At 53.1% G+C, this 262,167-nt stretch overlaps 1 protein-coding gene across 1 annotated transcript; it reads right to left on the minus strand.

Annotated features, from left to right (window-relative positions):
• Nucleotides 1–25,562: 25,562 nt before the first annotated feature.
• On the minus strand, nucleotides 25,563–234,591 carry LOC102057076 (ankyrin repeat and fibronectin type-III domain-containing protein 1-like). The gene is made up of 23 exons (XM_027810164.2): nucleotides 234,471–234,591; nucleotides 194,406–194,599; nucleotides 190,688–190,905; nucleotides 96,930–96,970; nucleotides 66,762–66,890; nucleotides 41,790–41,991; nucleotides 41,252–41,459; nucleotides 40,746–40,940; nucleotides 40,365–40,478; nucleotides 39,651–39,748; nucleotides 38,139–38,229; nucleotides 35,895–36,002; nucleotides 35,583–35,682; nucleotides 34,849–34,981; nucleotides 33,510–33,629; nucleotides 32,911–33,126; nucleotides 32,402–32,568; nucleotides 31,931–32,081; nucleotides 30,984–31,152; nucleotides 30,557–30,723; nucleotides 29,785–29,995; nucleotides 28,799–29,472; nucleotides 25,563–26,770 (listed from the first exon to the last, which is right to left on the minus strand). The coding sequence occupies exons 1-23, from the start codon at nucleotides 234,485–234,487 to the stop codon at nucleotides 26,483–26,485; spliced, it is 4,011 nt and encodes a 1,336-aa protein (XP_027665965.2). The 5' UTR covers nucleotides 234,488–234,591; the 3' UTR covers nucleotides 25,563–26,482.
• Between the last annotated feature and the right edge of the window lie 27,576 nt (nucleotides 234,592–262,167).

Raw genomic sequence — 262,167 nt, forward strand, 5'->3', positions numbered from 1 at the left:
AACCAGGAAACAAGAGTGTAGACTGACCTTCCATGTAACTACCATTAGGAGATTTCAGTCGCCAGCCAAGAGGTGGCAGTCATAGAGGACCAGTTAGGGACACTCCTGGACCACGAGGGACAGTATCAGCTCCAGTCAGGACTTGCTTGACAGCTGCACTGGATGGAGGGGTCACTTTAAGTTTTCAAATGTGTTCAGCTACTTACCAACTATCCATAGCTTAATCAATCACGGGATGAGGAAGGACTCCTGCACTGACGCTGTTCAAGAACTGAGACCCAGCAGTGCTGCTGTCTCAAGTAGAATCTGTGGAAGGCTTCCACATATGAAGATATTGGGCCTTGGAGATGACTTTTGTCTGCATTCGGACACTACAGGTTGGGTCACCATTTCTCAGTAGCAGATGGTCAACCCTTCCAAAATGAAAGCCTCTGCAAAACTCAAGGATGTTCTCCAAGAGTGAAGCCAAAAGCTTCTCCCATTCTCTCCAGTCTTCCTGAGCTTTCCAGTTACTGGGATGTAGTTCCCACATGGCAAGCTGCAAGTCCAGTGAGGTCTGTTCTGGAGGAAGGAGTAGTGAGGGTCCCTCAGGACACCCTTAAACTTCAGGGGAGTTCCCACTTACCAGGCACAGTCCATTCAGGTGCACAGTGCCACCAGGGAAAGAAAAAGTCGCAGAAGCAGTATGTTGCTTGTGGTGCCCAGGAAACTTTTGTAGCCCAAGAAGCTCCCAAGGGATGGACTCCAGACCCACCCTGGCTAAAGCAGAAGGTGCACCTGAGCCATGGACACCACCAGGTCCCTTTGCTCTGTGACAAGGGCTGACCCTGGCTGCCTGGTTCAAAGCGAGCCCTGCTCTCATAATGCAGTGATATGAAACCTGGAAACTTCTCAACTATTCAGAAATGGCTCCTTTTCTTCAAAAATCGGAGGCATTCCTTGCTTGGAGAGCTGCATACCATCCCTACCACCGTGTCAGTGACAGCGTGCGGCAACTTCATAGTCAGGCTGCAAGCCTGGGGAAAGCTCACCTGATTTTCAGGCTCTGAGGAGGAGGCTGCAGTGGGTAGGTTATAGCCCTGGTGTAACTGCTCTGTCAGAAGTGTCCTGAGTCTTTTTATGCACAGGAATACTATCCCAGCACCCTCCCAAACCTCTGCAGCTGCAAAACCTTCTACTGAGACAGCAGATGGAGAATAAACTAGGCAATTAATGTGGCAGTGTCATACACTGGGGTACCTGGATTGCTCTTCGCATCGATCCCAGCAGCAGACTGCTTGGCTTGCGACAGCAGCCCTGGGCAGGATAACAGCTTACGAGATGTGTGGCAAACAGTTCAATTCAGCTGTCAGAGCTGGAGCACTAGCTGGCAGCGATTGCCCTGGCCCTTCTCACCTCCTGCAGCTGGGCCATGCACGAGCTGCATGACCACGTGCAGCAGCGACGGGGCAGGCTGGGGCTCTCGCAGGCAGCCAGAGCCCTGGCACCAAGCACGAGGTGAGGCTGTTTGCGGGCAGAGGTGCCAGATGTGAAGCCCAGCCCCACTGGGTCCCCCCAGCCTGCCCTGCCTGTGGTCTTCCCAGCCTTTTGAGATCTCCTGGGCCCTGAACTGGAGCCGAGCATCAGCCTGGCTGCTCCCAGCAGCAGGTGCTCAGTGGGAGCAAAAGTCAGCCCTTTGGTTGGGTGCTTGGCTCGAGGCAGGGCAGACAGACACATAGACAGGCTACGACAAAAGCCTAAAGACACGAGGAGATCTCACATCACTGCCCAAAACTTTGCATGGTGCTGTTCCCAACCTCTCCATGATAAACTGCTCCTCCATGAGTTTTCCCATCCCTGCTCAAGTGTGCTGAACCCGGGGTGAGCTCCGGATGAACTCGGGGTGAGCTCCAGAGGTGCACGGCTGCTTCCACCTGGGGCACAGGGTGGGCTTGTGCCCATCTGCCCCAGGCACTGGCACCTCCTTCCGCCCCCCCCCCCCCCCCCCCCCCCCCGCCCCTTTGCACTCTCCTCCCTCGGCTTTGCCTTCAAACAGTAAGGAACAAATTCCAGGGATTTTGCCTGGGGGCCCACGGATCGGGGATGCGAGCTGGTCTCCATCTGACTGCGACCGAGTCTCTCCCCCTCACTGGAAATTGAAAGCAGAAGCCGTGGAGCGGTGACAAAAATCTGCATTACGTTATGGCAACTGGATTTTTTTTTTTTTGAAGATTTTATAATACATCGTTTTGAAACTCTGCCAGTGATCATCATCAAAGTGAGAGGAGCGCCTCAGAAAGAACAATGGTGGCGGAGGGTGGGGGTGAGCAGGGTGGCTGGGTATTGATGTGTAATCCTTTTTAAAGCTAGTCCTAGAGACAGCATGGGAAGTTTTTTGGTTTTTTGGGGTTTTTTTTTTGTTTTTTTTCTTTTTTTTCCTGAAGCGCAGATACCATTTAGCACGGTAAGGCAGGCAGCAGTGCCCTAGCTGGAGGTGCTTGGTTGCACTAGGGCTGCGGTGCAGTTACCCGCCCCCCGCCTGCCCCCGCATCCCCGGCCCGGGAGGGCACCGAGGGGCAGGGGAGGGATGGGAAGCGCGGAAGGGTCCAAAACAGAAGCTCAGGAGAGAGCAGATGGAGAGGAGCGGAGGGAGGAGAGGAGCGCTGCCGCAGGCAGGGCCAGGGCTCCGCGTCCTGCTGGGAATCACAACCCGGAGACATCATCACCTCCGAGGGCAGCAGCCCGGGCGCTGCCAGCGCGGTCCCCTGGGCTCTGCCAGTGCCATGGCCACCCGCCACCTCTCCCGGCAAAGGCCAGCCAAGCCAGGGGGAGACTCCCACGGCCCCCGGTGCCTTGACATCAGCTCCTTGGCCCATGCGCCTCCCTCTCGACCCAAGCAGTCATTTTTACTGCCCCCATTTCCCTCGCTACAAGGGTTCCTCCTTCAAGCCAAGCAAAACACGGGACCTTTCCCAATCCCTGCACAGAACGTCCTCCCACTGCACAGAAAGAGGGGAATGACAGATCCCAGACATGTCCCAGTGACAGTGAATGCTGCGAAACCCTGCTGGCTCAGCGGGGCGGGGTGTCAGGGTCCCAGGGTGCTGAGGTGCTCCCCGGAGCCCGAGTGTCTCTGTTTCTCTTGGCTTGAAAAAAAGGAAAGAAAATCCCTACAAATCAGCCATTCACTGTCATTTTGTCACAGCAGCTATATCAGAAGCACCAAGCGCTCTGGACAGACTTGTAAGGATAAAGGTCATTATTTTGCAACATCAAATAGCCATGCCAGGTGCCCAGGTGTGGTGGTACCTCACAGAAGATATGGTTTTACCCTGGCTTGGCTGGCCAGGTGGGAAAAGCCCATGGTCCCGCAGTATCATTTTGCATCACCTGCTGCTGCTCCGGAGTCCAGTGACCTACAAAACACCGGCCCTGCTCATGCTGGCTCAGGCAAGCTCACAAGCTCACCCAGGCCTGCTAGGCTCCTGTCTGCTCTGCTCCAGACAGACTGCATCGTTAGTCTGTTGCTTGCTGCTGCTGTGGGAAATCAGCCATCTCTCTCAGGCTTCCTCTCATGTTCATATCACTGAAACACGGCTTCCCACACCTTAACCATGTTTCCTTCTGGGACAGACACATAACATTTCATACCACAACTCTGCCTTCCTCCAAAGCACATGAAAAGTCCCAATTCTCAGTGATCCCAATGCCGAGCTGGGTTGCCCAGCATGCACGGGGGCTGCTTGGCTGAGTCCCACACACTTGTACCTGTGAGCAGCCCTCATTCCCTGCATGTCAGGACATAGAAGAGTCAGGGGGAGGCAGGCAAAGGGGCCCCAGCAGACCCCAAGGCAATGGTTCAAAGCTTCTGACACTCTTTTGTCATGTCTTCAGAAGATGACACCTAGGCTTGTTGCTGGTCTGTGCCACTCCAGCTACCTAACACAGCATGCAAGCTGAGGCCACCAAGATAAAACAATGTTCATGCACCCTGCTCTTTTGAGTGCTAGGCTGGATGGGCGATGTTCATCTGAGTGTGCTTTGGCTATATATCACGGACATTATGCCTTCTTCTCCACTCTGCATGTACAGCAGCCTCTCCAGTGCCGTGTTCAGGTGCTGGCTCTTTTTCTTGCCAGGTGCAGATGACATTACATAGCAGCAATTGATCAATTTCTTCATGCCATGGAGAATTGCACTGCCCATCAGAAAATGCAAATCTTCTGGGTAAACTACAGCCCACCTTGTTAGAAGTGACTGATGGCATCAGCTCATAGCTTCGTGGCTTAGGATAAACCTTGCTAGCTAACGATGTGCTGATAATTAAGTCCAGTCCTTTCCAAGAAGAGCTTCCCTTACCAGTTAATCCCAACAGCAAATAATGTAGATTGACTTTGTCTTGGCCTGTAAATGCAGGACTAGCCATGACAGCTCTATCCCAAGAACTCTCTGCTTGCCAGCATGGATGGGACCCCACTGCACCCTGGGGCTGGCTGGGTGGGGAGGAGGTGTAAAATGCCTCGGTGAGATGCAAGCCCAGCTGGAGGTCTGGCCACCCCGTCACAAACTGGCGGGAGTGGGGACAGCCCCACTCGCCATGGGGATGTGAAGTATGAGTGCATTGTGGTGGTCCAGGAAGGCAGACCTGGGATGCAATAAGGAAGATCAGAGAGCCCCTAAACTGTGTTCCGCTCTCCATGGGGCAGCCAGGACTTGCTAGGGCAGCATGCACGGAGGGGGAGAGACTGGCTGGAGGGGCAATTCAGCTCCTGCCGCCCTGCCCTGCTCCTTCTGCACATGTAGCACTGAGCACCACTGTGGTGTGGAGGCAGAAGACACAAGAGATGGGCATTTTCGTGCTCATCTGCTGGGCAGATAAGTCCCAGGCAGTGTGACGTGCTAGCTGTGAATTGCCAAGTGCCAATCTAGGTAAAAAACCTCCCTGCATGTCGGCCCCATCTGGGAGCTGAGCTACACACGCTGTCACAGTTTGAGGCCTTTAGCTCTCCAGATCTGCCTCCCTTGGATCATACAAGAGACTTTTTCCCTTCTAGAACCTCTCCCAGTGACACCAGTTCTGGCCGGCATCTGCAGGCCTGATGCCGGAGCCTGGAGCCCACAAGCCCAGTCCATAGCAATTTGTCTTCCTCATGTTCCTCTTCCTGCCGGGCAGGGATGCCCTGTGCCTCCAAGAGGCAGTGAATGGCAGACTCTGGGGCCTTCCCCAGCCCTGTGCAAGACGCCAATGTCCAGCCTCTGCCTGGAAAAGCCCTGTCATGGGCTCAGCGTGGGCATCTCATTGCTGTTTCCACCATCACACATCAGGCAGAGCATGGCATTGAGCTACTCTGACTATAGGGCTGCATGACCCAGGGGGTACAGGGACCCTGGGCACGTGGCCAGAGCTTACCTCTCCTGCCCCCAGCCCTTCTCCCTGCACGGCTCTGAAGGTAAACAGCTTCAGCAAGTGGGGGCAAACACACACTGCTCCGAGTCACTGCAAAATGGGGCCGCTTTATGAAGCCCTCCTAGGGAGGCTGCCCACCTGGCAAGGCTTGGGATGATGTGGAAAAGTTTCTGGTTGACGGTGAAGAGATTTCTGCTTCTGGTGCGAGCCTGAATAGTCCTGCCATGCCTTGCACTCATCTCCTTTCAGCAGCTGCCAGTCCTTGGCATGAGTTTCTGAGAGAGACCATGGGGTGGAAGAGTGAAGTGGTCTCAGCTCAGGGCTTTATGCTCACAGGAGACGGCCTCAGTCACTCTCGTTGAGCCTGTCATTATGCTGAGAGCATCACGTGTTTATGGCTAGTATCAAGGGAAGCTGTGACTTACAGACTGTCAAAGGAGGAGGACGGTCCCTGCCCTAGCACACCCCTGGGGGAAGCCAGGCACTGCCCGGGGTATTGGTCTCCCTCCTTTCAACCGGGAAATGATAGGACAAACGAGCCACCCTGGCCAGCTCGCCGCTGTATGCTCCTTCCAGAGAGCTGTTTGAGGTGGGCACCAAGGCAAGGACTAGGCATTGAAATGCCACTTTGCCTCCATCATGGTGGCTTGCAGCCTGACCTTGGTTGTGGCCGAGGCAGATGCACCATGTCTGTATCCTTTCCTCCTGCCCGTGGGGCTGGCAGCTGCCTGCTCCTCCCTTCTGAAGAAGACCTTCTGAAAGTCCTCTTCTCTCCCCAGTCCCAGCCCCCACCTGCCCCTCTGAAGGCAGAAGGTGAGGGGAACCCCGCTTCATCAGCCTGTTTGGGGGATTTCCTCCAAGGCAGGCAGGAAAGGGATCTGGGCTGTGTGAGAAACTGCCCCTTGATGCCCCTTCTGCTCCTGCTACAGCACAAGAAAGTCTGGGGGTCCCTGGCCACTGCCTATGGTGGGCCACAGGTCCCTTGCCTCCACAAAGCTAAAAGAAGACCAGCTACAAATTTTTGACCCTTGCAGAAATAAACCGGTTCCTCAGCCTTCCTCCATCCCTTGCCCAGGTAGAGTCTTCCTCCTCTGCTATCCAGCCTCAGGACTCCTTCTGTGTCCCAGTCTTGGAAGATGCCAGTCTGCTTTCTGTGGGACTCAAGCAGGACAGCTGCCTCCTCTCTGCCACCCGTGGGCAATTTGGATGCTCCCACATTGCTGTCCCCATGTGCCTGGGATGGCTCCCAGCCCCAGCCCAGCAGCTCCCAGCAAGCAGGAGGCTGTAGGCTGCCTTCTCGCCCCCTCCTTCTCCTTGGGTGCAGAGATGGAGGGTGCTGAGGAGGGGCCGAGTACACACAGTCTTGCACGCACTTGCACACGCGCGCGCACACACACACAGAGCCCCCTCCGAAAGGAGCAGGCTCTCTTTAATGAAAAGCAACAGATGGGTATAGCTGGCAAGTGCAGGCTTCCAGGGTGGGGGTGTTTAATGATGTCTTTAAACATTGTGAGCATGTCTGTCTCTCACTCGTGTCCCTTCTGCTGTGCAGTGGGGACGCCTCTCCCCACGCTGGTGCCTTGGGAAGAGCCCTCTTGCCAGCAGGGCAGGTCAGGGAGATGAAAGCATGCCTGCGAGCCCCAGCTCCCACCTCCTAGGAGACGGACATCGCCTCCCAGCCTGGGGACAATGGCGGGGTCTGGTCCCCCTGCGTTGTCTCTAGGTGATGTCACATCGATCAGAGCAGCCGTACTGAGGGGAGGGGAACAAACACGCACGCACACAAAGGAGTCCGCTTTGAAGTCCCGCGAAGGAGCGTGCCTGCTGCCTCCGGGCTGCCTGTACCTCCCAGCGCTCGGGCCATGGGTGTGTGTGAACAAGGCTGGGGTGGCATGGCACGAAGGGGCGGGTGGATGCCCATGGTGGCTGGGCAGGAGGGCTGGAGCCTGTGAGCATCCGCTGCACTCCCAGGATGCAAAGGGGATGGAGGCTTTGGTTCCTTGCCCTTGCCACAGCCCGGTTCGCACATGAGCTCTTCCCTAGCTCAGGCAACCTAACAGCCTTCCCGTGGGCTGTGAAAACCTTTTGGTGGCCAGAGCGATGCTTGTGGACCCTCACGTTAACCACACCAGCCATACCAGCTTTTCAGGAGTTGCTCTGGGTTTGCAGACAGCGGTGCTACCAGCACTGACTTGGATTCACTCAGCCACCCAGAACCAGAGCTCCAATTACCAGCAGTAATTAAACAGCTTTGAGTTCTTTGCATTTCTTTCCTGATGGACCAGTTTTCTCTGCAACTGGGAGGCCTGGGGGATTATCCATTGAAAACAGAAACCCTTACTGCATCGCATGACTCCAGGAACTGGGTCTTCACAGGAAAGGACCCGCATGAACACCACACATGTTGGCAGCACCACTGCCATCACTGACCCCAGTGTGTGACCAGCCTTCAGCAACTTGTAAAGCAGAAAAAATACAGGCTTATTTAAATGCTGTGGGCTATATATATCAGCAACTGGATTTGCCATCAAATTTTCTCCTTTGTTGCGCACAGCAATGGTTCCCATCCACAGAAGAAGAAGCATGAAGCACCCATCACCCTATACCATGTCCATCTTGCTCCCGCTTCAGCCAACATTGTTGCACTGGTGGGATTACTGGAGTTACCAGGCTCCTTCCAGCCAACTACTGCAAGAAGTAGAACACATGCAACCCCCATGGGACAGCCTGAGCCAAACCTCTCAGTGCCACAAGCAAGTGAGATGAGCTGTGTTGCCCCGGATAGCTGGGCAGAAGATGAGCACATGGAGCAGGAACAGTAACTGCTGGACGGACTGGACGAGCTCCCATTCTCACACTCCCAGTCTGCACATCCTTTAACACAGGCTGCAACATCATAAACTGCATCCCCAGCCCAGGCCGGCCCTCGTGGGGTGGGGAGTGTTTCTTACTGACTTGAGTTCATCTCGGAGGCTGCACTTACTTCTCAGAGAATAACTCCCAGATTGGTATAATTTTCACTCATTTTACACACCCACTAAATGCCAAATCAGTGCCAGCCACCCTCCTTCCCACCTCCGCCCAGAGCATAACTTCTGGCCCTAGTCACATCACAGCTGAACGAAGCAAAAGAAACTGTTTTTAAAAAGTGACTAATTGTTTTCAGCATTTTCTTTTTAATTAAAAAATTAGGGATCAAACCAAAAACACCCAAGAAGAAATCAGTTTTTAGAAAGAGCGGCGCACTTGTCATCTGGAAAAATCAGATGGTAGGCAGCTAAAAATAGAGATCTCCTGAACTTTGGAAAACTGTGCCCACTCGCGCTGATTTTCTTCCGCTCCAGCCACACACAAAACCATCAAAACCTTTTCCTCTGCTCCTCTGTTTGGGCACCAGTTTAATGAAACAGCTCGGGCAGCAGCACGCATCTGCAGCTGCCGGGGGGGCCGACAGACAAACCCTGCTGACAAGTAGGCTCTCTGTAAACCGTGGCTGCAAAGTTTGTTTACAGTGTTAAATGTCCATGAAAGTGGTGGCAATATTTAAAAATAAGGATGTTTTTTTCATCTGAATGGAAGTCCCAGCCTGGCCTGTGTTGTTGCAGGGAGACACTTCAAGCACCTCAGGAGCCACACAATGCTGCAGTGGGCTCTTGCAGCAGGGACGAGTGCTCATGCCAGGACCCTCTCCTGGCCTCCTCCGCAACCCCGGTGCTGAGCCAGCACTGGACCTGCCACAACCTGGCAGCGTCCCTGCTCTTCCAAGCCACCCTGGACAAAGAGATGCCCCTTGGTACCAGCTGGGATGAGCACACCTTGGGAACACTGCACAGCTACAGCCTGCAGCCTGCCTGCACAGCTGGCTGAGCATGCCCACGCTGCGATGCTTTCTGATGGAGATACAAACATGCAACGCCTGCATTGTGCGGTTCTTGCTCTTCGAACTCCCAGCACTGGCAGATATGCCCATGTGTCACCAGGCACAGCATATTTTTAAATGGTAGCGCATCTTTCAGAGCTCTATCTCCACCTTTAAAAGAACCACCTTAGAAGCTCGACCTGGAAATCTCTGTAGCCAACCAAACGGACAGTCCTGCCTTGTGCCTATGCTTCGGGTCTGCTGCCTTGCACTTGGAGGAGACAAGGCATCCAGATGCAAGAAACCAACCGAAGGAAAACACCATCACCACTGCGCATACCTCTGGCTTGGGGGGATGGGAGAGAAGAGAAAATTAAAAAATTAACCAAACTTTTCAGCAAAAGTTCTAGGGCATCTTAAAAGGAAGGAGGCAAAAGCTTCAAGTATCATGTCCTTCTCCTGCCAGAGCCTCTTTGCTCCCAGCAGATCTGCTCTCCCTTAACAACGCAGTGCATTATTGCCCCTATATGCTAGCAAACGTGCCCACTGACCAACCCATGGAAAATGGTCGGGCTTTCATTTTCCACCGAGCAGGTACATTTCTTAGCATCTTGGATGTCAAGGATTCCTGAGGCAACACGGTGAAAACACACTCAGCTCACAAACGGGGGATGTTTCAGGGCTGCAGTAAACACCAGTGCTACTCCCTTTTGGGGACTTCTCCTCCCCGCTCCGTAACCCAGACTGCACCACAAAGGAGCACATGCTGGCGCTGCTGCAATTTATTTTAATTCCACCCCCCCCCCCCATCTTTTTCGTCCCCCTCCCCCCTTATTTTTTTTTTTTTTTTTTTTTTTTTTGGATTTTGCGTGTGTCTGGGTAAATTTAGTTCCCATAAAAGTGAAGGACTGTCAACACCAGCTTTGGAGCCAACCATACTGCCGGCAGCTGTTGTGAGGGCTGTGCACACAAAGCGCCTGAGTGCACCTCGGTCTGCCCCCCTCCCCCAGCACCCACGAGCCCTCCGGCAGGTCCAGCTCCCAACCCCCTTGGCTCTGCCCCATGGTCCGGACCCCCAGCTCCACTCAAGTCAAACACCCCCCGCCTCTGCTCCTGCCAGACCTCTTGATCCCCTTCCATCCTAATCCCCATCCATCCCCACACCTGTGCTGCTCCTCCCAAGCTCCCTGTCCTCTCCCATCTCCCACACCCTCCCAAGATGAGGACAGCCAGGCAGAGGTACCATCCCTTCAGCCAAGGCAGTGCCCCAAGGGCAGCTGGACTCTGAGAGGGGATAGGACAGGGTCCTGCCGAGGGATCTCTCCTTCAGTGGACAATCCCAGTAAGGTAGCCTCCCTTGCATGGAGGATCCCAGTAAGGTAGCTATCCTTGCATGGGGAACTCACCAAGGGAACTGCACACGGCCCAGATGGGATCGCCAAGCTGGAGAGTCCTACACCCACTCTTCCCTGTTCGCCCCCTGTGCTGTTCAGCATCCTTTGGCTCCCTCCAGGCATTGGTGGACCCCCAGGGGGGTTTCATCCCATCTGGGCTGTGCCATCATGTGGTCTCTGTGCACACAACGTCCTGCAGTTAGAGGCCTGAGGAGCTCTGCAGGCAGCAGCCCTCTGCCAACTGCTCTTCCACCAGCAAAATACAAGTATTCTGTGCTTTTCCTGGAGTTTCTTGTGAAATGGTGCCTGGAGGATATGTGGGAGGTGTCTGTCCCCTGCAAAGCAGGGCCAGCCCAGCTCTCCCACACAGGTTCTCACCACCAGATACCTTGGGGCACAGGGGAGGAGGCAACACTCAGACTAGGGGTTGCAAACTGCTCCTTTGCTGGAGAGCAAACAGAGCTTATGCTCATCAAGCAGCATCGCCTCCAGAGTCCCACAAAAGCAAACCGCTTGTCATTCGGGTGCCGAGGGACCCCATCCCCACTGTAGACAGTCCAAGGGGGACCCAAGGTCTGAGACCCTCTCTCCACTTCCCCATAGCTCTAAGCTCACAAGGGGATCCCCTCTTCCTCCCCTAATTCATGAGATGGGTCTCAAAGCCTGGGGGAGCACTTAGTTTACACGGCTGCTCTTTAAACGTAGTTTGAACGTGGTGCTTTGGTTTTGATGCATCTTTACCAGTGCCTCCCTGCCCCTTCCTGCATGGGTGCAGGAGACCTCTCAGCACAGCACTGCCGGCCATTGCCCACACATCCCCCTGCATCCCTCTTCCCCTGGTTGCCAGAAGAGTCAAGTTCCCCCGGTCGCCTCTTGGCCTTGCTTACCCATGGCATCACGTCTGCTCCCACCTCCCGCACAGTGTCTGTGCAGCTCCAGATCCTTTCCCTGCCTGGGGCCAGGTCCTGCAGAAGAGCCAGTGCAGGTCTGGACTGCTGGGCTTCCTCCGTCCCGCCTGCGTGGAAACATTGCTCTCCGAGGCAAGGGGAGGGCATCTCCCTGTTGGTGGCTCTTCTCCAGGCGGTGGACTCAACCTTTAGCAGAGGGTTGAAATTGTTTGGGGCTTGGCCAGAGGCACTCCATGTACCGCCAGGAGCTTGCTCACGGGGAGAAACACAACCCTTGCTAGCACACTTGCACCAGCAAGCATTGAGAAGCTCTCCAAAGCATCCGAACTGGCTCTGCACCCCACTCTCTTTCTCAAGCTCCTAAACACCTCCGACAGGAGACCCCGAAGTCTCTGTCAGGGTCTGCTGAGCTGGGTGAAGAGGACATGCGAGGAGCCCCCATGCAGGAGCAGGTAATGCTCAGCCTGTCTCTGGCACTGCTAGGAGGTATGTCCTGCCAGCGCATTGCAGTCCCACGAGGATGTGGTCTGCTGGCAAGCCCGTCCAGTCCCTCTGAGCTGCTAGCGGGCTGTCCCTGCCAAGGACTCATCCTGCTCTTGATCCGCTGGGAAGCCAACTGCACAGGCAGCTGAGCTGAGCTCCTTCACCCTCTCCTGCTCTGCTGTGCAACTGGAGCCTTCTCCGTCCAGCATCTCCAGCAACCCGCACAGCCCTCCTGAAGGCTCACCATGACTTTGTCCATGCCGCCAGCCTCCTCTGTCCCTCTCCACAGGGAACAAGGGGTGACTCACGAGCCACAGGGCCAGGAGGGGCAGCCGGGGGCTGCAGTGAGGTGAGATGTTTGCCAGGAGCCAGCACAACTTCACCTTGTACAGAGGAGACAGCTGGGAAGCGGTTAACACTTTGGTACTGGATTGATTTCTCCTGGAAGGAAGGAAGTGTCCTCATGCAGAAAAAATGCAGAAATAACAGGGTTGGGGTTTTTTTTGGTTTGTTTTTTAAAAATAGCTATTCTTTTTTCCAGCCATCTGTGCCATTTGCAGCTGATGGGAGGGGGGACAGTGCTGGATGGGGGGAATGATTTGGGTTTGGGACCGATACTGCATTTACAGTGTACAAAACAAGAGAGGACATCTGTCCCCAGTGGAGTATTACGCACAGATCTAGGATTTTAGTATTGCGCTCACGTCCAGTGCTATCATCACAGATGCACAGAGCAGAGATGGTCATGCACAACCCTGCACTCCCTCCTCCTTGCTGTCTTCCTTGTCTGCAGTCCGCCATGGCTCCCTTTGCCCATGGGCTACTGCTACTCTCAGATCTTTGAGTGCTTTGCAACCACAACGGTCTCCTCCTGTCCTTCCTCCATCCCTTTTTCTGCACATTGATGCTGCTGGGGGGCAGCACTTAAGCAACAGTCAGGAACATGCCACTGCCTGGGCCAGAGGTTGGTCCTTCACATCTCTACACAGCCAGCCATGGAGATGGAGAGCACCTCACTTTGCAGACAGAGGGTCTCCAAGTCTCTTTCAGGAGCAGCCCTCAGAGACTGCAGACTCCATCCAGATATGAAGTCATTGCAGACAGCATCATTCCAAGAACTAGTTGTATAGCACCGCAGCCAACTTGTGCTTGCTACAGGTTCCCTCCAAAACCCCTCTAACCCCTCTTCAGCAAGTCACTGGCGATGCTCCCTGTTGGCAGCAACAGGGTATTTCTGTCATCAGCCAGGTGTAAAACCTGCCAGGCTTGTCTGCAGAAGACAGTCTGGGTGCTCCACTAGTGCTTCCACAGGGAGCACACTGGCTGGTGCAGAGCTGCTGGCTGGGGAACAGCTTTTGGGAGCATCCCGCAGGAGCTCCTGTGCTGGGGTGAGCGTGCAGGAGGGGAGGAGGCTGCTCCTGCCAAAACGGTCCTGCTGGGAAGACGGCAATGCTGAACTGAACCGCTGGCCGGGATGTCCTTGGGCACAGTCCTGGCACTCGCGGGGAGGCCAGCAGTCCCGGATGGCCCTCACTAACCCTGCCTCATGCCTGGAGCTCGCTGGGAGGGCTCTGACTGCGGGCAACGTGCCTTTGCCAAATGCTTTTCAACAAAACCTTCAGCCTGATGTCAGCTTTCACTTTTGGTGTGTCCGTCCCCCGCTTTTCCTGGTTATTTCCAATGGTGTGATCACCCATGCAGTATTTTCAATCCCACCAAAAGAACTCATTTAAGCTGTTAGCAAATATTCAAATGAAGCAAGATGCTGCTCTGTTGGCTTGAGTGAGACAAGACCCAGTTGTGTGCAACATGCAAAGTGTGAGGGTTTGAATGAAGAAGCAACCTGGGGAATGTGGTGCTGCCGGAGAAATCCCAGGTCCCCTGCTCCTGCCTTTGACTTTGGAGGGCAGAGGGTGGAAAGGATAGGGGCAGGTGAAAGGTGAACCAGAGGAGGGAAGAGAGGGAGTCAAGGGAGCAGAGCAGCCCATGTTAATTGTATTATCTTTAAATAAGTATGAAGGTTTGCGTGTGCCAGCTGGAGGTTTGCATGACCTCCAGCACAGGCAAAGAGAAGCAGATCTGGTCAGGAGGAGAGGCAGTGATGGTAGGGCAGAGAGGATTACCAGTGGCTGGGAGAACCTGCTCTTACAGCAGGGAAGTGAGCATGTGTCCCATGGTTTGTTACAAGTCGTACAGGCAATTAGGCTCACTTGCCTTGGGACTTTGGAGGACAGAAGCACCAGACTGATGACTACGTCCCGTGATTTACAATACATCTCATAGCTTTAGCCTATTAATAAAACATGCAGTTGGCCATGAAAGACACATCTGCCTATTTTAAAGACTATAATAATGGATAAAGCTCTGACACATGGATTTCTGTAAGAAAACTAGCACTGTAAAGAGCATTCCAAAATGATGTATTCCATCAAATTCAATGGGACAGTTATTGTATGCTAATTAAATACTACTGAACTATTCAACGGTTGGATGGTGAATAAAGACGCGATTTTAGAAAGCCACACAGTCCCTCAGAACACCCACAGACTCCCAAGGCTTTTACTGCTGCCCTGAGCCTGCAGTCAGTTACGATAACAGGCTGTGGACAGGCAGGACAGAGTAGTCACAGGTCGAGTGACCTGTCTGTCAGGAGCTCTGGGAACATAAGCACAGCTGTAATCCACTGTCCAGGTGGCTAAATGGTCTAAAATGAAGATTATGCACCCTGTCTCCTGGAAATCAGACTATCCAAAGCAGAATTTGCTCCACAGTTATGCTTTTTCTCTTGGAAGAAGAGTTCCACGTACTCCTCACCAATGTCTCTTCCCCCTTCCTGGGATGATTTCCTGACTGCACTGCTTTCCAAGACTTTCTTAACTTTAATTCACCTGGGCCAACCTTACTTTGCCTGATGGATGTATGCGTTGGGCCCTCCAACTAGTGCAGACCCATTTCCATGCAGGCTACAAAGAAAGATGCACAGGAAAAAGGGCTAGCAATCCAGTATCTGCAACAGGACAAGCATGCTAAAAAAGGCAGGGCTTGCCCCAGCTTTAAACTGACCGGCTGGGGGCTCAAGACAAATGGAGAGATCCAGGGGAGTTCCGAGGAGCAGCACTGTGCTCCACAGTCCCACGGGAACCCCTTCTCTGAGCTCCTGTGCTGTGGCAGAAAAGCTCTCGGCCAGCTCCAGCCTGCGGAGCTTCCTCCTCCTCGACCCTTCCAACAAACAGCCAGACCAAAAGCTAGTGAAGTGGCGACAGACAGACGGACAGACAGACATTTTCACATCTTCCCTGGTGCCTGACGTTATAACCTAATACGTGGGAGCTCATTCCACCCAGCACCTTGGTCTGGGAGCTCTTGCACGATTTAACCCGGGACTGCCAGGCTCTCTGTGTAAGAGCAGTGTATTGATAAAGCCTGTGGACACTTTCAAGTCTGCTAAAAAGATGTTTCGAGGTGACAGATCTTAAGCAACACACAGAGCTGAGCGCTGCTCTGCTCTCCACACCCTTCCCCGCTGCCAGGGGAAAGCAGCCACTATCAGTGATAGCTGGATCCAATTTATTAGGCGCTTCGAGGAGACATTCATCAGGCAAGGAGATAAATAATCTTCAGATGGAACAATTAAATTTAATTGCCTGAAGATTATTTGTCTCCTTCCCTGATGATTGTCTCTGCTGAGCGCCTTATAAATTGGATCCAGCTATCAGCAATATTAACTGCGCTTCCCCTCAAGCCTGGCCCAGCTGCCCAGACCAAAACACTGGGCTCAGAATAAACTTTCACTGTTACGCATCAAAACCGACATTGCTTCAAGGTTTGTAGGTGTCTTTTTTTTCTTGCAGATAGACATGGCCACAGTCTAGGTGGCTGGGTTTTCTGGTCCCTTCTGGGTGCATCCCAAGCTCAGCAGAGCTGCTCCTACTCCGATGGCCCCATGGCAGTGATGTCCTGCTTGGCAAGGTCTTAGGAAGGGAAGTGGTGAGCCCCGAGCTGGACCATGCATGGTACCAGTGAGCTGGATTTTGTGCAGCTGGAGAAATGAAGCAAGGCAGTGAGGTCCATAGCATGCTAAGGAGCAGTGACAGCATATGTGGGAACACGCCTGTGCTGGCCGGGAGAGAAATGGTGACAGAGCCACATCTCAGACTGGATAGACCTTTGGCATGTGTGTGGGCTCACTAATGCCTGTCCCAGTCAGTCTGCCAGCTCGACAGCCAGCAAACTGCAGGAGTGCAGCTTTTCAACGTAGAGGCAGAGCCAGGGTAGCCACCATATTCATGTTACTCCAGGCCAGGACCAAAGCTGGAACCTCTTCAGCAAAACCAGGAGCCATCAACTCCCTCCTCTGTATACGTCTGAAGTCTGGAAAATATCTTAAATATGGGAGAGGAAAGGGAGGGGTTTGATCCTCAGCTGGTGTAAATCAACAGAGCTTCATTGACGTTGTTGGACGATTACGGAGACTTATGTCCTCTGACCCCAAAAATTTCTAGGGAGGGAGGTAATGACTGCAGAGCATTCCAGTGTTGCAAGAGATCTTCCTCCAGCCTGGCTGCAGGGAGGCTGTAACTCCAGGGGCTGGGAAGTGCAGGGATAAGTGTCTGGGTGAAGGAAAGGGGGAAATGTCCCAGGATTCCCATCTCTGAGTCCCAGTTGGGAGGCAAGCTGGAAACCAGAGAGTCTGTGCTACAGGGACCATATACCATGGGGAGATCTCATCCTCCTGCACCTTCTGAGTATGGAGGATGGACAGCTCTGGATACGAGTGCCATGATGTCCTGCCCTCAGCCCACCTCTGGGCAGCAGTGGGCTCTGACATGCCTGCCAGGTGCGACTGAGCCCAAGCCCGCCGGTGTGCACCGTGCAGACTGCGCACCGTGGCAGCCATCAGCGGCTCACCCCACATCATCCACCATGCCTGCCTTGGGAGGACTTGGGGCTGTTGGCAATTGCCAAGAGCTGTGGGCAACGCAACCCTCCACTCAAATGCTGCTGATCCTCTGACAGATGAGCTGCGTCCAGACGTCCCTGAGTGAAAGGCAGCGTTTGGTGGTGCGGGCCGGGTGCCAGCGCTGTGTGCTCCTTCCTGCGAGCAGCGCAGAAAAGACCCTGGAATCAACATGTTTACTGACAGACTCCTGCTCTGTTGGCCTGGTTTTCTAAGGAAATGAAGCTTGTGCAATCACATTGTCTGGGGGTGTCTGTTCCTAATAACTTCTCAGTCCACCAGCCAATTCCAATCTGATCTGACAGAGGGGGAGAGGTCTCAAAATATTGCGTCCTCCCAAACGTCCTGGCGGTACGCAGGGTGCCTAGCTGGCGGGCAGGTAACTTGGACCAGGCGAGGAACAGAACCATCTTCTTCACAAAGTCACGGATAAGAGCAACGAGGTCGCAGTGTGTTGCCAGTAGGTAACCCACAGACCCGCTGGGAAGAGGACCTCGCCGGCAGCGGCCAGAGCTGGATGAGCACCATCAGCTAGGAGAAACATGCGTCTCCGGAAGGACGTGAGCTCCAGCGACGCAGGGCCTGGCGCTGCCTGCAGTTACCGCACGTCTGGGCAGAGGAGGACAGAGTCTGCAGCAAGCCATGGCTGCCAGAATGCGTGGAGCTGAACGCTGAAAAGCCTCCAGCTCTCCGAAGTGCCGGGGCTGAGGGATCCTCGGCTGGAAGGCGTGGGGCTCCCAGTGGGCAGAAGTCTCCCTTCTGCTGGGGACGGGTGTTTCCAGGACTGGAGCTGTGCTGCGGGCATGTCTCCAAGCAGAGCGGGACCCACGGCTGCCCCATGTCACGTCTCGTCTTGCTTCAGTCTGGACAGGATCTGGACAGCAGTGCCTTGTTTCTCCTCTCGTTGACGCTGGTTTAATTTGCTGAAGGCGTTCGATGGTGCACATGGTCTCTCTAGCTCAGCCCTGCCAGGAATATGAGCTTAACAGAGCTGGAGGGGACTTTTTTTCTTTTTTTTCTAAGCGCCTATACAAACATGATTTGTTTTGTAATAACTCTTCTTCTGTTCTGTTTTGAAGGGGATGATGGCTCTGGGATCTGAGGGGCTTGGAGACAGCTCAGAGCAGCTCAGATTCCTCCCCACGTGCTATCAATTAACGTCTTCATTAAACACCCAGATCAAAGCCTCTTCCAGCCAGAGCATGACGGCGCAACAGAGCTCAGCTTCGTGAAGTCACCCACAACTGGTGACAAATCAAAAAGGGCTTGGTTTGTCCTGTACCAACCACACACGGAAACAGGCGATAACTGCCTGGATACAAGGATATGAGGATACAAGACCCAAGCCATGGCAAGGGATGAGGGACCTGCTGCATGTGCACTCACTGGGAGAGGCACTCCCTGCAGTGGTGGTTCACCACCACTTGCCCAGCAGCCAGCTCCCAGGCCAAATATCTGGTCCCACCAGTGCCAAGGGCAAGTCTCCAGTTGACTTCATTGAGACTTGACCTTGAGTCAACCTAGCAAAGCAGGAGGGCTGGGAAAGTCGTCTGGAAGGAAACACCACCACAAAATAGTCCAGATGGGTGTTTCCTATAGACTTTCTAATGTATCTTCCACCTCTATTTTAGTTAACCTGTGGCCATCCAGGAATCCCAACCTCTGACAGCATACAAGCTCCCTGTCTGCACCACTGTGCACATCCCTGCACAATCAGGCCTGCCCAGCAAGGGGCCACAGCCTTCTGCTAGCCTGGCTCCATCTCTGCTTGCCATGGCAGCACATGGCACCAGATGGCCCTGAGCCGGTCAATCCCGCACCCTAGACTTTGTACCAATATTTATGCTTCAGTCTGGTGCTAAAAGGTACATTTCCACTTACAGTCAGAACAACAAAACCTGGGATTTAAGTCCCCGTGGCAGTTGGGGTGCACCGTTAATCCATGCTCAGTGCTCAGCCGAGTGGAGTGATGCAGCCTGTGTCACAGGGTCTGCCCCTTGCAGAGCCCTTCGTTAGACGCCAAGAAAGCCAAACCCTGGGGTGAGACCTCGCGGCACCGGGTCCCACCATGCAGGCAGGCCGGCTGCCTCTGTCTCACACCCTCCGCCCTGGTGTGAGGGTGCTGGGTACTACTGCCTTGCAGTGGCTTCTTACGTGGTGCTGGCAATGGGCAGCGTGGCAGGACCAGGCAGCCCCTGCGAGAGGATGCAACCAGGCACGGCCAGGGCTTGCCCACCAGCCTGGTGGTGTGAGCCACGCTCATGTTTTACCAACACTGGCTGCAGGGCGTGACAGTGGGGCCCTGGCATATTCTCCCTCCCTTTCTCCTGTGCCCAAACACACGCGGTATTTGTGGCTGCTCTACCAAATGCCACCCGAAGGATGTTTTCTTTATGGATATATGGATCTATAATTAGTTGGTCATTTTCCATATCCTTTAAGATAAATTTAGTAGAGTTTAGCACCTGGTTTCACCTTACTGGTGTTGTTACAGGGTAAACTGTGGGCAGAGTGAAAATCTAAGATGCACAGAGGTGGTGCCTTCATACAAGCTGTGCTGTTGTTTGAAAGTCTTCACCTTGTGACCTGCTGAGCTTTGCATCGATGAGCAAAGCAGGACCATGCAGGTCCCCTGCAGGGCACCAGGCTGGGTTTGTTCTCAAGGCAGATCAATTAACTGAGTGTGCTGCTCCTGAAGGAGCAGGAACAGCAGTGCTGGGTCCAGGAATAGCACAACACTTGGGAAGGCAACATCTCCCGGTACGCTCCCCCACTGCAACACTCACCCGTGAACCGCAGCACACGCTGTTAATCCTCTCTGGGACACTTCACCCTTCTCCTGCTCCTTCTCCAGGCAGCACAGGCCAGGGTGGGATGCATTTCCAGACCTTGGCAGAAGCACCTAGTGCATTTAATTTCCAGTTTTGAGGCATTGTTGGAAACTAGATGTCTTAAGGGAAAATACTGGGAATCAGGTCAACTGATACCATCACAGCGATGGGCCCTCTATGACTGCAAACAGGAGCAGTGACATTTGTTTGCGCAGAGGGCTCTGTTGTGGTTTGGCTGTGGCCAGCACCACACGGGGCTTTGGGGGAAGAGAGGAATGCAGCTGGCTCAGGAGCAGCTCTTGCAGCTATTTCTGCCACAGCAAACCGCACCTCGACAGCAGAGCTGCTGTGCTCCCCTGTGGGCTGGGCAGCCGGCTCCAGCCTGGGATTTCCTGGGGGCAGGGGCAGGGGAAAAGTGGGTTCCAGCGACTCCCCAGCAAGGAGCTGCAGGATGTGCCCATCACCCGTCTGCTCTTAGCCAGCGGCTGTGGCTCCTGCTGCCTGCCAAGCCATTTCAAACAGTGGCACAGCAAGTCTAGGAATGTGGTCCAGCAGCTCAGAAACTGTCAAAGAAACAAGAGCAAAATCATACTTTTGTTGCTATCTTCATTTACAGATCACATTAAACTACTTCAGGACAAACACATCTCCAAAGGTTCTTTGAAGCCTGAGTCAGCAAAGTGCATGCTCAGCTTTAAGCACGTGGTTTACAATCTATGGGATTAGGGCTGGAGGGAAAAACCATATAAACATGTTGTTTTAACACGTCATCTGTTGGGTTTTTTCTTTTTTCTTCCCACCAAAAAGCAACTTTAGCCATAATATAAACGTCCATAAGGGACTGTTTGATTTCACCAGATGCTGTCCTCCAAAACCAGAATTGTAGATAGTCACTGGCCTGTTGCCGTGTTTTGGTTTCTCAAGTGAAAATGAGTTTGATTAAAGAATAAAGTTTTCAGTTTTTTTTTTTTTTTTTAGAGTGGAAAATATCAAATAAAGCACTATCGTTTCCTCATGAATTTTTGCCTTTGTATGTTCAGTTACTGTTTTCATGTTGTTTTATTTTTCAGGTTGCTTTGGAACAGGAAACTTTCCTGTGACCTGAGATTTTTCATGGGGTGGAAAGAGCTGTTTGCTGCCTGGTCTATAGGTGGGTTTGGAGAACCTCAAGCCAAGAAATCCTAGACACACCAAAGCCGGAACTTTGCGATGGTGCTAACGTTACCAGGACTCTCATCTCCTCCAGTCCAAGTGTCTTTGTGGTTGGGAAATTGCAACCTTGGTCTGAAATCTGTGTTGCCCAGCCCAGTTCCACATGGGAAGTGGCTTTGCCCACAGCGTACAGAGTAGACCAGTGTGTGGCTTCTCGAAGAAACCTCAGCCACCTGGGTAAAGGCTGCTTGAAAGCGAGCCTCAGGCCAACAGTGCTCTGCTCAGCGGCTGCTCGGCGAAGCTGCGTCCTCCGTGGGCATCTGTGCTGGGGATGGAAAGTGTGGGCACTCTGCAACCCCCTCATTCACCCGGCATAAATCTGACGGCACCACATTTCAATTAAGTGGCAACTCTATTTATAAGCTACGTGGGTAAACAGTCAATGTAACTGCACAGTAATTGTACCGAGTTCCTACAGATGATAGAGCAATAATTAACTTGGTAATTGCATGTGCTGGAATAGCCCTAGAACTTCCACTGCGTTTTGGATGGCTGGCATGACTCTTGCTCGCTTTCTCACCTCCTGTTTGAGGGAAGGAAGGCTTCCACTGACTTCAACAGATCAGGCTCAAAGCACCTCTCCTCTGTGGACACTGCAGCTGCTTTATAGAAAGGGTAACACTTCGGCTTTCCCCTGTAACCAGAACAAAGAAGAAGAGTCTGGGGAGGAGGGTGGAAGATGCGGTATGGGACAGAGGAAAAGGCAAAAAAAAAAGCAAAAAAATCCCACATCCCAGACTTAGAGGACCAAACCTTGGGAAACACAAAGCTGGATTTGTTTCTAGTAAACCGAGAAACTTCCTTTGGATGGGAGAAAAGAAATGCAGAACTGATGCCAACAAGCTCTTGATTTTGGGGAGGAAATTCAATGTCACAATTCAAGCTTGTTTCTATGAAGCTGTACAATGTGAGCAAAGTACCATGCAGGCATGGCTCTTCTGGTGATGTAAATTAATACCTTCCCCCTAACCCTCACAGAAGCGCGGCAGTTTCCTCCTGCTGCACTTCTGGACCTGGGTCTACCTCCAAGGGGAGGGAGGAGAAGACCTGGTTGCCAGATTGGCCAAGTTGATATTTTGCTTTCACTGTCCCCAACAGCAAAAAGTAATACACTGATCTGCATTTAACTGCTGTTACTGACAGAAGTGATGTTGACAAACAGATGAAAAAACCCTCACAGATTGTTCTGCAGCGTCATCTTTTGGTTCTCCAGAGCTCCTGGAAGAGGAGGCCACATGCCTCAGCTGAGGAGACCGGCCCCTGCCTCCCAGGGAAGGTAGGAAGCGCATCCCCATGCGATGCCCACCGCTGCCTTCGGACCCTGCATGCTGCCAGCCAGAAAGGAAACCCCAGAGCCACTTGGTTTGCTGTTGCCTGAAGGTCGGCAGGGGACAAACAGCGCTGGCATAGCCAGCTTTCCTGTTGAGCTCAGGTGTGTGGACAATGGGCTGCTCTCAATTCCTCCCAGCCCTTTGCTTCTGTCCCATCTCCCAGACGAGTGTTGCTCATTCTGCTCTAAGCCAGCTGAGGTTTTTAAGGGTGCCTCCCGCCGGGATGTGGGGTTGTCCAGGGCAGCTCAGTGCACAGCACCAGGTAGGGACAATGTGCGTGCAGGGCATCTGGGTGGCACACTGGCGGGGAGGGGGTTAATGCACACTGCAGGTGGGGTGCATGCCCAGTGGGTGGGTGCATGCATGTGTGGGCACAGCGGTGTTTGGGCCTGGACATCAGCAGCACCCGTGGCTGGCAGTTCTGGAGATGTGGGCAGTGCAGGGGCAGAGGTGTCTCTGCCTGGTGATACAGGTCTGTGCAGGCACAGTCTCCCAGGATTCTAGCCTGCTTTGCTCATTAAAATATTGGAGAAAAGGGATTTCTACAAGTAAAATTATGCCTCTTCCAGTTCCATCTCCACTGCTTCCCCATGGCAGGAGACAGCAGGGCTGAGACCAGGTGCCTGGGGGACCTTCCTTCATCGCCTGTGCTGTGGTGCACATGCCAGAGCGAGTATCAGGCTGGTCCCCACTGAGACAGTCCCTTCACCAAACCTCTGCCACTAGTGCAAGGAGACCTACCAGGACAAACGCTGTTAATCCTTGTGCTGCTGAGAATGAGTGCCCTGGCTGCTCCTCACCTGAGAGCACAGCTCATCACACCATGCTGGCTGCCAAAGCTGGTGGGAGGTTGTCAGCCCCATACCAGCCTTGCTTGGGCCACTTTCAGCCAGGTGCATGGCTTTGGGCTGAAGAAAGAAGGAAACAGAGAGCAACTGAGTCATGGGAATGTGTGTGAAGAAGTTACAGAGCAAAGCTTGAGTGGCCTAACCCAGAGCCTCAATGCCCTTTAAGGCCTTGAGCCATTAAGACCCCAAAACCCACGTGTGATACAGCCTTCAAATATTAAAAACCAGCCACCACGTAAACAGCTCATGGCTCCAGGCTGGTTCAAGCAGCCACATGGGCTCCCCACAGCCCTCAACACTGAGATTACAGCCTTACAGACTGCTGCATACAGAGCCTGCATGGTTTCTGCTCCTACTCCTTGGCCATGGGGAAGGGCAGGAGAGCATCTGAAGGCTTCAAGACCTGTTTGGAAAGAAAACATTGGGATGTGCCCATGAAGCCACCTAGGGATAGAAGGTGAATGTGAAAAGATGTAACCCCCTTGCAAAAGCCATTCTTCAAGAAACATTGTGCAGCAGAGCTTGCCCCAGAAAGCCCTCTTCTTCACCCAGGCCACCTTGCTCTGCTCTTATGGTAGTCCCACCTTATTATGCATCATTTACCAGCACAGGGCAGAGGTGTCTGTAAAGTCCATCTCACGGGGCTGAAGACATGCTTGTAGGAGGACTGAAGCTTTCACCAAGACATCCCATGCCCAAGTGCCCCTGGTAGGGGATCTCCTACACAACTGCTACTCAACTCCCAACCTTCCCACTCCGGCTGCCTCCAACTCTGCTTCTGCACAGGCCCCTGCTCTTTCCACCATCCTTTTCCACGCAAAGGGAGGAACTCCCATAAACCCACATACTGCTGTTGTTCCCTGCAGCCAAGTAATACACCCTGCTCTGTGGCCAGCGAGACCCTCCCATGGGCAGGGGATCTTCACTGGGAAATGTGGGTAACCAGACCCCAGCAGGGTCTAGTGGCAGAGCTGGCCCCATGCCCACCCTGGCCAGAGTCAGTGCCTGGCTTTGCATCACAGCCCCATCTCTCTTGATGGAGCAGGGCTCTAGAAATGGAGAACAATTGCTTAAGAAAAGGGGAAGCTTTTTTCCCCTCTGGGGTCAAATAAAAGGTCAGTAAGAGTTGCATGGATCTGTGCTCAGGAGCATCAGGAACACAGATGTAGCTTTCTGTACATAGCCCTGCTCTCATACTGAATTCACTGTGTGACTTCCAGAAAGCCACTTAATAGTTTTCTACCAGTTGTGCCTTCCCTCTCCTCTGCCCCAGGCTCCGAGCATCAGTAGGTGATGTGTGTGAACAAGCTCTTGCTAGGGAAGGGCTACCCTGCAGCTCCTGCCTCCTCGGGATGTCAATGCCCGTGGATGCCCAACACAGACAAACTCCATGGGAACCTCTGCCCACCCTGACCTGCTTCTTCCTTGACCTGGGGAAGTGGGATTGGTTTTAACTTGAGGCAGGAGCTGAGCAAAGGGGAAAGGAGATGGGAGAAATGCCTTTTTAAATGTTCCTTTGCCGCTTGCCTCCACGTCCCATGGCGGTGTCTGCGCTGACGTCAATGCGGTGCTGTTGATTTGCACCAGCTGAGGGGCTGGCACACGATCCTCCCCTTCAGAGTGGCTCTGACGCGGGGTGGCGAAGGGCTCGTGCTGGGACATATTCCTGCCCGCACCGCACAGCGTGCCGCCGGCTCTTCGCAGCAAGGCGAGGAACAACGAACTTGCAAGGAGCAACGGCAGTCATCGGCAGGCAGACCCTGCACAGCTGCCTGCAGAGCCCCCACTCTCACCCCAGCACCCAGGGACAGGGGTCTGCTGCCCAGCCCTAACCCCTCAGTGCAAAGGGAAGGGGAGGGAGCTGGCTGCTGAAGAGGCACCAGCAACATGAGCCTCACCTTGTGAAGGACCGCTAGCCTCACACCTTGCTTGCTGCCACTCGCTTGAAAGTGTCTGCGCCAGCTGCAATACAGCTGTGAGCTCTCACAGCCTTCCACGCTCTTCTCCTGGTGCTCTTCCCTCAGTGGAGGCTGCAGGACCGGATTAACGCATTTAACTGCAGATGCTCGGGCCCTATGACCATCGGGTTTCCAACACCACGTGGAGGTGACTGCCTTTGCATGCCAAAGCTTTTTTTACTGCCTTAGAGAACAACGAAGCCCAGAAAAACATTTTTAACTTGCACTTTGCTGCCACACATGTGATTTACACATTAACGTAAACCTCCACCGAGTGGAAAGCATCCCATTAAACACTCCAGGAAAGATGAGCTCAGTCCTTGAAATCAGGGCTAATCTGGGGGATGAAGGAACACCACACATCAAGCCGCAAGAAGGAAAAGAGTGATACGCAGTCAGCAGCAGTCATCTTTACTATAGACCACAGATCAGAAAAATAACCTTGTTAACAAGAGACCTAGTGGCTAACAAAATGTCATGCTATAGGACAAACAAGAGAGGCCAAGCACAATCACCAGAACAAAACGGCAACCGAGGAGGAAAGGAAATCCCAGGGTGGTGCGCAGGGTGCTGCGGAGGATGCCCTATAGCAAACCTCTACCGGTGGTATCAACACAGCTGCGTGCACATCTGTGTGCGCATGGGGCTGGCTGCATGGACTCCTTTTGCCTTTAAAACAAGTCAAAGGGTTTTCACCTCTTACACAACTCCAGTGTCTCTAGCACAATTATTAATTTTTTTCGGGAAAAAAATAATATCATTTTGTTCCAAGAACTATGTGCAAGAATTGTTTCTCCAGGTACAGTGAAAGGAGGGCAGACAGAAAAGCACCCTTCTTAGTGCTGCCCTTGTGACTCGTGCACTCTCCTCACTGACACCACAACCCTCCCCAGCAATCCTCTGTGGCTTTGCCTTCAGTGATTCCCAAACAAGGCTTTTCAGAAAAAGAAGAAAGAAAGAAAAAAAAAAAAGTATTGCTGCTTCTTCTTGTAATATTTTTCCTCCCTCTCTCCCCCCCTTTCCCCTTAAAAATGTTTACTTTCAAAAATTCCATTCCTGCAGAGATTCCTCCCAAGCTCTGAGGTCTCCGCACTCCACCCTCCTCTTCTGCAGTCAGAAAAACTGAGTCTCGATGTCTCTTTGGTTAAAAAAAGAAAAAAAAAAAAAAAACAAAACACAAATAACACACAGCCCAGTATGATCCCATTCCACCCCGTGGACGCCTGATGAGAGGGTGTCTGTGGAAGAAGGAAGCATCAGAGACGAGCTGTCTGCTGTCTGGAAGCTGAGGTCCCCTCGGCCAGCTCTCCTCCTCTCATACAGTAGTCGCTGGTCCGTACTGGAGCACGAGAGGGGACGTCTCCTTGATCCGGACGTAGAACCGCCCCTCGGGCTGGGTGGTTTGGAGGGACAGAGGCAAGAAGTCATTGGGAAGCCACCGCTCGCTCTCGTCGGAGGCGAACACCAGTCCAAAGTGGTCCAGCTGCTCCTCACTGTAGCAGAAGGTAGCTGAGCCCCCCAACATGCTGCGGGAGACGTCGTTCATCTCAAGCACCACCAGCTTCACTACCTCCCCGGCGGACGTCTGGCTGGTGATGTGCAGCTGTGGAGAGAGAAAGGTGGGAGAAATGGATGATAAGGGGGAGGGATGAGGAGGAACTGGGGGACAGAGGTAGCACGCAGAGTGTCCTACAGCAGTCATTAGGGTGGAGGAAGAGCTGCCGCGATGGCGCCTGGTGAGCCAGTGGCAGCATCCTGGCACAGAGCTGTGGGCACACTGCACCTGGAGACCTGGGACCCAAACTCATGCACTGCTTTCTTGCCTCCACTGTACTGTCCGAGTCCTTGCAGCTCAACTCTTGCATGTGTCACCTACAGCTCGTCTGCTCCACTCAGGCTGCCCCATCACCCCATTACCTGCAGCCAGAGAGGGGTAGTCTCAGCCTCGCTCCTGGCACCATGGAGGGATCTGCATCAAGTCCCTCTCATGAGCAGAATCCAGACTTTCAGGCCAGCTGAACCACAAGGGCTCTGCCAAACTAGCGGTGCTGAGCTGAAGCCTCTTTGGGAATCAGCACTAAACCTCGACCCATTGACAAGCTCAGGGCTCTCCCACCAGCAGCTACCCTCACCCTGCCTATCTGCTTCCTTGGGGACTGCCCTCTGAATCCCAAATCCAGCCGAGAAAACAAGCCCATCTGGGCTCTGGTTGCTAATGACCGTTGGGAGCCCACTACTTGACTTCAAAGGCCCTAAAGCGGGACATCCATCCTCACTCAGGCAGGGCGACAGTTTCCTTTGGCACATCCGTAAGGGCTTGCAGAGCGCCGCGAGCAGTGCCCCGTCAGGGTGGTCCGAGCCCTCAGCCCACGTGAACTCTGCCAGCTCCGAACAATCATCGCAGGGCTCAGCTGATTTACACCAGCCGAGGAGCCTTTCCTTTGAACTTGGCTTTCTTCGAGAAGAACATCGTAAAACGCTTTCAAGCAGGCGTGTCCAGAGCTTTGCAACTTCAAAAGCCACGTGGGCAGCCCGCCAGGAACCCGAGGGCTGCACTTCAGTTGTATAGAAATCTATGGTAATTTTTCGAATGGAAAATAAATACTGCAAGTCAGATTCCCCTCTGCTTCCAATGTCCTCACCGTGTGTGGAGAAACCGGCTATCAAAACACCCCAGCAATAAAACCCATCAGTCCATCAGCTCTGTCCTTCCTCTGCCATTTCATGGGCAGGCTGCGCTCGGGCTGCTCTGTCAGCCTCGGCTCCGGGCACTGGGAACATGGGAAGGGAAATTTCAACAGGGGAAGGAGCTTCATTGCTGGGAGCAAAGGACGTGGCAGAGCTGGAGGGGGACCTGTCCGAGATGCGTGCCCTGGGATACCTCCTCCATAGGGATCCCACCCAGAGCAGGTGAGGATGATCAGACTGAGGGTGAGCTCTCGGTAGCAAAGCCCTCACAGAGAGGAACCAGGCTGCACAGCAGCTCCAGCAGACCCCAATGCCTGCAGCAAGGAGGCAGCTTTGCCTGCCTGCTCCCCTTTGTGGGCTGGAGATGAGTGGCTCCTGCTCTCCCTTCCGCAAAGGCACAAGGGGCTGGTGGGGGGGAGCGCAGACCCTAGGAAGGGGAGGCTGTGGGGGGGTGGGGACAGGACGGGCGGGTGATGGCTGGGTTTCAGCTAGGGGGCTGATTTGTTTGAACACCAGGACATGGCAAGGGAAACCCATCAGTGTGACCTTTGCTCACTGCCTGCCCATGCTGGGTGGCACTAGCCTGCTGTCAGCTGCTGAACCACAGACCACGAACTGAACCGCAGCTCTACTGCCTTGTCCCCCCAAAATACTCTACCCCTGGCCCTGGCTCACTCCCTCTGCAGCACCGGCTATCGCTCCTGCAAAGCTGCACACTCCGTGCCGCACTGCCAGGAGCCCCATGACTACTGCAGGGACAGAGGGATGCAGGGCAGGAGGGCTGTGGCTTTCCAGAGGACCTCACCCCTGGGACAGTGGAGGATGGAGAGGGCAGTGACAGGCAAGGGACACACGACACCCTGCTGCCTGCCCCCCCACCCTGCCAGCCCTTTTTGTCCGGGCATGGCAGAAGCGCAATGCTGCCCTTCGCAGGCTCTGGTACCTTGACACTGGCCTCTTTGGAGAGTCCAGTTTCGTACTGAGGGCAGACCTGCAAGGCGACAGAGCCCGGCTTCTTCCCTCGGTTGGCCGAGCACCCAGGCTGCTCCGGCTGCTCTTGGAAGTTCTGAGTCCACTCAGCTGAGCGCGTCCGGAAGACAGGCTCAGAGCCCTGCCCACCCCGGCCACGCTCGGGGCTGCGTGTCGAGCCAGTCCCCAGCCTGAGCTGGCTGCAGTGGCCCACGGTCCTGCTCTCCGTCGGGGAGCTGTCGACGGAGCCAGGGCAGGACTTTCTGGCCACCTGGCAGAGCGGTTTGGGGAAGTCCAGGCTGCTGGTCCGAACGCAGTAAGCCTGCCGCTTCTCCGTGATGCGCAGCAGCTCAATCTGTCGGCTGGGCAGGACGAAGTCGCTGTCGTAGAGCTCAGGGGGCAGCCGGGGCTCCTCCAGTGGTGGTGGTGGTGGCGGCGGTGGTGGGGTCTTGAGCTCGTGGGTCTGCAGGACATCAGGGGCACTGTCCCGCAGGGTGCGGGCAACTCTCCTGCTGCAGCATTCGGGCCCAGAGGAGGAGTACACCAGGTCAAGCTCCTTCGGGCTCTGTGCCCTGCTGGAGTCATAGTCACTGTCGGTGGCCAGGAACACCTCTGAGGAGCCCTCCTCGTCTGACAGCCCATGTGAGTCTGTGAGGAGTGTAAGAGAAACAAAGAGGGGCTCAGGCTTGCTGTTGGCAGCCCTGGCAGAGGGTTTACACCAGGCAGAGTCCAAGGCAGCTCCCAAGCGTTTACCCCCTTGCCATACACCTGTGCTGTGCTTGCCAAGGCGCAGGCAGAGCAGGTTCTGCCCCAGTCAAGACTGATTGCCCTGCCCAAACTCCCAACACTGGCTCAGCCTGCGATGCTACAGTGCAGCCAGCCAGAGCAGATCCTGGCCCCCCTGAACCCGGGCAGCCCCTGAGCCCACCTAGCATGAGCTTTGCAAAGTTGGGTCCTTACCCGAGTTGAGCTTACGGCTTGTCTCTGGCGAGGGTGCTGGGGAGGGAAGGTAGTCGAGGTGGGACGAGGTGGATTGGGTTTTCTCCTTTGTTGCACCGCCAGCCTCGCTGAGGAAGCCACTGAGAGACACCCCACAGGAGGGCTGCTTGTACCGGGCGTGCTGCAGGGCATCCATAATCCAGCGCATCTCACGCCAGATCTCCTCCATTTGCTGCCAGAATAGGAAATGAAGGATCCCTTTCAAAAAGCAAGCAACAAAAAAGCCCCACAGCAAAACACAGGGTCTCCTCAGACACCTTTCACCAGAGGTGAAAGCTCTGGGGGAATCCTCAAGCCAGAAAATCCCAAGAAAGTGCTCTCAGGCAGGAAGATGCTGCTTTGACCACCAGCGGCTGCTGGTTCAGCAGGACCTGCCTGCTGCAGGCAGGGGTACTGGGAAAAGGGGCAGCTTGAGGTGCTCTTTTGCACGTCCATCCCAAGAGCACTTCTAGGCCCTTTTCTACCAAGGTGGGGACCTGCAGAGCAGGAGCCTTTGGCTCTCTAATCAGCATTTTTAATTTGACTGTTGCAGTATGAAGTTGCTAGACAAAGCCCTGTCTGCTGCTACCCATCTGCCACATCAGAGAAGTGCCGTGGGGTCACAGCCACCAAAAGCAGTGAACAGCCCCAGTGCGGATGCTCCTGCAGATCATCCAGGGCATGACTGCTCTGGCCACATCCCACAGGCACTGCTGAGCCTGGCTCGCTCCCAGCGCACTCCCACTCCGTGTACCTGGATGTAGTCCTGAACCTGCTGGTGCCTCTGCTTCGCGGTGGAGAGCTCAGCATCAGAGAATGCCTCCCTGAGGCTCTGCTGAGAGAGGAGCGACTCCAGCTCCAGGAGGGCTGACACCTGGCAGTACTGGGTGATAAACTCCCGGTCGTATGTGAAGAAGTGGACTGAGGAAAGGTAAAAAGAGATGGGGGAATGAAAAATATCATGTCCCTTGCTGTGGATGCCCTGCAGGCTCCTCCCCACTCACCCAACACAGGGAGGAGGCAACGCTGTCCTCTAGCTTGCGTGGACAGCCCTCAGCATCCCCCTTTACCCATCCCTTCTCTCCTGGGGAAGCTCCAGCCCACCCCGCTGCCTGTCTCTCAGGTGGTCTCAGAGAACAAAGAGACCAGCAAGGCTGGGTTCTGGCATTCCCTTTCCTCACCTAGCTCGAAGATCTGTAACGGCAGCGTGAGGAAGCCAGAACGAGGGGTGTAGGGGTTGTTCTGCCCTGGAGCAGTGCAGACATCATCCGACGGAGGCAGCAGCAGCAGGAAGGAGACCTGGCCCCCAAAGTCCAGCACCTCTTGGCTGTACAGACGGAAATCTTTGGCCTGCAAGAAGACACATTTTTTTGCAGGTCACAGCTGAAAACCTCACCTAGTGGGCCCCCCACCGAGTCCTCATCCACAGAGGAGTCCTCAGGGACCAGCTGCAGACAGGGGACACTGCTGCTTCAGCACACAACCAGACACTCCTTGCTTCTGGCATAATCTGCACATCTGCCTTTCTGTCTTATTTCTCCAAAAAGTCTCCAAATTACTAGTCAAAGTGAATATGACAGGGTCGCAGAAGAAGTGCCACCAGTGATGGCCTCAGCCCTGCTCAGAGGGGTGCCCTTACAGCTGCCCGGCCAGAAGCACGTGTCTGGCACTAGGGCCGGTGGGCACCCTCCCAGCAAATAGTCAGCATGGTGGAGGAGGGATTTCTCCCCATGCAGTCTGGCCCAGGGGGCTGCAGCTCCATCCCACCACTGGCCAGGACCATCCCACTTTGGAGGGGCAGAGCTGGGCTGGTCTCATGCTGCAAGGGCTGAAACCAGGACCAAACCACATGACTATAATGCAAACCCAGATTCACCGTCCTTGCTTCGGAGGTACAGATGAGGGTAAGACAAACAGCTCCCGTGGACACTGTCCCTGGGCAGGCAGATGCCTCAGATGCTGGCTGTCCACCACGTGCCTTCTATTTGCATGGGACTAAATTCTCATCAATGCTTCAGGCCCCTAAAGAGGGACTAGGGCTGTGGTACCCTGCCTGCCACAGTGACCAACGTGGTGCTGCACAGCCTCTTCCCCTCCCTCCTCCCCAGACCTTGGCACCTGCCCATACCTCTTGCAACGGGATGTTGACCAGGGTCATCAGCTCCTTGATGGCCACTTGGAGCTCCTGGAACAAGTGGTTCTGGGAGGTCTCAGCCTCTGGCTCTGCAGGAACAGGCTCCTCCACGCTGGCCATCTTTTGCAGCCATTCCCATTCCTCCCTGGAGGACAGAGACACACGTGAAGGAAGGAGCAGCTCAGGGTAGATCTGAACATGCAATTGGGGCAAGAGCTGTGTTTGCTCAGCTGTTCCTCCCCCAGATGGTGCGGCACCCCAAGGGGTGTGTGAACTGCGGAGGTAGAAGGGACCTTGCATTTGCTCCAGCTCCAGGCTCTCCTGCACAGCAGGCAGTGGAGCTGAGAGGGAATATTACATGGCTGCCAGGAGCCTGAGAGCAGAAGCAGGAGGTGATAGGTGCTCTTAGGCTAGGTGGCACAGAGGAGCCTGGCTGCTCCAGGCGAGCTGCCCTGCAAGCCCCACCTGGAGATGTTGGGGTTGGAGCGAATCTTGACATGGCACAGGATGTTGGGGACCCTCTCCGGCACCAGCACTCGGATCTGATCCACAGCACTGCACAGCTTCAAGTAGCCCAGGTAGAGCCCCGGGGAGAGGGCATGGCTGCTCCGCTGGTGGTAAGCCAACTTGTCCTGAGGAGAAAGGCACCGCTGGGTAGAGCAAGCCCTCGCAGCAGGGCTTTCTCATACCCTCCCATGGCACAGCCAGCCCAGCCAGTGGATGGGAAGTAGTAGAGCAAGTACAATCCAGTGCTGCTGGGATGAATCCGGCACCAGCCTGACGCCTCCCCTCAAAGCAACAGGATTTTTGCAGGATAATTGGGCTCTGCTCCCCCTCTACCCACAGCCAGGGCTGAACCCTTGGTGGCCCAGGCTCTGCTGTGGCCTTTCCAGCTTGAGGGGGAGCAGGGAGCGCTGGTGGTCCCACAACAGAGCCCACTGCAATACCCTACCACAACGGCACCAGAGCAGCACCTGGATGGAGATCAGCAGTGTGTCCAGAGCAGTGGGCTCCTCCGGGGAGGACACAGACTTGCGGCTGGTCTGCAGCTTGCAGATGGGAACCCAGCGGACGCTCTCAAAGGTCTGGTTGGTCTTCACCTCCTTCAGGGTGACGATGAGGATATTGCCCTGCTTGTCTTTGACGGGCTCAAAGAAGACCTGTCCCAGGTCCTGGATGCCCAGCAGCCCCTGTGCGATGGGATGGGAAGGCAGGAGAATGCAGAATGTCAGGGGACATCCTCGAAGCACAGTGCTCTGTGGGTCTGGGCAGCTGGGATATGACTGGCAGCTGCCTGCTGGAAACCAGCCTGCCTGGCAAAGCACTCTCTGGCAGCCCCCAGCTCTTCTGCACAAGATTACCATGAAGCCTGACACCTCATTGCCCCATGACCAGGGTCCTGCCAGGTAGGACAAGGCAGGGGCACCCAGGCCTGCCACTGACCAAGCTTTGGGCAGGATAAGCAGAGCCTGGGGTTTTCCTGCCTGTGGTGCATCCATGTGCTGCTCCTAAGGGAGCCCAGCCCACAGTGCCCCCAAAAAAGCACTCACTCCCTGCCCAGGCCTGCCCTCACCTGCATTTGCGAGATGGCCAGCAGCATCTTGAAGCGCGTCTGCAGGATGCAGGAGCAGGACGACTGGGAGACAGTGACACACTGCCGCAGCCACAGGATCTCATCCCACATGCACGATACCTGCAGCACAGCAAAGAGCCATCACCACCAGCTGCTGCTGCCCACAGCTGGTTCACACAAAGGTGTCTGGGGGAAATCCATTTGCCTTTCTGTTTGAGCTGGGTTAGGAATGTGCATGGGCACATACTGCCTCACAGCAGGGGTGCAATTTCCTGTGCCAAAGGCACCCCAAAATGCCTCCAGAGCCTGTACCTGAGGGAAGCATCACGCTGTGTCCACTCAGTTATCCATCTGCATCTAGGACTGAGACTTCCTTAATTTTGAGTAGAAAATAGCCAAGAGAAGAAGGGAGAAGACAGCCTTCTCCCTCAGTAGATAAGGACCATCCAGCAAAAAATTTTGGCCCTGAGCTGCCCACCTGCCCTCTCACTAAGCTTCCTGACAGCAGAGGACCTGGCAGCAGCACCCTGCACATCCTGCTCTCTAAAACGGAGGCAGAGCTGCCATGGCAGGATGCTGTGGTGAAGCAGTTAAACAGCTGAGAAGCCACTGGCATCCCTACGGAGAGGCAGCGCCCACCCGTCGCGGCACGCAGCCTGCCCAGCGTGGCACTGGTCCATCGCCCACCCATCATGGCACACAGCCTGCCCAGCGCGGCGCCGGTCCATCGCCCACCTTTGGGCTTCCAGGAGCTGGGGTGGAAATGCCATTCCCTGGTGGTTTGTTGGTCCGTGCTGAGCCCTGGTGAGCAGCAAGCCTGCAGCTGCCTGTGCTGCCAAGCCCCAGCGCCCGGGATGCAGGAGAAGCCACTGCCAGTCAAAGGCAGCAGTGGTGTGTGATGCCTGCCTGGCTCACCCTGGCATCCTGGGCTGCTGCTGGCTCTCAGTGCTCTGCCCTGTGGAGTGTGCGAGGGCAATGGCACAGCCCAGGCGCTGCCAGATGTGTTGTCTGGTGCGAACAGCTGGAGTAGCTCATGCTCACTTTGTGCCCGTGGAGGGTCCCCGACTCTGCTCCCAGCCCCATATCGGACCCAGTCAGCCCCAGCGAGAGCCCCGCAGTGCCCCACGCATGACAGGCACTTCTGCCTGCATGGGCAGCGCCAGGGAAGGTGCTGCAATGAGTGTGTTCTGCAGATGGTGACACCCCTGAGGACATAGTGGCTGGGTTGGTGGTCATCATCTCAGCAGCACCCAGGGTGGTGGCCAGGCAGAGAGAGATGTGTCAGGAGACACACTGCTGCATGCCCCAGCACACAGCACAAGGTCCCTGGGCCACCCACCTTGGTGAACCAGAGAAAATCCTGCATAAGCAGGCACGAGTAGGTGTCGTCAATCTCCACCAAGGGGATCTGGTCTTCATGGGTCACCAGGATGTTATCATCCTTGTAGAAGATGGCTGTCAGGTAGAGGCCCCTGCATGGGAGGGATGACAGACTTCAGTGTTGCCCACAGCTACCAGCTTCATTTCCCAAAGGGTCCGTCTCCCAAGGGCAGACAACATGTGCTGCCCCAGGTCTCAGCTCCCCTCCAACAGCCCATGGCAGAGCAGGCACACGGCCCGTACAGGAGCAGGAACAGGAACATGATGCTGCCAGCAAGGCAAGCCTGGCTGATGCCACAGCTGATGCCATGGCCAATGCCACAGCCCGCACAAGGGAGGACAATGGGGCCAGGCTTGTGCAGGAGACACACTGGGGTACCTGGATGCCAAGTGTGAAGGTGAGCGGTGGAAAGGTGGTGGGGTTCGAGGAGGGGAAGGTGCTGTGTGGCACTCAGAGATGGTGCAGGGATCTGGGTACAGGTGCAATTTGGCCAGCCCAAATAGAAACACCAAGGAGAAACCGATTTCTGGGCACTGGGACCCATCTCCACTGACACCACCAGCTTGCTACAGGCAAGGACCTACCTCTGAGCATGCCCAGCCCCCACCTTGCATGCACAGCTCCCAGCTGTACCCAGGATGCACAGCCCTATGTCCCTGCTGGGGAAGGTCTTATCATCACCAGCCTCTCACCGCTTCAGTGTCTTTAGAAACTTGCTGCCAGGGTGGAAGAGGTGCTTGAGGCTCTTGGAGACAGAGTGCTTCCTGCTCTGGGGTTGGTTCTTGCAGGGCTCTGGGGAGCAGAGGGCAGAGGATGCTGCAGCAGGAGATGAAGAGGTGCACCAGCAGCCTGTGGCACAGCATGCCAGCCCAGTGGGAAGGCTCTGCCAAGGTCTCCACTGCCTGAGCTGTCTCTCTGCTACGCTTATCCATGGGATAGATCTATTCCCAGCACCACCCCAGCCCCCTGGACCATGCCACAACCCTGGCGTGACATGCACTCACCGTGGCAAACACAGTGCTGGTGGACAGTCTTCACCTGCCCCAGCAGGTGGTCCAGAGCTTCAGCTTGTCCCCTTCTCCGTGGGGCGCGGCCATCATACTCCCGCCAGTCTGTGGGGCATAGACCAGCATCACCCCCAGCACCCCTTGGCCTGGGGGGAAAAATGGTTTCTGCACCCTCCTCCCCATGTCACGTCACCTCCTGGTACCCGACCTGGGTGTCCCACAGGCACAGCAGCAGTTGTGGGTGCTGGGCACCTCTGGGTGGGCTAGGCTTTGGGAGATGCCCAGTTTTGTGCCACTCTTCCCAGGACCACCCCAGCTCTGCACAGCACCCCATGGCCACTGGCCACCCCACAGCATAGCAAGGATGCGGCAGAGGGAAAGAACAAGGTCCCGTCTGTTGCTGCCACACTTCACTGGCCTTAAAAAATAAAATTCTTTCCAGTGTCTTCCTCCAGGTCTTCCCCAGAGCTGCAGCTTTCCCCAGGCGAGTGCAGAGAGTTGGGCTCACCTCGGCAAACACATAAATAAGCTCTCCTGCCAGTTCCACCCATTGCGAGACAGCAGCAGGACTGGGAGAAGGGCTGGGGACCCACCGGCGCTTCTACGTTAGCTTTACATTAATTGCTTTAAACACCCCCTGTGTCCTGCCTGCTGCTGTTTTCCATGGAAAGTTCAGCTCTGTTAACTTTGGCTGGGGCTTGCCACTATTTTTAGGAGCTTTAAAAACACCCAGGGAGGTGACTGACTATATTCTGCTGGGCCAGGGAAGGATCTTTACCGAAGGAAGAAATATTAATGGAGATAAAAATAAATAAATCTCACTCATGTCTGATTTACTTCAGACTCACAGTATCAGTGATGCATGGATCTTGGTCACAGGGAGTGTGACACACTCAGGACTGCAAAGGGGCTTTAAAGTGGGTGCAGACATGACCAACACCCGCTGCCAGGACAGGGTAAAGCCAGGGCGATGGAGTGCACACATAGGCTCACTATATGCACTCATATACATGCAAATATATTTTTGCACCTTTCCATACCAGTATAGCACTCGCCGTATCCACAGCTAGAGCTATGCACGGTGGCTGCACATCTCTGGCCCCACTGCTGTTCATGTGCTGCCAGACCTGCACCTTGACCCATATGCGGTGCATTTGCTGCTCATGTGCAGCAGCACGCTCGGTCCCTCACTGCCTGCAAGCGCGATGGCAGGGGCCACGTGCCCACCACCCTGCTGCCTGCCCGTCAGGCTGGGCTCAGCCTCCACCTCCCCGGATGTGCGGGGGGCTGCTTCTTACACATCCGCCAGTGCTGATCCTGTGGGACTGCCACACAGTGACAACCACTTTGGGACAGGTGGCGAGGGGCAGAGGCCACCTCAGAGATCGCTCAGCCCTGAGCTTCACCTTCTGGGGCTGCTCCTTCCAGTTCAGTCCTCCTGGCCTGTCTCCCCTAGCACCCTGGGGTGACTTGTGTGACATAGGGTGGCTTTTCCTCCCCTACTTGCCCTGGTGCCAGCGTGGGGAGGAGAGTGCTGACAGCTCACAGCTGGTCTCTGGTGGGGCTTGTGACCCCCATCCCAGCTCGATGCCAGGGAATGCAGGTCCCTGGGGCTGGGCTGGATGGGTAAGAGCATGTGGTGGCACAGGGAGGACTCCAGGCCCACTGCCACCCAGGACTGGGAGGGCACCTCCAGGGGCTGAGTTGGGGCATCCCACCACATCTCCCCTCAGCATATGCCAATTGTGGTTTTGCACAAGCTTGGCCACTTTGGGGCAGATGTCACTGAGCAGTAGGGACTGACCCCTCCCAAAAGCTGCCCCGCACTGTTACGAACCTCTGCTAAAAAAACACAGGGATGTTTTTCCTTCCTACAGAGGAGATGGCTGCATTGCTCTCCTTTGAACTGAGAAAGCACAACATCCGCTCTCCTAGCTTCCTCCTTATGATGAGCTGATCCACGTGGTCTAAAAGTGCTCAGCCTTTGTCAGGCAGCCAGGAGGATTTCAGCTTGAAAAATCAGTATTTGGCAAAGCTCCTGTTACCTGGAGGCAGAAACCTGGACCCCCGGGCACAGCCTCCCTGCCTGGCCTAAGACCCAGATGCTGCCTCTGCTCCCAGGCCCACTAGACCCCATCCCAGCAGTGAGAGGGACCCCCAGATGGCACAAGGAGCTGTCACCTCCCCACCTCTGCCCTGCAGCCAGTGCCAGATACCACAGGCATTCCCACTGGTACTTACTGGAAGGGATGGCGAAAGGGGGCACGGAGGCTTGCGGGGGACCCCAGCCCTTCATGTTATAAGCAGACACCTGAACGTAGTAAGCTGTGCCCTGCAAGGAGGGAAGCCACATCAGTGCACCGGCACTTCTCCCGGCTCGGCATGCAGGGGTACGATTCCCCCCAGCCCAGTACACCAGTACACCACAAGCAGTACTAAACTGGGAGACCACAGCCCACTGGCTCTGACCTTCCCTAGCTGTACAAAGCTCTTGTTATCAGACACTAGAGAGTCCCATGGCCCGGGTGGGTGGTTCTGGGGGGAAGCAAAGGATGGGACATTGCAAGTGCCCCTTGCCAGGAGATGTGCTGACCCCAAAGACATGGGGCTTCCACAGCCTGGAAGGTCAGATGCTGCCTTCCTGCTGCGACGTGCAAGGAGACATGGAGCTGGCCCAGTGCTGTTGAGGGCTTGTGGCATGGCGACAGTGATTAAAGGTCTCTGATTAAAGCCCAGTCAAGCTGCCAGATGTTGCAAAGCCTCCAGGCACTCATGAAGGTGGACAGAAGGCTGTGAAGCAGCTCTGAAAGCATGATTGATGGGCTTGGGCCAGCTCCTTGCAGCGGCGCTGCTCTGGGCTCAACTCAAGCCCCGTTCTGGCAGGCACCAGGACAGCTCCTGCCCTAACAGCAGCTCCTGGGCTCTGGCATCACTGCCTGGGCTAAGCTCCTCTACCTACATTGAGGGCTTTCCCTGCTTCTCGAGCCAGTGGTCCCTGCCTGCCCCAGAGCTTTGGCACTGCACCCCCTGGTAAGGGCAACCCTCTCCATCCCAGTATCTCCCCGTGTTCCCATCCCAAGCTCCATCCCACCACAGTCCCCATCCTGCCCCGTCTGCCCTCCACTGGTCCAGTGTGTGCTGGGGACAGGCAGGCAGCCCCCGGGGAGGAGACAGCTGACAGGCAGCATGGCCCCTGCGGCTCTCAGGGAGATAAAACAGCAGGGAGCCCCAGACCCAACCAGCCTGTGACCTTGCTGGGCTCCCAGGGATGGAGACAGGGCTGGTCCCTTCTCTCCAATGAGCAGCGGGACCGGCGTGAGAGGTCGATTTGTGCAGGTGGCAGAGGAACGAGCCACTGATTTATTGCCCAGGAAGAGCAGGGGTGGTGACGGGAGCGAGGTGGTGGACAGAGGATAAATCAGGCGCTCGGTGAATGGGCTCATTCTGCCTTTCACTCGAGAGTCCCCAGGCACCCTGTGCAGGGGTTTCCCCACTGCCAGGGCAGCTGTGGCCATGCAGGGACAGACAGACGCCTCTCCTGGCCCCACGCTCCCAGCTCTGCCCGCAGGCTGTGCTGAACATGGCACGCACCACGGCACAACCCTACCCCTCCTGCTCACAGTGAAGCCCCGTTCCCTCCCCGCACTGGCTGAAGGGAACGACCCCACAGACTGCACCGTGGCCAGCGGCTTCTTCCAGCTGTGGGGTCTCCCCCTGCAGTGCAGACCCCCGTGGTGCACCCTGAGAGCTCACCGACACCAGCCCCCGGATGGTGAAGTGCAGGTTCTTCAGCTTATCAATCACGGCCTCCCCCAGCGGTGGCGAGAAGGTGGGGGAACAGCTCCACTCCACTGAAAGCAGAAGAGAACCCCAAGGTGCCACATGGCCCCGGAGCTGGGACAGGCTTCCAGGGCTGGCTGCAGCCTCTCGGGGCCCGCAGCTGCACAGGGAGCAGGGGCAGCAGCATGAAGGCAGGGGAGACAGGGGAGAGGGGGACCGGCACAGGGAGCTGCAGTCCTCCTCACCAAGCCACATCAGGTGGGGTCAGCACCCTCAAGCGACAGGTCACTAGTTGGGGATGGAGGAAATTCTTCCAGAAGCCAAAAATATCTGGTTTAAGTGGGTGACAGGTGCAAGAGTGGCAGGATGGCAAAGCTCCCCCCTGGCGTGCAGTGTGAGTGGGCAGCAAACAAGTGGCACCTCAAGTTTTGCCTTGGTGTAGGACAGTGGTTTGGTCTAGCTCAGACCATCTGGGGGTGACCAGGCTGTGCAGCAGCAGGCAGCCCTAGCTACTCCTGCACTTGAGCACAAAGGTGGCTTGACAGTGGCTTGGCAGCACTGCCCATGTTCCCAGCACGTTGGTGTGGCATGCATGGGGTGAGCGCCCCAGTACACCCCACTGGCACACTCAAGGCACCTGCCACAGCTACATGACCCCTGCACTGCTGTGGAGACCCCGGTCTTTACCTTTGTACTTGGTGACAACGGCCGAGTTGACACTCAGGGGCTCCCAGAAGGTCACCTGCACCGAGGAGCTGCTGGCCACGGAGAGGTGGACATTGGTGGGGGCATCTGGCACTCCTGGGGGCAGAGAAGGCAGCGACCACTACAGTGAGGATGGTCACCCTGAACCCCTCAGTGTCCCTCCTGGGCCTCCCCCCACTCCCAGGGACATGTTTCCAGAGTGCTCAACCCCGTGCAACCGTACAGCGAGTCCCAGTTACAGGGCATGGGGATTATCTGATGGGTGCCGGTGCAGCCCTGTGCCCAGACCTCACCCAGCCCTGGCTCCTTCCTTCAGTGTGGGGGTTGCCCCCCGGCCCTCCAAGCCCTCCTGTGGGCACTCACGGGCATGCTCAAACCCTGCCTTCATGCGCTTGTAAAGCCGGTATCGCCACTCCCAGGCCTTGAGCTGCTTCTCCTTCTCAGAGCAGTCAGCGTTGGGCGCCTCATTCACCACCTGCGCTGTCAGCTCATTGACGCGCTGCTCTGCTTCCCGCACCAGCGTGGAAAGGTGCAGTGAGCGGCTCTCCAGGCTTACAACTGTGGGGTGGGTGAGCACGGCCACGGGTCCAGGGCAGGGAGCCAGAAGGAGGGAAGAGAAGGTGGTTAGAGCAAGCCCAGGCTCTGCTGGCACCAAGTCCCCACCCCAACACTCCGTCCTCCCCTCTGTGCCCTGCTCCTGGGCTCCACTCAAGAGCATGGCTCCACTTGAGCCTATGCTACAGAATGTACCAGTTTCCCAGAGCCCAGTGACCACCTCCCCACCCAGATCCCACTGCCTGGGGTGTTCCACCCCACCAAGATGGAGACCCAGGTGATAGGCATGGCACAGCTTCCCCACACCAACTCACAGTGCGGACTCTCCTTTGCTCCTGCCTGCAGCAGGGCCCTGGCGATGGGAGCATTGTTGGTCATGATGGCGATGTCCAGGGGCAGCAGCCCCTCGCTGTTGGGGGTGTTGAGGTCCAGCTCCTCAGGGCTGTACTGCTTCAGCAGCTCCTGGACCCTGTCTAGATCCTGCAGCTCCACAGCCTCAAAGAGGGCAGCATTGCTCTGGAACTGGGTGGAAGGAGAAACAGAGGTTGGCTGAGCATGGGGTATCCTCCTCCACCCCACCAAACACCTTAGAGTCCCTCACCAGCATCCCACAAACCCAATGAGGAGGGGGATGCCCTGGTCCCAAGGGCTTGGGAGCACCAGCTCTTTGCAGGCAGAACCGAATGATGCTGAGCAAACACCTGGACCAGCTCCAGCTGAACTCGCTCCAGGGCAGCCTCACTTAATACATTCTTGTGCTTCCACCCAGATGACAGCATTGTCCACACAGGGACACCCCCATCCCCGCCTTCCCAGCCACAGCAGTGCTGGATGGAGCCAGCAGGCACTCACCACATAGGACTTGCGGAGCTTCTCCTTCTCGCCCCGTCCCACCAGGCTGCCCTCATCGAAGGAAGTGTAATTGACTCGGAATTTCCCTGACAGGTTTCGGTAGAGCCTCTTGGCTGCGTTTGGTGAGGAAGGGCCCGGTGGCTTCCTGGCCTGTGCCAGCTGCAGGTCCCGCATCTGCTGCGTCATTTTAGGGGAGGATGACCTGGGAAAGGGCAAGAAGATGTGGGACAATGAGGCATGGAAGACATGCCAAAAAGGCAGAGGCACATCTGCAGCATCGGGACCGGGACCAAGGCATGACCGAAGAGAGCCAGAGCAGTGCCAGCACAGCACCAATGTGAGCAGCTGCAAGGCAGATGCTTGTGCCATCAATGTCCTCATCCACCTGTTATCAGCTGAGGTCGGTCCATTCCTCCTCCCCATCACTGCTGCTGGCTCTGCGGGGGTCCCAAGGGGTTCGTATGAACCCTGCGGGTGAGACATTTCCTTCCAGACCCAGCTCCCGGTCTGGCCTCACACTGTCTTTGAGTTGGGATGCCCCAAGCAACTTCAGGCTGCTCAGCTCTGATACCAGTCCCTCATCCATCACAACCAGGAAATCTCTCCTTACTCCCAGTCTCTACCATCCAGCCTCTGCAGAGATGGGTTGCCCCGTCCCCCTCAGCTGTGGGGGCCACAGGGACAGAGTCCCCCAGTCCTGTGCTGGGTGAGTGCTGCCCACCACACAGCTGGTTTGGGACAGCCTCGCACATCCTTTCCACATCCATTCTTCTAGCAGGAACCCATCTCCTGTGCTCATCTGTGTCCCTTAGCCCTCCGTGGTACGTGACTCTCCTCAGGGCCTTTATTCCAGCAAAGGGCACCCTCTGAAAGAGAAGTGAGAATGGGGATGGACAGAAGGCCATTTCTAATGGCACCAAAACAGCATCAGGTCCTGATAGGGACCAGTGAACTCCAGCCTCCTGCTTACCAGCAGACCCAGACTCCACAGCTGCTCCTCACCTGCTCCATCCACATTGACTAAGCTACAAAATCTTTTCTCCACTCCGATTTTGATTTCTACTTTAAATAGCCATGATAAATGTGTACAAGTCACTAGGAAAGCTGACATCTTTTGATGGCTTCCCAGAGGGAGGGACTGCCCCTCTCCCTGGAGCTGTGACCCTCATATCCCCACCAAGACCTCATCCCCAGCAGGCAAAGTCCCCGGCGAGCGTGGCCGTGCTGCTGCGTGGGGCTTTTGCCCATGAGTCATCCCTTACAGCACAGAGGGCTTTCACTGGCGTCAAACATCTGATCCCCCTCTTGCCATAGCCTGTGGCACAGTTCCCAGACAAGGAGCATCAGGGCTAAAGAGCATTTAGCACAACTACACTTAACACAGTTTCTCTCAGTTTTGACTTCATACCGCTGTGTCTAAGGTCAGATATTTAGGGGCAAGGTCTCCCCTGTATCGCTTCATTGGTTAAAGATCAAGCAAGGGGTAAGCGTGATAAAAAGCACAACAGTTGTCTAGAAGGTCATGCCAAAATGCTACCACAAGGCTGTGCCTGTGATGCTGATGTTTATAAAGCCATCATCAGGAGGCCGGATATTAATAACAACCTCACTACATGCTCTTCATCTTCCCGATTTCAGATTAGGCACAGTGGGCTGCAGGAGGCCTTTCGTGATTTTACCTTTTATTACTGTGATATTTAAAAGCAGAAAATGATGAGGAGGTTGGCTCCTGCCAACCGCTCCTCTCACTGGCTTCAGCTTATGGATTTAGAGGTCCTGAGCGTGGTCCAAGCCACGGTGTCAAGTTGCTGCCCTAGATTCCTCCAGAGACGGGCATTATCTTAATGTAGGGCTTTGTGGACCAGACAGGCAGTGAATACCAGCCACGTGAGCTTCAGCTGGCAAGGCACCCGGAGCAACCACAGGGAGGCTGGGGAGATCTGTGCAGTGGGGTCCTGCTGGTTCTGGTGGGGAAGAAAGGGAGCAGCTTTACAGCAGGAGGGCATCACCATGGGGGGAGAGACCTGCACAATGCAGGGAAGGGCTAGAAAACCAGCCCTGGGCTCGCTGGGACTTACCCAGCTGTGGGCAGAGTCTTCAGCTTACAGATGTGGTAGCCCAAGCACCTTGTATTTCGTTGTTGACGTGGAGCAGCTCCTGGCATGGCTGCTACTGGATGCTCCTCATACGGCACATACAAGCCTCTACAGATGGCATGCATAAGATTCCAGCTATCAAAGGTGTGGAAAAGCATCACACAGCTCTGCTGTCACTGGTGGAGCGAAAAGCCACCCATGCCTGTGCAGGCAGGTCACTCTGGCAGGAAAAGGCAATCAGGAAGGCAAGTCCTGACCCTTGGACCAAGCCCAAGAAGAAAAGTGCTATTGGACACACTTTGGAAAGAGAAGTGACTCGAGAGACTCTCCAGCAAAACCTTGCCCTTTCTCTTGTGTTTAAAAGCTCCATGCTGACCAAGTCCTCCTCTCTCCACCTCCAGCTGCTGCTTGGTGGCAAAGGCAGCTCTTTTAGCAGGCTTGTCAACAAGATGCCTAATTGTACTGCAGTTCCCCTTCACCCAAGGGGGCAACAATGTGCTCCCACATCAGGAAAGGAAGGAAGATCTCAGAAGTGCCTCTCTGGAAGCCGGAATAGACCTTGCTGTAGCAGATCCCTGCTCCCTCCATGCCTGCAGAATCAAGGCTTAAAAAAAGGAGTGGTACTTTGGAGCAAAAGCATTTTGAATTTTTACTGTAATTATCAAATAAATCACCAATTAAAATATATGGCGAATGACCCAGTACAGGCAGGCTACACAATTTAAAGAAAGTTCTCTCAAAGATGGTAGAAACAGAGGCAACATAGAGAAACATCTCACTATTTCCCCTCATCTGATCTGCTTTTAATGAGAAGCGAAGAGATGGAAATTACTCAGAGTTCAGGAGTGAACATCTATCTATATTAAACCAGCTGCCCCAAAGATAAAAGAGTTTCCTGCCCTGTGGTTATGACTCATCCAGACTCAGTGAAATAGTCTTGATTTATCTAGAACTAAACTTTGCAGTGGAGCAACTGATAGCCGAAAACAACACCCACAGACAACATGCCCTCAAGGTACAACCAGCCAACACAGGCAGCAAAGCCCCATCCTGCAGGGAGGTGGTAGGACAAGGGTCCACTCCCCTGCCTTTATAGTGTCAGTGCAGCTGAACTAAACTTATCTCAACTACAATCAGTTGTTTCTAATAATTTACCTACCTACCGCAAACACAGCAGCAGGGGACAGGTGCTTTGCCTGCCCCAGCAGTTCCATTTTCTGGTCATGGGATGTGTTTGTGACCATCAGGGAGATGGTGTGGCCATCAGGTCTGTGATGCCATAAATCCCTATATAGCAACTCTGCCATCCTCTCCGTAGAAAAGGCTGAGGTTCTGCAAAAGGATGTGTTAGGGATGGCCAGACCCACCTCATGAAACCTATGTAATGAGGATATTTTTTAAAATTCACGTGAGGATAGATGTGCAGAAGACAACTTCTTTTTATCCTTCTTTCTGCAACAAACACAAGCTGGGTAGTTTATAACGTTGTGGTTCCTGCATATGCTGGGTTTTAATGTTTCCAACACTGCAGATCTTGGTCTAGTAAACAGTGTTAATAATTGTTGTAAGTATATGATTTTAAGTGCATTTTGTTTAAGGGTAGGTGTAGCCTCTCCGAGTCTTGAGCAGAGAACGAGCCCGTGTCAGACAGGGCTGATCCATCCTGCCAGTGGAGCCCAGAGCCCCGGTGGGCTGTAAGGAGCCCTGCTCGCCCCGAGCCCAGCAGGACCTGGCTGTCCCTCCCTGAGCACCCATGAGGAGGGCCCACACCAGGCACCCACTGCACCAGATGTGCAAACTCCGGGGAGACTTTGCCCTCCCTGCTGCCACATGCTCCTGTCTCAGGGACTAGAGGCACCTGGACAGGCAGGCAATGATCGTCCTCAGAGGCTCAGAGGTCACCAGACTAGATGTAAGGAAGAAACTTTTTACGCTGAGGGTGGTGAGACACTGGCACAGGCTGCCCAGGGAGGTGGTGGATGCCCCGTCCCTGGACACATCCAGGGTCAGGCTGGACAGGGCTCTGGGCAGCCTGATCCAGTGGAAGGTGTCCCTGCTCCCGCAGGGGGGCTGGGTTCCCTTCCAACCCACCCAGCCTACAATTCTATGAAGTGGCTGGTGGGAACCATGGTGGCCGTCCCACACCATCTCCCACCAGTGGGAACCCAGGCTGTGAAAAGGCTCATGCGAAAGCGATGCTGCTGGTGGTGGCGATGACCTTCCAGCCAAAAACTGAGCCTGCCTTGTCCCTGCCGCCCCCCACGCTGGCTGTGGAAAGGATTAGCTCATGGGTGCCTGCCCGTGCTGGCAGCAAGAGGGCAGACTCCAGCTCGCAGCGGCAGACATGAGCTCAGCACCACGCTCCCGTCCTCAGGGTTGGTGTGGGTGGCTGTCACTTCAGGAAGCTGCTCCCCACCGTCTGCAGCCTGATGCAGCGGAAAGAGAAGGTGCAGGGCTCCACGCATGAGAGAAAGGGAGCCCGAAGGGTGGAGGATGAATGGTGTCAATGCTTTGAAAGGACAAGGCTTGGGGTGGGGGAGGAGGAGAAGGACTGGGTCCTTGCAGAGCTTGTAGCCTCACGGCACCGTGGGTGTCAGTGGTACGTTAGCACAAACTGCCAGGGATGCTCTCCTGAACTGCGGTCCGATTCAGTCCATAGGGTTATCCAATGAAGGAACAGGACAGGAGCAGCCTAAAAAACAGTTATGAGGGTAAGCCAACCCAACCCCACCCCACCAACCTCACCCCAAAGCGAGAGCTTGCATCAAGAGACTGGCTGGCAAGGTCAACATACAGGCTGTTTCCAAAGACATGAGTGTGAAGTTTCTTTCCTTGCCTGAGCCCACTCAGCCCGCCCCCACGGGCAGGGCCACGCTCACCCTGGGTGCACACAGGAAACCAGATGCTACAGCCACTAACACCTGACACTGATCTATCCGCAGCAGAGACCAGTCAAGCTCCTAACACGGCAAGGAGCCCCTCTCGGCTCATAGGGACATGAACCAGAAGCACAGCGTCCAGCACGAAGAGGAGCTGCTGATGCACTCCCATTTTCCACTCTTAATGCCTGAGTATAAGCAAATTTTCAGGACTGGTGAAACAGAGATTGGATCCAAAACAGAGCATGACTAGGGGAGCCCTTCCAAAAGAGTGGGATTTCATAACCCACCAAAAGGCACACTCGAAACTAGGACAAAATGCTGCGCTCGGCATCCCTGCAAGGCAGCAGGGCTCACAGGAGCAGCCTGCACACCAGTTACCCATCCTGAGGTGTGCAGACCTCAAAGGTATTTAAATATTGTTCAGTGACCTGGCCATGCAAAGATGGAGCAAAATACTCCTGCTCCACGGAATCATCTGCGTGCCTGGAAAATGCACTTGCATATTGAAACCTGGGTCCGGGAAAAAGCACCAAACCAGATCCAGGGCTTTGTTTGTTTGTTTCCTACAGATTTTCTCTTTTTTCCCTACTTGGCAAACCCGCTGCATTTTGTTTTGAATGGAGTCTAAATGAGCGTGCCTCTTTTGTTTAGCAATAACAACTAACTTATATAGCTCCTGCTCCTGCCAGTACATTTTTGTTTGGCTCCACAAGCCCAACGCTCTCAGTGCAACGCTTGGAGCAGCTCAGCACGATGCAAGACCAGAAGCTGCTGCACAGCATCCAGGTCAGTGCAGAGCCTCCCGAGCCCCAGGCACTGGTCTGGTGATGCTGGTATGGCTTCACGTTGTCTCTGCTGTCTCCATACCAGGCACACCACGGTGCATGTAGGTGCTTCTTGGGGAGCTCATGACCCAAAGCAGCTGAGAATGGACCCCATGGCCCCACAGCCCACTGCGTCATGGCACAGCATTGGATTTGAAAGCCGACTCCCAACAGATCAGTACCAAACATACTGGAGGAGAAAAGCGCATCCTGGGCATGATCTGCAACATCCCGCCAGCATTCAGCACCCTGTATCTCTGCAGGGGAAGAAGTGGAGGATTCTCCCAGCGAAGCAAGAGGGGTCAGTGTCACACCTGCCATCCAGGCTGTTCCCTGAATCAGGAGGCTTTTGCAGCCCTTGGGGAATGTTTGCGCTGGGAGCGCAGCAGCTGCAGCATGTAGTAAGGACCCCCTGGGAGCAGCCCTCACTCGGCTGCTGGAGAGGCTGTGGCAGCAGGGAGGCATGAGGCTGGACATGCGATGTCCCACATCACAGGGCCAGCTGGTGAGGCAGTGGTGTCCTTCCAAGGTACGGCCACATTGCCCAGTGCAGCACAGCAGGGAAGAGCCTGCCTGCATGGCTTGCCCCCACTGCACCTCCCTCCTAAATCACAGGCTCTGAATTTGGGAGAGACGGAGACTTCAGGACTCCAAGGGAGGTTCGGAGCCAACCAAGTAGATCACTTGCTGACAGTCTGTGGAGGCCTCCCATAAAACACCCTGTGTCTGCAGGCCCAGTGGTACATTTGTGGGAGGAAGGGAGCAGAAACACTGGAGCAAATTCTACTGCAACACGATAATGCTGCTAATGCTGCTGCTTCTTTCTCTCTTTTTTTTTTTTTTTTTTAAATTAAGCATCCTGATCATTGTTTTTAAGTGAGTCCAGAAGGAGCCTGTGGCTCAACCCCCAATTAAAAGATGACCAAAATCAGGCTTTCAGTTCCTCAGTCCCCCGTGACAGTCTGCCACCATGGTTAGGACTTCTGCCACGTGCACACTGCAGTCACAAAGCAGCACCATCCTGGCTGTGCCCACACACGTGCATCCCTCCTGGGTAGCTCCTACCCTGCTCGCACACACACCTCACACAGCACCGCCAGGACACCGGGGCGCTTCTGGTCAGGAACCCTGATAAGAGACAGTGCATGATGGTTGTCTCTCTAGCCAAGGCAGATGATGCTGACAGCACCATCAGCCCATGGGCACCAGCCTTGAGCTGCTCTGAAGGTGGCACTGGCTGGCACAGCCTGGCTCCGGGCACCCTGAGTCACCCCTTGCGGGAGGGGAAACAAAATCTCAGAGGCTCATACAGGCTCCAGTCGCAGACCTGGGTCAGAAAGGAGATGCTGGAGGGGAGAAGTGATGTCCACAACAGGCCCTCAGCTCTGCACCCCAGCCCGGCTCTGCTGGCTTCACTGTTTCATGAGGATTTACCCCAGCAGAACTCCTGGCCCACCATGTCTGGAGGCTCACACCTAGAAAATCAGCTTTTCTGCTTTTGCACTACCAAATTACTGTGGGGATTGAACTAAATGGGTATGTACATTACAGACCGAGGGTGTCCCTTGCCTGGAGGGTTTCAGGGGACACTGCTCAGGGTGCAGCATCTCCCTGTCACCAGCACCACATGTCCCTAAGGCACCTCCCAGTGCCAAAAGCCCCCAGTCCCTCCCCATCAGCATGGCAGGGGGGATGGCATCTCTGCCTTCGGAAGCTGGGCTCAGCCCTGGGCTCCCACCTCCCAGCCAGGGTAAACCCTCCTCCTCGCTGCTCCCCACAATGCCAGCCTTTAATTGCTGCTTGACATTAAGTATCTGAGCAAGGAAGTCTTGGGTAAATGTTCTTGCTATGGGAACACACAGTGCTGAGTCTCTTTAATTACATTGTTTTTGTTTGGCTTTTTTTATTAGTTGTGCTGTGGCTTCCCCTCCCTGACAGGCCAGCAAAGCGCACGCTAAATATGGCCGGGTTTAAAGTCCGCCGTGAAACTCGAACCGCGGCACCAGACTGGCTGGACTCGGTGCAAGCCAGGGTTACGGGACATGCATTCCAGCCGCCTGGGTCCTGCTCCGGCCCCACACCCCCCTGTCCTGCTCAAGCACCCGCCATCGAAGCAGCTAAGAGCACAACCACCACGCTCCGAAACACCTATGCAACCTCTTCTTCCTCACCTCACTCAATCCTGCTGGGAACACAGCCTAACCCTTTGCTCCACGGACCCCAAGCTGCCCCATCTCCATCGTACACACATCACTTCCACATTGGTCCCCATCCCACCCTGTCTCCATCATACCCATCATTCTGCACCGGTCCCCATCCCAAAGCGCCTGGCCCTCACCTGCTGAGCCCACCTCCAAGCTGCCCCTCGGGGCCAAAGAGCCCTCTTCCCACCGGCCATGCTGCTTTCATCTTCCTCTGCCTCCCTTGTTATTTTAAAGGCATTCCAGAGGATGCTGTCAGGCTTGGATGTGGTTTGGTTGGGTTGTTTGTTTTCATACTGGAGGTTTTATGATCGTATTGGGAACAAGCCCTAATTGAGCTGCAATTCGGATTGCAGTCCGTGGGTATTTGTTTCATTTTTGGAAGGGCTTAAACAGCAGCGCAGCTTAGGCTGAAGAACGCATTTGGTTTTAACTGGAACCTGATGGAGACAGGACTAAGCAGAATGGGCTGCCCCAAGCTGTGACTGAAGCTCATGGAGAAGCCCTGCGTGGCCGCCCCGGTGCCAGGTACCCATGGCAGCAGCAGGCAGCGCCAGGAGCGACCACACACCTATGACCACCCAAAACCCTGCTGCTGCTGGGCAGGAGGCAGATGGAGCCAGTCCTCCAGCGCCAGGAGCCAAGCACGCAGCCCTGGGGCCTGGCTTGGTTGGGGTTTGCAGCTGCCCTGCAGCCCCCTGAGCCCTGCAGCCCCCTGAGCCCTGCAACCCCCTGCGTCCTGCAATCCTCTGTGTCCTGCAACCCCCTGCGTCCTGCAACCCCCTGCGTCCTGCAACCCCCTGTGTCCTGCAACCTCCCTGCACTCTGCAACCCCTGCACTCTGCAAACCCCTGTGCCCTGCAACGCCCTGCACCCTGCAACCCCTCTGCAAACCTCTGGCCCTGCAAACCCATGCCCTGCAACCCCCTGCACTCTGCAAACCCCTGTGCCCTGCAAACCTCTGCACTGCAGGGTCTGTGACCTTGTGCTTGCCCAGCACCCCAGAGAGGGAGCTCAGCACCGCTGCCCAGGCTGCTTGGTCCCTGTGGCTGGCTGGGTGCTCCTTGCCCAAGCCGGGACTTGCCTCCAGACCTGAGCTGCTTGCAAAGACCAGGCAGCAGAAACGGACAGGACCTAAAGGTCAGCACCCAGACTGCCCTTCACAGGATCTACGTCGGTGTCAACTTCTGCTGACCGTGCCCCACAGTGACTGCCAGAACTAGCAGTTCAGCCCAAGCACCCAAAATGTGCCTGATGCTTCTGGCACCAGCAACCAGCTGGACCTTTGCAGGTAGGGACAGGAGGACAGATGGATTTTCAAAGCACAGAGGGACCAGCTGAGCACCTGCTCTGCATTACAATGGTGTTTCCTCCCTTCTTCCAAAATCTCACAAGCCCGGATGCTGAAGCAGGTCTACAGCGCTCTGGAAGCCACCCCCGACCTGCTGGCACCATCCCGGCTAAATCAGACTTCCGCATATTAAAAGCGGATAAGCAGTAGGGACTCACTGCCCCTCTTTCAGGAAGAAATCCTATCGCTGCTTGGCCTGCCAGCAACAAGCACTGCTCTGTGCCACAGATGCATGTGTGCAAACGCTTCTCAGGGGGTATCAAATGCAGAAGCTGAGTCATACGACGCCTGGTCTCAAAGATCACTGAAGGTAAAAGGAGGGAGAAAGAAATATCTCTGTGGGGTCACAGGCACCCAGCTGGAGCAAGTGGATGCTCAGTGTGGGGATGCTCATGTGGGCAACCAGGGCCAGGCTGTCATGCTGTGAGGAGGGATGTAAGGCCACATTCATCCAAGACTGTTCCTGTCCCCTCGCTCAGGTGCTGACACCCACTGCTTGGACAGGAGTGTGGCAGGCTGCTGGTGAAGCTGCTGTGGCAACACCAGCCTGCGCAGGGCCAGCAGCTGCATCTGAGACTGTCCTGATGGGAGAAGGGGCCACGGGGGCCGGTATGGCATTGCCCCAGCCCCTCTGAGGGCTGCCGCTATGTATCTGCACCACAGTGAAATGCCCAGGACCCTCCAGCAGCCAGGAAGAAGCACTAATTTGTCTTCCCCCATGATGGCTCAAGCACGCGTGGGAGGGATCTTTAAGCCCTTCCAAAAATGAAACATGCGTTTCAGCATGGCCTCACACCAGGGTAACATTCCACCCTGCCTCCTCCTCACCCCCACTGAGACCCACTGGGGCTCTCTCCCCTGACACTGGCTCCTCTGCACCACCATGCCTGGCTCATGGGATGCTGGGGCTCCGCAGCACCCATCCACCCAAGCCGCCCACTATGGTTCAAAGGTTGGCTCAGCTCCTCGCTTTGCTGGAAACAGGGCTCCTGGGAGCCGCATCCCTGCTGCCTGGCCCTGGGGCTGCAGCTTGCCCTGCACGGGGGCATAACCACATGCCGTGGGGGTTGAGACCTACAGACTCATCACAGCAGTGAGAGGCAATCAATTTGAACCCAGGCCTGCGAGGATGACAAGCAAATCCTTTAACCTCCTGCGCCACCTGGTGCCACCAGGAAGAATACGCTAGTGAGATCCGGCTTTCACTGGAAACCACCTCTTCTCCAAAACCATGAAATTGTAGAAAATTGGCCCAAGAAAGACTTCTGGAGGTCATCCAAGCTCAGTCCCCCATACCTGTGGCTGGTCTCCATCCTCAGCCAACTATAGCCGACCTGCACTTCACAGCCCTCCAGGGGACGTCCCCAGCCCATCACTGGGATGTCCCTTCTGGTAGGAACCCACCTCCAGTCCATCACCCTACCCAAGCCATCCAGCTAGACAGGGACCAAGATGCTCAAGCCACTGAAGCTGCACGATGGAAACCAGCTCCGCTGGCTGAAGACTTCCAGAGCTGCACCCAAAGGGGTTATAAAAGGCAGGCCACAGACATTGATCTCGGCAGGGAGGAGGAGACGACGGCCAAGATACAATGGAGGAACAGACAAACGCACACACCCGGCTCCAGAGCTGCTGCCCAGCTGGTAAATGTTACTGGAGTCAGAAAACCCCTCTCCCGCTGGAAGGCAACCAGCAGGAGCCAGCCAGCCGTGCTGGGCACACTGGCCGCTACCCACAGGGTGTCCCTGGCACTGCTACCAAGAACAGCCACCTCCCTGTTGGGGATCTCCTTGGACTGTTGGTGGCGTGTCCCAGGCTGGCTCCCCATTTGGCACAGCTTTGTGCCAGGATTTACTCCCAGCTTGCTCCACAACCAGCTCCCTGCCCAGCACTCACTGGGGTCTTCTCTGACCAACCCCACCACGTAGCCCTGGTGCCCATCTCATGCCAGCACCACCCAATGCAATGCCAAAGGAGTTGGTTGACTGCCATCCAACGACAAAAGCACTCATTTGTGCCAGAGCCAACCTTCCCTTCATGCATCTCCAGTGGAGTCAGGGTCGAAAGGCTGCAGTCCAAGAGAGGAAGCCAACTTTCTTTTGCCATTTTGCTAGAAAACACCCCACAAATGCTCGAGCACTCTTGTAACAGCACTAGCTGGGGAGACCTCACCACCAGCCCGGCCTCCTTCCAGCAGAGGTTTGCCTGCTGCCTCCATCAGACCAGAGCTTTCCCACCTCAAGCATCATTTTATCCTCCCTCTAGCTGAAGAAAGCTTTGAGATATTATCAGGTAGATAAGCTCAAGCTGAGGATAACAGAGCCTGTGGAGGAACTGTCAGAGCCCCCAAGATAGCAAGTAGAAAAGATTTCCACCCTACTATAAAAAAGCAACGTTAAAAATCATAGTAATCATCAGGTCAGATCTCCAGTCATCATGACACTCTAATCCATTCATGTATCGATGCAACCAGTGCAAAGGCCCTTTCCTGAGGTCTCACAAAACATGGGAGCACTGGGAAATGCTCTCTCCTCTCATTGAGTGTTGCCTCAGCTTCTCCTGGTCCATAGACAAGATACTACCCAAGCTGACCTGAGCTCTGTTCCTCGCTCTGCCACTGAGGGTGAGAGGCAGGTGATGCCCACAGCCAGTGCCTCAGCTTCCATGCATGGGAAATGGAGATAAAGACAACGTCATTTGTTGTAAAGTGCTTTGAAACTTGCCAGTGAGGAGCACCAAGCAACTGCTTGGGCTCCTTGCAGTCACCAGCCTGACCTGGACTCGTGTGAGCAAGGGGATGCCTCCAGAGATGGGAACAGGAGGTGCTGGGTGCAGCTGGAGAGCAGCGGGTGCAGTGGCCAGAGTCTCTTTGCAGCTGGGGACTTTAGCAGCTAGCCTGTGAAGAGCTCTTCCAGACATGCACAACCATGCTTTCCACAGGCTAACAATTTGACCAAATCCGTGTTGATTTCCACCAGGAATGCACCAACCCTGCCAAATTTCAAACCTTTTTTCCAAAGCGCAGAGGCACCAGAAGTCCTCAAACAAAGAGACAGGAGGGAAAAAAAATAAAAAATGGCAAAGCTACCATTTCCCCCCAATCTTCTGCTGAAACTTGGCAGGGTGGGGTGGGGGGTGGGCGGTGAGGAGGGGAGAGTGAAAGTTCAGCCTGAGGCAGAGTGAGCATGGAAAAATCCAGCCCAAACAGTTAAAGTCTGGCAAAGGTATAAGCAAACAAACTTCCGCTGGAAAGTGTTAGACAGCCTTAACAACAGACGTCTGCTGGCTCCATCTGCAACCAGCACGTCGGGTGAGAGGTGTCCTCCTCGCCCCTCCATGGCAGCACGCGAGGATGACTTCGCTGCAGCACAGAAGAGCAAGGGCGGCAGGGGCCAATGGCTGCAGGGGGCCCTGGAGGTGGGAGGTGGCAGCATGAGGTGAGAGGAGACCACTCCGACCCCAGCACCTCAGAGATGTCTCAAAGCACTTAGGAGATTCCTGTTCACATTGTTACACAGAGCAGGACCTTCAAGCCAGACCTAAATAGCTTGGGCTCCTCCATCACCAAGAGGCTGTGAAACATCTCACAGAGTTGGTGGCCCCAACCCAAGGTGGGTGCTGGTGTCTCCTTCCTCCCCCTCACTGTGCCCTGAACAGTGAGAGATGGGGCCAGACGTCCTCACTCTCCTGAGACACTCTCATCATCCAGTGAAGCTCCTCACCTTGCCTCTCCTGGCTGTGCACTGCAAGACAGCTTCCTCAGGACCAAGATGCCCATGGACCTGGAAAGCCACTCCAGGTACCCACTGCATCCTGGCACACGCTGGCCTGGGACGCCACACCTTGTCCCTCATGTTAACACGGGCTGGCTCAGGCTGCAGTCACACCTTCCACTCTACTGTGCCAACAAGCCCTCAGCCCAGAGGGTTTCTCTCCTCCATTACCCCCGATTTTTCTGGTGACAGACCAAATAGTGTGGCGTGACACAGACACAGAAGCTAGCAAGCGTGATCCCCAGGTGAAGTGTGGGAGCGGGACAAGGCAGGCAGATTTAACTCTTACCTCTGTCACAGACCACATGGGTGACCTTGAGCAGGTCACTAAAGCCAAGGTGCTGCAATGGGGTGCCCACCATCCCCACCAAGACCCGGGAGAGCAGCAGTTACGGCAGCATGGTCCCAGCATAGTCCAGGGACAGCCTTGTCTGTCTGCTGGCGTTTCTACCCAGGGTGAAGAGCAACTGCTCAGGCAGCAGATACCTCCTCCACGGCACAGCAGGAGGATGAGATGAGTGTGCTGGTGCATGAGAAAGGCAGCCTTGGGTCCCTGTGTGATACAGCATCCCGCTCCTGACCTGCCTGCATCGTCAGGACAGAAAACGGCCGCAGAAACTTCATGAGTTCACGTGAAGTTCACCCGAGTGGAGCTCTGCTCCATAAGCAGAACTGCTTTTCTGCCTGCCACGAGCCTTCCAGAGCTTGTGACCAGGGCAGAGCAGGGCCACGAAACCGCTGGGAGGATGAGACCTCTTGGCAGCATCAGCATTCCACCTGCACAGAAAGCAGGCAAGCACTCCACTGGGTTGTCCACCCCACGGAGCTCCAAGAACATGCTCATGGCTGAGGTTCACTCAGACACCCCCTTGGCCAGGCAGCAAGACACCACGTGTAGACAAGGAAAGCAGGAGCATTAGCCAAATGTCACACCAGCCTATCTGTGTCCAGAAGCAGCCTCCTTGCTTCCCAGCACTTGGCCCACTGCTCTGCAGGATTTCGGTGCACAGAGGAACCCTGCACAGCTCTCCTAACGCAAGCACCTGCCCGGCGCGGGGCACAGCAGGACTTGGCTCCGAGCTGCCCCCGAAGCCCGGCAGCGCTGGCAGCCCGGCTTGCGGCAGGGAGGCTGAGCGGGAGGTGGGCTGGCTGCCCACGAGGGGCACGGGGCAGTGGCAAGGCACCTTGGCAGTGTCTTGGCACGTGTTAGACCTCAGACGACCTGCTTATTCACCAGCAGACGCATGCTTCACCCGGCCTCACTTTCTGACGAGGTCCAGAAGCAGAGCAGTCCCTCCCAGCAGCAGAAACACAGCCAAGCCCCACCGGGCTGCCCCTGCCCTCGGGGCTGCTCCTGGCCACAAGCAGCAGGGGCTGCCCCCCTGGTGGCTGTCCCCTTCAAGGCTTGGTCTCCTGACATAGCCAGGCCTGTAGAAAGGCTGAAGGCTCTACCACACAGCAGGAACGAGCACCCTCTGTGACCCCCAGCGCACAGTGACATTTAAACCCAAAAGAATTTGTTTTTAAGACATTACCTGCCTGGACCTCCCCAGACCTAGAAAAAGTTGTCTGCCCACCTCTGCTCCTGCCACTGCCTCTGACCAGAATAACTACCACCTCTTCCCCAGCAAAGATGCTGATGAAGGAGAACACCATTTGAGGAGGGGAGGAAAAAGGACTGACTTTTAGCATCTGCTTCCTGGGCAGAGTAAGTTCCAGCCACCTGGGGTGCCACACGTGGCACAGACACCTTCATCTTGGTGCTCTTCGCTGAAGTGGTAACATAAACTAACAGCTCCAGGTGGGGATCCCAAGCTTACAAACCCTAACAATAAAGCTCGACCTGTTAGCTCCGAGCTCAGAGCCAGCCCCCATCATGTCCCTGGGGGTGGGGGAATGGGTTTGCCAGCAGAAGACCCCCGTTACCAAGAGTACTGATGCAACAGCCAGCTCCTTCAGCAGGAGATCTCAAAGCTCTTGAGAGAACAGGTCAGTGTTTCTATGCTGCTTTTAAAGAGTGAGAAACCGAGGCACAAACAGAGGCAGAGGAGGAGCCTGAGGGTGGAGAGGAGAAACAAGGCTGCAGGAAGAGCTGAGTAACCACACTGCCAGATCTACCTGCAGTCCCTGCCACCTCAGAGGCTGCAACAGCTACGCACTCAGAAACCTGTAGGATTTGCACAGGGAACATCAACTCAACCAGCCACAGCATCCCACCAAAGGGGATGATGGCTCCTCTTGGGGCAGTGGGCCACAGCTGATCCTGATAGCGCCAAGAAGAGATGTTTCTTGGAGCTCTGCTCAGCTCAGCAGCTGCTCTGGTGGCCATGCTTAACAAATGCTACCACATAATGCTGTACGTTCATGTCTCAAAGCTCCGAAACAACATCTTTTCACAGCAGACCATCAGTAAGGAGCCTGCCCTGACTTTAGGCAGGAGAGATTTGCCTCCCAGCTGCTAACTGGTGAGCCCTCACAGGCTCATTGGGACAACTGTTGGATGGAAACCAGACTCTGAGCAGACCGGGAGGGGGCTCAGGTGAACCTCCGCACCATGGGCAGAATGAAGACCATGTGCAGTCTCACAACGATGCTGGTGGCTGCTGCCAAGTGTCCAGTTCCACTTTGGACAAAGCAAGGCATGAACCTTGTCTTTTCCTGGCCCCCAAAACTGGAACTTTAATCTCATCTGCACCATTTTGCACTGCCCACATAGAAAAACCTCCTCCACACTGCCCAACAGCTCTTTGTGGTGGAAGATCTTCATCTGATTGCAACCCTCCCTGTTCACAGTGCAAATAAAGGCAAGGAAGGCCAAGTGGGATGAGGGGAGGAATGCCCCTGGGGAGTGAGCTACTGCAGGACACACTGGAGTATATGGACAAATATGGGAGGAAATCTGGAAGTGAGGACCAGAGGGGAACATATCTCCTCCCTGAGCTCCATTAGGCATGAGGCTCAGCAGATGCGAAGCTCACTTTGGCTCATAGGTCTCTGAGAAGCAAGCAAGCCAGCAGAAGAAAGGTGGGTAAGAGGGATGGGTGTGAAGCAAAGAGATGGGGAAGAGTGAGTGTGCAGGCAGTAGGAAAAACTCAAGCAAAGAGGGAAAGAGATCCCATCACCCCCGAGGACCTGTTCCTTGGTGTCCTGAGTGTCCTGGGCTGACTCCTACCTCCAGTTTGTCCTCCCTGCTGAGCGCTGCCCATCCTGGCAGCATCCAAGTCAGTAGGTCCAACATTGACCTGGCACTGAGAAGCGCTCTCCAGGAAGATAAACAGGAGTTTTCTCAAGGTCTGGCAGGCAGAAGCATCTCAGCCAGTAGGAAACTATCTAAGAGCAGAGAAAACCCACGCAACAGGGACTACCACTGTTTAAGGGACAAGGGAGGATCAAAAGTACTCAAATACCTTGCAAGTGCCAGCTGTCAGGACTATCTGGAAATGTTGATGCTTCTGTGTCTCCCGACCCCAGTGTCCCCAGCAGCATCAGTAGCAAGGCCGGCGATCCCTTCTGCTCCCAGGAAGAAGCTGTCCCCAGGGCTGGGGGAGGTGCAGGCTGGCAGCGTGGGGGCTGGGGCAGACTGCCTGCCTTGCTGGGGCTGCTCCAGACACACAACTTGTCAGTACTGCCCTCCCCTGGGTGCAGATCGGCTCACCGAGAAGCCAGGTTCAAAGCTGGCAGGTCCTGCTAGCGGTAGAAACCAGAACTATTATTGCTATCCCTACTGAAAGAAATATATGGAGATACTTCTTGTGTGCTGGCTAAGAGGGCTGGGAGAGCAAGGACCCTCCAAATCCAGTGTATGGGAATACCAGCTGGTGTGGAGGACCCATGGCCCCTTCAGGAAGGGCTTGACTCACACTGAGATTCAGACATTCATGAGGCTTCCCTTTCATACCAAGGACTGTGGCATCTCTGCACTTTACCCCAGCACAACCGTAGGGCTTGGGCTGCCTGCTGTACAAATCCAGGCAACGGGCACCTGGGCATGGACACAGCCATGAAGAAGAACCTGTGGAGATCCTGCAGGATGAAGAGTATCTTCCACATTCCTCAGCAGGGACCAAGGCATCCACCCTGCTTTGCAGATCCAGGCCATGGGAAGTGGAATAGAGATGGCGAGAATAAACCAAAACAAATCAGGCAAATGGACTATTTGAGAGAAATCAAACTGTGCTCAGGATAATGGAAATGCTGCACTGGAAAATAAACTTACTGGGGTTTGGAGATATCAGCTACCAGCAGAGGGAAGTGGCCAGAATAACACATCAGCACGATATTTTAAATTTGTCTTTTAAATAAATGACATTTGCCTCCTGTGCTATCAGTGAGGAAGGGATCTAGCTGAGGGCTCTCATCCCAGACAGGGAGAACCTGGAAATCAGTCTTCTCTGAACATTTTCCTTCCATCACTTTCTCAGAAGGCTCAATTTTTCCTGCTGGAGTGACATGAGAAACAAATGCAGATGGGACTGCTGGAGCCTGTGGCAGCAGGTCCCAACACTGCACACAGAGAGGATCAGGCCCTTGGTCTTCTCCCAGCCTCTCCAGCCTCATCGTAATTGCAAGCCAAGTTGCCTCTCTGCAGACAAGGAGAGAACCTGGGCTGATGGAGGCTTGTGGCATCAGGAGGGGAGGCACAAGTCTCACACAGACCGTACAGACTTGGATAGTCCCTGACTTCCCCCACGCTGCCCTCTTCCCCCCACTGCGCCCATGGGACGGGTGCTCCCAGCTCACTGCCAGTGCTGCGGGGCAGCAGAAGTGGAGCTGCACAGACCCCAGCTCCTCTGCCGTTGCAAGCCCTATCTGGGCTAAGGACCAGCTGCAGCAAGCATGCTGGTATCACCACGAGCAGCAGTTGCCCTTGAGCCCCTCTCTGTTTGCAGGCAGTGAGGATAAAAGGCAATTTTCCACAAATAAATTATTCCTTTCAAATGCTTTCCTAAAGGCAACCCCAACTTTCAGGGAGATATTTTGCAGGCTCACTCCTCCCCATCCCCATCAGTGAGTCCCTCACAGTCACTGGTGAGTCACCGTCCCACCAGCTCGGGGCGGGTGAGCTCCTGCTCTCCCCACACACCAGACGCACTGACTGTGGCCATCCCCAGCATGCCAGGGGTAAAGCCAAGCTCTTGGACCACATTGCCCCATGTGTAGTTTATCATCAAAAGCTCTGGAGCTCCCTAAGCGTTGTCCAACTTGTCCACGGAGAGGTGTCGTGGGAGGGTGGGGGGATGGCAGCACCAGGAGCATGCAGCTAAGCCCCCACCCTGCCCTGGTACAGGAGGGTCTCCTTGTTCACTGGGGCTGCAGCTCCACTTGCCCGCATTTATCGCCTGTAAACCAACTTCTGAATGGCCTGCTGGTGGCAACGTCCATCTGCCATGCCAGGGGGAAGCTCAGGTTGCCTGGAGCCCTTGGGCAAGGGGCCCTGCTGTGGGCTGGCTCCCTGGGCAGCTGGGACACCCCAGCAGACCACAGCGCGGTGTGGAAGTCCAGCTCCCATACAGCTAATTCAATAAGTCACAGATACCATGACTTCATAAGGCAGAGAGGCTCCACAGCTATTAGGGGAATTGGGAGCAGGGGGAGGAGGAGCTGAAATGGAGAAGGGATGGAGACGGGGAGGGTGGAGAGGGGGAAGCTAAGACAAGCAGCAGAACAAAACATCCCATAAATCATGAGGAGCTGCTGAAATACCAGAACAAATGACCCCATAGCTTGGCCATTGTTCCCGAGTGAGGGCTTAAAGCGCTCCCAGTCGAGACAAAGCGCCTCGCGTTTCGTTTCAACACCATGCTGGCCCATCCAGGACCTGTGCTCAGCACAACCGAACTGGGGGCGGCTGTGTTTCAGCCCGGACCGATGGCTGGGACTAGTGGAATGGGGGAGGTGAAGCTCTCGGCGAGGCAGGCTGCCCCACACCACAGCCGGTGCAGACACGGTGCCCACATCTCAGTCTGCCCAGAGCATCCCTTTGCTTCCAGATGCCCACACACATCCCAGGTGCTGGCACTCCTCCTCTTCCGCTGAAAGGCCCAGGGACTGGTTGTCCTTCTTATTTTCCCTTGCTGAGGCTAAAAGCTTCCTTGGCTGGGAAAAAGAAGGGGCTCCAAGCCTCCTTTTGGACATGCAGGTTAAGTTAGGAGTAAGACAGCTTGGGGAGGGCTGTGAAACCCAGAGGAGCTCTGAGCCCTCTATCTTTACAGTGCTGCTCCTCCTGACCTCCCAAAAAGTTGCCGACAATTCACTTTGTGCTGGTTCCCCCTGGCACACAAGTGACTGTCAGGCAAAGAGTCCTGGGGAAAGCACTATACAACCGTAGACTGCTATGATGGAAACAGCCCAAGCCTCTTGTCGAGCTCTGCAAGCAGCAGCCCGACAGTGCACTGGCTCAGGAACAGTCAGACAGATCAGCCGGCAGCTCAGCGCATCCCTCGGGCTCTGCAGCCCCCTGGGACCATGGCACTTGTGTACCAGAGGGCGAGGAGCCTGCCTGTGGACAAGTCATCCTCACTGCCTGCCCACATCAGCTGGCAGCAGCCGTGGAAGAAGGCTGAGCAGTGCCAGGCACCTCCACGGCATGGATTTCATCCCCCAGCACAGCAATTTAGGGATAATTTCCACACCACACGAGACCACTTAAACCCAAAGAGGAAATTCTCTTACATCACAAAATTTTAAATAACTTTCATGAAAACACTTCTGTTAAAAAATTTTTGCTTTACAACCAACTCAAAACATGGGGCAGAGAACAGCCCCAGAGCTGCACGTGCCACCTCTGCCAGCCCCATGGTGCCAGTGAGGTTCCCACACTCGGCAGCTGCGACTTCTGCCTTCCTGGCACCACCACTGCAGAAGGACACCCGCCAGCTGTCACATCCAGCCCTGGTGCTGGGACGTCATGGGAAAACCAGTCTGCACCTTCCCATCTGGGCAAGGATGGTCGGCACTGGGGGCTGCGGAGCAGGCAGGTCTCCGCACATCCCTCTCTTCGGCATAGGAGAAGCAAAGAGCTGAGATTCTGCAGCGTGCCAGGGGTCAGGCAGCAAAACAAGATGCAGGCAGGACTGAACCCAAGCCGGCTGCCTGCCTCTAACCACTAGACAACATGCTCCTGCCAGCGCTGCTTCAACAGCTCGTGGTGGGCAGCCAACGAGCAAAACTGAGATAATGGGATGGGGGAAGTGAGGAATGTACTACATTTTTCCTGAGCCACCATGGGAATATGCTATTCTGACCATGGATCGCAGGGAGGCTGTCCGACATGAAAAACTCAAGGAGTCCAAGTAGAAAAGGCAGCAAGTAGAAGTAAACAATCAAGAAGAAAACAGAGAGAAAATCAGGGTGAACAAGAGGTGAGTATGGGGAAAGGAGCGCGGCAGGGAAAGTAAGCAGAGGAACAGATGGGAGAAGGAAAACCAGACTGAGAGGTAGGAAAGGAAAAAGTAGAGACAAATGGATGCCAGGAAGACAAACCTACCAGGGCTGGAACTGCCGATGAGCACCAGAGCTGGAAGGATGCAAGAGGGGGACAGAGGTTCCCAGGCTCCACAGGCACAAGAGTAAAGCAGCGGAGAGCAGTCTTTTAGTGGATTAGGACTCACTCAAGAGGGAAGATAAGCGTGGATTATTTCTCAGGTGACACGCACATGAGGAGAGGGGGCTCTCTTTGCCTCAGTTCACCCTAACTGGGGAGAAAAGGGATTGCTGGTGTTTCAGGGTTGCTGTAAGGACAGCAGGTCTCCACAGGAGCTGCCAGCTTTCATCTTCATTCCCAACAGCAGAAGGTGGCGAGCTTCAAATAAAGAGTGCTTTTGTCTCGCACACCTTCATGCTATTTAGGCTTTGGAGCTAGATTAGTATCACAGACTAGCAGAGAGCAGAGCTTTAATAAATCAGACCCCAAATCCTTCCTTGCCTCAGTTACCAGTTTTTGCCTCATTTGGAGCTGAAGCGGCCTCGATGCCCTGTGAGACACAGCATGCACCGTCCGGCAAAGAGGAGGAGGAAGGAATCAGCAAACCTAAATAAAACCAGACATGAGCAGCCCCAGGGTTTCTGCCCCAAGCTTGGGAAAGCCTGGCACTACCCCGCTCCCTGCGGTGCTTCTCTCTGGGCACCTCCAGGCAGCAAGACACCGGCTCACAGGGGCAATGGGCTGAGGTGGTACGGCACATTCATGGGCCCTAACACTGGGGACTTTGTGGTGCTGGCTTTAAAAAAAAATAGCCTAAAAAAAGCCTAATAATGAAGTATTTATTTCAGTAAACAACATATGAATGAAAGAAGTGTTTTCTCAATACTTCACTTTTTCCCTGCCTTCCCTCCCTTCCCCCCTGCAATTTTTTTTAATAAGTGGAACTAACGAGGCTTCGCTCACTGACGGCCGAGTTGGGGAGCAGGACCGTGCTCTGCTTGCCTGGTGCAGCACATAAACACGTGCCGTGCAAATAAAGCCTGCCTTGTGCCCGGAGAGAAACGCAACCCACGAGCATGTCCCACCCGGCAAGCAGGGCAGATGTGCTCAGACGGATGCATGGACTGCGAGACCTGTGACAGGAGCAGCCCTGCGCCTTCAGGTAAGCAGCGCGGGACACTCAGCACCTTCTTTATTGTGGCAGTGAATAACTGCACCTCCTGGCCCACAGAGGTGCCACTGCCTGGTGACCCTGCCCCAAAGGGCTTCAAGGTCCCCAGCAATGGGGAGAAGGGCCAAGGGGAGGTGAAAGGGTCTGTTGTCCCCATCCTACCTGGCAGCGCTCAGTGCGGGGGACACAGTGTCAGGCAGATCCTGCGGTGCTGTACAGCTCTTCCTCTTCTACCTCAGCTTCATCCAGCCCTACCTGAGCACCTGAACAACTGGGAATTCTGGAAAACTAGCTCAGCTTGCCCTGCATGGGAATGAGAGGTAAGGATGCTTTCCACTATGGCAGAGACACGAGGGGCTGGATTAACAGTGCCTTGGTAGGAATTTTGGGCAGAAAATGCTAAATGCTGCTCTGGACTGACACCCAGCTTTTCAAAGCAACAGGCACTGATGATGTTTTGCTTATAATCTCTATCTCCTCCTTGGCAACAGGTAACAGCAGGTCCAGGAGCCCTGGCTTGGCTTCAAGCCTTGGGATTTAGATGGGCAGGATTCTCAGAAGCCACTGATTTGGGAAAACACAGTCCATCACTTTTCTATCCCCCTCCTACCTGCATGGGATGAACTGAACCCGCCATCATACGCAGTGTGAATGTTCATCTTCTGCACAGAGGCAGGTAAAATAATGCAGTGGTGACCTTGGTTTAAGCTTATAAATACATACAGATTTGATGCACGTAGATATTTGCTCTGAAAGCCAAATTAGGCATCTGTACATAAGCCATGCTTTCTGTTGGCCACAGTGCCCAGCAGCCTTGCCTGCAGCCCAGGACCTCCCATGCAAGGTGCAGGGCGAGCAGGGGCAGCAAGACCCATGGCTCCAGAGGCCCTTCTCCTTTGTGCAGCAGCCCGGGGACACTTATCCTGCTATAGTGATCACAGATCCCTGACGACGTACAGGGGATGCAGAGAAATGATGTTTGACACCAGGGAGAAGGCCACATGCCCCCTTTGCAGGAGACAGCTGCAGAAGAGGCTGGTGCTTGCATGGGAAAAGCCTCCAAGTGCCTCCCCAGGCAAGCGTGCATGTGTGAACCAGGCGCATGCACCGCTGGCACGCGTGAAAGCCTGCCTGCAGCATGCCCGTGCTGCCGGGGAGGCAGTGCTCCATGCCCCGTGCACAAGTGCCCCCACCACTCTCTGAAAATCAGGCTGTGTGCATGTAAAAGCCCATTAAATACCTGCACTGCAACACTGCAGCTAGCACAGCCCTTAGCTGTCTGCTGAACCACGGCAGCAGCACCGGGGAGAGGATCAACAAGCGCACTGAGATGGGCAGGGAGCAGGTGGTGGGCAGGGTCCTCCCCCTGCTGCTGCCCGCCTGGCTACTTGTCACTGCAACCCACCGGGTCACCCCTCCTCTGTGCCTGGCCAGTGAGTGCCGGCGAGCCCCAGCACCCTGGCCCACCCAAGCTGGCTGCCAGGTCGGGCATCTGCCCCAGCACAGGACACCTCCAGCCATAGATAAATCCCACGACTGCAGGGCAGTCATCTTCCTGCCAGCCAGACCAGCCATGCCATGCCCCTGAGGAACAATGACATCAGGTCCTTCTCTTTCAGGCCTCATGCTTTCCAGCTTGATCTCCGGTGCAATGGCACGTGGCAAACTGAAGGCAAAGGCCATTCCTGCCCACCCAGAGCTCAGCTCCAAGCTGGCTTACAAACCCCCTATAAACCAGCATCATCTACCGCTGCTGTGGAGTCACTGCTCTACAAGGTGCTTTGCAAAATAATACAAGATAGATGGTTTCCCCCAGGAAAATGTTACAGATTGAGTGAAAATGTACCACAAATACACCTTTACACTGCAGGGCTAAAACGGGGTCTGGGGGCTTCAGAGAGACATTGAAAGGGAGAAAAGAGATTCACTGACTTCTCTGACTTCTTTATTATGAATAAAGAGAAACACTGTTTTTAGTGGGTTCTTTGCTTGTGTTCCTATTCGGTATATCACAAATTCACATGTTTGTCTGTTTACAAGATTTACAGCAATTGCAGAACAGCTTTCCTGATGACATCGTTTCGGCAAAGGGAAGAAAGTTGTGCAACTGGAGAAGAAAGCTATCTGTCACCAAATAGCTTAAATTCTTTGTCTGGCCTCATTAATACCTAGTTAGCTTTGATGCCTAACTAACCTCACAGATAGAGGAAGCCTTTGAGGAGGACTCTGCAACCTCACACTGAAGTGTTAGAACATACAATAAAAGCCAGAAAGATCTCCAAAAAAAGCAGGGAAAATGAGAACCAAGCTTGACATTCTTGCAGTTTCTAAGCATTTCTTTTCTTCTCTCTTTTTTTTTTTTTTAAAAAAATAAAAGTTTTACCCTCCTTTACCCATCTAAGGAAACAGAAAGCAATGCAATTTCCAGTTCTTTTAAATATCCTTAGCAGGTCACCTCTAACGCTGGGAGGGTTGACTGTGATCTGCTTCCAAGGCTGTTGCATCAGAGCTTAGAAACCCAGGATAAATTACTCCGTGCTCCAGCAAGGACTGCAGTTTGAGCCTGTGCTCCACACGAGGGGCCCCACAGGCACCACCGCAGCAGCAGCAGCAGCATCGGGGAAGGAAGGAACACTGCATCACTCCAGCATGGGCAAACGGGGCTGCCTGGTGGGTGGCTTGTGCTGGGACCACCCCAAACCCTCACACCACTCACCCCGGGTACAGCACTAGCAGGGAGCCCCTGAAGCTCCCAGTGCCACCATGCTGGCTGCGGCCATCTCGCTGCAGCTCTGGGCTCTGGTTTATCCAACAGAGGTGCACTGGGCAGTGAGGGGCCGCGGGATGCCTCCTCCACCAGCTCCTATAAGGAGCACAAGGTGGGGAGGGAAGGGAAGGGGAGAGGAGAAGCTGGCAGTGGGGGCTGCCAGAGGCTGTGCACTCATGTGCCCCAGCCCAGCAGACACGCACATCCACATCCCACATGAACCCTGAAAGACCCCCATGGCTCAGTTTGTGGGGTCTCCTTCAGCTGCCCCAAGGAAGGAGCCACCTGGGGCTCCCTGCTGCTCCCTGTACTGGGGCAAGGGGGGATGTTTTGGTTTGATGTCCTGCGAGAGCTCCTGCAGAGAGAGGGGTTTGGAGGGGTGTTGCTTGGGCAGGGACAGAGTGGCAGCAGTGGGGACAGGGGACAGCAGTGGGGCTGGAGAGGCACAAGCTCCTTTCCCCCAGCTTTGTCCTGCGGCTCTTACCATTCAATGCTCAGAGACCTGGGCCGGAAGGCAGACAGCTCAGCCGAGGCATACTCAGCTTTCCTTCTCTTCTCCTGCTTCTGCTTAACTGACAAGCGGTGGGCAAACCTAGAGAGGCTGCTTTCCGACCTGGGGAAGGGGAGAGGAAAGGCATTAATGTCATTGAAGCACCCCAGCTCCCAGGAGCAGGTCCACGGCACAAAGCCAGGTGAAGCTCGGAGCTGAACGGAGGGGGCTGCTGGGTGGCCAGCAGCGCCAGGACAGGATAGCACCAGCCTCAGGGGGAAGAAGCAGGGCTGCAGCAGATTTAGCATCACTTCAGCAGGCCAGGATCAGCACGGGTCTGTGGTGTGCTATTAGCAAAACCAAAGCTGCAAGCCTGGCAGGCTGGGAGCACTGGGTCTTGCTCCCCACTGCGACAAAATCACCTCCCTAGGTTGTATGCTCCTGCCCAAATGCCAGCTGGTGACGGCCAATGCTACAGAAACGCCGGCTGCTTCTGCTTCTTGCAGTACCTGAGAGGGGTCCGGCAGCTGGGGAAGCATCAGTGGACAAAATCAAAGCAGGCCTCTTCTACCGCTGCACACTCCTTCCAAGAAACCCCAGAGCCCCTGTGGCCTCCCAGCTGGGGCCTTCAAACACTGGGCACAGCTTTCCTGAGGTGGGCTGGTATGGAAATCAGCCCACGACAGAGATGTTTCAGAGGAGGAAACAGAAATATTTGTGAGCAAATTGGTTCAGCTGCAAGATGTGTCTGCACAAAGAAAGCCCCTTCCTGCTGGGCAGGATGCTCCAGCATCACTGTCAGTCCCTGGGACCCAGAAGAAAAGCATCCCCAGGCTCCGGGGTCATGCTGCACACCCACCTCCACCCCAGCTCTCTCCGTAAAAGAACTGCTGTCCCAAGGCACAACCACACCATCTCCAAACTCAGGGGCAATGCAGAAAGCTGGCCCTGAGATTTGCTTGGGAGGTGCCTGCCCTGCAGAGACCTGCAGCCCTCTGCCTTCCCCTGCAGCACACAGAGACCCTGGTGTTGGCTGTGCCAAGGGCCAGCACCTCTGGCTTGCAGCTGAACACAGCGCATCAACCTGTCCCTGCTGCCAATTCACCAGGAGTGATGAGGGAGGAGCAGATGGGGAGCTGGGACACCCAGCTTGGGCATACGACCAGGCTGGTGGCACTGGTGCTGTCTGCCAGCCCTGCCACACACGCTGGCACAGCCACTGCCTCTCCTCCTCCTTTGGTCCTGCACTAGCAGGACCAGCTCCTCCTGCTCAGCTGGCTCCAGGCTAAGAAGGGAAGGGGAAGAGTGATTTGACAGAGGTCCTGGGGGATGAGGGACAGACCTGGGGGGAGACTTTGAACCTACACACATTGTTAAAGCCAGTCCTCCCCTCCTCTTGATTCCTGAACAGCTCCAACAAAACAAAATACCTCCAAGAAAAGAAAGAAAAAAAGAAGGTATTTCTCAGAAATGAGAGCTCCCTGCCTTTCCTCACAATAATTATGCAACCGCGACCAGCTAACCGTTTTTTTCCTGATACATTTTAAACACAGACATCTTCAATTCATTAACTCTGGTTATTGATTTATTTTTCAGCTTATGAATTGCTGTTGCTGGGGACGGGGTGGAGACAGCTTTCTGGAGAAGGCTCTCGTTTCTCCAATCACCGCTGGGAAAGAGCCGCTCAGACCTTCCAGGGTCATTCTTTACATTCTTGAGAAGAAATACTACTTTGATGTAAAGGATGAGGTTTGCCTTAAAAGAAACCCAACAATAACCCCAAACCCCAGCTTTCCCCTGATCACAGCCAGAGGAAGAGGTGTTTAAAGAGGAGCGACCCAGGTGCCTTATGAAAGCCCATCGAGCAGAGCCCTGTGCTACCACCATCCCTGCCACCTCGCCTCTCCCTTGATCTGGTGTCAAAGCTCAGCTGCAATGAATAGGATCCCAATTTAGAGAGGCATGGGCATTGACCACAGCAGCCCCCGGTGTGATGTGGACCTTGGGGCGAGCAGGGCTTGGGGCTGACGCAGGGATGGGGATGGGTGGTGGGACTGGATGCTGCTGGCTTCCTATAGCATCTCCTCGGTGGCATTTGACTGTTCCCGCTGTGGCAGTCCTAGGCTGCCCAGCATTCCACCTCTCCAGGAGAGGCTCCGGCCTCCCTGCAGGGGTGAGGGCTCCATCCCCAGCTGCCAGGATGCTGGAGGTGTTGATCTTATAAGATATTTGGGGACTGCCTGGAGAACACTGTCCTGTTTGCTGTGCTCCCTGATCCCCACCATGCTCCCTGTGCCATTACAGCCACCCCTCCCAAATTGGTCCCCAGCCAGGATGGGGGGCTGGGAAATCCCAAACCACCTGCATAGATGCAAGAAGGCAGCTGCCCCCTGCAACAAACAAGTGCCTGTCATGCCGGTACATGCCTCCTGCGATCAGCACCACCAGGACAATTGCACGCCCAGGAGGTTTACCTGGACGCATTCACTGCTCCAGGCAGGGAAGAAGCAGCCACTGGATAGAGCCAACAGCATCCACCAAGAGCTGGCAGGGGGAAAACAGGGTGACACACCAGCAGGGCTGGGAACGAAGAAGCGAAGAAGCGTTAGTCTCTGGCAGCAGGGTGTGCTGGTGGGGGTGGAGCCACCTGGGTGCTCTGGGACATGTGGCCTTGCCTTGACTCCCCCGGTGGCACGGATCGGCATCGAAGAGGAAGGCGCAGGGAGAAAGGCGATGCTCTCTGGCTCAGGGCAGGTGCTGCCTAGATCTGCCCAACCCGGGGCGGACAAGCAAGGCCACATATAAGCCAAAAGGTGACCAAGAGTCTTGACATGTATGCTGCTTTCACCCCCCAGACCAACTTTCCAACCCACCAGTCACCCAGCTGGTTCACCCACCACCTCCAGCTGCTCACAGCCAGGTTAAAGGAGATGGCTGTGACTGCTCTGATGGGCTGGTACATCCTCCTTGAGAGCTGTCAGCAATTCATCCATCACTGAGCAATGAACAAACATCCTCTCACCTCTGCCAGACCCAAAAGCTCCAGCAGAAGCATCACTAATTAGAAAGCCAGGAGCACGTTACATATCATCTGGCTATTTATACAGTGCTGCTTTACATAAACTGTACTGCAGAAGAGGGAATGAATCATACCTGCTCTGCCATGGCTGCACTCAGGCAAATGCAACCCAACGCCAACAGCCACCTCTGCCCCTCTCCCCTTGCCCCACCGAGGTCCTGCTTGTGGGTCAGCTTCCCTGAGCTCCTGGTGCTGGGGCTGCTCTGGTCCCCTGGGGCTGGGGTGCTCCCAGAGTCAGGATGCTTCCACAGCCATGCTGGGCACTGTGCCTGGGGTCTGTGCTCTGTGGGACAGCAGCAGCGAGTTGGGAAGGGGATGCAGCTGGAACCATACTTTTCCTTCCCAGGGCTTTCCAAACAGTAATAGATGCCTCTGTCCCTTGAGAAAGACCAATGTTAGGGATCTTAAGGTAGAGGCAGGGAAACTGAGGCACAGAGAGGCTGTGTGAGCAAGGCAGGTTCCCTGTGGCTGTCAGCATCCATCCTTCTGTGCAGTTCACTGATGGACAAGATTTTCGTGCCTTCTCCCATCGGTACCAGCATACTTAGCACCACAAGTGTCAATCTAGGGAATAGGCAGCCCCAGAGAGCCACTGCTGCCTTGAGCCTACTTCATTCCAGCCATGGGACAGGGACAAGGCCAGCACCACTCCCCCAGCCCTGCCTGGAGTGCGCATGGTCCAGCCTGGGCAGGATTTGGGGTGACCTGCCTACCCCACAATAAGAAGCAGCATCTCTGCAGCAACTTGGTGGACCCAGCCTGCTGCACCAGCACCTGCCAGGGCTCCCCGGTGGTCCCCGCACGCTGCCAAGGAGCCAAGGGACACACGGGAAAAACCATCAATTGAAACATCAACCGCAGCACTGGGAAGAATTGTCTCCTGACAACCAGAGAAGGTTGTTCAGCTACTGTGCTGTATCATAAATCACACCTCTATGATTTGCCATCTGTCAGCCAGATTACACATGTTCAGAGTCCCATGTCAGCGTTTAAGTCAGAACACAGCATCTTTTTCCCAGAAATAATTGGCCCTGGAGATACTTGCAGCAATACCCATTCTCAGCTCTTCCCTCCAAACCTCCCAGCAGAGCAGAGCTGGCATTGCTGGGGAGGCAGGAACACCGCTGTTGGTGGGGCATGGGGATGCAAAGCCTGCACGTGACATCTCCCCCATAAATCCACTGCTTCGTGCGCATGCGGGGGTGGCAGGACCCGGTGCGGCAAATACACCCCTGGCATCAGCCACAGCACCCACCCCTCGCCACAGGCATGGAACAAGCAGGGGCAGCCAGAGGCAGATGCTGCTGCTGAAGGGAGATGGGGACATTGCTGTCCCTAGCCTGGTCTGTGCTGATGGCCTCCCAGGGTGTTGAACCAGGATGAGCAGAGGGTGCCCAGAGCAGCACTCAGACCCTCGCTGCTGGCACAGCCCAGCCCGGGCAAGGCTCAGCCCAGGGCACAGCTTCCACGCCAGCTGTGCTGCCCAAACATGCCATGTAACACCAGCCTGATGCCCATCTCTTCACCAGGCATGTTTTCTGGCGGTCTGACCCCAGCATGAGTGACTGCTGAAGCCCCCGCTTGCTGAGGAATGCAGGCAGAGCAGAGACACCGTGGCTGGCAGTCTGGCCCCATGCTGCCTGTGGCTCAGCCAGCTCACTGGGCCATCACAGGACGCAGCATCCCAACACAAAAATCTGCTCAGCTGCCCTTTCAGATGAGGACAAGGGTCTGAAGCACCGCCCTCCACCCCCTCGCTGGCCAGGCAGGCGGATGAGCAATGACATTTCCCAAAGCTGACTTAGTACAGAAATACACAGGGGCTCAATTCATCCCTCCAGCCTCACCAGCCGTGCACAGGCACGAATCCAGCCGGGGGTTTGCAATGCCTCACCACTGCGTCCCCCACGCCATGCCACAATTGGAAAGCAACGACAAGCAAAATCCTCATCTCCTTGGCTCTGCAGCCCTCCCTCTCCCCTGTGGTGGCTTTTGGAGAGACATCGCGGGCTGCCTCTACAAAAAGCAGCGCATTTCAGTGGTTTGCAGCCGTCAGAGCGAGCGTGTGGCTGCAGAAACCCGGGTGCTTGTGCAGCACCTCACCCAGCTGCCGGCACTGCAAGACCTGGCCGTGCATGGCCGGAGCTGCAGGCAGACCGTGGTCCATGCAGTACAGCTGCACTGTGCCACAGGTGTGGGATGAGCGAGGTCATGAGGCAGGGCTGGTGCGGGCACCGGCATGGGACTGGCAGCACTGGCAATGCTCCTGCTCCATTAACATGCCCAGCCAAAGCTGTCACCACCGCACAGGCACAAGCTATCCATCCCACAGAGATGGAGATATCTTAGCACAGGCAGGAATAACTCCCACTTGTTGCACTCCCTAGCCCGAGACTCAGGAGCCAGCACGTGCTTGTACGTGGTTCTGATCTAACCCAGCTCCTGGCTGGCAGCTGCCAGACTCTTGAATCAAGCACAGGCAAGCAAAAGTCCTGGGACAAGCCATGCGGTGGCTGTGGGCAGCCCAGGCACTTGGCAGCAGCCAAGCAAGCAGCATTTTCAGCAGGTCCTCCCTTTGAGAACAGTCACTGCAAAACCAGCTTTCAAGTTGGGCTTATCCCCACAGGCATCCCAGCTGCAGCCTGATCTTGCGAAGCTGGACCTGCCACGGGGCGAGCGGGGCTGGGAGCGGGCAAAGCTCTCTGAGCTCCCTGCAGCTGTGGGGCTTGGCTCCCCTGAGATTTTTATTTGCACAGGTGCAGTTAGAATAAAACAGAGGAAAAACAATTGAAGCTGGGAAGGTGCCTCCCACCCAAGCAGGCAGCAGTCTTTTAGGAGACAGAGGCTTCGGAAAGGGAACGTGCACACTGCACACATGCAGCCAGCCTCCGGGCAAGTGTCAACCGTGAATGCCGCTCCGGCAAACCTGCTCACCGGCCCGCTGCAGTGGTGCGCTACGGGCACAGAGCCCACCGACAGTGGCTGCAGCCGTGAGCGTGTCCTCAAAGCAGCAGCCGGGGACAGGACCCCCAGTGAACCAGGCACAGTTGCAGTGTGCCGTGCTGTGCCATGCCGTGCTGAGGAAAGATGCCCAGGAGCCACGCGAGCGATGCTCACTCACCTGCACAGCCTCTGCTCCCTTCCCTCTGGGCTCCGCTGATTGCCCGCCGATGGAGGAGCAGCTCATCTGAGAGTGGCTTTTTGGGAGAGTCCCTGTCCCCTCGATTCACACAACCACAGGCACGCTCCCATCCCGAGTGGGATCCCCTTCTCCCACTGAGCTGCCCGACCTCCTCATCCACCACCTCCGCTTTGCTCACCCATCACCTCAGGTTTCTCGCTCGCTCTGTGCTTGGCTCTTTTTTTTCTTTTCTTTTTTTTTTTTTTTTTTCCTCTCAATCTTGTTTCTATAGAAACGAGATTAGCAGAGGGGGAAATAAAACAGCCCCATGTGACTCAGATTCCGACACTGAAGAATCTCCCGGCCGTGCTCGCTGGGGCTTTACATAACCACGAGTCTGTGCGGGCTTGGCTGGGGGGACCAGGCTGGGCCGGGGGGACTGGGCTCGGGTGGAGGGACTAGGCTTGACCAAAGGGACCAGGCTTGGATGGCGGAACCAGGCTCACATGAGAGGGACTGGGCTTGAATGAAAGGGGCCACACTGAGCTGTGAAGGGACTACCAGGCAGAAGGCAGCAATGCCTCAAGCTCACCTCTGCCGGCTTTGGGCTTTCTGCGGCACTCCTGATGCAACAACATGCCACCAAACCCCACGGGCATCCCCAGAGGATGCTGCAAGCCCCTGCCATCCTGCATGGCCCTGCTTCGTCATCTGTTCCTATTGAGAAGGGGAGGAAGCAGAGGCAGTGATGTTGAAAACTGCCCTGACTCCCACCAAAACTTTTGGGGTCCCCAGGTGAGCTTTGGAGGAGGAAGCTCCAAGAGCCCCTCCTGCTGCTAGTCTGCCCTGCCCCTGCCCTCATCACTCAGGAAAGTGGTTTTGGCCACTGTTCTCTGATCTCCCTGGGCTCATGGGTGACAAGGCAGGGAACCTGGTGAGCTGCACACAGCCACATACTCCACTCTCCTCACATTCCTCCTCCTCAGTCTCCTAAATCCTTGAGCAACGTCCAGGCTTGGGGCGCACAAGCCATGGACAGAGCTCTTCTACCACTATTTTGGTTTGCCAGGTGACCGGCACAGGACACTGCCCACAGGGACTTCCCAAGCCCAAACGGGTGCTGCACACCTTAGCTCCATGTGAGTGCTGGGGGGGAAGCACTGGGGACCCCCTGACCATAGCCTGTCCTCAATGTGCTGTTCCCTTAGCGCAAGGACAGATGCTGACGGCACGTGGCCACCACTGCCTGCAAAGGCTGCCCAGCCAAGGCTTCTGCTGATGAACATCCCATGTATGGGATGCTGCTCTTCTGCTGCACTTCTGGGGGCTTACCTCCTACTCCCCAGATGCTGCCCAGGGCTGGAAATGGGAAGCTTGGGTGATCTCCTGACAAAATGCAACGGTTCAACACAAACAGAAGTGAGGTGCCTTCCCCAGGGCACCGGCACAGGAGCTCAGCTGGGCTCTCACTCCCTGTGGCAGGGCAGCAGATAGCATCTCGGCAGGTTTAGTTCCTCACCCGAAGGGCAGGGCATTGGCTCTGTGCAGGGAGAGGAACTCACCCACAGTTTCTCCAAGTCCCTGGGTTTCCTTTGGGACTTCAGCATCCCACTTCTTGGGCTGACTCAGCCGTGATTAGTTTGTGAGATCTGATGCTGTTACAGCCTCAGGTCTGCCTGCGGGTTATTACATTAGGAAATCTCTGCCCCTGCCCAGAGCACAGCAGCTCTGAACAGCACATCAGTGGAACACATGCTCGTTTACCTCCCTGAGGAGCTCAGGACAGATTAGACAGTGCAACAGAGTAGCTGTGGGCAGCCACAGTTGGAGCAAGTGATGAGTTCAGGCATATCTACCCAACCAAACTTCTCCATCTGTTATGACACAGGCTTGTGAGCTTTGTGATGTGCCAAGGGTGGGTGACACTGCAGAGAAGTCAAGGGCTTTTGCACTACTACGGGGATGAGCTCTGTGAGTGTGCTGGCTCACCCACCTGACAAGGATGAGTCTCAAGAGCTAAACCAGCCAGTCTGGTGGGACTGAGCAAAGCTGGGGATGCCTGTTTTAACCCAGCGAGTGAGCTGCTGCAAGGAAGGACAGCTGGCCAGCACGCTGAGGCTTCCCAAGGCCAGAGAAAGGGACAGTGGGGATGCTGCAGATGGGGAAAGCATGGCAGGAGCTGCATAAGATGGTAAAGAAAAAAGCTAGAGGTCTCGACAAAAGGGAACAAGGAGCAATGTCTGACAGCCCTGGGACACAATGCTGCAACTCTAGACAAGTTGACCCTGAGTGGTTCAGAGAACCTGAACCATTGCTCCTTGTGCCATAGCACACATCAACATGAGCTGCCTCTTGGTTGATGAGTACCCTAAAGCCAGAAAGGAGAGATGGGTCAGACCTGCAAAACCCCAATAACCACAACCCAGGGCAGCCCCGTGTCACTGGGACAGCATGTCCAGACAGCTGTGGTGACCAGGGGCTCAGGCAAGAGACTTTGCAGCAGCAGATCTCTCGGTGGTTGCCAAAATTTGCCACATTGAGGGGCATAAACAACACTTAAAGATTGTCAACGAGCACTGCTTTACCAGGCCTGGTTCTTCATAAGCCTGGCAGATGCAGGCACCTAGATGGGTGCTGGGCTGGATTCCCTGGGAAGAACCAAGCTGGACTCTGCAGGACCTGGCTTTGTAGCAAGGAGTCGGGCAGAGCAGATGGGATCCTCTATTTAAAGTATGATAACAGGGTCACAAAAAACCTTCTGCCAGCCAAACCACTTTGATACGTACAGCTAATTATAGATGGCATTATCAGGCTGCATTACAATTAGCAAGTTGGTGGCTAGTCTCTATTTCTGATCTGCAACACAAGGCGGGTAGGTATACCCAAGGATGAAAGGAGAAGGGAAGCAGGGGGAGAAGGACGGAGATACCTCATGGATGTGTTTAAATAAGTGGCGCAGCTGTTTCCGAGCACTGTGGAAAAGTAGGTTTTATTTGGAGGGTATTTACAAAGAAGGCCAAGGAAAGAAACAGAACACATCCCTTCAGCTCAGCCTCCAACTTGCTCCCACCACGACAGTGAGGTCTGTCAGCACCCTTCAGGTGTACCCCAAGGTCCTACCAGACCTCTCAGGCCCTGTGCCTCCGAGCAGAACCCCAGGCTTCTTTTCTTTTTCATGAGCTACTTTGAGGCCAGATTAAAGCAGCATCCAGGAAGAAACCAAACTACACATCCTACTCGCATTTCCCAAAGCCTGTTCCTGTTGGCCTGTCCAGTATTCAGTACCAGGACAGTTGCTTCACGACAGCGGAGGCAAGTGAAAGCAGCAACAATCCCTAGAAATGGATGGCATTTTTAGAACTTTCTTGTTTTCTTTGAAAACTAGTTTTGTCAAACTTACAGCATTTGCTGCAAAGAATTTGATGCTAATCCAAGCAGAAGGAACCATCTGATAGTCCCAAATTAAAATGTTCCTTTGTTTTGGCTTTCAAACATTGTATTTTAATACCAATGTACACTCTGAACGGAAGGTAAATTTGCATGTCCTTCCCCTAAAAATTCTCTGCCAAAACAATGATTTTATTCATTTGCATTTTGACAATAACAACTGTCCCGCCTCTGACCAACAGCTGTCCATGCAGGAACAGAGATGCTGAGCATGCGTGCCCACAGCCTGGTGAGTCACGCTGCGCCCTGCAGCCCCCCAGCACGCTCAGACCACTGGGAGGGACGGGACCCACACCTGTATCATCTCCCTCCCTGGGCATCATCACCCACAGGCATGCACAATCCTGTTGGGAACCCATCCCCATGTGGGCACAAGCCAGGAAGCATCTCACGGGCGAGCACAGCAGGGAGGTAGTGGGACATGATGCCGACAGACCTCATGCCCAACGATATGAACGTGGCCCATGAACTGCAGGGCTTTGGAAGAGGTGGGATCCTGAAGGTGACATAAGCTCTGCATACAGCCCTGACAGCTAGTTTTCAGAACTTCCTCTATAGAAATTAAAGCTTTTATTCTAATTAGAAAGATACCAGGGAAAATAAAAGAAAAAGAGAAAAGGACAAAACACAACAAATCTCTTCCCTTGCGTGCAATCAGCATGGATGGATGAGGTCCCTGGAGGAGCTCAGCCCTCCTGGGACCTTCATCTTCCTTCACCTGCTCTGGCCGCTGCTCAGGCTGAGCCCACACACAGTGAGGCATCACCACACCATCCCGGCACCCCTGCTCAGGCTGACCCACTCTGCCCCAGCAGATGTGACTGCAGCAGCCTGATCCCCCTTTGCAGGGGACAAGGCGCTCCGGGGGGACGTGCTGTTGTTTAGTCTGAGCACTGCATTCACGCTGGAGCCGACTCTTGTTTAAAATGGCCCTGCATCCCATGCTGCGCGCAGGAATGGAAAAGCTTGTTATTCTGGGCTGCCAGTCGGCCAGGCTTTTCCAAGTGCAGGAGAGGAGTGATGTGGTTAACGCGAGCCGGCCGCAGAGCCTCGATGGTTTTCCTTTCTGGGTTGGCACCCGCCTCCTCCAGTGGACCACACTGCCTGCCACCGTTGCTTGCTGTCGGGACAGGCAAGCAGGTGCCAGGAGCCATGTGTGCACACGGGCGTGCTGCTGCACACGGGGGTGCTTATGCGTGTAGGTGTGCTTGCACAGGGCGCCTCAGGGAAGGATGGCAGAGGGGCAGCAGGGAATGAGCCTAGATCCTGGAGGCACCAAGGCACCCACCCAGAAACAGATCCCCAGCAGCATCCCGCTGGCCTCGCTGCTCAGGGATGGCACAGAGCAGAGCCAGGACATGTCCCATGGCCACACACAGCTAACCCATGCTCTGCTGTCTCCTGCAAGAGCTGGGTGATTGGTGATGCTGGTGGCCCCCAAAGGGCACCCAGCACCTCTGTATTTCATTCACAAAGCTCCTCAAACTGGTAAAGTAGCACCTACAGAGGATTCTGGAGGTTTCTTTAACCAGCCAAAGGGTAGAAGGAGGAAGGCAAAACACCACGAGTCTGACTAGAAAACATAACACTGGTGTCCACCAAGCACCAAATGGGAAAAACTCATTATTTTTATGGTCAGAAGAATAATGCTATAAAATGCCACTGAGTTATACACAGCCCTATTCTGCCCTCTGCATTTCCTCTTCTACAGAAAGTAAGCGGTAATTAGGGGCAGCCGGGTCCATGCCATGGACCCCACTCCACTCCCAGCACCCTCCTCTCAGTCCCAGGGTGGGCAGCAGGAAGATGCAGAGCTGCAGGGGCACCTGTGGGGCTCATGCGCAGCATGCACCATCCCCCGATGTTTCACCTGGCCCAGAAGCAGATCTGCACTGGGGGCTGGGAGTGGGGACTCATCAGGTCGCAGTTACAGTCACATCTTTCTGTGCCAAAGGAAAATTTCCCTCTCTGGTTTTCCCTTAGGTCTTTGAGCACATCAGGATTTAAAACCCAGCATGCTGGGCTCTCTGGCAGTGGTGTATGAATTTGCATCTTTTTCTCTTCCCTGCACCTCCAGTTCTTCCCAGTACAGTGAAAACCCCTCACCACCCTGCCCAAGGCACTGCCCATTAGCATCTCCCCTGCTTTGCCCAGCAATGCGCATGGGGATGCGGGACTGCTTAACAGCCTTTGAAATAACGGGGACAAGGAGAATGGGAAACGCATCCCTGTGGGCAAACTGTAGCTTGTCCAAACTTCCTCCCAGTCCAAAAGTCCCCTTGAAAAGGCACGATGAGGATTTACAAAGGTCCCTCTTGCAAGAAGGGGAAAAATGCAGGAGAGAAAAGCCCTTGGCGTGCCTCTCTCACGGCCGCCTCCAGCCACCACGTCTGCCCCACGGCGGGGAAGCGCCACGGAGGTTTGAGGGACTTGAAGGGATTTGCGACGCAATAAAAACATTCCTGCCTGCAAAGCATGAAACCCCAAAAGTTTATGGGAAACCACTGTCTTCAGGATGTCTGCATATCTTCAGGCATCCTGGGAGCTGTAGTTCAAAGAAACCAAGAAAAAGCAAGCGGCCGATAATGATGGTTTCTGGATGGAGGTTGTGTGACTATTGGCTCCCACATGAAAGCCTGAATTTCTGGGATGCTGAGCCTGTTTCTGCAGCCAAGTGAGAGGAGAGCTCCTTGGCGCCTGGGGCACAAGGGACTCCAGCAAAGAGGCAAGGGAGAGCGAGAGGCACTCGCTGCCCTCGGGGAAGAGTAAACGGCCACAGTTCTGGCGCGAACAACCCAAAAGCCAAGCGTCAATGACTGGGAGGAGGGATGTGCCCCAGCGGGAGCCAAGCAGGATGGGCCAAAGCCATTTCCAGGGCTGGGAACCTTGCTGTGATCTGTCAGAGATGTGGTTCCTGTGGGGGGCACATCTCCAGCCAGCATCTGGCCAAGGACCGGCCGGGTAGGGGACCACAGCAAGGGACTGAGCACAGGGATGGGTCCTCCTCCAGGCCGGGCTGTGAGAGGGCCCAGCACAATGGCTTTCATCTGGCACTATGAAAACCAAAGGACACCAGTCTGGGCTGCATGGCCTCATCTGTGAGCCAAAGTCTCCATGCCTCAGTTTCCCCATGGACTCTTATTATCCACCTATACCCAAGGGCTGCAGGGACCGGCCCTTTCTATTTGAACACCCATGGAAGCCAGCTGTCTGCACTGCACCATGCCCAGCATCACTAAATCACCATCAGGCCCATTTCCTCAGACTCCACAAAGGATGGCCGTGCCAGCAAGGCCAGTGACAGGAATTTTATTCCAACACAGGATTCTCTTCATCCAAGAAAGTCACCTCCCAGCAGGAGAACCAGCAGCACTTGACATCTTCCAGAGGAGGCACTGCCCATCAGTAGAGCTCCTGCAGCTGAAAAGCCCTTCATGCATGACCAGACTGAGGGCAGTGGTGAGGGGACAGAGTGTGAGAGGGTGGCAGCTCATCCTGGACTGAGCCTGGAGTGATGCAGATGAGACACATTTCCAACCAAGGAATCCTGTATCAAAGACCACAACCACTGGGCGAAGCCAATGCGAGAGATGTGACCCATGGCAGGTGACCTTCTCACTACCTGCCTTTCATCATGGGCTTGGCCTTCACATGTCACACTGTGAGACTGCTCCACAGCTGTGCAAGGCCCTCTCTGCCATTGGACAACATCTGCCCACCAACGCGAGCGCAATGCAGAAACGCGATGACAAACCCATGATGCAAGACTTTGCACCAGCTGACTTAAAACCCCAGCGTGGTGTGCTCTGCAGCACGGGCTGCAGGGAGCCCAAAGTCTCCAAAAGTGGTTTCAGACATTTAGAAAGCAAAGAGTTAGCAATGAAAGATAAACCATGGGAGAGTCTGTGCTTGGAGAAAACCTGCAGTCCTGAAGGATCAAGAAGAGGTGCATTATTCATGCTGGCAATAGAAGCATGGGTGGTTTTCGGGTGTCTTGTCTTCCCCTTTCATCCTCCAGCACAGAGCCCATGGCAGGTCGTTGCCAAAAAAGCACCCCCGTGCATGGCAAATGCTGCCTGGGGGGTGGGGTCACCACAGGAGGCAGGTCCCTCAGGACACAACACCCTTCACATCTTGCTGCAACTCCATCCAGGCTGTCAGAGCTTCAAACCTCAGCCTGGTGTCCTCCGTCTGTTCCTCAGCACCAATAAAACCCAGCTGAGGAAGATGGTGGGGGTTTCAGAAGCAGACCAGATGCCCAGGAGCCATAACGACCTCCCATCCCATCCCAGCCCCAACACAGCTCCCCAGCACATGCCTCCAACCCCACAGTACATGCAACAGCTCAGCCTTTGCTATACAGTGTCTCGCACCTTAGTTCTTCTCCGGCACTGTTAACCCTGTTAGAAGGGTTCTCATTGCACCACGGACCTCAGCAATGGGTATCTCCAAAGCAGAGCCTCAGGGAGGGATGGAGGGAGCTCTGGCTGCTGTTACAGCCCATTTCTGAAAGGATAAGCAACCATCTGGGTTCAGAGCATCTCTCAGCAGCTTGGAGGAACGCACGCACACTGCCACGTTTTGATACAGGTTGGCTCAATGCTCCCCAGACGCATAACGTGGGCCTTCTGCAGTCATTTCACTGAGCCCTCGCTTTGAATTAACACCGCTTTTCAGATCAGACTGAAAACGCTGATGTCTGTCTATTAGGACGACCAGGAGTTGTTCCCAAACCTACTGTCTCTTTTTCCGAATGAACCAAAGCAGCGAAGGGTTATTAACCAGGGAGAAAATGAGGACAGGGAGGGAACGTGCTGTTCTTTGATAGGAACTGTGCTAATGAACATTATAAAAATAAGGATCAGAAAAGCCACAACAACAACATCAACCCTAGAAATGCTGCAGTCAGACCCCAAAGCAAAACAGTTAAGAGGGGAAAGTCCACCATGGCCCCAGCACCTCACAGCACCTGGGACCATGTTCAAAACCTCTCACCTCCAGCACCTGGTTGCTTGATGAAAGCAGAGTCTGACATTAGGTTCATTGCAGAGGTACCCCAAGCCCCTCTGCTAACCCTGGGCATGACTTCAGCCAGCCATAACCCCATCATGACTGAAAGTACCGTTAGGCGATAGCTGATGAATGGCTTTGCAAAACACAAGCCACCAAGAGCAACCCTGAAGCACCAGTCCCTGCCCTCTCCTTCAGCACATCCCACCACCCACTCCTTAGGGATGTGTGGCTGCGATGCCTGCTCTCCTTACTCTCCCTCGCAGCTGGTTAATCCACAGAGAGGAAAAGAAGCTGCCACACCACAATGCTCAGGCCTTGCTGCTGCAAGGGGATCTAACTCTTGTGGCCTTGCAAGTGGCTTTCAGGTTTGCCTGGATTGTTGGCTTTGGTTCCCCGTGCTGCTGAAGGGATCCTGCTTTTACAGGACCGGGTCCAACAAAACACTTAAGCATGTGCGCATCTCCCAGGTAAGAGCGGTCTGCGAAGATGAATGCTTCAGAAAAATGCACTTTCCTGGATTGGCGCCACAGTGATGGAGCTACCACCACCAAAGACATACCTGAACGGGACCTCCCAGTGCTGTCTCTCCCCAGGAAAAACAGCAAAACTGTACTGAATATCAACCTATATTTTAGGCGTTTAAAAACAAGCAGACTTACCCTCCTCTACAAAATAACAGAAATTCTGGAAAAAAACAGAGCACAAACTGTACCTTCACACATCCCCCACCAAGCGCCAGCCCAGGGTGAGAAGAAGGAGGCTAAGTCCAAAGAGAGTCACATTTTCTAACGAACACATTAGCACAGCCCTGGAGCTGGTGGTGACAGGTAAACTCGCTGCAGAGAGCCCCAGGCTCCCCGCGCTGAGCCGGGCTCAGCAGGAGACGGGGGGCTGGACCCCGGCGAGACGGATGCTCTAAATTAGGAATGAAAACATTCCCCCCCTGCTCGGCAGAAGGGTATGCTCAAAGTGAGCCCTTGTCTGGGGCAGCCAGCGAGCGAAGTGAGGCGACGACGATAGCTCCACTGGAGTCCAAAATATACTTGCAACTTGTTTTGAATTACTTTATGCAGAGCTTTAAAAAAATGCTTAAAAATTTCCATCCAACCTGGCTGTGGAGCTGCAGGAGGACCCTGGGTTTTGTTTCCACATAGCCAGTGTGGTGATGCTGATCTGAGTTTTTCCCCTGGGTAGTGAAAAGAGAGAAAACTCAGGGAGGGCAGTGCTGAGAGGAGCAAGGGGGACAACAGCCACCCAGCAAGCTTTGACAGTGATTTTGAGTGATGACTGCAAGGCACCCACACCAGTGGCTGTAGGTGGGAGCAAAGCTCCCTCCCAGCATCCCAGTCTCTGCTGGAGTGGCTGCCCCAGGGTGCCTGGACCCCACGGACCCATCAACCTTAGATAAACCCACAAAGGTAATTTGCTCTGCAAGCACCGCAGTGCAGCCTCCGCCGATGCTGAAACCTCCTGCTCATGGCTCAAATCAGCGCAACTACATTACAAACAAACCTGTAGGAGGGAGAGGGAAAGAAAGAATCCCTCGAGGAATCTGCGAGGCACTGGAGGAGCTAAAAATAAATGCTGACAACAAGTCAATCTAGAAAGAGAAAACTAAAATCCCTAATAATAGAGGGTTGCCAGCCGGAGGAAGGAGATGCCCGGTACCCCATGCTCTGGCTCTGCCTGCTGAGGCTCCCACAAAGAGTGGGAGCATGGGGACCCCTGCACATGTCACTGTGGGACCGAGGGGGCATCGTTGCTTCTGAAGCAATGGTGGGCTACCTCCAACAGAGCCCAGCTCTCAGGCAGGGAAACTGGCCACTGAGGTTCCTTGCTGATTTTTATCTTTGCGTTTTCAAATTCCCTCTAAAGATGGGCCAGCTGACTGCAAGGAACCAAGAAGCTTGCGCCAAACTCCCCAATCCCTCCTCTGCTCCCTTCCAAGCTCCAGAAACAAAGCCAGATCTGTCCTTTCCAGTGCTGGTCACCATCTTTCCTACATCCCTCAGATGAGATCAGTCTGGTCTCAGGACTCATCTCTGTAGCCATCAGTGCTCGGCTCTGCTATTCACCTCCTTCCAGGCCCCTCCAATGATGCCTGCCCCAATCCAGGCTTTCCTCCCTCCTGAACACGTGCCATCACAGGCAGAAACCTCGGAGTGGGGGCCACGGTGATCTCACAGCTATAAGGCAACAGAAACATTCTTGGAGAGTGTATAAAAGACTCCGGATGGCAATTTGCTTGCAATGTGAAATTCAAATGTGAATTTCAGGACTTCACAGGACCAGAAAAATCTGGTCTGGATGTGATCATGGTAGATGAGAAGGGTGGAACAGCCTTGGGTTTATCCACCAGGTACACAAGAGAAATCCAAGCCCACTGGAAGGTCCCAGCGCAAGGGCAGAAACCTGTTCTTGTCCTCCATGTCCCCAAGGCCAGCAGGGGAGAATGCAGCCCCAAAGGCTTCATGGGGAGAGCCCCCATGCTTGTGGCTACATTGAGGGGAACATCTCTGTGGCCAAGCGGAGACATGCTGCTTGCACCCATCTGTCCCCAGGGCCTGTCCCCATCCTGGCCACAGCAGCCCTGGCACAGCCCACCTTCTGGTTACAAAGGGCAGAGCTGGAGGGACAAGCAAGGACAGGCCACCTGGGAGCAGGGGGACCGGAGCAGGAGGTAATTTGATGACTTGCACTTGCCTCCCCCAGCCCGGCGTCAGGCTCGGGTGACTAATGCTCCAGGAAGGGGATGCTGCTCTCCTGCAACGCCACACGCTGCTAATCCTGCGGGTTTATCTGTCACTTCCGAGCACCAGCTGCGGGAGCCAGCACCATCCTGCCTGGCTCCCCAAGCACTCCCGCGGGAATCACATGGCCTCCGGCTCCTACCAAGCTCTGCTCCCAGTGTGCCTCCCAGCTTCCCTGTTCCCCATCCCAGCTCCTCCTTTCTCCCTCTTTTTCAATAAAAGCTCTAGAAAGAAAAAAGGGTGTCGATGGGGTGTTTGTTTAAATGAAATGAAAATGAGCTGGAAATGAGTGGGAGCCTTATCAGCCAGCACTTACGCCTCTCCTGCCTAAAAGCTAATTGCCTGTGCTGGAAGGGGAGAGTAAAGCTACAGCCGGGATGGGGGCTCGTACCCAGGGTCACTGCAGAGGCAGGGCACCCCGCCGTGAGGGCAGGGAACCACAGAAGCATGCGAGTCCCTGGCTTGGGCAAATCTCCCTGTGACCACCAGTCCCCAGCCCTCCTGAGTGCATCCCCACGCCACTGCCACATCCAGGGACCCCCGTATCCCCTACCTCCATCACTGAGCAGGGACAAGCAGCTCGCCCTAACCTGCCCATCGCCTGCACATCCAGCATCTCACCTCCATCTCTGAAACAAGAGACCCAGACAAGGTCAAAAGGGATGTGCCCAGGGACAGGGACACCAGCCCCTGGGTCCCCATGGGAATGCCCACCCAGGCCAGTGCTGGTTCTTTGCCCGGGAAGCCCCACAGGCAGATAACCTGCCGCCAGCAACAGCCTACACTGGGCAAGTGCTGGGGGGGCATGTGGCTCGGCAATAACCCAGCTCTCCAGCTCAGGAATGTCCAAATAAATACAGAAATACATAAAAAGGCCATAAATAAGGTTGCCTGAGATGGCTGTTTGTCTCCCGCCTGGCCAGGACCCCCTCTCTCCCGTTGCTGTTTGCCTTGGCAGATGACAGCTGGGTAATTTGTTTCCATTGCAATGAAGTCCTAATTAACTGGAATAAACTTTTTACACTAAGTGTATTTTTTTAACAAACTGGCTCTTTCAGAGCCTCACCGAGACCTGATTGATGCATTTGAGGGGAGTGGAAACACGCTGGGTGCTTGGACATTAAAGCTGCAGTGTCTGAGCAGGCCAGGGCTGAAAGGGCTCTCTCTGTGTTTGGGAAATCAAAAATGACACCTCTGATGTCGGGAGCAGGATGGGGATTTCAGCGTGGCCTTTGTGTACAAATATTTAGGATTTCACATTCGCTGTGGCTGACACCCTGTTCAGTATCTCTGCTGCTTGGGTGAGCAGAGTCTGGTGGCTAAGAGATCCCCCAGGACCACGCTGTGCACCGGTGGGAGGAGGTGGGATCCATCATGCTGCACTCGCTGCCAATTGCAGTGAAGCACACCGCGATGCACGTGGTCCCTCCAAGTGACAGCACTGGGGGCTCCGGCCAGCCAACAAAACCCCAAAGGCAGGACTCCACAGGATGCTCTCAATGAAACAGGACCAACACCTTTAGTAGCAGCCATGCTGCCTCCTCCCACCTTCAGAAATCAACTTCCTCACTTGCAAAGCCAGTAATTTGCAGCAGCAAACCCAAGACGGTTAGAAACAAGTTAGAAGTCTGAGATTGGTTTCTGGTTCAAACCAGAGCTTCCAGCAATGCTCACCAGCTGGGGGGAGGTGGGGAGACACAGAAGTTTGATCAAAGCTCGGAAGCAGAGTCCTCCTCATCCTGAGAGCCATCCAGTTGGTCTGGAAATGGCAAAGCTGAGTGGCTGCATTGCAGAATAGGGATCCAGCACAACTGGGCTTGGCAACCCAGCTCTGACACAGGTGGTCAAGATGCTGTGTGCGAGCAGAGGGGCTTACTGAAAACATCTGGGAATAATGGAAACATCTGGAGATAGCAGCTCTTGTGCTGTACCTTCTTTGGAAAGATTGCTGCCTAGAGCTGAAGGACCCGCAGGACAAGGAATGCTAAGCCCACATATCTGCTAGATGGTGGCCTAGCATCCAGGACAAAATCTTTGATTAAAAGAGGGACAAAAGAGGAACGCAGTGGGGAAAAGATGACTGAACTACCGCTGGCACTGGTGGCCCAGGGCAGGCACCACGCTGCTGTCTCCACCGGACTTCCTGCAGGGTGGAGAACTGCGGCACTGCACAGCTCCATGGTAGGGCCTGCACCATGACGAGCCCCAAGCTGGAGCTGTGTTTCAGCTGTCTAATGAGATAACTGTATGAATAATAAGCACTTCTGGAAAACAAAGCATCTCTGACATGTGAGGGGAAGAATGAATGCAGCTGAGCTTTCCCTCCCTGGGTGCTTTTTCCTTCCTACCTCATACCGCAAAGAAAAATCCATAACAGCCCCGCTTGAGCACCGTCAGCTCCAGAAGTTTTGTTGAGGCATTCAAGCTTTTTGGAAGGCTTGGCTTTTCTATTTTTAAATGTAAAAATGGGATTTTGCAGGCCCTGGGGGTCCTTTTGCCTCCTTCTCCAGCCCAGTTCCTCAAAGCACTGCATGCATTTCCATTTGCTGCAGGACAAGGTGTTTTCTTGTGGCTGGGGGCTTATAGCAGCACTCCCACACCCCTCGAGTAAAATGCCCCAAAGTCTCCCTGAAATCAGCCTGTATATACTGTCCGCAGATCGATTCAGTCAAGTCTTTAATTAGTTATAAATACCATTACTCAGTGTTTCTTCAGGAATTATTATAGGCTCAGCCTACCTTCAGCTGCATCTTCTGGGTGTGTCGAAAGCCATGAGTGGCAAGGCTGATGGCAGAGATCTGAGCCAGCTGCCCAGGCTGCCTATACAGTCTGTGGAGAGGTGAGGCACTTCTGGAGGAGGAACTAATTTCCCCATAAATTAGATGGTGACGCTGGAGGTGGTGCCCTCTTGCATGATGTCCCAAGCCTGAAGAGACAACCAAGTACCTGCACCCTCGTCCCAGCCCACTGCACATCTCCAGAAGTGACCACACCACTCTGAATCCTCTCTTTGTTAACGCCAGAAACCTACGGGAAAGCTCAAAGCCTTAGATCTCACCTCTGCGCACATCGCTTTGTCAGGATGAGCAAAGACAAGGTATTTTCATCCTTTTATGTCCTTAGATATATTGTTCCCTGAGCAATTTAGCGTTATCTACATGTCTCCCCACAGTCTGCTCTGTAGAGCCCAAGTAAATCAGCATATTCAGCCTGATTATCCTCCCAGAGGAAGGAGCCAGGGGATAAACACCAACGCCGCAGCTCACGGAGACCCGGCTGATTGCTCTCGAGGCTAACGCTGTCATTTCCACCACCACCGGCAATTTTTGCTTCTCAGGAGCTCAGGCTGCTCAGAGAAGGGCTGCAGAGTCACTACCTACAGCATGGGCTGTGACGAGGTCCCAGGAGGAGCAAGGGAGACGACTGTGAAGTTGGGAAGAGTGTGGATGTGTTTGGAAGGACATTGCAAACAGCTGGTCCTTCCCTGCCTGCCAGGGGTCTTAGGAGCACAAAACGCTCTTCTATAGAACAGCATCGCCGGCAGCTGAGCCCCAGGCACCTCCGGTGCTGCTGCACAGTGAGGGGCTCAGATACCAGCCAGGTGGCCATGGGGAGCGTGGTCCTCAGCAAGAGTAAGCTTCTGAACAGAGTGCAGGCTGGTGCACTACTGATGGCTCTGTGGCCCAGCTGTCTGTCTGGCACTGCAGGTGAAAGCATGGAGGGAAAATACCAGAACTGCGTATTTGAATAAAAAGCTAGATTAATCTGTGGTTGTTCCAGGAAAGGGAATCAAGAGACCTTGCTCGTGCTGTGCTGGTGGCCAAAGCAGCAAGCTCTTCAGAGGATGCAAAGCAGCGAGGTTGAGAAAGGAGGGCAAGGAATGGGAAATTTTTACTCCTGAGCAGAAATTTAATGCACTTGACACCACTGAAACCTGCTACGATGATTTACTGATCAGAAAGCTCTGCGTAGGAGGGGTGGCAGGGAAGGAAGAGGAGGGCACTGTATACTTGCAATACATGCCATTGTATTTTTTTCTTTAGAATCACAGATCTTTTAGCAGTCAGTGCTTGAAGAAATACAGCTTTATCTTCTCACCGAGGACTGGGGAGAGGCACGGCACATCATACCTGAGCCAGCACAGGACTGCAGCAGCTCAACCTGAAATATATGTTCTCCACGGATAGAAAGAAGTAACAGGTTATAAAGGATTTGGGTCTGCGAGGCACATGCTAGGAGACTCACAGAGCCAGCAGTAAAACACCACATGCATTTCTAAACACTATAGTTGATAACTTTGCAATGCAGAAGTCAACACACAGCAGGTGACAGAAGGTCAAGCAGTCGCTGGCCGCCTGGAGAGGCTGGCAGCAGTCCCCACGGGCCAGCAAGAAGGTGGGGCAGGCAGCACTGCGCACGCTCAGTACAGCAAAATGCCTGTTTTCCACATCCCAGGGAGATGGGATAAAACTGTCAAGAAAGACTTTTTCAAAAGTAGAGCAAAAAAATAGAGTTCTTTAAGGGGAGTTCACTGAATGTCTGTAAAGTCCTAATTTCATGGTTAGGAAAATGAGCAAGTCGGTTAAAAATACCCTTTGCCAAATGAAGGCTCAGAGGGGAAACAGAATACACACTAAAGAGTGGTCAATACAAGTTACAATGTGTAGGAAACTGATAAGGGAAACTAAAGAAGGGGAGAATGCATGGCTGGACATGCAAAATCTACTATTGGGAGCCAAACAAATTCTAGCAATAGGTCCATTTATAAGGAACAATAGGACCATTTTCAAGCAGAGGCTGCAGGACTGCTCATAATGATGCAGAAAAAGCAAACGGTCGATAGATATTTCTTCTGTGTTTGGGGAAAAAGGAGAGTAAAGTACTTCCTAGACAAGATGAAGTTTTCCTAAACCATTAGTATCCTCACCTACACCCAAGGCAGCCAAACAGCACTAAGCAGCCAGCACAGATAACGCGTACCCAGAGCTGGGGAGAGTTTTCTGGGTTCTGCTGCTTGTTTTGAGCAAACTTTGGTCTGCCACGTCCAGATGGCAAATGGCCCCTTCACAGCTATATTCACAACCAGCAGTGGAGATGACCTAGTTAACTACTAAATGGTCAGCCTGATAGAAGACCCAGAAGGCAGGGCTCATCTGGAATTAAATTAAGATATAATTAAAGGATGTAAGTTATAATTAAAGTCAGTCGGCCTGTCTTTGTGGAAAAGAGATCTTGTCAAATGAGCCAAATGTCACTCTTTAGTGATATAGGCTCAGCTGAGAAAGGTACCATGTACGTTATGGCTGTGCAGGCAGAGCGCTAAGTGCTTCTTGACATTCTGATTTTAGGAGATAGTGCTATACAGTATCAATAAAGCACATTAAATAGATTAAGAGCTGTCTGACAGGTCTCAAACAGAAGTCATCAATGGGGAATCCTTAGCAAGGCTCCATGGGGAGCATGCTAGTTGATATTTTCATCAATGATCGAGAAGAAAATACAAAATCCTTGCTCAAAAAAATTAGCAGATGACAGGAAGATTGATGTAATGGTAAATATTGATGAGGAGAGAGTGAAATGTGGGTTGCTTGGTAATGCTGAACCCATTCAAACACTGTAGATGTTAATCCAGCCCAGTGCAGAATGACACACCTACAGAGAAGGATTTCAGGCCGTATTTATGAACAGGGACTGTATCCCAGACAAGAGAGAGCCTCCAGAAAGGCTCAAGGGTCACCACGGGTGACCAACCCAACACAAGGGTCTAATGTGATGCTGTGATGAAAAGAGCTGATGCAGTTCTTTGGGGAGAGGAGAGTTACGTGTATTGCTCTGCTGAGACTGACACAGAAACACTCCTGCAATTAAGGTGCCCACATTTAAAAGGGGCACTAAAAAAGCAGAGAGGCTGGAGGGATGAGTCACAAAATTGATCCGAGGGATGGAGAAAATATCTTACTGCAAATGAGCTATATTGAGTTTATTGACAAAAACTGTGCCACCCCACCCCCAAACCAAAGCAGTGCCAACCACTTTCATCCAGCGAGACGCTCAGAGATCCAGGGACTGGGAGCTGAAACCCAACAAGTTCAAATGAGTTTTGGGTCAGGATTAGATACTCTCAGAGATCCTCAGAGGATTAGACACCTCTTTGAGGGCAATCACAACCTCTTCAGCTTGCCGAGAAGTGTGTGGGCAGCATTTACACCCCTACAGCACATGGGAGGCCAAACGGCGTGATCTAATAGACCCTTTCATACCTAAATCCCACACAAGTGAATCCCAGTGGATAGCACGAGCTCTGAGGCTAACCCCTGCGACTGTGGTGAAGATGGGTGACTCAGGAGATAGCACCAGCCTCAGAGCAATGAGGAGCTGGGGTGGCACAGGGCAGCAAAAATGGGTGCTAGCTCCTCGAAGGCAAGGTTCAGAGCTAGACATCTGGCTAACTGTGAGGAGTCCCTGTCAAGTCTCATGCCAGAAATAAAGCATGCAGGAAAGGATCTCTTGTAGCTCCTGGAGAAACACCAGCAGCTGAGCAGCTCGGTACACACCTCGACCCACTTCTCCCTCTTGGGACCTGGCTGTGGGACCGATGGCTGCTGTGGGAGGGAGCCTTACATCCCATGCCAAAAGCATCTGTGTTGACTCACTGCAGCAAACACTTTGCTCTCTTGCTTAGGGGAGAATGCAGTCTCGGTTATTTTGTTAAAAAATGCCCATCTTCCTACGCTCAATTCCCTTTCCATGATTAATGCAGAGCGTAGCAAATGTGGAAGGGCTGCAGCTGGTGCATAGGTGGCTTCTGTGCTGGTCTCGGAGCTGAGCTGGCAGCGTCGTCCTCCCATCGCCCAAGAGGGGAAGGCAGACACGGGCTCAGACCACAGAGGCAGGCAGATGCCATTTCAATGTTTCCACCGAAGGACCATGGACCTCCAGCAACTGGGCACCAAGCAGCCAACCATTCCCCGGTTTCAGAAGCAGCAGCAAGGAGAGGTACCCCATGGTGAGTGAGGGGATCTGCTCCTACCCAACAGCACTGCAGAGGGACAAGGGCTGAGGACCAGCCCCAACCCTGGTCAGGGATCCATGGGGCCAAAAACCCAGCCAGCACTACCAGAAAAGTGCCCAGCTGATGGGAACACGCACCCTTTGGTTGGGACAAAAGGAAGCACAACATAAAGACACCGAGCCCTTGTGTGGCAGTACTGGAGACAGGGAATCAGGGCCAGGCAGGTTTTTAATTGGACTGAAACTGAAATTACGGGGGGGGGCGGAAACCCCAACCCTGCTTTGGTATAAAGAAAGGGGCTGGGGGGATAGGAGAAAAAAGCCCTTCAAGTTTCTATGACAACCGGCACAGTAGGAGCCTACATCGCAACCTTGCTTAACACGTTAAAAGCTGCACAGAAACAACAGAACCCAAAACTTTGCTCTACGACCAGGTCTGGGAGGGCCATTCCCAGACAGAGGGCAAGCATGCTGCAAGGGAGTGGTCCGGAGTCCCCTGGCCTGGGCACCCAGAGCAGGGCAGTAGGGGTCCAAGCAGCCCCAACATCTCCTCTTTCTGTCCCTTGGGCTCGAGGGACTGCTGAGATGGAGTGATTCCTTGTCCTGACCTCCCTCGGGCCAAGATATTTAACTCTGGGTATCGAGGGCCCTGGTGCCATCCAGGGCATCTCTGTCCTCATAAATCTGCAGATTTATGAGGGAATGCAGAGCACCCCTCCACAGTCCTCCAGCACCAGCAGGCATAGGGGTCCAGGGTGAGCGCTCCCACACAACAAGCAATAAAAAAGAAAATTAATAAGAGTTGTATTCATTCATACTTTACAAAAACAGTGGTCTTCAGCAGGAGCTATCAGGCACATAAGCTGGTGCTGCTCTCCCAGGCTGCCTGGAGAGGTGGGCAGCAGCAGGGCAGCTGGACCCTTTGCACGGGGCCCCGCTCGCTTCACTGAGCATAGCTCAGCACCAACTTTCCCAGCTTCAGAAGCAAACAGCAATATTAGCCTGGGCAAACAGCCCAGACACCGCAGGGCAAATCAACGGGGCTATTGCCTCCTTGATCCCCGAGCTTCCAGCTGGTCTCTGCCAGCACCGCTCCCACCATGGCTGTGTCCCGTTCCCCCCGCAGGCACGGAGCAAGGGGGAGCCACAGCCAGTGCTCCTGGCAGCACTGCAAGCGTTCCTGGGGGACAAAACCATTCCCAAGAGGCTGGAGATGTAGACGATCCTCCTGTCCTATCCAAGGCTCTGCAATGGCACACTCCTGCCCCTCAGGGAGCTGTCACGACTGGAGGCACTGCACAGCCCCAGCCTGGCACACCAGAGCACCCACCGCCCTCCAAACCACCAGGTTTGGACCTCCTCCACCAGGGCAAGAAGCAGCACCAGCCCTCCCAGGGAAGAACCCCCGCCCCAGAGCAGCAAAGTCTCCAGCAGCCTTTCTGGGCTCAAGGCGTTACTGAAAGAGACTGGGCCACCTTAGTTTAAAATATCAGGATGCCACAGGGCAGGAAACGCCTTCAGAAAGCCAGAAGGAAAGCAGCAGGACTGTTCAGAGGCTCCTGCGCCTACCGCAAACATCCACCTCTCCGCCACATCGTGAGCTACCTCCCACCACTCACACCTGTTTCTGCTAACCCTCTGCTCCCTGTCTTCTCTGGGCCAACTCTGCTTTTCACCCCCAGTCCGGCATTTGCTGAACCATGACATTTCTCCAAAGCACCTTTCCAGGAGCCCCTTCCTTTCCCAGCACTCTGAGCGGCTTGAAGCCCCTCCACCTGCCTGGAACTCAGGCTCTGAATCCGCCGGCCAAACCCCAGAGGCAATATTTTTTAAGCTTGCTGTGAAGTTTCAGTTGGTCAGACCCTGCTGCTAGGATACCCTGACCAGCATTGTAATCTTCTTTACTTAATTACATTGTGTGTGGAGGAGCTAACTCCTCGACTCTTCAGAAAACTGGCTCAGCCAGGCTTTGGGGTTGGAAGCTAGGAGCCCATGCTCATGGTCCCATCTGGAGGGCTCTGCACCCCTTCAGCTGCAAACCTGCACCTGCTCGGGGGTCACCCACCCCACACACAGAACCCAGCATCTCTCTTCCACCCTCCACCATGCTGCCATCCCACTGCCACCAGTGATGCTGGTGACAGCACTTTGTCCTTTCCTATGGCCAAAGCTGGGAGAAGCATTCTCCAACCTTTTGAAGGTGGTTTTGGAGCAGTTTCTTGCAGCATTGCGTATCCCGTGGCTTCAGTACAGAAAGGTGGCCTTGGTACTGCTTCTCCTACCCCACCGCTCCCCTTGCATCATCTGCCCCATTTCTTACTCCCCCCTTTCCCTGTGCATCCTCCTCCCACTGCTTGGTGCTTTGTGGGTGAACCTGAGCTACTTTAAGAACATCCCAGCTGAATGACTCTCAGCCACTGCAAAAGAGTATCTGCGTGTTATTATCATCATTACTATAAAATAACAGCTGAGTTAAGGAGGCAAGAAAATGAACACCCAGCTTAGGAACACATCTAGCTTATTATGATGGCCCTTAACGCTTCCAAGATGTAAATACTGGTTTCTAGATCCTTAAGAACACCACGGTTTTACAAGATAATGATTCAGCAACACAACACTCACTTTCATCTAAGTGCTGGCATGGAAAGGTTTTAGTCTAAGAGATGAAACATTCTGCTTTAAAAGCAGGGTGACAACGAATTAGCTGCAGAGACATTTTGGCGTAATGAAGACTGCAAGGCAAAACAAACACAAGCTACTGCTTTATATAAGGTGGTTTCAAAGGTTCCTGCTGTGTTTACACCTCTGAGGCTTAAGCACAGAAGGCGGGTGGCAGTCTTTAATCTGAAATGGAGACAGAGCCACGAGATGCCTGTATAAGAGGGTTGTGGGATTCTGCTGGAGCAAGAATGGGCTCTGAGACATCAGGTCTCTTCAGCGTGGCCACATCGTCCCAAGGGACCAAGCAAGCGGATCAATGGAGAGCATTTTGTGTCACTACAGCAGTGTCTCTCTTGACACCTCAAAGTGCCTGGCAAATATTAACTGTTCCCAAGTGATGACTCTCTTGACAGATGAGCATTGCTCTCAGCAGAGGGGACAGCATGGGGAGGGAGCACAAGCAGCTCCTGCAGCACATCAGTGACACTTTAATTAAAGCCAGGTATTTCGGTCTACATTTGCTAGGGGTTTTATGATTGTTATTAGTACCAGAGTTTTTTTCTGGGTTTGAAGAAACCGAGTTCCAGTTGGTGCCTGACACTGAAGAGCAAATGTATGCCAGGGGGAATTAGCAAACAACCAGCCTTTCTCGGCTCCTGTCAAGACACTTCCAACCAGCCCTGCCAGGAGAGTTATTAGGCAAAAGCACCTGTTCCTGGAGAGCCTACTCCTGTCTCTGAGCATGGTGCCCCTGGGTCTTCAGCCAGCAGGTCCCTGCTCAGGGAACAGCCTTGACAAAGCAGTCAAGAGCCCTCTGTCAGAAATTTGGAAGGACCTCTGGAAGCCCGGATATTCTAACAATGTTACAGCTGTATTAGCAGCTTCCAAAATTGGGGTGACAAAGGAGCAAGCAGCTCAGGGGCTGGACTTAGCCCACGAGGTGTTTCTTCCCTGGTCTCTATGAACGCTGGCCAGATCCCAGGCAGAGCAGAGCTGCAGGCAGCACTGTGATGGGGAAGGTAAGTGCCCAAACTGCATCAGATGAGAGTTAGTAGCTCACGAGACCTTCTGCACCAGCACCCACCGCTCTGACCCAACAGCTCTGCAACGTCAGTGAGGTGGGAAGCCCATGTTCTCCCACTAAAGGCAGAGAAACATCCCTCATTTCTTTGATGAGATGGGCCATAAAAGTAGCACTATAATTGTTGCTACCTACTGTTAAAACCACCCTTCAGGAAAGAAAACCAAAGGGTAAGAGCTTTTTATATATTTCCTCCAAATCTCTTACTCAAAGCCTCACAGATGATTCAGCTGCAACACGGATGCTAGAGGTGCTTCCATCTTTTCTAAGCCTGCTTGTCAAAACACACACTCTACACAAGCACACAGCAGCGCTACAATAAGAAGCATCGAAATATTAGACAACTGTTGGTAGAGGTCACAAAAGCAGAATTCTAACTCCTTTGCCAAATGTGTGTTCATTTTTTTATTGTGCCCATGATGACTCCACAACCTCCTGGGATATCCCTCTGATCTCCCAGAAAGCCACGCAGGATTAAACAGCCTGGGAAATGGCTCTGGCTGTGTTTTCAGAAGTCTTTAGCTGCCAACGGTCTTGAAAAGGCGATCAGCACTGCCTTGGGGTGAGGGGACAGGGGAGCGCCCTGAAATCAGGCTTTTCAGTACGGACCCAGGAGAGCAGCACTGGGTTTTAAAAACTTTTGGTGGCATAAAGGAAGAGGAACCAGCAAACAACTGAAGAACACACCGGCACTCAACACTTGTCCTCCCCATCACAGACAGCGAGCAGGTAGTTCCATGAGGTACCCTGTGACACAGCCTGCCATGCCCAGCGTGCCTCAGACATGCCTTCTCTGATGCCAAGAGTAACTCAGACTGAGGACGCTGCCTTGGTGCTCACTGCATGCTCGGACACCGCTGGGAAGCAGGAATGTTTTGGAATGCAGCAAAGAAAAGAGCAAGTACAGAAAGACAGCGAGTTTTGGAGGAGAAATTTCCCCAACCCAGTTCCTTCTGCATCTTCCAAAAATGCTCTCCCCTGACAATCCTGTACATCAGAGCACTGCTGCACAACTTCAAAACCACCTATGGCATTTTTTTCAGAAGAAAAAAGGTGATAACATGAAGATGTCCACTTCCCCAAACAGAGCAGGAGCAACACAAGGTCCCACATGCCAGCAGCACAATACACACCTGCTCAGTGGTCAGGGCCAGAACCAAACCTCTCAGCATGGCTTTTAATAGAGTTTGCCATTATCCAAACAACAATGGTATCAAACACATCCTTCCAGCACAGAGACAACCTTCCTGCCTCAAGGTGTAGTGCTGCAGCGAGGGTCTGCAAACACTGGGTGCAACAACATAACTGGCCTGCGAGTGCAAGCTCTGCTTGTGTTTTAATATGGGTCTCAGAGGCTGACAGCTCTACACACTCCGCTCTCTACTTGCTCACTTACGGACTGTTGCAATCAGCTCAGAGCCGTGGCCGAGGGCACCCACTAAGTAACCAGCCACTTATGTTAGGGGGTTGATTTGCAGATCTTTGTTTGTGTTCATGAACATGGTAGCTCCAGCGAGCCTCTTCCTTTCCTCTCACCCCTGCAGCTCACCGTGCTTTACAAAACACAACGGATGGAAAACAACAGGCATCAACGTCAAAGCATGGGCTGTGGAAGACGTGCTTCAATATCAGCCCGTTGTGACACAGAACTAAACCCTTCAATTCTCCACAGCAGCTCAGCTATACAAACCCTGGAGCAGAGGGAGCCAGAGGTGGGAAAGGTCACCCCTGCATCCCCTGCTCCCAGCCACCAGGTCCCGGCTCTGTCCCTCAGGCTCAGTCAAGCTGTTGTGATTCTTTCTGACCTGATTTAATGATTTGCATATGCCCTGAAGCCAAAATGATTGACAGCCCTTGTACTGTTATCCTCATTCGTGTAATTGCAGCAGCTATTCTTGTACATTGAAATGTCTAATCTTAGCAAGCCACAGAGCTGCTCAGTAACATGGACCAACCGGGAATTTCCATGCAATTACTCACCACGACTACTGGCACTTACTTTGGCTGGTAAAAGTCCTTCTTGTCTGCTGACCCCAGGCTCTGCAAGACACAAAAGACAGATGTATTTCTTTAACCCTTTAAGCCAAGCAAGTATCATTGACAAAAAGATGTGTGGTGAGCAGGAAAAAGCATGATGCTTTTTGCTACCCAGAGGGTATGTGTGGGCTGGCTGGACAGGGCAGGCAGCTCGGACCTCCAGCTACCAAGCACACAGTAGACAGAGCCCACAGCAGCTAAGGATGTAAAAATAAAGAGTCAAAGCAGAAGTGTGGGGATGCATTAAGTCTGAACCCAACATATTCAGGCACATCTGTCTCTCCCATCACCTGCAGAAGCATGGTACCTTGTGTCAGGAGGGGACACATGTCCTCTTGAGCCCACCCAGCTGGAAAGAGGACAAAGTGCAGGGTTGGCAGAGGGTCTGAGCAATCACCTCCTGCAGAGACCCTCTGGCAGGACAGGGGACTGAGCCCAAGGCCAGGACCACAAAATTCTTCTGCCAAGAAAAACGACATCAGACCCCAAACACATGCAAGCCTGGGTAGCAGAGACAGCCTGATGCATGCTCAAGTTCCCAAGCACTGCCAATCCACCAATAGCATGGTCTAGTGAAAGTTTGAGAGCGTCACAATCCAGGCTGCCGGAGCACCAGGGTCCCCTAGGAAAACCCAGCCAGGCTAAGCCTCCCCCCAGGGAGCCTGGGGGACTGTGGGCATGCCGCAGACCCCACTTTGGGTGCAAAGCGGGGCACATGTATGACACACACAGAGTGCATGCATGCCCTGCCATGCCTTGCCCCGCTATCCAACGGGGCCATATACACCCACATATGCCCAAATCTCTCCCCCAATGTGCCTTGTCCTGGAGGCAGCGCGGTGGAGGCTGGCCCCCTGCCCTGCTGCGAGCTCCCAGTTCGTGACATGCGCTTGCCCAGCACAGAAAAAGCCCCCGCCACTAAGGGATGTGGAGGGGCATGCTGTGCCTGACATAGCAGGATGCTCGCAGTGGGCAGTGCCGGGACAGACAGACAGACAGACCCACCAAACCTGGGTGTCAGCAAAGCTGTTGCACCACCAGAGCCCTCTCCTCCTCCTCCTCCTGCTTTCGGGGATGGTCTTCACCTTCGCGCCTTGCCAACATGGGGGGCGGTGGGCATGCCCAGCCACCCACCTTGTCCCCGTCCCCCAGCAAGCGTGTGCCAGTGTGCGCTCGCGGGAAGCATGCTCAGGCTCAGGCTCTGGGGCTGCTGTTGTAGTTTTGCTCCGTGGTTGCCAGGCAATGGCAAGCAGCAACACCAAAGCAGCAGGAGCAGCAGGGCCGAATGCTAATCAGGGGCACAGGAACTCTCCGGGTACTCCTACCCTGGGACTGAAAAGCAAGCAGGGAGTGCCCTGGCTTTAAGCAGGCAGGGATCCACTGTCACCAAAAGATCCCTCCAAAAGGGACCTGTGGCCAAGCCAGCAAGATGAGGCTGTGGTTCACTGGTGCCTGACCCTCTCCCTGGAACAGGTGTGTTGCTCGGGCACCAGCATGGGGAGGCTGCAAGCAAACCCGTAGTGCGGGATTACCTGGGTCTGGATGCATGCCACCCTCTTGCAGATCTTATGGGCACACATCTGAGCTCCATTGTGGGGTAGAGCTGGGAGCACACGAGGAGCAGCCCTCTGAGGTCAGAAGATCTCCTTTGCCCATGTGCCAACCGCCATGTCAGTGTGCAAAATCTCTGAGCTATCCCCACTGGCCAGAGACAGCAGCACCCTTTGGCTCTCCCACCTGCTCCCCCTCCTCTGACACGACAGCAGCAAGAAGCTACAGCAAGGCCCCACAGGGCTGGTGGCCAGTCACCAGAATGGGGTGCTCCACCACTGGCACAGGCTGCCCAGACAGGTGGTGGAGTCTCCAGCCTTGGAGACATTCAAAATCCAACTAGATGGTCCTGGGTGTCCAGGACAACCTGGCATAGGTGGCCCTGCCCTGAGCAGGGCATTGGACTGGGTGATCACCAGGAGATCCCCAGATCTCCTTAACCATTCTGTGCATTCCTGAAGCAGCAGAGAAACAAGTACAGCAATAACTGCACAGAGCAAATGCCCTGAGTGACGGGACCTGTCCTTTAAGCCCACAGCCCATCTGGGAACACCTTCTCTCCCTCAGGCACAGCATTCCTGTAAGGTATTTCCTTAGTTCTTTAAACTCGACACCTAAAACAGAGTGCTATGGATTGGCTGCAATAAGGCTCATGAGCCAGGACAAATTCAGTTCCTTCTGCTACCTGTGCTAGCAGCGATCACAGAGAACTGTTGACATTTAAGAAGAAATCACTTGCAAACAGCTTTCTTAACGTTATTGAAACAACTCATGGAAAACCTGCATCCCACACAGTCAGACTCTCCACCCAGCCACAGCCAAAGTCTGTGGGGAAAAGCTCCCATCAACCGCACAGCCAGCTCCAAAGTAACTGGCCTTTCTGATAACTGATAACAGCAGGAAACAACACTGGCACTCTTCTACCCTTCTGAAATGCTGCGAGGACTATCACTGTCACCAATATTCCCAGCACACAAGATGACAAAATCTGCAGCAGCCCCTTCACACAGCCACAGGTGTCACAAACATTAACCTCCCCTTGACTCTTGCTAGGATAGAGGTGCAGATTTCTGAAATGAATCCCTAACAAGGAAAAGCCACGTGGAAAACCTGGGGAAAAAGAAAAGACCACCTTGCAAGTTCAGGTCTTGCAGAAGGGAGGTGGAAGAAGCTCTAGCAAAGCCGTGCACCCTGTGCCGGTGCCATGCCATGGCTGCAGGCAAGCAGCACCACGGGCACGGCAGCCTGCCGCTCCTCCGCACGCTCCACAGCTCACAAACCACTGGCAGGATGAGCTACATGAGCACGCTAAGAGAAGGGCTTACCTTGAGCTTATCAAGCAATTATTTTTTAAGAGTCATGGAAAAGTGAGAAGTTTTTATCTGGAATAAAACAATGAGACACTAACTTTGCAAAGAGGAAAAAAAAATACACCAAACAAAACAAGGAGTGATCGCAGCAATGATTAGCCAAAATAGCTGATTTTGAAGCTTATTAAGAAAATAGCAAATTAGGAGGAAAAGCAGAATTCCAGCAATGTGTCCAAGGAATCTGGCCTGCAGCAAGACCAGGAGTTGTGAATCAGCTCCTGGCTCTACCACCACCCCAAGGTTTGGCCTTGAGCCATTTCTTCCCTCTTCATGCCTCAGTTTCCCCATATTGCCTGCACAGCCCTTTGCCTCCTTACTCTCTTCCCAGAAGAGAAAGGGACCATGGCCAGCAGTCAGATGAATTTACGCAGGTCCATCCCACCGCGTTCCATTTCTTTCTCCCGAACATGCACAACACCAAGGTGGCCGTGGATCCAGAGGGCTCTGGGAGCGCAGCAGGGAAGCACTTGGCTACAGAAATCACCAGCTGGGCAGGATAGCTTGCTGGGGACTGGTGGAGGTAGTGCCTGGGCAGAAGAAGGTGGTCAGGGCCAGCAGCAAGACTCAAGGCAAGGACATGTTTTCAACTGCCTCTAAGCGAAATCCTCATGAAGAAGTGGAAGGAAGAATAAGCACAGGCACACATGGTGTCACAATAGGAGCCGCGGACAGGGACCATCCATCAAGGAGATTAATAAACCAAGGTAGAGGATAAACCAAGGACACTGAAAACTGCAAGTAAAGCAGCACAGAGCCATCAGCAGGAGGAAGGAGACAAGAAAGCAGTGATGCCCTAAGTGACCACAGGGTACCTTGGGGCTGGCCTGACTGCACAGTGGTTCACTATGAAATGTAGCTGTAGTAAAAATAAAATGCCCAAGGCATTTTGCCAAGGGCAGAGACACCACAACATCCCCGCCAGGAGCACTGAGAGAGCTCAGAGCAGCACCTGGAAAGGTCCTCCCAAGCAAGGGAGCCTTCACCGACAGCGTGAAGATATTAATAAGAAAGCACTTACGGAATCGGCGATGGGAGGCTGTGGGCAAGACCAAGTGTGTGCGCGCTACATGAAGGGGCAGCAGCCAAAGCATCTTCCCCGGGGCAGCAGTGTAGGCTGTGACAGTGCCACCAGCCACCACCCTGGTCCCACTGCACTGGGTACCACAGTCTCAGCCAGCATCCGCAGGAGGGGAATATTATGGAAAAGCAGTCAAGGGAAGGATGGGACGTAAGGAAGCAGAGTGGGGTAAAGGGAACACACAGCCTGGATCTTAGGAAAACGTCCTGGCACTGAGCTTGAACAGAGTTTGAATCAACTCCAGTGGGAGGGATACAGCAGCATTTCTAAGGGCTTTTACGAAGCCAGCTAGATAAACCAACACAGAGAGGACAGTTCCTGGCCTTACAGTGAGCTGGGACTGGTTTTGTTTCTTCTGCCTGTGCCTGGAGACTGAAAGAAGCAGAGAGCTCCCAAAAACGATCAAAAGCTGACCTGGCTTCTGGGAGGAAAGATCAATTCCTCCTGAACCGATATGGGATATGGAGGCTTTTATCTATGCAAGCATACAATAAAAAATCAAATGCCTGCCTGCATGCATGCACTGTTGTTGGCTGATCTACAGGCTTCCAGGAGAGTTGTCTGCTGGTGGCTCCTGTGCATCAAGGCATAGCTGGGGACTCCGGAGAGGCACAGCTTCAGTGTGACAGCTCAGCTCCCAGAAGTCCAGGAGCCCCACAGGCTCCTAGAGACCTCCTGCTGCTGCTCAGGATGCTGGGGAGTCCCTGGCCTTCCCGAAAGGGAGGGAGGGAGGGAAGCATCCCCCCAGTTCAGAGCGCCCTGCAAGCCCCAAGCCCCACTGCAGCATGAGTCACCCTCCAGCGGGACCCGCTGCGCTGCTTCTCACTTGCTCATTTCATTGATGACTCAGGGTTTAGGAAGCACATTTTAAAACCCTTAATGAAATAATGGAGAGAGTAATTTTTATCAGCGTGTATTTTTAAAACAAGTACTCCAAACGATGCTTACGCCCATCTCCCCCCTTCCCTCCTGAGACAGGCAAGTGACTGTGGCAGCATGGGGGCAATATGGAAGGGCAGGAGCAGCCCCCACTGCCCCGGTACCTGGCGCTGGGCAAGGCAGCTGCCAAAAAGCTTCCAGCATACACCCTCCATCGCTCTGGCATTCACACTCTTGCTGCCAGCAGGGCCAGGAGAGGAAGGTGGGACACCAGGATGTTGTCCCAGGTGATGTCCTCAGAGCCTGGTGCTTCCCCCAGAGCCTCGCTCCCCCCACCCCCCCAGTGCATGCCTCCCAAGACTCTGCCCTTTGGGATGCAGCCAGGCACTGTCATTAAACTCTTTCCTCTGCAGAGAGAAAAACCACCCAAGCAGAGGCAGCAGCAGCAGAAGGGGACACTGACACCAAGCCCACAGCTCATGGGTGCCAGCACCCAGCCTGCCAAGGAGCGGGGTTTGACTGCCAATATGACTAAGAAAGTGTTGTCTCAAGGTCATTACCACTGCTACCCTCTGCGCCTCCCCATACAGGAATACCTGAGCCAGGCTTGCACTGCCCTCGTTTTGATGACAGGACCGCTCCGTGCGATGCTCAGAGCCCCTCTGCTCTTGCAGAAAAGTGCAAGATCAACATTGAAAGTGCAGTGTCACAGGAACACCTTGGAAATGCTATGAGGGAAAAGGAAGGCAATGGGACACCACCTTTCCTGGTGCTTTTACACAAAACCAAGATGAACTGAGAGGCCGGAGTGAATTTGTTATCCATAAAGACCCATGCCCAGGTTCTCAAAAAGCACCTCTGCAGAGGTGTAAAAATGCAGCCTCCCTGACTAGTAGAACAACACCCAGCTGCAGCTAGGCCATTGCTAAGGCTTGGCCAGTGGCATCAGAATCAGTGGGAAGACCTCTCGTCTTCCCAGTGGTGTTTCCAGCACTGTCCTTCCCGACCCTTCTCACCAGGGCACGGTGATCACACGGACATGCATGCAACGACCCAGCTCAGTCCAGCACTGCGAAACATGCTTCTTTACCTACTACATTTTGTACAAAATGTAAGGAACGTTTGGGCTTGTCTCTTTATTTAAAACATGACCTATGATTTTCACAGACTTTGCAAACCTGTGAGAATCTGGGCCAGCATGAGTGCCTGAAATTATTCCCTTAATTTCACGTTTCAGGCACTAAGTAAATGATTTTGCAAGAATCATATATTTAACAAGCCCAAGTTACACAACATACATAAGCTACCAGGCAGACTTCCCTAGGACAGCTCATCTCCAGAGCCGGCCTCGCTGGTCCCTGCTAAGAATTAGCACAACATGCTGCAGGCAGAAGAGATGACGCTGATTTAAGGACTGCTCTGAATTCCGAAATTCAGCCAGGCTGAGGAGATAACAGACATGGGGTTGGAAACAAGGATGCTCCTGGAGGGGCTAAGGCAGAAGTATTGTATTATTTATTTATTCATGCCAGCAGACATCAATCCTGTTGTACTTTTTCCTCTACTAAATGTTGCCAAGCATAATCACAGCTCATCTTTTTCTGGGCTGCGTCCCTGGGAGAATGAAGTTCTTAGCAAGGCTGAAGAAGCCTCATGCAATTATTTAGAAACTACAAATACTACACCAAAATAATCCCCAAAGACAAGCGGCTGCTAGCAGGTGGCAGCTTTCTAAGTCATTCCAATAAAATCTGGCTCAGTAACTCCCAGTGTAATCAATGCCCACACAAACAAAAGAGAGAAAAACCGAGGGATGAGTTATTTTTCCATGCTAGAAGAGGATTCTGCAAAACAAACTTGTGAGCCATCGCCGACAGCAGTCTATGCCATAAACCTGCCATCCACGCCTGGACACCTGCTGGCACCTCAGCGCCTGCCCCAGCGGCCACAGCATCCCCCCAGCTGCGTTCCCAAGCTGGGCTGGGCAGATTCCAGGGGGATTTGGGCAGCGGCTGCAGGCACTTGGCCCCCAGGGCAGGACAGGGTTGGGGGACCAAGGCTGCACAGCCTGTCCCCTGCCATCCCGGCTTCTCACCCTGGTTCTCGGCGGTTTGTGCTCTCAGGCGCAGCCATTCGTCAGGCTCCGCGTATCTGCAACATGCTGCATTTATGAGTAATCGGGACTTGATGCCTGACTGTTGGAAGGGGAATAAAATTCAGAGCCTGGGATGCGGGAGGGTTGTTTGGGAGGAGGAGGAAGGAGATGTCATGCTCCCTGCTCCAGCCAGCAGCATCCCTCCAAGCAAGGGCTGGCCCACCCAGAGCATCCCAGCGCTCAGCACACCATACACCATACACTCCCACCTCCCTCCAGCCCCCTGCCTCTGGCACGGGCTTGGCCCAGACACTGAAGGGCTGTGGGAGTGCAGCCTCCTCCCCTGCAGACACTAGTGCCCCTCCATGGGTGCCAGCACCCATCCTGCTTGCCATCACCACCTGCCCCCAGTACCCTCAAAACAGCCCTGCCCCAGCACTGCCAGGGCCCTGGGCTAACACAGCCCTGAGTGTCCCTGAAACATGAATTTCAAGCCAGATGAACCCTCAAACCCTAAACCTGAATTTCAGGCTGGATTAACCAGATTGCTCAGTCCCAGATCACGATTATAACTCCTGCCTTCAGTGTGGTGGTGCTGCAAACCAGCTCACACCCGGGAGGGAGCTCTGCACCCCAGAGGTCAGCCTTGCTGGAGAGTAGGTCCCCGGTGAACTATGGGGGTGATTAAGGAATGGAGAACAGGGGTGGTCAAGGAAGGGTAGGTTACACGGCAGAACGAAATCTGGTGGCTGGGGAAGAATCAGGCCAGGGCAGCAGCACTGCCTGCGCAGATGGAGACATGGAAGGGGCTGCCTTGAGGGAAGAAAGGAGGAGGACACGTGCCCCAGGGAATCAGAAAAGGGCCTCGGTCTGTCGGAGGATGGCATTTCGGCAAAGGCAAAGCACCACTGGACCATGGAGGGATGCATGAGCCGCCAGCGTTTCTGCAAGTGCCAGCCCCAGCCTCTCCTGTCGTGATCCTGCCTCCTCCTGCTTCCATTACAAAGGCTCCGAGGAGGGGGCGGACGATTCCCCGCAGACCCGACCCAGCCAGGGGAGGATGCCAATGGCTCTAACACGTTCATTCTTCAGTGGCTAGCTCATCCCAGCCCAGCTCTGGAGCGAGAGCCTATCACACTCGCCTGCAAACAGCGCTGACCCTGTGCACGCACATGGGGCATTGATGCGCATCCAGGATGGGCTTTGAGTCCAATGGAAGGTGGAAAACATGCTGAAAACTAGAGAAAAGTGCTTTTGGACCATTTAGGGAGGTAGGAGGAGGGAAACATGGCTATGCACAGGAGGTACACTGAGGCGATGCAGGGAACAGAAATTAAGCCCTGCAGCCACCCCCCAGTAGAGCAGCTCAGCCCGCACCTGGGAGCTGGAGGAGCTCGCGGTGACCCCCAGGCAGCTCTCCCCACCACAGACACACCCAGGAGGAGGCCCCGTGTTCACTGGCTCCCCTGGCCAGTGCATCCTGACACCACACTCCCCCCCAGGTCCTCTTACCAGAGACTCAATGCTCTTCTCTAGTTGCTCATCCACCCTCATGTCTAGGACCCAGGAGGGGAGACGTTAGTGTTTTCCTAGGGGCTGAAATGCAAACATAAACCTGGTTCTTTGGAAAATGGACTTTATCTTCACCCAAACTGTGACCCCCAGGAAAGTGATGAGATGGCTTCTCCTGGATGGCAGCCTCATTACCAGCCCCTTGCTCCAGAGCACGTCTCAGCAGCTCACCCTGGCCCTGTTGAACTCCCCAACATCATCAAATTCTGCTTCCTCCTCCTCCTCAGAGCACACCCTCGCAGGTGCATTGCACAGAGGAGCAGAGATCTACACAAATATGCATACTGGACCACAGAGGATGGGCACCAAGCCCCAGTGCCACAAGCCACACTGGCACAGCCACAGAGCCCAACGACCCCCCTCCTCCCTCAGTCTCCTTCCACTCAGCAATTAATCACACACAAGTGAGCTGGATGCAGCACGAACCCTCACAACCAACTTTGGGCTTCTCATCAGCCGGGGCAACAAGGACAGGCTTCGTCCCTGAGCCTGCCATCCTACCCGGAGGAAAAGTAAGCCTGCTAATGAGCATCTGCCAACACCCCCAATAAACAAGTCCATTTGCACTCCATCTTTCATTCGCCTGCCACCATACCTTCCCTCGCATTCCCACCCCGCTCAGCATCTCCCCCAGCCTCCTCCCGCCCCTGCTTTCCCCAGCCAAGCTTCTTCCCAGGCCACACTCCCCATGTCAACGGGGGCTGCTCACCCGCAGACCCCTTGCAGCTCACACCACGCTAAGGCAGACCCAAACTTCAAAGCATTTCTTTTCCGAGAGCTCATCCAGGAAACTTTGTTTTCTCAACTTCTATTGTACTGCTACATGCCTGTAAAAATTAATTTATGCACATATACACATGCATGCACGCACAGCCTCCCTATTAAAAAGTTCCCCTTTCTGGAAGGGGAGGGCTGAGGGCTGGCACAGCCCGAGCCGTGCACTTGCTGCTCATCTGAGCTTCGCTGGATGAAAGAAATTGTCAAATTGCTGGCAAAAACACCGGAGCTTGTAAACTCTGCCAGCTCAACAACAACATCCAGGGTGACACGCACGCACAGGCGTGGGCACCTTCTCTCTGTGTTTTCATTAATCAAATCCTTAATTAGGTAGGTAAGGGCGCAGGAGCTGCAAGGGAGGAGCAGCAGACACCCAGGCTGTATATCCATCGATGGCTGGTACCAACAGTGTGCTGCACACGTTCTGTTTTCTACCTATTTTTTCTTCTCTTTTCTTGATTACAGCCTGCAAACTATTACTGCAACTTTAAGCACGTCGGGAAAGAGCTGTGCTCGGGCTTAAGTGTTTGCAGAATCAGGGCCGAGATGCGTAGCTGAATATGCTGCTATTTATAGCATTAAGCCCTGAGCACGGCACGCGCAGGGGGTGCAGCGCGGCCGAGTTCGTGTTGCTGTTAAAGCCTGGGATTTTTTATTTTGCCTCATTTGCAGGGGGGTGTCTTAACATTGCATTCATGCACTTCCTGGTATTTTCAAACATTTTGCATCTTTTTTTTTTAATCTTTGGGCATACCAGCTCATGCATGTTTATACTGGTTTATAGGTGAAGCTATGTATTTCATCACTGGGAAAAAAAAAAAAAAAAAAAAAAAAAGGCAAGAGAAAAGGCTGGAAGCCGAGTAGTCAGCTCTCAGCTCCAAGGGCCTGCAGTTAATTACACCCTGTCCTCCAGCATGTACTTTACATGCTGCATCACAAGTCCCGCAGCCTGGCTGGGTGTCAGGCAGCCTGACAGCAGGTCTGCCCGCCAACTCGGCTAATTATAGTGCGGGGAGCAAATGAGCGGGCGCCCGCCCCGTCGCATGCTCCACTCAATCAGCTGCAGCCTCCCGGGACGTGGAAGACCCAGGGTGGCAGCTTGGGCTGGGAAAGACCGTTCCCCTGCGGCATCCAGGGGGCCCAGTGGGCTCTGCAAGGATGGGGTCTACAGGAGAGTACTTCAGGTGGTGTCCAAGGGCCCTGACCCCCCAGGGGCACCTTGGCAGGGAGAAGGCTCACCACCCACCACCCCACCCTTCGCCCTGCCCCACCGGAGCGGGCTGAGCATGGCTGGTCCCATCCAAAGCCTGGCTGCTGTCCGATCAGCCAACCCACCTCTCCTCGCACAGACCTCTGCATCTCCCGTGTTTCCTCCCTCTGCCTTCATCTGCCCCAGGGACTGGGTCTGGGGGCACCCCTCCACTCTGTCTGAAAAATTCAGATGCTTGGGCGCATCCCCCTCTCCTCCGGCAGCCTCATCCCCTCAGCAGGGACAAGCCACCAGATGCAAGTGGACCACAGCATGGTTGTCCCCACAGTGGGGTCCCTCACCCCAACTGCCTGAGGTTTGCTGTCCCACAGGGAAGCCTGGGCACCACAGACCCCTACCCAGGCAGCAATACTTCTGGTCCAACCAGCAGGACCAGGCCACCCCAGCACAGCAACCTTGGGAAGAGCCCTCTGCCATCAAATCAGCCCTTTGGTAACACACCTAGAAGAGGGAGAGGATCCCGTTGGAGCAGGGATCTGGCCAACCCACCGATGAGCTATTAGTAACCACTGCGCACGCAAGACCTGCAGGAACATGAACCGGGTTGTCAGCAGGGGACCGAATAAAACCCAGCCCTTACATGGGACATCATCCAGCCAGAGCTCAAAATGCCGTCGGAGAGCAGGTCTCTCATTCTTTTGGCCCAGAAAGTGGCTCCCCGAGGTTATACAACGTCTGAGTCAAACTATGTAAATACAAATCCCCACTCCTGGGAACCTGGCTGCCGGCAGCCAGCTCTGTCCCCATCAACAACCGCGTGACACAAACGCAACCGTGATATGCTCTTAACTGCATTTAACCCTGGAAGAAAAGCGAAGCTGCTTGGAGAACAACACAGTCACCCCAAAATAATGCTGGCCTCTTCATTATCCTCCCCTTGCTCCTTGATGGCCAGCAGTGAGCCCATTGCACTGGGAAACCCGCTCCTGCACTGCTCATCCCCACGGAGCTGATGGGTCTGGGCGAGCTGGGGGCCACAGGAGGCTACAACATGCCCTTTGGGCACTGCCTCGGTTTTGTCCTGTGCCAACTGGAGCAAAAACATGGTTTGGTCAGGAAAGGGAGCAGATGTGACTCTGAGGGAGCACCTGAGTGCGGGGGTGATATTTATACAGACACTTCACAGAGCAAAACCGTAAGCACGACTTTGGCGCCTGGGGCAACACTTGAGAGTCTGTGCTGGGCACCCCTTCCCTACTGTCACTGACTCCAGGTAACTCCTCTAGGCCTAAAAATTCACATTTAGTCTCAAACCAAAAGTGGTTCTTTCAAAAACAGGGCTTGAAGTGTATCAGCCATGCCATTTTGGAGTTGCAAGGCTCTCCAAAATTAATGTGCCGCAGGCTTTTGGGAGAAGATGCTAATGTCTGCGCTCCTCCAGTCCCCGCCACAGTGCAGCCCTTATCCCTCTGCAGACCCCAGGGACACCAGCCCCATTCTTCAGCCTCATCCTCCTCACCTGCACCCCTGCTGCAGCTGGCAGCTCTGCCAGACAGTCCCTGTTACCCAGTACTGCCCTGGGGCACAAAAATGGGTTCAGGAGAGGTGGGAGAGAGAAAGTGGAGTGCAAAGTGCCCTGGGAGAGCCCAGGTGCCCTGAGAGACCAGCAGAAGAACAGCCCTGGGGCACTGAAGCCCACACTGAAACTGCTCAGCACAGGCAGGGGTTTTAGGCTGGATTTGCATCCCGCGGCACTGCCAGGGAAAGCTGCAAAACGAGCATCTTTGGAAGGCGATGCCAACCCCTGTGGCAGAGCAGGGCAGAAAGACTGGGGCTGCTTACTTGGATTGGTTTGTAAGAAATGTGTATATCCCCCCAAAAAAAATGTTTAAACAGAGGAAAACGTACAAAAACATTATCTATGTACATTACAGGTGAGGTTTTAAGTAGAAAAAGGCCCTTGAGCTTTGCATGCTTCTCCAGGCATGTCCTTTCCTTGCCAACCCGAGGCTGAGAGAAGAAGGCACCAGCTCACTCCCAGACACCCACTTCTCATCCAGGCAGGACAGTAAAACGGAGAAGGGAGACAAGGACACCCCTCCACCCCACAAAAGCAAGCAGCATCCCCCATAAAGCCAAACCCAGGCAGCAACAAGGTTCAGGTCAGCACACAGGGAGGGAGGGAGACTTTGCCATGTCCCCGAGCCCACCTGCCTGGGTGGAAAGGGACCGGGACAACTGGGACGGCCAGACTTTCTCTCGCTGTCCACGCCTGCCGAGGGACTGCATCAGTGTGCTAAGTATTTACACAGGCTCCAGCCGGCCAGCCACCACTAAATATTTAGGCATCAAACTCCATAAAGGAAGCACAAGACACAGTACAGAATAAATCGAGTACATTAGAAAAAGCCCGGAGGGGAAAAATAGATTTTTTGGAATGTGTTCTCAATCTCATTAATTGGGAAGACAGCCCTGGAGGGGAAAAAACCCCCCGATTATATTCCTCCCCAAACCATTATCCACTCTTCAGAGTGTATCATATGAAAACAGTTATATAAAAGAATAAATTATATTTGGAATGGCAAGAACCCCAGAATAAAGCTAGAAACTCTGATGTTCCCATATAAAGATAGGAGACAGTTATCTGTTCCAAATTTTCAAGTTTTCTGCTGCGCCAATTCAAATTCACTACATACCAGCATGGCCATATAAAGGGGACTCCACCCATGTAATCTTGGAACGAGCAGTAATCCCCCAAACTATCAATTTAATGTATGGGGATACAAAATGAGACAAGAATGTACTCACAGAATGCGCAATCCATTAACAACATGGCAAAAGGCACCAGAACGTGCACACAGGAATATCTATTTAAAGTGACATTTGCATTGAAAGACCAGATCTGAAATTAAGATTTCTGCACGCAGACATCGTAGATTCTGCAAATTAAAAGGCTGTTTCTAGATCCAATGTGAATGTTATTTTTTTGTTTTATTTTCTACTATTTGTTCAGTGTCACGTTTCTTGGCCAGCACTAGAAAAACAGCTCTTCGTCAGGGTTTTTTAAATTAACTTTGCTTCTGACCAGCTTTCCAGCCCATCTTGCAGGGGTGCAAGGGCTGGAGCCAGGCAGGGTTCTCAGCCTGAAGCACGTGGAGATGCCCTGATCCCAGCCCAGGAGGGGATGTGGGCACTGGCGTGCAGCACCCAGCCATGCTGGTACTAGCCCCTCCCTGCACAGGCAACCCCAAGCTCTCCCTGTACCCTGCGTTACATCCGAGGTAGATAAAATCCTCCCTTTTCACAGAGTTCTGCAGATGCAAACCATCATCAGAAACCTGGCTGCTGTTAGCCTGTTACAGCCTGTCACTGCCCCCAGAGCGCCGGGGCTGGCGCAGGATCAGGCACTGCGGTGAGGCGCAGGCGATGCGGCACGCGGGGAAGGAGGATGCAATCCCACAGTCTGATCGCCCGCTCCCAAGCCCCCAGCGACCACGCTGTTATGTTTGAAACCACACAACAAGCTGGTTCCTCACCTAAACTAAACAAATGATATATCAAGTTCAGCAGGGATCTTTCCAAGTCCCCTTTCCAGGTCAGAAATAACGGGCAGGCAGAGACCCGGGGAGCACCCCAGCACCTTCACGTGCCTCCTGCCAGTCCTGTAGACCCCCTGCCAACAGCATGAGGCAAGGAGATGGAAACGAGGGCTAGAGCTCAGCTTTTATTAGATCAACCTGCAATTTTTAAACCAGCTGAGTTTTGGCGTGCAGAGTCCCCTTGTCACCAGTCTGAAGCAGAAGCCTGAAGAAGAAATTGCTTATTTTCTCCAGCTCTACCAGTCTAATAAAAATAATTTAATTAAATAAATAAATAAATAAATAAAAACCTCCCAGAAACCAGCTCTGCCCACATGCTGAGATGGCAATGTGTACCAGCAGCACGTCCCCCAGGCCCGTCAGCACCGCATGCATCGCCAGCGCTGCAGCAGGCGAGCAGCACCGCAAGCGAGCACCCTGAATCGCAGCCAGCAGCCAGCAAAGAGACCTGTCCAAGCCATCGGGATGGATACAGATAAACCAGGTCAGCTAAGTGTTTCCATCCAAGCCAGACAGTGACTAAGAGACGGCATTAATTTGTTACTCAGCCAAAGTTAAACTTTTCAGACCCAGAAGAGCCAAATTTTTGTTCCAAGTGAAAAAATACTGCAGGGTGCATTCCTTCACCCTGTCCCAGGAATACCCAGGGATTCACGATTTCAGGATGGAGCTGACAGCTCTTTCATATATCACAAAGAATAACAAACTAACCTTTCTGCTTTTCTTTTCACTCCTCAAATGCTATTTACTGGTTACAACAAGACGCACGTCATGTTCACGCAGTGCTCCGGGGAGGTGGAGGGCTGTACAAGCTCCACATGCTGCTGTTGCAGCAGATCAAATGAACACAGAAAACAAAACTGTGTTTTATTGGTATTACTGCTGTCAGCACAGAGAATAAAAAAGCGCACGCGAGGGAGCATCATCCACCTTCCACCCCTTTCTGGATTTAACATAAAGGCACATGTGAGCTTTACCCAGGGCTGTGAGACTGAGAAGCACAAATGGATGAACTCTTCGGCACTTGGAAGCCCTTCCAACTTTCTTTGAAATGTGACGAACTGCTCAAATGCCCGTGACTCTTGCACTGCCTGGTTTGGACAGTCCCCCTGTACAGCGGGGCAAGGCAGCACCCCCATACCCCAATGCAGGGACCAGCACACCCAACCGATGGGACAGCAGCCTGACGCCTTGCCACAGAGTCCACACAGAGGGTGGGGGTTATCACCAGCAGCTATCACAGAAACAGACTTTTTATTTATTTTTGCCTTTCTGGGCCTTCAGAAAACAGTGTTTTCAAGGGCCATACTCAGAGCCAGGCAGGACTCTGTACAACACCACCTAAGGTGTCGCAAAATCCCAAGATGGTGGCAGCCGTGCACAGCAAGTGCAGGGGGAGACAGCCCCAGCCCCTTCTGCAGAGCCCAGGCCCCCGCAGGCTCCCCTGGGTGCCCCACACCACTGTCACACACCTGCTGCCTGAAGGCAGAGGAGATTTTCCCCCGACAACCTAAATGCTGCACAGCAGAGCTCTAAATAAATGTACTGCTACAGAGACTGCATCCAGCTTCATCTGAAACATCAGGGGAAACCAAGAGCAAAACATATATCTATGACATGATGTGGCCTCGCTAAATCCTTGCAAAGAACACAGACGACATAATAGCCACATCTGATTTTATATAATGCTTTCTCGCAGTCAGTCAGACCCAGGGCTCTGCAGAGCCTCTCAGCTCCAGCATCCTTCTTATTTGCAAATCTTCAAAACAAGCTACACTGAGGTGCTGTGCCGCAGAGCAAGAAATCAAACTCCCCTTCACTGCCCAGCACAAGACCCAGTACAACTCGCTGTTGCCTGGCCCCTTTTGAAACCCACCTGGTCCCCTCTCCTACATCACTCGGGACCTGTGGTCCAGTTTTAATGCATAATCAAACAAGCTTAAGAAATCCCTTTGGGGTGAAGGGGTGATGTAAGCGCCCTGCAAGACCCCAGCCCCATTAAGGACCTCCGTAGCAGCGTGCTGCCCCTTGAGTGACAGTGTGGTGATGGTCCTCATGCCCCCATGGATGTAAAGACCAGGGAGAAAGGTGATGTGCTGCCTGCATCCAGTCTCCGGTAAAACTCCTGCCAACGTCAGCTGAGCTGAGCTAGTGCTTGAGAGGGCAGCCAAGCCTGGCATCTACGCACAAGGTGACAAGCACACAAAAAAGCAACTCTTGCGTTCACGCAGGGCATCCTCCCGTGGCAAGTGATGCGTATTGGAAGGACTGTGCTGAAACACAGCGGCCGCTCGGGCGGTGGGTGACACATGCTGCGTGCAAAATGCACATCTCTAAAAGCTGCTGGGGCTTTTAGGGCTGGGCAGGGCTCCACTGCTCCTCCTTCCCCCACCCACGGCCCTTCCTTGTGGCACCTACTCCCTGGTCCACACCCTGCAGCTCCTGCCTATGCCCTCACACTCACCCCATCCCACCAGCTCCTGCCCATCTCTGGGTCAGTGGGCATGGGGAAGCTTCAAAACTAGGGTAACGTGTTGGGCCAAACTAACAGCCTGCCTAGCAGCCGTTGCTCGGAGCAGGGAGCCACAATGGCTTGGGGCCAGCTGCTGCGATGCCTGCTGGAGTGATCCCTCCTCTGGCGCGGTCCCTCCTCCAGCACATCCTCCTGCACATGGGGGTCTGGGTACTGGTCACCTCTGTACCACACAGGGCAGCAGCCCTCCAGGCTGCTCGCTGAGCCCATCTACCCTTCTGGGCTTCATCACAGCCAGAGCCACAATGTCTTCATGAACAACGTGAATAGCTGCCTTGAATTAATTTAAGCTTTTTCCCAGCAAATCTCTTTGGTACCCCTCTAGTTCTGGTATTAAATCACTCACCATCTCCGCAACACTCAGAGCTGCACAAGGACCCTGCTTCTTCCTTCTCCTCCTCTGCTTCCTTCTCCTTCTCTTCCTTGTCCTCCTCCCCTCCCTCCCGGGGTGGCCAGACTCTCCCTGACAGGAGGGCAGCAGCCTGTCCCAAGATTCCTCTCCAGCAGCCTCTCCCTGCAATTATAGGCCTCCGTGGCTGTCCCAGGGTAAGCAGCAATGACAAACCTTGAGGCAACTTCCATGGAAATGTCTCTATTCAGAGGCAGGTTTATCTGCTCCTGCTTTCTCTTTCCTGGAGAAGAGCATCCTGCACGATGATCCGAACAGCCAGGTGGAGAGCAGCAAAATTACCTCAACCCGTCCCTTAAAAACAAGGGTATGGGTATTCCCCTGGGACCCTGCATCACCCCAGTGGCCCTGGCCCCTAGCCCCGCTGGCTCCCTGCCAGCAAGGGCAGGTCTGCACGGCTGGGCCAGCTGCCCCAAAAGCTGGGTAATGTCTGGAAACAGCCCAGGGTTTGTGCAAGCCCTGCGTTTGCGAAGATAAAGTGAACCTTTAATTCGACACCCAAACACTTATGGGCAGGTTTTTCTAACCCACAGGACCATACAGGGCAGGCACACTTGTGCTGTCTGGCTGTGCCAAAACGTGGATGCCAGCGCACCGGGATGGGCAGCACAGGGAACAGCCCCGGCCGGCGGCTGCAGGAGAAGCCTCATACACCTGAGCTAGGGCTACAGCTGTACCCCAAAGAGGCACAGCCTGGGGGGGGGCGATGGCAGCATGGGACATGTTTGATGTCAGCAGGGACACCAGTGTTGTGGCTCTCATGGAGCACTTGCTCCACCTCTGATCTCTTGGGCTCGATCCTCATGAAAGCCCAGAAACCCCATCCAAAGGGCAAAGCTGGGAATTCATAGCTCCAATGGACAACAAAAACAACACTCATTATAGAAGCTGCTTTTATAGGGTATGACAAGTTTAAAGCTCCCCTTCCCAGAAACCTCTCCATACTCGCAAGCGATAAATGACCATTTTACCTTGTTCCTCCTGTCCCACAAGAGAGAATGAACTCACCACCCCTTCCCTTGCCTTAACCTCACTGCCACTTGCACCAGCCCTGCCAGATTAACGCTTGATGCAAACTCACCACAATTACCCTCTGCTTTGAAGACGGCAGCCTCTGACCCGAGGAAGGGTTTGTGCCCTGAACAGTGTCCTGTGTTTCCCACCTCCCACAGCTGGTCCCATAAAACCCCTCACAAAACATCCACCAGGTGGCCAGTGACCCCAGTCCCACCCAGCCACTGCTGCCCGCTGGGAGGAAGCAGCAACCCCACTGCAAGGATGTACCCAGGTCACTTGCTGCTGTTCTGCCCCTTTATTTTAGGGACACGAGGCAGACGGACTCCAAGCACCTTGGGGAGGGTGCAGGAGCCTCTGGTCCAGCACAAGCTTATGGCAAGCAAAAAGCACCCAAATATCGCTGACCACAGCTATCCACCAAGCACCATCCACTGATGGAGAGACTCACTTCAAAAAAAATATGCACATATATCTTTGTGCAGGGTGACAAGATGAAAGCCAGAGGAAGAAGTGACTGAACTGAGATAAAAAGGCCCCTGCATCCAGACCCCATTTCACCCCAGCAACAGCCAAAACCTTAACAGGAGTTTGCATTAAAGCCTCTGATCTTTGCTGGGGCTTCATCACTGGGCATCATGTATTCACATGTTAAGAGACAGTCACTGCTCGAAACGAATTTTAATCCAAATAACATCAAAAAGATACCTCAGGTATTGAACCTGGCAAGCCACAGGCACAGACACGGATGGAAAACAAATAGTCTGCCTCACAACGGTGTGATCACACAAACATTCTGGCCCTCATACGGCGTGCCTCAGTTTACCTACTCGTTACAGACAGGTACAGCAATACCCAGCTCCTGCAGGGCAGCAGCAGGGCAAATATATATGTACACACACCATATATGTAGATAGATATGTTCGTTTTGTTTAAAAGCGCAGTTTCTAGCACTGCTCCCACGGGAAGCACCTTGCTGCTTTGGCTGGGAGCTGGGATGCGCGGGCAGCAGGAGGAAGGCAAGCCGTGCCTTCAGCAGGCCCCAGGGGGTCTGCCTGCAATCAGGCAGCATTTAAGCTGTTGAGAGGGATGAAATTAAAGAAATAAATCTTATTTTGTTCATGCTTAGTAAACACTCGCTAGAGAGTCATGACTAAACCTTGCATATGCTCTTCCCCAAGCCTGGGCAGGAGGCAGCAGTGCTGGTTATCGCAGGCTGGTCCCAGGGTGGCACGGGAGCCCTGGGCTGGCACAGGGAGCTGGGTGCTGAGGCGGGGAGCGGGACAGGCGCTGTGGGGCAGGAGGGATGAAGACAGGGATGTCAGAGCACAAGGAGGCTTGGGTGTGGATGTGGGGACAGAGGGCTTGACAGGGTGAAGCAAAAGATGTGCTGTGAAAGAAAAGCTGGGCTGAGCTGAGCTGAGCTGGTGGAAAAGGAGCCGAGGGAGGAGAGGGAAGGTGCAGCCTGAGCTCTGCTGCTGGCACAGAGAGGGGCAACAGAAAACACTCTCTGCAGACCAGACCTTGCCCAAATGCCACTGCCTTGTGTCTGTGCGCACAGCAACGGGGGCACTGCTGCAGCTGGGGGTCACCCACACCCATGCCTGTCCCCTGCCCTCGGGAACCAGCCGGCTAGGAGCATCCTGGCATGTTGGGAGCCCTGGCAGTAGCAGAGTGGGTATGGCCAGCTGCTACAAAAATGAATTGGGAAAGCCAGGTTTGGGCAAAAGGGGCCTTTTTGAAGAGGAGGGCAGAAAAGGAAATCCAAGAAAAAAAGAAATAGGGAAGAAAAAGCTGCTGTGTAAGAGATGGGGGCGGGGGGGGGGGGGGGGGGGGCAGGGGGAGCGGAGAAGTTGAAAAGAAATCCCTGGGGAATTGTGGAGGAGAAGAAAGAGTGTAGACACGCCAGACGAGCCAGAGTGAGAGCCAGAGAGCAGGAAGCGCCTAACTAGGATGGAGACAGAGATACTACAAAATCGCAGTGACGTCATGCCGGAGTTGCAGCGGTTTCCAAAACAACTCCAAACTTCAGTGCCCAGAGAGGGACCGAGAAGCACGAGAGAAGTGGAAACGCGATGGGGCTCCACACTCGGAGGGAGCTGGAACAGAAGCTCAACGAGTCTGCAGAGCTGAGCCTGCTGCCGGCTCCCTTTCGGTTTGCATTGGCGGGACAGGCTCTGGGGAGCCGGCAGACACAGAGACAGAGGTTATTGTAGAGCCAGGCAGCATCAGAAAGGAAATTCCTGAGGGTGTTTTCCTAATTGACACATACAATGAAGTTACAGTCCCCCAAAGCCCCTTTCTGCAAGAAGGTAAATGCTGGATGCTCCCAAGGAGCAGAGCCAAGGAGTGAGCAACAACAGAGACGGCGACCCAGAGGAAATAAATCTGCAATAAATGGAAACCACACACAGAGAGTTGTCCTGATGGCAGTGGTGTTGCTCTGCCCCAGCCTGTTCAGATTAGAGGGTTTTATGGCTGTGTTGGCTGGGACGGAGGACGCATGGGGGGGCCTGCCAAGGCGGCTGGGTAGGCTCCTGGGCTGTTCACGAAGGGTAGAGAACAAAATGAGAGGAAGAGGGAGCAAACCCCCTGAAGGTCAGGCTGTGATGCCCCTTGCCCGGGGTTTGCGATGAGAAGCTGCCTGGCATGTCCCCAGCCCACCGCAGGGGGCAGGGGCAGGCAGGGGCATGGCAGCCCCCGTGCCCACCCTGTGCATGAGGGACCGCAACTCAACAGCCAGGGCGACTCCACACAAGGCAACTTCTTGGCTGTGTGGACAACCTGGTGACCAAGCAGCTCCTTGCCTGTGGAAGGAAATCGATTCGCCCCTCGTTTCAGGTAGGGAGAGTCTGGCACAGACCTCCGCCTCCTCCCAGGGTCTGCACAGGACCCTGACATCAGGGACAAGTAGCACAACTTCTAGAAAGTCCTCAGGGAAGAGATTTCTCTGCCAGAATGGTGCCAGCCAGATGACAGAAACCCAGCTCGATGCCTTTGCTTGCATCTCACCTTGCAGTGCTGCCAAGGGTCAGGAAGATGCCAAAACCCCAGGACTGGCATCATCAATGCTCCTCAGGAGCCACAGTGGCCCTGTGGCCCAAGGACCCCTTTCATGAGGCTGGCCCAGGCATGTGTGTTGAGGTCCCCACTTGTACCACCATGGTCCAGCTGAGACTGGGAGCTGGTCAATCTCAACCCTCCTCCTCAACAGCCGCCCCCACAGCACCCACAACATCCCCAGCCTTCTGATGGCCCCAAAGACAGCTCGGATGCCCGGCGCAGTGGCTCCTGGTACAACACTGGTGGCATGGGGTTATTTTCAACATGCATCCTCCAAGATCAGAGCTAGCCAGGACTTCACAAACTGCTCTCCCACTGTTCCTCTTACCACTCTTATGCCTGCAAGTTTAGGGAAGCTTTGACTTTTCCTGCCTCCCCAAGCCCAGATGTGTTTTCAGCAACTCACTGGGCAACCTGCCATGGGCTGCGGGCAGCTGTGTAGCTTCTTTGCTGCATGCTTGGTCAAAGCCAAGCCAAAGTCAGCAGCCTGAGTGCTCCCCCACCTTTGCTTTCACTGCTTTACCTACTGCAAACATGGAGCCAGGCAGCTTTCGTGGGCCCGTGGCTGTTGTTAATTGGCAGAGCTGTAATTGGGGCTGTCCTGGGGCTGATCCTGCCAGGACACAAGGCTGCCTACTCTGTAACCACTGCTGCACAAGTGATGAACCTGCTTGGCCTTAGTCCTGTCCTGCTGCTCCCATAGCTTCTGCCAAGAGATGAAGTACGCAGGTAACGCTGCTGACAGTGCTGGCCAAGAGCAGGATGGGTGTCAGGACATGCTTGCAGGCTGGTGGACAGGTCTGAGGTGGGGAAAGGGGCTCCCAGCCTTGTGCCACACACCAAGAGCCATGTGCAGGGCAAGCCAGCTGAATTGGCTCTCTTTGCCTCCAAACCTGTGACTGAGCAGCAGGAGAGCACGTGCTGCATACAGCTGGCTTGGCCGTGAGCCCAGCTTGCAGACTTCACCCCTGTGCTCAGGGGAATCCTTGGGAAGGCAGTGAGACTCCTGAGCTAGTGACAGAAGGGATCGGTAGGATGGAGCTATGCAGGAGCCAGCAGGAGATGCAGTAGGTGCAGGCTGCTGCAAACTCTGGATGACTTGGAGCTGGCAGCACCCAGGGAGCAAGGTGGCCACAGCAGAAGCCCTGACCTGTCAGCCTCCCCACGGTCCCCTTCCCAGCTCCCTGTTTAAAACTCACCATGGCTGCTTTCCTGCCTGGGGGCGAGGACAGCCTGACTCACGCACTAGAAGGAATTAATAAGCGAGCAGAGAAGACGGGCTCATCCCATCCACCAGGCAGCATGAATCACTGCTTCTCCTGACTGTCTCATGCATTGTTCCAGCACTGAGTCAGTACTGCTGTGCAGGTTAACAAGGGGAGAAATTAAAAGTTATGGCCTATGAAATGCAGCTGCACTGAGAAACTAAAAAAGAAGTGCTACTGTAAGAAAGCTAATAGGACTACCCACAGAGTGCCAGAAAAGGAATGCTCTGTGCTCCAGCTTTTCCCTCCACAGATGTGCCCCCCACCAGAAATCAAACTGCCTGCAGCACCAGCAACATGCTTTGCAGCATCAGTTTTCTCTCTGTTTAAAAACTGCCACCTCTGTATTTATCATTTTAAATGTGCAACTTTAATTAAATGACGTGGTCTGGTCGTACTTCCCACCCCGACCAGGCCACACAAGTCCATGCCTTCCCCACAGACCTGATTCACCGCCCTGGTGTATCCCTTCCTCCAGAAGTATAAAATGGGATTTTGAAGGCTGAGGAGGAGGAAAACAGTAACTTCCAGAGCAAGCTCTGTTTCAGGGCATGGGACTATGCCCCTTCTCAAGGACAAAACCCTGCAGCTCTTCCCCAGCTGCCAAGCTGCCAGGTTGCTCCATCTCTCCCTGGTACGGAGGAAGCCCTGCCTGCCCTTCCCAAGCATGCCAGCCCCCATTTCCCACCCCAAACCAGCTCCTTCCATGCAGTAATGCCTCACCAGCTACTACAGCTGGGATTTGCAAAATAAACCATACTTCACCACAAAATAAAACAAGACTCCTGCACTCCAATTGCTGCAACAACCTGCTTCTTAAGGCTGGGATGGAATGTCTCGAGTCCTCTTAGGGTCCCGGTTCACTGGTAATCTACATGCTTTCCAACCTGGAAAGTACTTAGCTCATACACAAGACAAGGTTATAAAAACTTGGAGGAACAGGGACCAGAACCAGACTTCACTGAGCAGAAAGATGCGAAACAGCTTGGGAAACGGGGTCAGCTGCTGGTCTGTCCTTGAATATGAACATGAATTAGAAATATCTGCTGTGCCCTAAGTGACTCCTTCTGATCATATCATCCACAAATGAGTCTCATCCTCCTTTGACACCAGCTAATGAATTGGCTTTGAAGATACTGCGTGGCAGCAAGTTCTGCAGGTTAATGCCTCCTGTATAAGAAAGCATTTCCCCATGGCAGCACTTCATCTCCTTCCTTGCAGCCCTGTGTAATGTATTTCTGCCTGAGAGAAAGACCCAGCAGCCCTCAAAGGACACTCCGTGACTCACGGCGTCACCCCATAACCACTAGCCCCACCATGCCGAGACTCCAGTGCTGCTCTGCCAGCCCCTGCATCCCGGACAGATGGTTGCAGCTGCCCAGGCTCAGCCCCGAGCGCTGCCAGCAGCCCCTCTGTCACCCTCTGCCCAACTGGCTGCTGTAGCGGCGGCAGCTCTGGGCAGGTCCCAACAGGAGCACGAAGTGAAGCCTACTTGTCCATCATTCGGCCCAGTGTCATCCAATCCTCAACAACCCTAGAAAAAGCTAATCTGAACGAACCATCAACCAGAAACAAAACAAGCACTCAAAAAACCAGTGAGCCCCAGGTTAGCCTTGTTTTCTCCTACAAGGATCTAATTCAGCTGTAATAGGACAGTTATTATTATATATTAAATGAATGGCAATTGATTATTAAGAGTGTATTCATTGAAACTGGGTAGATGGGTAACAAGATACCTGCCTATTACATAGCTGTGAAACCACAGTGAATATGCTTCTAATGACCAACTGGTATTTACTTAACATTCAATATCCATTGCTAAGAAAGGTCTCTCTAGATTTAATAAGTCTCTGTTATTTTATGTTTAATTAAATACCATCCACTATTAAAAACATATTTAACTGAGGTCGAAACTAGTAAAAACTGTATCTTATAACACAGCTGCTAAACCTCAAGTATCTTCTTAATGATTAATTGGGATTTAGCACATGATCACTGTCCTACTGCGAGCGGATGGAAGCCGGAAGCTCGATGGTTTGGGGACCAAAGTGCTTTGCTTCTGCAAACAATTCCACTGGTTGAAGAGTTTGGCTAATAAAAATAAAACAGAGCAGTGGTAGCCTCAGTCCCTATATAACCTGACTTCGGAAAATTCAGAATACAGCACAGCCACTTCCACTACGCCTGCCAGACAGTGCCAAGCAACTGGCACAGCTGCACAGGGGAGCTGGGACCTCCGTCCTCCTGCGCTCAGAGATCTGGGCACCAGCGGTGCCCTCCTGCAGGCCAAGGCGTCGGCAGGACCTCTCCAGGTTGGCTCTGCCCCAGCTTTGGTACAGCAGCTCTGGAGCGGTGGACTCCTAGCGGGACAATTCCAGTTGGGATTGCGAACGGCTTTCCATCTGCCTGGGCTGGCCAGCTGGTGCAGTTCAGTAGTTCCTCTCACCCACCAGCTTCTCCAGCAGAAACCAGCCATGTCTGGAAGAAGCTGGAGACGCATTTGCCATGATGGCCCAACACCTCGATGTTAAAAATCAAAAGATGTTTTGAGGTTAAGGGACCAACAAGCTCCCACAGTCCAAGAGCCTGCAAGCACAAGTCCTGCAAGAGCAGCAGACTAAGGACAGATGCTTCTGGCAATGCCCTGCCCAAGCACCCTCTGTGCACCCCACAATGGGCAAAATGGAAGTCACCCAGTCACCTGGCCCCACACAGCCATGGCCAAGCGCCCAGAGCCGCACGCACCGTGCGGCGGCTTCATTGCTGGGCACAGGGACAGCTGGGGAAAGGGCCTCTTAGCGAGGGGGAAATAAACTTGAACAGGGAGCAGGGAGAAGTCCAAAGCATGTCAGCACTTGGGAAAAAGCCATTCCACCTCTGTGACCTCCTGCAAGAGGATTTATTTTATTGTTTTTGTTTTGAAAGCCCTTGAAAGCAAAATCTGATACTAGCAAAGTATTAAATATAGCAGCACATACCCACACAGATTGCACAAGAAAACAATTTAAAAATAGAAGCAGCAAAAATGAATATGCATGCAGAGAAAAATATCAAGAAAGGAAATCCAAGAGGGTCCTTTCCTTCTATTGTTCCCTTCCTAACCTCAGGCACACTGGGGAATTCGGGGTTAGACAGTGGGCTGCACGCTTCGGTCCTGGGAAATGAGTCAAGAGTCTGGAACGTTCACTCAGCATTCGGCAAACCCAGTGGCAACCTTGTGTTATGAGCTCATCTGCCTCACTCGGAGGAACCTTGGCGTGTCAAACCTCGGTTTTGCGGTGCTTTAGTGAAATGCACTAAGGAAGCGTCACAACGGAGCTACTCACCCCAGCTGGGTAGCTGGATGGGGTTGGAGATAACCAGAGCTCTACCCCAAAGTCATGTCCTAAGAGTGAATCATCATCCTGCCATGAATGACATACCAAAGGGATAAGAAAACATTCCCAGTGCCTGACAAGGCACTGTGCTAGGCAAGCGGAGGGGGGTGAGTGTCTAAATAGCCACACTGAGCAGGCATCTTCGAAGGAAAACCTCTACATTATCCAGTGTTTCTGAAAACAAGAGACCTTGGGAATCCAAGCACCTTGACCAGAGGGAAGTGTTTCAAAGAAGACCTGGAGAGTTGCCTCTCTGCCCTGGGGGCAGGCCAGTTAGAAGCTGCCTTCACAGATGCTCCAAGAACAGGATGTGAATGAGAAGGATCTCTTGGGAGGACACAAGTGGAATAACCAAGTCACCAAAGGTCCCCTCTCACCTGCCAAATCTGAGTACCAGGAGGAAAGTCCAGCTGGTTTTTATTTTCTTCTCCGTGCATTGCTGTTTATGTATATATACAAATATACAAACTACCTACTTACTCTTCCCAACATCCCTCCCATGAACTAGCCACACCACCATGGTAAACAGTCCACAGGGAGATATCATCTGACTTGCTTCAAAGCCATGCAATCAACTAAGTCAACAGCAGAGGTGTCTGTCTGAGGAATATGGTGATTAAGGATGTCTCGATCTCCAGATCAACCTTGGAGACCTTGCTGGAATACTGACTGCTGCCCCACAATGCCACGGAAGGAGCTCTACACCTGACGTGTCCTGTCTCGTTCAGAAGAAGTCAGTGGATGTGAAGAATCAGGAGGAGGCCTCTAGAGATGCCTCCCTAGTCCACTGGAGGAGAGACAGACATTTATCCCTACACACTCATCTCTACTGGACAGTGCTGGGCTTCCCTCTTTCCCCTTGTTCAGACAGAAACCTTTGCTCACCTTAAAGCAAGTCAATCCTACTTTTGATTGACTCTTCACAAAGAGACAATGAAGAGCCCTACAACCTAACACTGCATTTTGGTTTTTACAAATGTCTCCCGCGGGATACGGGAGGCCTCAGGAGCTGCTCCAGCACAAACACAAGGGTTTGCCTGCTTCAGATCCCTCCTTTACACCCTAACAACCCCACAGTTCCCATGAAAGATAACCTAGCAGCACCTTTTCCACCAACAGCAATAGAGTCCTATGCACATCTTCAACTAAGGCTCCACGTCATGTTCTGCTGAGTTCAAGCGTTGCCAGGAGAACACTGCACAGCTCAACACAAAAATGGGAGAAGGGTCCAGGTGGCCATCACGGACACATGGGGTAAGGTAATGGAGACGGGCTGAAGCAGCCTCTACAGAGATCCCTTTGCAAGTTTACTTCAATAACAGCAAGTACGGTCCTCGGCCCAAAGCGGAAGTGAAGTCAGGCAAGCTGTGAAGGAAGACAACTAAAACATACCCAGGGCTCACAACAGAGCCGAATTTTGTTTCCATTTCTGTTGGAGATTTCTTATGTCACTTGAAAAATGTCACCACGCACAGGCTTGACATCTTCCTTTCCACGTCTGCAACGGAAGCATCTGCTCCAGTCAATGTCAAGACAGGGGTACCTCCAAAACCACCATTCCTCTCCTCTGTTTTATGCACCCATTCCCATGAGCCAACAACACTCTAGTGATGTCCATAGTTCTCCATCACCTAACAAAGGGAGTCCAAACACCCAGCCCAGACACGTACATCTGCACCACCGTGTCTCTATTTGTACAGAAAAATCCCACCCCTCATGTTTCTATGCCTCAGTTTCCTCTGCTGCAAAAGAAAAACAGACTGTGAATGCCATTCCAACCCAACCACAGTAACATAGCGAGGTTTAATTCATTACAGCCTGCAAACCGCTTTGAGATCCTCCACTGCTATATAAATCCAGTGCTGATATTTGTTTAACCCTGCCGCGCAGATGGAGGCAGGCACCCAAAGCCACAGCACCACTGGCTTCTCATAGCCGGCCCCGGCCCCACAAGGGGTAGCAGATGGATCGGCTGCTGTGAAACAACAACTTCCTTCTTTCTTTTCACTGGAGTTAGCTGGGGTTTAGACTGGGATTTCGGTTACGTTTTGTGGCCAGCCGTTCTGGAGACAACCACCCGCCTGATGCTGGGGGAGTACAAGATGTCTAAAACCACGGGCAGTTGGGTTTATTTGGATTCCAATCTTCCCATCGTTCGAAGTCCTGGGAAAATGAATATGTGTTGCTGGGGTGACATTTTTGTTTTGGAAATGTGTTAGACTGGGGGCAACCAGTTATCCAGCCATCAGCCTCCCCCCTGCCCTCAGTCTGGCTCTCCTACGCTTCTCCGTAGGTTCAGTCAACCAGGAGTTTGCAAGGACAACAGTGATGTGCATGGCCTCTGAGATATTCGGGGGTTTGTAGGCCAAGCGAAGCACACAGGCACACACGGAGCCTGCCCTCCATCAAAACCTGACACCACTCCGGAATGTAGAAAATTGCAAACGATACTTTAATTCCACAGTCACTCAACAGTAGCTCCAGCCATGGGAAATACTGGGAAAGGCGCATGCTTGGGAGCACTTACACACAGCATGTCCAGCTCCAGCCTAATCCACTGGGCTGGAAACCATGCTATCTTTATCAAAACTTCCAGCCCCATCAAGTCATCCCCACCTGCCTGCCTGCCCTTGAATCAGCAAGAAATGCTGCGAGGCACCGGCCAGCTCCAGAGCCGCCAGGCAGCCTGCGCCACCTCCCTGCCGGTGCCGGGCAATGCTGGCACGCGGGCAGCTGCCCACAGCATCGCCCTGCCGCACCTCATCTCCCTGACCACAGAGCCCTTTCTCCAGCCTGGGCACTGCAACTCTCATCACAGCCCTTGCTGCCCAGAAACCTGTTGTGCTGACTGGTTTTGTCCCAGCCCTCCCTTCTCGCAGCAGGGAAGATCCCGATGGGCACCCCGCAGCCCCCAGGCATGGCTCCCCCAGGCCACAGCAAGCCCCTGCTCCCGGCACTAAGCCCTGCCGCCTCGCTGTCTCTCTGGCCGCCTCCAGCTGCCGCCCCACGTCTGGCACACAGACGGTCAGCACCATGGGAGGTTGTGTCCCCTGTCCCACTGCAGGGACATGCTCAGCTGCAACACCTAAGGAGCCTATGAAACCTGCAGATCCCGCACCCCGGGTCCTCTGCTCCCCCCAGGAGTTCATAGCTACCCCGCTTTCAACCTGCTCTACACTTCCAGCCAACCCCACAGGGGGACGTGCCCATCACCAAGACCCTGGGGTCCCTGCAGTGATGAAGGGTCGGAATAAGCTCAACAAAACCAAACAAGAGAGGATATGGTAAAGTCAGAAGATCACGTCAGGAGCTCAGAAACTGCCACGGCTGGATTTATTACCACGAGGGAGGGTCTGAACTTCAAAGGAGTTTGCAGCTAAGATTTAACACCGCTTAGTGTGCAGCCAAAAGCATCAGGAGAGGAAAGGAGAGGCTCAGCACATCGGGATGAAGGCTGCTCTCGTGTTTCAGGAACTTCCTCCTCCAGTTTCAGGTCTTCCTTCCTTCCTCTCAGGCTGTCCTCCCTGAAGTTCGTGGGTTTGGGGGCTAAAGAATAATGCCATTTGCTTCTCCATTACTGAAAAGGGGATTTCAGGTCCCTGCTGTCATTCTCCGAAAGCTCTTGATGGCACCCAAGGGGTAGGGGGGACAGACATTCCCAGGGTGGGTGCCACATCCCACAGCTCAGGAGACCTTCCTTGAACCCTGCCTATGCTCCTGCCTCCCTCCTGCCTGCTCGCCCACAATGGGGCAGCAGCAGATGAGGTCCCGTTCCCCTCTAGCAATGTGCAGCACAGTGGAAGAGCTGTTCCACTGCGTGTCCCTGCTGTCACCCAACATGTCACACCACAGAAAGCCAAGTATGGTGTATGAGACAGCCTACACCTGCAACACAAGCTCTCTCTCCATGTTGCAGCCTACCTGGACAGACACACGCTGTGCCTGTATGTCAGGAGAAGGATTTAGTGCTTCTCCGGCACAGGGTGGCACAGCTGCTGTGGACTTACAACCCTGCCTGCCCAGGGATGTGCCGGAGATGACTTGCATTGAATTACGGTTATCACGATGGAAAAAGCCTACAGCACTTAGTATAAAATCCTGCTCTACCTTCCTGGTACTGAAACAGTTCCTCAGCTGAAGTCCCTGCACCGTGGTCATGCAGGGCTCCTAACTCAGGAAAATTGCTTATCCCCTTGCCCTGGTCCCCATCGTCTTTGCATTTAGACATGCTCTAGAAAAAAAAGGTTTCTTGTTGTATCCTATACCAAAATACTGGTTCTTCAACAGAAAAGACTCAGTGGGATACGCGAGGCTCTGCATGAGCTTTCACTGATCCTACAGTCTCCAAGCCTTTGGTCTGGTGAGACCCCCTGTGTCACAGGGGATAACACAGAAAGCTGAAGTACCCAGCCCCTGTAATACCAGTGCCTACCTGCACTATCTCCAAGGGTCCCAACTAGCCCGAGCTCTGACAATGGTCAGGGTGCCTGGCGTAGGGTACCCAAAAGTGCACCCATCAGCTCACTATGGGAGTCACTGACTCCAGAGGGATTCTTCAGCAGTTCAGATCCCACTTGCATCCATTGGAGAAGAACACCTCCCTCCTGCCTGAGCACTACCCACCAGCTCTGGTTTCCTTGAGAGGTTTCACCTACAAGTAAATCCCTCAAAACTGAGAGTCAAAAAAGAGTCCTGGCCATTTTAGGGAGTGGGTCACAGCAAACAGTGAGGACACCACTGGCTTCCCAGTGCCACCTGTACTGGTTTCTGCTCCCAGAGGACCCCATTTGGCACCTGGAGCGAGCAGCCTCCTGCCTGTGGACTGCTGCTTCTCAGCATAAACCCCTCTTCCCACAGAGCTCCCGTGGTCCAGGGCTGGGCTTTACTTTGTGCTCTGTATTAGAGGGGTGAGGAGAGAGAAGCCCCTTCTGCCGCCTCGCCCGAGCGTCATGTCGTGCGCTGGAAAAGGGTAACCCGAGCTGTGGGTTACCCAACATTCCTCGTGGCTCCAGCTCCTCAGCCAAAACAAAACCAACATTTTCCTTTTTTCTTTCTTTTCCTTTAATTCCCTCCTCTCCTTGGGGCCAAACAAGAGGAGGAGGTCTCCCCTCCACCGTACTTAGCCAAAGTCCTGTTGGCTGGAAAGCTGCTCATCTCAGCCGGCTCCTGCCACTGCCCCCAGCTTCGTCCCCTGCAGCCCCCTCCTGCAGCAGCACCCAGGCGAGCACAGCACAGTGCGTGGGGTGATGCTGCGGGGCCAGGGCACACAGCAAGCACACAGGAACAGGCTGTCTGCTCCTGGCTCATGTAAATCAGTGCCACTCAGAGCAGAGCCAGAGAAGCGTCGCTGATTTACATCGTGGGGAAGCCGGGACCTCCGCCTTTATAGGGCTTTAGAAACTTCCCTGGGAACAGCAATCGACAGGAGAGGTGATGCCACTCCAGTGATAGCATCAGTTGCATTTGTCTTACCCACCCAGCAGACACGCCAGTAGCTGTGGGGCTTTCTGAGGAATGGGGAAAATGAACTGGAAGCTGTCCTCAGCATGGCGTTTGGGATCACAGTGAATGAGGCCCAGGAAGAGAGGAGGAAATCGCACCTCGAGGCGGCGGAGCGAGTCCTGCCGGTGTCACCCAGATGAGCACTGCTGCTGGCATCCCCCATCTAACATATTCCAACATCCTCACAGCGTTTATACAAAGGCTCCTGCTACTGGTACCATCCCAGAGCAGTGCAGGTAGCCATGGGATGTGGTGCCAAGAGTAGGGCACAGGTTCTCTGCTCTCACCAAACACCCAAATGCACCATCCCATGCCATCCGGCTACTCTATGGGGCACTGGGCAGGAGAAACTGGAAAGCAGGCTCACTCTCCAAAACACTGGGTCAAGGGGATGTGCTGTTCCTGTCCCTGTCCCTGAGCAGCGGAAGGTGGCAGGGAGCAGTGAGGAGCCCCAGCCACCAGGGTTGGACAGAGTTGACCTTGGCTGGCTGCCCAACACCCACCAAGCCACCCTCTCACTCTCCCTCCTCAACAGCAGCCTCAGTGCAAGGGCTGCATTTTGCAAATCTCAAACAAATAAAAGCTGGCTTGGGAAGATACACGGTTTGCTAAAGCAGAGCTCAAACCCCATAAGTCCATTTCATAAACCAGCATTTCAAAGCCCCAGCTTGGGCAGGGCAAAGGGGACAGTGCTGAGCTGAGTTCTCCCATGTGGAGCAAGTGCCAAGCAATGCAGCAAGTGGGCATGTTGGTCCCATCATGCCGACAGGCTCTGGGGACAGCAGGAGGAGGAGGGCAAGCCCAGGGCTTTGGCATGGCACTCCCACCACAGCCGGTCTGTCAGACACAGGTATGGTGGGCAGTGCCATGAAGCTCGATTTTGATCACCCCAAGGGAAACCCTGGCACTGCTGCTCTTCAGCCAAGCACAAGCAGGGTGCTGGGCACCGTTCAGGGCAGAGCCACCCTCCAGCCTGCACATCTGCTGCTAGTGTTAAAGCTGAAATTCCCTGCCTGAATTAGAGGAGCACAAATTTAATAATTATAATGGACCTCTCCTCTCCATTAGTGCTTACTAATTTACAAAACAACTGCTGCTTGCTGGTATTGGCCGTTTCTCAGCACTGCTGGAGAGCTGGCTCCATAGCAGGGAAGTCTCCATGACGGGGAAAAGATTACATTCAACACCAAGGAACTGTGAAGAGGGAACCGCTGTCCTGATGAGCAGGAGATGTCGACAAGGACAGGGCAGGAGCACGCACCAGTCTGACAGGGAAAGTGGTCCCAGTGGGGTAGGTACAGATGAGAGGCAGAGGCACTTCCCTCCAAGTTAGAGAACATCCATTCTGGAAGTGCTAAAAGCTGCTCCTTAGCCACTAGGACAGGAAAATAAATCAGATACTTGCCAAATTTGAACAGGAAGCAATGCCTTGTCATCTAAGTGACTGCATCGATAAACTCCTAGCTAACTCAACTGTTCTGCGACAAAACCATGCACTACCCTGCACTCATCAGCCAGCCTAACAGCAGATGGGGAGGGACAAGGTGCCCATCATTCTCGCCCCTGCGGCTGGGGTGCAGGGAGCAATCTTAGGATGAGGGACACCCCAGAGATGGGTTTTTACCATCCCCAGCCCTGGCCACAAGACCACAACTCTCCCTCAAAGGCTCACCACCACAAGCTGCAGACTAGGGAAAGAGTTAACGCTTCCCCCAGTTTCTTACACTGTTATTCAATACATTATTGACGTTGAAAAGTCGTCACGTTACAAGCCAGCAATCCACGAGTATTAAGAGGAAAATAGAGGCACGCAGAGAGAGACACACACCGCAGAGACGTGGGCCCCTCCGAGCTATGGTTACGTTACCGCACAGAAACTCCTTTCCCAGACTCACTTTCCTCCCCCATTTGGTGTAAAACCAACTCGTTTGTTATTTGCATTTAATGCCACAGTGAATCCCTAAATCCAGTTCACAGAAAGGATTACTGAAGGGGGAGGAATGGATGTAATGGGGACTTTTTCTCAGGCTTCAACAATTCCGATGCTCTGTGGTCAAAATGAGGACCAGGATGGCAGCGCCGGGGGCTGGAGCCCCTCCAGGGTTGCCCCAAGGATGTTTTGCCAGACCTGGGCTCCCAGCCAGGGCTCCCGCAGCCGGACCCCCTGCAGCACCCACCCCGCCAGCTCTCCTGGCTGCAGGGCTTCCCCCCAGCCACACTGGCAGGCTCAGTGCTGGCGGCACAGCACAGGACAGCCACCGAGCACACCTCTCCTGGCTCTGGCTGCCACGGTTCTCACGGAGCCAAGGATGGCAGCTGCCTGCACCAAGGTGGAACCATTCGTTGCAGAGCACCAACACCAAAATTGTGTGCAGGAACAGATTTATTCCCTGCCCTTTCCTCCAACCCACATCTCACCCTCACCCTCCGCTCAGGGCCTTAATGTGGTGCTTCTCTGGCGAGTTCAAACACAGCAGCAGGAAATTCCAAAAAAGGAAAAAAAAAAAAAAGGTGGAAAAGCAGGTGCCCATGAAGAGGCCTCATCCCTACAGCCCTACTGAGGAGGGGAAACCCACCATGCTACAGACCTCGGTCTGCCGCAAAGTGTTTGCCTCCTCAAGCTCAATCGAGGGCTTGAGGCTCCCACCAGCTGCTCCAGCTGCGGACATCTCCACCCAGGCCAACCCCATGGCAGCCCCAAAGCGCAGCATGCCTGCAGCTGCTCGGCACAGGAGCAGCCAGGGCGAGCTGGGAATGTTGCCGGCCCTTGTGACAGCAGGCAGGGGACAGCGTCCTGCCTGCGGGCAGGGGAGGTAGGAGCCCGGCAGCACCTGCCCACTGCAGGGTCTGCCATGGGCAGGGTGGAGGAGGCACAAGGGATGAGGCTGGACTTGGAGATGGAGCTCGCCAGGCATGCTCAACACCCTGCTCATATTTTATTTCATCTCCTGATGGGTGAAATGTGTCCTTAATTTGTTCTAAAAGAAAAAGAGAGTGAGCTGCATTCTCACACCCATAACGAAGACAACACGCAAAGCCCTTTAAAAGCAGGCGCCACACATACTACGCGCTGCCTTTTTCTAATTAAAGATGTCTTTTCTAGTTAGCCGGGGCCACGCGCAAGCTCCAGGCGACGCTGCCTGTTGGGCGAGGGCCCTGGGGGCTGCCTGCTCCTGCCCGGCAGCAGGCAGTGCTGGCAGGGCACCACCTCACCCGGGGCTTAGCTGTGCCTTCGAGCTCGGAGGCTGAGCACGGGCGAAGGAGCGTGTCCAAGCCCTTCCCAGACGATCCATCCCCAGAGGACTGTTTCTGGCTCAGCTAGCATTTGAGAAAGAGGGGTGCATCTGGTTTTAATCTTACCCCTTGCGGTAGCTGTCACCATGGGTTTGCTGTCAGGGTAAAAGATGCCTTCACGCAGTCCTGTGCCAAAGCGGCAGACATGAAAACCTCAGGCTACAGCAAAACCCTGATGTCCTGGGCTACCCCGGCCCCAGGGCTCTGCACCTTGGCCCAGCAAGCAGGGGAAGGGGCCATTGCTCCTGGCCCATCACTCACGGGGTAGCCAGCTGAAAGCGAACACAGGAGCCGAGTGACCACACTAGATGCCTTCATTTCAGCCAGCAGCCACAGCAGTGCCAGTGAGAGGGGGTACAGCCACCCTGGCTCCCCTTGGGGACTCTGGCAGCAGCACCCATGGTGGGCAGGCTATCGGCACTGTGCCAGGAGAGGCAGCGCAAACCCTCCCAGAGCTGGTTGCCTGCCCCAGAGCACGCTTGAGCCGCGGATCTGTTCTCCAGTCGCCTCTTCCCTTCTCCCAGAAAACACAAGGAACCTCAAGAACCACAAAAATGCATCTTCTCCGCACTGCAGAGCCTCTCTCTCTCTGAAGGGCACGCCGCACTGCCGGAGGACCAGCCGCTCTGCTAACCCACAGCTCTCGATGCCTGGAGAGCCGCCAGCTTTTAAAAGCAGCTGTCACATAAAAGCAAACATTGAAAACCATTAAATTTACAGCAGTTTATCTTTAATGCTGTCTCAGTTTTTGACGTTGCTCCATTCTGATTCAGTTAAATGGTTTTCTCCCTTGCAGCCAGTGTGCCTGCCCTTCTCACGTGTTCACGCCTGCCAGGAGGCTCCTCCTCCTCCTCCTTGGAATTTGCAGCACTGTGATGTCATACTGCTTTGCCACGGTGACAGCAGTGAGGTCACAAGCTTACATGGAGGCCACCAAATCTACCTCCTTCTCAAGCAAGGGAAGCAGAGGAGAAAGCAGGGCAAAAGGCAAGAGGATGGTGTGGAGATGTCACCAGAGGCTGGAGCAGACCAGCACAACGGGTTGTCCAAACAGGGACTTACCCCAACCCCAGGCCATGCAGTCACTCCCCTGAAGGGACCAGCAAGGAAGGCTGGAAGCATCCTTGGAAGCCAAATCAGCATTTCCCAGCTGTATCTGGGAATGCCAGCCATCACCAGTATCAGAAAATCCTACCTCCTTGCCATGACCTGGGTGTCCTGGCAGGTACAGCTTTTCCTGTGCCATGCCCAGCTGGAGGTGGGATGTTCTGGCATCCCCTGCAGCCCCATTGACTATGATCTGTGTTCCCGTGGAAGGACCACAAGCATCTTCCCATAGGGAGCTTAGGGCCATGCTACCGTAGCTCCCCTGCATCTGCTCTGTGGCATGGTGGACACAGGGGGAAGCCAGAGGCCAAGCAACAGGTTCACAGCACTGCACAGCGACCCACCAGGTGCAGGTCCAAGTGGCAGAGTCCCCACAGAGGGCAGGATCCCCACCGCAGGGAGGTGAATCCCACTCCCCTTCCTTGCCCACCCAAGCCCTTTGGCTTTGCAGAGCCCATCCCGCTGCCTCCACTGCCTGCAGCATGGTGAGAGCCCCAAGGGCCGGGAAGGCAGCAGCAGCTCAGTGCCCTGCAACATCCCCATCCTTTTGCAGGGCGCAGCGTCCCTCCCTGCCCCTTCAACAGCTGTGCAGCTGGGCTGGGGAAGGATGTCCAGCTCCGAAATATCCCCAGCCTGATAGGCCACATCCTGCTCCACACCAAGGGTTTGCACTGGGGAAGTCCTCAGGCCCATCCCTTTGACTGGCCGAGGTTTTGCCCTCCAAACGGGGCAACAACCCAAGCAAGCCCAACAGCATCCCTGGAATTCTTCATAGCAAAGCTCAAACCCAAACAGGCTGAATTAGGAACCAGGACAAACAAAGCTACTAAAAGCCAACAGGTAAATACGGGGGCTGGGTCTCACAAGAGGCTCTTGGGAATGTGTGTCCCAGTAACCACAATAAAAAGTACAACGTGGCAGGACTAACAGCACTTCACAGGCTGGCATCCATCCCCCTGTACCCCATACAGTGATAGGGGATGAACCCTCCCCCCAGGCTGTCACCTCTACAGCAAGCCCAGGGCTGGCTGATCAGCCATGAAGCTGCTTCTGGCTGGTTGCAGCCTCCTGGCAAGTTTTGCAGAAAAAGGCTCCGAAGCTGCAATCTGACAGGCGAAAAAAGCCTCAGACCGAGCTGATTCCTTTGCTTGGGCTGAGCAGCACTTGCAGTGGGGTGTGGGGATGGACATCTCAAAGCAGTTCCACTTGTCGTTGGTTTGGCTCATGACACCTCAAACACTACACAAACTAATAATGCACAAAATAAAGAACAAAGCAACCCTGGGCAGTCTGACCAGCACACACAGTTGTGCCATGGGCACATCTCGCTTCTTTTTTTTTTTAAATGAAGTATATATTCTAGCCCTTCGATTGCAAATTGAAAATAGCACCAGAAGAGAAAAAGAGCCCCACACCATACAGATTTTTCTGATGCCTGATGCTTCCACATCAACATCATCATATCTGAGGATGGAGAAGCAAAGGCACGTGCCTGGCACACACACGCCCCGTTACCAGATGGAGTCACTCAGGGCGAGGAAAGGTCACACCACCCAGGTCCCCGCATCCCAGCCCCCTGGAGCTTTGCATCCCAGATTGCAGCAGGCACAGGATCAAGCCCCCACTTCTGAAGCTGAGAATGTCGGTGGCAACCCCGACAGAAAACTTGAGCTGAGGCAGCACCGGAGCTGCCCTCGCGCTGTGGTAGAGGCTGGCTGGAGGGAGGGGAGTGCTGGGGAGGATGCCAGGGGCCACCAAAGCCAGTGCTGGGCTGTCAGGGGCCACTAAAGCCGGTGCTAGGCTGCAGCCCTCGCCTCCTCTGCCTGCCGAAGGACTCCTGTTTCACCACTGGCAGGGTTTGCTGCCTTACCCGGCAGCCTCAAGAGTTTTATTCATGTCAAAAACCATCGGCGGCGCAGCCCCAGCGCCTGGGAACGAGCCTCCCGGTGCTGTGCTGTCGTCCTGGCCGAGCCACAGCAGACACAGAGGCGTGGAGGTGCCAACTGCCCCCAGTCCCACTTAATAAGGTGTTAACTCCCAGGCCTAATTGCGACCACTTAACATGTCAACACCCTTCACCTCTCTCCTGCTAAACAAGGCGAAGTTTTGAACCGGCACCACTCGGCACACACTCCTGTGTTTGATCCTCGGCTGTGTTTTTTTTCCATCTTCCCCTCCTCCACCGGCCTGGGCAGGTGTCGGAGCCCAGCTCACCATGTCTCCTCCAGTCTCCCTCCCTGACTAGGGTGCTTTCCTGAGCATCTCCTTCCCAACCCGCCACGTTCCTCCCTCTCTCTTTCTCCACACACTACCCCACACAAAGGAAACTTCACTCGCAGCATCCTAAGGCTGTACAGAAAAAAAATGAATGGCAGGAAATTAAAAAGGTTCATGTAACAACATTAACACAGCTGTAATGCAAGGCCAGTATTTATAAAATCAGTGTCAGACGATCCCCTCGCCAGAAGAGCAGGACAGCATGCCAGTGCCTGCATCTAAATAGTAAGGGTTTAGCTGCCGGCAGCACAGGCAGAAGGCAGCATGCACACGTTTGCCACAATCACAGGTGTGTTCTTCCAGTTTTCACCATGACATTTTTCTGAAGTGCCATTACCACATTTTGTATCTACTCACATCTCTCCACCTTTTGCATTTTTGCACCTTTTTTCCATCTTTTGCACAGAAGGTGAAAAAACAATAAAATCAGTCTCTGTGGGTTTAGTCCTCTGCTCCATTTGACACAGTTTCAGCAATTTTTTTCCAAGGCTGCTGTTATAAACTCCTCTTGTTCATGTTCTAACAAATGTGAGGGCAAATCATGTTATTTTTCTTAGAAAAGGCTACTTCTTAGAGCAGCCAAAGCAGACTTAGACCAGCAACTCTCTCCTGTTGTACTGGGATCCGGTTCCCATCCTTGCAGAGGTGAGCAGGAGAAAGAGGGTGTGCTCACGGCTCTCAAGGCTGGATGTGTGAGAGCCAGCACCAGCAATCCCACTTGCAGGGTACCTGCCCATGAGCCCCCTGAGGCTCACCCAACACCTTCAATATTCTGGAGAGCAAAAAATTCATGTAACCTCCATGCTAGTCAAACCTTCCAACGGTTCTTTTCTCTAGTGCTCCCCTGCATCCCAAGGGATGAGTCAATTCTCCCCTGCAGGTCTTAGAGACCGTTGGATTCAGGGTGGAAACTCATTTTGGGTGTTCAAGCTTTTTCCTTGCTCACCTCACTTCCTGACTTAGAATCAGGGAAATCTGAGCAGTGGTATCTTCCCACCATCACCTCCATGGCCTCCCTGCTTGGCACTGACTTTGAAGGTCACTTCAAAGCTGGCAGAGCATGTCACTGCTCTGGAGGGTTTGTGCTAGGAGGCTGCAGCCAATTCACCCCATGAAGTTACAGGGCAGTGCCAGCATAGCCAAGAGCTTCCATGCAGATGCTCCCTCTCAAAGCTGGGATGACCTTGGAAAGCGATTAAACAAATTCCAACCACTTTACTACTAAATTAGACGCACACTGATCTACATGAGTTGGCTTCACCCCTTTGGGCATGCACCCAAGCTCTCCCTGAGTGCTCCCCTGCAGCCGGCCAGGTGTAGGCAGGGGGGCCACCATCCCGGCTGGCAAGGCCAGCTGCAGGCCCGGACACAGCCCACCCTGGTGCCAACCAAGAGCCTCTCCAGCACATGGGTAGCCACCAGCCCCAGAAGAGCTCATTTACTGCAAGTTATGGCCCTGCTGGTTTCCCTACCCCTTTCTTACTGGGAAAGGAGCCAAGAGCTGAGCAAGCCAAGCTCAGAAGGGTATCCTTTGCTGTGGGTGGCACAGCAGCCACATGCAGATGCCCCAGAGCCTGGCAGACGCACTCATGGCCTAGGAAACCCCAGTGGTTGAGGCGACCTGATCCTTCAACTTAGTCATAGACACCGTAACAGGGCTGGTCTCATCATTGACCTACTGGAGACTAAACTGTCTACGCAGAGATCACAGCCAAGTCTCCTTCCTCAGCTGTCTGCCTTCCCTGAGGTCCTCCAGCAAGTGGAGAAAACAGAGATGAAGTGGCAGCAGGGAGTTACCCTGCTCCAGCCCCTGCTTTTCTGCCTCCCCCTGAGCAGGACACTACATCAGAGCACAGCAAGGGCACCGACTGGTGCAGTGGCCCATCACCAGCCTGCTCCACACACCAGCACGGGCATGAGAGCTCTCCTCCAAGCGTCACAACACAGTGATGACCTCAACCAAGCTTCTACCAGCACCACAAATTAAGGCTCAGCTAGAAATGAGGAAAGGGAAAGAGAACCTGCAATATGTTCAACACCATGGGAGAGAGGAGGGAGGGTCTGGAGAACATCAAGGAGGAGGAAGGAGGAAGACAAGGTTCAGGAAAGCAGAAGCCAGACAGCCAAGGGATTTCGCTCTACTTTGACAGTATCAGGAGCCATCGCCCTGAGCGCTCAATGGGGTTGTGAACAGCGAAACCTGATCGGCTGTTAACGCAGGAATGCATGGAAATGGCAACTGCACATAACTCCGGGGAACCGCCACCGGTGCCCCCAGCACCCGGAATCGCACGAATAACCCGCGAGCTTCACGCATGAGCTCATCCTGGGGATAATACTCTCGCATGAGCCCAGCCGGCAGGAATTTGCCGCACGCTCAGTGGGCTGGGGGGGCGAGGGGGGACACCCTTCTCCTACTGCTCCTTTCCCCTTCCCCTCCTGCCACCACCCCACGTTTCCCACGGATCGTACATTGCACCCTGGGAGCATGCACAGCTCCCAAAAGCCCAGCGAGCCATGCTTGGCTGCCCTTTCCCAAGAGGCAGGAGAGCTGGCAGCCTCCCCTTGCAGGGCTGCAGAGAGGTGCTGCGGGACCTGCTTGGCCCCACAGAACACTATAAATTCAGGAGAAAAGGAAAGGAAAGGAGAAGAGACGCATCTGCACTCCCGCATCCCTGGCACTGAACCTGCTGGTTTCTGTTCCTCCAGCCTGCTGGGAAAGGGAACGGGAATGTCTTCTCTGTTCCACTCATGTCCCAGCTGCCTGTGGTGCTTTGTGCACCCAGCGTGGTGCACAGAGGGGCTGGGAGGGACCACACTCCAGCCCTGGGAGCACGTTAGACAGCATCAGGTGGCGTACAGCTCCCAGCAGCACCACATCCATGTGGCTCCACTCCTCCCCTCTGCTTTCCCCTCTCACCATAGTCTGCCTTTCTCTGGGAACCATCCTGCTCTCCAGCACAACAGCTTCCTTCTCCCAAGCAGCCAATGACCCATGGAGGAGCCACAAATATTATTTGCTTATTCTGTTCCTCCCATGCCTAACTCCATCAGCCCCAGACCCTGCTGTGTGCTGAAATGGATGGCAAGAATTCTGCAGAGCAGGAGCAAGACTTGACCTATGGTAGGGGATTAGCCACAAAGCAGATGTCCAGGTGTCCCATAAAGCCAGCCTGGCTTGCAGATGACATGTTTGTCACCTCTCAAGCACTGCCACCTGCTGCCAACAGTGGCTCTTCTAGAGACGGGCTAAGACTAACAAGGGAACATCAAAAAGAACCTGTCTGTCTCTTCCACACATAGATGTGCATCCTCCAGCAGGCAGCTGTTCTGCATCCATCTTCTGCTGTGAACCAAGGGGAAACAAAGCCATGACAACGAGAGGCAAATCTCAGACCTGCAAGGCCAGAATTCAAGCTGCACATATTGGGAACAAAGGGCTGCTGGTGCTGAGGAGGCTCAGCAAAGCCTGTGTCCATGGGGAAGAGGGGAGATGGCAGAAGGCAGGCAGGTTGCAAGCAACAGATATGCCTACTTGTTTTGCTGGAGCGAAGCAGGACAGCTGTGCCCAAGGCTCTTGGTTTGGGGTGATGGGGCCAGACCTGCTGTGTCTTCCTCCTCCAGCCATCACACATCCTGCCCATGTGGCTGTGGTGGGACTTTGTAGAGGGATGTCTTGAATTCACTGCCCCAGGAGATGAGGCAGCTTCTGCTTCCCCTCACTCTCAGCCACCTGCACGTGTTGCTCGCACTCCTCAGCTGGGTGATGGAATGCATGGGCTGCATATGGGGCCATGCAGCATGGGGACCGGGACCAGCCACTGGAGGAGGAGGCATGGCACCTGGCACAGGGACTGCTGCAAACCAGGTGGCTCCAAGGGTCACCATCACATCAGGGGGACCAGAGTCAGCTCCCCAAACAGCACCCTGGCAGGCCCCAAGTGCTTCATTGGGTCCTGCTGGGGCAAGCTCCCTCCCAAAACACAGAGCCTGGTAGGGGCTGCCTTGCAGAGAGGCAGCACATTTATGCCCAAGGTCAGAAAATGTGAGTTGTGGAAGCAATTCTGGGCTTTCTGAAGTGCCTCCAGAGAAGAGGGATCTTCTAGCTTTGAACTGAATGATCCAATCTTTCTTTCTGCCAGCACTCCACAACTGAATCCCTCCCCTCCAGCAGCTCAGCTCCGGAGCCTCTGATGTCGCTCACCCTGGAAATACCAGGGCAGGAACAAAATGAGCCAGCCCGAAAATAGCTTAGCTGTGACAAAGGTGCAGGCTGAGCACGTGCCACTGGGTTCATAACACATCCCGCTCCAGCTGGACAGGCCCCGAGAGAGGACCAGAGATGCAATTTAGTGCTTCAGCAGAAAAAAGGTTCACATTACACCTGGACAACTCTGCTCGAAGCAGTGCTGCACTGGGCTGTGGGTCTCCCCTGAGACCCCCCATGCTCCCCTCCTTCTACCCCGAGAAGCACCCCATGGAAAGCCCCTAGCTTCTCCTCCAGCAGAAGGCTCTCCCCTCCCATGGGGCAGCATGACCCATGGGCTGGCTTAGCACCCAAGGGCAGACAGAGAGCTGGCAGTGGGAGGAGAAAAGACCAGGTATCAAACTGCAAAAGGAACAAGAAAATGAAAAATTAGGCCAAGAAAATGGAAAGCTGAGAGGTAACACAACAGCAGGGCAAAAAAACAAGGGTGAGATAGAGCCAGCAGAAGACACAGACAGTCCATCCTGGAAGACAGTGTTAGGAGCAGATGCAGAGTTGGGGTAGCTCCTAGTTTTGACCCCCTCCAAGCCTCCGTCCTGTCCCAGAGCTGAATTTCTTCTTGATCATCAGTGCATAGGACATCAAGCAACAGGAAATGCTTTTTTCTGCCCCGGGAGTTCTCAGCCCTCTGCCCCAAAAACGCTACCCACAACACATCACTGCCAGTAAACTTAGATTTTCCCCAAAGCCAGCCAAGAGCCCTGAGCAAACCGTGGGCATGTGAGACAGCACGCGGCCCCGCAAGGAGGATGCTTTGGAGCCCAGGGTAACCGGACACCCGGCTGGCTAATGAAGGGAAAGTGATTTATACCTTTCCCAGGAGAGGGGGGATCAGTGTGACCCCCCACGGGGTCGGGGGGAGCAGCACAGGGACAGCACCCCGGGAGACCCTGTGAGTTCAACAGATCCCCAAAGCTGTTTCCACCCTGCAGAACGGAGCCGTGCCAGCCCCTTCCCAACGTGCCGGTGGCGGCAGCGTGGCGTGCCAGGCGATGCGGCAGTCGTGGCTCCTCGTGACTCGCCTCAAGCCAGACGCCAGAAGACAGCTACCGGAGTCTCCAGAGGGCCAGTCTGGAGGCGATGAGGAGGAGGAGGAGGAGGAGGCTGAGGGCTCACAGGGGGACTCACCACTCCAGTGCGACACCTAAAGGACTCTGCACATGGATGCACAAGGAGGATTTTGCTGCTGCATCCCAGCTCCTGCTTGATCCCTGTGGCTGCAGGCACGAGTGCTAGACACATGCACAGAAGGCTTACACACTGTGGCTCCTGGCCGGGCTCAGAGGAGACTGAGGTGATGCTGGGTTCCAAATACCAGAGTGCCTGCATGTACCTCACCTATATCAGCACATCTTTTTTGGCCCAGTGAGTTGTCTGCAGGTAGGGCAGAGGCATGTGGGGTGCACAGGGGTGGTGCCACCAGCACTCCAAACAGCAGCTCCAGCAACTATGATGTCACCAAAGGGGAAAGTGGGTTTGGGGCTGGCACCTACATCTCCTCATTGGCTCTTTGCCCTCCCCAGGGGCTGCAGAAACAGCAGCTCTGCCCCTTGCAGACACAATCAAACCTGGCCAAAGTATCCCAAAACAGACGCTCAGGAATGAAGCTGCAGGACGCTTTGCAAGACAAACGCATGCCAAGCATGAGGAGCAGCGCCTGGGCTGCAGGAGCCCCAGCAGGGTTTATGTTTTATTTTATATAGACTCGTGGGCTGGTGCTGTGCTCTTGATTTCAGGGAGCACCTGCTGTAAAGGAACAAAACTATATGCTTAAGAGGAAAATAGGTGAGATGAAAGGTGCGGTGCACACCGGGTGCCAGCACAGAGCCAAGAGCCAGCCACCCACACACCCAAGCACTTCTGTTTCTTCCTACTCTATTTAATGTATTGCTTCCCAGTGCTTCTCCTCCCACTGTTAAATGCCTTGTGGGAAAGTCCTGCAAAGAACTTTGTAGGTATCAAACTATTAGGCTGCTCAACAAATTCTTTAGAAACCTATAGAGCTTATTATTCTCAAGAGTCTTTTCTGTGTTTCTTCTACACCAGCCTGAAATATTCTTTGGCAGGTGCAAGTTTCTTTGCTAAATTCCAAACAAAGATCTATTCTGAACAAATTACAGTAATTTCTTTCAGCCAACTGAGAGAAGTTCCAGTGCCTCACCCCATCTGCACCACACATGATGAGCTAGCCACAAACAGGACTCACACTAGACCTCAGCCAGAAAACACCCATGGGTGCACAGTGCCTCAAAACTGCCCCCCTGTCCTCCCCATCCAGCCCCTCTCTGGCCCACCTTGGCACAGATCTGCTCTTGGACAGGGGGCAACGAAGGTGGTCCAAGTGCCTCAGAAACTGCTGCCCAACACATGCAGCACGCTACCAGGGAAACAGTCATGTCAGCTGCTGTTAGTGCCTGCCCTCCCCTGTGGCTGGGTACACAAAGCAAAGGTGCAGTGAGGTGATGGGCGCAGGAGAGACCGAGCGCAGGACATGGTAACCTGGATGCTCCCTGATTTTTCCTAAGACTCAGAGGCCATGGCACTTCCCTGTGGGCAGAGCAGCCACAGCCTCGAAAACCACCCTTTGAGAGCAGGGGAAATCTTAATAAATATTCTCCAGCAACGGAAATATTTGCATATTGCCTCTTATCATCGTGGGGAGGTAGAGGAGCAGGGTTTGTGCCTTGCTGGGAGCAGTATCGTGTTTCCAGAGCTGGTCTCTGGTCCTGCAGAGGAGCTGGGCAGTGCTGATCCTGGCAATCGCATTTGGGGGTGGAACAAGCAGCATCCAACACAATCTATCAATAAGCATAGCCATGCTGAGCAGGCATCCAGCTGCTTAAGACGATGGCTCACATACGTTAGTGTATGTATATATAAATACACATGCTGACAAGGGAGTCCCACACTTATTAGAGGAAGAGAGAACTCAGAATGAATCTAGCCCACTAATTACATGGGCTAATTCACTTGCTGAAGCCCAAAGTTGTCCCTTATGCATGGTCTCAGTGGAGGGAGCGGCAGGGAGCCCCCCGCAGCCGGGGGGCCGCTCGGTTTCACGGCTGGGGGGAGTGAGGCAGCTCTGCCTTCCCCACCAGCAGTCTCCCATTTCTAAACACCTCACTCTCGTCTGCTGGGGTTGCATCAGCTCCTGCGCTCGTATTTATAACTGGGTTTTAAAACCTGATATTCCATTTCCAGTAGCTCGGTGGGGGTGAGCTGAATTCACAGGGCCCCCAGCCAAGCAGCTGCTGCCAGCGTGATCCCTCTTCCCTTCACATCCTGCTCAGAAAAGCTCCTCACCGTCAACCTGGTGCCACAGCTTACTGGCATGGTCTCTTTAATTAGCTGACCAAGGCACGAGGCAGGCCCTCATTAAAGGGATAGCTGATTGAGTCTGGACGGGGAGCTTGGTCGTGTTTGACGCTGTGCTGGTTAATTGAATTGTGTGCACACTCAGGCACATCGCTCCATCCCTCTCCCAGCAAGTCTTACCACTGGCCTGAGGCTTTCTAGATTAAAAAGACCCCAAAAAGCTATTCTTAAACTGATGGATGGGTGGGTGGAGAAGGGGCTGGGCAAGGGAGGGAGGGGAGTCCCTTTGGGACAGCAGGCTCAATCTCAAGCACTCTCTCCCCCAGCACAACCTCTCCTTGCAAGAGGAGCCATGGGCTGGGAGGAGGTGGAGGTCCTTCTCCAGAGCAGCTCCAGTGGAGACCAAACAAGGCTGAGAGGTCCCCACACTGGCACTGGGCTCCCCTCTGCTTCATGCCCATGCCAGGGCGAGGGAGCCCCTGGCTTGAGCTGCCACAGCCCTTTGGGATTCACCCCAATGTCAGCTCACAGCCAGCTGGAGACCGGCAAAAGGACCTGTCCCTGCCACCCACCCAGTGTGACGCCAGGGACCGCCGCTCCCTCCAGGAGGAAACTTCCAGCTGCTTTAGGTTATAAATAAAAAATGACCTGATGAAAACAGCCAATCTCCTGAGCACCAGGATCAATCACACACCTATTAAGTGTACAAAACAACATCTCAGATTAACAGCAATCCATAAACCCTGACACCAGGAGCAGATTTGAAGCTTGGCCAGGACCCATCACCTAGTGTGCTTCCATGTAGCATCTATTTCCACAATTATTTTGCTTTTGCTATTCTTTGTGGAGAACCACAGACCCATATCCAGAAGAAACAGCACAAAAAGGAGAAGTCAGGACTAGGACTCAAATAAATCCTCTCCCAGCCCCTGCTGCACCATGAGTGTCCACAGAGGCCAAGCAGCTTCCCTGCGTACAAGACTGCTTCTGTGGAAAAGGCAAATAGCATTTGCAAGCCTGAAAGGGGCAGTAAAAGGACAAATTGCAGATTATTTGAAACGTGCCTTGGGAACCTCAGCTCCAAAGTATCTCGGAAATGCAAAATAAGCCTGAAATTCTCCAGGCTCCTGTCTGGATGCTGCAGCACTGCTCCATCCCAAACCTGAGTACTGAGGACCAGCTCAGTTTGGGATGGCTCTGTGCCTATAGCGCAGTCGGGCGTGGAGTATTTGGGGCAGGAGCCCAGCAGGGAGCAGCACATTTTCCTGCCTTTACTTCCAAAGCAGCCGGCTGGCCCTGTCCCATCACCCCCGGACACCCAATACCACCTCCATGGTGGCAGCAGCCTGGCCACCCAGCCCTGAGCTCTGTGCTCCGGCCACCCCTCACCACACAGCATGGGGCACCGGCCAGCAAATACCCTCCACGCAGCAACCGGCACGGCAGGCTGCTACGTGGCAGGGCGAGACAGGACACTGCGTAACTCCAATTTCAGTGCTGCAGGGACATCCCAGCCACCTCGTCCTCATGGCTGCTGGGAGAGGCCCCAGCCCAGCTGGCTGCAGGTGTCCCATGTGGAGCGAGCAAAGCTATCACCTGCTTTCAGAAAGACCCAATTCTAATAAATGGAAATTACTGATTTCCTGGTCACCCAGAACAGGCTTCAAAGCACTTGTTTACAGAAGGAGAGCTCCAGCTCTATAACCAGTCCTCTGTCATCCTGTCCTCCTTCATTTTGGAGCTCCCAGCAGCTGCTGCCCGAGGTGAAATGGGCTGGAACTACCAGACTTTCTGTGACATTCGAGACAGGGATGCAATCCTGTTTTGAAGAAGAGCTGCTATTGTCTGATAACCCTGGAGAAGAATCCCAGCAGATGCTCAGTGGAGATGAAAAAGAAATGCAAAACCCAATCCTACTTCAGACTAGTGTATGAGATCATTCTGAAAACCTGCAGGCGAGTTTCTGATGGGAAGCTGTTTTGCAGAGAAAGCCTCTGCTGGCACCCATGGAGTAGCAGAAAGTACGGGGGTGTCTCCCAGTTGTCACCGCTAACTTCTCTGAGCTGAACATCCATTTGACTGCAGCAGGGAGGCCACGCAGGGCTTCCTCTGATCCACCTCCATGCAATTACCCAAACACAGCATCCCTAGTAGGGAGGCAGCCTGCTTAAGGAGGTACAAAGGACTGCTTGCAAACCTTCCCCTGGCCAGCAACAGCCACCAAGCCTCAGCCCACTCAGGGAGAAAGCAGAGCATCTTCAAGAGCCTTTTTCTGATCATCTTCACCTCTGGGCAGTGAGGATAAGCCTACACCCAGACCACAGCATTCATAATTTCTACTCAAATCTGGAATTATTTTATCTGCTCTATTTGATGGCTTCACTCTCCCTCTGTTACAACTGTTGAATACTTAGCCATTTAAGCACTTGAAAAGAGGAGAGAGATCCTGTCCCCAGCCCTGTCCCTGCCTGCAACCCTGTACTTGATCCCCCCCAGAGCCGTGTAGCGACTCCAGATGCCTCATTTCTTGCTGCCTGCTTAGAGCTCCTCAGAGGAAAGGCACTACAGTGCTACAGACTATGAATGTATTTGAAGTCAGAAGGATTTAAGAAACATTCGCTTTTATCAGTTTTAATATTAACATAACCCTTGTACCTTATAAGCCGTCCTGAATAGATACCGGTGTCTAAGGCAGGGAGGTGCTCTCTTAAATCATTACCTAGGAGAGAGAGATACTTACACGTCATACCACCAACCACCATCAAATTGTGTTAATTAGTTTGCAACTACCCAGTCATTAAGGCTTTTTTGTGCAAAAACAATAACCAAGCAATTATTTTCATTCCCATTTGCCCCTTTTATCAGAGGCATCATCAAATGAAGGAAAGGCAGGTTGCTTATCCACAGACAGCAAGAAAAGCACAGCAAAGCACACATTGCTTTCACATGCGAGACTTTTTGACTGTCTGGATAAATTTGGTCCTCCATCTTCACAGCAAGATGGTTTTGGGTACCAGCTCACATTGTGGTTAGCACTGAGCAATCCAGCAGCTGAGATCCGGATGGGAACACCAGACTGAATTAAACTCATCAATCACTCTAACCCCAAATCTTCAAGTGCTGCAGGACATGGCAGCAGGATGTGTATCATCTCCACTCAGACATCTGTGAGTGCTGCAGGTCCTTTTAACAATGAAGCACTGCTTCTTCTCACCTAGGCGAGGTGTAGGCTCTTGCCAATACAGTACATGGGAGCACCCTGGGAAACATGAGTGCCTGGTTTCCAGCTGGTCCCGATGATCCGGATCCAAGAGAGCCCAGAGGACAAGGGACTTCCCTGCACTTTTCATTGACCAGCAAAGGAAAGTGGAAACAGAAGCTAACTTGCTGTCATTGCTGCTTGTCATAGATGAGAACAAGCAACAACAAAGCTTATGGTGCTTTTTGCTTTGATTACAGGTTTCCCCTGTAATTAAGAACAAGAGCTACTGCAAGAAGAAAAATTGCAGTACAAATCTTCTGCATGACTAACAAGGGCACAGGCATTACCGCCAAGAAGGGAAGAGCGAATTGACAGCCCTCCTTTCCCGCAGGGTTCAGCATGGTGAGGATGTCCAGGTGACATTCTCTAAATAAAAGTCTGGGTCTCACTGGACTGAATACTAAGGAAACATACAGAAGTGTCAGACCCAGCTTGCCTGAGCTACCTGATCTCAGCCGTAGGACTATGCTTCCTTTCTCAGGGCATCTTCAGGCTGGCCACCCACTCCTGCCAACGCACAGCTCCTGCCCAAATGCAGTTAACTCTGGTTAATGGCCAGGGTGCCCCAAGTGCCCTGACAACCCCAAAACCAACACCAAAAACCACAAGGATGCAGAAAGCATGCTACGGAGTAGCTGTATCCAGAGTAGACCTTGTGCCCCACCAGGAAAGAGCCACCTCGAGCACAGAACCTGCCGTGCATGCTTGCACTCCCAAAATCAAGTGTTAACATTGGAAAATGTCATGTTTTCCCACCAGCAGGGCTGCCCAGCCCACAGAGGCAGCCACTGACCTGTGAGCATGTGGGGCAGGAGGACACAGGGCAAAACTGCCCCATGTTGGTCACGCACAGGGGATAGCTGGGTACAGCAAAGCCTGTCTGCAGAAACAGGCACCTGCGAATGAAATAAGGGTACGAAAACCCAGCGAGGTTGAGGGGGAGGCATCTTCTATCAGGAAAAGCTGTCTGGTGATGCCCAGCTGGCTCTTGGCTGGGAGGAAGGAGGCAGTAAGCATTTGTGCTGTGTTGAGAAAAGATAATAGAAACTTCCTCCAACAAAGCAGCTAAAGGCCACTAAGCCCAGCACAAAAATGTCAGAGTAACTGCAGGGCTGAGCAGCCGCCATAAACAAAAATACAGATGTGAACCCTGCAGACAGGACTGTGCAGAGAACAGGTAGCAGAGGCAGACAGGAGCCATGGTCCGCCCCAGCCAGCAGCCCGCTGGCACTCTGCAGAAGGGCTGCGGTGCCCTGGCACAACACGGGCACAGCCCCAGAAAGCAAGTAGCAGAAGAGGCCTGGACTGCACAGCCCCAGGATGTACAGACGGGCACATCTTCAGGTTGATCCTGGGAGATGGTCCAGCAGCCAGGTGAGAGACGCCTCTCCTCCTCTGTCCAAGGGAGGATACCTCTGCCTGCTGCCCCCACCAATATTTGAACCAGCAAAGGAGGCTTGCAATACCACCTCTCCTCAGCTAAGAGCCTCTTGGTCCTCAAAATACCCAGTGGAACCCAAACCCAGTGCGTGTCTTCCAAAGCAGGCCGAGGAAAACAGAATGACACCAGAGGTAAACACGCTGGGGTCAGCCCCAAGCAGGGTCCGACCACGCCAGGAGCACGGGAGCACCGGTGGGCACTGCCAACCATGGACTTCCTGCGTTCCAGGTCAACAGAGGCAGCTTGAGGAGGAAACCTTTCTTCTGTGGCTTTCGAAACCAAACCCACAGCTTTCCAGGTCTTTGGTGAAAGTCCCAGATCAGGAAACACATGTGAATGCGACAGTCACTGCCTGGCTATAGGACAACTCAGTTGCTGAACCTCCCTAGAGGTGAGCTGTTTCTCTTGACCATCTCCACCTGATTCTTGGCTTGATCTAGGGCAATGGAGTACATTTTAAGGCATAACACACGTGATTATTTTTTTCAGCTCCAAACACATCATCTTGCATTTCCTTGTCCTCCTACAGCAGAAATTAAAAACCTTTTTACGCTTTAGAAACCACAAAGATTCCTAAGAACCAACAGACATGGCATACCAAAAGGAATGAGCTACTAGATAGGAGGGAAAGCCTGATCCTTTGGTTTTGTTTTGCTTAAAGACCCAAAGAACCCAACCTTAGGAAGAAACAAACTTTCAAAAACTAAGAACTTAGATTATTTAAACCTAGCATTGAGAAAATAACAGAATCCTCTAGCTCTTTCTCAGTTATTGAGAAGCCTGCCAAAAAAAAGACAAAAAATCATGCTTCTAGGGTAAAAAAACCTGCATGCACATAAACCTGCACCAGTACACATGTACTTACACTCTCTGCACCCAGTTTCACGACCTGCACCTATATTAAAATGCAGCCCCCCCACTACGAAGCACGTGGATGGGCAACAGCACAAGGACATTCCCTGGGGGTCTGAGGTTTATGTCGTCATGTCAAGAGGCAGAAATCCATTCATTTCCTCCTACAGAGGCAGAATTACAAGAACTTATTTCTTCCCTGCTCCTTGAGCAGCACTCATATCATCTGAAATACTCGCTGAGGATGCCTGTGAGATTTCTCCTCCCGAGGGAACCAAACCTTCCCACTTGTCATTGCCACATTCATATTAATGAGGGAGAGGGGGAAAAAACAAAACAAAACAAAAAAACAACAACCCAGCCACACTCAACTAATTTTATAGGCACATCAGTAATGAATTCCTCTCCCAAGGAGAGTATGGGAACAGAGCTCAACAAGGGTTATTTTTAAAACAGACCAGATACCAGGCTGCCCTGGGTTTGCACACTCAGTATTCGCTCTTTCAAGAAGTGCTGTCTGTGGAGGATGGACCAACTCCCTCTGCCCTGGGCTCAGCAGCTGGGAAGTGAGACTTCACTGCAGTGGGGAACAAACTCTTCCCCTCCACACACCCCCGACACCCAAAGTGAGACCTCTGTACTGCAGTATCAGTGCTGGCACCTTCCCCAGGATGACCATGCCGCTTTAGCAGGGGCTGCCACGCTCTGGGCACCCTGCCTGCTCCTGTGCTCCCCAGCAAGGGAACGCTCCTTTCCATCAAGCCACCATGGCACTGCATATTCAGCAGTGTTTGCTTTCCTTTGGACCTCCAGCTCTTCACTTCTTGCTCCCAAGCTCTCAGCAGAAGGGGAGCGGCTGCAAGACCTCAGCTGGGTTCTGCAGATCCCAGCTCCTGCCAATGGCTTGGCTGCACTCAGGTGGGATGTTCTGTCAGCTGCAAAACCTCCAGCAGCCAGAAAACTCAAGGTCTGCATCCAGCAGCATCAGCCCTGCCTCTCCAGCAGCTGTCCTGCTCCAGCATGGGCACCCCTTCTAACAGGAGAGACAAGAGCTCAGCAGGAGCTGTGGTCAAGGGCAGCCCCTCCCCTAAGAGGCCAGCAGGATCCAGCAGATATCCTGGAGCTGTCCTGCTCCATGCAGCCTTTAGGTGCTCATGTGTTTCTGGGGGTGGCCTGCCACCTTCTTGCACCTCGAGGAGGTGGGACCACTTCTGGCATGGAGAACACCCTGTTCCAACTGTCTCCCTGTGCTGCTCTCCAGCCAGCTGTGACCAAGCTCCATCACAGAAGGACCCAGCTCAGTGTCCAGCACAGCTCCAGGCAGGGGGAAAGCACTGCAGCAAACCTGCAACATCATTCTCCAGATGGGAAGACCTCACCACGACCCAGCGTGAGAACCTCCTCTCCCACGACACTGGAGGCGTCTGGAAGCATTTTGAAGGTGATCCTTGCAAAGCTCTGTGGTTTCACAGCTTTCCCGCTGGAGCAGATGCTGGGGAGGCTGCTGCCAGCCCCAAGCAGCACTTCCAAGTTGCTCCCAAGCCTCGGCGGGAATTGTTGGGATGTGGCAAGGGCCAGGAGCTGGGGTGACCTCATCAGGGCAGAACCATCCCTCCCCTGCAAGGAGCAGAGGAGACCTGGAGACCACGGCCAAGTTCAAGCAAGAGTCCAGATCACCAGCAAGTCAGTGGTGATGAGGCAGGTCTGAGGTCACACTGGGTCATCAACCCAGAGATAGGGTCAGGATCAGGCCTGGTGCTCACTGGGCAGGTCCACAGAGATGACGGCAGGTCACTGTGGGAATCAACCCACGATTTGGGGATGGAGCCAGAGGCTCCACAGCTGAGCAGGGCAGAGCCAGAGACCGGCTCTCCTACAATGGTGCCATGCAGGTCCATTCAGCATTATCCATTCCAACCATGCAGCGGCATCCCTGCCCCCAAACAACAAGGCAGCAGCATGAGTTGGCTCCATGGACATCTCAGAGACCAGCAGACATCTCGGAATAACTCTCTGCACCACAGCAGGGGCTACTTTTCCTGCCAGAGGCAGAAACCACAGGTCTTCTGTTGGGTGCTGCCATTCCTGCACGGCCACGCTCCTCCACTGCAATGCTCCTGCATGGCTGAGGCCACGTGTGCAACCCAGACTCCTGCTGCCAGGCATTAGCCTACCTGTCTAGGGATGCCGAGGTGAAAAGACCCCCTCAGTGAAGCATTTACTGAATATAAGCAGTTGCACAGCCAGATGCCAGGGCACAGTCTACTTCCAAACCTGAACATCTTCACTGATGGCAGGCTATGAACCGTGCTGATTTAATGATATTTAATTGCAAATGCTCAGGAACAGCCCTGCAGCAAACGTGATGTGCATGCATTTTACTGCTGCACATCATTTATAGTCCAAGGCAGGAAAGTTCAGGCTCAAGAGCAAAGAGATTAGGTTTACAGTGCTGAGCAGCAATTACAGTTTCTTATCTAAAATTCACTGATGCCAAAAGAAACCTTGACATCGGCTTCCACAGGCTACTGTGAAAAAGCCTCTGCCCATTTTGTCAAGGCCTTGAAGCAAAGATAATCCCCATAACCAGCAGGGCAAGGCCAACCCTCAGCGTGCTTCCGGGCTGAGCTGTCTAGAGGAGATACTTTAAAAACCCATCATGTTGGCTTGCCCCCAAGGGAAACAAGGACCAGCCATTTTCAAGGGCAACCCCATGCACCGCTCTTGGGTGCTCTGGAGGCTGCAGCCACCTCCTGCTCACTGGGCTCCTGAAGCAACCTCTGCCCTGACCTCGGAGCAAGACGATTCCACAAGCAAATCCTCCCTGGCGTGCATTTGTTCTCCTTGTGCTGGTCGCTTCACCATGAGGATGCCTGCCGGTGTGGGAGAGCCGCTGCCTGGGCAGCTCAGGCTGCCTCAAGGCAGCTGCCCACGAGAAAGCCACCACCCTCCCACTGCCCAGGCGCACCCTGCCCTCTCCGTCCCCACCCTCTGGTGTGGTGGACCCCAAGGACATTTTAAAGTGAGGTCACATTGGAGGTTGAGGAATGCAGGCGACAATCCCCACCACAAAGAAGTAATGCAGCAGGACAAAGATTTCTGACTCAAAAGGTTCAGCAGCTCTCATCATCACTATGGTGCTGTGGGGAGGGGAAAACGTCCTCAAAAATTTTGCAATATCTAAGTCTGGTCCTAACGCTACACTGGGCTTAAAATGGTGAGAATAGCTCCCGTGTTCTCCTCTGGTGGGTGTACTGGTGGAAAACAGACTTTGCACAGGGCAAAGCAAGATCAGGGCAAAGACTTGCTGCAGGCAGAAGAGCCAAGTTCTAGTTTGGTTTGGATTATTATTCATGCTCCAGCATTGCTCCACCCAAGCAAAGCAGCTTTAGGGCTGGACGCGTACACGAGGAAAGCCGGGCAATTCACATGGGCTTGGCATGTAAGCACAGAGACGGCTCTCCAGCACACAGAGGCCGATTGGCTGCCCGAGGCCACCAGCAAAGCTGGGCTGAACTGAGACGATGCCTCGTCCAGAGCACCAGCCTGCTGCCTCCTCCCTGCCTGCACGCACCCCAGGACTGAGCTGCTTTTAGAGGCAGAAGTTTAGACTGCAACACCCCAGGACCCATTGCAGTTCCCTCCTGGGCTGTTCCCAACCCTCTGTGCTTTTCCAGGCTTGGGTGGGCAGCCACAAAACATTTGGAGGACCACAGCAGGGTGAAGTAGACACTGGCCAAACCCAGGCTCACCCTGCAAGCACCAGCAACGTGCAAAGGGCTCGGGAAGAGAAGGCAAATGGAGCTCTGTGCGGCTGTCCCCCTGCCCAGCTCCTCTGGCACCCTGCTGCAGGGAACCACAGCAAGAGAGAAGCCAGGGCTCGAGACCTCACTCTACTTTGCCCACCCTCTGTTGCAGCTGCTGGGCTGGGAGTTGGTGGAAACTCCTTCTGGATACCCAGGGGTTAATCTATACCCAGATGGAAGTCAAAAAGGGACACCCCCTGTCTTCAGGCAGCAGGGCATAGCTACCAACAATGGTGGCTGGAAAGCACTATCAGGGCTAGGGCTTCCCCCTCCTCAGCCCCAATGGGGAAGGCAAGGAGGGGGGAGAGCAAAAGGGCCTGCTGCAGCCTCCCAGGCTCAGGGCAGCTCAAAGGAGCTGGACAGCAGAGCTCCATCCCATATTAATGCTCCAGCTTCTGTCCGTGCAGGAAGGGGGTGCAGGATGGTGTGCCATGGAGACCACAGCCGTGCGTGCCAGGAGGTGCAACCACCTGGAGATTATTTAATAACAAATAAATAAACACATTAAGCACCATGAACCCAAAGGTCAGGGACTGAAGTGTTTGCCAGACCAAGAGCTGGTAATAAGGGCTTTAGACAAGAAGAGATGGGGTAGGGAATTGGTGTCAGCACTAGGACTAGTCCCATGCATGGGAGAGGCTAAAGAACAATTTTGTCTGTATCCTAACGTGAAGGAACATCGCACCAAGTCTTTATAATAAGACAAACCCTGGTACCACTTGGAAAGGTTCAATCCCTGCAGCCCCAAGCACTACCACAGACAAGCACCCTCCCCTAGGAGAGCCAAGAGCCTTCCCCTGCGGAGATGCTGCCTGCAAGAATGGCCACATCCTATCCCCCCTCCCAGACTCCCCCACCCACGTATCCCAAAACAACAGAAGATTCAGAGCACCCGGGTTTCTGTACTACAAGGGGTCCCATCACCACCCGCGCATGCCCAGCTCTACTGGAGAACAAAATATCTGAACAGACCCTTTAAACAAAAGCCAGGTTGGCCACACTGAGAACACTCATCTTGCTCAGGCAAGCATAAGAGCTGTGAGTCTCTCTCTTCCCGTGTTCATTTACACATCACCTGCCTACCCACCCTACAATGCTGCAAACCAGACAGTATCTTGCAGCAGGAGATGCACCCTGGATTCTCCTGCAGCACACACGGGCAGCTGGCCCAGTGACAAGGACCATAGGCCACATCTGAGGTTTTTTAGCTAATCAGCAGGTACTGCCACAAGCTGCCATCAAAAACAGGCTGGGAGCAGAGCGTGCAGGGAAGGGCAGCAGGGAAGAATGACCCCGCAGCTCGCACACTTTTTATTTTCTCAGAAAACTCTGAAGCTGAAAGGTGGTCGCTGAGGTTGGCATGTTTAAAATAACAGCTGGGAGGAGGCTGGGGAGGCAGCGCAGGAGAAGGGACGCTGCTCCCAGGCGTAAATGGGAGCCTGTGTTTGGCCTCACTGGTGGGAAGGGGGAGCACTGTGCAGGGGGCATCTCTGTGCCTCCCCTCTTCCCCTTGCCAAAACCTTCTGGGTGGGCTCTGCTGATTTCAGCTGAACCCCTGTGTTCAAGGGAAAGTTCAAGCCCATGCTGGGCCAGGGCACAGAGATCTCCACGATTTACTGAGATGCTGACAGGCACGCGGAGGGGTGACCCTGGGGTCTGCATCCCAGCGTGACCGAGCACCGGGGGGTGCGGAGAGCACCAGTACAGGGGCATGTGCTGGGAGGTGCAAGGCTGGCCCCCAATAAACACATCATTTTCTCTTGGTGGCTCACGTACAGTAATGTCTAAATATATACTCGACAGAAAGTGCGGAGTGATTTACTTTTGTTATTGTTGGTCTAAAGTTATGCTGGCTGGAACAGCGCTGCTGAGTTATAGGGCCTCGCTGGGCACAGACGAAACATTATCAAAAATATGTCATAAAGCAAATATTAGCAGGACCTGCAGTGGAGGTTATGCAGGGCCACCACTGCCAAACACAGCCACCACACAGCAGGAGCCACCGCAGAGGGTGACCTAATCCTGCTCTGCCACAGGCAGGTCCTCCAGCCTGCCCAGCCACCATCCATCAGGGTGGAGGAGGAGGAGGAGGACCACGGCATCATCTTGCCTTGGGAAGATGCCAAGATGCAACAGGCTCTGCGGGGCAAGGGCTGCATCAGACTCCCAGCCACCATGCATGAGGCAGGGGAAAATCCCCCCTGCAGAAGGGGTCTGAGCTGCCTGGCTTTTTCCTGCAGCCCATCTCTGGTAGCAAGATGCAATCCCCTCGAGAGAATCCATACGGGAGTTATTAGCCTTTCATCAGCAAGTGTGCAGATGAATGTTATAAAAATCACAAAGCCACCATGTACTCTAGACACCCAACCCACCCAAACTCAGCAGCGCGCTTCTCTGGGTTGTCTTTCCAAAATTTATTTTGTGCTGGAGGGAGGGGGAGGGCACTGACACTAGCAGGAACCTCCCTCCTCCCTCCTCCCCCCTTTCTCACGAGGCTGTTTCCCTGCTGCCTTTCCATGCGGTGGCCATCATTGCCTCCTCACTGCTACATCTCTGTGCTCCCCATCTCCCCCTCCGCATGCCCGATGGCAACGGCAAAGTGCAATATCCCTTACACCACTGGCTGAGAGAGCTGATGGTGACCCAAGAGCCCTCTCCACTCCTCACCCCCAGTGCCCACTTGCCCAGGAGAAATGCCCATTGCACGGCAAGATTGAGAAAGAGGAGAGGAACCTCCTGCCAGGAGGACATGTTCAAGGCAGAGCTCACACCAAGCCAGAAGGTTGCCCTGCCTGTGCAGATGAGCTGTGGTGCATGGTCACAGATGCCTGGTGGGTCCCTGGGCAGGAGAAAGTCAGAGCTCCCACCTGTGAAGCAGGACCTGCAGTGCCCCACCGCTCCCCCGGCCACAGCCACACACACAGGGCACCGAGCAGCAGGTTCCTCACCAAAACAGCAGCAGCAAGCAAGAGACCAAGTCGGTAACAAACTTTGGAAAGCTTTGCCCTTCCAAGACAGTGATTCCCTCTCTGCAGCTGCTCTTCAGGTGGCAGGGACAGAATGCAGAGCAGGAATCAAGCTCAACCTCAATGAAGTCTTGCTGTACCATGTAGCCAGCTCATTTTTAAGAAGCGCCACACCGTGCAAGCTTGAGCCCTGCAGATAATTTACAGATCCCAGCCTCTAGCATGCAAAGCATGCTGAGCTCTGTTTTATAAAACATTTAAAACCAGTTTCTTTGCCTGTGGCTCAAGGTTTCCTTCCACAGGGTGCTTGAGACTCCACCACCACCTTGTCCCCCTATGTAGTCCTGACCCCACCTTGGCTCTGGCACAAGGATTTGACTGTAGATACAGACTGACCTCACACTTGTCCACCTCCTCCCTCTATCCCAAGCATCTCCCCGGCCTGTCCTAGTGCCACACCATTTCATGCTCACCAAGAGACTGCTGTGAGAAGCTCTTGACTTTGGGTAGCATGAGTGAGCATCCCCTCTAACCACCAACCACCACTGCGCTTGCAGGAGACTGCCTGCTCCAACCCCTCTCCAAGGCAAGCCTGAGCTAAACCCAAGCCTGCCGCAGCTCCTCATTGTGGTGCAGTTGAGAAGGTGGCTCAAATACCACTTCTCGGGTTTGTTCCTACCTGGTAACACCCCAGCTAGGAACCTTCAGTTTGGTATTGCAAACAAAAGTCTCAGGCCAGTGAGCCATGTGTTGATGCATAACTCCGCTTCTCATTGAGGTGTTTCTTGACCGGTGCAACCCCAGCACCAGCTCGGGGACAACCCTGTGCGGCAGGCACCTCCCTGGGTGTCTACCTGCATGTGGGACGGGCCAGCAGCAAACTCACTAGCAGCGCTGGCTGAGTTTTGCAGAGCAGCAAAGCAACTTGACACCCAGCCAAGCCCTCAAGGAGAAACTGGCCCCCCCTAAGGCTTCGAACAGAGCAAAACCTCCAACCCCATGCAGGGCCAGTGGAGCCACCCGGCTTGCAGCCAGGACAGGGATGGCGACTGACCCACTGCTTCAAATTCTGTCACTAAGCCCACCCCATCCCAATGCTCTGCTCGTTCTATCGCAACCAAGCTCAGGAGGCAGATGCCTGCAGACCTCGAGAAAAACATGCAAACCACTTACTCGGCGATGCTAACAGTTCCAATTTCCTCTCTCCTCGGGACAGAGGGGTGCAGAGTTCAATGCTTCCCCCTCCCGCAGCCCCATCTCACCCCCCACCCACCCAAAAGCCCATATACTCCTATTAAACTTCACAAGCCACCCTGGTTTTCCCTCTCTCAGCATCTCTTTCAAACACACGCACACTCACTCTATGCAAAAGACAGGAGAGCTGAACAAGCTTCATCTACAGAAGAGAAAATTAAGACAGCAAATTCTCTCCCTACAGATCATCTTTAAAGTTTTTTTTTCAAATTGTCCTTCTTTATTAGTCCCAGACAGAAATCTGAAACCCCCTTTTAAAAAAAACAGAGATATATAATGATTTTCAAAGCTGTGTCACATAATTAATGTCACATTTATCTCTTCAGCTGTAGAGATAAAAAGAAACCATCTATCCATGTCCTTATTATTTTCTATTCTCCTTTTAAAGCCAGTGTTTAAATCCATGGGATGGGTGGACTCTAAAGGAGTGGGAAAGTCTGACTTTCCCTTTACCCCACACAACTACGGCAATAGAAGATCTCTCCCTCCCTTCTCCCCCATTCCTTTTTCTCCATCGCTGCTGATCAGAGGGTAGCATGGGCTGAGTATCCCGTTGGCAAACCTCTCCCTCTCTGCCATGTAACTGCTCCTCTACCTCTCTTCTGCCCCACCACTACAAGTTCAACAGGGGACAGTTGAGCAGCCAGGAGTTTTTCTCCCATCTTCAGCTGAGCGAAGGGCCAACTTTTCAAGGTCTCCCGTGACACAGTCCCACAGTAATATTAGTTTTTAAAAGCCACGTACATTTTCTGCCATTAGCGCAGTTTTGATTCATCTCATATTGCGTTCTGCTTCATTTAGGGGGAAGCTGTCCACATTAAAATGACATTTAATACAGCACCGCTCCCTTGGGCTGCCAGGAACACCTCCGAGCTGTAGCACTGAATGGGACCACCAGCGCTTTTCCCCACGGCTGCTCATTCCCACCCCTTGCTCCTCTCAGCTCAGAGCTACATCCTTCAGGATCAGACAGGGACATGGCGGTCACAGCTTCGTAGTAATGTCCCAAGAAGTAAGAAGGGCCCTTTAAGATATCTGATGAATGCAGATAGTCTGGTTTTGATCAGCTTATGACATCTCCAAATACCGCAGTTAGAGCTTTCCAGGGCTTCCAGCATGCTTTGTGTCCCACACATCCACCCTCAGCATTTCACCAAGACTCACTAACTGCCATCAGCCCTCAGCCTCTGGTCCCACCAAAGACCTCTGTCATTAGATGTTCCCCAAAACACGAGGATTAAATAACAGTGAGCATCAAATGGAGCAATCTGTGAATGCTGTGGTAAGAGAAAGGGCTGCCAGACCTTGGGAAGCACAAGAGACCCCAAGACCTCTCCCGAGGAGACCTCTCTCAGCCTGTCGCTGCCCTCTGTGAGCACCCAAGTAGACTGTGCTGATACTGGGGAGGTTTTATCGTCTCCTTGACCACAACTGAATTACTTCTGTACTTGCTGCTACACACAGGCTCAGCAACACTGCTGCACCAGAGACCACATGTTGTGTATTTGTTTAAAATATGGTTGCCCACGCTATGTTCACTGCTGTTCCTCAAAAGGTACCCAGAATAGCCACTGAAGCTGATTGGCACTTGGAAAACTCCAGGAATAGAGCACGACAAGTCCCCAGACCCCTGCATCTGACTCAGGACAGCAAAAACCGCTTGGCTCTTCCACATCGCTGGTGCTAGCAGATGGACTCAGAGCTTCGTCCTTCCTGCCACGAAGTGACACCGGCAGAGGAAAAAACACCCTACCCCCTTTCTCCCCGCTGGTTGAAGAGCATGCAAGTTTGCATCTCTGCATGTGCTTAAAAACACATCAAAACGAGCAAGCTGACCCTCCCTGCTTGCCCTCCCAGGGTTCCAAGGAAACATTTTTCAGTCGGTAGATAACCACAGCCTCAGATGGCAGCCATGGGATGCCAGGCGTGAGACTGCTGCTTTCATCCCAGCTCACCAGCCAGCAGGTCAGAGCCCTTTTAATCCCATGCCTCTGGTGTAACCAGGGCAGAGTCATCTGCCACATGCCCACTCAGGCACAGCAGAGGTGGCAATGCCCATAGTCACCGTCCCCCAGCCTGGACCTGTGCCCATCTCATGGAGCAGTCCTCCGCTGAGCCCAGGCAAAGTCAAACCAAGTAGCTATAAACCATGGATAGCTTTAATTTAGCATTTCTACCTTCACTGCATGGTTTTTCAAGCAGGAAAGTACACCCATGGAAAAAAACCAAGCCTCGAGCATCCTCCTGGGCTGGGAGCAGCCTGGAGAGTGGAGTCCAGTGCCTGCCTTGTGCCAGCCAGGGCAGGGGTGGTCCACGCCAGCCAAAACCCACCTCACATCCAGACTTGCCAAGGGGTGAAGCCTGCCAGCTCTGAAACAGGGCCCTGGGAGGCAGCTCAGGAAGGGGCAAGCGTTAAAACAAGCAAGAGCATTGCCGTGTTGAGGCACCTGAGTGCCACCAGGCTCGTGGGGAAGCTCTGCAGCTCCGGCAAAGAAAATGAGTCTGTGAGCTCTTCCAAAGAGATGTCTTCGCTCCGCAACCACTTGAGTACACCAGTAGTTATCCTGACCCTCCTTCCTCTCTCTCTTGAGAGAGGAGAAATAAAAAGGGGCATTTTTGCTGCTGAAATCTTCACCCACAAAAAGCAAGGGAGTCAAAGCAACTCTTCACTTTTTCACACTGAGCATGTGGAGCCTTGAAATGAAACAGTTGCTCTGAGTAAGATACCTTCCAAATGCCCTATGAGCACCCAGCTGCACAGCGCACACCCCACCTTAACATCAGCTCTTCTCTCTGCCCCGAAACAAAAACACTCAGCTAGGGAAAAGCATTTGATGGGACAACTCTGGCCCACAGGTCCACTGAAGAATCATGGTTACAAACTGACACCATAGCTTGTCTACATAATGACTTCTGAGTCAGCGTATGGCAGGAGGAAAGCCGCACCACTGACAGGAAGGTCTCCCCATGACTCCAGAGCGTGCTGCACAGCACACACGCTCTGAGCATCTGCCACAGGATGTGCACAGAGAGGCAAGAGTGCTCCCCAGCGTACAGACAGACACACAAGCCACGGACGGGGGTGTAAATGACTCTCTGTGGGGAGCTTCAAGTTGCGAGAGGTCCCAGCTGTGCCCCTGCAAACAGAAGAGAGGCTGGGCTGCTGCAGCAGCTCCTCTCGCTGAGCAGGGACTGAACCAACCTGGAAGGGGACAGAGCAGTTCAGAGCTGCAAACTCCCAACACCACAGACATGATGACAGGTGGCACTGGAGAGGCGATGGGAGCCTCTGCAGGGGGGTCCAGACACAGGGTGCTCCTCCTGCTTGCCCCCAGCCCCTCTCCACTCCTCCTGCCCTGCAGACTCTGCTCTCTCACACCGCTTTTCCCTGTTCTCTTCCCACCTTTCCTCATCCAAACCCCCTCTCTGACTCCACCAGCTTATTACAGTTTTCCCCTGCAAAGCCAAAAGCCATCCATGGCAGGCTCTGTCCTATGCAGCCTTTTGTTGTTGTTACACAGGCTGGATGGCTTCCACTCTGTGACCTTCAGCCCTTTCAGGAAGAACCACCAGGACATCACGGCTCTCCGGTCTCGGGGCTGGGAAGCAGCTGTCCTGTGCCAGCGCCCAGGCCCTGCCTTCGAGCTCCAGGCAAGAGCATCATTTCCAGTTTGCAGCGGCACAAACAGCTGCACTGAGCAGGGGGAAAGACAGAAGCAGCCTGGCCACCTCCAGAACCAGGCATCTTCATTTTAACTTTCTGAAGCAAACTCATACTGTCATCTCTTCAAGTTCAGCTCTGCTTCTCCAAGCCAAACAGCGTTTCCTTCGGGCACTGTGAGCTGGCTCTCCTGATGCCCCAGCACAGTCGAGGCAGAGCTAGCCGAGTGCTCCCATGGGAGTCCCAGCACCAGGCTCCCCAGCCAGGCCTGAGCCAGGGGCTTGCCAGCAGACCTGAGCCACAGCCACATCCCTTGAGAGCCAGAGCAGCAAGGCCAACGAACAAGCTCCTTATTTAGCAAAGCAGAACACCAGAAGTCCTTTCTCCCGGCTCCATGCTATCGCTGCAGGAGTGACATCTGCCTGAGCCATCGTGCTGCCAGGAGCAGGACCATCACTGGAGCCAACACCACTGTGGGTGGATTAAACACCCTCCATCCTCAGTGGCATGCCTGGGGCCAGGAGGGAGGCTCGCCGGACTGCTGGTGCTGGAGGGTGCCGCCCGCTCCAGCATCCCCAACCGCCCTTCAAAGCCACAGCACACTCATTCCCAGATGGGCCACTTAGCCCTGTATTTGTTGAATGAGGTTATTTATACAAGAGGGTTTGCAGACATACCAAGAGCTCGTTTGCAGGGACATCCCATAGCAGCAATCCCTTTATCTGTTTATTTATTTATAGAAAGATATTTATGTAGGCTAACACACCCACAGAGGCACAGCTACCCCGCTCACACTCGCCTTACAAACACAAGCAGCTACATACAGTTTCTACTGGAGAATGATTAATTAAAACCACTATATATTCACAGAGGGAACTACCCCCAGGCAGCACAGACTGGTGAGTCAAACTTGGATCCAGTGTACCTGGAGACACTGAGTCTGCTCTCCCTGTACACACGGTCTTGGGCAAGATACTGAGCTCACACCCCTCCCCTGCGAGGGATGACAGCATCTGGGCAGCACAGCACAGAGCAGGGGACAATGGCTCCAGACTGGTCTTTGCCATGAGTATCCCTTGAAGAAAGGCCTTCTCTGTTCTGCCCCAGCTTGTGCAACTGTAACAGGGCACCCACTACCTGCAATGCCATGTATTTTCTGGGGGGAAAACCCAAACAACGGGCCAGACCACAGGACCTCTACCTTTCCTTGTCATGGTTGCACCTACAGGTTCATTTTCTCCACCCAGAGCAAGGGGAACAGATGGCAAGAGATGCAGATGAGATGCAAAAATGTTAAAACACAAGTAGCAGTGGCATTTGGTAAGAGACACCCAGGGAGAGACTGCAGAGACACCACCTTGTGCAGGGACAGAGATTTTGTAGTTCAGCCCATGAAAAAGAAGAAACAGGTATGACATGTCCAAAGTCACAACGAGGGCTGCCACTGGCAAGCTGGGGCTACCAGAATCTCTTCCCACCACTGCAGCACAAGTCACCTGAAAACACTCCACCCACTGCATTGACACGGTGCCCACTCCTAGATCAGGGTCTGCGGCACCAGCGCCTGCAGCCCCAAGCGCTGACCGGGGACCCTTGCTGAGCCACCCAGGCCATTGGAATTGTTCTCCTTCCCCAAGTCCCACCGCTGCTCTACAAAGCCCCTTCACTCCACTACAGAGGAGGGCACAGAGCATCCTCCATACCCAGGCTCTGCCCTCCACCTAAGTGTTAATTCGGGGAAGTAACCCAGTCTCCATTTTCCTCCCACTTCCATCCAATATGTTTTGGCACAACTACTCCACAGACAGGAAAAATATAACTACGAATTCTGCTTCTGAACACCCCCACATTTGAAATACAAAAATTCTAAAAGCAGAAGAAAGAGCACAGCACCTCCTGCTGACACAGGCAAAGCCCCTGTGCAACTCTGGGACCAGCTGAGCCAGACCGAGCCGCTGCCCGATGCATGTGGGGCCACCCAAAACCAACAGTTTGGGCAGCACTGATGTTTGCACCAGCTTACACATCACTAAATTAGGAAGTCTGGAGGTTTTGGGTTGAGGTATATGCTGAGATGCATATATCACAGAATGGTTTGGGTTAGAAGGGACCTTGAAGACCACCCAGTTCCAACCCCTGCCACAGGCAGGGGCACCTTCCACTAGAGTAGGTTGCTCCAAGCCTTGAGCCCTGCCAGGGATGAGGCACCCACAGCTGCTCTGGGCAGCTTGTGCCAGTGTCTCAGCACCCTCACAGTGAAGAATTTCTTCCTAATATCTAATCTAAACCTACCCTCTTTTAGTTTAAAACCATTCCCCCTTGTCCTACTACTACACATCCTTGTAAAAATTCCTCTCCGGCTTTGTCGGCCCCTTTAGGCTCTGGAAGGCTGCAATAAGGTCTCCCTGGAGCCTTCTCTTTTCTAGGCTGAACAACCCCAGCTCTCTCAGGCTGTCGGCACAGGAGAGGTGCTCCAGCCTCTGGTCATCCTTGTGGCCTCCTCTGGACCCACTCAAACAGGTCCATGTCCTTCTTATCTTGGGGGCTCCAAAGATGAACACCGCACTGCAGGTGGGGTCTCAAGAGAGCAGAGTAGAGGGGAGAAGCACCTCCCTCGACCTGCTGGCGATGTAACCCAGGGTATGGATGTCTTTCTGGGCTGCAAGCACATGTTCATTTTGAATAAAGAAACCTGCCAACGTGTACAGATCACCACCTTATTGCAACCTTCAGGTGAACATTAAAAAGCAGTCTGTCAAGAATTTTGCATCCTGGATTAGACCTGCTCATTTTAACAGACACAGCCAGCACTGCATTGGGAACCCTTCACAGCCCACCGCAAAACAATTTATTGTGTCTTGTGTTGACACCCAGGTTTATATGTGCCCAAGAACAGCAGCCCAGTTCTCAGCCATCACAGCTAAAACCCACCTGCACCAGGCAGCTTCAGCAGACGTAAGCAGCCTTACGAATGAAAAAATAGCAAATTTAATGCATCCTGCTCAGACAACTGAAAATGCAGCGGTGCATTTTTCATGCACAGCTATCAGTGTATGGGTTGGAGCATCTGCAGCAGCCACACAGGACGTCAAAATGAGATCCAGCGAGTCTTCAGCTCAGCAAGTCTCCCTCTCCCACAGGGTCATACCACCAGGCACCCTATGCCGCTCGTGCTGTGTGCTAACTGCACACCACAAGAAACTCATAGCTTTAACTAACCAGTTTCTCTCTCCAGAGATACATCCTCTGCAGAGACAGCCAAAGGCCGGGGCTTACTCTCATACAGGGATGGGCTGTTCTGCCTTGGCACTGCTCAGCATCTCCTTCACCCCCAGAGCAAAAGGGAAAGCAAAAAAAAATCCCAGTTGCTGTCACCGTGACCTGGAGTGCAAAGGCAAGGGAGAACAGTGATGGAAGCACCAGCCGAGAGGTGAGCAGGGACACCAGTGACCTTGGGCTGCACGACAAGTTTGGGGAAACACATGAAAATGGAGCAGAGCCCCTTCTCCTGTTTCTCACACCACTGGCTGCCAGACAATGAGATGACGCAAGAAGAGAAATGCCTCCCAGGAAGGCAATAAAATGATGACCCTGTGTCTGCCCTTCAGCAATCCCACACAGCAGGGTCCCAGCAGCCAGCAGAAGGGGCACACACCAGTGCCCATCCTCATGGCAATTGGCAGTAAGGGTGCACGTGTTTCAAAGGGGGATGCAATAGTATAGATGTAATTTATCCTACTGGATCTTTGAAGCAAATGCCTCCCCAGAAAGGGAGAAATCCAAAATCCCCACCACAGGCTCACATGGGATGCCCACTTGCCTGGTTCAGCATCTCCACATAGCGGGCAAAGGCACCAGCTGTTTTACTATAAGCCTTTACTATTGCAGCTCACCTTCTCAGAGCCTTCCCGCTGTCTGCTCCCCCTCTGAAACCTGCTCTCCCCTTCACCTTACACAACCTGCAACCAAAAGTGTGGCAAAAGGTTTTGGTTTGGGTTGCATCCCCTAAACGTCTTGGAGGTCCCAAGAGTGGAAAGACACCAGGATTCCCCCCTCAGGAGGTGAAAGCAAAACACCTGCTTTCAAGCTGGCACCGCTAATCTGTCACCAACTGCAACAACAGTACGAGGATGCTGCTCTTCCATCTCTCCGTGCAAAGAAAGGGCTGAGAACTGGGCTGTTCCATCAGTGGGTCAGAGACTGGCATTCGCTGTCTTTCCAGGGCCCTGAGTTTGGACTAGCCTGCTGTCCTACCCCAGACTGAGACACGCCACCTCCTGCTGACCAGGACAGCAAAACTGCCAGCATTTCCTGGACCAGGCACTGGCAGCTGAGAAAGGGGAGCAGAATAAGCACCCCCAAACCCACAGTGCTTCAGCTGGGGAGCTGCTCAAACCCTGAGCACATCCCAAGTCTCCCCCAGCATCACACCCAGACAAGCCTGGCAATGTCTCAACAGTACTGGAAAAGAACACAGGGAAATTAAGAGAAAAAGTGGAAAGAAGGGATGCGTGACCTTCACGCCTGCAGCCCTCCACAGCCCGCATGGCCATGCCCCCCCACACGGTACCTGTGTGCAGCTGGGCTATGGTGTCACAGCATCAGTCAGGTTGCAAGAGAGGAAGAACAAGGACTAACTGCGGCTGTAAAATGTTTTTGCCTTAAACAGGAATCTACCTGACTCCCATCGGCCAGACCTCCACACTCCTCCAGTCATCGGGCACATCACCTCCTACATTTTATAACATGACAATACAGAGATGCAACGTCTGCCACCCCCATCAGATGAACCGCCTGGGCAGCCCAGCAGCCTGGCTCTGCAGGGGCTCAGGTGCAGCATGAGCCCCCCCAGCTTACACCATGCCCTAACAGGAGGAACTGCTTGGTCAGCAAAGTGGGAGGGGGGTAAGTCAGCCCTTGGAGCTCAGGGAGGGTGGCTGGGATGAGCCCAGGAAAACCATGCACAAAGTAATCCACGTAGTGACTACGAGGAGCATTAATCACCACGGACAAAGCTCAGGATACCCTTCTCCTGCAGTACAAAGCCCTGATGCATGCAGAAAGCCCTGGCGGTGGGGGACAGGAGGTTCTCTCTACAGCCAGCACCATGCAGCAGGCACTACAGAGAAGGGACAAGGAAGGATCACCATGCCAAGGCACAACCTGGGACACTGGCAGCATGGGTCAGGCTTCACCCCATGCTCTGCATTTGCATTAAATGATTAAGAATTGAGAAACTCCCAAGGGAAGCAGGAGAGAGGGCAGCACTGCTACTGGGGATGCTGGCACCAGGAGCCCTGGGACATAGGGATGGGGAGGGACTCAACTTGTTGCTTTGCACCTCTCCATCGTGCTTGCACACCCACAGCAAAGGCTTTTGCTTTGCCTCTCCTGAAGCCCTTGCGAGGTGCTGCCCCCATCACCACCCTCTTCTGCAGTTTTTCCCCAACAGTGACCAAAACCCACCTTTCTCTGTAACAGAGAACATCCCACCTGCAGGGACCTGGCTACTCAACTCAGTAGTTCCCTTTGCCACCGTCATTTCAGAGAGTTTGTCCTTTGGCAAAAAAAAATAAAATTAAATTTAAAAAAAAAATGAAAACCCAACCACTGACTTCACTTCAGGCTGTCAGTACTGCTGCAAATCCCCACAAAGCAGGGGATCTGCTGCTTCCCCAGCCTGCAGTACAAGCAGCCCATCACGGCTGCTAACAGAGCAAAACCCCACAAAACCGCTCTTCTTTCAGACTAACATCCAGCTTACGCTATTTCTGTTTAGCCTGGATGATAAAATTGTAAGAGGGCATCTTAAATGTGAAAAGTGAAGTATCTGGTGTGGATGCTGCAGTAATGACAACAGGGCACTCAGAGCACTGGAGACAGAGGGCAGAGACATGTCCATCAAGTGGTTTGTGAAGAACTGACATTAGAGCTTACAAGTGTGGCCACGACCATTCTTACTACCTGGAATGGCAGAATTTTCTTTAGTGTGATCAAGTATGGGTTCCCCATCTCTTTCTTCATCTAAAAAAGGGGGTAGAGTTGGCACGCCTCTTTTAAACTGTCTAAAAACAGACAGAGAAAATGCACACAGCTGCTGTTGACCAAGCAACCGACGGTGACTCATCTTCTCACATGCAATAACACTCCCTGCATGGAGCCACCAGCCGGGTTTTGCACTGCGAGACCAGTCTGGTGGAACTGGTGAGACAGCTCACTGTTTTTCTTGGAGGGGAAGCAGTGGGATATGTGGACGTTGCTGAATAAAAATCATTGCTCCACATTAACAACGAGCCAGTCATCCAACGGCAAAACATTTCTCAAAAAAAAAAAAGATAACTCTTTACACACTTCTTTGCCATGTAGCTCTTCAAAGCCCATGGAAATCATCTCTGCCCCAGCCTCCCCTTCCCATCAGGGCCAACATAGGATCCTTGCACTGCACAGCTCGACCTTGGATGGCAAAATCCTTCCCAACACCAGAAGATACCATCAACACTGCAAACTACCGGACGCCTTCAAAATCCCACTGCAAAAGGTGAGCACTTTTCCTGCCAAGGCCACCAAGAAGGGATGAAAGGGGAGCCCTCATGTCTGTAATTTGTACCAAGCAGCGTAAATGGAGAGCTGGGTGTTACCAGCCCTCAGATGAGATACGTTTGCATGGATGGGGCTGACAGTGAAGCTGTACCTGCTGACTGCATGGGTATGGAGGTGCCAGCGGTGGATTCCTTGGTGGCGGTCGAGCCAGACCCAGGCAGCACCAAGCTCAGTGGTCCCCAGCCATGCAGGGTCCACATGCAGGGTCCGCAGCCACATCATCCCCACCCTTCTGGGCCAACCACTCCAACCAGGAGGGGCACCCTGTCCATGTTCCCCCAGGATGCCAGCCCAGTCAGAGCTCTGCTCCCACCACAGGACCTTCACGAGGCTCTGTATCACGTAGGGAAACAACACCAAGCAGCTATCCACTCCAGGCACTCAGGTCCAAGCACCGATGCCTTTAAGAAAATAATAAGAATAAGACACATGATGTTCTTCTAATCATCTGCTGGTTCACTCCTGTCCTGCCATTTCTGTGCCTGGGCTGCGCAATGCGCCTTCCAGTTTGGCGCCCGGCTTTCCCTCAGAAATGCAATTCTTTAAGCAGGAATTCATAGCAGGAGAAATCAAGAAGAGAAAGGGGAGGGGTGGAAGAAACGCTTTTCCTATTTTATCCAGTAACAAAGCCTATTGCAGGTCTACTTCCTTTTGGCTCACTTGCTCTTCTGGGTCTACCAGCATATTTTAGGTAATGAAATGCACATTTGCTGGTCAGCTCTAATATATCCAGAGGGACTGGTTTTTGTGTGTGTTTGTTTTAAACTTAAGGGTGTTGTAAAGTTGTTCCAATGGCCCAGGGACAGGATGATAAGACATGGCAGGCAGCGCCTGTGTAGTGGGTGGTTGTGGTATTAATATTTATCCCATAATTGAAGGAAGACGTGACAACATGAGAAAAGCAAACCACCACCACGTTTCCTCACGAGGCACACACTGAACCCTCTGCAGAGACCACCAGATATGTGGCATTTCATACAATCCTTGTTTATTGCAAAGAGAGGAAAATCCTCTTACAAGCCAAGTTCATTAAAATAAAAAAATAAAAAAAATAAAAGCAGCAAGCAGGGCTCAAAGTCACAATCAGGCCTGCTGGCCCCAGTACCTTCCCAGCCAGATCCTTCAGCTCCCATATCTCCCTTGGCCGGAGCCTGAGTCCCAGCTGTATCCAGACCATACCCTGAAGCAGAGCATCCCGACCCAGCCCTGCCTGCCACAGTGGATACAGCTCCATCACAGCACCCTGCGCGGCCAAACTGCGTTCATACGAGTGTCACTTCCACCTCTAGGCAGTTCTCAGCCCACCGATTGAGATCACGCTCACAGAGTTACAGGGGAAAATTTCTCATGTAAATTGATTTTGTGCTTGCTTGGTGGAGAAGAAAGCTAAAGATATCTTATTCACCTTGAAAACCAAAAATAGCCATCCTTCCTGGAGCATGGGCTGGGAATTTTGCAGAGCTACAGATCAGGAAGAAAACAGCAGCACGGTGTCAGAGCAGAGAAGACTCCAAGCAAGAGCTGGTGGGAAGCCGGCACTAAATAAGCTGCCAATGCCAGGCAGCGAGCTGTGCCCTGGGGCGGCGGCGGTGCAAGAGGGACAGACCCATCCATGCAAAACCCTCTCGGCAGAAATGACAACCCGATGTAAAATTACTGCCCCAATTTGGGGACATCAGGGCCCAAAGCTCCAGCTTTCCCTTGCTTTTGGTCACTGGGAAAGTCCAGGAGGGGAAGAAAAAAAAAGTTTCCTGAGGCACTAAGCATGTGCTTAAAGAAGTTAGCTGAAATGGTGGAGAGACACCTGCATTAGAGGACTGAGAACACAATTGGAAATTAGGTCCATCTCCATGACTTATGCACTTGCTCTGCATTTGGGTAACTACTCAAATGCTGAGCTCAACAACAGGGGAAACAGCATGGTTCCCATGCTGGCCTCTCCCCTTTTCAGCTCTCTTCTGTTGCACACAACCCAACAGCAAGAAACAGAAAGGAACACAATTCCCTATAAAATTATCCAGCTATCAGTGGGCAAGAATCAATGCAATTAATTACATTTAGTTCTTGTCAGGATACGAAACAGGTGAGGAAGGCGAGAGCTCATGTGCCAGGCTGCTGCAGAGCCCAGAGGTCCCACCTGGACTTCGCTGCACTGGCAGACAGCAAGGAGGGAGCAGGGACAACCTCAGGGCACAGACCCATCCCAAAGCCACCTCATTGCACAACCCAGCCACCCCAAATGCTGCTTGGGCTGGCGGAGGGCTAAGGGAGGGCACATCTGCCTACAACTTGGTTTTTTAACCACTTTTGCAAAGGGCTGAAGGTATGGCCAGGAAGGGGAAGTACCACTTATCCCTGTGCCCTGGGCATCCTGCATCACCCAGCTGCTCTCCCAGCGCTGCCCTGGCCCAGGGCAGCACGATGAGCAGATAGACACAGGATCTGTCCCCGCAGCCACAGAGGCCCTCAGGCTCCCACAGTGCTTTCTCAGGAGCTGGTGGGACCCATACCCAGGGGATGCAGGGCAGCCCCACAGCAGGCTAGATGGACCACTCGGTGTCACTTTGCTCCCTGCAGAAAGCCCAGGCAGCTCCATCCTTTCCCTCACACGTTTCCTGGGCTTTCTGGTCATAACAGGGCACACCATATGGAAGTTATACAAAAAAAGATCAACTTGCAGGTTTAAGCCTTTGGAAAAGGCTGCCTACAAAGGAGAACACACTTCAGATGTAGTGGATGTGTTGTTTAGGAACATGAGGCTTCAGTATTTTCTGTGGCTGTTTAAATTAAACATACAGCAGCTTCTTCTATACCGCAGCCTGCTTTTACCTCAAGATTTCTGAGACCATTTAGCAGACAAAGTCTATACAAAGCCTTACTATCTAGATGGGACTTTCCTAATAGTAGTAGGGGACTTGGGATTTCTTCCACAGACATGCACATTAGTCATCTCATATTTGTTAAGGTCAGTGGTTTCCACCTTTCACTCTCAGATCTCTTATAAATGGTGTGATGTGGGTCCAGGTCCCTACATGAGGAATCCAGGTTTGTTCATTACACCTGTGCTCCCTGGACACAGAAGGAGATGCTCACTTCAGGGTCCTCCTCCTAATGATGCCCACCTCTACGTTTTCCCCCCTGTTCCTTTTGTTCCCAGGACTCCATGGTATTATGCAGTTGCTGGCAGGAAGATGTGTGCACATCTGGACAATGAGAAACCCTGAAGTCAATGGCTTGGGCACATAAATTCAGTTTATCACAATTTTAAGTTCACAAACACCAGAAGATGACCTGGCCTTGTACTGCACAAGGTGCTCTGCGGCAGGTTCCTGCAGCTGATCTCCCTCAGCTGCTTCTCTCTCGTCTGGATGAGAATTAGGAAGCGACTGATCTCCAGTCCCCTCCCTGCGCACAAGGTGCAGCTTCTGCCAGGCTCATTTATGGAGAGCCTCTGGGAAGAGGCATCAGCTGGCAAATAAAGGACTTAGACTGAAATATTTTAAGCCAACAGCACAACAAATCCAACTGTTCTGACACCACGCAAGACTTGCCTATGGCAGACAATATCCTTGCCCAATAAACCCTTTAAAGGTTCACTGATCACAGCTAGATGTGTCATAAATTTCCCTGAATAGTTTATTATCCCCATAAAACTTTAGAAAACTATTTTATCTCATCTGGATTTGGCAATTAAGCAAACTTTGCTCTGTTTACAGCTTACCAGCCAGCCTCTAATGACAATGCACGCGCTTCTTAAAAATGGAATGAAGAGATCCACCGCTGCCCAACCCACACCAACACGTCAGCCCTCCCAACCACGTGTCCTTCCCAACATGTACGCAACATCCCAGGCACAGCAAACAACCACATGTGCTCCATGTGTTTCCCCCACCAGAAACAGGCCTACTATCAAATAACATTTCTTCTACTTTCTTATCTTCCAAACATGCTATTGAAAGGAAGAAAAAAAAAAAAAATCAGCTTGGAGGCTTACTCAGCCCGCTTTTGCCAAAATACATGCGCTGCATTTAATTCAGAGTATTGTTGCTTCTGGGAGCTTAGCAGCTACTAGGTCAACAGTTTTTTATTGGGAAATGTTAATGTTTTATGGCTTCATTTAAATCAGGTGGATGAACGTAAAACCATCATCTGCTTGGCTTTTCAATTACAAGACACAGAAATGAACCCAGTTTCCAGGTTGTCCCACCTACTACACAACTTCCAGCTTTTCCATACAGCCCAGTCCATTTTTGCTTTATAATCGGATCATGCAAACAGAGATGTTTTTCCTATAGGAAATGAATCACGGGAGCCACTGACCTGTTTCTGGAGACGCAGCATTACCCGAGATGCCGCCACCTCACACCTGCCCCACACAAGGCAGGCACCAGAACGCCGACAGGCAAAGCTGGGGCTGGTGGCACAAGCACACAGCCCACCCAGCACCCTGCTGCCATAGTCTGCTAGACCAAAGCCTGGACAGCCCGAGAGTTTTTTGAGGCACACCAAATATCAGAAGACATTTTAAGACTTACCACTGTGAGTTGAAGCCTTCGACCAGTCTACCCAAATATTGCGTTTAATATGAAACGCCATTTGGTGCGCAGCTGACTGGTGCATGGCAGCCCCAGCTTTCACCCAGAGCTGAGCAGCCACCTTCAAACACGTGATGAGTCACATAATGAGAGTGAGGTTTTGCACAACACAATTCAGAAAGTGTCTGAGGAGTAAGCGCTTCTCTCACACTCCAGTGAAGACTCTCACACACAGCATTTTTAATTTTTACCCAATAATGTCCCCTGACTTTGGTGACTCCCCAGTGCTGCAGTGGCAGCTTTGGGGCTCCACGTGCCACTGAGCAGCTCCTCTAACAAGACCACAATACACTGGATCTCCTTCCGCCCAGCCCTGGTGCCCAAAGACATGGCTGCACCACACATCTGTCACCTGCCAGTGCCGTAACAGTGCCACTTATGTACCATTTACAAAAGAGCTGCCCTTCCCCAGAAACCCAGCCTCTGGGCTTGACCACCAACCTCCGGGAAGACGTGCCTAAAAGCTCCCTGCCACCACCATGCAGCACAGGAGGATCACATGTTGTCTTGAAGAGCTCCCAGGACACTGCGATTCCTAAAGAGCAGGACCCACAGAAATACCACCACCACCCATCAAGCCTTCCTCTCATGATGGAGTTATGTGGAAGTTCAAAACTCCTCAGTGGACCTTATGAAAAACATCCAACAAGATCACAACAACCAACCAACCTTCTGAGGATCTGATGGCAGCCTGCCTGCCCTCAGCCATGTCATGAGGATTAATGTTTGCAGCTGGTAAAGACAGCTCCTCCTCCTCCTCCTCCTCCCTGCAGAGATGACCCTCCAGCCTTCCTGAGGGCACACAGCTACTGCTCACCATTGTTCTCATCACAGCCCTGATCCCCAGTTAGACCGTGCCCGTATGCTGGACCAGAGGACAGCCATCACTCACAGAAGTCTCAGCTTGAGGGAATGCCTAGTTTAAATAACTCACAGCTTTGCTCACTGCCTCATTTATGTTAAGCATGAGCCCATCTCAGCCCCACTCTGCTGCTTCCCAAGGCTGCCCCCAACCCTCCTCAGCCTGGCAGGTCCCACAGCTTTGGGGGTACGGCTCTCACACAGCCCCAGGCCATGGCCCCAAGCCCCCCCTCTGCCATCACTCCCACCAATGCCCTTCATGCCATTCCAGGAGAGCCGAGCAGACATCCCCCTCACTGTCCCCAGGAAGGCACCAGGAGCCAGTAAAGCACCCACAAGAAAGGTCGCAGGCATCTCTGGGGGGTTCGATGGGCAAATTGAACACGGTCTCTTGGACTCCAAGAAGCTGAGGAGCAAAAGCTACAGTCACTTCAGGAAGCTTTACAACGAGTTGTGGGATCATTTACCAGAAGAACCTCACACTAAGTCAACAGCAGCATGAACAGAGAGTACAGCTCCCAGGGACATAAGCTGGCAGGACTGCTTGCTCAGGGAAGCCAAGCCCCAGCAGTCAGGGAGAGACCTTCAGGTGACTGATCACTCACGCACCCACCCACACCACAGGCCAACGCTTCTTAGGACTGATAAATTTTAGACACACAATAAAAAGTCAAAGCCACAACTATAATGCACTATAAGGGGAGACTGCCGTTGTCACCTGCATCCCAGCCCCTGCTGCTGCGGGGCACGTGCTGACCTCCAGCCACCCCGGGGACAACCAGCAACCCAGCAGTAGTGATGCCACCTCAGCCGCTGGGTCACCACCAGCCACCCAGCTCCAGCTCTCCACCAGGCAGAGGTGAAGCACCAGACCAGCTGGATGGCAATTTCCATGGCAACACAGGGATGCCATCAGCAGAGGATTAAGCTCCAGCGGGAGGGGAAGCAGGACCAGGGGGAGGGAGGCTGATCAACAAGCACTGCGACAGGGAGCTGCAGAGGAGCAGAGGCCCACGGCATTGATTTTCACGCCCATCTTCCCCTTTCAAGTCTTCTCTAGCATGAAAGTCCCAATTTAAATGGCAGACTTTGACACCATTAAAAGCTATCAGAGCATTTAACACACTGCCCCTTCCTCCCACGTCATCACACCCACGTCTGCCACAGAAATAAAGGGGACTGCAAGATCCAGACATCTCCCCGCAGTCCCGGCAAGAAAGTGCAGCAAATCTGCGTCACACAGAGAACCTTTGAAAGAGGATGAATGCTAAGTGCAGGGGAAAATGATTACTTTATTTGTAAAGACCATGTCTCTTGTCATTCTAATTCATTCCAAATCCTCCAGGCACTGGACAGCTGCAGGTTTAATCATGAATATACAAATCAGCAACACATGAACAACAAAGACAGCCTCCAAATGCAATATGGGGAGACCCAGAACTCTGTCTGCTTTGGCTGCCGCTCTCCCTCCTTTGTACAGAAAGGAAGGAGCGGATCGGTAAAGCCAGAACCTACCACCACACATCCAGGCAGCACAGCAGTGCCTCTCCCATTTACTCCTGGACATGGGAACACCAGCCTGCACCTCTCCCTCCTCCAGCAGAGCCTCCCCACCACCAAGAGGGAAGCAACAGCTGCACGGAGGACAGCAAAGGGGAGAGAAGAGGGAGGAGAAGCGAGGAAGGGTGGGCAGAGGCAAGGGCTGGTGGAAACAAGAGGCTGGAGGGGCTGAGAGCAGCTGGAGCAGCACAGACAACTCGAGTAGGTAGCTGGAAAGGAAAACCATGGGGCTTAACCTACACAAAACAAATGCGCCAAGTAACGGGAAATTGCTCACTTTGGTCTGAGCCTTGGCCAGGGCAGAGCACGAGCATAACACTGGTACGCAGAGGGTGGGTGCACACTCTCACCCCAGCCCAGCTCTGGGAAGCAGCACTCGCATCCCAGGTCCAGCCTACCACTGACACCCTGTTGCCTCACCTCCATCTCCACCCCAGGACCATCAGACAAGGCTCCCTCCAAAGAGTATGTCAAGCTCCCAGGTCAGTCCTGGGATGACCAAACACTAAAAGCAGAATGCTGACAATAATAATCAGTGTACATAAGAAAAAAGTCCAGCTCCCAGTTCTGCAAGGAAGTAGACAAGCATAACGCCTCCCCTCCACTAGCACCAGCTCTAAAGGCTCCAGGATTTTATAAGCGCATCAGCCCTGGTCCTCTTGGCAGAAGCACCTTATGGAAATGCCAGTGTCCTGCTCCTGGCCATGCATGCCTCCCGAGCCAGCCCCGCACCTGCAGCCGACAGCCAGCCAGGCAAGAAACAGCAGCCTGCTGTGAGAGAGGAATTAACAGTATTAAGACCTTGTATGACAAATTCAATGTCAAAATAAACGACACTGGAGATACTCCACCAGCCAATCTCATTTGTACTTAAAATCCTAGGGTTTAATCCAAGAAAAGCATTTGTACCACATGGTGAAGGGTCGGGAGCCCCAGCCCAGCCAGGCTTTGACACCCAGGGCAGTCATGGCATTACCAGTATGGGATGGAAGTTCCAGGACACCTGCACCCACCAGCAAAACACACCTGGTTCAACTGGTAAATCCAAAGCCCACTGACCAGGAAAACACAAATATCAATGCTTGCATGGACAAGCCCACCTTCAAGCCTTCAGGCAAACCTGAGCCCCTCGTACCCACAGCCTTTATGCCATGGGGCTGTCCAAGCTCCAACAAGGGGGGCTGCCCCCAACCCAGCCACACAACTAGGCCTCCCTGGCCAGCTGTACACATCTGTGGGAACCATAATCTTGGCCATAAAGCCATAGCTTGGGGCTGGGACAGGGTGTCGGAGCAGCACTTGATGAAGTACTTGCCACTGCGAAATGCAGATGCAAAACCCCAGTCCCCCTGTGCCAGCTGTGGTGGCATCAGCCGGTTTTCCTGGACAGCCTCAAAGCCTCACCCACCCTCACTGGCAAAACCTCTTCCCACCAGCACAGACTCGGACACGGCCTCACCGCAGCCCTCCACTCCATCAGCGCCATGCCAGCCAGGCTGGGCGGGAGGTGGGACGGGGACCCAAGGCCCCGGGGCAGGCACTGAGCTGGCAGAGAGCAGCGCCCTGAGCACCCACTGAGATAGACGGTGGATTGTACTCCCCACTGTAGCCATAGGCTGCGCTTCATGTGCCCTGTCTCCTCCACGAGCTCGACAAGGAAAGATGAGAAAGCATGCACATCCCCGCGCCAAGCGTGAGTCACTCTGGGAATGGCAACAGCAACAAACCCACTCCCCTGCCCGCCTCTCGCGCCACAACTTATCTCCTCTCCCCACAGCAAGAGAGAAAGGGTACCCCCCACCCCCTTAAAAATCGCCTTTCTTTTTTAAAAAAATTCCTTGAACAAATGGCAGCAAATCCCAATGTGGAGCTGCACAATGGACACTTCAGTCTGCCCAGGGGAGGGAAAGACAGGACCTTCAATGCCTAAATAAATTCAATTTGCTCATTAAGAGGGGGCTGGGGAAGGTTAGGCGGAGGGTAGCGGTGGTTATTCACTTCCCCCAATTAACATTCCAGCAGCGCTGCTCTGCTTTCTAGGAACAATAACTTTTTCGAAAGGGGGAGTGATGCTCGTGGGGGCGTCGGATGGTCCTGGAGAAAGGAGACACGTCCATGCCTTAACAGGGTCCGAGTTTATGTATGATGGGAACCGCTAAACAAAACCAAGAATAAATAAAGCAAAGAGAACCTGCAAAATAAAACCCCTCACATCCCTAGACCAAGATTATTTGCCTTTGCTGCTGATCTAAATATTTTCTGCACAGGCCTTGGCAACAGAGAAGGAGGTGGCTTGTCACTGATTTGTTTATAAAAGGTCTCCAAATGTAGGGTAATTAAAAATATTTAGACCAGGCTTTGAGCCACATCATGCCCACAGCCTCCTGCGGCCCCACACCGACTCGCAGCAGCTAAGGACCTTGACTGCCCATGTTTTAAAGCAAAGCAGAGCCTCACCCCCTCCACCCTCTGCCAGGCTCTGTGTTGCTGCCAGCCCAGGCTAACAGGTGGGGTGGTGGGGAGGGTGGGCAGGGGGATTAACCCATCACTGCACCTGCCGGGGAGGAAGGAACAACTTCCCAGCTTGTGGTTCCACAGGCCAGGGCTCCTGCAGGATGAGCAGGGCTGGATCCCAGCCTCTCCTCTCTCCCGGGCTTCCTTCTGCCCCAAAAAATTCCCAGACCCCTTCACTGAGTCTGCCCATCACTCCACGACAGTAATTTATTTATTTCCTTCCCAAGACGAAAAATGTGCCTTTTCTTAGCATGGCCACTAATTTCTCCGATAAAGCATTTGCAGCACGCTTGGGAGCTCCCACTTGCTCTTGCAACTTCCCTGATGCTCTTAGGAGGGAAGCTGCTGTGCCTCAGTCCCCCCCCGACATGCGAGCCCTGCGATGGCACGCACACACAGAAGACAAGGAGCACAAACCAAACGCAACCACAGTCACACCAGCGGGAAGGAAAACCACAGGAGGGGCTCTGCACACCAGACACTGCCCACCATGGCCGGCCCCACTCGCCGGCAGAGCCCTGGGCAGCTGCCACGAAGGGAGCACGCGGCAGGAGCGGAGGGCTTCCAGGCACGGGACAAAGCCCAACACCAGACCAAGCCGCGCCTATCACCATCTCAAGTGCTGCAGGCCTGAAAAGAGCAGGCTTGCCCTTGTAAAACTGAAAACAACCACTGAAAATGAGCGGGTCCATCAATACCCCACGGGCGTATGTGCTGGGGCGTATCTATTTCACCACTTTACAGTTTTGAAGGATTCCCATGAAAATCTAGCCCAAACAGACAGATGGCTAGAGCTTAGCATTCCCAGTCACCACCTATAAGCAATAACAGGGCACTCAAAAGCAGGACCCTGGCACGAGGCATGGCTGGACAGACGTCTCTGCAGGGGGAGGTCAGGCAGCACTGGCTGTTAAGCTCAGTTATATCATCTATGGATGCCTATGGCCACAAGTAGGAAAGAAAAACACTTTGATCTGCTACACATGGGAACTGAAACCAGTTTGGTTTACCCTGCAGATGTTAAATCAGCACGTAAGTCCCATGCAAACATGCCCAACTAAAAAAAGCTCCCATCAGCATGGTGTTCAGCTGCAGCCAGCTTCAGCTCGGTTACGTCCTATCAAACAGGCATGAAGCAGACTTGAAGCTGGCAATATCCAAAGGTGCTCCAGTTATTTAATTCACTCATCCACAATACTCAAGTTGAAGATTTGCAGTTCCCCCCATTTGGCTTCTCAGATGACAAAGCAGCTTGCCAATTTACCAGGGGATGTGTAACCACATCAAGCAGCTCTTTGGTGCCAACACCATCTCACAGGAAGAAGATGGAAGGATGGTAGAAAGGCATGCACCTACCTGAGAAGGCGCCTCCTCACAGGTTTGATGCAGAAAGTTTGGTAATGCTGTATTGGGTGACCAATATTGTCACCCTGAGGCACTTGGTTGCACAGCCCACAGAACCAAACATCCCTTGCAGAAGACCAGCCAGAGGTCTGGGGGAAAGACTAGCCTGGCCTGAAGCCCCACTAGCAGTCTCCAGCACACCTCCTGCTTCTTGCCCTGAATCCTCTCTGCAGGTGAAAACAAGGACAACAGCAGAAAGGCTCCCAGGGAAGCTGTGTGGCTTGCGTGCTCTTCCTGGAGCATCACGAGGCTTAATCCCAGTGCGAAGGTGTCAGTGCCTTTTCATGGTAAGCAAAGGTCTGCAATCAGAACAAATCCTCTCTCAAGCCAGCATCAGGCACTAGGACTCTATTTTCCCCACTTTTTGGGCAGCCAATGCTCTGTCCTACCACCCAAGCAGCCACTGCACAACCTATTGCTCCAGAGCCAACACCACAGACACTCACCAGAGGTACCTTAAATGGCCACAAGGAACAGTAAGTGATCATTTCAACAAAAACCCGGATGAAATAGCTGAGCTGTGGGCTGGATTTGCTGTTGAATTTCAAGCCTGAAAGAGAAATCCAGCCATAAAAATGCAGAGGCCAACTACTGAAAGGAAAAGATCCCTGCCAGAGGGGAAGCAGAAGGAACCAAAACCAGACTTGGCACGTGCTCCCTTCCAGCCCTGGTGCACCACAGACCAGGCGTGTGTCTCCTCCTCACCATGCAACGCAGTTATTGCCATAGTTGAACACAGGAGAAGCTGAACCAGGGCCCAGGTCCAGCACAGCCCTATCTATGTCGCTAGGAGCCTCCCTACACAAAGCTCCGTACCTGGTTTCCTCCAACAATGCTTCCTCCCTCTCCTCCCCAGAGATAAGAGGGGCCCACGCAAGAGTATCGAGACCCCACCACCCCATAGGGAAAGTGGTGCACATAGGGTCTTTCCAGGACAGCAGCTCTCATGCTGCTTTCCTCGAAGTGTGCAGAAGCGCTGCAACTTTTCTTGAGGCAGGACATTTCTCCTGTCAGGAGACGAGAAGATCCAGAAGTTTAATATTGTCATGCTGGTAGCTGGGCATCTCAGAAAACCTGTTCTCTCTGCCTTGAAAAGTCACTTCTGTAATAGCCGAAGAAAAGAGAGGGAAATTCTCACCCCCAGGAAAGCATAATTATGCCTTTCTATCCCACTGCCAGGTGGTCCTGGGCCCCAGCTGACCTTCTCCTGGGCTGCCTGGAGGCTTCAGCAAGGACAGATTCAGCAGGCTGGCAGCAAGCACACCCCTTGCCATTGAACAGCCTTCAAAGCCTCATCACGAGCTCCACAGCCAAAGCATCCCTCCCACCCCCCTTCAACATAGCCCCCCCTCCCCTAACCCTCCCGCTCCAGGGCGAGGACCAGCAAGGCTGAAGGTCTCACAGCTGCGGGCCATACAGCCTCCCCATCACCACCCCTCTGCAGCTATTCTTAGTCCTCTGGTGTGATCAGGCTCAGACTGGAGATGCGACTGCAGCAGCAGGAGAGAAGAAAAACAGCCTTCTGCATGTGACAGGCAAAGACTTCTAAATAGTCAGAGCAGAAAGAGGTATGTCTCCTTTATTTTCCAGGAGACCAAGACTCAACTATGCAAGTGGAGCAGCCTCCAAAGGCGCCTTACTCTCCACTGAAGCCTGGGCTATTTCTGCCTCTGCAAACGCTCCCTTGTAGAGATAAGGCTCAGCTTTCTGAGGCTCACAAACTAGTCATTAAAAAAAATTAAATCCAAGGTGGGAGAAGTGAGATAAACAAAATGCTATTAGGAACCCCCAGGTCTAACTGCCTCTCCTGTCACCGGGGCCCTCCTCTCGCCAGCACATTCCTGCCGCTAATGAGGCCCCACCGCTTCCTCCTCCCTCCTCAAGTTGCTCCTGGTGATGCAAATCCATCGTCTTTGTTTCTATTCTTGGAGTAAAAACAGAACCAAAGTAAATAGCAAAACAGCTCTTAGGTTTCAGGATCCTTTCTTTTTCCACCCTTCCCAACAGCAGCAAGGCTGTTGTTGCCGTCAAAGCGAGGTGACACCCGACCCCAGACATCATCCTGTTCCCACCGGAAATGCTCCACTTAATCTTCAGCCTCCAATATCCCCTTTGAGATCATCGCCAGCTCCTTCGCCGAACCTCTGCTCCTCTGTGCTCCTTGGGAGGCTTCAGGTGTCACTGCAAGCCTCTCAGCGAGCGAGAGTGCCTGCAGAGAGCCTGCCAAGGACTCTGGTGATGGCAGAGAGCTCTCCCCATCCCCAGTCCTTCTGCAGAAGGCTAGAGACACATCCCCATCAGACCTTCTGCCTTCCACCATCACCCCTGACTTGCCAAACTGGCTCCAGTCTGCACCCAGAGAGACCTCACGGTGCCCAGCGTGTTCCCACATGTCAGGGTAGGCACCAATGCACATGCACAGAGGGGGAGACACACAGCAGCCTAAGTTAGAGACATCACCTCTCCTCCATATGTGCCAGTGTCCCATGAAGCAGGGTGACCACTGCTGTGCCACAGCACACTGCCAGGGATGGTGCTTACACAAGGAGGGGCCAGTGCTGAAAATCATCTCTGCCACTGCCAAGCTCCCATGGAAGCTGCAGAGGCAGGAGGGACAGGTAGGGCAGTCTGTGCAAGAAAAAGCCCCATTCAGATACGGTTTCTGGTGTCTAACAACATCTTCAAAAGTCACCTCCTCCTTCCAGACCCAGTGGGGGTTCCAGCAAAGCCAAGCAGGCAGCAAGCCTTACCTCAAGTGCTGGGACCTTGAGCGCCTTCAGCAGGACGAGCACACTCTGGGTAGCAGCAGGCTCATACCCCAGCACTCTCTCCACCGTCATGGCCCATGCTGGGAAGCAGACAGCTGCAAAGAGCCAAGCCTCGGCTCCAGGGGCAGCAGCAGGGGAGAGCAGAGCCCTGACAGCACTCCTTAACCGCCAACAGTCAGATGTGGCCACTCCACTCGGACACTGCAACCTCCCAGTGCTTTGAGGAGCTCTGGCAGGTTTCCCCAGGCTCCCAGGTGCAAGGAGGAACGGGGAGACTGTGAGGATACAGAGGCTGAGGGAAACTCAGACCTCTGCAGTGAGGCAGGCATAGGTAAAACGAAGCCCTTCTTCCAGAGATGGGGGAATAAAAATCCGAGCAGCCCGCGGAGCTGCCGTGGGTACCGGTGCACCGAAGCGCAGTGCTGCAGAGACCTCTTGCAGCACACAACTGTTACTGCACCCATGCCCCGACACCACGGAGCACCCTTGGAGCTGCATGGTTTCTAACATAAAAAGCGCTTTACCACACGCTGGTGATTTAGCCTGTGCATCCCCGGACGGGCTGCAACTGGTGAGGCTTTGCAGCATCCAGCTGATGGCATCCAGCACATGTGAAGTGCCATCTACAGACAGCCACTACACTAAACTGCTCCTAGTTCTGCAGCTGAATCCACTTGCCATCTCCTTGAGTCTAGATGAAGCCACAATAGTGCCCAAAAGGGCTTATTTGGGCACAAGCACCTCTCTCTGCATGAATTTGCTTGCAGGGAAAGTACTTGAGTGTTTAAACCTCAGGCTGCTGAAGTACGTTCTTCGTTGGTACTCTCCAACAGCTTTTCATGAAAAGCGTTTTGGGGGTTGCATTTGCCAAGAGCTGCACCATTTGCTCATGTACCTGAAGCACCTGCCTTCCTCAGATCAAGAAGATGCAAAGACCTGCAGACTGTGAGCTCCAAGTTGTAAGATGACAGACTACAGCAACCAGATTTGCTGCCTGATATCTGGGAAAGTAAGAGGGCTCAAGAGGAAGAGCAAAAGAGCAGATCTACGAAGGGAAACACAAAAGAAGTCTGTAGGTGGACCAAGAGGCCCTGTGGTCAGCGGAGGATATGATTTAGTAATGCCTGCTCTGAGCAGTGACCAGAGTGGGATTCAGGGACCCACAACCACAAAGCCATCCTTGCTGGCAAACCACAGAGCCCAGAAGTAAGAAGAGAAAGAAATCGGGATGACAAAACCTACCAGATTGTGCACTTTGGGATTAACAGGAACAACCCCAGCATCCAGGACTTCTCCAGCTAGATCCAGAGGCCAGGAAGAACCTGGGAAGCAGACACATGGCCACTGTCACCATCACACCCAGCTGTCAGGAGGGGACAACAGCCAAAGGCAGGCAGAGAAGCTGTGCTGGGGAGAGGGACCTCCATACCCTGAACAGAAACTGGTCTGGGGGCTGACAGCACAAGTCCTTGTGCGTTCAAGCAAGATCGAGCCACCCAAGAGCCTTTGCTTTTCTATGCAGCTGAACCATTGCTGACTGCAGCCCAAAGCACCCCCAGCCCACCCCACATTGATGAGACCCGGGCCCGGGCTACAGCACCAACCAGACACCTCATTCAAGCTTCACATTGTGAGGCACCGGTCCTGCCATAAAGGAGGAATACTCCAGCTCATTAAATAATGTCTCACTTACTTTAAATCACTGTGGTTGTTTTCTTCTTTCACACAAACTTCAAATACCAAAGGACACAGTGCACATTTTTAGCAAGTCTAGCTTGGAGAAGCAGAGTAAAATTGGAAGTTGGCAAAGTGCTCTGCTTTCCTCCTCCTCAGCCCTGCTGCTTTCTGTGCATTTGATGCTCCTGGCCCAGAAGCAAAATTCTAATGCATCAGAGGCTGGGAAGTTGCTGCTTTTCTCTCTGTCAGCTGGTCGGATGCTCCCTCCACCATCTCCTGAGCCAGCCCCGTGCTCGGCCAGCATTCCCATCCCTGCACACGCTGAACCCAGGCTGCTCCTTCCCAAAGCAACGCCAGCAGAGGGAGCAGACACTGCAGGTCTGCATGGAAATTACAGCAGTTTTTAACTGTGGTTATTATACTTTGAATCTAGAGGTTATTTCCTAGTAGTTTGCTTAAGTTATTTGAAAAGGCCCAAGTCAGGACCACAGCCAGCCTGCATCCTCTCTTGTAAGAGCCCTGGGAAAGCATATATAGTTCGCACTACTATCCAGGCTGCAAAATGTCAGTATTCAAATCAAAACCAAAGCCCATCCCTTGGCAATAAACGCCTTCCAGATTCAAGCACAGGGGCCCACAGCTACTGTTTATTTTAAAGCACTGTACTCTCAAAACCCTGAAAGACTGCCTATCAGCAGGTCTCACATCACTTACAACAAACAGGAGAGTCTTCCTACAAGTGATTTATGAATGCAATGTGGTTTTGCCCTATATTAAGCATTAAATAAACACCAACTAATAGATTTAAGAGACAAACTACTCAGTATTTTCTCTTCAGAAAACTGGAAAAATCTCTTTGAAGGCCAGAACTGGGAGGGAACACACACTCTGGCTCTGCCTGCAGGTTCCCACAACCCAAAGAGGTTTGCTGGAGGAGGCTGGTGCACCCCACCTGGCTGTAAACACTTTATACAACCTGTTACAACATCTATGCACCCACCCTGCAGATGCACTGAGCCTTTTGGCCGTGGGTGGAGGAAGGGGCCAGGAAGTGAGGATTTGCAGAGGGGAGGAGGGAAAAACTGTGTGCTGGTGTTTGCAAGCTTTCAGGAACCCGCTGTGGCCATGCGTTGGTGCTGACCAAATTACTGCACGTGATGGAGGTAAGCAATCAAGGTGTCTTCAACCACCCCTTTGCAAAGCCATTAAACCACCACTGATGGAGTGCTGTATGGTTACCTGCTGCTCACCTGGGATAGTCTCTGCTATCACCAGCGTTGTTGCTGAAGCTCATAACCTTTCCATACTAACATGCTGGCTTTGGCCACAAACATGCCCTTACCGCAGGCAAAGCCTTCTTCAGCTGTCCTGGAAGGCCACCACAGGCACCAGCAAGGCAGCTGAGAGCACCACAGAGGTGCCCTGACAGCCAAAAGTTGCTACAGGCAGCTCCCACGCTGGGCCCTGCTCACCTAACCTCTGCAACAGGAGGAGAATGTATGGCTAAGCCAGTGTTTTCTGAAAGGAAAAAGGAATGCTCTTTCTTGCCTGTTTGCAGCTTGCTGTGAAACATCACACTGGCTTGCAGCACTTGCGCATCCCCTTGCTCTCCTGTGGGGCTGTAAATCTTCCCAGTGACAAGTCACTAGTGCTTTCCCCACCCTGTAAATCCGTACACCTCTGCCCATCCCTGCTGTAGAGGCAGGCGAGCGATTAAACACGCACAGCTACACGCAAGGGTGGGTTGGAAGACAAGGCAGAGCCGAGGTGCCACCGCACAGACACCACAGCCCCGTCCCCGCCACCCACCGTGGGCACACACGCAGCAACGTGCTGGGAAATGCGGCCACAAATTTACAGTCCCCAAAGGGAAAGAGGGGAAGCCATGCAAAGCCAGGCAGGGTCAGGAGCTGCACACATTCATAGAGCTCCAGGGAATGAACTCTACAGGCACCACAGCCCCACTGTCCCGGCAGGTTGTCAGTGTTTCTGGCCATCTGGGCTTTGTGTAATACTTGGAGTTAATTTTCTTTTTCCTATTCTCATAGGCAAGTTCCCCATGGATCGCAGAAGGATGGGAAGGCTAGGAAGGTAAGCACAAAGCAGCAGCTGAGCATGGTTTGGGGGTATCAGCAATATTAGTTTGACATTCATACAGATAGACATCGCTCCAGAAAAACAAGACTTTGAATGATCTGCATTTGGACATTTAAGACCGACAAAATGCACCTTAATACCTCTCACCAAAACCCAGCTCCAGATTCTCCTATAAGCTGACAAGCAGCAGAGCATGTTGGCTGACACGAAACAGAACACCCCCTCCCATCCCAACCACCAGAGTCACTTTTGCACAGGGGACCAAAAGCCCTTTGATGCAGCAGGGCACCGCCACATCTTCAGAGATGTTTAGCACGCGGTAAAACATCCCCATGTGCCCAGACCCGTCTTTTCACACACAACGTGGTACCAAGGAAGATCTGGGGCGAGTGTTGAGTGAGGCTGCATCCCTCCATCCCTTCTGCACACAGCCATCCTCCCAGTGCTCCATGGCAACACCTCCAAGCTGCCCAACCCTTGCCCACATCTGGCTGAAGCGCCCAACAGGCACAGAAAGCCTTCGGGAAGGCTGGGAGGGGGAAGGGAATGAACAGAATAAACATCTATCCACCAGGAAGGCATGCTAAAAATGCTCCTGCAACGAGGGGGTCAATCCTGCTCCCAAGCCCTGAGCCCCAGCGGTCTGTATGCCATGGGCAGGATGGCAAGGGTGGGCTGACAGAGCCCAGGCAGGAGGTTTCACTGCACGGAGCACCAGCATGTGCTGCAGAAGCAACAGAGACAGGTAAACAAAATATTTGCCTGTCTCAGCCAAGCTCTCCAAGGCATTTGCATTCATAAGCTTCAGAGTAACCAAGATTTTACATTAAAAGCCCAAGGTGCAGAATAATTTCCTAGACTGCACTGGGGGATTTTCCCCCACCTTAATGCCAGAGATGCAGCCAAGCACAAAACAGCCCATGGTGGCGGTGAACAGGAGGAGAACCACCCTACAGCCTAATCCAGATTTTGAGAAAAATACCTACTGCTTCTCAGGGATCCCAGGGATCCATTACAGCTCAGAGACCTACTGCCCCGCAATGGGGGATGGGTGCCAGAGACACCTGGCTCCAGCAGCTCCAGCAGGAAGAGGAGCCAGTATAGCTGGCCAAAAACAAAGCTTAGCTGACCAAGACTCATCCTCAGAAGATGCCCTTGCTCCTGACCAAACCCCTTCACACCCACCAAGCAAAGCAACAGCATCTCCCTGTGGCAAACAACACGTAAGATCATTTTGGCCAGCACTGAGCTTGCACAGCATCTCAAACCCACTTCACTGTGTATCATGAGTGTGCAGCACATCCTTGATCCCCAAAAGAGCTGCATGGGTGTACCACCCCAGCTCGCTTGGTTTGCACTGTTTAATCACAGACGCCTGTTCCCAGTTTGGCTTTGTAAAAGTGGGATGTATTGCACTGCCCACATACACCACCAGGAACCCCTTCTCTGCCAGCCTGGCTTTGAGTGGCCCCCACAAAGCTGCCCCTCTAATTCCTCCCCACGGGAGACATTTCCTTTTGCACAGGGATGCTAGGAGCAGACCTGCTCTCCTCTTCCCAAGCCATCACTGCTTCTACTACCAGCACCACCAAGTATTTGCTGGGATGCTACAAGCTGTCATTGCAAATAAAACCACACTTGCCAAAGAAACGAGCCGGGTACATTTTGGTTTCAAGCATTACTGTGTCAGTTCACTCCCGCACTAATCTGCAAAGTGGTGTGATTCACAGGCAGCCTCTCTCCCCCGCTCCCAGGACTGCTCTGCTGCCTGCTTTCCAGTGAGTAAGCTGCTGTCTGGCTCAGGTGTCACATTATTTATCAGGTTCGTATAGCATGAGGTTTTTTTAAATACTCATCAATGAACTATAGTCGGCAAGCAAGCAATTTGCCAAGGTGGGGCTGGGCACAGTTAGATGATACACACTGCACATCCTTCACCTGCCTTTGCATTTACCTCCTTAAGACAGTCACTGCAATTGTTCTTTGCAAAACTGAGGGCAGCATGTGTGTAGATCCAGTACAATTCTTGTTGCTTTACTCTGCCCCTTCATGAAACACAGTTGACTTGCCTCTTGTATGGCTCCAGCCTCTTTTTTTTTTTTTCCTCTTCCCCTTGTTTTTTTTGTTACACTGAACTACAGGGCACAAACAAGTATTGACTGGCTGCTCGCTAATGTTTTCTGAAATCAGAAAACAGGTATGAAAGTGTGTGGTTTTGTAGCAGTGTCAGAACATAACCAAATAAAAGCAAGCAAGCAGGAGAGTGTTACCACTGGTGTGATTTCACTGTCATTGGTGGGATTGCAGCAGGGCTGAGCCTGGCTGGCTTTGCTGTCACCGTAAGCAGGACACCAGAGCCTCCAACACCAGTTGCATACAGGAGACAACAGACTGCACCTAACAGACTTGGTAAATCCCTGCACACTTAGGAACAAGACCAAACTATCAGGATAACACAGAGATGGGTCCCACTAAGCAGAAACCATGCTCCATGCTCTGCCCAGCTTGCCTGGCAGCAACTACCCAGCCTGAGATTCTCACATCCCCCGGACCGGTGGTGCTCTGGAGCAAGGTGGCTTCTGCCCAGACCTGGGTACTCCAGCTGCCCAACATCACTGCAGTGTCCATCAGAACAGGGGGAGTTTCTGGACTGATCATTATCCACGGGAATAGGCGAACCTGGATGGATACACGTTGGCCAGTGCCTGCCTCCCTCTACAGCCCAGTGAGCACTGGATTTGATCAGGTTTCCGCCACAAAGCAAGTTTGTCTCCTCACTGCCTCCTGTTCCCAGGCCCTACCGTTCCGGTTTGCCTTTTCTCCTTCATTATGGGTTTTGTAAAGCAAGAATTACCTCTGCTCAACTCATCAGAAGAGCTTCCAAGATAAACAGGGCTCTAAGTCTTTCCTGGAGGGCACAGACATTTCATAACAGAGTGACTGCCTAGAAAATATACCATACAAAATAAAATAAATAAAAAAAAAAAAAAATCAGTGCATGAGAACACGCCCAGGAAAGCAACACAATCTTGAGTCTCACCTACTTGGAACATGCGTGAATTAAAGCAAGCAGAAGCATCAGGCCAGCTGTGGCAGCACCACGGATGGCAGAGCTGTGGCACGGCCATGCCACCGGCTGCTCTCTTCCATCTCACCAGCCCAAACTGTGCATTGTGGAAGAGTTCACCAAAAAGCAGCAGCATTTCATTGCAGAGGAGCAGGGGGTGTCAGGATAGAGACCCACTGCAAATCAGGCTAAGGACCAGCACGCCACGACCCCTAGCACTGCTGGCTCCTCCTCTTCAGGGAGCAGCAAGATCTGCACCATCAGCTTAACAGGTTTCCTTAGAACATCACAAAGTCACTGGGCAATACCAGAATGACTGGCCTAGATACAGAGTACTTCAAAATCCCAAGGGCAGAAAGAAGGAGTACAAATTCTCTCAGAGCCCTGCAGTAATCTGCACGGACTGTCCTAGCAGCCACTACAGACAGTGACTCAGTTCTGGGTCTCTTTTAATGCTCCCTATAGCTAATACTGAGTTTATAATAGGGTTAATTCTACCTTTTAACGGTCGGGGTCCTGAGAAGACAAGAAGTTTCAGCACAGCCTGTAACAGTCATCGTTGCTCTCCTCCTCCCCCCAGGCAAGGGACATGGCAGAAGATCCCATCCCTGCTTCTTGCTGCCCATCTCAAAGGCAGTGTGGAGCCAGCCAGGCACAAAACCCAAAACAGGCCCTTATCCATCACCCAGAACAGGCGCAAGGGTTCGGAGCACAGACCCAGCCCTGGCCATCACCCCATCACAGCATGGATGTGCTGGACCCACGGGGGCAAGGCAGGGGATCCATGTGAGAGACAGGTGCCAAAAAGCTATCAAATGCTCCTCTTGCTCAAAGGCGGAAATGTCACCAACATTACAAGCCTTAGAGGAGTTAAAAGGAAAGACTTATTAGAAAGAAAACTCATTCTGACAATCACAAAAATTGGAATTAATTTAAAATTCAAATTATGCAAATTCAAGGAATCTGTATGTGCAGATCCATCACATGCCAGCAGTGGGACCGAAGAAGACACATGCCACCAGCTATGTGGTTGGGGGAAATCCTCCTAGAGCTGGAGGAGGGTGGAAGGCAGGCATGCTCACCTCCGGCAGACAGGGGAAGGGCAGCTGCTCCTGGGGAACAGGGCCACACAGAATTTGCAGGTGCTCCCTCTGCACTGGCAGGGAAGCCAAGAGATGCCCGGGCAACACCAGCAGCACTCCAGCATGCCATACCCCAGGGGTGCAGGGAGGCAAGTCTCAAATGTTTTCACACAAGCCATAATAAATTCTCCCTTGCAGAAGCTTAGATGCCTGTGACCAACACGAAGCCTTCGTTAGGCAGAGAGCCTAATCAAATGGATGCGAGACAGCTGCACAGCACAGGCTCCATGTGGGCAATAGCTCTGCCTCATCCCCATCCACTCTGCCAGGCTAGGGTCCCAGCTGCCCCCCAAAAGCCCTGTAATCAGGAGCCTCTCCCCTTGCTCAGCACTTCCCAAAATAGAAAGCCAAGCAACTGCATTGCAAGGCAAAGGCAGCCCGGAATGTCAGCACAGAAAGAGCAAAGCCAGAAATCTAATGTTACGAGCTGGGTAAGCGCAACAGCCTGGAAAAATGAATCAAGCTTTAAACATGGACCTTCCTGAAAGGTCCCAGATGAGCCACTGCAGAAAAGGCAAATCATATTCTCTCCTGTAAATGCTCTGCCATGCACGAGGAGAGTGGCTCTCAGCAGGCACTGCCTGCCCCACCAGCCATACTCAGAGCGGGGCTAGCCAGGGCACTGCGGGGACCGGGGGACACTCCAGCACCAAGGTAGAAAGTAATTACCAAACAGTGGGAGGACATGGAGCCCAACCCTTGCTACCTGTTCTTGGAAATAACTTCCCCAGGTTGGCAGGACCTTTACCATGAACTTAAAACCCAGGCTGTCCAGCTGTGTGGGGAACACTGGTCCCATACCAGCCCAAGCCTCAGCTATGGAACAAGCTGCCAGCTCAGCTTGCTGCATGCTCGCTTCCCCGAGCCCCTGCTGAAGGACCCTGTGATGCCCCTTCCAGGTAGGATGAGTCTGCTTTTCTCAGTAGGTCTCACAAGGCCACAGCCCATGGCCAAGCCTACAGCAACATCTTTTAGCTGCTAAAACAAACCAGAAAAGACATAGCAAGAAAAAAAAAGCCAAAAAAGAAGACACATCATACGAAATTCCTGCTCTGTTCCTTGATGGATAGTCAGCTCCATGGGTACACCAAGAAAAGCTAAAAGTCCCCAAAACCTCATGAAGTCAAAGGCCAAAGCAAACCAGCCACAGACAGCACAAAGCAGGCAGTGGCTGACCCCATGGGCAGGCGGCAGGGGCCTGCCCCATCAGGAGCTGGGACCCCAAGCGCTGCTGGCTCCTCTTCGGGGAGCACCAGTATCTGCACCATCAGCTTAACAGGTTTCCTTAGAACATCACAAAGTCACTGGGCAGTACCAGAACGACTAGCCTAGATACAGAGTACTTCAAAATGCCAATGGGAAAAGAAGTACAAATTCTCTCAGAGCCCTGCAGTAATCTGCACTGACTCTCTGCAAGCACCAGGATGTTGCTTGTGCTGAGCGCCCCAAGTCCTTCCATGCCTTTTGCACCACTCTGCACTGCAGAAGGGAGGCTGTGGGTGACAGATCCCACCGAGTTACTGAAAGACCATCTCTGAAAGAGGAACTGTCCCCCAGCATCTCCCCCCCACTCTCCTGGGTGCAGCTTCAGGCTGCAGAAGGCTGACAGACAGATAAAGCAGACATAGGTGCCTCACCCAGCTGCAGGACCACCTCATCTCCAACATCTTTCGGCCACTGATCAGACGCCCCGTCCTGCTTTTGCTCATCTCCATCGCTGAGGCATCCCAAGGCAGCAGCTCCCACAGAGCTGGTTCACAGGTGCCGCTGGCAGCACCAGGGTTGTGACCAGCTCCCCCAGACTCACCCCCATGGGCATCCACTGCTGCAGTGCACAGAAAAGCATCAACACGCTGCTGAGGTCGGAACTGTCCTCCCAGGGAAGAAAGGAAAACTTTGGGTTGCATGGGCACTCACCCCCCGTTCTGCTCCCATTGTACTGATGCTCTCACCCATTGCCAACCAACATCAAGTGTTTTTCAGCACAGGGACACCTGAGCCCTCATTACAACCCCAAGGACCATAACGAGGCAGGAGGAAGGCCATACGAACTCCTGTATCGGGTGTCTCTGGGAAAGAGAAGAGACAAAGCCCATGAAACATTGATCAGAGTCCCCTGCAGCTGCAGCGCAGCCCTGACATGTCCCTGCTGTCCTGCCACCAAGATGCTCCAGAGGGCCAGAAAGGGCTGAGCTGCCCCAGGGTCTCAGCGCTGGCTCGCTGCTCACCCTAGCCCCTTGCCGCACCCGTCCACTGGCCCAGGGCAAATCCTTGCAAAGACACAGTTGCTCAAGCAGAGGACAGGAAAACTCATTTCCTACTTTCAACCTTGTTTCATACTTCGGACAGCAGCGCCCAAGAAACAAGGCACCATCCCACACATCGCCTGGCTGAGCAACAGCCACCTCTGAGCCAGCGACAGCCGGCGGCAAGCGGGGAGCCAGAAACTGGGGAGCCAGGGGCTCTGCCACGGTGTGGGCAAACTCGAGCTGCTGCCACCATCTGCTCCACTAGGCTGGAGCAGCCTCTTTTTCTGTTGATTTAGTAATGCTGCACATAAAAATAGCTCTCCGACACGTTGGTGGTTTTGGGAAGCTACATGCCTGTGAATGCAGAGGGCCAGACACCCCGGTACTCACAAATTGCCGCCGCAGCTTGGTCTTGACACGCTCAGCCTTCGTCTCTGTCGGGTGGACGGCATAGCTGAGGGACCCCAGGTGGTTGTCAACTGACAGGCTCTTCCTCATGTAGAAGGACCGGGTGCGGAAGTAGCTGAATGGGGCATCCTCCACCGCTGTGCTGAGCTGGGGGTCCCTGGGGGGGTCTGTGCAGTCATCCTCCAGCCGCCACGCCTCCCCTGGGGAGCAGAAGTACACACCATGCCATTAGAGCCACAGCCCAAGCCACGTCCTACCCCTCCAGCCCAACAGTGGGGATGCCCAGTGGACAGTCCGGACCCCCGTGCCCACCCCACACCCACCAGCACGCCATGGGGTACAGGTGATGCAGAGCTCCCTCCCTGGAGGAGGTGGTACATCCCTGCCGCATGCCCTGGTGCACACCTTGCCCCCGCCTGCCCCAGGCGATGGCCCCTGCTCTCACCCTGTTCAGCCTCATGTACCCCCAGCCCCCAACAGCCACCCCTCCAGGCAGGAACTGGGCAAATACAGTTGAGCACAATGAAGTCTTGGCCAGAGTCAGGGCCTCCAGGTGCTACTGCAGTATGAATATTACTACTCAGAAAAAATCAGCAGACCAAAATCCTAATACTTTAAAATTTCCTGCTATTTAACTCCAACAAGTTTATCCCATTTAAAAGGGTCACTTATAATGAAATAAAAAAATTCACTCATTCTTCCTCCCCTCAAGTCCAATAAGATGTTCCACATTAGAAGTAAATGTTTGGGGCTTTGTTTTGCTTTTTAAGAAATACAGATCGTACAGTCAGAACCCCACGCAGCTCTTGCTGCTGGCATTCATGTTACACACCTGTATCAAACCTCTCTCCTGCAAGTATTCACGTGCTCTGTGCTTGGCGATGATAAATTTTGCTTTGTGAATGGGAAAACTGAGGTACCACAAATGTTGCAAATCGCAGATGGATTTACTGCTATCTTCTCCTCCAGAAAACTCTTTATGACACGGCCAAGAGCAAATCAACAGCCAAACCAAGGAAAGAAACCAGACCTCCGGTCTCCAAGCTCCTTGCAGCACCATCTGATGCAGCACTGCAGGGCTAGAGAGCCCGGAGACAAAACCTCATTGACGTTGAGAAAGCAGCGGCAGCAGAGGACAGTCAGCATCACGCAGAGCTGGCACTCCCAGGATAGGACCAACCACATTTCATTGCAACAAAAGAAAAAATATAACAAAACACAACAGGAAATGTCTCCATAATATCACTGCTCTGCTCTTTTCTGAGCAGCTTGGATGCCGCATGCTTTTTGCTGCCAACCTCATCTTTACATCTGGAGTTTGCCCTGCTTCCCACCCCCCAGCCAAAATCACTTCTCAATAGCCATAGCAAACAATAAAACCCTCTTGCTCAATTCTTGTAAAAATAATCAATTATTAGCTATTGCAGCCCAAAGGGCATCTCACATGATTGTCCAGAAACTCCCCGCCTCCTGCAGCCTCTGCCCAAAGTAAGATCATTTGTCTCTGGTTTCTGAAAAACCTGCCATCTTCGAGCGCAAATGACTGTGTCCCTGCTACACTAAGGCAGAGGAGCAAAACACTTCGAGAGTTCAAAGCAGATAAAGGCGCAAAGGTAAAAACCAGCCACAACTCAGAGAGTGAAGTCCAGTTTACCCAGCAAGGCTGAGGGCTTCACATTGAATATGATGAGACACGGGCTGGACTACCTGTGACCAGCTGCTCCATCTTCTGTGGCTCAACACACACATCCCTCCCTGAGACTCCCCGAGCTTCTTAGGGTATTAAGACAGCTCACTGCACGCAAAGTCCTGCCAGTGGATCTGAAGGCACCAAATCAAAACCAGCAGAACCGAAAGGACAAGAGGGAAAAGGCAGACAGCTTAAAAACGCGAACAAAGAGGCAACCTGGAGCACAGTACTACCTAGCATCACATGTGGGGTTTTTTTTTCCCTCCCCTACTTTCAATTTAATAAGCTGCTGCTGCTGCTTCTCTCCAAATGTCAACTCATACAACACAGGAACTGCTGTTTGAAAGCTGTGATTATTCAACGCACAAACACGTCAATCGAAGCCCAGATCCAGACTGCCACTGCAAGATAGCATCACTCCGGGGACACAGCAGGAAACGCCATGACACCGGCGCCGAGCCCGGGACAGACCCACCCCACAGGCAGGAAAGCCACACATGGAAGGAGAAACCAGCCTCACTACGCCACGTCCATCTACGATGGCTCAGCCACCACCTGCGCCACCCTCTGTCCCCTAGAGCATCCTCTCCCAGCCCCACGGCGTGCCCAGACACAGCCCCCATTGCTCTGCCACCCTAGGCAAGGGAGGGCCAGGGATGCATGCTGGATGCAGCCCACCTGCCAGGGTACCAGGTAAGGGACAGCCACCCGCAGTACCCACTGCTCTGTGTGGGACACCTCTCCCAAGGACAAGGAGTTGGGTTTCAAGCCCCACAGACCAACCGGGTCACATCTGATCTCACTGACACAATTTCCCAAGGATTTCATTACTCTTGGTCTCTCCCCCGTCTCTCCAAGGGGATACAGGCAGCTGCATCCTCCAGCTGGACCAGAGGGCTGAAAGGAAAACCACGGGTCCCGCATGCAGCAGAGCACGGCCACATGGGTCCTGCACACACCCAGGAGCACCGCTGCGATGAGTGTGGCAGGACAGGCTCAGCGATGTGCCAAGATGCTCTCTGTGCATGCCTTTTAGGAGAATGAGTAGCACCAGGGAATGAAACACAGCCTGCAAAGCATTAGGATTATTTGTTCAAGGGTTTGGACAGCTGCTCTACTGGGTAGCTCACAGTGATCTGTGAGCAGGTTAGATTTAAAAGAAAATTTAAAAAAAACCAAAGGTGCCATTTGAAGGGAGTTGTTTTATAAGGATTTTATTTAGCACCAGATTGTCAGCCCTGGCTTGCAGGCCTTATCTTTGTTTCAGTGCTAATAATCCCTTTCCCCATCATTCTTATGGCCCCAGTGCAATCCTGCTGGCACCAAAAGCACTGAAACGCTTTAGCCATCAGCAGTTCTGCCAATAAACTTGTTCAGAGCAGCTGGCCCAGCCAGATTAGTATTTCATCAGGATCAGCATAAGAGTAGAAGAACATGATAAAAACCCTCAGCTGACCTGAAGGTCAACACACACCACCAGGCTGGGGAGCGTTTGCTACAGCAAACCCCCATCCCAGGCCAGGATGACGGAAAGGGCACAGTAGTGTCATTCCATGCCACTGCTCCCGATGGGCACCAGCAACAAGTGCCCTGAAGCCACTTCACACTATAGAAAAGCACTTTGGCTTGTCGCAAAAGCCGGAGAGCCACTAAGGCAGCAGCTCACCCTGGCATGCATAGCCAGGAGATGCAGCTTACCCAGAGGCAGAAGGCTCCAAGCATCACCTCCCCACACTGGATGGTTTCCACGAGCCAACTCTGCTTTTTCACAAGCGTAATATGAAAGACAGAGAACTTTAAGTAACAGGCTCAAAGAAAGGCTCAGAGAGGGGCAAAACACCCCAAACCTCATCAAGAAAGGCTGGTTTTGGAGCAGGATAAACCCCACACAGACTGCAGCTGGATTTATTTTGTTATTTGTGCCCCTGGTGAAGCAGGAAATATTTGCTAGGATTTTGCAGGCGCCTGGCAGAAAGGGGTGGAAGCTCACCACAGCACGGCAACACTCACCAGTGGAAGGGACCGTGCAGCCTTTCTGGTGGTCAGAGGCTGAGTGCTTCTTGTAGGGCTTCTGCTCCGGCATCTCCTCCCTGTACGCCGTGGAGTCGAGGAGGGGAAGCCTGCTCAGGACTGGGGACTGCGGGATGCTGGGCAGCGTTCGGGACTTCCCCAGGAGCGGTCGCTGCAGCTTTCTGTCCAGAGACCTTGGGGGGACAAAACACAGGGCATACCCCTTTCAGTAGCTCCTTCAAGCCAGAACCCTTCTGTAACACACGTTACATGCTGCCACCAGCCTGAGAGCACACGGTCCTTCCCAACGCCACACTGCACCCTTCATTTGCAAAGCTGCTGCTATTTCAGTAGAGCCTTCTCCCATCTTGAGCTGCAAGCCATAACCAGCAAAAAAAGCACACTAAGCATTCTAGGACCCACCCCACCTCAAAACTCAGACAAACAGAATTAAGCAAATAAACAAACCAGTGGGTTCAAGACTGAAGCGATACAAATTGCCCTACTTAGCACTGTCCGAGACACCAGAATGCTCTTGGTGGCGGAAATCAGGTTACTCAGAGGTCCAGGGACATGTGCTATAGGGAAGGTCCAGACTACAGCAAGACAGACTCACACAGCAGGCACTGTAGCAGTCACAAAGGTGTCGTGAAACATATAGAAACACAAGGTCAAGATCTCCACGAGGTCAAAGCTCAACTGAGTTTGATGATGAGGCTCAAAAGTTGCAGGGGGAACCAAGACACATGTCAATGTGTTCACAGCATGACCACAAGCTGCTGCCTCCTCCAAAACCCCAGAGCATGCAGAGCCTCACAGTGGGACATGGGAGCAGGTCCCCTTTCTCCTGTTTCACCCCACCACCTCCCTTAAGGGATGCTCCTCAGATGCCATCCTCAGGGATGACACTAGCCTAGATCATGCTGCAAAAATCCCAGAAATGGGATAAAAAAGAAAGGATGCCTAGCAGCACTGTGGTGTGAAGGATGCAGGGGGATCACCCTGTGCCAAGGACTACAGACTGGGACCACCTCAAGGCTGTTCCCCTGGCCCCGCTGTTCCAGAGCCCACACCTGAGCCTGACCGAGGTCACCAGCACACCCCCAAGGGGCTTGACCAAGAGTCCATCCTCACACAAGGCTGTTGCTAAACCTCACGCTGCATTGTATGAAGCCTTCAGATTTCCATCCAAAATGTAATTCTTAGCTGGTTTATGCTCATTTGTTCTTGTGCCAATATTAACCTTTAGATTAAATTATTATTCCCCCTCTCTGGTGTTTGCTCCCAAGATTAATTTCCATCATACCGCACTCACAGCCCCTTTTGGCCCATGTTTTCCTAGGCTGATTAAAGCAAGTTCTTTCTGTCTCCTCTCACAAAATGAGCTTCCGTTCTCCATGGTTGTTTCCACACCCTTTGCTTTCTCCCCCTCCAGCTCAGACCTGGCACCTTCCACCCTCTCCAGAGCGCCACGCAGAGCTGAGCTCCCAGTGCAGGCAGCAGGGCAAGTGCTCTGCCTCCCTCTCTATCACAGCACTAAATTGTATCTTCTTTCCACTAAGCCGGTCCTCAGGGTCATGCAGGGAAAGCCTATCATTGAAAAGCTCCTGACCCTTGGCAGCTGCCTGTCACTGCTACGTTTATTATGAGCACTTTTCTCTCCCTTTACAGATGTGACAGCAGCTCCCAACTGGTGTCGACGTTCAATGTAGTCCACGGGCGAGCAGCAACATGGGGACCGTGGCAGAGCTGCGGTGCCACAAAGCCATCTCCTGTGGGATGGCAATGCCTGTGCATCAGGCATGGAGCGATGGGCAGGCAGCGCTCAGGCAGAGGACAGGAGCCACAGGTGCCGGGAGGCGGGTGGCCACCACACTCACTGCTGGGGCCTCCTACCCAGATGATGACAGATGTGTCTGTAGGAGCAAGGTCAGGGAGTGCATTTTGATGTTACGGTTCAGAAATGTATTACTTCCTGTGGTAATCACATTTGCTTTTTATTCCCAGGTGATGCTGCTCTGCTCCACAGAGCTGCTCCTGAGCACTCAAGAGGGACAGCAGTGCCCCAGCCCTGCAGAGGCACTGCCATAGCAGCACCAGGCGCATGGCCCCACGCTTCACTTGCGTCGACATGAAAACAAGATACACCAGGATATACAAAGCCAGAATTAGCACCCGGAGTTGTTTCTATTTCAGTAAAACGTATGTACCTCTCATTGTAACACATCTCACTGGCACAAGACAACAAGGATGTAACTTAACACATCACTGTGCTGCATAATTGAGTCCTGGTCTCTGCTGGAGTTCAAAACGTTCTTTTTTTTTCTTGCATGTAATATTCAGTTCTTTTAAATGCACCTGTGTATAGCTCCATCACCTGCAGAATGGCATTAGCATTTTAAGCATCAACATCCCTTTGTGCCTACAGTGCCACTCACACAAATCACACGGGGGTAAAAAGAGAAGAATTCACACCCTTAGAGGAGCAATTTTTAAGTTGCATAGCTGCAGACAATGATTTATATCAGAAAGAGCAAAGCAGTCAGAAACCTGTTTAGATCTGAAATCTGAACTCAAATTGCCAGGCACACTCTGGCTCTGCAGATCCACCATCCCATGAGCAACTCCAGAGGCCTCAGCTGCAACTGGCAGCTGGGACCTAGTACCACTGGGAAGTCTACATATGCTTCCCAGGCAGGCTCCGCAGCTAGGTGTTATCAAGGATACCACATCCCATTAGTAAAGATCCCTGATGGAGTGTAAAGCTCAATTAGAAAAGCCACAATCGATGCTGTTACAGCCTGTATTTAGCTGCTGTTCAGCGTTTTGGTAGAAAGGAGAGCACATAATGAAGTCTTGACAAGGGTGGAAAAATCCTTCTGGCTGCATGTGAGTGCTTAGGCAGGAGCCCAGTGACAGCTCCATCACTCCCAGTCCACGGCCAGATGGAAAAAACATGAGAACAGTCACCAGGGCCAGGTCCCCTGCCACCAGCCCTGGGGACAGCCACAGGCCACAAGCTGGTTGTGCCAGGCAGGGTGCAAGCCCACAAGCCCAGATGACTGCTCTAGCATCCCACCCCCCAAGCCACAGGCCATGACACACGGAGGACATGGATGCTTCTTCTCCAGGCTTTTATTGAAATCAAACAGGCTAACAAAAAAGCCACTGTGACAGACAAAAAAAAAAAAAGGGGGGGCCCAAAGAAACAGAGGTGGAACACATCTCAAAAGATGTGCCATGTCCAGCACCTTCCCCATGGTGATGTCTTTACCAGATGGCCTCTTCATCACCCCAGGGAAAGAGAGGGGAAGGGCTGAGCAGAGATAAAGGGAGGAATAAAGAAAAGGTTAATGCAAGTTAAACCAGGGAAAGCCAGATCCTGCATCCCTCCTGTACACACACACCCAGCCTGCCCTCCATGCTTATTTCAATGCGGGAGAAGCTGCTCTCCAGAGGCCACTTCCCAGCCCAACCTAGACAGGACAGAGTCCCCAGCTTACCCAGGGGAAGGATGGAGGAGTCACCATGCCAGCCATAGCACAAAAATCCAGCAACGCAACAGAGATAGCAAGCAGGAGGGAAAAAATAACCCTAAACCCTCTACTGACACAACCCAAAAAGAAGCCCAGTAAACCTCACCCATTTACACCTCCAGCACATCTCCTGGAAATGCCTGAGGACAGTGACCCTCCCAAGACATTCCAGTCCTGGGAAGAGGGAAGCCCTCACCCTGCCACAGTGCTCAGTCCCAGCAGCTCTCAGACAAACCCAAGCACACACTGTGCTAATCCAGCTCCCCTGAGTCTTCCCAGAGCCAGGCTGCTTGCAGAAAATGGGAAGGAGAGAAGGAGGTTCAGCCGGGAGCAAGGTTAAACAGCAAGAGGGGCAGAGGAGCAGGACACCAGCGGCGCCAGACCTCGCTTGCCTGCTCCAGAGCTGTGACCTGGTGACAGCCATGTGTTCTGACATGCAAGGCCATTTCCAAGCTCCAAGGGGTACAGTGCATGCCCCAAAGAGCTCACAGCCCCAAAAGGCAAATAAGGATTCAAAAACACAAGATGGAGGAGCCAAATGTTGCTCTTCCTCCTGCAGGTTCCCACAGCACTTCACCAGTAATTGTGGGTAGCTCCTCTACACCCTCAGTCAATTAGTTTGCTAGATCTGCTGACCAAAAGAAGTTTATAAAGCTAAAAGTTTGGGAAAGAACAGCTACATGAGGTACTGAGATTCACCCAGGACTGACAGAGCATGGCAGGGACAAGGGCCAGGAGAGCCCAGTAATTGCAAAGGGACACTGCTCCCAGATCTTCCCTGTTGGTGGCTGCTCCTGCCTGTAACACTCTACTCAGCCTGCTCCTCCAAGGAGGTGTAACTTAGCAACCTGACCTTAAAAACTCAGCAAAGCTTTCAGCTGGATTCAGGAAAACAAGAGATGCTAGGAGCCAGGAGAAGAATTTGCCCACCACAGCCCTCTCTTGGACTGGGGCAAGGGCAGATGTGCCTCTGCTTGGGGAGGAGGGCAAAGGCGGTGTTGCACCTCCACCACACCATGGTTGGGTTGGGAAGGGCCCTCTGCAGGTCATCTAGTCCAACCCCCTGCTAAAGCAGGGTCTCCTCCTAGAGCAGGTTGCACAGTCACACCCAGGTGGGTTTTGCTCATCTCCAGAGAAAGAGACCCCACAGCCTCTCTGGGCAGCCTCTTCCAGGCTCTGCCACCCTCACAGTAAAGATGTTTTTCTTCATACTCAGATGGAACTTCTTGTGCTGCAGTTGTGCCCATTGCCCCTTGCCCTGTCACTGGGCACCACTGAAAAGAGCCTGGCCCCATCCTCCTGACACTCGTCCTTAAGGTATTTGTACATATTTATAAGATTCCTTCTCAGTCTTTTCTTCTTCCAGGTTAAACATGCCCAGCTCTCCCAGCCTTCCCTCATAAGGGAACGCTCCGGTCCCTGCATCATCCTCACCTCCTCCACAGCCTGAACCACACAGCCTCTTACCACAGGCAGTGGCTGCAAGATGGAAAAAAATACAACACCTGCATCCATTCCCTGAAACAGCTTGCAGAGACCCAGCTGGGTGTAAGGTGACCAGCACAGGGGGGTGGGGACCCCATGGTGCCTCACCCCACTTTCTGTCCATGCAGAGGGGAGAAGCAGAGTCTGCTCCTGCAGGGAGCAACCAGGAGTAGAACTGGATTGTGGATGCCCCACCAGCCCAGGATGCAGGCCATGGCTAGCCCAGCTCCCAGAGCAAGGCACGGCTGTGCCTCCAGCACCCCAGGAGTGCACGTCATTCACTGGGTGCAAGCTCTGCTACAGGGAGGCTGCGTGCCACGGGGAGGAGATGAGCAGTGATTTGTGCGATGCTCTCCATCCCCACCCAGACCGCAGCAGGAGACAAGACAACACCTATCTGCAGCTGGTTTCTGCAGAGGGGCTTCGCAGCAAAAGGAAGCAGCAGGAGAGGTGAAGCAGTAGTGCCTTAGAAGTAATTTCTGGACAGAAGCACAAGGCAACAGTGGCAGCACCCTCTGGGATGCAAGTCACTGTGGTCCAAAGCAGCAGCAGAGCCCCGTGGAGAGCAGGGAGTGAAGTGTAAGGGGATCACAAAGCATTAGGAAAGCCTAGAGAAGAAGTCTGAGAGCAAGTGATACAACTGGATAAAATACAAGGGTGGCCTTGATAACCAGACCCCAAGGATTTAGAAAGAGCGTAGCCTTCACAGGGCACCTGCACATGTTCAAAACCACCACAGCTTGCTCTGGAAACCTTATCAACTGTGAGCAAACCCGTGAGTCACTGGTACTTATCCAGTGACCCTGTGAATTGTAAAGCCAGAGAAAATCACTGAGATCTTCCCTTTGCACTCAAAAAACACCCCAACAGAAATTCTTTTCTCACTGCCCAGTATACACACCTGAGTTAACTACCAGCAGCCAACCGAGAAGCCACAGTCCCACACCAGTTCTCATCTCACGGGCAGTGAGCAGTGACAATCTGCCACTTCCTTGCAGCAGGACCCCTGTCGCACAGAACCGCATTTTCAGCAGGAGAGGAGCAGTCAACATCATCAACAGAGGCAACCATTTTAAGAGAAGCCTGAGCATCGCTGCACAGGACAGCCAAGCCCTGTGTGCAGCCCCCTCCTCACCCTGCACACCTGCCGGGCAGTTCCTCTCCATCACCTGTAAGGTGCTTCTGCCATGTCCTCCCCTGGTCCCAAGAATGCCCCTGGGGCACGAGAAGTTCTGACAGTCCTAGTCCTGCACTGGGGACCACACAACCTCTCTTGCTTTTTGGGAGCGCAGGGGAGGCAGCAGCACCCCTTCTGCTGTAAGCACAGCTGGTGTCCCCCATGCAGGGGGAGTTCAGCCATGCGACATCTCTCTTCTCAATTCAAGCCAAGCCTCCACAAAACTGTCTTCATACTGTTAGAAAGGTAACAGGGGCTGAACAGCAGAGGATGATAGCTGAAAACAGAGCATCTTTTATCTGGCTGTGAAACAGTTTCAAAGCAAAACAAAAACCAAAACAGCATTCAGCTTGCAAGGAAAAAAAAATTGTGAAGCTACAAAAATACCTTCCCAAGCTCAGCTGTGAGCTGGTAAATACCATGATTTCCACCAGCTGGTTTGCAAAAGTGTCCTCTCCTGCCACCTCTCAGGCTTGAAGTGCATCTCTCCAGCAGGGGCCATTGCCCAAGCACTGAACAAACCATCGCCCAGCATCAGGGGAAAAATTGCTTCTGCTCCTGCAAAACTGTGTTTCAATTAGGATGGGTAAGACAGGCTTCAGGGGCTGTCAGGAGGTGCAGGAGAGAAGGGTGCATACCCCACGTGCCAGGAAACACAGGGAGGATCTCAGCAAAACATTTCAGAGCTGCCTGGAGAAGCATCCAGCACCCATTGCCCGCTAGGAGTCCAGCCATGGCCCCAAGACCCTGCTCCCAGCACCCACCCTGCTGAGCTAGGGACCAGTCACCAAATATCCCAGAAAAAGACCAAAAGTCCTTTTGGTGGCAGCAGTTGCCCACTGAGCCCTGCATGCTCCCTGGCGTCACAACACCAGGCAGTCACTCCATGCTAAACACCTCCTGCCTCTCACCCCGCCACACCCTGACACCATCCCATCAGTCCAAGCTGGGCAACAGGCAAAGCCACCCCCGGCCACCCCGCCTCACACGCTGCTTCAGGGAAACAAGGTAAAAAACCACATTTCACACCAGCACTTCTGAACCCAAGCATCGTGGCTGTGTTTTATGGCAACGCTTCCACTTCAACGTTTACTTAAATGTAATTGTTAAAAAGGGAAAAGGAAATACTTTGGGGCCAGACACTACTATTCATTTATTCAAAGTATGTTGGTTTCTTTGTTAAAAGAACTTTTTTTTCTGGCTCTATTGCAGGCAGCAAATCAAATCCCCAGCCAGTGGTGAACTGTCCCCAGGCCCCCGCAGGGCTCTCCCCAGCTCAGGCTCACCCCGCGCCTTGCCGGCTGCCACGCGGCCCTGACCAGATGCCAATGCACAGACATGCTCTGTCCCTATGATGCCACAAGATCACCCCCTCCACATCCCACAGGGGAGAAGACGCCCCACGCACTCTCCTGCCCACCTGCTAAGCTGACCCACACACCAGCCTTTTGGGAGGGCTCTGTGCCTAGACCTGCTGGAGTTGCACCTCCTTGACAAAAACAAAATCCAAAGACAGAAATTCCCCAGGGCCAGGGAAAGAAGCAGAAGCACTTATGGAGTGTGAACATTTATCCTGCTCACGGAGTTCTCTCTGATAAATGGGGGAAAAGGGCAGATGAAGGTGAACACATGAATCCCCGCACGCCGGCACAGCTGACGAGCATCCTTCCTCCCAGCAGCTCTAGAGCGTGACCTGCATCCTCAGGAACCCAGTGCTGCAAACGCCCCAGGGTCCCCATGCTCATAGCCAGGCTTTGCCACCCAGGCACTCCCGAAGTGGAGAGGATGGCTGAAGGCACCTGGGATGCTCCGCAGCCAACGCAAAAGGCTCATGGACCACTCTGCAGAGGAGAGCGCTAAGGCTGCCTCCCCACCTTATTAAGCAGGGTATTTTAGATTAATTAGGAAGCTCACCTAAAGAATTTGCACACTGGAATTGTGTCCCCAGGGACACTCCAATGACTCAGAAACAGGGGCAGCGCCAAGGCAGGTGAGGGACAGGGAAGCATGTTTGGGATGCAGCTGCTGCACAACAGGCATTAAGTCAGGGGAGAGAAGCTGGCTCAGAGAAGAGCAATGCCCACACTAATGCAGTTCCTTGCTTTGGATGACAAAGCTTGCAATGCCACGCCATTATTAACTGTATACTGATGTTTAAAGGTGGGGGAAGCTCTGATGGAAAGGCAGTAGGCAACCTGCCAAAGGCTGGGGCAGAGCAAAAACCTCCCCCTTTCCAGGTTCACAAGACACTGAACCATAGAGGTTGTGCCCTGGCTCCTGGCTTTTCTTTTGCAGTGATTACACATCTCCTGTTTGCCCTCAAAAAATTTCAGAGACAAAAGCTAATGAAGCACAAGTAACATGGACAACAATGGCTCAAATTTTAAAAGATTGGTTAACTTGCAAGATAAATACATAATTGTATGCTTTATATTTGCAAACACCTTTCAGGGAGGGTGCAAAGGGGGGTCCAGTGTGGCACCCAGTACCGCAGCCAACTCCAGCACACACACCCTTCTCTCACCAGCCCTGCACCAGCACAAAATCACCCAGGCAGGACTGGAGCCACAGTGCACATTCACTGCAGCCCCCCCAACCCATCACAGCCCCCCCAAGCATGCCCACTGGCTGCATTGTCAAACTCCTGATCTTGTTCCCAGTCTCATGACACAGGGCTGGTCTCCCCTGTTGCTTCAAAATCCGAGTCACACGACGGAGGAGACAAAAAGACGCTGAGATCATCTTGGAAAGGACACTGCTGCTCCTGACAAACATGGGGGAGACTCTCCAGGCACGAACTCTGCATGCTCATCACCTAAAGCATACAGGCATTGAGACATCAGTCAGAGCTGCTTGGTTTGTTTTAAATCCTATCATTTCTGCAGCATGACCAAGTTTTCCAGCACCTCAGGCTGACAACTGCAAAGCCGGACTGTCAGACTACTAACACCTGGAAAAAATAATTATTTAATTTGGTCGAAAAACTTACTTTTATTATAAGCTTGGACAGCTCCACCACTACCTGTACCGCATCAAACAGCACTACAAGGGGTTAATAGCACCGTTAGTGTGAATTGCTTTTACGCTATGTATTTTCTCCATATGTTTCCCGACAATATTCTCCTACTGGCTGCTGGGTGGGTGGCGCAGGAGCAGGCTGCAGCCACCTGCACTGGACACCATAGGAGGATGAAATCCCAAGCAGTCCAGCCCAGGCAACGATGGATGTGGAACTTTCTCAGCAGCAAACCTTCCCCAGACAAAAATGGCCTCTGTACCTCCCGATTATAAACGTGATGCTCATTCTTATGCCTTCAGCAAGTCATCAAGGTGGTAGGAATAAATAACCTCTGAGTTTCTGCTGCAAGTGATAGCCCTTTGCAACCCTGGGGATGCCTGCTGTGGGTGCACACCTGGAGACTTCTGTAACATGCACCAGAACAGAGTCGTCCCATAATCTACCTTTTAGCTATTTATTCTTTAAAGCAACAGGAAAATGTACTGAAGCTTTCCAGTTTTTCCATAAACATGGATGTACATCCAAGAAAAGAAGAAAAAAAATTTAAAAAACCAAAAGAGGTAACAAAAGCAGTCACCTGAATCCTGTGCACAGGGCTGGCACCAACGGGCCTGAAGCAGCCAGCGGGCACAAACACCAGCCCTAGTGGCTTCAAGTACCAAATGTCCATGGAAGCAGATGGGTGCTCCAGGCAGCAGTGCCCGCACCCAGCGGCTGCCTCAGTGTGGGGTGAGGGTCAGGGCTCTGCTCTGCTCCCCCCACGCTACAGCAGCTGCCATAGCCAGCTAACCAGAAGGAGCTGCTTATTCCTGCACATATTCTTTCCCATCAAAAAATGCAAACTAAAAATATTTTGCATAAATCTGTATAATTGCCAACTATTCCTACAGGAGAAAACACAGAATTTTGAAAGGGAAAAAGCAGTAACTTTTTAATTATTAAAGAAAGTATTCTGGTCTTCCCATCTGAAATATTCTAAACAAAAGTTTGTTTTTTTCTTTTCTGTTTGAAATGTTTCTTCCTGGGTCCGGAAAAAGCACCCTTTGTCCAGCCATCACCGCTCCCCTTCCTCTCCAACTCTTCAGGAGCGCCATGTCAGCCCACCTCCTGCAGGAAAGCATCGGTTGGATGCTCTCTCAAGAACAGCCCTCTCCACTGGGATGGCTGTTCCCCCAGCAAGGGACTTGAAGGAGATAACCCACTCAAATTTCCCCACAGAAGGGTGCCAAGCTGGGCACACTGCTGCTCTGCCTCCTATTTCCCACTCTCGCATAGGGGACAGTTCAGGGCTGGTCCCTTTTAGGAGGTATTTCAGCATCCAGGGATGCCGAGTGTGGTCCTCCATCCCCTGCTCAGCCTCCTGCACCAGGGAGTTGAGTGTGGCAGTGGGGCAATGGATAGATAACAGTCTGTGCTGAGACCTCTCCAAATCACAATGGCATCTCCTTTCTTCCCCCCAGAGCTCTGCCCACGTCCCCCACGGGCTCCACCACACTCCTCCAAGGCTCCCTGTGTACCACTCAGCTCAGCATCTCCTTGAGGCATGCAAGGGCACAAAGCCCCTTCCCTTCACCTCCAAAGGCAAGGATGCCGATGCAGCTAGGTATCTTGATAGCAGGGCAGCCAACATCCCATAGCTCCCCTGTGCCTGGCAGGGCCCCCCTCTAAACCCACTCCCAGCCAGAGAGCAGCAGTAACTCCAGGGGCAGAGTAAGACAAGCCCCCCATGCCACACAAGCCCGGAGCTGGGCTGCTTGGCATCCTCACGCACCCCAAAGGCTGCCCTGTGCCGGCAGGAGCAGAGAGAGAAGGGCAAACAGGGACAACCTCCATTCAGAAATTTTTCCCGTGCCAGCCACCACTTTTATTAGAAGCTGTTAAAATACACATCCTCTGTCTGAAATCACTTCCTTCTTCTCCATGCACAAGTCCCAGTGTGTACTGCTGGTGCTTCTGTTTCCTACCTGCGCACCCACCCAGCTGTGACTCAGTGCCAAAACAGTGGGTGAATTAGGAATTAAACAGTCTTTCTAGCAACTGTGACTCACAGGCCAAGGCTTTCTGCTGAAGAAGTTTTCTGCAGTCATGCTACATATGTAATTCCCCTTAATACCAGTATAACTTCCCCTTCCTCCTGCTACCCCACATCCAACAACCATTCCAAAAGGAAAGGATGACGACCCATTTTTTTTCTGTCTAATCCAGGCAAAGATTAGCTTCAGCTTGTGCAAAAAATAGTCAACTCCCAACCTCGCCTCCAGTCCCAAAGATCAGCTTTTAAAGGAGGCCAGCAACTAGGCATAAAGGAAGAACACCGGGTGTAAACCACATCACTTGTCTTTAGGTAACACATGGCCCCAAAACCCAAAGAGATAAGACAGAGCTCAGACGTGCTTTTCCAGCCTGTCAAATCCAGAACGTTTGATTTTCCCAGCCAGCTCCCAGGCCCACACATGCATGCTCTTACACAGGAGAGATATTAAACACATCTCTGCCTACAGCCACGAGAGCAGATTTTTGAGGAGCATCAAGAGGCAGGGAGGACCAGAGTAGCAAGGCATGCCTGGCTCCATCCACATCCCTTCCCCCTGCAGACGTGCTGGTGGCCAGTACCACGACAGTGTGGGAGAGGATGGAGCTAGCAGCCCGCTTTGAAACCAGCAGCGGTGGCCAAACTACTGGGTACTGGAACTGGAAATGCACCCTGGTGTTCCCCAGGGCACAGAAACCTCCATGGAGAACGAGGATGTGTCACGTTCTAGTGGAGAGGCCCCTTGCAAGGACAGGCTTGATGGGGGGAGAGATTTCTTCACAGTGCTGCTTCCCAAGCCCCTTCCTGATAGATAACAGCCACAGTGATGCAAACAACCAGAGAGAGCAAAGCTAAAAAGCCTCTTTAGGTTTAATATGCAAAGCCCAGGCAGCTCAATCAAGCAACAAAAGCTAAATGTCATTTCCTCCCGTGGCACTGCCACTCTGCTCACAAAACAGAACCGTTTATGTCTGACAGCTTGTCATCTTTGTGAGACACTGGGGATGCAGCGCTCACACAGCCTGGGGAAAAGCTGACGCAGAGGAGAGGGGAGGCAGACTCAGTCCTTCACCTCACCACGAACCACCAGCGCAGAGGGCAAAGGAGGCAGCTGTGAAATGCAAGAGCTGAGAGGCACCGGTGACCCCAGGAGCCACAACCACACAGCGCCACGCTGTCAAACCAGGTGGGAGAGCACAGCAGCAGCACTCACAATTTCAAACAAGCCTCACCTAAAAGCACACCAGCGGCACTTGGGGACAGCCATCCACCCAGCTGTGCCATCCGAGAGCAACCCGAGACCCACCACTGAGCTCCTCGACCCAGCATCTCTCCATATCCGAAAAAGGCTGAAGTCTTGAGCTCCACCTCGCAAAGCTCTTTCTCACATTCTTGCACGGCCACACAAACAATACTGGTCGAGTTGTTAAGATGCTGAGTGTTGCTGCCTGCTACACTTCACAGGTTTAACAGGTGCTCAGCACCTCTGCAAAGCAAGTCATGGTCTGAGTCACTAACACTGGATTTAGGGCTATTTCCAGCTCAGCCTGGTTAGGCATCAGCACAGAGCACTTCCACGCAGCAGCGATGGACATCAAATTTTAAATGTGTTTTGTTTTCAATAGGTTACAGTGATCTGATGCAGCAAAAATGCAAATCCGTGCACCCGCACACATTTTTCTGCCGGCCTCTCAGCAGGCAAGGAAGGTGTCAGTGCTGGTAAGTTTGAAATACAAGAGCCACAATTGCCTTACTGACTAATTGCAGGTGGAAATGTCTCAACCCAAAACACTTCCAAGTTCCTTGGTTTTTAAAATGCAGATATTTTTCCATATTGATGCATCCATTTGGAAACAGAATGGTTTTGTTCAAAACATGTCAAAAACAAAGTGGGAAGAGCCACTTTAACTACCAGCCAAGGTAGAGAGATCCTCGGTGCCCCTCTGGGGACAAGTTTTACCACACATTAAAAGCTTCTCACCCAGCTCAAGCTGCAGGACACAGTAGTTAGGAAAAATGGTCCATGCACATTCAAAAGACTAAATGCTGCAGGTGGGTACCCCAGACACCCCCAAGCACGCAGTGAGGCTGGCAGATGGACAGAGGCTCCCTGGAGCTCTGGGCACTGCCCCACCACTCTGCACACCCTGACTGGCTCCATCCTACTGGCTCTCAACTCCTACAGGTGCTTAAAACAGCCAGCAACAACTACAAACCCCCGGACTCGGACTTGGAATGAGGGGGCTGAGTCTCCAGCACCGCATCTGATGCGATATCAGGCAACTCTGTGCCACTGCCAACAGTACCAGGACAACGCACAGGGCAGTCCCACTCCAGCGACGGGGACTTTTGCAAGGCTGAGCTGTATCACAGAGGTGAAAGACCTGCTACCATTTTTAGATGTCTCACGCTGTGTGTAGCTTAACACAGGATTTGCTCCTTCAGTGCAGTTTTCTAGCCCCCAAATTTGCCAGTTCCTCCTCTTCCCCATCATGACCAGCATGCCTAAACACAGACGTGCTGCTAGAGCTGAAGAGATATTTTTAAACACCCTAAAACAACTAAGCACAATCCTGCCAGGAAAACATCGCCCACTACCCCTCCCCACTCACCCATCTCAAAGCCCATCAAGCTACACAGCAAGGAACACGGATCAGGGTATCAGCGTGGAAAATACCCACAAAGGAGGGGAGGTAACAGCTCCCTGTTGCAAAGAGCAGGTCCTTGGTCCAGCTTCTCCCAAGGCTCAGGGTAGGCTCCGATTGACAGCAGCAGGGACACCCAGACCCACCTCTGCTCTCCCTGCAAGTGCAAAGGTGGAGCAACTCCTGGAACATCATTCCCTCAGCTGGAGATTATCTAATGACATGGGTGAAACACACCAGGCAACTTGAATTTTTTATGTAATGTAATTCTTATATAATTTAATTCATTGTCAATTAACACCAGCTTCCAACACCAATTTGGGTATTGAGAAAAAAGGCACTGAACCTCTAAAGCTAACACCCTGCCTGCCTGCTCCCTGGTGCAAACACCAGCCACCTCTCTCCCCGTTTCCCAAGCTTAACTTCCTTGGGCTTCACCACAGGTGAGCCACTGCCTCCCTCAAAGCCAGGGAAAAACTCCGCTCCTGCAGCCCACTGAAGATGTAGGCTCTCCACCCTCCAAATTTTTAGGGGTCTTCAGTTCTGCTGCCTCTAGGGCCAAAGGGCTCCCCCAGCAGGATGCAAGATCCAAAACCAAGCACAAATCCCTCCTTCCTCTTCCCCCATCCTGACAACGGAGGGAAGATCTCCTTTTCCATAACTAGGCAGAGACCTCCAGATATGCACATCAAAACCCCTCTGCGAGGACTGTATGGGGGTCCGGGGACCATGGAGGAGCAGAGAGGTGGCAGCTATCAAAGAGGGAATGTGCATCAGCCTCCTGAAGCCAGGTGAGCAGATCTCACAAAACAGTACTGGGACAAGAGAGAAAGCCACTAAATCAATCAGCCTCCAAGTTCCTGCCTAGAGGACAAAACGCCTCCCCAAAAGCCACCCCAAAAGTCAGTATCTGGGATTTTTAATGATGCATCATTTGTTACTGCTGCAGGTCAGCTAATGCTGCCAGCATTGCATTCAGGCAGAGACCACCACCAAGCCTCCTTGAGAATTTCTCCAAAACCCATTAACTCTGTCAGATGACGGCAAATCCCCACTCTCCCAGAACCACTGGGCTGCCGGGCCAACTGCTGCTGAGCCCAGGAAGGTGCCAGCCTGCTCCCCAGAGCTCCAGCTCACCCTGCAGCCTCCCCTGGCACACTCACAGCTGAGCAAGACCAGTTTCTCAGCCCAGTTACAAGACAATAGCCTTCCTCAATTTTCTGATCCGCTTTGAAAAGCTGCAGGAACCCAGAATTAGTTATCCAGACCTTTCAGTTTAAAAATAGCTCACGAAATAGATGAGCTATTTTGTATAACCTGCCTTTTCCTTTCATTACTCCACCGTGCCAGAAGCGGATCCTCTCTGCCCTGCCTACCAACATGCAGAGAGCTGGGCACAAGCACCTTGAGGCTGGCACCGCAAGATAATACAAAGAACTAACCCCACACACCCCAGCAAGCACCCCCAGCCCCTCCTGTCATCTTCCTACAGGCACCTGCACCCAGCACTGCAGCCTCTGAGCTGCAGAGAAATCAACCCCTGTGATGATCCAGGGTTTCATCCTGCACAAAGCGGTACAGCTCCAAAGCCAGTCAAGTTCAGCACTTGGTTCATCCATCAATGCTTCACCTAGATTGAAAAAAGTTACTGCAAATAAATCACTTACAGACTTTCCCAAGATCAGCTCTGGCTGGTATGTTTACATGAAATCACTACAGGAGTACAAGCTGCATGCTGGGGACACTGATCCCCAGCCTGTTACACCTGGAGCCTCTCAGCCCCTGGAGATCTGACTGTCCAATTGATTTAATAACGAGGCAACTACACCACAGCTCTGCAGAACATCCATCCTCCTGCTGAGCACAGCTGGCAAGTCCCAGGTTGAAGAAGCCTCCAGCTGACGTAACAGCGAAGGTGTAAATCACAACACAGCTCTGTGCCATAAGTCACAGCAGAGCAGGAGGGCACGGCGTGCGCCAGAGGCCCAAGAGCTCCTGTAAGCAGCACCTTTGCCCAGCAGCACTTGAACATGGGGAGAGACAATGCTATTGCCAAGAGACAATGCTTCTGCATAGAAGTTTGAGCCCACGAATTCTCAAATCCAGCAGGCTTACTCAACCCACCTCGTATGCATCGCTTTATCTGGAGGTGTAGCTTAAAAATGCAGGCATATTACTTAAGACCATAACTACACCCCTGCTAACCTGTTAGGTCCTATGAGAATGCGTGGGACTACTATATTTAGATATTAATAACTCCAGTTAGCGCATCCTCTTTACTGAGGACCTGCCTCCATTCATTTGCTGTCATCCCTGGGGGTTGCATGGCTTTGGCAAGAGCAGTGGGAGCCTGGCTGCCCTGAGCCATGAGAAGGTAGTGGGGTCTGTTAGACATCAAGCTGCTGAGCCTGGGATGCAGCACCTCCAGTACCTCTGTGCACATGGAAATGTGTGGTCTGAACATCATATTTCCTTGTTTAATTTGCCCACATTAGCATGAAGAAATGAAATAAAACCACAAAGTTGCTTAACAGAGCTAGAAAAAACACTCTCTAGAGTAAGGACAGGGTCAGACATGGCAACAGCTGCCTTCTGTTTGCTTTTGGATCCCAGCCGTGAAGCGTTCGGCTTTCAGGATGCCAGCAGCCAGCTCAGCTTGAGGCTAGGGGTGTCAGCTGGGGCTTCTCAATGTACAGGCATGGGGCGGAGGCGGGGGGGGGGCGGGGGGGAAAACAGGCAACATCTCAAGTAGCTTGGGTTAAAAGTGACACTGATTTCAAAAGCATCCCATACTTCAATCAACACTTATTTTTACTTCCATAATCAACTGCATGCAATCAAAGGAACAGGCTCAGTATCTGCAGGTGCACTCAAGCCCTGGCGCTGGGGGAGCTGGGGGCACCAGGCACCAGGAACACTCTCTACATGCTCAGAGCCAGTCCAGAGGAGCTGCCCTGGAGCACCTGCATGGCACGGGGGGCAAAATACGCTAAGGAGCAGGGAAAGCACAGCTCCCTGCATCTCGAGCTTGGCCACACTGGACCACCTGGGCACTTGGAGAAGCTTCTTCTTGGGGGAAGCACATCCACCAGCCCCACACAGAGCTGAGCTTTGACAGGCAGCAGCCACGACCAACGTACAGTGAGCCACTCTCTTGCACAAGGGAAGCACTCAAAATACATCCATACCCAGCATCCCCCCAGAAAATTTGGTACATGAGCTTTACACCAGCAACACCACTGTTGCGACTAATACCCCAGAGCTAGGAAGGCACCGTGACATCTCCCATTACATGGGAAACCCCCCGGCTCATCCCAAAACACAAGATCCAGGACTGTAGCACCCTGTGCGCAGGAGATCGATAGGGTGCGGAGCTCCAGGAGCATCTCCTAATCTCCCTCATGCCCGAGACGTGGCACACGCTCGCTCTCATGTGGCGCTCGGCTGCACACCAGCAAACCCCAGGGACATGTCACACTCCGCAGCACCTGAGGAATCGACCTTCCTCACACCCAGCTCTGCACCAGCACAGCAAAAACCTGAGGGCAGAAACCAGGGTTTCTCTCCACAGTGCCAAAAAAGAGCAGAACAAAGCTCCCAGCTCAGCCACGAATGTCTCTGCGTTTCCGGAGAAACCGCAGCGTGCTTTGAGTGAGCGGCAAAAGGGCGACCATCTCCTTTAGCCGCCGAGCGAAGAGGGGAGACAGCACCAGCACATCACGCCTTACCATCTCAGCAGCATCGCAGAGAGCAGCAGGAGGGGCCCAAGCAACAGACCTCCAACTTCTTTTTAATCTGCAGATGCTTTAATAACCCTTACAGAGTACAAGATGCTCAACAAGCAGAGAAGGTGGTGAGTGGGTATCTTGGTGCTATTTTTCCCCTCCTCCCACGTGTCCCCACATAGACCCACACTGCCCCTCAAGTGGAGAGGCACCATGTGCAGGTCAGCCAGAGAATCTGGGGACACATTGCTCAAGCTGGTAACCCTCTGCCCTACTGTGAGCCCACACAGAGGGGGAAAAAAAGCCCAGAGCATCATCAAGTACTAGCCATGTCCTACAAGCTGCTTGTAACATCCAAGGAGGGATAAGCCACCCAGGCACAAAGCAGTTTTCCTAATTGCAATAACTGTGTTTACATGCAAAACAAGGACATGCGCACCCTAAAGCTGGGGCTGGGCTTGCTGCCTCCCACCATGACCCTGAGCACAGCACCAGCGGCATGCTCCCAAGGGATTTCCAGCCAGCCCAATGCCACCCCTCCACAGCACGTTCCCCTTATCAATCCATACCCCAAACAAGCTGATAATGAACGACATGTCTGTCTGCCCAGAGGAGCCCCCTCACCACTGCACCTTGTCCCCGAGCACAACCAAGACACAACCCCCCTACAGCGGCTGCGTGCCAAGAGGCTCCATCAGCCCCGCAGACACACGCACGTTCAAGTCCACTTGCAAAGCCACTTCTTGCTGCCCGTGCAGTGGAGGACTTTGCATGCAGCAGCACAAGGAGCAGCAGGAGGGAAGGGCAATTGCGGCACAATAATCTCGTTCCTCTAACATGGAGACAGTGCAGCAGCACAACACAGAAAGCAAAAGACACAGACAAGCAGGTACACGTGCACGCAGTCACCCAACAGACATCCGAGATGTGACATCGACACCTGGGACATGCCCTGGGCAGAAAGGCAGATGCCAGGGCACAAAGCCTGCCAGAGGTGTCCTGTGGCAATAAGCTGCTCAGGAGCCCTAAACAGTATCAAGGTGACGCTTCCAGGGCTCTTGGCTTGCTCCCAGCCCACTCCCCAGCCTCAGGAGAGATAAAAGGAAAGCAAAGCAGCAAGGACTGCATCTCCCACCCCACAGCCCCCTGGGCACACACAGAGGCACCAGGACAGACGGGCCACTGCCACCCCATACCTGCACTCCATGACACTATAGCAACAGCTCCCGCTCCGCCGGCCACGCCGCCCAGAGCGCAGCTCCGTCCTTGACTTCCTCAGACTGAAGTACTCCGTCAGCTTCCCGAACGAAGCCATGGCCCCTGCGGCGTCCAAGTGCACGCACGCCTGTGTCCCTGGGTGCCAGTACCACCGCACGCTCATGCATGCTACACCCCAGCTGCACTCGCTACCCCGCGTGCTCCATCAGCCCACGGGACCGGGAAGGGAGCGCTGCGAGTCAGAGAGAGAGAGAGAGAGAGAGACAGGAGGAGTTTAGCCAGGAATTACTTGCTGGACAGTCCACAGCGCACTCCACAGCCGATCCCTCAGATTTTGATGGTATTAAGCCCTGCCTCCCGAAGCCAGCCGCAGGCATCAGGCTGCACGAGAGCGGCTGGCAGCTGCATGCCTGTTTAGTGTGATGCTGCAGAGCTGAATTAAGGAGGAAGGGGTGGAATAATGCTGCCCACTGGAAAGGATCCCTCAGTAGCAACGGCACAGGTCTGTGAGTCCCCACAGCAAGTGCCCACTTGGCAGGTGAGGGAGCTGGCCTCTGGGGACGTGGCCCAGGGTGACTGTAGTGGCCCTCGGCCAGGCAAGGGGATGCCGTCTGGATCAGAAGATGATAAATCCCAAGAAATCAGCCATTCAGATGGATTTCCAAAAGATCTGTTCTCACGGCACACAGACACCAGCACAGTAGGTGGAGAGGATCCCCGCTTGCTCTTCTTGTGGCTATTCAGAGTTCACCAGGTTTCCTCCCTCCCTGTTTTCTAAGGCAGAAGACACCCCTTAGCCTCCAGCAGCACCTACCTAATGATTTTCCAGCCTGTCACCAAACACCTGAGCAAAAGGAGGACAGACACTTAAAGCAAGCAAGTCTGATCAGTTAGAGGTCACCTGCGGGCTCTGCCCCCCAGGCTCCAGCACAAAGCCTTTCTACAGCAGGCAGCAGATAAAACACACGCTGAAAACCTGAAGGAAATCCTACTGCCAAACCTCTCCTAGTCAGGAGCACTTGTCTCTGCATCCTCAGTGCCTGACGCCAGCTGGGCGGAGGAAAAACAAGGGTTTCAGAAAAAAAAGAAAAAATAAAATCGCGCTACAGCCCCACAGAGCAAAGCCAGATTAAGTCAGTGAAGCGCATCCAGTGGAAGGTTTGTCTGACAGCGACTCACAGCCATGCCAAGAGACCCTCAAGGAAACAGCAAAGAAAACCGGCTTTAACTCAACTGGCAGACCAGCAAGCTACCTTTGCGTCCTCTTGATCCCTCCATTGTGGATGCTGTGTTAAAAAATAAACAAAATCCCATTCATCGCTACTTCCCTGCTTAGAGCCATCCGCTGCACGCAGCCTACGAAGGACGAGCATCCGCTGCCGAAAGCTGCCGCGCGCCTTGCCAAGCCTGCTTTTCCTCCGCCTTTATTTTCTTCCCTCTCCTCCAGGCTCTGGTTCGGCTTCCCGCTCCGAACAGAATGCCTGAAGCAGCAGGGTGCACCCCACAGAGCAGGAGTCCCACAGTCCCACGGCCCACTGGCCCCCAGGCAGCCGCCCACTGCTGGCGGGGACTCAGAGCCACCGCCACCACCCTTGCCTGCCATTTCTGGAGTGGGGGGGTTAATTTGTTTGAACCATCTCTGCTCCCTGCCTCCCCACTCCAGGCACTGACATTCATCCCAGCAACACAGCGAATCGGCACAAACCTGCACACAAAGTGGGGGGCTGGCAATGTGCAGGGGGGGGCCCCCGTGGCCATGGGGACCCTGCCAGCACCTCCACCAGGCAGGTACACGGTCCCCCCGCACCTTCTCCCTCCCGTTCGCACACCAGGAGGGGAGAGCTCCAGCTTGCTTCCCTCTCACAGCTGGGGAAAATAAAGCTGTACCACCCGCTGCTCTGCACAGCCGCCCCCCTTCGCCTCCCACCTTCTCCCTTATGGGCTCCACCGCGGCCGGGGGGGTCCCGGGCACTCCCTACCATCGATGCATCGGCAGAGAAAGGGCTGAGGCAGAGCCCCCGCCCGCTGCCGCTCAGGCACAGCATGAGCCAGTAACACTGTCACCCCTCTTATCTGCCATCGGCTCCCCGTTACCTGCCATGAAACGCAACACGTCAAAGGAGGTCAGGGGAGCCGGAGAATAGCGGAGGGGGCTGTCAGGGGGCAGCAGAAAAGCAGCCCAGGGGGGGACCAGACAAGGGGGAAACAGAAGGGTATAACTCCCATTTCCCTGCTCTGGAGGAAGAGAGTGATGCCGGCTTGTTGGGAGGCAGCTGGGTTAAGGCACACACGCACCTTCAGAGGAGGACGGCAGCAGTTACCTGGCAGAGATGATATCTGCTCCTGAGCTACGCCAAGGCAACAGGAGAGGGGCTGCACTGGGCAGCAGCAGCGAGGATGAGCAGGGTTAATTTGAATCCCTCGCTTCTCCTCCTCACCACCTGATGGGAGGGCAGAGGAGCAGCAATGCTGCCCCAGGGATCCTCTTTGGCATTTGCAAGGCAGAATTCTTCGGGGACAAAAGGGCAGTTTGGAATACTGTAGGAAAAGCAGCAGGGGGATCAGACAGACTGAGGGACACGCTCCGAGGAGCAAGCCAGTCTTCCCCAGGACTCCAGCTGTGTGGGGGACACCCCTGTGGCCAGGGACACCCCACAATTCTGCAGTCCCCTTCTGGGGAAGGAGGTAGGTAGGAGTCACAGCTCTTCACAGGAGAGTCAGACCTCCTGCGAGGCTCGAAGCTGACTTCATAAGCCCAACAGTGCTGGCACTTGCAAAACCGAAGTAAACCGCGCCTTCATGAAACCCCACGTCTGGATAGCTGGGAGTGGTGGGATTCAAGGCACCAGTGCCTGAAAGCTCAGAGAACACCTCTGCCTGTGATCAAAAAGTGATACTCCAGAGGGGACTGCTGCCCCACAGCCCCCACCAGTGCATCCCAGTCTCTTGGACCAGGCTCACGGGGGGAGCCATCAGGCTGGAAGCACAACCAGCCCAAGCTCCCACATCTCTCCTCTGCATTTTAGTCTCTGGTGACTTGGGGCAAGGGAAAGGCTGTCTCCTTTCCTCCAAGGCAAAGGAGCAAACCTCAGATCCTTCCTTGCTCAAGGAATGACATGGTCATCCCTTCAAGAGAGGGCTGTCACACAAACCTGCCTCCCAGAGAAGTTCCATGCCTTTTATTAAGCAGCAGAGGCAATCTGCTGAGATATTGCTGTTAATGTGAAATTGGAGATATTTCAATCTGCTGTGCTGGGGTTTGCAGCCATGTACGCAGTGATGTGAAAGTCAGATTCCCACTTTCACTTAATAGCAGAATGAAACACTTTATAAGTGAAACAGTAGTTTAATTTGGAGGAGACAAAGTGATTTTTAAGAGGAGCTGTGGAGGAGACTGTTAAATCAGAAATCAAAATCCGTACAGCGCTGGGACTTTCTGGGTTGAGGTAATGCAGAGCACTGCTACACGCATCGCCAGCCCTGCGCAACCATCACCAAGACATTTGTACAAGCATCTCACACCTTCGTCTGCAGACATTTTGGAAGAAAAAAAAAAAGTTATAAACACAACCATGTGGTTGTCTGGGTCCATCTCACACATTCCTGTACAAGTGCCTGTTCAGGCCATAGAGACCAGCACTTCCCATTTCAAAACTCCCCAAACACTGTGAAGCCATCGCAGACATGGGAACTGGCACCAAGCCGAGCTTGCAAACCACCTCCACACTTTTTCAGGCAAAAGTCATTAACAGCTCACTCACAACAACCTCCAGCACCACAAGTTCCAGGGCTGCCCGAGAACAAACAGGAAGACATCTCTGCCAGGTCCCCTCCCCAGCCAGCATGGTGAGACACACTGGATGGCACTGGAAAGTGGCCCTTGCATCATCCCCAGGAGTCTCCACACAGCGAGGTCACCATGCTCCTGAGCCCTGGGTGATCAAACCAGATATTGTTGCACCTTTGTGCCTTCCCCTGGCAGCTTTTATTCTGATTAAACTTCTCGGGTATGGCTGGGCAAAAGCAGGGAAGAAAGCAAAGGGAGTTCTTCAGAGCTGACAGCTTCTCAGTCTGCTCCTACGGTGCCGGAGGACTCCAGCCCAGTTTCTCCAGGGCTTCAGTTCCACTCCTCCATGCCAAGACCACCCAAGACAAGTTAAACATACCTGCTCCCCCAGCGCTGGCTCCTCTGGGAGCTGCTTCCCTAAAAACCAGTCAGCTGATGCACTGCCCATCCCTGCTTCTCCTCCAGCATTGCTTTTAGCAGCTTGTCCCTCCCCTCAGGACAGCACAGGTGATGCTCACAAGTACCAGCCCTCCCAGTGTCTAAGGGAAGTAGGTAAAACAGAGTTAAGCCATACTGGGAATAGCCACCCCATTTCTACAAGCAAAACCTTGGCTGTTCCACCTGGCCTTTCCCAGTCTGGCTGATAGTAGAGAGCAGTAACTGCTGCCTCTTTTGAGGTCCTCCAGCAATGCGGAGGGTGGAATCCAGCAGGATGCATAAGTGGAGTCCCAAACAACAGGTTGGAAATCAAAGCAGTGACAACAGAACAGTCTAGAAAAGCAGCGAGCCGAGCCAAAGCCCGAGCAGCTGATCAGTGATGGAGCCTGAAGCAGAAGGCACTTCTGCCTGCTCATCCTGAGACATCCCAGAGCCAAAGGGCAAGATTTCTCAGCACTATTTCACAGGGCAGGGAGGACTCTGTGGGTCCTGGTAACCCAGTTCCCATCCGCTGTGGTCAGAGTCCCTCTCAGCCAGAGGGAAAAAACATCTGCTGAGGTCCTAAAACTGAGGGGAAGCTTCCTGATCCCCCAGAGAACAGCTGTGCCTTTGGATCAGGTTGAGGAGGATCTCTCATGAGCCTTCTTTTAGTGCCAGCTGGGGAGGAACCAGCTTCCCCAGGTTACCTGGAAGTAGCTGAAAGCACCACAGGAATTTGTAAAGCTTTTTTGGGCAGGAATTTTCCAAACTGCTGAAAATTGGCCACTGACATCTGACATCAGTCCCCTATTAAGCCTCATGTAAATGAAGCCAATAGTGAATAATTTTGATAAACACCATTTATCTGGTGATTGGCAAGGTAAGTTCTGAGCACTTATCTTGGGGTTTAGGAAATAAAATTCTTCCACCCTGTTTGAAATACACCCACAGTGACTGAGCCCCATTTTTCCCACAATCAGTGTACTAAAGTGCCATCAAATGTTATAAAAATAAAATTAGAGTACATTATTTCACAGGATGAGCAAAAGGAATCATCACCATGTGCACACAAAGAAATAAATCAGTTCATATTGGCATCTAACATAAGAGAGATGCACAAGAAACTACTAGCAACTATTAAATGTCCCAAAAGGCCAAAAAAGCACACACACACACTTCCCCCTCTTAGAACATTGCATTGCAGTTACACATGAGCTCCAAGGTCCCAAGTCATTTAGGTCTTTAGGAGATTAAAATAATTCTATAAGCATCCTATTTGTAGCTGGACCAGAAGAAAATATTGGTGTGACACAGTGCAGCACACAGAGATCATGCAAAATGAAAATATAAAAACCCTTTTGGTGACCCCTTTTTCAAGGGACAAAGGTACAGAAAGCATCACTTCAGCCCACTACCAGCACATGGTTGTGTGAGGCACTCCCTACCTAAAAGCTACCAGTGAAGAAATGTGCAACAGGACTGAGGGGTGTCAGGCCACCGCTGCCTTGGACCAGCCCAAAGCAGCCACCGTAGCACCCAAGGCACAGGCTGGTCACCAGCAGCACTAGCAGGACCTTCCCCCACTCCACCTGCTCCCTCCAGCCTCCCAGCTCAGCCCCTCTCCTCTGCTCCCAGCCCCACCAGCTGTCTGGTCAAGGGGGACACTCAAAGATGCAGCAGCAGAGCTGCTATACTAACTGAAACACAATCTTCAGCCTGGAATCGCCTCCTGGGAAGCTTGCAGAGCATCACTACAAGCATTTTGGTGAAGCTGTGTGGTGCTGACTTCAGCCCCGCTCCTGGAAGCGGCAGCGCTGAACACACCCAAGTGCTACAGTCCCTCCCTGGGTGCTGGCAGCATTTGACAGAAGCACTTTGTGACAGCTCAGGTGCCCAGATGTGTGGCACTGTGCTCCCTTCCTCATCCTACATGCTGGCACTCACGCTTGGCTCCTCAGGTGCTGGTGAAGCCTCAGACCTACCCCAGCTAAATAAGGGGTGCAGCAGGCCAGGTGTGGGTCTGCCTCCCTGCAGGAGGGCCAGTGAGCCCACCCCTCCTGCCTGCAGGGACACCAGCCGGGGCACACCGTCAGTCCCACAGTTTCCCCTGAGATCCATCTCCTGGAGCATCCTCACAGTTGATCTCTGCGTACACCCACAGCAATACCAATAAGCCTTGGGGAACAGAGGGAATAGAAAAGCATCAGACAGAAGACACACATGCACACACCCCTCTGTTAAAACCAGGCTGGGGTCAGAGAACTTTTCAATACAACTCTTAGCTCCAAATCTAAGATATTATTTTTTTCTCCTTTTGCACCATCCTTGCAGCCTAAGTCAAGCAGATGTGCCTGTGCTGTGTGCGAGCAAGAGCCCACAGCAGCACCACAAACACTGGGTCCTTGCTGTTGCAGCCTGAGACTTTTGGAAGCCAGCTCCTCAAAATGGTGCAGCCCTGGGACTAACACACACTTACTGGCAGAGCTGTGAAATCCTACAGAAGTGCTACATTTTAATACAGCTGTAATAAAAAGCAGAGTATACAAGAGGCTGTATAATTTCACTCTAACTAGGCACTTTGCTTTAATTGTCAGTTATATTGCATTACATAGAAATTTCAGTGCTGATACCTAGCATAAACCAACCGCATCAATTTAGTAATTTGCCTGATGTATCACTGTATTAGAACTCGTTTAGCACAATTACGCTCATTCCAGCAGCAAATCCAGATGTGCTGCCCAAGTTAAAGTTAAAATATCTTTGTTCTTGTAAACAGCATTGAATTAGGATAGACTTCATAGGGATAGACTTCAAAGACATGTTCTTCTTGTAATTTGGGCCACTTTCCTGCGCACAAACACAGACAAGGGCCAGCATTAGCCACATTAAAGAGTTAAGATGCACTGCAGCACCTGACATCTAAACACAGCCCTGGGTGCTGGTAGCCTGGCTGGCGGCACCCTGCTTCCAGCCTGCCAAAATCCCTCCTGTTGCCCTGCAAAAGCAGGGAACCCAGCATCCGACTCCTCGCCTCGCAGGGTGAAGCGCACGGAGGCCAAAGCACTCTGGTGCAAGTGAGTATCAAGGCGAGTTTAGCTCAAAATCTGCCTTCACAGAGAAGCACCCAGGAAGCAGAAGTGTAACCACTGCCAAAAGCCAGGCTGGTGGGCAGCATGGAGGCAGCCACAGCCCCCACCACTGAGATACTAGTGCTGATCCAGTCACTCACCTCAGCAGCTCATCAGCACCTGCCCCTTTTCAAAGCAGCATGGGATGTGCATGCTCATGAAATCCAGCCCCCTCTCTAACCCCCCTAGATCGATGGGAGTTGCCATGCTGTTTCATCCTACTTAAAAGTTCTCCCCACATGCAACACTGTGCAGTTAAGTCACAGCGCACACAGGGACAATTACATCCTAAAGCAGGGACATCCCTGGTGCCTACTCCTTGATGGCAGCACAGAAGCCTGGCTCAGGCTTGCAAGGGAAAGATAAGGGCAGGAGAAAGCAGACAGCAGCACAGCCAGCTAAAGCAGTCACAGGGACTTTTATATACTTGCTAAGAAGTAAAAGAGAGAAAATGGGTTGGTCTCTGCTAAAAAAAAAAATGGTTTGTTGAGCTCAAAAAGGCTGAAGAAAGTATAAAACAGAACCAGTAACATGATGGGAGGAAACACAGCAAAAGGAGAAACAAAGATGGAATAATCTGAGGACACCCAGAGCTGGCAGGACTATCCCACAGGGAAGGGGTGCTGCCTCTGCCATCCTGTGTCCATACCTGGTCACCTCGGCTCTGGCCCCCCACCACCAGTGGAGCTCCACCCAAAACTCAATTATTTCATACAAAACCCCCAGATTCTGCTCAAGTGGGACAAATCAGGCATGTGCCATCCCCCTCCCCATGCCCTCAGCCAGCCTGGGAACAGACACAGCTCAGCACTTACCAGTTCTTTTTCCCGCAGCCCTGCGAAACCCTAAGCAAAAATTGGAAAATTCACTAACATGATAAAGTATTTCAGAAAATAGAAAGTAATTCTTGCAATTACAGCCCGGGAAACTTTGTCAGTCTTTAGAAAAAATAATAATCAATATGGAGCGAGCAGTCTCCAGGCTGGGAGAGTCACAGGACTACAATCAATACAGCTGCCTGTATCCATAAACAACTACTTGTCCCTATCTGGATGGCTGAGGAGGAGCAGCCCCCTCCCACACCCAGCCCCTCTCCCCACCTGGCAAGGTGCCAGGACTTGCAGTGCTCTAGCTGGAGAAAGAGAGCACAGAAGAGGCAGAAAAGGGATGGAAAGGTTGTGCCTCACTGCCAACCCACAAAGACACCTGGGCTGCACGGTTTTCACTTGGTGTTGTGCTCTCTCTGCTGCTCCTGACGGTGCACACGCTGCTGGGGCTGCTCACCGTGCCTTCCTCTGCCCTGGTCACTTTGCTTGTGACTTCCTAACATGTCTGTGACTAATGGAGACTGCCCAAGCCGAAGCCAGGCTGGGCGGTGAGCCCTCCTGGGAGCTCGCCGGGGCAAGGAGGTAGCACATAGCGGCCACAGGCTGGAAAGGGAGCTGGCAAAAATGCCATTAACTGCCAGGCAAGGGAGGGCACCTTCATAAGCACCAAAACGGACAGAATGAGCCTCTGACCTGCTCCCCTCAAGCACTCTGTGTGGCCTGCTCTGAAGTGAACTACAGATAAATATAACCACCCTGCTGGGAAATTACTCATCCGTGACCTGGAGCTTCCCTCAGACTTTTGTACAAAGTCCTTCTCCTGATCGAAGAGACACGGCAGCATGGTCCTGAGCAGCTCCCCTTCCCAGGGCTTTGTGATCCAAACTGGCCCAGACTTTTGTGAACCAGCAGCGGACGGCTGCCCCGGAGGAGGCAGCGCTCAGATCCCACAGGAATTTGCATCTTCCCCACTCACCAAATAAGCACAGCATCCTCAGGGGGGCACAAGGCTCCCCAGGGCCAGGTGCATGTCCCAGAGGGACACAGTCATCCTCAGTGGCCATGAGCCAAGGGTCCAATGACAGGCACCCACATGCATCAGAGAAGGACATTTCTACTTCCAGCTTCTCTCACCCAGTAATGATCCCATTTCTGCATCAAAACAGAGTCTATTAAAATCTCAGCTTCTTTCCCAAACAATAGATTAAAGTAATCCTCTTACAACAGAGCTGGCCGTGCTTGCTGCAGTCAATGATTGCAAACTTTCACGCCTGGAGTCAAATTTTAACTTTTCATGTCAAAACTCTGAACAGCACCATCGTCAGATAGATGGGGATGTTGGATTTACGCAGCATAAGGCTTTCCATTTAAATTAAGCCAAAAGATTTCCCCCAGGTTATAGCAATTTAATTAAAACAAAGTAAAAACAAACCTTTCAAACTTCCAAAATGCTAGTTGTAAAATTAAAACCTCTAGGACTGCCAAACAGAGTACAGAACCCAAATAACACCCAAGGGAAAACAAATATTTCAACTTATTTCAGTAAAACAAAGAGACTGACAAACCAGATCACATCGTATACTTCACAATATAAACAAAAATATTTAAAGCCCTCATCGGGCAGAACAAAGACAATTACACAGATGGCCAATGCCACCAAAATGAGAAGTCGCATATCGAGACTCCTCACCCGAGATGATCCCCACTGCCCATACAGCTCCAAGTCACCACTTGCCCCGCTCAGATCCTCACCATACAGTTAGTGGTGGAAGACCTCTGATCAAACAGCAGCTCAGGGGACAGACATCAGCTTTTTCAGCCCCTGGGACCTCCGTGATACTTGCAGCCCTGGAAGCTGGTGGGACTAGCTGTGTCCCTGTGGGGCAGCCACATGCTGGGCTCCCTGGAAGTCCCCCGTCTCCCAGTACATCAGGCCAGCCTGCAGGAGCCCTGAGGAGCCTCGGGGCTCCCAGACCGCTCTTCCACATGCTCATAGTATACCCATGCTGCGAACACCTGCTCCAAGCCCAACACTGCAACCACACATAGTGTGACCAAGGTTTCTGCTGCTGAGGAGAAATGGTGAGGAGAGGGAGGGAGATCCCGTCAGCACCCTGCACCCTCTGCCCACATCAGCTCTTCCCAGCCGATGCTCTATTCCTACCTTTACCTTGCTGCTGCCCTGCTACTGGCAGAGGGAAAGAAAACCCTGGGGATGTGCCTGGGCAGGCTGATGGGACAGACATCTCTGTCACACCCTGGGTTCCAGCCACTCACCTGGGAATAGAAAACTCAAGACACCATCAGCAGAAACCATGCCATTAGGACCTGGGATGAGTCAGCTGAGCCCCTGTGGCATGAACGAAAAAACAACCCAGGCCACCCACACTGCCTCAGCACTCAGCGATAGAGCGAGCTGACTCATCCCACAGCCACGCAGCCACTGGACCCGATACGAGGGGGGTGGAGGGAGGTGGCTCGGTCCAGGGGCACAAGCATCCAGACCTTTCCCCAGCGCCCACCAGGCGCTGTGCAATGCAAAGTTGTGACCTGAAGACCTGTGGGGGGAACATCACGCCCTCTCCCATAGGCCTGGGGATAAAACTCAAGGTGCTGCTTTCCCTCCCAAGAGGAGCTCAAGAATGTCTCTTGGGCTACTCCCCTGCTGCAAGGTTATCCCTGGCCCCAGCAGCTCCCCATCTGCAGGATGGGCTGCCCCTGCTTCAGGGGCACAGAAGAGGTATCCCCAGCTGTGAAATCTCATCAAGAAAAGAGGGGGAAAAAGGAAGATTGCATCTTACACACTGCATCTTCTGCTGTCCCCATACTGGATGCCTCCACTTTGGTCCCCAGCTTGCAGGCAGTAGGTCTCTGCACTCTGGACCAAGCCTTTTGTCACATCACGGTAGCAACCATTGTCAGACCCTCAAACTTACTTCAGTCTCCACTTCCAGTGGAAGGAGCAAGTGCCTCTGTGAGGCACTGTAGATGCAGTTTAAAAGCAAAAGTCGGGTGTCCTTTGTGCAGCGTGGCCTCGTGTGGCTCATCTCGACTGGTCCCACAGCAGCTCTGCCCTTGGCTCAGGTCCAGGCAGCATCCCCACAGGACACCTGGGGCAGCAGTTTGGGATGCCTAGCAAACCCTCAGGGTTTCCTTGCATCCGCTGTTGCGGAGCACAAACAAAGCAGGGCCACACAGTGTGGGCAACCAGCAACCACGATGGCCACTGGCCACCCTGTGTCACTCTGCAGCATTCAAGTCACAAGAAGCAACCTGGTACTTTTTCAGTCTAACATCTCCAGGCTCTGCCCCAGCTGGGTGATGTTTCCAACTCAGCTGTGTCTTTCCAGCCACTCATTTTCCAAACAAAGCCCAGTTTTTTCCTTCATTTGTAGTGAAGCATGTGCTCCTCTCTGCTACGGGGGCCATGGCAGGACAGGCACCGCAGTGGCAAGTGGCAATCCCATGCCCTGGGCCTCTTTGCTAACAAGAGATTTGACCACAAAGTGGGACAGGGCTGAAAAGATCATGGGTTAGATTTTCCTTGGTGCTTGTAGCAGGGTGTCCCACCAGCTGCTGCTGTGAAAGGTCTCCCTACCCAGCTGGGCTGGTCTCATCGATGCTACACACAGCCCATGGGGCAACCATGCAGGAATGCCACTGAGCAAGGCGTCCTCCTGGTCCCTACTCCAGCAGGTTAAAGCAGGAATGATGTACCAGGGAAGGATCTTCTCGTCCTGCAGCCAGTGCAACCCACGCCCTCCCCAGTGCACTGCAAACGCCTTGGCATCTTTTCTGCCACCCCCAGGGATGCAGAGCAGGCACTCCACATATGCTTTCAGGAAGAAGAAAAAAAAAAATCCTTACGTGCATCCAGGAAAAAATATTTTAAAAGGTCACTCTGCATCTAGTGCATGGAGCAGAAAAATTTAAAGCAAGCAGGGAAGGTGGGAAGTACCAGAGGATATCAAATGGGCCACGTTTTAACTGCACACATCTGCTGGCAGGTCAATATTGGCCAAGATGCATGGAGATGTGAGCTGTGATCAGAGCAGCCAGACCTGTGAAAGACTCATGGATGAATGCACTTGTAACAGCACAAGAAGCCCCACAGGGCTCAGGAATAAGATTAACCGATAATAGGGCAGCTCTGGCAATTTAAGCAGCTTTCACATCACAGTCACTTCATCAGCCCAGAGAACTGGAGTGTTGATGTCTGTACCAAACATCACTGGTGGGGCTGATCTGCCGCATTGGATACCACTGCTTCTGAGGTTTGGTCACAGCCCAAATCTCTCTGAATCCCCTCAAGAAGTGAGCAGTGAGTTCTGCCCTGGAGCAGAGTCAAGGACAGGGGTTTTCTGGCCCCAGACTGGGTTCTGGCATCCCAAGAGCCCAGCCACATGAACACACAGAGATGTTGAGAACTAAAACATTTTCAAGGCACCAAGATGCAAATAAAGGTAAATAACAGGAAAATTAAAAAAAAAAATCCGAAGATGTAAACCATCATATTCATCAACAGAGAGTCCTCATGCAGAACTACAGCTACAGGAGCTAAGCTGTGCAAGTCCAGGCTCAATATGCCTTCTTCAAACCCCCCAAGCCCGAAAACATTCTAGCCATCCTCAACCACCTCCTCTCAGGTAAGCTGCATCCGGTGGCTGGACTCGGCCCGATTTGCAGATGTGTCTTTGTTATCTGCCTACTATTTGCAGAGGAACAGAAGGGGAGATTATACCCTATTAAGGTACACCCCAGGCACTGGCTTCAAGTCTTTGATTTACTCTTTTACAGGTCACTGTCTCTGTAAATGTATATCAAAGGCAATTGCCAGCACAGTCAACAGCTGTACTGGTGGTTGAGCATGAAAAATGAATGAGGCTTTCCTCCCAAATTACTCCCACCTTGCAGAGAAGGCTTCAAGGACAGAAAACAGGGGAGAGGATGGAAGAAAAGGTCAGAGCAAGCAAGGGCATGTGGCAGAACACAACATAAAAGCAAATTCTCAGAAGTAGGATGGGGCAGTGTGAGCTGGACCAGCACAGCCCTCTGACTTCCTTGCCCTGGCACACTGGACCCTGCCCAGGGGGCAGCACAGGCAGCATCAGGCTCAGCAACACACCAGCTGATTTTCAAAAGGCCTTTTATTAAAAAAAAAAAATTTAAAAAAAGCTATTCAGAACAACAGTCAGAAACCCTGAAACTCTTAAGAAAATGGAGCAAGCAGGGATTTTAAGGATGGGAAGAAAAGAAATCAAATGCAGAACTGACCTGCTGGAACAGGGTGTTGGTAGCAGTCCTGCAACACCACATTTCAATTCCTATGCAGTTTATTTCACACTGCACAGGCCCCAGCTGATGTGACCCGAGCACAGAGAGCAACCTGCCTTCCCTGACACCCTATGGACATGGCATTACAGCCAAGGACAGGGAGAAAGCAAAGGAGCAACACAACCCTATGCCACCCCAGCTCCCCTCCAAAGGCTCCAACTGCACCAGCTCCAGTTACTCCAAAGGGTAAAGCCTCTGGGGTAGTATTAGAGCTGTATAAGAGATCAATAGCAAACACACAGAGTCTGAGTGTGCTCCCTTAGCAGCTTGCTGGATTAAAGATTTAATGCAATGTGTCCCTCTGGAAGAAATTACACAGGCTATTAAGAAAGATGCACCTCTCATCTGATGAAATCCAGCAATCATTGCAGCAATACGTGCAAACTAAATAGGCTCTGTAGAGCAAAGGGAAAGCTGCAGTTGCTCTCATGAGCCCTTTCTGGATAGAGGAACCAATGGGTAAAGCAGCAGCTCTATTAGCAGTAAAGCAAATGTGCAGACACAGCCATACCGTGCCTGTGGAGAGCGAGACAGTCCCTGCTTCCAAGGAAAGAAGTAAAACAGTGCTTGGCAGCAATCACTCGCTGTTTCCCACTGGCACCCAGGGGTTTGGGAGGCTGCTGAAGCAGGGCAAACAGCCCTGGGCCAGGAGCACCAGGGGACCTTCAACACCTCATAGGGTCTTGCTTTCCAGAGAAGAGCAAAGGGACGCACCCCAGTCGGTCGTGTGTGTGTTCCCCCGAGGTGGCAGCACCTCAGCACTCTGGGAACCCAAAGTATTAGTTAGTGCTTCTCTTGATACACAAGCAAGCATTAACCCCAGGTCCTCACCCAGGGCCAACAGCACTGGAGTGCAGGCTGTCACAGCAACAGGAAAACCATATGCTAAAGCATCTTATTACCTTTGGTGGATAAACATGGTTTAATATAGCATTATTCAGGGTGTAGCAAGTGCCTCTTTCTAAGCAGAAGTATTGTGCTGCAGACAGCAGCACTGGTTACATTAAATTCAGCTCTGACATCCCCTCAGAGTGTTCAGCATCTTCACCACAATGGAGTCTGATCAGTAAAACATCAGACTTGACCAAAGGAAACAGATGCAGGGAAAAGAGTTCACGTACCAGAGCTCACATCAGTATCCACAGAGCCCTTTTGTACAGCAAAACCATCCACCCAGCAAGATGCACCTGGAGACAATTTTCCCAGGGAACCTGAGCCGAGACCCCTGAACTCATTCAGTGTGGACCACAGATGTGGGGAGAGTTCCCAGGTCCTGAGCGTGCCCCACAGCATTAGCCATGAAAGAGCAGCCACCTGCACGCCTGGCACTGCTGTGCTGCTCTCTGGACTCACAGCTGCCAATTCCCACTCCTTTCCAAGGCAATCCATTGGTTTGGGTGCTGTGCCAGGCTCCATGCCACAGAGATCCAGGAACCTTCACAAACACACAGGGCAGGCGGCTGGCACCTCTCTGCAGAGCTCTCCCACCCTCCCCCCAGCAAGCATGTTACCGTGGGGTAACACCCCACTGCAGGGAACTGCTTTGGTGGGGTTTATTTCCCACATGCTGCATGTGCCTTGAAGCGACTTCCTCCAATGCCTTCGCTGCTGGGAAGTTCATTCCACAGTCTCAGCCTTGCTCTGGGAACATGCCATGCAACCAAATGGCACCAGTCCCCGTGGTCAGCCCATGAGCTCCATTCCATAAACATACCCCAGCAGTGGGGCATGTGCATTAAGGTACACACAACTGTGCATTCAATCAGAAAAGTTTGCACGGCAGTTCTGCATGGTGACCTACGACAGAGGTGTTGCACCAACAGGGCCTTGCTTCACAGACTGTCCTTCACATTTTCCCCCTGCTGCCCCACTCCATCTTCCCAGCTGCCCACTGAAGGGTGAAGCTGAACCATCCACATACTCTCCCAACCCTGCCTCACCCCCTTGAAACCTTATGTAGAAGCTCCCACAGGACCCAGTTGAAGGAGGACTTACAGAAGAAAATAAAAGCTAAAATTCATAGCTGCTCTGATCAAAGCAAGGATGCCCACAGATTTCCAAACTCCAACAGTGAGTAAAGTCGGACAAGTAGAAAACAGAGATGTCTGTGGCAGCCTGAGAAGACAACTTAGTTTGAAATGCCAGCTCCTGCAGTCTGTGCAGGAGACACAGGCTGGCTGGTGGCACTGCACTGGAGCCTTTAGGGGACCAGGGTGATAGCAGTTGCTTACTGACATCCCCTGGTTTCCCCACCCAGCACCTGCAAAGCTCACAAAGGGCTGCTGCAGGCAGAGCACTCCTTAGCTCCCGTAGTTTTCCACTATAAGCATCAGCCACGGTTCCAGCAAAAAAACACTTTCCCAAAGCCACAGTGCCTACCCGACAGTGCAGCGTTCTGCCCATGCACCCTGCAAAGGGAGCCAGTTTTGGGAAAACAGCCTGTTTTGGGGGTGAGCTTCAGCAGCTGGGTCACTGCAGCCCAGGGAGCCAGCAGCAGCAGCTGCATGCTTCTGCTCTGTCCACAGTATTTATTAGCTACACTTGTCAGCTTTGAAAGCTGGTGCTTTTTGGCAGCTCCCTTCAGTGAGCACAGACAGATCCCATGGCTCAGCTGGCAAGCAGCTATTTGCAGGTTATTAATGAAATAATTTGCTGTTTACTGCAATGATTCTGCCAAAACACAAGCAAAAAGAAAAAGCATTGTGGTCGCTACCAGCAAACCTGGCAGTTCACAACAGGTCAGGGAAACAAAAGTTTTGGGTATTACCTTCTAACAAGGCAGGTTTACAGGACCCTGACAGTGGCCCAGGCTCCTCCTGTCACAGGTGCAAAGGTGTTCAGGACAAACACTGCCTCCTGCCAAACCCCTTAACACAGAGGGACAGCAGCAAAATGACTCTGTGCAAGCCCTCTCCTGAGGAGCACACATTCACTCCAGGCACTTTATGGCAGAGCTGCAGCCAGTCCAGCCAGGCTGTGAGCTGCACCCCCATCTCCCCACAGCTGCAGCAGAGGGCCAAGCATCCCAGCAAACCCACAGTGATGCAGCTTGGGTCCAAAAGCACTAACTGCACTGGCTGACACAGCCGCGCTGCAGTTGCCAGCCTCTTAACAGTGTTTCCTCCCAAAACACCGCAGGGAAAGCAGAAGAGCACGTAAAGGAAAAACTGCCAAGCTGCTCTTGCTTTGCTGTTAAACAGGGAATCTACTTTCACCAGCACATCAAGAGCCTGTGAGATCAAGAAAATACATCCCTTCATACACTCTCCAGGGCATGTAGCTATTTGCAACCTGAAAAACAGTTGCTGTCACTGCACATCTGAGGAATTATCCTGAGCACAACAGCATGGCTTTAAAGGAATAAGTACTACCCAAACTGCAGCTTGTTGCCCACTTCCTCCAAGGTGGCCCCAGATGAGCCAAACAGCAGGATGCACACCTGCAGGGAGGGCCAGCAGGATCCCCCCCCACAGGGACAGAGGCTGAGGATGCCCTCCAAGCCCCAGTACTACCATCAGATCTCTGCAGATCTACTGCTGACAGCCCTTCTCCAGGGGACTCCAGAGACCCCCGCAGCCAAGGCCCTCTGGTCAAGCCCTGGCCAAGGCAGAGATGCCCACCTCGAATAGGGAGGCTAGCAATGGGGCAGCTGACATTGGGCCTTGGGGACATCAGTCACAAGGATTTCCAGGGAAGAACAGCAGTACAAGCTGAAAACGTGTCACTTGAAGACCAAAAGGTCAGCATTCAGTTTCCTGCTTAAACAGAGTGAAAACAAGCAAAGGACCCGAGCAACACAGAGAAATGCATCATGATGTGCTCCCCAATATGCCACCTGCACAGCAGATGTGACCAGTCCAGGGCAAGTGCTGCAGTAAGGGCTCCCCAGGGAAGGGCCAGCATCCATCCCCTGGCCGGGCACCCCAGGGCATCAGGCACCCAGCTTGCCTGCAGAGTTGGGAGCAGACATCGCCCTCCCTCCCCTTACTCACTGAATAATTAATCCTTCAGAAATTAGTACGTCTTTAACTAAGCCAACTCAGCAAATGCAGTGAGGAATTTCTAGGTCAGAACTACAAGAAGGGCTGGGGGGTGGAAAATATTGGAAATAAAAAAAAGAGCTTTAGGGCTGTCTCCTGTTCATTTCCAAGGGATTAGCACCCTGCTCTGCCTCACCTAGGCAGCCAGGGCCAGCACCTCCAAAGCAAGAGTTTGGATGAGAATCACACCTTGTCATCCTGATGAGGGCTGACACCACAGCTGCCTTCTGACATCACCAAAGAGCAAATTTTTGTGCAAAGCATCTCTCTCCATCTCATACAGTTCATTTTTCAAAGCAGAGAGGAAAGCATCTTATGACAATTATATTTGTTATGTCCCTCTTGCTTCAATGCCTTTGACATCTTAACTGCCATCTTCTGCAGAGGGCTTTTTTTCCCTTCTTCCCAAACCTGTAACCCAGGGATGAAGCAAGCAGGAAAAGCCCCAGAGGCATCATATTTCACAGCACCAGCAAGCAAGACCAGCCCCCAGTGAAGCCCCTAAGCCCACTCCTGCGGCACAGTCTGTCTCCGTGCCCAGAAGCACAAGGGGCAGACAGGTTTCCAGTCTCGGTGTCCTGCCAAGAGACAGCAACAACTGCCACAAGGTGCTGGGAGGCAGATGCTCCCTTTGCCAAAAGCTGTATCTGATGCTTGCACAGCTCTAGGTCTGTCCTTCCCAGGAGACAACCTTTGTGAAAATAAATGAGTAAATAATTTAGGAAAATGGATCTTCCCTGCGATACATATAGGTATTTGGCCACCCAAAAAGACCTGGGACTGTGGAAAGGACACGCACAGAGCTGGGGTGCAAGGATGGTACCAGGGCTCAGGACAGGGTGGGAGGGCTGAGCAGCGCAGGTGAGGGAGCACCAGCAGTGCACCCCACTCCTGCGAGTGCCAAAGCTGGGGGGTGCTGGGTGAGCATGGTGCCGCATTCCCCTCTTATGTCTCCGACCCCATGCACTGTGGGGAACCCACCCACGGTCCCACAGGGACCCCCCCCAGCACCAGCCTGTGTCCTGCTCCCACTGTTCCCTGTGGTGCTGCCCTCCTCTCCTCCCACCCCTATCTGGGAAGCAGGGGGTTGCGTGGGGGATCAGAGAACAGGGTCAGCACTTGCAGTTTCCCACCTTTCGGTTAAAAAGTTCAGCCAGAAATACCACCAGTGTGGGAGGATGGAAGAGGGGGCAGAGGGCTCTAGCAATGGCTGCAGGACCCCCGCAGCCATCCCCATCCAGCCAGGATGTGTAGAAAGGAAATACAGAGGGACCAGGCTCCTGCCAAGAGTCTGGGGTGGAGGGATCCCATAGAAAGCTGTTGTCCCTCTTGCTCACACATGTTAAAACAACCCTGACCACCACTATTACAACCTCTGGGAAACAAGTCCAGCCCCGAGAAGTGTTCACAAGCAGACTCAGAGGGAGGGTGGCAGAAACTGGGCAAGGGAACCAGCCCATGCTGCACCCACTGCTTACTCTGCTGCTTTGTGCGACCTCTTCTTGTGCCAGTCACAAAGACCATGTCCCCTGCAGGCAGCCTGCTCAGAAGCTCTCCCTCACACCACCTTATCTCTTCCTCCAGTTTAATCTGCCCAGCACCCTGCAGTCCACACTTGTGTTCAGAGGACAGACTGCACACAGGTACCACATCCACCACCAAGACCCTGTCCCAGCTCCAGAACCCCCAGCTTGTCCCTTTACTACTTAGAGGTTGTTTTTTCCAATGTCTCCTTCCGCACTTTAAGACAGACATGGACAAATGGAGCCCAGAAGAGGGCATGGAGCTCAGGAGCAGCAGTGCAGATGGTTGGTCCCTCCAGCTGGTGGGCTACAGACTCCCCCAGGGGCTCCATCCCTCTGTCCCATGGCAAAAGCACCAAAGCCTTGCTGGAGCATGGATATCCAGCATCCCTTTCTCTCACCCATGTGGCAAAAAGTGCACATGGCAAAGGCTGAGGTTACTGCACCTCCAACCAACCAGGACCACAGGCCCCTTGGATGAATCCTCCTCCCCGAGAAGGTGGACACCCAGCAGGCAGCTCCCTGTGGCAGCAAGGGACCATCAGGGACAGGCAGGCAGCCGGACTGGACCCAGCACAACCGGTCTGTGCTGTTGGGGCATGGCCTGGCTCCTGGCGTGCTGGGGACCCAGAGCAAGCCCATGGCAGCAGCGAGGCTGGGGCAGGGGGGGGGATGGCAAGCACACCCTGCCTGTCCCCCAGGCGAGGTGGGGGCAGCTACAAACAATCCCAGCATTGAGAGGCTGCTCACCCCAGCCCATCTGTGGCTCCACGAGCCTGTGGCAGACAAAGACAACGTTAGCCGATGGCGAGCCCTGCCAATGCGGGGGAGACAAACCAGCCTTTGTATCTGCAAAGGCAAAGTTAGCTTTGGGGAAAAGACTAGATAGCTCAATGACTGGAGTCTGTGCTTTGGCTGCTTTCCACTTGGAGGTTTCTAACCCACGTGCAGATGACAGCAGCAGTCTCCAAGGCTGTCTTTCTCTTGCCTGCCCCACTCACAAGACAATCTGAGGGTCCCACTGCAGGTCCTACCTCACGCAGGGACCCTCAGCACGCAGCACCAGTCCACAAACCCACTCACAGCAACAGGAAGAATGAGCCAAGAGTGGTTTGACACATTCCAGCTTAAATCCATTTGTCAGCCGCATTTCTTTTGCCCCTAGACCAGCAGAGAGCTGGGGGCTCAAAAGCATTCCCCCCCAGGGATAAGCCAAGCAGGGTCTGCACTTCTGCCCTCTGACCTGGTCCATCCTGTCCTTTCCCAGTGCTTGAACTTCATGTCCAGGCCAGCAATGATTTCCATGTGCAGAAAAAAAAAGCCCCCAAGGACAACAGGCTTTCTCCTGTTTTCTCCCTTCCCCAGCTCCAGGATGAGAGCAGCCCTCCTGCCTGCAGCCCACAGTGCAAACCAGCACATGCGCTGCGTTTACCTCCACACCCCTGTGATCCTGATCCCAAGTGATCTCAGTACAGATCTTAAGGTGAGAAGCATTTAGCAGTGGCCACCGACAGCTTATGCACAGCCAAGACAGCTCAGCCCAGCACATGCTTCCCAGGGGAACCTCCCTGAAAAAGACAAATCCTCCCTCCAAGTTAATGGGAAAACAAGACCAAATATAAAGGGAATCAGAAAGAGTTTTTTTTTTCTTTACGCAGCACTCATTCTGGAAAGCTGACATAATGGACTGAAGTTAAATACAAATATTTATCCACTGCTACAGTGAAAGTATCAGGTTTGACAGTACGTACATACCAGGTTTTCACTACTGGTACAAACCCTGTCATTCACACCTTCCTTAATCACAGCTAGTTCACATTGCATTACACCAATAAAAAATAAAACACTTGCCCAGCACCCCCCACTACCCATGACTGCTGCACCTGTTGTGGTACTGGTAGGTATTTGTTGGACTGTATGAGAACAGGGAAAAGCAGGGGAAGGCTGCAAGCCCTCAGTCATGGCATTTACTGCTTACCCACATGGTGAGGCACAACCTCTCTCTGCAGGCAGAGGTTTATTTTGCAACATGAAAATGTAACAAAGACATCGGCATTGTGCACGCCAAACGCTGATGTTGGAGGGTCAGGCATCAACTCTGCTTCCCCAGACACCAGCACACCTCTTCCTCAGTGAGCGAAAGACAGGGAGCATGGCACAGCCCCGACTCACCCTTCAGCAAGCTCCATCCCTCCCCTCGCCTCAGGGTCCACAGCAGCTCCTCCCAGGCTCCAGGCGGCCGAGAGATCATGCGCTGTGATGCAAACCTCCACGCTCCACCATTGCTAGCCACCCTGTGCCGCTGGAAGGGAGAGAGAGATGAAGACCCTGCCCGTTAGTGAGACGGACAGAGCCCAGTGCATCTTCAGCACATAACCAAGAGCTGAGCAACACCCTCAGCCCTGCAGAGGGGGACTACCACATGCCCAGCATGGTTGCGCTTCCCACCCAAACAGCACCCAGAACCATAGAGACATCAGCCCAACACAGTCCCACCCAGTGCCTTTGGCTCATCTCATCCCTCAGGCCTGAGCAATTACCTCAGTTTAAGGTATCTCAACAGCCACGAGCTTGGGCACGCTGGTGTAAAAGCATACTCTGTAGGATGCAAACCTTCCTTCATTTGCTCAGTGCCTCTAACATGGAACTAGGATGTGCTCTCCTCTTTCTAGATGATTATCAGTCACTGGATTGATAATGCATTATATTAGCTAACAGATTACACTAATTTTTTGTTTGGCAGTAAAAAGCAGATATGCGAGCAAGAACTATGGGCTTTTGCTTTCATATATCCTTCCTCTGCTGTTTAGCACTAGTAGCCAAAATGTATTAGTGCTTCCTCCTGACCTCAGTAAATATGCATGGCTTGGCAAGAACACCCGATGCATTTACTGACTGCCACACTGACATTAGTTCATTACATGGATTTATTCTCATTAGTCTGCAAGCTGGTATGGTAAGAGAGATGAGATGCCCCATCCAGAAGCCAAGGCAGAAGAAAGTATGAACTGGGGGAAAAGGAACCCTCCACCAGAAGCAGAAAACTGGTGTAGGTCGGTCACCCTACGGGGGCAGAAAACCCACTAAACACCACGATAACAGGCTGTCCTGGCTCTGGGCTAGCCTGCCGCTGCCGAGGACAGCATGGAGATAGGAAGGAAAAGGAATAAATGGGGTAAGACCATCAGAAAACACTGTCATTGGGTGAAGCCTTTGGTGCCCAAGGGGAGCAGCTAACACACAGGGACCCATGGCACACGCAAGCCTTGAGGGAGCCGTGACTCCCTCCCACAGCACAGCCCTCAACCCCTCTCGTGGCATGACAAGCTACAAGCTCCCTGCTCACCAGGCCTGGGAGGATGCTCGCTGCTGATCTCCACAGCCATATTAATAGCAAAAACCATGGAGGACAGGGAAGTACAAAAAGCTATCAGGAGAGACAGTCTTCCTCCATTAGGGATAATAGAGGAAAAACTTCCCCACTAAAAAGGCATCACAGTGCTTTTTCTGCCATATCACAACATTGCTCCATTTTCACCTGTTTCAGCTAAGAGCACCTTTGCTTTTAGCCTCCAAACCCTAATGTGCATATCACTAAGCTGCCTGTTGCCGATTTACCCTGTGATAGACAGAAAAAGGTGGCTGCCAGTCTTCAGCATCACTGAAATTCAGACAAATATCTGCCTGGATTTAGTCTCCACTGCGTAACTGCTGTCTGCTTCAGCATTTATATTCAAAGCAAAACACACCACAGAGAACATTATTTGCAAATCATTATTTTGCTTCACTAGAGCTGGACACTGATGCAAAAGAAATATTTGAACCACATCCTCAGTCACAGTTGCTAATCAGGAAACCTGTTCTCACCAAGCCAGGACTGCACCTCTGAGTTCGTATTAATGCACACAACCAAGTGAACTGCATTTCCTTGCTCCTGTTCCAGCCATGACTGCTAAAGCAGCAGAAAGCATCTGGCCAGATTTTTTTTACCCTCAGAAAATCTTGCAAAATCCAGGACAATTGTCAGGTGGAAGCTTAGAAACCCCAGTTTCAGCTAAGAAATATTTTTCTGCTTGTAGATCGGAGACTGCAATCTCAGCCAAGTAGTTAAGGCTCTAATCGCTGTGCCTGACATGGGGAAAGATGCCAGGGAAATTTTATTTATGACACAGCTAATGGGGTTTGCCCTTAAGTACTGTAAAAATCTTCCAGTTCATTACCCAACATTAAGAATCACTTGGGCAAATTAGGTACTGGAAAGTCAAGCCTGCGGAGCAGCTCTTAGATTTACCTTAAAATGACCTACAGAGAAGTGTCACACGTGCCTCTCCTGGTCATCCTCACAACACAGCAGCACTACAACTGGCATCCAGAATGCAGGACAGGGTTAGGTATTTAAATTACAAAACTGTCTCCCCTCTTTACTTTCTAAACCCTCTCGGCCAAGGGATGCTCTTCCCTGGTTTGCCTGGAAAGCTAAACCAAAGCTAGGGCATCCCTGGCCTCGCAAGGTACAGGGGAAGCAGCAAATTTTTTTTACAAAGAAGAAAGTCTGAAAGAGAACTACTTCATATTCAAGTCAAGCAGATGGCAGAGAATCTAAGAAGGAACATGCAGGCAAAGAGTACAGCAAATGGGATGAGACTACACATCTAACACCCATTGCCATTAAGGACATCCTGACAAGGACCAAAGAGAAGACTGGCTATCACTTCCCTCCCAGCTGCTCTGCTCTCCTGCCTGTGCTGCTCTGACAGCCAGGGAGGGAGGGAGGGCTGTAAGGCAGAGAACAGCAGTGAAGGGAACTGGGTGCCCTGTGACAGTCCCTCCCTCTTGCCAGGCTCCTGCAGGCAGAGCTTCATCCAGCCACTCTCACTGCAGAGAAGAAAGTTTCCCATCACATCACCACCTATGTCCCATGCACCAGCTACAGCAGACACTGGGGACCTGGGCTGCTGAGCTGTTACAGCCTCGGTTCCCACCTCAGGCAAAGAAGAAAGAGCAAGAGGTGAGGAAAGCTGGAGATACTCCTTAAACAGTGGCAGCCAAAGGAACCAGCTTCATCTGGTGTTTCAGGAATAAAGATCATAGTACAGCTGAGAGTGGCAGGAACCTCTGGAGATCACCCAGTTCAAGCCCCTGCTCAAGCAGGGCTAGCTACAGCAGGCTGCGCAAGACAGCATCTGCTGGAGTTTTGAGTATCTCCAAGGCTGGAGACCCCACGACTTCTCTAGGCAGCCTCATCCAGTAAAAGAGCATTTTTGGTGTTTAAGTGCAATTCCCTGTGTTTCAGTTTGTGCTCATTACCTCTGTTCTATCCTGGAACCCCAAGAGGAGCCACCTGAGGGCCAAACCCCTGACTGCTGCTGCACACACAGTGACACAGACACATAGGGTGCTCTGCCACAGCGTGAGCAGCTGACCCCCTATCTATGCATCAGGCTTCTGCGGGTGCTGAACACTTCAAAACCCGCCTGTGGCTGTGGGCAGGGAAGTGTACCACCTGGGGGCTGGAAGGAGAGGTTCTTGGCCCTCCTCCCCAGTCCATGCAAAACCCAGTTTTAATCACAACAACACATCTCCTCCACTGCCTGGACACTACAATTGAAATTCTCACTGGGCAGAGATAAAATGCTTTTACCCTTTATGGTCAGACCCAGAAGGAGCTTGTGGTGGGATGCTGCTTCTCATTTTGCCAAGAGCATGTTTCAGCATCTCTGGCTGTGGGTTTGCTCTCAGGAACTCGTTCAGGCACAGCCTAGTGAGCAACCATGGTCCTGGGGGCCAAGAGGACTCTCCTCTCCCCTCCAGGAGCTGGAGGAGGATGCATTCAAGGAGCTACAGACCCCCACACTTCTGACTCCTGAGAGCCAACTGGCTTCTCCCCTCTGCAGAGAGAATGCTTAAGCACAAACTGACCTTGGGAAAGGCTCTCTTTTGCCACCAGCACACTGCCACTGCATGAGGGAGCCAAACAGCAGCAAAGCTCCAAGTACGACAAAACCCAAGTTACTCTTTCCACTTCCCAACGCTGCCACAGGACCTGGGGAATCTTGTGATTAGACAAGTAAAACACCCCGGACGTGCACAGGACCAAAAGAATACTTGTTGCAGGTTTGGCCCCGTGGTCTTACAGCCGTCATTTCCTAGAGGAGGATTATTTCATACACCAGGACATTAGCACCAATGGCCAGAGATGCAAACCCACAGCCCACACAGGATGCCTTACAGAAACATTCACACTTGTCTTCTCTCAAAAGAAAGTTTAACTCACACAGTTTCAAGTCACTACATTTTTAGGCAAATCTCATGCAATATTTGCAGAATGAGGATCATTGGCCTAGCAACCATTTACTTTCACATTAATGATTTTGACTTCTTTGCATAAAATAGTCACAGCCAAGAAGAGTGCGGAAATAAACAGCTTCAGGAGGTTCCTTCAAAGAAAAGAAAATCCCATTTTGTCAAGAACAAATACAGACCATTCAGGAATTCCTGGGAGCTTGGGTTGGTTTTGTTTCTCTGCTCTTGCTTTTAATTCATAGCCACTGAAAGAGTTTTGTGCCCTTGACTATTGCATGTGCCACCAAACCAGCACCTTAATGAGAAGGAAGCGAGAGTTACGCATTCGCTGCTCAGGCATTTACACACCAATTCATGCTTGGGAACAGGAAGGAACAGCCAAGCCAGCCGTTGCAACCAGCCTGCCCCAGACCAGCGGGCAGGAGCTGGCACAGGGCAGGGCTTTCCACCCCCAGCAGCACACTGGCCAAGCTCGTCTTGCCTGCCCCCCCACAACCACCCACCCCTTTGCTGGTGGAAGCCACTTAAGAAGGGAAAACTTCATGCCACATCAGGTGCAAGGGGAAACCCCACCTCCCATGCTAACAGAGCCAGCAAAGCGGCCCCATGCCCCTGGGCAGGGACAGGGCTGATGTCCCATGCACTGCACAGCCCTGCAGCCCTTGAAGGGGCCACCCAGGCTGTCAAATGCCCTTACCCTTTCCAATAGCAGGCAGCTGGGAAAGACAAGGATTAAAGCAAAATAAGGAGAAACTTTTAGGTGAACACCTCACATGGCATAAGAGCAATGCCATAAACTCTTACCATAGCCACAGGCCAGCTCGAGGTGGGGATCAAGCAGATGAGGACTGTGGCTGGTTAGAGAGTCCCCCCCAAGTCAGAGAGGAAGCAGAGATGCACTTGTCCATAGGGAGAGACAGGGACACACTACTCATGGGACTGCACAACACAACATCCCGCTTAATACCCACAGCAGAAAGGCAAAACATCAGCCAGACAGCAATGCACTTGGACCCTTTAAAGCGCTTCCCCCTTAGGCTGGGCTTTGCTCCCCAGGGTATGAGCAAAGGGTGCTTTGGTTTGAGAAAGCTGCTGATCACTATGGGTTACACTCCCCAAGAACAGAGCAGGCAGCACCAGACCAGCAGGACCTGCTATGCCAGCACAGGGGATCCCAAGCCAAAGTCCAAGAAAAAGGAATTAACCCCACATCCCTTGGAGGCAAAGGTGTTTGGAGGAGCTCAGGTGGGAGCCGATAGCCAGGGTCGGCAGCAGGCAAGGGCTGCCTGACACCCTCCAGCCCTGCTCTTCTCCAGCTTCCCCTCCACGCCATCACCCCTCAGGAAGTGGGATCGCCACAAAGCCCATGCAAAATGCTATTAGGATTGGCAAGTGCTCAGAAACAAGCTGCTCCCTTCCCTTCCAGCTTGAGGGGATGGGAAGATACTCATTAAAGCAAGATACAGGCGCTCCCTGGGCAAGGCAGGGCAGGAACGGGCCATCCCAGGCACTCAGCAGTCTACTAGGATGAGGATGTGCTGTCGGTCACACCCCGGGCAGAGGCAGGCAGGCAGGACTGCATCGCTGCCTCCCCAAAACAGCAGCAGCTTTTCCATTTCATTCCCAGGTGGCAGACATGCCTGCCTCCCCCTCGCAAAGGTGGGCAGCCCTTTCCTTTTGACAGCTGGCTCCAGGGGCTGCAGACCTCAGCTGGAGGCAGAGCCCCACGGCTCACCAGGGACACCCTGGCACCCCAAGGGGCACACAGTGAAGGAGCAAAAGACACAGGGCTACATACTCATTCTGGAGGACCTCAGCTGGAGGTCTTCAGGGCAGCCAGATCACTGTGCCACGCTAGAACAGTCACAGCTGTATAACAGAGCCTTTGCATGCTGTTTTGTGCATGAACATAAATTCTCTCTGTCCACTTCCTAGCCACGGCTCTGGCAACAGCCCTGTCCCCAGCACTACGGCAGAACATGGCCCCTGCACTCAGTCACGGTGGCTGCAAGGAGCATCTGCCCATCATTAGGGCATCTGGCACGTCAGACCTGCCCACAACCTAGAAATAGAAGACACCACAGAGAGAAAACTACAGCCCCCAAGGAAAGCAAGCACTGTAACTCACAGCCCTGAACAAGGCACCCGGGAAGCTGTGAGTCCCGGGGCAGAGCAGGGCTCACTGACAGAGTGCATCGTTCTTGCAGAGCCGGCTGGGCGATCTGCCCAGCAAGCACAAACCCAGGTCCAACCCCATCCCCATTACGCCAGCATGACCAGGAGAAAAACACTCATCGGTTTTCAGTTTGGTCTCTTACAGCATCTCTTTTTGGTGAAAGGAGAAAAGGGGCCTCTCAGCAGCCAGCAGTGATTTCTGGCCAAAGCAGGCACAAACGAGCCACACAAACATCCATCGCCACAACACGCTGTGACAGAGCCCCACGGCTCACCAGGGACACGCTGGCACCCCAAAGGGCACACAGTGAAGGAGCAAAAGAAACAGGGCTACGTACTCATTCTGCACCAGGGGACCTGCAGGCCACCAAGCCAGGCTGCAGCAGAGCTGGGAAGCACAAGCTTCGTCCAAGTCAGTCGCACAGAAGAAGGACAGCCTGATGGAGGGACCCACGAGCCACCTCAGCCTCCTGTTCTCTTCACCACATCAGTAATGATTTAATTCCCCAATCCAAGAAAACAGAAAACTCAGGAAGCTCTGCCCCCACCCAATGCAAATGGCTGCTAACAGACACAGCCTGGCACAGCTGTGTTCCCCCAGCGCTCAGAGCCCAGCTCCGTGCAAGACTCCAGCATGTCAGCAACCAAATCCTCTTTGCCTATGGGCAAGGGAACTGTAGGGGGGGGGGGAGGGAAAAAAAAGCATCAAGAAACTCTTTGTCTACAAACATCCCAGCCAGGCACACGTGCAGCATGCGCTTCCTGACGAGGGCGGAGGGGGAGCCTGAACTTCAGAGACACCATTTCCGCCTGCAGCTCGGTCCGCTCACTTATTGTCTTCTAAAAATAAAAGTAAACATGAAGAAGAGCTCTTTGTTTTCATTTCTGCTGTGTCAGAGAGACTTCTCTGGTAGGATCAAGTTGTGGGACCTCTTCCCAAACCTCTGGGAGCTTCCCTTGAGACCAGAGCAGTCCCGAAGAAGCGGTGGGTGTCCCACAGACCTTTGGATAGGGAAGGCTGCTCACGGGGGCAATGGTGAGAATTACCCACCCTGGGTTCCTGCCTGTGCCAAGCTAATGGCTTTCCCCTCTGCTGCAGGTCAGAGAAGGAGGACATTGCCCAAAGCACAGGAAACCTCTGTCTAAGCCACATCACTCCCCTTAATGAAGCACCAAAGCATGAGGAAAGCCAGGGCAGTGGTCTTTTTAACACATAAAATACATATTAAAAAAGGAAGATTGAGATATGGATGTGTATCTTACTTTTTTGCTTCTGAATATTGCCTCTTGACAAGTCCCATGGCAGGCAGCGTTAGCTGCCTGATGAGGCCAAGCCCTGACCAGCCCCACACAGCCAACATCACTGATTAAAAGCAAGCACAAACTTCCTCACCCGGCAGCTGTCGTAATCTAAGTATCTTACTACTTTGCCAATTGTTTGTTCAGGTTCTTCCTTTACCATGGAGCTGCTGTACAAAACTGCAGGGTAATGAGACACAAACACAACTATCTTATTTTTTTTGACCTGCACAAGGAGCAAATCCAGTATTAATGATCCAAAGCTTCAAATAGCCTCCCTGATTTATAAAGCTGCTCATCTAAGCTAAACCCTGCTGCAACTGACCTCACTACCCAGAGCAAAGCTCTCCCTCTGCACCCTTATTAACACCATTTCTTTAACCTGTCCGCTCCAAAAACCACAGTGTTTATAGAAAAGAAAAAAAAAAAAAGAAAAAGAAAAGGAGACATTTGTTTTCCCCATCTGAGTGCTCTAACCCTCCTCTGAGGGAGGAAAGCACCACGGGATATTTCATCAGGCTGCTAAGGACACTTCACCCCTCAGGCACATGCAAGGAGCAGCTGGGCTCCTGGGAGATGGGAGTTATCCATCCCAAAGGCAAGGAGCAACTCAGAGGGGCAGGAGACAAGTGGAGCACCGCTGCCAGCCCCCTTTGGCAACCCAGAGCTCCCCCAGCCATGTGCTCTGCTGCACACCAGCACGCAGGATAGGCCCCTGCTCTCCACCTTGCATATGGACAAATGCATTAAAAGATAATCGGTTTGACAGAGCCCCAGCACCATTACAGCAGTTCCAAAGGGGGAAGAAAAAAATAAGAAAAAAATAAAAAGCAAAGGAAAAGGGCTCATCATTGCAAACATCCTCCCCAGGGCCCGATTACCCCTGGAGAGTAATTAAGTGCAAAACCACCACTGGACAAGCAAACCAACACAGCCCTGCATAATAAGCCAGCCTGTGAATTCACACAGCAAAGCCTGCTGATAAAAATGCCCTTAACTCCCAAACCATTCAATTCCTGGCTACCAAGTTACACATAATGTGTTTGCTTGGTTGTTTCCACCCACCCCCCTCCCCAGAACAGTGACAGTGACCTGAGACTGGATGCAGTCCTCAGAGCAAACAGGGCACTGTGTGATGCTCCTGCAGCTCAGCACAGCTGGGGGAAGGGGAGTCTCCCCTCTCCAAACACAGCTCAGTCCCCAAAAAGCCCAGCAGGCCTCTACAACTGCAGACATAACAATTTATGAGTACCAGAGTACAAAAAAAATCATGATTAAAGACATTATGTGCAGACATGTGTCAGACAGTGACTGTGGGGTCTCCACAGGGTGCAAGCCACTGCCTGCCCCAGCCCAGGCTGGCACTGCCCTCTGCAATTCTCCCTGCCCCAGGCTCTCCATCACCATCCCTGCTGCTTCAGACAACGCACTCCATCACAGACTGAGGACTCAGCAGTGTGCAACCTCCCCCTTGTCTCCTTCAGCATTTTTCTACCGACAGCTGGGTCTAACACAGAATGGCTCATTTTCCTCAGCCATCCAACCACTGCCTCTTCTCAGCAGCTCTTGAAGGCTGCACATCAGCTCTGGTGACCTGCTGCCATTTCACACCACACAAAAACCCCACAATCAAATCCACAAAGCAACTCTAAGACATACCAAGAAGAGAGGAAAATAGCTTTGCTGCTCATTAGTTCACCTATGAGCCAGAAAACCAAGCCACACCAGTAAAATTCGTGGGCAAGAGACAGGCTGTTTGAGTAACGAGCATCCAGCATCCTCCCCTGCAGAAGGGCAAGCTCCAGGAGCCATCCAGGGCTGAGCAGAGGGTGAAAGCCAGGCAAGCCACAAGCCCTGCGTGCCCAGCCAGCCAGCTTTCACCTTTGCTCATCCCCAGCAAAGCACACACGCTCGCTACAGAAAGCCTAGAGCCTGGGAAGCACTGCTGGGCACAGAGCCGGGGCCAAACCAAACAGCAGCTGTGGCACGGGGGGACTAACGCAGGGACGTGACCTGGCCATGCCTGTGCTTCTGGGACCGCTGCCAGCCTGGACTGGATGCACTGGCAGCCAGGGCCAGGCTGAGAGCTGGCAGGAGCAGAGATGTTGTTAACCAGGAGCTTTAAAGCAGACTGTAACCTTTGCTAAAGAAAACCCATGGTTTTTAACATCCCAGTTAAAAACCGACCAGCAGCGGTGTGAAAGAACAACTCTGTCCTTACAGGAGGACCCATTTATTATGGCTGTAAACTTCTATGACACTTATCTCTCAGTTGTGCCGGGATAAACTGCAATGCAAAAGTTCTGCAATTACAATTTTACAAGTCTGTGGATTGATTTACTCCAGGCACATCACTTGGGAGCCCAGGGGAATCTTGTCAGCACCCATCTCAGCCTGACTGGTGGCCCAGAGCCGACTGAGGCACAACAGGGACACCACACCTTAAGCATTCCCATGCGAGTGACTCCAGCAGGAGCTGTGGAAAGGCTTTGGCTTTCCTCCAGTCATCATCTTAATTCATTTCAGTTGTGCTTCCTCATGTTGGCATTAGAGGCAAAACCAACAGCATAAACTTGCCAAAGCTATCAGCACTGCCGTGGCTCCCAGCAGCCAGGGGAGGCAGGGACAGCACGCCGGGGCAGGGCTGGGTGTGGGCAGTGCTGCCAAGGCAGGTCTTGGCTGTCCCACCAGCCCAACATCCTCCCGCAGCCACCAGTGCTGGAGCAGACGCGTTCTCCCTAGAAAGATCCCACCTTCCAAACCCCTCCAGGCACAAGCAGGCACTGCTCTGCTTCGGGGTGCACATCTGGAGCAGAAAAGCTTCACAACCATGCCATGCAACAAGGCCATGTGACCCCTTAGCTGCCCTCCCACCCCTCCGTTCCTCACCCAGCTCCCCGGGATGAGCCAAGAGAGCAAGAACAGCCAGCACTCCTGTGGGACATCTGTCACCCCGCGGCAGACATCCTCTCCAAAAGCACTGCCTGCTCCCGGCAGATCAGGAAAGAGAGCAGAGTGGCTGCCTCACAAACCACAGCACCCAGAGACAGTGCGCACCCACCTTTGCTGCCAGGACACCCTCGGCATTCCCTGGAAAACACAGAGGAGGGCAAAACCCAGCCCTCACCCCTCCTGCCCCACACATTAAGCTATGTGTAGGCAGCATAACAGCACCCAGGAGAGGTAATTACTAGGATACCTGTCCCAGTTAATTATTGCCTGGCCAGGTATCCACATTCCTGTACAGGGACAGCCTTGTTCAAATTCAGGGGAGGAGGGAAAAGTGGTACAAGCACTTTTATACTTTCTGACCCACAAGCAGCCTGCCCCGCAGACCCAGCTCATCGCTGGCCCCTCTCTGCCCACACTGAGGGTAGGGCAGGTCTCCTGGTCTGGGCAGAGCAGGGCACAGAGGGGTGATGCGAGTGGCCCAGCCAAGTAGGGTCCTGCTGCCTCTCCCAGGTGCTCTACCTATAAAGACTCACCAGCTCCAGCCATACTGTGAAGGGGCCGGACCACTGCAAAGCAAGTCAGCTCTGCTGGTTTTGAGCCCCAGAACTTCCAGCCATTCTTTGCCTGCCACCAACAACTCATTTCTACCAGCACAGGACCTGTTCTGAAGCATGCTCACCTGCCCCTCTTCTCTTTCAAGCACACATCCATGTGCTGCAGAGAGCCGAGCTGCACAAGTGCTTGTGCCTGGCACTAAGGCTGATCCCCAGCTCAGCAGGGCAGACACGCTGCCCAGTGATGTGCCAGCAGCGGGGCAGACAGCTCCAGGAACAGAGACCTTGCTGGTGCTCAGGGGGATGAAGGAAGAGCCCAGCAAGCCAGGCATGGAGAAGGCAGGGTTGGCTTTGACCTCCCCAGTTCTGCCAAACCTAACAGCACACCCCTACTAGAAGAGCATGTTTCAGCTTGTAGACCAAAGACCCTTCCAACCTAAAAGTTGTTTATAAGGGATGTATGAGGGACACCACCACAGCTCCATATGTGCTACAGAACAACCTACATGCCTAAGAAGTTCCTACTGGATTTTGCACCCTCCACTGAAGCATATCTAGAAAGCCAACAGTCAAAAGTAGTTGAAAATCTTTGTTGCGTTGTCATTAAAATGAGGAAAAGGAGAGAAAGAAGCCAAGATAAGATCAAGCGTGTGTTCTGTGAGCCTCAAGCCAGCCTCAAAATTAAGTCCCAAGGTAAGAAAAGCAAATTAATTATTTTACCTCACTAAAAAGCTTTTCATCACAAGAACATTTGTGTTCAAGACTGCGTGCATTCAAGGGAAATGCTCTTTAATGCAGTTCATGTGGTACCAAGGCGAGACAGAGACAAGCCCACTCCAAACCCCTCCTCCACAGCATCATGTTTCTGCATGGATGCTCACAGTTTAAGATGGGGCATTTCTCCAGGACAGAGGACAGGTTCACACGTGCTTTTCTTTCTGAGAGCTACAGTCCTGGGAACCCCACTGAACACTGCTCAGGCAGTGGCAGCCTGCCAGTACCCAAGCCCAGAGGCCTGGGGGAAGGGTGTAAGCATCACCACTTAGTGAAGAGGCTTTTAAGCAAGTTGTATCACAAATGCAACCAGGAATCTCTCTGCCTGGAGGGTAAATACAGTCCAGTGACCTTATTGAGTCACTGCCTGCTGACTCACTTGCTGGCAACTTGGGCAGCGTTGGCTGAGTCGTAGGCAAGGAGATGTCATGGTGACACAGACTCACAGTGACTCTCCCCTAACACAAGCCTTGCAGGGCCTCCAGGACAGCAGAGGGTTCTTGTAATAACCATCAGACCCCCCTCTGCTCTTCTGCACCCTCTCCCACCTCTTCACACCATGCATACGCTGCCAGGGACCATCATCATACAGGAAGATTACTTCATCTGCTCTTGTGACAAGGTGGCTCCCAGCAGAAGCAGGTGAAGTCATGTCACCATTGAACATACCAAGGAACCAAGTAGAGAGGAGTAAAAGGCCACAACACCACCCAAAGCAGCAGAACCAGAGCTAAAACAGCAGCCAGCCCCCAGGCACCACCCCTCCGACCCCACTGTGTGGCAGCTGGGGCTCCAGCTGCCACTCAGACCCCATCTACAGCCACTTGCAAGGCACAGACAGGTACCTGCACTGGGCTCTCCCCAGCAGAAAGTCAGCCTTCTGCAATCACTGCCTCATCCGCAGGGAGAGAAGGGAAGAGGGATGTAACACCCTGCCAGCACTGCTGTCCCACCCCCCTCTCGCAAACACAAAGATCTCTTCACAGAACCACGTGAAAGGGTTGGTGTCAGTGCTTGCCTTGGGAGCAACACACAGAGGGTCAAAGCTCTAATATTAGAGCAAAGATGATGGGGAAGAAGGGAAGGGACCGGAAAAAAGCCATACAAATAGCAGCATTGTCCTTACTCAGTTTCACAGGGCATCAGATGTCAAATAGGATCTTTCACTGAAGAGCTGAAGCCTCTAATTGATTCCCATCTGACAGTTTCTTATCCAGCAGTTGTTATCATCCAAACAAGCTGAGTAAACATGCTTTGCTCAACCATTAAAGCTGGCAACGAATCACTGACTTGCCACACAACCAGTGTAAACAGCATCGTTCCTCCTGGGCCTGATCTCCTACTGTTCCCCTAACCTCCTCTCCTGTGCTTCAACACTCTACCCATCCCAGGACTAAGGTTGGCAAAGGCCTATGTGGTAGGGACCACCAGCAGCCCCCTGCACAGGTCCCCTTGGCCTTGGGAAGAGAGAGGCTGCTTGCTGGAGTGAGGTCTGGGCTCCCAAAGTACCTTTGCACACCTCGAGTGAAACCTGCTGCAGCCCAGTACTTTCATTTAATAAGCAGAGACATCCAATCTACAGCCTACAACCGAGAGCCCTTACCGGAGGAAAACCTTATCAGAGTAGAGAAAGTTTAGCCTGGCAGTGCCCACAGACACATCTTACAGCTGGGCAGAGTTCAAGAAAGACTGTACAAGTTCTTGCACTGGGCATATTGGGGCATCCCCTAGCAGGTTTCAGCACCCCACATAGACTATCAGAAACACCTGGCTTCCCTCTGTTCTGCCCTGACCTTCTCCAAACAGGCTGTTTAGGGAGAGCGCAGGAGGCTGGGCACCCCATCGTCCATTCCCTTGGACTCTCCCAGCAATGTCAGTGGGTATATCCTGGACAAGTCCTTTCTGGATCCATCTAAAGACCTGCTGGCCAAGAATCTGCACAGTGCCTTTCACACGAGCCATCTGCCTCCACAGGCTCCCGCAGCACCGAGCTCCACACATTCACTACCTGCTCAGTGAAGCGGCACCTTCCTTCATCTTCTTTCAATTAACTATCCACTAGTTTCACTGCCACTTTCTCATTTTAGTATTGAGAGATGAGAAAAGCAGCAGCTGTACCTTCATCTGACTCACCACCTTCACAATTTTGTAAGCCCAGATCGGGTCACTGTTCACTCCTGTTTTCAGATTGCTGATGGAGCCCCCAAACCAGTCCTTAGGTGACCCCATAACTGACTTCTCCATCCTCAACAGTCCAAAGATGACCATGCAGCCTACCCTTTGCCCTCTATCACACAACCCCCTTTCCAATACCTAGAAGCCCCTTCTTCCAAGTGCCTGAGCGCCATCAGTAAGAAAAGCAGAGCTGAGCCCTGCAGGGGCACCAAGCCCATGGGACAAAGGGTGCTGTTCTCCCAAGCACCACCAGCACATACAAGTCTCTCTCCAGGGGCAGCCCAGCATCCAGAGAGCACCTGGGCCAGGCTCCACGGGAGCTGGCTGGTGGAGCTTGAGGGAGTGGTGCCCACACACGTACCTCTCATGTGTCTGGCTGCTGGCCCCACCAGCCTCAGAGCGCTCTCAGTCCTGTGCAAAGAGCACAGCATCCTTTGGTTGAAAGCTCCCAGTTCACGCTTCTGCTGCTGCGACCAACAGTCCAACCACGGTTTGGGCAAACAGCTGCTACCCACCCTCATGTGAGAGCAGTGCAGCAAACAAAGCCAGACGCTTCTGCCACAGACTGTGCTGGAGTATTGCTGCAGCAACAGCTTCACCAGGCGGCTTTGCTTAAACACTCCATGATCCCAGTGTAAGTGACACCTTTGCTTCTCAACATTCACAAAACCCCAAAGCACTCTGGAAGAAATCCAAAACAAAAAGAAACGAAACAAAAAAAAAAATCTCTACATTTTTCAAAGATGGTTGTTGAAAGCTAGTGAGACCTCATGGTTTTACAAAGGTCCCACTCAAAGCTTATAATGCTTTTTAAACCCAAATGAGAACAACTGCCAAAACAGCAGTCTTGTATCAATTTCACCACAATGATCAGCACCCTCCAGCAAGGGGCGGGGCGGGGGGGGGGGAAGGGAGAAGACTGTAAGGGTAAGGATATAAATACAGCATGGATATTTGCTGTAAGGACCAAAGGTCCTAGCTTAACATGTGTCTGTTGAGGGACATGTCTGAAAACATACTGAGGAAACACAAATATAAACTTCTACCTGAACCCTATTTTAGGAAATTTCATCAATGCTGACATTTGAAATTTTCCTGAACAGCTGAAATCACACGTTCATCACAGACCCCAGCAGCTGTGGAAGCAGCACGGAGGAGCCCCAGCATGAGCCCAACGGGTAGGGATGACACTAACCAAACAAGATGGATGGGACCCTTGGAGATGCACACAGAGGATCCGTTTTCTTCCCAACGCCACCGGCTGATGCTGACATAATGTTGCCCAGGGCAGCCCCAGATGATGCCAGCCCCGTAACCTCAGCAAAGCCTCATGAGGCAGGGACACAGCCACCACTCTGCAGGTGGCCACCAGGGCCACCCGGTGGGGATGGCAGCCAGTTCCCAGCTTTGGAGGACCGCAGTGCTCTGTCACTTGGAAACGCTGTCATTGTTTCAAGGGAAATAGAGGAAATAATATAATAACATATTTCTGATACCTCTGTTGACAACTGAATTTCCAAACCATCCCAGAAAACATTTCTTGGGAAAGTTTCTGTAAACATAGCTTAGCTGGGACACCTTGTAGCACCTGAGCTGTGACTCTGAGGGTATGGAAAATCCATCTCACATCACTTACAGTGAACAAGTGACAGCTCAGGCTCAGCTGAGAGGTCAAACGGGCAGCTCAAACAGGAGAAGGGAAAGGAAAGTGGGAACATCCTCAGATACACTCAGCTGGATCCCAGACTGTTAGCACATCCTGAGCTCATCTATGTACACACGTGGCACATACTCCCACTCTACTCATAAAACCCATTTAAGTCCATAGCAAGACATCCCCTCCAGCCCGCAACTTTGCTGTCACTGGATTTGGCCCCAGGTAATCCCTCTGATTACATCAAGCCAAGTTACTCACACTTAAACTGTTTTCCCAGGATCAGACCTGTTGCAATTAACACTTCTGCAGCAGGATTTCTAGTTGTGCATGAATTTTTATGTCTCAATAAAAAAAAAAAAAAAAAAAGAGTTTATGATCCTTTAAAGCTGTAATCTTCCCTGCACTGGGTATGAAATATATACTTCATGTTTGCGATATGAGTGGAGGTGAGATTTACGATGTCCTTAAACTGTACGATTCCTTGGTTTTAAGTGTCTGGGTTTTACAAATGAAGCAGCACACAACTGCACCCCACGCCACCATCCCTCAGCAACCTTCACAGCTTGTCTCAGCTGTTGGGAATTCCCCATCTCGCCCCATCTGCTTGGTGTAGATGCACAGAAAAATTTCTTCCATGTTTCAAAAAGGAGTGGAATGGAAAGACTACTGAATTCACAGCAGCAGGTGTGTCAGTCAATGAACAGTGGCTGAAGCCAACCTCCTTGGGTTTCAGCTTGTGGTACCTCAAGCAGGGCGGAAGCAGCGCGCTCACACCCACTGTGTACCAGCACCTCCCCTCCCCTCGAGCCCACAGACAGGCATGGGGCTTTCTCTAATGCTCTCCGTTACAGAGAGGAAAACTTGGCTTCCAAATACTTTACACCATCCCTGCCCTTGAGAAAGACATACTCCTCCACTTCATCACACAACCTTTTTACACTGAGAGCATGCTTAACTCCTCAGTATTTCTATATACCACTCCTGTATACACTCCTACCAGGTGTCCTATCCCAAAGGAGGGTCCAGAAGAACAGAAATCCCTGCACCAGGTCCCAAAGCACTCAGCCAGGCTGCCAGGATTTTACTAGAGTCCACACGTGGCTGCAGTATCAGATGGGTTTAGACTCCATCACATGCGCCCACATCACGGGCAGATACCAGCACCATGCAGGCTGCAAGACAGTCACAAGTGTGGGGCACAGGACTGGCAGAGGTGACAAAGCCCTTCAATTCCCTGGCTGTGAAAGGCCAGTCTTGTCTCTCTGCCATAACAAGTCAAGATTGGAACCTGAAGAGCAGAGCAAGAAAGGACCACACATCACGCGAAATCTCAAGTTTCACAGAGCTCTTCTCTCCAGGAACTGCAAATATTTGTAGTGTTTTATCCAATATGCTTCTGTATTTGCCTAATGCCTAAAGATAAATGGATAGGTCATGTCCACTTAAGATACAAATATTTCATAAAACTTTGGCTAAAACACTAGTAAGGCAGCATTGCCACACTGAAACAATACAGCATCAGCAGGCACATGGGGACACAGACTGCCAGTGCCATGGCAGGCTCCCATGCCCATTTGGTCACCAGCCCCAGGGATCACAGAATCATACAATGGTCAGGGTTGGAAGGGGCCCTGGAGATCATCTAGTCCATATAAAGCAGGTTCACCTAGAGCACAGCAGGTTGCTCAGAGTCACGTCCAGGTGGGTTTTTAACATCTCCAGAGGAGACCCCACAGCCTCTCTGGGCAGCCTCTTCCAGGCTCTGTCATCCTCACAGCAAGAACTCCCTGTGCTTAACTCCTTAAGAGTTAACGAACCAAGAACTCCGTGCTTAACGGGCAATGGGCCGTTCATGCCCATTGCCCCTCACCCTGTTGCTGGGCACCATTGAAGAGAGCCTGCCCCGTCCCCTTGCCACTCACCCTTGTTCAGATCACACATACCAGTTTGTCCCTGCCAATGACCACTGTACCCACAGTCCCGCAGAAGCCACCCCAGCAGACCAAGCCAGCATGGGCAAGGCAACTGCCAGAGGTGAGAGCTAGCACTTTCAGGAGGCGAGGTTTGTGGCAACCGCCTCTGAAGCCCCCCCAGGTGCCAGACCACGGGGTGTTCCCGAGCCCTCTGTACTGAATGGTGACATGAGGGGCTGTGACCCTCATGTTAAGCTTGTACAGCAGCACCTCAGCCTCCACAGAGGCAGGCACAACCCATCACCACTAACAAAATCTGCTCCCTCTACGTGATCTTTTTCTCCTCTCTTTCTTCAAAAAATGCTCCTGACTGACCCCAGCAGCCCAGTTACAGAGCTCAGGCTCCGGCTCCCCTACAGCCTGCTTTCAATCATGTATTACAAGGAAAAGTAATGCAGAAACAAATCTACACTAAAGGTCAGGTAGGTTCCTGCGAGGCTGGAGGAAAGCCCCTCCAGCTGGCTGGAGAGGGCTGAGCACAGCATCCTGCCTCCTCAGGCCCCAGGACCTCCAACAGCCCCTGCCCCAGCCCCAAAACAGGCAGGTGAGGCCACAGCCAGGAACCATGTGCCACCACACCATGGGGGACCCCACGCTGGGGGATGGTCTTTGCTCCAACACATCACTGTTAGAGTTTTGAACTGCCTCCCTGTCCTCCTGAACATGCTGGGGAGCTTCAGTCCGCCCTGGCTTGGTAAACTGAATGGGAGCATGATGAGCTTGTGCTCACCGGGGTATTGCAACATGTAAAGTTACACAGCAAAAGATGACTGTCCAGAAAAAATGAAGCTATGTTTGAAACACATGACTGCAAACCCAAATTACCACCTCCAAAAGCAAGCCAAAAGCCACAGGATGGGTTTTACCCTCAGAAATCATGCCAAGATAATACCCGATGTCTTCCCCTGAACCTCTGGATCCTGCTGCAGCCCTCCCCTTGGAGGGGGCACCAGCAGCGGCTGGGATGGCCCCACAGCACACCCCTGCATCACAGAGACAAGTCTTACCATAGTTGTGGTTCAGGGTCTATTTAGCACATTTTTAATCGTATTACATATTTTTGTCCAATTCATCTCACTACAAAGGGAGAAAAGTTGGAAAGATATATTTAAGCTGGAGACGCAAGAGTGGTTAAAAAAAAAAATCAAAGGTCCTTCATTTGAAATTAATTAAGTCAAACCTGAACTATTAACATAAATTAAAAATTCAAGCCACATACAGGGCTAAACTTCTTTCCAAGTAATTTTCAAGAACCTCTAGTGCTACAAGATAAGGTAATCACACATTCCATTAATTTGCAGCATGCACAGTGGAAGTTAACCTCCACTTAATTAGAACTAATTTTAATTTTGCAGGAATAGGGCAAGCACGCTTTGTAAGAAAACCTCTTGACGTTATACCTCTCAGGGAGGGAACAGTAGTTCTTTATGCTGCCCCTGCCCCTCTGCCCACACACACATCACCCATCTGCAGCCCCTTGCAGTCTCAGCTAGAAGAGCAGAGGCATTTCACAGGGGACCTCGGCCACCGAGGAAGCGGTGGCAATAGAAAGAAGCAAGCATACAATTTCACTTCTGCAGATAAAAGGAACACAGAAGCACATGGACACCAAAAACTGCCAGAGACACCGGTGTGGAGGAAGGGTCACAGATGCACATTGTGTTCCAGTTTGCCTGCAAGCAGGAGCCAGTGCTTAACGCACTTGGGGCTGCACCACGCGTGCAAGATGTGACAGCTAGAGAGGAGACGACATGGACAGGACCGGCCTTGGGACAGCCCTGCCCAAGCAGCTGCAGGGATTTCACCTGAAATCTCTCTGCCCTCCTCCTGCCCACACAACGAGGCTCCAAGCCAAACCTGCATCCCCTGGCGGTCCCGTGGCTCTGAGGGTGGCCCGGTCCGGTCACAGCATGACTCCACAGCTATGTACACACAAGTCCTTCCAGACCAGCCATTCACCCTTCCAGCAGCCACCAGAGCGCACGGCTGCCTGGTTCCTGTTAAACCCCTGCCACGCCAGCACCACCGCTGAGCCCTCACTCACCAAACCAGCCCCAGCCAGGAGCCAAGGACCTGAGTGGGAGCCTGGCAAGGCTCCTGGCGCCTTCCTGCGCTGCCAGCTTTGCCGCTAGGCATGTTCAAGCCTTCCCCCACATCCTGCCATCAGCTCTGTCTCTTCTCCAGCTTGGTCCAGTTTCCAGAACAGTTTCATGCACACTTTTCATTTAATCTATGCAAAACCAAACATGCTACAGGGTGACCTACACTCCATTAATCCAAATTGATGCAAACCATGACTCAAAGTGAGTTAAAGACATCCACCCTAAAGTTTTTTAAATTTGCCTAAACCAGTTTAGAGGCTCCAGTCCCTGTTCTGAGCTTCTCTGCAAGTGGAAGGCTTTGCTGCAGCGTCACAGGGGACTGCACTTTCACCACCCTAGATCAATGCCATGCCACCCCCTGGAGCCCCCAGGTCCAGCAAAGCAAGCGTCCCCAGGAGTCACAGGGGCACCCACACCTGCCTTACCCAGGGCCTAAGGCCAGCCCTGCTGCGCCTGCCTGGAACCATGCCCAAACCACCAGACCTGCCTGTGTTCACAGGGCACAGCCAGTGGAGGGGGAAAGACCAGTCCTTGGAGAGGCAGAGATCCCTCTCTGGCAACAGCTGTGTTAAACACAGACCTCCTCATGTGCAGGACTGCTTGGCCACTGCAGAGCAGGCTGCCAGCCCAGGGACAGTGCCCTGCACATGCAGGACAGACATGCCTGTTTGCCTTTTTACTATCTTTAATCTGAACTTCTCATCCCATCCCAGCCAGCACTACTAATACCTCTTGCCACCATCAAGTCAAGTAAACTGGTGACTTCATCACAGCTTCCTTCACCTAAATTGTCTCAGGAGACCCCACTGCTGCTTTACAGCGGGTGCAGCATCCTCTGAACACAGCTGCACAGCCCCCGCTTCCTTCCTTTCCACAGACCTCTGGTTTGCATCCACTGCTCCAAGCCCAGCACAGTTTTAACCTCAACCTCTCCTCCACTGATAATACTGGCTCCAAAGTGATGCCTGCACACCTCAGAAAAAGCAAAATCAGTAAGCAACCAGGGGCCCTCCCCCGGGGTCCTCCTCTCCAGTGCTTCCACACGCAGCAAAAAGCTTCCAGGAGTTCTTCTGGTCTTGATCAGTCCTGAGCTGAGCTGTCCTGGTAAGAACAGGCAGGGCAGGAACCATCACCAGCCCAGGCTCAAACCCGGGGTGGGCAGCTGCATCACCACCACTCTGCTCCAGGATCAGAAACTTCCTAGAGCAGCAGGCAGAGGCACATTTGCACCCAAGCCCCATTGTCCAAGCACCCAACAAACATGGGATAGCATTAGCACACCTGTGTGGCAAAGCATGGCCAGCCAGGGAGGGAAACACCTGCAGCATCTGCGAAAACCCTGGAATACTTTGGAAAGAGGCATAATACAAGGATTCAGAGTCTTTTCCTGCAAGGCATAGCAAAAAGGTGCTTGAAATAAAATTTTTTCAAATTTTTTGAAGGACCAAATTGCAGAGTCCTCTTTTCTAGGCAGAGACACACTCCCCAGCACCATCCGCAGCAAGTGGGCTGGTAGCACATTCCTGAGGCTTCCTCTGACCCTGACCAGGACTGAGCAAGGACAATGAAAGCAAATACAGTTTGAACAAGCCCTTTGCTTTCAGGCTTTTACCAAGCCTGCTTTCTCAGCCCAGAGCTAACCCATCAATGAAAGCATTGCCATTGATTTTGAGGGACCTTGGCTCAACACACGAATTTTAACATACATCTGCCCCCTCACGTGGGCCAGCACTGCAGGGCAAAACTGTTCTTCAGATCATGCTTTTATCCTCAAAACACTCCCCGGTTTCAGCTAGGCTGCTCTCTTTGAGCTGGCACGTTTCACACTTAAGATGACATTCCCACGTCTACCCCTTGCTCGCTGAGGCTTCGCCACAGAACTGGAAGCTGGGCACACGGGGCAGCTGTGGTGCTGAGCAGGGAGGAGCACACGGGAGCAATATTCTGCCATAACAGCAGGGCGAGCGACACGTGTTGGGATGCTCCTTAGAAGTGGAAGGGGGACAGTTTTAATCAACCAATATAAGATGGCCCACAGCATCACACACAGCGTTTGCTGCTTTTTTTATCATTATTATTATTATTAGGGTTTATAAGCTTTAACAGCTCTATTTTCCCTGTAATTGGTACAATTGTTTTTAACCCTGCTCCTGGAGCCATGTTGCTATGGTTACCCCACACCAACCTCAGCGAGTGAGGTGTATTTTTAGAATTACCAAAATACACATCTCTAACAGAGCTTTTCTGTACAGAGCTCTCCTTGTTCCATGACACAGGAATTAAGGTCATCAATGGAATTAAAATGTGGGAAATTCAAAACCGATTAAAGGAGAGGCCCACGGTGCAGCCAGACCACGGCTCAGGCCCCCACCGTCTGGGATGCTGCAGGTGGCCATGGATTCCCTCCACTGCCTGGAGGCAGGTCCAGGGCACAGCTGAGGCTACAGCCTCACCAGGACCACAGGACATGCCAGGGCAGCCGAGATGACCAAGCACTGCAATGGATGTACATGGGCTCTGTGGGACAGCGAGAAGGAGGAGTTGCTTGGAGTGTGAAGGGCTGTGCCTTAGGACAGCCAACAAGCCAACCAAGAGCTTAAGACTTAGGGTTAGAGGACAGATCAACACAGGCAACACGGTGGTGGGTGTCTGCAACAGACTACTTGATCAGGACAGAGCAGTCAAGACCTTCAGACAACTGGAAGAAACCTCCTGTTTGCAGATCCTGAACTGCACAGGGGACTCTAGCAATCCCAGTATCTGCTGAAGGAACACCACAGCAGGGCTCAAGAAAGGCAGGTGGTTTCTGGCAAGCACTCATAGCAGCTGCTGCTGGGCCTGGTACTTCTAACCAAGAAAGAACTGGTCAGGGTTGTCAGCAGCCTTGGCCGCAGTGGCTGTGAGATGGCAGAGTCCAGGATCTCAAGAGGGTGAACAGGACAACAAGCCTACAGACCACAGCCCTGAACTCCAGAACAGACACTGGCCTGTTTAGGGACCTGTCGGAAGAATCCTATGGGACACAGTCCCGAGGAGAAGAGCAGTCCAGGATATCCAGTTGGTTGTCATGGATCATGTCCTCCAAGCTCAAAAATTATCCATCTCCATTTCCTGGAAACCAAGTAGTAGTGGCAGGGGAGCTGCACAGGCAAGCAAGGAGCTCCTGACTGAACTCAGACATTAAAAGGAAGTGCACAAAGACAGGGAACAAGGGCAGGTGACCCAAGAGGAGTATCAAGTCACCAAGCCTGTCCCAGAGGGTTGTGCTGCCACTCAGAAGTATCTTGCCAGGCTGGAGAAATGGGCCTACAGGAACCTCACAAAGTTCATCACGGAGAAACATCAAGTCCCCTTCCCTACACCCACACCAGTGCTTCTGAGCCCAGGAACCAGAGCACCAAAAACACCACCTTACAACACCAGCCTGCAGCTTTTCATCTGTTCAGCTTCTTGAATTGATTCATCACAGGAGAAGAATCAGAGCGAAGGTACGGGAAGGAGCAGGATGGCTACCACAGTTGGCAGCTCAGCAGTCGCAGCCTCAGTCTGCCTGTCAGGAGTTTTGTCAGACAGACAAGGAGCAGCAGCAGAGCAGGTCCGTCCAGTAGTCAAACCTCTGAAGCTGGATTTGCAACCTACAGACACAGCATTGGCTATGCAAGTTTCTATTGAAGTATTCCCTTCCACTGGTTCTTATTTAGGTAAGAGTCCATCGGATAGTCACCTCCAACACCCCACATAGGTGAGGGGGGGAGCACTGATGGAGCAGTAGACCCAACAAGCCCCTGTGTACTCTGGAAAAGTGATACCTCACTGTTTATGGACAGCTGGACGGGCAAACCCTAAGGCACAGAGATTGCAGCCTGCAGACTGCCTCAGTTCCAGCGCACCCGGCACCCCACCAAGAGATGGACGCTACCCAACATCAGTTCCCTTGATTTCAGGGGGCAGAAAAAATACATCTGAACTGAGCCAGAAGGAAATGGAAAGTACAGCAAGAATTAACAATATTTTAGCTGAAGTCAGCAAGTGGATTAAGAGGAGGGAAAGCTGGGGGCTACCAGCATGAATTCACCCTTTTGCAGAAAGTCACTCTCAGAAAAGGACAACTTCACTTTAAGCTGCTGAGCTGTGTGCACTCAAAGAGCCCGACCCAGGCTCCTGTGAGGAACCGTCAAGGAGAAGGGAGAGCACAAGGAAATGGAGGCCACAGTGCCAGCGAGAGCTATGCCCCTGCACTGACTGCAACGCTGCAGCTCTGCTAGCCCTCCACCACACTCCTGGGGAGCTGCCAAGCAGATGCTGGACAAGAACCACAAACTCCACGGGATGGTCAAGTTCAGCCTGATCAGAAGCTCCACTCAGTTGACTGGTAGAGGTCTACAGAGAGAGACCAAGGGCACGGTAGGTCCTGCAGTCTCACAGCCCACCGTGTTCCTCTGAGCAAGGCACAGGGGAAGATGCCTGCTGTTGCCCATCATCACAGCTCTTCTCTTGCTGTGCAGCAGCTGGATATGCAGGAGGCATATGCACAGCCATCACACCTGTAAGGAAAAGCATGGCCTGCTGACGATCATTTCTCCTATGCCAAGACACCAATCACAGTATTGGCTCTCAGTACCCTGTCCTCTCAAGCTGCATTCAGCCCTGCCTATCCATCCCAGCTGCCACAGCCTGCCTTTTTAGGAACATACCACTGACATCAAAAGGAAGAAAAAAAAATTAAAAAAAATAAGACACTAGAGGTGCAAATACATAGGAGGTCATTTTCTGTTTTAGAAAGCAGATGTATTTGACAGCCCCTGAGGTCTTGACAATTTACATAAAGAAAGGAAGAGTTCAGAGAGACACCTAGCACACTGCGCATCAAATGGAATCGTAACAAATGAAGACAGCAGCAGAATCCAAAGATGTGCCTGCTGTGGATGCTTCCAACACCCCTACAGATAGCTCTTTACAGAGGAGCCACACTACGTACAGTGATCGTTCCTGGCTGGAGCTGGGTTCTGCCAACACCACTCCAGGGGCACTGTGCATCTGGAAAGATGCCTTCCCAAAATAATCTGCACAATTCATTTCAGAGTCAGAGAAGTCTGCCAGCAGCTATACTTATGCTGTCCCATCTCTTTCATAAGGACACGAGTAATTACTGAGCACTCTAGCTACTAAAACTGATTAGAGCAAAACAAAATAATTTCGTTACAAGGCAACAATCTGACCTCATTTACGATGTAACTCACTAACAATATTTTTCCTCTTACACGGTAATGTCTTTCATTAGATCTCAAACTGTTTCATAAAGGAGCTCAGTACATTCCTATAAACCCACTTTGCATAGAAGGAAACCCAAGCCAACATCCGCATATCCAGAGCACTGTTCCCTGGGAAGCAATCTGCATCCGATGCTGTAAGCCAGCATGGAGAAACACCACCTGGCCCAGAAACACTAGCCCGAGGTGCCAGTGTGCAGAGCAGCAGGCATGGGGCAGGCAGGTACACCCCAGCCAAGGTAGATCCCTGCCAGACCTGCACAGCAGGTTTCTTCCTCCTCAATCACAAACCCACATCTCATGTCATCTTTTTGAACGGGAACAACTCAGGACATCCAGACTCACTGTAAAGCCTCACAGCAGTTAGAGATTTTTAATATCCTCTGACACTTCACACCATAGTTATTAACCCCAAGAAACACCCTGTCGAGCCAACCAGCAGCTTGCTAAAGCTCCCTCACGCCTCCCTGCCTCTTCATGGGCATCAGCCACTAAATAGAGCTACCGGCTGCCCTCAAGCCACTCCTGACCTCCTATGTAAGGGACCAGCACACTGGCAAGGATGCTTCCTAATTACTTCCACAAAAAGCCGCATCCCCAGCCTATGTTTTCCCCTTTGGAGGATTAGCCTACACTGTAATCTCACCTCAGCCTAATGCGCAGACACTGCCGGCAGTCCCAGACTGGAGTACATCCGCGCTCGCTCGGCACGTACCAGCTCCAGAGGCTGGGGAACAAGCTGCCCCAGCAAGGGCATCTTCTCACGCCTGGGAAGGAGAAGGTAGGCTCTGTCAGGTTTCAGGGACGAAGCAGAGGGAAGACCCCCTGAATGACATCCTAAGGGCTGGGACACAGATCCTGCTTCTGGTGAGGGAGAGGGGCTGTGATCCCAGCGGGCAGCAGCAGGCAGATTGGGAAACAAGCTGTGGCACAGGCAGGGTTTAAACACTCCTCCTACAGTCAGTGCCTGATTTAACCCACCAGGGACCACCAAGTCACCTGCTCACAGAGATGCTCACCACCACCTATGGCAGCCACAACACTGCTCCTGCCTCATGGCCAAGCCAAGGTTTTCCTCTGGGCTCGCAACAGTAGGGACAAAGAGACCTCCAGACACTGCTGCCACAAGAACGCACACACACACCCTCTACCCTGCAACCAAAAGCCTCCCAGCACTTGCTGATCACTAATCAACAAAGTTTTACAGCTCTGCTCTTGGGGGCACTGGGAAAAACAATTCTCTGCATCTCACAGATGAGGAAAAACCTGCACAAAAGAAGAGGACTCCCTGGTCGCTACAGGCATGTCTGGAGCTCAGTCACTCCAGGCACCTGCAAACACACACGGCACTGCAGGGCTGCATCTAGCAGGACAGACTGCATGCCCGCACCTGCTGGCAGGTTAGGGGGATTTTTGGTTGCATGCACCTTGCAGTCCCCACCAAGTCTGATACGCAAGTTAATTAGCAGTACCGATAGCTTATGATCCAAAAAATGCATTTAAGTTATTGGCCCAGTTTCCCCTCCGTACTCTACTGTTAGAAAAGATGGTTTTGCAGCAAACTAGCAGAGAAGAGGTCCAATCTAAATAGCTCAAGCACAGCCTGAGGGCAACTGCACTCCTCCCGTTTTAATGACACACCAGTATATGGCAGAGGGGAACTCCCAAGTGAAAGAAGCAGAACTAACATGAGGGACTTCTGGGGTCTCTTGTCCCCATGTGTACATTCTTAGCACTCTACAAAACACTAAATGCAAGACAGGCAGCTGCCCTGCCCAACTCTTACCACTTGCAGGCTCATGTGCATGAGCAGCTCTCCCAGCATCACTTCGGATGCTCAGAGAGAAGCAGTCTCCCTCCGCCACAGCTGGGTCTGCTGCACTAAGCACAAGCACTAAGCGCCTTGAGGTGCTGCTGTCCCCAGATACCTCCTGTAAATAAAAACAGAGTGAGAACTGGGTTTTATGCTGTGTGCAATACATCAGACATCCCCAGGAGCAGGCTGGGTACTGGCACCACAGTGACTTGCAAGCACGCACGGTGCGTGCTCTGCAGCCCACAGCAGCTGCAGGGGGAACAAGGACAAGCCCTTAAGGAGGACAGGCAGGTCACTGCCTCTCATTTGGAACAGGGCTTATGAATGCTAACCCCAAAGCACCCAGAACAGGGACAGCACAGACGCTACACACCCAGGAAGCCAAAGAACAGTAAGGGAAGAGATGGCAGCTCAGTAACAGCTACAGCAATGCACACAGAGCAAAGCTGCACCTGCCAACATGCTGTTCAGCACAGCAGGACCAACACCAATGGCCAGTCACCACTGCCAGTGGAGCAGCATCAGGGGAGTCCCAGGGACCAAGGGGCTCAGGACCAAGCAGTCCTTAGCCTCCATCATTGTAGCATTTCATTTTCCCCCTCAAGCTCCTTTTCAGTCAACAAAACCCTTCTGCAAATCTGGAAGCCCTCCTGTCCTGCTATCTCTCCACAACCTTCATAGTCATCAAAAGAAAACAATTCTACTAAATTCTCCCGATTCCCCTTTTCGGCTCCGCTATCATATGGACACAGACTCTTTGAAGCAAAGGATCTCAGCTTGGGACCCAAGCCTTGCTTCACAATAAATGAGTTCTGCCAG

The sequence above is a fragment of the Falco cherrug genome, chromosome 4 (genome assembly GCF_023634085.1).
Source record: "Falco cherrug isolate bFalChe1 chromosome 4, bFalChe1.pri, whole genome shotgun sequence".
NCBI classification, from domain to species: Eukaryota; Metazoa; Chordata; class Aves; order Falconiformes; family Falconidae; genus Falco; species Falco cherrug.

Excerpts from the sequence above, each read along its gene's own strand:
- LOC102057076 (XM_027810164.2), bottom strand. Across the intron at positions 35,683-35,894 it reads CCAGCACTGTGTTTGCCACG|AGCCCTGCAAGAACCAACCC; the intron begins GTGAGTGCATGT and ends TCTGCTCCCCAG. Across the intron at positions 26,771-28,798 it reads CCAAAGAGGCCAGTGTCAAG|CTGCACATCACCAGCCAGAC; the intron begins GTACCAGAGCCT and ends CTCTCTCCACAG.